The following is a 236010-nucleotide window of genomic DNA, read 5'->3' on the forward strand; positions in this document are numbered from 1 at the left end:
ATCCTCACAGGAACCCTCTTCAGCAACAGCAAAACCAGGCAAACATTTGGGCTCAAGCCGATCTCTTGATCTCTACTCTTCTCCCCCACCCTCACCCCGCCTCACAGAAGCATGATTCGAATTCAGGATAATGACTCTAGATTTCTCTCGAGTTTTCCAGAGGTGTTAGGAGCCAGAATAGGAGAGAGCCACCCAAAACAGTGCCTGGTGGTCTATGCTGAGGCTTAAGGAGTGGCCAAGAATGCATGCTAAGTCGCTTCACTTGTGTCCGACTCTTTGCGACCCCATGGACAGTAGCCCACCAGGCTCCTCTGTCCATGGGATTCTCCAGGCAAGAATACTGGAGTGGATTGCCATGCCCTTCTCCAGGGGATCTTCCTGACCCAGGGATTGAACCCATGTCTCTTATGTCTCCTGCATTGGCAGCAGGTTCTTTACCACTGAGCCACCTGGGAATCCCAAAAGAGTGGCCATATTCAGCTGTTACTTGAATCCGGAGGTGGGGATGGAGGAGATGATCAAGTACCAGCCAAGCCAGAGAGGCTTCATGGAAGAAGCAGCTTTTAAAACCAGGCTTTATAAATGGTGACTATTTATTGGATAGTAAATTCATATATGTGTTACCCTCAGAACCCTGTGCAGTGCTCTGTGGAGGGTTTGTGTTCAATATGTTTTTGTTGTTGTCAATATTATTATGCCTGGAGATAATTAATTCAACTGAAACATACCCAGGAGGAATTATTCAGTCTTCTGGATCTACCCAGTTCTTTTCTTTCTTTGGGAGGAGGAGCCTGGATGCCAAATTCTGGTTCCTTCTGGATGTGCCTACCCTGGGAAACTGCTGAAGAGGCTGACTTCAGAAAGAAAATGTGAGAAATAAAGCACTGATTTCAATTTCAGTTCTGTAGAAATATTTGGGCAGCCTGCTTGATGGTGTTTTTATGATTAAAAATGACCCCATGTGTGCACTTAACAGGAACGTGGGCCACAGCAGGCCTGGCATATGCTTTTTCCCATCTCCATATGTTTCATTTATATCTTAATCCTCAGCCTGCTGGGAAAGAACTGGGTAACATGGCACTTTGAGGACCGCTTTCAGTTGGTCTCATGCGATTTTCATAGCCTATGGTATTCACACATCCTCCACTGTGAGATGGAATCTGGCCCCAGGCCTGTGGCATCGCCATAGGGCTGACTGCAGGGGAAAGAAAATTCTAAATGTGATAGGACTTTGTTCACATGTGAGTCAGGGATGTGTTTGCTCTGTTTAAAGAAGGGGGAATGATATTTGAAGCAAATTCGTTCAGGGAGAAATGCTGCCATTATATATAAACATTCGAAATTTAGTGACTGACTGGCTGGCTACCTTGTGAAGTCCCCAAACTTGCCTTTTGCCCACTGTCACCTGGTCGTTCATCAGTAGAGAATCTGCCTACAATGCAGGATTCCCAGGGAGATGCGAGTTCGATCCCTAGGTTGGGAAGATCCCTTGAAAAGGGCATGGTAACCCACTCCAGTATTCTTGCCTGGAGATTCCAATGGACAGAGGAGACTGGAGGGCTACAGTCCATGGGGTTGCAAAGAGTTGGACACAACTGAAGCAACTTAACATGCATGCACGTCTGGTAAAAAGAGCATGGACTTTGGAGCTCAAAATGTCTGGGCTTGCTTCCCAGTCCTGCCATGTAAAGACTCTTTGATCCTGCGCTTAGGTTTCCTCATCTGTAAAATGAGGATGATAACAATTGCTTAAAACTGTTTTATAAATCTTGAAATCACTTGATGTAAAGCATCAGATGTTCAGTATATAGTATGAAGTAGATATAAAGTAGTTAGTAATAATGATAGCTAATATTAGTAATAATAACAATAGCTATAATAGTAATAACAATAGCTAATATTTCAGAGGCATGCATTATGTGCCAAGCTTTGAGTTACGCACTTTTTTCCCACGTTGGCCCACTTAGTTTGACAATAATTCTATGAGGTCAGAAGAATTATCCCCTAAAATGCCTAATGCTATTAATCATGACGATATACAATACAGCTCAGATTGGAATAATCTCACGCTTTCTAATCCTGCTTTTTCTCCCTCATCTGCCCTCACACCTCCCCATCCTCCTCCGCACTGAGTTTTCATTTGAGTCCAGCAAGCTGGAGTTGTCTCACCAGGTAAGAGACAGGGGAATTAACACAGGAGGCCAAGAGCACAAGTATTTTGCAATCCAAATGCTGGAAGAAGGCTTTGCAGTCAGAGATAAGAGATCAAATTTTCATGCAAAGAATACTAATTGTGTGGAACTATCTAACAAAGGGGCTTGTTTGCGGGGGAGGGGGGCGGGGAACAAACATGAGAGTCATTCAGAAATCTCCTTTTAAATCAGAATACTGGAGCTTCACAGAAGGCCGGGACTCTTTGTGTTCTTGCTACCACCCTCCTTCCGCCTCTGCTTCCCTCAGCTGTTGGGGGAGGGGCGGGGAAGCGGGGTCAAGGTAGGGCCTTTTCCCTTCAGGTGTCAAGAATCCAGCCGTCCCCTCCCCCAAGCCCCTCTTCCGGTGGGGAAGGCACGAACACATAGATGGCTGTCACTAGGATGCTTGCAGTCCCCTCTTAACAAATGGAAACGGCCTGGTTGGAAGTTAGCACTTGCAAGAAGAGAGGATCTCCCCTGAGGGTAGTCTAAAGCTAAAGCAGCCTCAGATGAGAATCCGCCTCGGAAGCTCATACTCAGCCTCAGCGGTTTATCGCAAAGAGGGAAGCACATTGGCCCTGAAGGTCTACAAGGGGTTAACCCAGTCACGTGGCTAAACATACCGCCCGGTCCACCTCCGCTGGCCCGGCAGACACCAGCGGGAAGTGCTGCCTCCGGCGTGAGAGCCTTATTTAAATGCTAACTGAAGACAAAGCAGAATCTATTTTCCCTTTGGCCTCCAGGAAGCCACAGCAGAGAATTTCAACATTTTTCACTAACACTGTCTGAGCCTGGTCCCAAATTCTTTCTGACTACGTCTCCCCCTCCCTGCCACTTCTGCCAAATTTCTGGGTGTATGTGGTCGAAAAGAAGCACAGTCAGCCGGGTCCCCAGAATTCATGGAAATATGACAGAGAGTAATGTAACATTTTGTATTATGTCTAGTTTTAAAATAAAAAAGTCCTGTTTTTCTCCAGTGACATTTTACATCACACTCCAAGACAATCTGTTGTGAAGGGACAATTTGGGGAAAGGCCAAAGATGGAAAACTCAAACTGGGACTCTTTGGATACCTCGAAGACACTCGGTTTCTGGAACTTAGAGATTTAAAATTTAGTTAGCTGTCCCCTCCCATCTTAAAAGGAAGCCACTTGGAGAGACTGACTTGTCCAAGGTCACACAGCTAGTAAACGGCAGAGCTCTATATGGTAAAGTTTTCAAGATGCTGTTATACACAATCCAAATTATCACCACAGCAGGGGGCATTTTTGTGTGTTGAAATTGACCAGCTGATGAGCTGTCAGGAGGATTAAAATAACATCTGCAAATTGGCATGCACAGTTGCTAAGGCAAATGAAATTAAAAGGTTCTATGCATTACACATTTTCTTTCCTTGATATTTATGTCCACATACATTTTGAGTTTACAGAGTTGTAATGTTTGTGTCTATATCACATCTTGATCTCTTTTTTTCACTTAACACAGACCCCATACTTACCATTTTAATGCTTAAAGAACATTCCATCTGGTCCATACTCCACTTTTTTTTTTTTTAACATGCTACCATTATTGAACGTTTGGGTGGTTTCTAGCATTTCCCCATTATATATAGTGAGTCTTGGAACAACCTTGTACAGCTTGCCACCCTCCCACCCACCGTGGTCCTTTTTAGCTGGTTTCTTTGGAAAATGTTTTCAAAAACGGAATGAGGCATATAAAGAGCTTTCAAAGCAGATTGCTCTCTAGAGAAATAGCACCAGTTTACTGTGTTTGTGTGTCATCAATGATGGCACACTATGGCAGTCAGAAAAAAAAAAGTGGTTTAACTCTTCTGTCTGGGCATAGAAAAGGAACTTGGGAGTTCTTGGCTGAAACTTCCTAGCCTGGCCTTGCATACTCCACCCTTCAGCCCTTGGCAGTGTTATTGCTTTTCTGGCCTTTTCCTAACTTCCTGCTTCTGCACAGAGTCTTGGAGCAGAAGTGAGCATGCTAATACAGAAGAGGATGAACAGTTCTGTATCAATAAGTGGCAAAAATCTAAGAAACGCAACATACAGAAGTTGACTGCCTCAAGTGCTTCACCAAATGAAATGTTGGTGATTCACTTGTAAATTTCCATCTTGGACAAAAAGGTGATTTTGGTTTCAAGGATTAGTTGGTAAGAAAAGCCTGCCATTTCAGAGAAAAATCCCACTGTGGATCTATGTATGCATGTGTTTGATTTGACCATTTGGCCCAGTGGACTTGAGATATCTGTTCTGACTTGTGTCACAAATTATCAATGATTTAACAATAACAGTTTACGTATTTTGAGTGCTGAAGACCTTGGCTTCCATGCATCATCTCATTTAGTCATCATAACTACCACAATCATCCTCCTTTTCCGGATGAGGAAACTGAGGCTTAGAAAGATTACCTTTCCCACAGTCACACACCTAGGAAGCGCAAGAGCTGTGATAAGAACTCAGGTCTGATTCTAAGGTCTTTTTGTGCTTGATCTCGTCCTGCCTCTTATACTCTCATTTATGAGATGGGGACATACCTGCCATACTTACTCCAGTGTTGTTTCAAGGATCAAATGAGAGAAAAACCCCAAAGTGCTTTGCAAAGAGTAAACAAAACATTGTATAGATGTAGAGGCATTTTATGAATGTGAGGTGTGGTCATCACTTGGATTTAATTCAGCTACTGTGGACTAGATCTGATAGATAGATAGAGTGCCTGATGAACTATGGAATGAGGTTCCTGACATTGTAAAGGAGACAGGGATCAAGACCATCCCCATGGAAAAGAAATGCAAAAAAGCAAAATGGCTGTCTGGGGAGGCCTTACAAATAGCTGTGAAAAGAAGAGAAGCTAAAAGCAAAGGAGAAAAGGAAAGATAAGCATCTGAATGCGGAGTTCCAAAGAACAGCAAGAAGAGATAAGAAAGCCTTCCTCAGCAATGAATGCAAAGAAATAGAGGAAAACAACAGAATGGGAAAGACTAGAGATCTCTTCAAGAAAACTGGAGATACCAAGGGAACATTTCATGCAAAGATGGGCTCGATAGAGGACAGAAATGGTATGGACCTAACAGAAGCAGAAGATATTAAGAAGAGGTGGCAAGAATACACAGAAGAAGTATACAAAAAAGATCTTCATGACCAAGATAATCACAATGGTATGATCACTCACCTAGAGCCAGACATCCTGGAATGTGAAGTCAAGTGGGCCTTAGAAAGCATCACTACAAACAAAGCTAGTGGAGGTGATGGAATTCCAGTTGAGCTGTTTCAAATCCTCAAAGATGATGCTGTGAAAGTGCTGCACTCAATATGCCAGCACATTTGGAAAACTCAGCAGTGGCCACAGGATTGGAAAAGGTCCGTTTTCATTCCAATCCCAAAGAAAGGCAATTCCAAAGAATGCTCAAACTACCGCACAATTGCACTCATCTCACATGCTAGTAAAGTAATGCTCAAAATTCTCCAAGCCAGGCTTCAGCAATACGTGAACCGTGAACTTCCAGATGTTCAAGCTGGTTTTAGAAAAGGCAGAGGAACCAGAGATCAAATTGCCAACATTCGCTGGATCATGGAAAAAGCAAGAGAGTTCCAGAAAAACATCTATTTCTGCTTTATTGACTATGCCAAAGCCTTTGACTGTGTGGCTCACAATAAACTGTGGAAAATTCTTCAAGAGATGGGAATACCAGACCACCTGACCTGCCTGTTGAGAAACCTATATGCAGGTCAGGAAGCAACAGTTAGAACTGGACCATGGAACAACAGACTGGTTCCGAAGAGGAAAAGGAGAACATCAAGTCTGTATATTGTCACCCTGCTTATTTAACTTCTATGCAGAGTACATCATGAGAAACTGCTAGGCTGGAAGAAGCACAAGCAGGAATCAAGATTGCTGGGAGAAATATCTATAGCCTCAGATATGCAGATGACAGCACCCTTATGGCAGAAAGTGAGAGGAACTAAAAAGCCTCTTGATGAAAGTGAAAGAGGAGAGTGAAAAAGTTGGCTTAAAGCTCAACATTCAGAAAGCGAAGATTATGGCATCTGGTCCCATCACTTCACTTAATGGGAAATAGATGTGGAAATAGTGGAAACGGTGTCAGACTTTATTTTTCTGGGCTCCAAAATCACTGCAGATGGTGATTGCAGCCATGAAATTAAAAGACGTTTACTCCTTGGAAGGAAAGTTATGACCAACCTAGATAGCATATTCAAAAGGAGAGACGTTACTTTGCCAACAAAGGCCCGTCTAGTCAAGGCTATGGTTTTTCCAGTGGTCATGTATGGATGTGAGAGTTGGACTGTGAAGAAAGCTGAGTGCCAAAGAATTGATGCTTTTGAACTGTGGTGTTGGAGAAGACTCTTGAGAGTCCCTTGGACTGCAGGGAAATCCAACTAGTCCATTCTAAAGGAGATCAGCCCTGGGATTTCTTTGGAAGGAATGATGCTAAAGCTGAAACTCCAATACCGTGGCCACCTGATGCGAAGAGTTGACTCATTGGAAAAAACTCTGATACTGGGAGTGATTGGGGGCAGGAGGGAAAGGGGATGACGGAGGATGAGATGGCTGGATGGCATCACCAACTCAATGGACGTGGGTTTGAGTGAACTCCGGGAGATGGTGATGGACAGGGAGGCCTGGCATGCTGTGATTTATGGGGTCGCAAAGAGTCAGACATGACTGAGCGATGAACTGAACTGAACTGAACTGTGATGCTCTAGGCTTCCCTGGTGGCTCAGACAGTAAACCGTCTGCTTGCAATACGGGATACCCTGGTTCGATCCCTGGGTTGGGAAGATCCTCTGGAGAAGGAAATGGTAACCCACTCCAGTACTCTTGCCTGTAAAATCCCATGGACGGAGGAGCCTGGTAGGTTACAGTCCATGGGGTCGCAGAGTCAGACACGACTGAGCGACTTCACTTGGTCATGGTGATGCTCTAGGATTCTAACCTGGCGCAGCTCTAGGCTTTTGGGAGAAACTCCGTCGTTTCTATTTTAAGAACAATTTCTGGGAAATGGGTCCTTGATTTCAGTTACACTGTGATATTTGCAAATGCAGTGCTCCCCATTGATAGAACTATCAGGAGAAAGACTTACCGCTGCCAGTGCCATTGCTCCCGATTATGGAGTGATCCATGTTTCAAAAGTAGTTTGGTGAACTAGATGAGGTTGTGGTCCTCACGTGGTTCAGGTTTTATTGGCGTGGATGAATCATGAAGATGGTGAGTAAGTGAAGGAGTGGTTGTGTCCCTGAGGGAGAAACCAGGAGTTAGGCACAGTTCACCTTAATACCTGAGCCAGAGACCAACCATTGAGAGGATGTTAGCCCTCAAAGAGGCCTTAGATAGCTTCTCACCCGACACTGATCCCTTCCATTTCTTATTTCCTGAATTGAGTTTTATTGTTTTTATTTAAAAGGTATGCACTGTCCCTATGGGAAAAGATAAGGAACATTGTGTAAGTCATATATTGTATTAGACTCTGATGGGAAATTGTGGAACAAGATGCCTTTGGGCATACCTGCTTGTGACACACCTGTGTGACACACTTGCCTGTCTGTGACATGCCTTCCTGAGTGTGCTGTGCCCCCTGGTTTCTTACATACAGTGTTTCTAATTGTAATAAAACTCTATGAAGTAGATACTATTATTATGCCCATATTACAGATGAAGAACTCAATCTGCCCCAGCATACATAGCTTCTAAATGAAACTAACAGCATATTGACCTCCCAAAAGAAGGAAAGAAGACCTGGGGACTGAGACTCAGGAGACTTGAGTTCTAGTTCTTAAGATGCCACTACCTACCTGGGTGACCTCACCCAAGTCACTCCAGTCCTGTTCCATCCTCTACAAATTAAAGGATCCTACTCCCTGTGGCTTTGGTTCTTTTCTACCTTTACATTTTGTGTTTTTAGAATCTGTGCCATTATTGATTATTACTTATAATTGAAATGAAACCTGTTTAGTTGCTCAGAAAAGTAGAACTATAAATACTAAGTATCAAGGTCCCAGATCCAACATATAGATAAGAGTGAGCATGGTAGAAATGACATCAGAAAAGACACTATGTGGCAAGGCTGAGTGTTGATGCCATCTAGTGGGGAAAAGGAGCATGGCTTCCAGGCAAGGCCCTCTCCTGTACTAACATAGGGGAAAGCCTGCAGAAATCATCCAATTGACCAGTAACATGGGATTTCACAAATATGTTAAATCTTACAAGGTTTCTAAAAGTCAATTACTTTTCTTTTGACCAAATTGATATTGGGAGAGTTGCTTTTCTGGGCATTATTATTAATTAGATGTGATATTGGGTGTATGCTGGGTCCTTTCCCATGGTGCTCTCTCTCTCTCTCTCAGTTGGAATCCCAGAACCCTAGAAGGTCTGAGAAGGAATCCTCAGAGAATTTTTAGGGTAACCCATTTTATTGGACAGAAAAAATATTTTGATCAAGGCACACAGGTAGTTGACATAAGCAGGGTGACATCAGACTGGTCCTAGAACTCTAAAAATTGATCTGATAAAACCCAGTCTCAGGAAATTAAAAGACGCTTGTTCCTTGGAAGGAAAGTTATGACCAACCTAGACAGCATATTAAAAAGCAGAGACATTACTTTGCCAATAGCACTGAAGATGGTGATTGCAACCATGAAATTAAAAGATGCTACTCCTTGGAAGAAAAGTTATGACCAACCTAGATAGCATATTCAAAAGCAGAGACATTACTTTGCTGACTAAGGTCCATCTAGTCAAGGCTATGGTTTTTCCAGTAGTCATGTACTGATGTGAGAGTTGGACTATAAAGAAAGCTGAGCGCCAAAGAACTGATGCTTTTGAACTGTGGTTTTGGAGAAGACTCTTGAGAGTCCCTTGGACTGCAAGGAGATCCAACCAGTCAATCCTAAAGGAAATCAGTCCTGAATATTCATTGGAAGGACTGATGCTGAAGCTGAAGTTCCAATACTTTGGCCACCTGATGCAAAGAGCTAGCTGGCTCATTTGAAAACACCCTGATGCTGGAAAAGATTGGAAGTGGGAGGAGAAGGGGACGACAGAGGATGAGATGGTTGGATGGCGTCACCGACTCAATGGACAGGAGTTTGAATAAACTCCGGGAGTTAGTTGGCAATGGACAGGGAGGCCTGGCTTGCTGCGATTCATGGGGTCACAAAGAGTCGGACATGACTGAGCGACTGAACTGAAAATCCACCCTAAATAGGCAAGATTAGATATTTGTAAAATCACTTTCAGAGGTGAGAAGAGGTGGCAAGAATACACAGGAGAACGGTACAAAAAAGAGCTTCACGACCAAGATAATCACGATGGTGTGATCACTCACCTAGAGCCAGACATCCTGGAATGTGAAGTCAAGTGGGCCTTAGAAAGCATCACTATGAACAAAGCTAGTGGAGGTGATGGAATTCCAGTTGAGCTGTTTCAAATCCTCAAAGATGATGCTGTGAAAGTGCTGCACTCAATATGCCAGCACATTTGGAAAACTCAGCAGTGGCTACAGGACTAGAAAAGGTCAGTTTTCATTCCAATCCCAAAGAAAGGCAATTCCAAAGAATGCTCAAACTACCGCACAATTGCACTCATCTCACATGCTAGTAAAGTAATGCTCAAAATTCTCCAAGCCAGGCTTCAGCAATACATGAACCGTGAACTTCCAGATGTTCAAGCTGGTTTTAGAAAAGGCAGAGGAACCAGAGATCAAATTGCCAACATTCGCTGGATCATGGAAAAAGCAAGAGAGTTCCAGAAAAACATCTATTTCTGCTTTATTGACTATGCCAAAGCCTTTCACTGTGTAGATCACAATAAACTGTGGAAAATTCTTCAAGAGATGGGAATACCAGACCACCTGACCTGCCTGTTGAGAAACCTATATGCAGGTCAGGAAGCAACAGTTAGAACTGGACATGGAACAACAGACTGGTTCCAAACAGGAAAAGGAGTACGTCAAGGCTGTATATTGTCACCCTGCTTATTTAACTTCTATGCAGAGTACATCACGAGAAACGCTGGGCTGGAAGAAGCACAAGCAGGAATCAAGATTGCTGGGAGAAATATCTATAACCTCAGATATGCAGATGACAGCACCCTTATGGCAGAAAGTGAGAGGAACTAAAAAGCCTCTTGATGAAAGTGAAAGAGGAGAGTGAAAAAGTTGGCTTAAAGCTCAACGTTCAGAAAACTAAGATCATGACATCCAGTCCCATCACTTCATGGGAAATAGATGTGGAAACAGTGTCAGACTTTATTTTGGGGGGCTCCAAAATCACTGCAGATTGCAGCCATGAAATTTAAAGATGCTTACTCCTTGGAAGGAAAGTTATGACCAACCTAGATAGCATATTCAAAAGCAGAGACATTACTTTGCCAACAAAGGTCCTCTAGTCAAGGCTATGGTTTTTCCAGTGGTCATGTATGGATGTGAGAGTTGGACTGTGAAGAAAGCTGAGCGCTGAAGAATTGATGCTTTTGAACTGTGGTGTTGGAGAAGACTCTTGAGAGTCCCTTGGACTGCAAGGAGGTCCCACCAGTCCATTCTAAAGGAGATCAGCCCTGTGTGTTCTTTGGAAGGAATGATGCTAAAGCTGAAGCTCCAGTACTTTGGCCATCTCATGCGAAGTGAGTGTTGACTCATTCAAAAGACTGTGATGCTGGGAGGGATTTGGGGCAGGAGGAGAAGGGGACAACAGAGGATGAGATGGCTGGATGGCATCACAGACTCAATGCACATGAGTTTGGGTGAACTCCGGGTGTTGGTGATGGACAGGGAGGCCTGGCGTGCTGTAATTCATGGGGTCGCAAAGATTCGGACACGACTGAGCGACTGAACTGAACTGAACTGAATCAACGATATTTGCATATTAAAGAATGCCTGCCGGTTCTGGTGGGAAGGAATGGGTGTCTCACAAAAACCAGAAGGCAGAGACCCTGAGGGGAGCTTTAGGCACTAGAAAGCGCTCTTACTGCAGGGAGAGAGGGAAGGCTGTCTCCCTAGGGCTCCTAGGAGCCCCCTGTCAAGGATCTCATCTTCGGGAGAGGCAGTCCCATCCTTGGGGGAGCGACCATAGCTCCCAGTGGACTAGGTGTAATCTTACCTTTTCCGCTCCTTGCAGGAAAGAATATCAGAAGTGAGCATGAAAGCAAAAGTGATTGCTGGATAACTTGCTTCTGCTAGAATGTATTTTTTAAAAGTCGATTTGCAACAAACTTACAGCCCCTAATTCTAGTGGCCCGCATACTGTTGTAATTATCCTCTGCACAGTCAACCACCTTTAATCAAGATGATGACAACGATGATGGCTGACATCATCAAGTGTATCCAAATAAAGGCCTTTGCCTTTATTGTATCATTTAGATCTGGCAAAAGCCCCATGAGGTACTAATTAGGATCCTCATTTCACAACAGACTAAGCTGACGCTCAGAGAGCAGTTTCCCCAGAGTCCCAAGGCTCCCCTGACTACTTCAGCCCTTAATCACAACCCTATACACCTCTTCCCTGAGAACTTGGATAGGAGTCCCTTCTCGACACGTAGACCCCATTGTAAACGTGTGCAGAGTAATCCAGCAATTCTCTTCCGGGAATTGGTCCAGCTGCTTGGTAGGCTATTTGCCTGTAGGGGGAGAGATTACCTTGGGAAAACATTTTCCCTAATTTCCAACAAATTGCTTGCTGATTGGAAGTGGAGGGGGAGATCTATTCAGGAATATAGGTAATTAAGGGGAAGAACTTTTGATTGTCTGTTGTTCAGTTCATCAGAACAATTGCTTAACACAGACTGTTATGAACTGACTGTATAGTTAAGTGATTCAAACCTTCCTTCCTCTCTCACACAAAGGTCCCTTCAGTAATCAACAAGCATGCACAGAGTTATTCACGAAAAGGGATGGACTTCCTTCCAGTGTTTGTTGTCAAATATGAGCCCGTCTTCCTCCCATTAAATTATCAATTAGGTAAAGACTTTCTATGAAGAAGAATCTATCATCTATCGTCCCACTTCTTCCCACTTTTGATCTTTTTGTTTGTTTGTTTCTTATGCTAAGAATACATGCAAGAGCTTATATAACATTTTATGCTGCCTCTCTACAGTTTTTTGCTTTTAAGGCAGATAATAATAAACAAGCACATTTAGAATAGGTCAACAGGAAACGGTTGAACAGAAGCTGAGAAGGCTGTTAAAAAAGAGGAAGTGAGCTGAGGACTATAGACAACTTTGTGTCAGGAGGGTCATCCAAAAAGAAAAGGCTTAAAAAAAAAAGAGGCCACATCTCTTGCCTGGTCTCCACACAGCAAGTCTAGACTATCAGCAGAATTTTTAGCTGTTTCCTGAAATAAGCCCAAGCTGCCAGTAGACTGACCACAAGTTGCCTCCAGGGCTAAAGACTGTGTCTTTTATAATCAGTAAATTCCCTCAGATTGCCTATGCTAGTTTTGGTGTATTTTAGATATTCAGTAAATACTTAATGAGTCAAATTGGACTGTAATCAGATTACAGGCTTCAAGAATCAGGGTGCTTTTATTGGTGAAATAGCTAAAGAAATGAAAAACTACAGACTTCCTTTCAGAGTATGAAGGGGAGACTGTATGGTAGTAAATGCACTCATCTCATTGTATATGAATCATAATTTTGTAAAAATGCAGCCAGCAGGGCACATGGAAAGTTTTTCAGGACTTGTCACAGCTGCCTTCAAATTTAGCTGTCTACTTTCACTGTACAATTCACTGAAATAATTATTTGATTAAAAAAAAACATGGTGTGTGTGTTGTTTAATCTGAAGAAGCTAGTATTGAAAATAATTTTTAGGATTTGGGCAATTTTTACCACCAGAAGTCTGAGGTCACTTACATGGTGTGATGTATGAGAAAATCTCAAAGACATCCCTTTCTCTTCCTAGGTCTCCCAAGCTTTTCTCCTCATGCTTGAGACTGCTACCTAAAATCCTGAGCGGGGGAGGTAGACTTGTCTCTGGATGACATCTGTTAAAATCATGTATTTGGGAAGAAGGGAGGAGAAACCATCTTGAAAGGGAGCAATTATTGTGTGCCAAGCATAATACTGGCACATATGCACATGAAAAGGTACTCAAGCCTCATTAGTCATTAGGGACATTCAGATTAAAGCCATAGTGAGATACTACTATGTACGAATCAGGATGGCTAAAACAAAAAGCAAAACTAAAAACTGATTCACTCAGGGAATTCACTGGCAGTCCACTGGTTGAGACTCCACATGCCACGTGGCCAAAAAGAGTCAGGATCCCTTGCCTTCTGTAACTATCCAAAAAGAAATAAATGCTTAAAATGAAGCAAAACTGATAGTATCAAATGCTGACAAGGATTCAGAGTATCTGTACTGCTTGTATATTGCTGATGAGATGAGATATCTTTGAGGAAACAGGATGAAAATGTGGAATAATTTGGTCTCTTGTCTAGAATGGAGATTTCTGTGTTGTTGTTGGGGGCTACCATGAAGTATTGTTATAAGCAGAGGGAGCAGCTCTGTACAGCAGTGACCAAGTGTTATGTGGTGACAAAAATCATTCTTAAGGAAAATGAAGAACCCTAGATGAAGACTAAGCTCATGACCTTAGCCTGAAGCCTGGTCCAAAGAGGGGGCATTTATTTGATATTTTTTTTCTATTAAAATTCCACGGTCTCCAGGGGTTAGCCTAATCAGTGCTCCCTCCAATGAGTGCATCACACTGCCTTTTAATCCTCAGGTTTATGTACAGATTTGCTGTGTCCTGAATTATTCCCAGCACCCTGAGCTTCCCAGGACTGGTGAAGGTTGGAGAACATCTCTTGACAAGGGGATGCATGTGATAACAGGATTTACAGTACCTTTCACTATCAGGACTAATTACTTCCCCTCATTGATGGCTTTGGCTTTCATTTGAGCAAGAGTAGGGTACTTCCACATCCAAGGTTAAGAGAAACTCAAGTAAGACGGTAGGTGTTGCAAGAGGGCATCAGAGGGCAGACACACTGAAACCATAATCACAGAAAACTAGTCAATCTAATCACATGGACCACAGCCTTGTCTAACTCAATGAAACTAAGCCATGCCATGTGGGGCCACCCAAGACGGGCGGGTCATGGTGGAGAGGTCTGACAGAATGTGGTCCACTGGAGAAGGGAATGGCAAACCACTTCAGTATTCTTGCCTTGAGAACCCTATGAACAGTATGAACAGGCAAAATGATAGGATACTGAAAGAGCAACTCCCCAGGTCAGTAGGTGCCCGATATGCTACTGGAGATCAGTGGAGAAATAACTCCAGAAAGAATGAAGGGATGGAGCCAAAGCAAAAACAATACCCAGTTGTGGATGTGACTGGTGATAGAAGCAAGGTCCGATGCTGTAAAGAGCAATATTGCATAGGAACCTGGCATGTCAGGTCCATGAATCAAGGCAAATTGGAAGTGGTCAAACAGGAGATGGCAAGAGTGAAGGTCGACATTCTAAGAATCAGCAAACTAAAATGGACTGGAATGGGTGAATTTAACTCAGATGACCATTATATCTACTACTGTGGGCAGGAATCCCTCAGAAGAAATGGAGTAGCCATCATGGTCAACAAAAGAATCCGAAATGCAGTACTTGGATGTAATCTCAAAAACAACAGAATGGTCTCTGTTCATTTCCAAGGCAAACCATTCAATATCAAGGTAATCCAAGTCTATGCCCCAACCAGTAGTGCTGAAGAAGCTGAAGTTGAACGGTTCTATGAAGACCTACAAGACCTTTTAGAACTAACACCCAAAAAAGATGTCCTTTTCATTATAGGGGACTGGAATGCAAAAGTAGGAAGTCAAGAAACACCTGGAGTAACAGGCAAATTTGGCCTTGGAATACGGAATGAAGCAGGGCAAAGGCTAATAGAGCTGTGCCAAGAAAATGCACTGGTCATAGCAAACACCCTCTTCCAACAACACAAGAGAAGACTCTACACATGGACATCACCAGATGGTCAACACCAAAATCAGACTGAGTATATTCTTTGCAGCCAAAGATGAAGAAGCTCTATACAGTCAGCAAAAATAAGACTGGGAGCTACTATGGCTCAGATCATGAACTCCTTTTTGCCAAATTCAGACTTAAATTGAAGAAAGTAGGGAAGACCACTAGACCATTCAGGTATGACCTAAATCAAATCCCTTATGACTATACAGTGGAAGTGGCAAATAGGTTCAAGGGACTAGATCTGATAGACAGAGTGCCTGATGAACTATGGACTGAGGTCCGTGACATTGTACAGGAGACAGGGATCAAGTCCATCCCCATGGAAAAGAAATGCAAAAAACAAAATGGCTGTCTGGGGAGGCCTTACAAATAGCTGTGAAAAGAAGAGAAGCGAAAAGCAAAGGAGAAAAGGAAAGATATAAGCATCTGAATGCAGAGTTCCAAAGAACAGCAAGGAGAGATAAGAAGGCAAGTTTATGTACTCAATGGTTTTATTCCTCAATGGTCAATGCAAAGAAATAGAGGAAAACAACAGAATGGGAAAGACTAGAGATCTCTTCAAGAAAATTATAGATACCAAGGGAACATTTCATGCAAAGATGGGCTCAATAAAGGACAGAAATGGTATGGACCTAACAGAAGCAGAAGATATTAAGAGGTGGCAAGAAATACACAGGAGAACTATACAAAAAAGATCTTCATGACCAAGATAATCACGATGATGTGATCACTAATCTAGAGCCAGACATCCTGGAATGCAAAGTCAAGTGGGCCTTAGCAAGCATCACTACGAACAAAACTAGTGGAGGTGATGGAATTCCAGTTGAGCTATTTCAAATCCTGAAAGATGATGCTGTGAAAGTGCTGCACTCAATATGCTAGCAAATTTGGAAAACTCAGCAGTGGCCACAGGACTGGAAAAAGTCAGTTTTCATTCCAATCCCAAAGAAAGGCAATGCCAAAGAATGCTCAAACTACCACTCAATTGCACTCATCTCACATGCTAGTAAAGTAATGCTCAAAATTCTCCAAGCCAGGCTTCAGCAATACATGAACCGTGAACTTCCAGATGTTCAAGCTGACTTTAGAAAAGGCAGAGGAACCAGAGATCAAATTGCCAACATCCGCTGGATCATGGAAAAAGCAAGAGAGTTCCAGAAAAACATCTATTTCTGCTTTATTGAGTATGCCAATGCCTTTGACTGTGTGGCTCACAATAAACTGTGGAAAATTCTTCAAGAGATGGGAATACCAGACCACCTGACCTGCCTCTTGAGAAACCTGTGTGCAGGTCAGGAAGAAACAGTTAGAACTGGACATGGAACAACAGACTGGTTCCAAACAGGAAAAGGAGTACGTCAAGTCTGTATACTGTCACCCTGCTTATTTAACTTCTATGCAGAGTACATCATGAGAAACCCTGGGCTGGAAGAAGCACAAGCAGGAATCAAGATTGCTGGGAGAAATATCAATAACCTCAGATATGTAGATGACACCACCCTTATGGCAGAAAGTGAAGAGGAACTAAAAAGCCTCTTGATGAAAGTGAAAGAGGAGAGTGAAAAAGTTGGCTTAAAGCTCAACATTCAGAAAACGAAGATCATGGCATCTGGTCCCATCACTTCATGGGAAATAGATGGGGAAACAGTGGAAACAGTGTCAGACTTTATTTTGGGGGGGCTCCAAAATCACTGCAGATGGTGATTGCAGCCATGAAATTAAAAGATGCTTACTCCTTGGAAGGAAAGTTATGACCAACCTAGACAGCATATTCAAAAGGAGAGTTGTTACTTTGCCAACAAAGGCCCGTCTAGTCAAGGCTATGGTTTTTCTAGTGGTCATATATGGATGTGAGAGTTGAACTGTGAAGAAAGCTGATCGCTGAAGAATTGATGCTTTTGAACTGTGGTGTTGGAGAAGACTCTTGAGAGTCTCTTGGACTGCAAGGAGATCTAACCTGTCCATTCTAAAGAAGATCAGCCCTGGGTGTTCTTTGGGAGGAATGATGCTAAAGCTGAAACTCCAGTACTTTGGACACCTCATATGAAGAGTTGACTCACTGGAAAAGACCCTGTTGCTGGGAGGGATTGGGGGCAGGAGGAGAAGGGGATGACAGAGGATGAATTGGCTGGATGGCATTAACAACTCGATGGACATGAGTTTGGGTGAACTTCACGAGTTGGTGATGGACAGGGAGTCCTGCCATGCTGCAATTCACGGGGTCGCAAAGAGTCGGACATGACTGAGCGACTGAACTGAACTGAGGGTACTTCCCTGGTTCTGTCATTTCCCTGACAACTAAGAAGGTTGTTGAGGCTACCCGCTTATCTCCACCTGACTCAAATCACCCTCCTGGCATGGGAGCTCTGGGTAGCTCTGGGTACTAGACAGATGTTGTCACGGTTGTGTTTGCCTGACTACCTGCCAATATGGTTAAAGCAAGCAAATAAATATGCTCTCTGCCTTTTACCTCTGGAAGGAACCTGTCTGGAGCTAACTGAAGTAGAGAGCATCAAGTAATCTAAATAAATATGCATTGTGTTATACAGAGCAACTAAATCAAGCTGAAGAGTACTCTGAAGTGGTGACTACTATACATAAGCAAGAGTCTGTGTTATGACATGCCTGGATTGTTCACGTGGAGATCATTTCCTTGGAATGGAAAATGGCAGATGATTGTACAATCAATGGGTTTGCCATCTGGTTGATTTTATTCCAGTTACTTTGGCTGAATACCATTGATCAGAAAACAATTCATATGACTGTGGTCATTTCTAATTGTTCTGACAGAACTGAGGACTTTTTCAGCCATGGAAACAGACTGTTTTTGTACGGTTTTGATATTTAGGAATTTGGAACCCCTTCCCTTTATAAAGGATTCAAAAGTTCCATCCTTTTTCTAAAAATAAAACATGTATCTGCCTAAAGGCTGAAAGTTTGTTACCTATTTGTATAATGAAATCAGTAAACTCTCTGAAAATGATCTTGTTTTTCACTTCAAGTCTTGTATCATCTTGTGAAGTGAAGTGAAGTGAAAATCGCTCAGTTGTGTCCGACTTTTTGTGACCCCATGGACTAAACAGTCCATGGAATTCTCTAGGCCAGAATACTGGAGTGGGGAGCCTTTCCCTTCTCCAGGGGATATTCCCAACCCAGGGATCGAACCCAGGTCTCCCACATTGCAGGTGGATTCTTTACCAGCTGAGCCACAAGGGTAATATTTTGGGGGTGATTTTAATATCTATATCCTGTCTCCATCTAGAACATTCTATAACTCCCAGTATCTTATAGGGGCTTGTTCAAATGAGGGGCCCTGACATTTACTGGAAGCTTTATTAGCTTCTTTTAGCTTTATAGTAAAAATCACTCTACAGAGCATCTATCTTAGCCTCGAGTTATTTAAATCATTAAGGTGTGAATTAATATCTATCTCTCCTAGTAGACTGAGTTCTGAGAGAACAGAGACTTTGTCTAACTTTGCTGACCATCAAATCTTTAGTATTTAGTGTGGTGTCTGGAGTAGGAACAGGTTCTCACTAAATATCTATTTGTCCAGCACAGTGTCTCATGGGACCTGAGGCAGGGCTGAATGAAAGAGCAGAAAGAAGCCCTAGCCTTCTCAAACTTGCTGTAGGCAGAACGCCAACCCCCAAATAGCTGAGATTTAATCAACGGGATCTGGGCAGATTTCTGAGTGGGGGAATGAGGAAGGAAGGAAGTCACATGCTTAGGTTGGACTAGACTGGCCTAGACTAGGAAGCCAGGGGTATTATGTGAGTGGGGCGGTACCTGTCACCCACTAGTGCCTCCCTCTAAGTCTCATCAGGGATGAGCAGGAGGCTGTTCCTCAGAGCAAATAAAAGGGAAAAGGCACAAGGAATCAGAAAGCAGTCAGAGTGCATCACTAGAATGGCCTAAGTAATAGTCATAAGAACTGCCATTTACCAAGCTTCAGGCAAATGCTCAATATTTTCCCAGATAGTATATCCTGTCTTCCTCATCACTGGTCTCTAAGAGGGATCTCATCTACATTTCATGCTGTGGAAACTAGGGCTCAAGTTGGTCTGCAGTGCAGCAGCATTCCCAAGCAAGTCCAAGTCCCTCTATGCCTGGTCTTTCTGAGTTCAGAGCCAGAACTCTGTTTGAACCACTATTCACTGGAAGAAGAATCTAGAAACACGCAGAGCCTCCTGTGAGTGAAAGTGAAAGTAGCTGCCAGAGTACACTTGGGTCAGCTGCTGGAGAACCAGACAGACAGGTTTCTTGCCATGTGGGAGCAGGGTTTGGTTTGAGTCATAACTAGGGCTGGAAGCAGGGTGGTATTGAGGAAGGACTGCTGCTGCTAAGTCGCTTCAGTCGTGTCCAACTCTGTGCGACCCCATAAGTGGCAGCCCACCGGGCTCCCCTGTCCCTGGGATACTCCAGGCAAGAACACTGTAGTGGGTTGCCATTTCCTTCTCCAATGCATAAAAGTGAAAGGTGAAAGTGAAGTCGCTCAGTCGTGTCTGACTCTTCGAGACCCCAAGGACTGCAGCCTACCAGGCTCCTCCATCCATGGGATTTTCCAGGCAAGAGTATTGGAGTGGGGTGCCATTGCCTTCTCCGCAGGAAGGACTAGGCCAAAACAATTAAAGGAAAATATCCAGCACCTAGGAGAGCTCCCTGTTTGCTTCTCAGCGGGGTAAAGCTGGCTGTCTCACTTGCTCAAAGTTTCCCTAGGTCAAGCAATCTATTCAGTGTGGTCACTGGGTGGCCTGAGCTGCCACTGTGCGCAACTCATAAGTGGGAGCTCTGTGTTAAGATGAGACATGAGCCCAACTTCTAAGTTGTAGCCCTCTGAACCCGGTCCTTGCCCTGAATTCTTGAGCAATGGAAACAGCAGTGACAGCTGTGGAAACAAGCAACCTTGCTCATCTTGGCGTTGAGTTATAGAGTACATCATCATTACAGAGGGAATCAGTAACATCTGTCTTTCTTGGCCCTTATTTAACTTATTCTAGTTGTGAAACCTCTCCATGTTCCCACTCTCTAACTACTGTAAATGATGCAAAAGGGGAGTGAGAGACTGAAAGAGGGAAGGAGAATTAATTTACCACTGGGTGAAATGAAAATGTACTGAAGTGTAATGGAATTTCATTAACTTTGGAAACTATGATGAATGCTGTCCAAATAATTCTTACTAATGCATAATTCACAGCTGAAAATAGAGCCAAACTCTCCTAAAAAGCACATCCACTTATGCCCCCAAATTAATTTGGTGTGTTATTCAGAATGGTTGACAGGATAAAAGATCTACTATGAAATGTAATCATCTATTAAGATTGGGAATCTATGAACCTTTCTAGTTTAGGAGAAGATGGTAGCTGATAACAAGTGGCATCTTGAGAGGCAGACACCCACAGTCCTCATTCTCATAATTTGACTCTCCCCAAAGACATCATTTTAGACATAACGAGAGAGAAGATAGGATGAGCTTTGAGATCTCCATAGCAACCATGGCCCAATTCATATATATCCCCAAAGCAAATTAAAATCAATTTCAAAAGATTCAAATGGGGTCAGGAAAAGGCCTATACCTTTTCTGACTGGAAATGTTTTTATATTATATGTTTATAGAGTATATAACTTATATAGACCATATAGTATATGCATTTACATATAACGACACAGAAAGATTTAAAAATTCCTTTCCCATTTTGTGTAATAGTATCTATCCTGTTCCATAAACTCTCAACTGACATTTATCTCTTAACATCTTAAGACATAATAATCCCTCATTAAAACTCGCTTATGCTTTTTGTATACTCAGGAGAGTGGTAATGGGAGAGAGACCTTTTCACCTTTAGATCTAACACAAACCCCCACATGGTTGGCAAAGAGTAACTCTTATTAAGTAGGAGGGCAGCTATTGGTCCAGCTCCCATCAATGGGAATACGTAGATTCAGAGGCCAGTTGACACCTGACAATGGAGGCGTCATGGCTTCCCCCCCTCACCATGTGTCCCTTCAGCCAATTAGAGAGAACCTTGGTCAGACACGTGCTTAGTAATGTCAGCAATGGCTTCTGGAACCCTCTGAACTCCTTTCCCAAAGTAGACTGCACTAGAGGTGGAAGTATAATGAAGGAGCACTACTTCCAAGATCAACTCTATTTGTCTTAAAGGCCAGATCTTACGATTTGGGGTGCTGGAGTGGTAAATAAGCAGAAGGACTGCTGATACAGAGTATGTGACTAAGTAAGAGGCAGCTTTGGGGCCAGCTTCCACCAATGGGAGATCTTTGTTTGAGAGGTCAACAACACCTCACATTGGAGGCTACATGGCTCCTCCCCCTCCCATAGCTCCTTTCAACCACTCAGAGAGTACCCTAGACTTGATGTTTGAATAGTGATGTTGGGGATAACTTCTCCTACCCTCTCAACTCCTTCCCGTAGGGCAGGGTGCAGAGTATGGAAATGGAAATGTCATGAGGGTAGCACTATCTTCTAGGGCCAACCCTAGTTCTTCTCAAAGATCAGAAACTATGATCTGAAATTCTGGGGTAAGATGCCAGCACATGGCTGCTGATAAAAAGACTGTGAAGACAAGGAGGGTAGCCATTGGGCAAGCTTCCACCAATAGGTGACCTTAGTTTGAGAGGTCTTAGAAGATTGGCCTTGGAAGATGGTTGCCCCCCAAGACACACCCACTTTCATTCTCCGGACCTAGTGCTAGGAAAAGGACTTGAAAGGGTACAAGAAAATATTCCTGATATCACTATACACATGTGAACACAAGGTGCTCTCTGATTGGCTGAGGGACTCAAGGGGTGTGGGGAGGAGCCTTGACACTTGACACCTCCATTGTGAGGCATTGATGACCTCTCAAACTAAGGTCTGTCAATGGTGGAGGCTGACCAATGGATGACTCTTACTTAATCGCAAGCTCTGTATCAACAGCCAAGCTGCTTGATTTGATGGCAGCACCCCATGTGACAGGCCATTAGTAGTAATAGAGTTGGCCTTGGAAAGTAGTAGTCCCCCTGGACACCCACTTTCATTCTGCAGACCTAGTCCTAGGAAAAGGACTTGACAGGGTAGCAGAAGCCATCCTTGACATCACTATTCATATGTCAGCACAAGGTGCTCTCTGATTGGCTGAGGGACTCAAGGGGTGTGGGGAGGAGCCTTGACACTTGACACCTCCATTGTGAGGCATTGATGACCTCTCAAACTAAGGTCTGTCAATGGTGGAGGCTGACCAATGGATGACTCTTACTTAATCGCAAGCTCTGTATCAACAGCCAAGCTGCTTGATTTGATGGCAGCACCCCATGTGACAGGCCATTAGTAGTAATAGAGTTGGCCTTGGAAAGTAGTAGTCCCCCTGGACACCCACTTTCATTCTGCAGACCTAGTCCTAGGAAAAGGACTTGACAGGGTAGCAGAAGCCATCCTTGACATCACTATTCATATGTCAGCACAAGGTGCCCTCTGATTGGCTAAGGAACCCACAGAGAGGGAGGGAGAAGGAAAGAGGAGCCATGATGGAGGCTTTAACTGTCTCACAAACCAAAATTTCCCATTAGTGGAAGCTGGCCAATGGCTATCTCCTACTTAATCACGTGTTCAAATTAGAAATCAGTGTTCTTGCTTTCCACCTCAGTGCCCATACCACAAAAACTAGCTGTACCTAGAAGTTAGTACTCCCCCATAACACTTGCATCTTCACACAATGCTCCCTACCCCAGGCGAAGGAATAGAGGGTTGTATTAGTCATCCCTGTCATCACTATTCACGTGTCAGCAGAAGGTGCTCCCTGATTGACTAAAAGGCCCCATGTGAGGAAGATGAATCATGCCTCCATTGTGTGGCATCATGGCTCCTCCCCGCTCCCTCTCCACTCCACCTCACCATGGGCCCTTCAGCCACTCAGGCACATGAATAGTGATGTCAGGGAATGTATCTCTTTTCTGAACAACCTCCCTTGGGGCAAAAGTGCAAAAAGTAGTTATTTACTAGGGAGTCTCTGAAATCTCTCATGGTCCCATTTTCTCACCTTGCATCCTTTCATATCCCTCTCCCCGCTGCTATTTTGTGATGTCACAGTGTCCCTAAGTTACAGTAACCAGGCAACCCTTGGTAAAGACAACTCTGCCCATTCCCATACCTAGGTGCACTCACACTGAGACACTACATTTACCTCATTATCCAATGTATTTTCTAAGGCACATCTAAGTTTCCCCATACTTCAGAACCTTGAAAACTTTTGAGTGATGGAAAAGCAGACATTCATTAAAGACTCTGTGATTTGTCGCTTGTTCTCCCTGTAGCCTCATCCATCTCCCAAGGCTCCTCCCCATCGTCTTTGCTCTAGGTGCTTTACCCAGACCTAGTGTAGGTGTTAGAGCTTAACCTCAGCCTGAAATGGCTGTTAACTTCATCTCCACCCACACAAAGGCCACTTATCTTTCAAAGTCCAAGTCCATTATTTCCTTTGAAGCCTACTACTCTAGTTCAAATTCTGCCTTTGCTGCTGGTTTGAATTGAGACCCAGCGTCATAACTGCATCTTTACCTTGCTCCTGGACTAGATTACCTACTTTGTCTCTTTAGTCTTTTGTGCTCTATCTTACTTGATTTAAAATTTGTTTAGATGACTCTATTGGATGAATCCTTATAAGCTGTCTCCAACTCTTTTTGCAGCAAATAGGACAAATTAATAGTAAATAGAGTCATGGAGAGTTTCACCTCGAAACCTTAGCTCTGTTGCTCGCTCCATGTACCCCATTCACTTTCTCTCCTACCTTGTTCTTTTCCGGGCACGTCTGCTTCTGATGGGACTTGATAGATGTCAACTGCAACCCCAGGTGAGTGGATAGATGTCAGTGATTCTCTGGATGTGAGCCTAGCCGCGAAGGTGGGCTTCTGATGCCTTCATCTAGGCTCTTCTCCAGAGTCTGAGCTCTCACTAGGAGTGACCCTGTATTTATACTCTGGCCCTGCCCAGACTGCACCATTGTGTGCTAATCAACTATTATGACCTGGCCTTAATTGTGATGTACTCAGACCAGGACCAGGTTATATGTGAATATATTTTAATGACTGAGTACTTTTCAAGGTAGAAGAAACATATTATTAGATAAGCACAAAGACTGATACAATAACTGTTAACCACAAAATGTTTTCCAGAATTCTATAGCTTCCAAACCTACCTCCTCTATGGTTCATAAAGAGTGTGAACAGGCACTAGGAGTACTGCCTTAGCTCTTAGGTACTAATCAGAGCCCTGGGGTTTATTTCAGCCTTTGATTAGACCCCGGAACCAAGACATATCCCACTTCCTTAAGAACTGGAACAGCAGTAGCAGAACATGTGAAAACCTTACTGAGTTTAGTTCTAAGTAAACTTCATTGTTCTCCATGCTGTAAAACCTCTTGTATTTAAAAAAAAAAATAGTGCTCACCATTTTTAAGCTTGTTACCTACTTCCTATAAAGTGCTGTTGCTTTCTTCTTCAAATATCACTGTCCATTGCTGCAATGCTATAAGCCCAGCCTCTTTCCTTTGCTTAAAAAAAGAACCCCATACCCTCTGTCGAAACAAAAAATCCAACAGCAAAAAGTATCCATTGGGACCCAGAGCAGGCTACCTCAAAATATGCTTTAATGACATATTAAATATTTTTAATAAAAGTTACTTAAACATGGTCAGTGTAAGAGGGACACCCTGACCTCTTTTCTGTCTCCCTTAAAGAAGGAAATAAATCTCCTGTGAAAGGTACACATCTACATCTGGAGGTAGGATGCTCTTAACACCAGAGGTGGGGAATTTAGGCCATCTCTGGTTTGTATAAACAAACTTTGTAGCTTCTTTCATTGATTACCCCAAGCTTATACTCTGTTTAGATTCTTCTTTAACTGAGCACCCAAAATCTATGTTTCTTTGTCCTGTCAATTCCTTACAAATGTATTGCTTCTTTGTCTAAAAAGTATAAAAGCTGCCTGCTTTGGCTACTTCTTAGATCCTATTTCTATGAGATTTTTGTACACACAAATTAAAATTTATTTCTTTTCCTCCTTTTAATCTGTCTTGTATCAATTTTATTATTAGTCCAGCCGCAAGAATGTAAAAGGGAGAGAGGAGGAAATTTTCCCCTCCCCAACACCATATACTGTACAGAACTTCTAGAACTCTCTTTGAGTAATGTTAATATAATTGTGTTTGTTAATTGTTCATATATAAAAAGAAAAACCAAAGTTGACAAACAGAATATACAATCACAGACTTACATTTACTCTTAGAACATAAACCTCTCATATAAATTAAATCTATTTAGGTAGCTTAATTGGTTGCCTTCACTTAGACTTACCAATTGACAAAGGATAAAAGAAAATATTTATATTGGTTGTAAGTATATAGCTTTAGGTTAATCTGACTTCAAAATGCTTTGAAACACAGAGGTTTTCTGACCTCAACAGGAACACTTGTAAAAATGGACAAATTAAAGAACTTTTAGATGCTATTAACTTAAAGAAATAGCTACAATAAAAGTGGAGCATCAAAGTGTAAGGACCCAGCATCTCATGATTGTAAGAAACGCCGCGGGAAGAAGGAACCACCCCTATGGACCGTTGAACAGGGCCTTTTATTGGGCGGTCGCTCTCGGGCAGAACTCCTGGGGGCGGGTAAGCAAGGGAGCGAGGGGGGTCTGCGAAGCAAAGGGAGTCAGCGGGGTAAAGGGAGTCTGCGGGGGAAAAGGAGTCTGCAGAGTCTGCGAGGTGTGAGGGGTGGGGAAGGGGTTTTATAGCCCGGGCCGGGGCTCCCATATAAGGAAGAAAACGCGGGCTCAGCGGTGATTGGTGTCCAAGGGCTCCGTGTCAGCTCCTGATTGGACAGCGAGGGCTTCGTGTCGGCTCCTGATTGGTCGGCTTGGTTGCCGGCCCGTCTCCGGGGTGTGTCTGCAGCGCCCTCTGCCGGGGCATGTCCCGTCATGCTCGGGCATGCCTCAACATGCCTGACCTTTCCCTGACCTTTCATCCTGACCTCACCCTGACCTTTCATCCCGGCCTTTTTGATATAGGACAAGGGGCGCCGACTCTCTCTGGCTACTTCCTGCTGAACGGGGGCGACGAGGGGTAGGGTACGGCCGGGATGGGGTAGGGTACAGTCGGGATGACAGGGGGCATCTGCCGTTAATCTTGCCACGAAGTACTTGTTGGAAGCCCTTGGTACTGTTGTCGCATCACCATCAGCTGGACCATGTTGAGCCGTTGTTTGATGAAGGCCCGAAAGTCAGGAGCAGTAGGAGAATGATGATTGGTCCCACTAGGGAAGATAGCAAAGTTGTCAGCCAAGGGGAGCTCTGGAAGCTCTGGAACCAGGATTCGAACCAGCTCTGCTGGGCCTCTCTCTCTCTCGCCTTTTGCCTTCCTTCCTGGCAGTTTCTGCCTTCGTCTCTCTCTCTTTTCCTTCGATTCTGTCTCTCTTTTCTGCTTCTCTGCCTTGCTTTCTCCTTTCTCTTCTGTCACACTCTCTAATTCCTTTCTGTCTCTCTTTCCTCTCACTCTTTCAGTTTCAGTCTTTCTCTTCCTTCCTTCCCTCACTCTTCGCCACTCTGTCTCTCTTTCCTACTTTCTTTTGCCTTCTCTCCTTTTCGCTCTTCAACTCTTCTCTTTCCTTTCTCTGACTTTCTTTTGCTTTCTCTGACTTTCTCCTCTTTCCTTCTCTGGTTCCATTTCCCTTGGTTCTTTCCTTCCCTCGTCTTCCTTCCTTTCTCTGCATCTCCTCCTCTCTGTCTTATTCCTTCTGTCCTCTCCCTCTGTTGCTCTCCCTAAGGTGTTCCTCCCTCTCCTCTTAATAAAAGATTTGGACGGTGGTTTCTCAGTCACTCAGGAATCGGCGACAGAGGGGTTCGGGTAATGGTCAGTTTGGTCAGCCCCGTGAGGGTGGAGCGGTAGGAGTGATCAGGAGGAGGGGTCGGGGCCAGGGCCACCCCTGTCTCTGGGAGACCTGGGGGAGCTTGTTTGAGTCGGGTCAGGTGGTACCAGGGCTCGTGTCCCAGGAGTTTGGCTGCTGTAGGAGTGGTGAGGATTACAGTATGGGGTCCCGTCCAGCGAGGCTGTAATGGGCGGGGACTCAGGGTTTTCAGCAGTACCTGATCTCCTGGTGCTAGAGGCCGGGTGGGCCCCTCGTCGTCTGTCGGTTGTGGCAGGACCCGATCTGCGTGTTCCCTCAGCAAGGATCGTAGGAGGGAGAAGAGGGGGAGGTATCCCGCAAGTGGGGGAGCCTATCCCTCGGGGAGGTGAGTCAGGAGATAGGGCCTGCCGTAGAGCAGTTCAAAAGGGGTCAAACCTGTTTTGGAGTGTGGTGTGCGAGTGAGCGCCAGAGGAAGGAGGTCGACCCAAGATAGCCACAGTTCTGAGGCTAGCTTGGTCAGATGCGTCTTGATGATGCTGTTCACCCGCTCTACCTTGCCTGACGATTGGGGCCGATAGGGGATGTGAAGATGCCAGCCGATACCTAGGGCCGCAGATACCTGCTGAGGGATCTTCGAGATGAATGCCGGCCCATTGTCAGACTGGAGAGAGTTGGCAACCCAAACCTGGGAATGAGATGGGCTGTCAAGACCTCCGCCACTGCCGCTGCCGTCTCCCGGGCTGTGGGGAAGGCCTCGACCCATCCTGAAAAGGTGTCCACCAAGACCAGCAGATAGCGGTAGGCTCGATGTCTGGGCATGTGGGTGAAGTCTATCTGCCAATCCTGCCCGGGCATATGTCCCCTCAACTGGTGAGTCTCCTGTGGGGGTCAGAGCCCTCCCTGAGGAGAGGTGGAGGCGCATGATAGGCAGGATCGGTGGACAGCATATATGGTCTGTCTGAGATGTGGGGGAGAAAAGACAGGGCTGAGAAAGGAAAAGAGAGCTCTTGGTCCGATGTGGAGGGTATTGTGAATTTGGGATATTATGGTCTTAGCCTGGCGCTCAGGAAGCACCGGTTTATTATGGAACAGTATCCATCCCGACGGGTGCCTCTGAGCCCCTTCTTGCACCAGCAAGGCTCTGGCTTCCTTGCTCGAATAATCTGGGTTGAGGGTGGATCTCAAAGTCAGCAGGGGCTCGGGGGCTTGTTGTAAGGTAATTTGTCGAGCCACTTGATCTGCCATGTTGTTACCCAGAGCGACAATGTCATGAGTATTTTGGTGTCCCTTGCAATGTATGATAGCGACCTCTTTGGGCAGGGATAAGGCATCCAACAGTCGAGTAATGTGGGGGGCATTACAGATGGGGGATCCTTTAGTGGTCAGGAAGCCCCGTTGTTTCCAGATTGCCGCGTGAGAATGGGCAATCAAGAAGGCATATTTGGAGTCTGTGTAAATATTGGCCCTTTTTCCTTCTGCTAGGTGTAAGGCTCTAGTCAGGGCTGTTAGTTCAGCCTTCTGAGAAGTCGTCCCGGGTGGCAAGGGCTGAGCCTCCAGGACTTCCCGGGTGGTTACCACAGCATAGGCCGCCCTTCGGTTTCCATTGGGGTCTCGCTTTGAGCTCCCATCGACGAACAAAGTTAGCTCTGGATTTGGTAGAGGTTTGGAGAACAGGTTGTGGGGTGGTTGCATAAGGGACTCAAGGACCTCCGAGCATGAGTGGGTTGGGGGTTCTGAGGAGAGAGGGAGTGAGGGTAGCGAGGAAAGCGGGTTTAATTGTGGGGAGCGGCCCACGGAAACCTGAGGATTGTCCAGGAATACCAGGTGAAATTGTTGGAGCCTGGACTCGCTGAGTTCAGAAAGAAATCTAGAGGCTAAAAGGTCACCAAGACGGTGAGGTGAGAAGGTGGTCAGGGGTTGGTCATGAATCAGCTTTTTTGCATCGGCGTACAATGTTGTCACTGCCGCTAGTGCCCAAAGGCAGGGGAACCATCCCCTGGCTGTGGGGTCAAGTTGTTTGGATATGTAAGCAATAGGCAGCAATTCGGGGCCAATCGGTTGCACCAAGGCTCCAAAGGCTATCCCTCCCTTTTCATCAGAGTATAGATGGTGCAGATAGTTGGGATTTGGGAGAAAGAGAGGGGGTGCAGCCAATAGGGTTGAGCGTAAAGCGTGGAAGGCCCGAATCACTTCGGTGGGGGAAGACAGCGGCCCTGTGGGAGTCTCTTTGGCTGCCGCATATAGAGGTTTGGCCAGGGTAGCATAATTTGGGACCCAGTGTCGGAAGAATCCCGTCAGTCCTAAGAAGGACAATATCTGGTTTCCGTCGGCCGGAGGGCAAATGGACCGGAGGAGGCTACACCGGTCGGCTGTCAGGGCTTTAGTGGTCGGAGTGATTTGGAGACCCAGATGGACGACAGAAGTCTGAGTCAGTTGGGCTTTGGATTGTGAGGCTCTGTAACCCTGGGAACCAAGGAAATTGAGGAGGGTTGCAGTATGTTGTCGGGAGGTCTCTTCTGAGGGGCTGCAAAGGAGCAAGTCGTCTACGTATTGGAGGAGGGTGCTAGGGCGGAGCGAGCACCTAGCCAGGTCCCGGGACAGAGCTTGCCCGAAGTAGTGGGGACTGTCTCTGAACCCCTGAGGGAGTACGGTCCATGTGAGTTGTGTGGTCAGCTGGGTGTCGGGGTCAGTCCAGGTGAACGCAAAGAGAAACTGGCAGTCGGGGTGGAGTGGGATGGTAAAAAAGGCGTCCTTGAGGTCAATGATGGTGAAATGAGAAGTCTGAGGAGGTATGGAAGAAAGGAGGGTGTAGGGGTTAGGGACAAGTGGATGGGCAGGGATCACCGCCGCGTTGATCAGGCGGAGATCCTGCACTAGCCGGTAGTCTCCTGAAGCCTTCCCAACAGGGAGGATGGGCGTGTTACAGGGGGAGGTCATGGGGATCAGGAGACCCTGTCCCATGAGACGGTCGATGATGGGCTTTAGCCCTCTGAGGTTGCGAGTAGACAAAGGAAACTGGGACCGGGCTGGGAAACAGGTGGGGTCCCTTAGCCGGATGAGGACTGGAGGGTGGTGTCGAGCCACCACCAGGACTCGGGTGTCCCAGACCTCAGGATTAACAGCAGGGGTTGGAGGGTCAACAAGTAGCATTAGGAAGGCCCCTGACATGGGAGCCGATCCTGGAGCTAACTGAAGAGTGGCCTTCAGCTTAGCAAGTATGTCTCTTCCCAAGAGAGGAGTAGGGCAGGAGGGAATGACCAGAAAGGAGTGGGTAAATAGACAGGAATCTAACTGACAGGATAGTGGTTGGGTTTGGAGCGGACACGAGGGTTGGCCGTCAATGCCCATAACCGAAACCTGGGAAGGATGTAAAGTGCCTCCGAAAGAGGGAAGGACCGAATAGGTAGCCCCCGTATCAACCAAAAAATTGATGGACTTACCCGCTACCTTGAGCGTTACCCTGGGCTCAGCTTGGGTTATTGGGGTCCCCGAGTCTGGGCGGCGTCAGTCACCGCCGGAGTTCAGCAGCTCCAAAGCCGAAGGAGGGCAGGAGGTCTCCCTGGGGCGCTCTGGTCCCCGGCCCGAGAGGCCTGGGGACAGTCACTAGCCCAGTGTCCTCATCGTTTGCACAACGGGCACAGCGTGAAAGGAGGCCGCGGATTGGGGCACATCTTGGCCCAGTGCCCTTCTTGGCCGCACTTGAAGCAGGCCCCCAGAGGGGGGTTTTGGGGCCCCAAGCCCGCCGCCGGCCGCAGGGCCGCTACCAAGGCCTGGGTTTGCTGGTTTAGGAGGCTTGCCTGAAATTCGGCCTTTTGCTTAGCCTTGCCTTTTGGCTGGCCTCGGCAGTTTCCTCGCGGGCATGGTAGACCTTAAAAGCCATTTTTACCAGGTCTCGGATAGGGGTCTGAGGGCCGTCCTCAGCCTTGGCCAACTTTTTCCGGATATTGGGGGCAGATTGGGAGATAAAACGATTGGCCAAGGTGGCCGCCCCGATGGGGGACTCAGGGGACAGCCTGGTGTATTGGACGAGGGCCTCGGTCAGCCGATTAAGGAACATGGCTGGGTTTTCATCGGGCCCCTGGGTCACCTCATCTAGTTTGAGGAGGTTTACAACCTTATGAGAGGACGTTTCCATCCCGTCGAGGATACACTCTATCATATAGCGTACTCGCAGCTGGCCGCCACCCCTCTCTTGGTAGTTCCAATCAGGGTCAGTGTCAGGAACCGCCTGAGCCCCTGGGGGGCGCTCAGGGGAGGGGTTGGCATAGTGCCGCTGGTCGGCCTGAGCCTTGGCTGCCGTCCAGATAGCCTGCCTCTCCTCGGGAGTGGTGGTAGACCCCAGGATGACATATATGTCCTGCCATGTCAAGGCGTAGGAGCGGGTCAGACCAGTAAACTGCTTAATGTACTGAGTGGGGTTGGAGGAGAAGGAACCCAGTTTGGCCTCAATCTGTGCTAAATCTTGGAGGGAGAAGGGGACATGGACTTGGGCTAGACCCTCAACTCCGGCTACTTGTTGGAGAGGGAATAGCGGGGCTGGGGGAGGGGGAAGGGAGGCTCCCAGAGGGTTGCTGTGGGAGCGAGTGTGGGAGCTAACCAGAGAAGGGGAGGGAGTGACGGGGGGAAGAGGAGGATACAAGATGGGGTTAAGGGCCGGAGGATCCGGGGCCAGTGGTCGCGTCTCGGGGGCTGGAGCGGAGGTAGAAGGGGCCGGAGTGGAGGGAGAGGTAGGAGGAACGGGAGTGGAAGGGGTGGGGGTCGTGGGAGAGGTATAGGGAGGAGGGGCCACCAGATCTTCCAGAGGAACAGAGAAAGCAGAGGACTCAGAGACGGGAGGAGCTGGTTTGGCCTGGGAGGGTGGAATAGGGGGAGCCATGGTAAGCAGGATTTGGCGGGGAGTGCACGTGGTGCACAGGGTGGGGCAAGAGTGCAACGCCCAAAAGGCCTGAGCATAGGGGGCCTCAGACCGTTTTCCCGTTCTCCGGCAGTAGTTATCTAAATCACGGAGGACGTCAAAGTCAAATGTCCCTGTGGCTGGCCATTGTGAGCCATTATCTAGGGGATACTGAGGCCAGGCTTGTGAACACAGAAAAGTGAGCTGCTTGGAGTGGATATATCCCTTTAGTTTTAGGGTCCGCAGGTTAGCCAGCAGGCACTCTAAGGGGGTGGAATATTGGGGATTGGGTTTGGAGGCTGTCGATCCCATGGCGATCACCAAACGGAGACTAACCCTCGCTGCCCGAACGTCTTTGGGTGCCAAGGGAAGCCGGGGGTCTGCACAGCAGTTCGGAACGTCTTCCTCCCGTACTGGGGGACCGAGGAAGGCCGAAGCCGGAGGATCCGAACAGCCGTTCGGGACGTCTCCCTCCTGAGCTGGGGACCAAGGAAGGCCAAAGCCGGAGGTCTACACAGCCGTTCGGGATGTCTCCCTCACGAGCTGGTGACCGGGAGGACCCAGTAAGTGGCCACTGGTTACCAGGTCCTAGGAAGTGGTCGCCAGGGAGGGCGGGCTCCAAAGCCAAAGGGACTTACCCCATATCCTGCCGTCCGGGGGGTTGGTCAGCCGCCTGGGTCCAGGGGGCTACCGCGGCGGTGGAGCTCGAGGGGGCCTCTACGGCGAGTGCCGGAAGCCCTCACCTCGAGCCCCACATTCGGCGCCAGATGTAAGAAACGCCGCGGGAAGAAGGAACCACCCCTATGGACCGTTGAACAGGGCCTTTTATTGGGCAGTCGCTCTCAGGCAGAACTCCTGGGGGCGGGTAAGCAAGGGAGCGAGGGGGGTCTGCGAAGCAAAGGGAGTCAGCGGGGTAAAGGGAGTCTGTGGGGGAAAAGGAGTCTGCGGAGTCTGCGAGGTGTGAGGGGTGGGGAAGGGGTTTTATAGCCCGGGCCGGGGCTCCCATATAAGGAAGAAAACGCGGGCTCAGCGGTGATTGGTGTCCAAGGGCTTCGTGTCGGCTCCTGATTGGTCGGCTTGGTTGCCGGCCCGTCTCCGGGGTGTGTCTGCAGCGCCCTCTGCCGGGGCATGTCCCGACATGCTCGGGCATGCCTCAACACGCCTGACCTTTCCCTGACCTTTCATCCTGACCTCGCCCTGACCTTTCAATGATGAAACCTTAGTTAATCATTTTCACCATTAAATAAGCAGCTTTTATTAAGATAATTGCTCCTGTAATGTCTCAGAAAGGAGAGGCCTTAATATCAATAGACTCCTCTAAGTTTGTTGTTTGCTGTTGTTTATTGTCAGACAGAAGCTTCTAATTTGGAAAAAAAAATATCTGGAAAAGTTTGAAGGCTCATTTCATAAAGACAATATTTGGTATTCTTGGTATGGCTAACTGGTTATGTCAATCCTTTAAAATGGATGTTAGCCAGAATTCTTCATGATATTAACCATAATAACAGAGATAAATTTGCCATGATGTTATACTTAATATTGTTGGGTTGGGGTAATTTTAGAGGCATGTTCCCAAAACATGCTCTACCTTCTAACAACATAAACCTGGTTAAACTGTAAAGTTGGGTTGTGGACAGGAATAGAAGCTTGAAGGGCCATTTGAATACCTCCAAGTTAATTTCTACAAATATCTCCTCACGAGGCTATAAGTAGACTTCCCAGGTGGCTCATTGGGAAAGAATCTGCCTGCAATGCAGAAGACACGGGAGACACAGGTTCGATCCCTGGGTTGGGAAGATCCCCTGGAGGAGGAAATGGCAACCCATTCTAGTATTCTTGCCTGGGAGATCACATGGACAGAGGAGCCTGGTGGGGCTATAGTCCATGGGGTCACAAAAGAGTTTGACACAACTGAGTGACTAAACAATAACAAGCCTGTAAGTATCTGGTTATTGTTTATTTTCAGGGTGGTTAAAGCGTTTCCTGTCAAAGGGTTACAACCCTGGATTAGTTTGCTTGGGCTGCAGTAATAAAGTACCACCAACTAGGTGGCGCCAACAACAGGGATTGACGGTCTCACAGTTCTGGAGGCTAGAAGTCCAAGATCAAGGTGTGGGCAGGGTTGGCTTCTTCTGAGGCTGTGAGGCCTTTCTTCTTGGCTCGTGGATGGCTATCAGTTTCCCTGTTTCTGTGCCTGTTTCTGTGTCCAAATTTCTCTTTTTATAAGAATACTAGTCATACCGGATTAGGGCTAACACTGATGACCTTTTAACTTAACTAACTACATCTGCAAAGATTCCACTTCCAAAAAATCACTTTCTGAAGTTCTGAGGGTTAGAACTTCAACCTATGAATTTGGGTGGTACACAATTAAACATGTAGTAGGTTCTAACTGAAAAAAATAAAATCTTAATCTCATTTTTTTCCATTCCAACTTATGCCTGTAGTCATAGTGGAACTCATTTTACCAGCGCCATTATTAAGAAGCTCGGTAAACTTTTCCTCTTTTACCCAGAAACTTCCATTGTCCTTATCAACCAGCATCCTCACAAAAAATAGAGAGAACTAACGGAACACTTTAGTAAAAACTAGTAATGCTGTTAGAAACCCTAAATCTTCTATGACCTAAAGTAGTGCCATTAACTTTAATGTCTGTAAGGTCAATTGCCTCTGGGACCCACAAACTAGCTTATGAATTACTAAAGGTTAATGAAATAATAAGCTCTATGTGTTTGGGAATCTCACCCTCAGCCTTCAATTCTGCTCTGTTAATGCAAGGGATTCAGACAATACCTCTGGCTTTATCACCTATGTGTACAGTCACATTGCCAAAATAGCTAACCTGAACAGCCTTGATGTGCCCTGGCAACCTGGAGATTTCATCTTCTGGAAAAGACAGTGGAGAAAAACTGCTCTTGAGCCTCAAAAGAGAAGACCTTATCAGGTACTGTTAACACATGTCACAGCGTATGGCTCCAGTATATTGATCCTTGGGTTCATGGTTCTCAACTCAAAAGATACATGTCAGTTCATCCTGATTACAAGACATCCACTCTACTTGAAGACCTGAAACTTTGGATTTTTAGGAATCCTCCAAAGTCTGTTGACTTCAGAGGTGGACAGCTTCTATCCAAGATGACAGGACAACTTGCTGACCTCTAAGGTGAACAGCATTTGCCCCAGATGATAGAACAAGATGAATTTTCTGATTCTGCTACATTCTTTTCTATTCTTTTCCTCTTTCACTAAACCTCTCTATTATTCTACTTGATGCCTTTTAGAACACTAATGGGACATCCCTTATCTCCATCCCATGATTTTTGTCACCCTATGTCTCCTTCTATCACTTAAGAAAAAGCAAGACTTTCTTGTATGTTTTCCCTGTAACCAGTGCTCTGAATTTAACTGACTGTGGACTCTGTTACCCCCTACCTAACCCTGCTGGCAACAATTTAATAGCTGTTCCTTGAAACACTTCAGGAAAGGTAGATTCCCTTTTACAAGTCCCTTCTGGTACCTGTTTTCCTCACAACATTAACCTCAAACTTTAGTCTTATGAAAACTGGACCTTGATCTCACCTCAACAAAATGCTTCCACTAAAGTTGTTATAATCCTATCAGCAAAGCCTGGTCAATCAGGAGTAGATGCTAATATTGAGCATATTTTGATTGCAGTGGTCTGTTTGTTCTCTTCAACCTGCTTTGTGGGAACTATTAAACTCTACTAAAGAGATATGTCCACCTTGAGAGACACAAATTGGGCTCACTTCTGTTGTAGTAAGTAATAGTTGTAGTATTAACATTGCATAATATAATCTGTGCTCCACTAGGGTACCACTTCTTTTTTTTTTTAATTTTTACTTTATTTTACTTTACAATACTGTATTGGTTTTGCCATACATTGACATAAATCCACCATGGGTGTACACGCGTTCCCAAACATGAACCCCCCTCCCACCTCCCTCCCCATAACATCTCTCTGGGTCATCCCCGTGCACCAGCCCCAAGCATGCTGTATCCTGCATCAGACATAGACTGGCGATTCGATTCTTACATGATAGTATACATGTTACAATGCCATTCTTAGGGTACCACTTCTTCTGTGGACATCAGCCTTCTACCTTGAGAAGGATGCCCAGAAGCCTCTAAAGTGAGGCAAATACAAGTTATTCAGGAGTACTTCCAAGAAGGAGAATTGATTTCCTTTCTACATCTGCACTATGACCTGCAATTCCCATAATGGGGATAATTCAACTAGAATGGGGGTCTGAAATCTGTCTCTGCCACTAATGGAAGTTATAAAAGGTATGCTTCTGCTCTGGAAGCTCAACAAACTCATCTAAACTTATTAGCCAGAGTTGTCCTGGGCAATCACATTGCCCTTGATTTCCTTTTAGCCAGCCAAGGGGAAGTTTGTGCTAGAGCAATGTTACTTGTTATACTTATGTAAGCACTACAGGGCAAGCAGAAGAGTTTGTGACTAGGCTAAAAGAAAAAGCCACCTGCTTGTCTAAAACAAACCTGACTGAATTCTGAAACATGTTTTCATTATCTGGGTTTTATATTCTAGACTTCTGACTTCAAGACCTATTACTGGTCATTGATTTTGATGACTGCTTGTGTTACAGTTGGCTGATGCAAAATACCCAAAGTCCTTTTATACTGACTTCTTATTGCGCAGTCATTTTCATATCAGAGCATGCAGCAACTTACTCTGCAGCAAACAAGAGAGAAAAATCCCAGTCCCAGTACAGACTGTGTTTTCAAAACAACCTTCCAATCTGCAGTGGGGAAATCTGGTTACCCAAGAGTAATGACCTGCAGCCTGACTTCACCTGCCTTGGGCCGAAGGAGAAAGAAAAGAAGCAGTCCCCGACAACCAGGAAATGGTCTGATGCTCGCATCTGAGCCTCGGTGTTGGTATAGGTTGGACTGGTACTCACAGCTAGACCATGTTCTTCTCCTGTGAAACATAATTTTACAGAACACCAGTGTCAGATAAGGCTTTCCAGGTGGCATGAGTGGTAAAGAACCCACCTGCCAATGCAGGAGATGTAAGAGACAAGGGTTTGATCCCTGGATTGGGAAGATCCCCTGGAGGAGGGCATGGCAACCCACTCCAGTATTCTTGCCTGGAGAATCCCATGGACAGAGAAGCCTGGCTGGCTACGGTCCATAGGGTCTCAGAGTCGGACATGACTGAAGTGACTTGGCACGCAGTGTCAGATAAGATTACTCCAAGACTACAGTCAAGTCAGACAAAACAAGGTCACTTCGTAATTTTGTCTAAGCACAAACAAAAACAAGGTCACTGTGCAACCGACACACTGCCAAACATCGCCTTCTCCTGGCTAATCTCAGTGACTACTGTTTATCTACCAATGCTAGCTTCAGCCTTTCCCAATTCTAGCTTTAGCCTCATTCTAGTCAGATTTACTGAGATACCCAATGATACACTTGTCCCTGCTTTCTGACAGCACCTTATGTAAAGCAAACCCTTTCTTTCATGATTTTATTTATCTATTTTTGGCTGTGCTGGGTCTTCCGTGCTGAGCGGGCTTTTTTCCAGTTGCAGCAAGCAGGGGCTACTTTCTAGTTGTGGTGTGAGGACTTCTCACTGCAGTGACATCTGTTGCAGAGCACGGGCTCTAGGGCGTGGGCTCAGTAGCTATGGCGCACGGGGTTAGTTGCTCCACTGCATGTGGGATCCTCCCAGATTAGGGATGGAACCCATTTTTCCTGCAGTGACAGGTGGATTCTTTACCACTGAGCCACCAGGGAAGCCCTCCTTGCTTTCTTAAACTCTCCCCAAATTACCCAACCAAAACCCAAACCCTGTAATTAGTCCTTTCTAACTCCCTCTGACTGAGACACTTCATGGTTTCTCATGGTGTGTATTCTCCTTCGTGGCAACAAGTAATGAAAACTCAACTGTGACTGTGTTCCTGGTGGCCTGTGGCTGGAGGCCGTTGACATTAGAGCACTTTGATAGGGACCCAAGACCTGCTCATGAGACTCATCTCTAAGACCCCGAAGGAAGTATTTCAGAAAGCTAGATCTTTGCAGGAGGACTAACTTGAAGCATTTTACAGTTTTCCAGCCAGTTTAAAGGCTGTGATCTGATCTACTTGGATGACCTTAACTCATTGTCAGATAACAAGAGGAATAATGAAAAAAAAAAAAAAAGAAGAAAGAAAAAAAAAAACAAAAAAAAAAAGAGGAATAATGTTATTTCTGGGCTTCAATAGATTTGGAGGGCAGATGGGGAAACAGTGGAAACAGTGTCAGACTTTTTTTTTGGGCTCCAAAATCACTGCAGATGGTGACTGCAGTCGTGAAATTAAAAGACGCTTACTCCTTGGAAGAAAAGTTATGACCAGCTTAGATAGCATATTGAAAAGCAGAGACATTACTTTGCCGACTAAGGTCCGTCTAGTCAAGGCTATGGTTTTTCCTGTGGTCATGTATGGATGTGAGAGTTGGACTATGAAGAAGGCTGAGCACCGAAGAATTGATGCTTTTGAAGTGTGGTGTTGGAGAAGACTCTTGAGAGTCCCTTGGACTTCAAGGAGATCCAACCAGTCCATTCTGAAGGAGATCAGCCCTGGGATTTCTTTGGAAGGAATGATGCTAAAGCTGAAACTCCAGTACTTTGGCCACCTCATGTGAAGAGTTGACTCATTGGAAAAGACTCTGATGCTGGGAGGGATTGGGGGCAGGAGGAGAAGGGGACGACAGAGGATGAGATGGCTGGAAGGCATCACTGACTCGATGGACGTGAGTCTGAGTGAACTCCAGGAGTTGGTGATGGACAGGGAGGCCTGGTGTCCTGCAATTCATGGGGTCGCAAAGAGGCGGGTGACTGAACTGAACTGAACTGAAGAGAAGAAGGGCTTCCATCTGAAGGGACTTCCCTGGTGGTCCAGAGGTTAAGAATCCACCTGCCAATGCAGGGGACATGGGTTCAATCCCTGGTCCAAGAGGATTCCACATGCCACGGAGCAACTAAGCCATACTACAACTACTGAGCCTGAGTTCTAGAGCCTGGGAGCCTCAATTACTGAAGCCTGGGAGCCTAGAGCCCATGCTCTGCAACAAGAGAAGCCACCGCAAGGAGAAGCCTGTGCAGCACAGCCAGAGCAGCCCCTGCTCACTGCAACTAGAGAAAGGCCTGCGCAGCAACAAAGACCCAGTACAGCCAAAAATAAGTAAAACAATAAATTAATTAAAGAAAATGAAAACAGAGTATGAACAGAGGGAATAAACAGGGGAAAACTCAACTGAATTATTTCTCCTAATTAGTCAATTACTTCCCTCTTCCCTGTGCCCCAGGCTCCTTTGAATTCTGGCCTACCCATCTTCCTAGGGTTGTCTGTGCAGGCCTGCACTCTCCTGAAAGTCCTATTACCTCTGTTCAATCTCAAGGATTCCAGCCTTGGGGCTTCACTTGTACTATGGGGCCAGGGTCTAGTGAACCTGAACTTCCAAAGGCTTCACAGCCGAGGACCAATCATTATAGTTGATAAATTAGGACCAAAGAAACCTGAAGAGGTGACTTTCTCTCTCCCAGAGTCTAGAAATTTGACTGAAGCAAAGGCACTATCTCATGATAGCATGAATGATCATTTATACCTAGGATGGGATGCAAGTAGAGGGAATTGCTCGGGAAGGCTACACAGAGGAAAACGATAGCTGTACTGGGGCCTCCTTGGTGGTCCAGTGGTTAAGAATCTGCCTGCCAATGCAGGGAACTTGGATTTGATTCTCTGTCTGGGAAGATCCCAAGTGCCTCGGAGCAAATAAGGCCCACAGCTAGACAGTAGCCCCCCGCTCTCAGAAACTAGAGAAAAGTCCTCAGCAATCAAGACCCAGCATGACCAAAAATAAATATATTTTTTTAAATTGGTGTGTTGAGTCTTGAAGGATGAGTGGGAAAATCATTAGATAATTAAATGATAATGATGTTATCTGTTGAAAAATTTTGGCAGAAGAGTCATATACTCAGACCGGCACTGCAGAGAAAGTCTACTCTGTCAGCACCAATGCATCTTCCTGCTTTCTCCCTCATCCCCTTAGAGTCAATTTTTAGCACAGCATGCTGAGTGATCCTTTTAAAACATGTCAGATCGTGTTATTCTTCAACTCAAAACTCTTGTCATGACCCAGATCTTGGCTTCTAGACACTATTATCCATTAAATGGAACCAGGGGTCCTAAAAGAATGGCAGACTGTAAGTCTGAGGCAGGGGAAATACAAGATAAACCTGGAGTATCTTGTGCAAGAAGGTAAGAAGTGCTCAGAGAATCACAGGCATGTGTTGGAACTTCCCTGGTGCTCCAGTGGCTAAGACTCCATGCTTCCAAAGCAGGGGGCCCAGGTTCCATATCTGGTCAGGGAACTAGATCCCACATGCCACAACTAAAACCCAGAATAGCCAAATAAATAAAGATTAAAAAAAAAAAGAATCACAGGGATGTGTCAAAAGGACATAGAGCCCAGCTTGAAAGAGTTCCTGTTGGCAATTTGTCCCATTTAGGACTATGTGAACATCACTGACTCGATGGACGTGAGTCTGAGTGAACTCCGGGAGTTGGTGATGGACAGGGAGGCCTGGAGTGCGGCGATTCATGGGGTCGCAAAGAGTCGGACACGACTGAGCGACTGAACTGAACTGAACTGAACATCAAAATAATAATAGATTGTAAACCACTCAATAAAGTAAGAATCCATGAGTTCATAATGTTAAAAATGAATGAATGAATGAATATGGGAGAAGGGAAAGCTCTTTCTGTAGAAAACTTATTAATAAGTGAAGGACAAATGATGGAAATAGAAAACTGGCATTTGGCAAACATTGGGCAAAAATTAGCAATGACTGCTAAAACTATTGATTGAAGGTTTAAGGAGTGCTATACACTGAATGTTTGTGTCTCAAATTCATATGTTGAAGCCTAGTCTACAATGTGATAGTATTAGGAGGTGAGGCTTTGAGAGGTGATTGGGTCAGGAGGATGGATTCTTAATGAATTGGATTAGTGCCCTTTTAAGAGGCCCCAGAGAGCTCTCTCATTCCTTCTGCCTTGTGAGGACACAGCAAGAATACAGCTGCCTATGGACCTGGAGGTGGGCCATCACCAGACACCAGATCTTCTGGTGCCTTGATCTTGGACTTCCCAGTCTCCAGAACTGTGAGAAATAAATGTCTCTTGTCTATAAGTCACCCAGTCTCTGGTAATTTTTTATAGCATCTTGAGTGAACTAAGACAGTGAAGAATAGGTTATTTACACAGACTAAGTATAAGGAGAAGTTATGACCAACCTAGATAGCATATTCAAAAGCAGAGACATTACTTTGCCAACAAAGGTTCGTCTAGTCAAGGCTATGGTTTTCCAGTGGTCATGTATGGATGTGAGAGTTGGACTATAAAGAAAGCTGAGCACCAAAGAATTGATGCTTTTGAACTGTGGTGTTGGAGAAGACTCTTGAGAGTCCCTTGGACTGAAAGGAGATCCAACCAGTCCATCCTAAAGGAGATCAGCCCTGGGCGTTCATTGGAAGGACTGATGCTAAAGCTGAAACTCCAATACTTTGGCCACCTCATGCAAAGAGTTGACTCACTGGAAAAGACCCTGATGCTGGGAGGGATTGGGGGCAGGAGGAGAAGGGAACGACAGAGGATGAGATGGCTGGATGGCATCACCGACTTGATGGACGTGAGTTTGAGTAGACTCTGGGAGATGGTGATGGACAGGAAGGCCTGGAGTGCTGCGATTCATGGGGTCGCAAAGAGTCGGACACGACTGAGCGACTGAACTGAACTGAACTGAAGTATTTTCTTACAGATCACTTACAAATTACAAACCGAATAACTTTAACATGGAGAAATCTGTCAGACATCATCTTAACCAAGTGATCACAGTTAACATCCTCAATAATGGGACAAAATAACATCATGTGTGTCCTGTGTGATGCACTGAGAAGGACACATCACTTCTGTGCTATTCCTGCCAAAAATGTATAACCTGAACTATGAGGAAAGATTATGCAAAACCAAATTGAGGGACATTCTGCACAATAGTTGCCTCTACAGTTCAAAAATGTCAATGTGATTAAAGTCCAATACAGGTTGAGGGAATATTTCCAGATTAAAGGATACTGAAAACTAATAACAGCTAAAAGCAGTGTGTCATCCTATACTGGACCCTGGATAAGAGGGCAAAAACTTCAATAAAGGACATTAGTGAAACAGTTAGTTAAATATGAATATGAACTGTATAGGAGATAATAATACATCAAGGTAAGTTTCCCTATTTTGATAAGTGTACTGTGGTTATGTAAGAACACTTTACCCCAAATAGCTAAGATGGCCTTTTGCTAGAAATAGTATTACATGTTGTCGAGGGATGCCTACATATAAAGCAAAAGTATGAAGGTATGCACAGAAACCACTACCAGCAGGGAGTTGGTGGGATGGTGGGTAGTGTTTGAGGTGTGTCTGTGTTAGTCACTCAGTCGTGTCTGACTCTTTGCGACCCCATGGACTGTAGCCTGCCAGACTCCTCTGTCCATGGAATTCTCCAGGCAAGAGTACTGGAGTGGGTTTCCATGCCCTTCTCCAGGGGATCCTCCAGGCCCAGAGATTGAACCTGGGTCTTCTGCATTGCAGGCAGATTCTTTACCATTTGAGGTACCCAGGAAGTCCCCAGTGTTTGAGGTAGCAATCAAATATAATCAAGATTGTCCTTGGAAATCCCTTAGGAAGTCATCCATTCAGATGGTCTCTTCTCCAGCACTGGACTCTTCCACTGTTTCTATGGTCCAGCCCTGAATTCAGTAGTGTGCTTGTGTTTGGGGGGCCATGTTGTATGGAAACCATCAGACTCCTAACTGGCCTGGTGGGATGCTCATTGCAGGAAAGGGAAGAGGGAATGATGACAGCCTGGACCTTCACCAGATTAAGGGTCTATTGTATTGTCCAAAACAGGGACAGAGTGTCACCAAGCTCAGCACTTTGTGTGGGAGGACACTTCAATCAGCAGAGCCATATGGCTATCTAGACCTTCGAGTTTCCAGGGATGGATGGCTCATAACATCCTGTGATAGCTTTTTCTGGTGTTTATCAACTCCTATTGTCGATAATAACTTATTTATATTTAACTCATATCTCCCACTGCAATTTCAATCCGTTTCCTATTACTATATAGATATGGAGAACAGATGGTCAACATTCTCCTAATAACCTTCCTGAGAATGGAAGGTAGCCATGAAAGCCCTTCCTCCTCAGGTGGCATTTTCTTTTTCTTGACCAAAAGCTTCCAACTTCTTTATTTTTTTTTTCACATTTCATTTTCCAGTCAATTATTTCATTTGCACTACAACCAAAGAAACTAAACCTCAGTGTTTTGCTTTGAAAAAGCAATACATGCAGATGATTAAAATTCTAATAGTACAAAAACATATGCAGAGAAAAGTGAGTTTTCTTCAAGACCTCTCAGTCTCCTTTTCTAGAATCCACTATTCTCACCAAAGTCTTCTTCCAGAGAATTTTTTTTAACATATTCAAGTATGTATGAATATATTCTCTTCTAAATTTTTAAAAAATTCAACAAATATTCATTAAGTACCTGCAATGAGGGCAGGGCATGACGAGAAAGATGTGTTTTCCTGTCCTTAGGAGGGGAGAAAAGCATAGTCATTTATTCATCAAATCTTTTCTTTGGCCATGCCTTGGGGCATGTGGGATCTTAGTTCCCCTGAACAGGAAAAGAACCCGTGCCTCCTGCATTGGAAGTGCAGAGTCTTAACCACTGGACCACCAGGGAAGTCCCCATTCATCTAGTATTGACCGAGTGCTTATGTGCCAGGAAGTGTGTGAACCACTGAATAACATGGAACCTCCACCCTTCCAGAGCTCATGGCGGGAGGAGAGAGACAGACCAATGAGCAGGCATGGTGTGAATGCCCTTATCCATGTTTTACAAAAGAGGACACAGGGGTTCCAAAGATGTTAAGGAACATCTGGCCCTAAATTCACACAATGGCAATTCAAACTCAAGTGTAGCTTCTGCAAAGCCTGGGCTCTCATCCAACATACTGATTACATTTTCTGGGCTTGGGGATGAGTAATGGGTGATTCTATACACATCTTCTTCCCCCTTCCCCCATGGAAAACCTACAGATGATAGGTTGACTCAGCCTCTTTTTAGACTGCCTTTTCCCATTTATGGTGTGAGGTGGAAAGGAAAACACACTGGTCTGGGAGTCAGGAGCCTCAGTTCTCATTCCTGCTCTGCCTCTCATAAGCTCCATGACCTTAAGCAATTCATTCTACCCTGTGGACCTCAGGGTTCCGATCTTGGAAATGCAGAGGGTGGCAGGAATCATCTCTGGATGGTTGATGGGATTTAGTATTTCCATCATCCCCAAAGGTCTTTACTGACACCTTCTGGGGCAAAAGCTACCTCTTCCATCTTGAGAATGACACCAACAAACCAGTTCTGTAAGTTTACTTCTTTTCAAGGCAATTTGAAGGCTGGATCTGCAGTGAGAGTAAACAGCTGGCTTCCCTTTACTGACAGTGTGAAATGTGAACAAATTAATACTTCCTTGGCCTCTGCTTTCTGCTTCTAGTTCTGAACATCACTGCCTCCTCCTCCCCATTGTCTTAATAAAGTGAAACGAGCTTAAGTGAACAAATGTCTATTTAATAGATCCAGTTTACCAAAGCCATAATCAACTGGCAACTGAAGATAATCGTTACTGAAAACTGGGAAAGAGTCCTCAAATTAATGGGTTATTGCAGGTGTGTGATATACCTGAGAACTTTACTCCTGCTGATTTCATGCTTGGGAGAGCAGCCCCATGACGTGCTACCAGCCACAAAAAGGAGATGTACCCAATCAACTAGCCCCATAAAGTTAAGAGCAGAGAGGCTGATCTGATCCACAGAAGAAGGTGACTGAGGCATGGCCAGCAGTAATGAGCCTCCTGCTTTTTTATTTTATTTTATTTTTGCTTGTCTCATTTCACATCAAATGTAGGGATTCAGAAACCAGATCTAGTCATTGGAAAAGCAAACTCATCTTCTGGACTTCACAGTGACACAGGGGTGGGAGGCTAAGGGAGTCTAGTCCTCAGGTAAGTGTCTTCCTTCCTTCTTTCTCTTTCACCTTCCTTTAAATTTCTTTAAACTACAAAAGTAACAGATACTCATCATAAAAACCAAATTGCATGTAATTGTATGTGACATAAAAGTCTTTAATTTCTACCCTCTCTTCTCTCTTGCCCTTTTCTTCCTTTCCTTCTTTCCTTCATTTTTTTTAAAATTATGAAAGTAATGCAGGATCACTGTAAACAGTACAGAATGGTATGAGGCATACAGGAAACCCCTTTCATTCCCATTCTTCCTTCCTATCTCTGTTGTGCCCTTCCTTCCTGTTTCCCCTCCCTTCCTTTCTCCCTCCCTCCTTTTCTTTACGTTTCCAAATTATGTAGGTAATGTATGCTAATTATGAAAGAATCAAGCAGTACAGAATTGTATGGTATACAAAGGAAAAATCCTCAGTCGTCAGCCCCCCTCCTCCAACCCACCTTTCATGCCTAATAAACATAGAGACTTACCTTATTCCTTTTAGTGACTGCATAGTATTCTGTAGTATGAATGTTCCATGGTTTATTTATGGGGTGCAAGGTAAGTTTCTGAAATATACCTTGAAATTGTTATAAAAGTTTAGAGGAAATGCAAGAAAGGTATAAATTGGATTGTTTGCTGCTGAAAATTCCATTTTATAGATAGCAATCATATCCATTTCTATAGCACTTTATACTTTGAAAATTGCCTTTGAAATATCACCTCATTTGATCCTCTTTTGTAGCAGCTCTGGGAAATAGGCAGATTATTATCTCCATTTTTACAGATAAGGAAACTGAGGCCCAGGAGAATGAAGGAACGGCAATAAGCAATACAGCCTCAAAGCTAGTTACGGATTCTCAGTTGGATCCTCTTCCAGCAGTGGAAATTTAAACTGCATTTCATCTCGCAAGTCATAAAAGATTTAGACAGCCCCTTACTTCTAAGCTTGTAGTTTAGAAAATCCATCCAAGTCATACAAATTTCCTTATTATTCTAATGAGAATAGCAGTAGCACACTTGGTAAATATGAAGAGCTTTATCAATGGCTGGTGCTCATAGCATGCCCAAGACTCATTTGGTTTCCTAATTGGCTTCTGTTACTTTAAATATAAAGTGAGTCTATTCACTCCAAACCCTGCTTAGAAGTGGAAAGAAATACAATATGTTGCCTTATTCTATAGAAAAAATGTTAAAATCAGTGGTAAATCACTCAAAAGTGTATTTTTTTCTTTTTTTTAAATTTTCTTTTTTCTAATTTTCTTTTTTATTTTAAATCAGAAAATACCCACCAGTGCCTTACTGCCAAGCTTCTGTAATAGTTTCCATAGGATTTGTAGTTTTAATACTGCTTTTGATTGGAGCAAGGGGGACTTCCAATATGTTTCCCAAATAAGCAGTTTCAGTTACGATTATTTAAGGAGACAAGGTGGGTCAATGTAAGAAGATAGTCAGGTTTCTCTAAACAGATGTGCTTTTAGAAATAGCAATGATTTGATGAGTTACTTTTGTCTATCAGATCTTGCATAATGCTTCCTCCAAAAAGTTTAGGATGATTAAAACAGCAAGTTGGGTTGAAGTTGTGTGAATTAAGGTTGAATATATCAGCTTTGGGGGAGGGTGGGGGCGGCTCAAGAGGGAGGGGATATATGTATACATATAGTTGATTCACTTTATTATACAGCAGAAAGTAATATTGTAGAGCAATTATACTCCAATTTAAAAAAAAAACAGTTTCTGAGATTTAAAGAAAAAAAGTTGAATATATCACTTTTTGTAATTATACATTTAATGACTGAGTTCCCCTCTGGGCTAACTGCCCCATGAAAGCACATATCCCTGTCTTGTCTTTCCAGCACTGTATTCCCAGTGTGTAACACAGTGTTTGACACATAGTAGGCAGTCAATAAAATGTGTTAAGTAGATATGCAAATAAATCAATCGATGAGGCGGCAGCCAAGCTGCGTAACTCAGACAAGCTTCTATATTGTGGCTGACTATGTCAGCTTTGAGGCTTCCCTAGTGGCTCAGTGGTAAAGAACTCTCCTGCCAATGCAGGAGATGCAGATTTGATTCCTGGGGTGGGATCCTTGAGAAGGAAATGGCAACCTACTCCAGTATTCTTGCCTAGGAAATCCCATAGACAGAGGAGCCTGGAGGGCTACAGTCCATGGTGTCATAAGAGTTAGACACGACCGAGTGACTAAACAACAACAACAAATGTTGGCTTTGAGCAATAGGAAAAGTCTTGTGTGGGATGCAAAGGACAAGCATAATCACATGCACTTGGAAATCGTTTGTTCTGACTGAGCTCAGCTTCTTTCTGGTTTTTTGATTGCAGATTTAAACAATGAAAGAACACATTATATATCAGAAGCTTTATGGAACCATTCTCATGTCGAGTTTTATCTTTCTCTCAGGTAAGAAAATGTATTCTTATTAACCCTTTTAATATCTCATGGACAGTAAGTTATCAAAATAAAGTATTTGACAAATTGTTGGGTTGCCTCTTAATGGCTTTCTGTTGGTTCTTATGGCTATAGGACAAGTTGGAGCTTCAGCAAGTGAATCCACTCACTCAGGATTACCTGTGATGGATGGAGAACTGGCCTCAAGTAGACAATAGCTGCTGCCTTTGACATTTCTTAATGAAACTCTGAAATGCCATTTGGGGGCCAATCCGCACCTAACTGAAGCTTTGGTTTTACTTTTAGACTATTCTCTTTTATGCATAAAGCTTTATTTAAAGCTCCTTGGAGCATTATGATATCATCTTCCTATCTCTATTATATATATAGCAACAATCATAGAATACACATGGGAAAGCTGAGGTGTGCCAAAAGCTGGTCACTGATTCACGGTGAGGAACGTGTATCTGATCTGGGAGGCCCAACCCTTGACTAGACTGTGATCAAAACTGAGATAGATTCTGTCTTTGTTTCTATTCTGCAGCAAATAGATGATTGAGACAGTTGAAGTGCAGTACCTGGTAATTTGGAGACTTAAGAATGAGATCGTTTTGGAAGACTGCAATATCATCCATGTTGAGTGAATTCAGTAAGATAACATTGCTCATTTAGCACATCAGTCTTTAGCTAAAAGGCCACACATGCCAATGAGTGACAATTCCTTAATGAAATATACTTCAGGTTTAATTGGAATGGCCCTCAGATCTGAGAGCTGATCTGGAAAAATAGCAAATCATCATCACCATCAGCAACAAACACTGGCTGTATGCAGGGCCTAATGGGAAACTCTGTTTCTTATAATGAAGCTTGAAATTGAATCTAGGGGTCACAGTGGCAACTCTGTCGCCTGGCCTTGACTGCTTGCTAAGATGATGATTTATCTTTTCCCAGTTTCCTCAAAGGCAGGATGTTTGTCCTGTTTCTTCATGCAAAGCATCCAGCATAGGTCTTGACGGGCAGCTGAGGCAGTCAGTACATATTTGTTGATTTAATAAATTAATGCAGTTTGAAATTATAAAACTTTGAACACCTGTATGGTGGTGGCGTGTGTGTGACACAAACTCTAAGTGGATTTTGTGTGTGTGGGAGGTAAAGAGGGATCTAGGAATAGAGGGACCTAGAGGTCTTTAGTGAAGTCATAGAAGAAAAAGTTGAAGATTAAAATGGGTTTGTGAGGAATGTCATTGATCAATGAAAATTACAATAGATGTATTGATTTTAAACCTTAAAATTCATGAATCAAGACAATGTTTCTTTTAGGTTCAGTTCAGTTCAGTCGCTCAGTCATGTCTGACTCTGCAACCCCATGAACTGCAGCATGCCAGGCCTCCCTGTCCATCACCAACTTGCAGAGTTCACCCAAACCCATGTCCATTGTGTCAGTGACGCCATCCAACCATCTCATCCTCTGTTGTCTCCTTCTCCTGCCCTCAATCTTTCCCAGCATCAGGGTCTTTTCAAATGAGTCAGCTCTTCGCATCATGTGGCCAAAGTATTGGAGTTTCAGCCTCAACGTCAGTCCTTCCAATGAACACCCAGGACCAATCTCCTTTAGAATGGACTGGCTGGATCTCCTTGCAGTCCAAGGGACTCTGAAGAGTCTTCCCCAACACCACAGTTCAAAAAAATCAATTCTTTGGCACTCAGCTATCTTCACAGTTCAACTCTCACATCCATACATGACATAAGTAATGCTCAAAATTCTCCAAGCCAGGCTTCAGCAATACGTGAACCGTGAACTCCCTGATGTTCAAGCTGGTTTTAGAAAAGGCAGAGGAACCAGAGATCAAATTGCCTACATCCGATGGATCATTGAAAAAGCAAGAGAGTTCCAGAAAAACATCTATTTCTGCTTTATTGAGTATGCCAAAGCCTTTGACTGTGTGGATCACAATAAACTGTGGAAAATTCTTCAAGAGATGGGAATACCAGACCACCTGACCTGCCTCTTGAGAAATCTGTATGCAAGTCAGGAAGCAACAGTTAGAACTGGACATGGAACAACAGACTGGTTCCAAAGAGGAAAAGGAGTATGTCAAGGCTGTATATTGTCACCCTGCTTATTTAACTTCTATGCAGAGTACATCATGAGAAACGCTGGGCTGGAGGAAGCACAAGCTGGAATCAAGATTGCTGGGAGAAATATCAATAACCTCAGATATGCAGATGACACCAGCGTTATGGCAGAAAGTGAAGAGGAACTAAAAAGCCTGTTGATGAAAGTGAAAGAGGAGAGTGAAAAAGTTGGCTTAAAGCTCAACATTCAAAAAATGAAGATCATGGCATCCGGTCCCATCACTTCATGGGAAATAGATGGGGAAACAGTAGAAACAGTGTCAGACTTTATTTTTCTGGGCTCCAAAATCACTGCAGATGGTGATTGCAGCCATGAAATTAAAAGACGCTTACTCCTTGGAAGAAAAGTTATGACCAACCTAGATAGCATATTCAAAAGCAGAGACATTACTTTGCCAACAAAGGTCTGTCTAGTCAAGGCTATGGTTTTTCCAGTGGTCATGTATGGATGTGAGAGTTGAACTGTGAAGAAGGCTGAGTGCCAAAGAATTGATGCGTTTGAACTGTGTTGTTGGAGAAGACTCTTGAGAGTCCCTTGGACTGCAAGGAGATCCAACCAGTCCATTCTGAAGGAGATCAACCCTGGGATTTCTTCGGAAGGAATGATGCTAAAGCTGAAACTCCAGTACTTTGGCCACCTCATGCGAAGAGTTAACTCATTGGAAAAGACTCTGATGCTGGGAGGGATTGGGGGCAGGAGGAGAAGGGGACAACAGAGGATGAGATGGCTGGATGGCATTACTGACTCGATGGACATGAGTCTGAGTGAACTCCGGTAGTTGGTGATGGACAGGGAGGCCTGGCGTGTTGCGATTCATGGGGTCACAAAGAGTCGGACACGACTGAGAGACTGAACTGAACTGAACTGAACTTAGATGAGTGCAATTATGTGGTAGTTTGAGCATTCTTTGGCATTACCTTTCTTTGGAATTGGAATGAAAACTGACCTTTTCCAGTCCTGTGGCCACTGATCAGTTTTCCAAATCTGCTGGCATATTGAGTGCAGCACTTTCATAGCATCATCTTTTAGAATTTGAAATAGCTCAATTGGAATTCCATCGCCTCCACTAGCTTTGTTTGTAGTGATGTTTCCTAAGGCCCACCTGACTTCACATTCAAGGATGTCCAGCTCTAGGTGAGTGTGAGTGATCACACCTTCGTGATTATCAGGGTTATGAAGATCGTTTTTGTATAGTTCTTCTGTGTATTCTTGCCACCTCTTCTTAATATCTTCTGCTTCTGTTAGGTCCAGACCATTTCTGTCTTCTATCAAGCCCATCTTTTCATGAAATGTTCCCTTGGTATCTCTAATTTTCTTCAAGAGATCTCTAGTGTTTCCCATTCTGTTGTTTTCCTCTATTCCTTTGCATTGATCAGTGAGGAAGGCTTTCTTATCTCTTCTTGCTATTCTTTGGAACTGTGAATTCAGATGCTTATATCTTTCCTTTTCTCCTTTGCTTTTCACCTCTCTCCTTTTCACAGCTATTTATAAGGCCTCTTCAGACAGCCATTTTGCTTTTTTGCATTTCTTTTCCACGAGGATGGTTTTGATCCCTGTCTCCTGTACAATGTCACGAACCTCTGTCCATATTTCATCAGGCACTCTGTCTATCAGATCTAGTCCCTTAAATCTATTTCTCACTTCCACTGTATAGTCATAAGGGATTTGATTTAGGTCATACCTGAATGGTCTAGTGGTTTTCCCTACTTTCTTCAATTTAAGTCTGAATTTGGTAATAAGGAGCCACAGTCCGCTCCAGGTCTTGTTTTTGCTGACTGCATAGAGCTTCTCCATCTTTGGCTGCAAAGAATATAATCAATCTGATTTCAGTGTTGACCATCTGGTGATGTCCATGTGTAGAGTCTTCTCTTGTGTTGTTGGAAGAGGGTGTTTGCTATGACCAGTGCGTTCTCTTGGCAGAACTCTATTAGCCTTTGCCTTGCTTTATCTGTACTCCAAGGCCAAATTTGCCTGTTACTCCAGGTGTTTCTTTTAGGTTATCCAACAGTTAGTTTTCATTGTCCTTCAATTGGTGAGAAATTCATCATTTTTCCTGGGGAAAAAAAATCGGTTCTTGAAACAGTCCCCACCAGACTTCAGATGAGTTTCCAGTTTCCCAATTGTGAGGATCTTCGTGGGAGACAGGGTGAGGTCAAGCCTAGATTGGGCAGGAGGTGATTCAGATGCCACCACTGGATGAGGCCAGAGTATGGAGGAAAACCACGTCCATGGAGAGACTATCAAGGATCAAGAAGAAGAAACCAAATCTGTCATAAGGCCTAAAGGGTGAGAGCAGCGCCAGCAAGGAGGGGGTGAAGACTGAGGTCAGGAACCGAATGGCTGCAGAATGGAGGGGAAAGGGGAAAGAGAAGGGAAAGAATAAAGCAGAAATAGCTGCTGGGCTCCCTGCTTTTTAAAAACAATTTTTTATTTTTTTAAAATTGGAGTATAATTGCTTTACAATGTTGTATTTGTTTGTGCTGTACAACGAAGTGTATCAGCCATAAGTATACATATAGCCCCTCCCTCCTGAACCTCCCTCCCAGCATCCCCCATTCCGCCCTTCTAGGTCAACACAGCTGAGCTCCCTGTCCTAGAAAGCTGTTTCCCAGCTGCTGTCTATTTGCAGGGCAGGAATAGAGACACAGACACAGGGAATGGACTTGTGGGTCCCAGCTTTTACTTTTGCTCTTTGATAGCCCATTCTCAACAGAGCAATCAGAGAAATCCTTTAAAGTACTAAGTCAGTCACTCTTTTACTGAAAACTTGTCAGTACATCTCCATCACAATTAGGACACTCTGTAATTAGCCCTAAAAAGCGCTGCATGGTCTAGTTTCCCAGTGCCTCTTGGGCCTCATTCCCTACCACACTTCCTCTCTCTCACTCCAGACACACCTTCCTAGTCCTCGAGTGTGGCAAGCGCAGTCCCATCTCAGGGCCTTTGCACTTACTATTACCCATGTCTGGGTCACTCTTACTTCACATCTTTGTAACCCTAGCTCTTTTTCATCCCCTAGGACTAAAGTGACTTTTCTTCAGAGAGGTTGTCCTTAACTATCTGATTGAATGTAGACATTCCTGATTCCGCCCCCCCCCCCCGCCACCCCCCCCCCCCGCCATTGTCTAGCTCATCAGCCTTTTAATTTCCTTCAGAGCACAGTTCAGAGTTCGTAATTCTTCTTTTGTTGAGTGATTGCCTCTCTCTCTCTGGAATGTTAAGGCCAGGGACCTGGTGTGGACATGTGTTCACTCTATCACTGTATTCCAACACTGCCACATGATCAGGGCTCAATGACCATCATTGTTGAGTAAATGAATGTTCCAGGATGCTTCTGGCTTTATGAATAAGAACATCTATTTTGTTGAGTGAGACATGGCCTTGGATGCAAGATTTGAAGGGACAATCTCATTACCTTTGTGAAGGTGATTCCTCTGCCTCCTATTCCAAGAACTCTTGGCAAGCCACATACATGATCTGGAGGAGAGGCCATGTTGGATAACTCTGTGACTGGACTGGTGAGAGAAATGAGGCTCAAAGCTGGATGCTTCTATATACGGAAGATCTGTTTTTTTCATTTTTGTTTTTACATTTGTAGGGGGCAAATTTATTCATTGATGGTAGGAATTTTTTTTCTATGTGTAAAGTTCCAGATTAGTATACCATCTGTTTTAACCAGTTAAAATTTATTGAAGTATAATTGATTTACAATATTGTATTAGTTTCAGCTGTACAGCATAGTGACAATATTTTTACAGATTATAATTCATTAAGAGTTATTACAAGATAATGACTAGAATTGCCTGTGCTATATAATATATCCTTGTAGTTTATTTTGTACATAATAATGTATAATTCTTAATCCCCTACTCCTATATTATCCCTTCCTCCACTGCTTGTTTATTTCCTATATCTGTGAGTCTGTTTTGCATATGCAGTCATTTGTGTTACTTTTTAGAGTCCATGTATAAATGATATCATACTGTATCTCTCTCTGTCTGACTTATTTCACTAAACATAATATTCTCTAGATCCATCTGAGTTGCTGCAAGTGGCTGAATTTCATTCTTTTTATGGATGTATAATATTCCATTGTGTGTATATGTGTGTGTGTATATATATCTTTTTAAAAATGTTAAACTTATATAAAATATTATTGTCAATAATATCAAAATATTAGTAATACCAACATTGTCAGATACCTTTGCCTTATTAAGCTGTATCAGTATTAAGGTTCAGTTTGGAAATAGTACCATAAGTACCACATCTTCTTTATCTGTTCATCTGTCAGTGGACACTTAGGTTCCTTCCATATTTTGGCTTTGTGAATAGTGCTACTTTGATCACCGGTGCATGTATCTTTTCTAATCAGTGTTTTTTTCATTTTTTCCAAATATATACCAGATGGTAGAATTGCTAGGTCATATGGTAACTCTATTTTTAGTTTTTTGAGGAGCTCCACACTGTTTTCCATAGTGAATGCACCAATTTGCAATCTCACAAACAGTGTACAAGGGTTTATGTAAAGAATAGTTGGTTACTCACAAGACCAGCGGGAAGTATAGGCAGTGGATGACAGTAGCCATCATCATGTGGATGGTTGTCTATATGACAGCCACAGTGACGTAGGTAATGGAGCTCCCCAGTATCAAACATGTATCTACTAGATCTACTTAGACAGCCAAGGCTGGTCTACTAAATTTTCCAATGCTCTTAGATATTCTTCTGCAAAGATTTGTGTACTAAGAGCCAGAAGAGCCCTATTATGAGTAATGACTTTTCCTTCATTGAGGCAGGCATGGTATATCCTTGGCAGAATGTTCACCTTCAGAATTGGCAGATTCTTTACAGAATTGGTACAGCCAACGACTCTAGGGAGCCCCTTCCCTCAAATCAGCTCTGGTTCCTCTCCTTCCTTGGACAGGAGGTATTGCCAGGTGGTTAGCTGGGCTTTGAGCCTTATGCAGTATTATGAGTTGAATTGTATCCCTCCTACAATTCATATGTTGAAGGCTTAACCCTCAGCACCTGAGAATGTGACCATGTTTGGAAATAGGGTCATTACAAATGTAATTAGTACATTATTAAAAGATGAAGTTACACTGTAGTAGTATGGACCCCTAATCCAATATGACTGGTGGTCCTTATACAATGGGGACATTTGGACACAGACAAGCACACAAGAAGAAGGCCATGTGAGGATAAAGGCAGAAATTAGGGTGATGTAGCAGAAGCCACAGAACACCCCATATTGCCAGTAAACCACCAGAAACTAGGAGAGAGGCCAGGAACAGATTTTTCCCTCAGGGGCCTCAGAAGGAAATGACCCTGCCTATACTTTGACCTCAGACTTCTAGCCTCCGGAACTGTGAGACAATACATTTCTGTTGTTTGTGGTACTTTGCTTACAGCTCCCTGGCAACTTATTCCACTCAGATACTTGGTCAGGGTCTCTGGATCAGAACTCTTGCATAAAGTAGAGGAAAGCAGGTTACTTTATGGGGGAGAAACAGTGACCAGGTCATGCCCACAGTGCCTGGCCAGGGAGGAACCCCATTTGTTCACTCCTCCTAAGATGGTGCAGAGCAGCGCTCCTGAAATCTCAGTCCCCTAACCTTTGAAACACTTTAACATTTCAAGGAGAATCTTTACCAAGAGAGGACAGGAAAGCAAGTATAATCTGATGATTACTCATCCTATCTTCAGAAAACAAAGAGACTTTGCTAAAAAAAAATCATTCTGATTATCTACCTCTTAGGGTTCCAATTTTTTTGTGTGTGTGGCCACATGGCGTGTAGGATCTTGTTCCCCAAACCAGGATCTAACCCATGCCTCCTGCAGTGGAAGTGTGGATTCTCAACCACTGAACCACCAGGAAAGTCCCTAGAATTCTAAACTTTTTATTCACTGACTTTTACTTATTTTATTTTTTAAAATTTGTCTATCTATCTATCTATTATCTATTTATTTTTGGCTGTGCTACTTGCAAGATCTAGTTCCTCGACCAGGGAATAAACCTGGGTCATAGCAGTGACAGCGGCAAGTCCTAACCACTGGTCTGCCAAGGAATTCCCTCACTGACTTTTACGATGAATGTATTTGTTACTTTTGGGATCTGATAGGGAGAGTGAACTCTCTCCTGATATTTTGCCAAAGATTTTCTGAAACAGAGGGCAGGGCGCACAAGTTCAGTTTGTAGTTTAGAATTTGTCATCCTATGCTGGATGCTTCACTCACATCGCTGATAACTTTTGCACAATGGACAGCCCTCCATCTACCCACTTGTTAGTCTCCAACTCAGTGCCCTAATACAGGACACAACCATTATATTCAGTATATAGCAATAAAGGACCTACTATGTGCCAACTGTTATGCTGGGCACTGGAAACTGGCAGTAAGGGCCAAGGCTCCAGTTATACTACTGCCCTGAAAATCAGATAATAAAAAGCAGGAGCCTTCTGGGGGAAAGCGGCATTGTTTAATGCTCAGTGAATTCAATTCTGCTTAGAAATTGCTTAAACTTGGCATCATCAGGCAAACAGCTTTGGAATTTAGCAAAAAACAAAATTACATACTGAGTAACTATTGTGGCAAGAATATTATTTTCCCTCAGGCTCTGCCAGAGAAAGACCTGGGGCATGGTCTTGTTATATCAATCTGCTAGAGAGTTTAAAAATGGTAGCTGACAGATAAAGACATCCTGAGAAAAGAAAAATACAGATCAATATCCCATATGAATTTTGATGCAAAAATTCTTTTTTAAAAATTAATTAATTTATTTTAATTGGAGGCTAATTACTTTACAATATTGTAGTGGTTTCTGCCATACATTGACATGAATCAGCCATGGGTGTACATGTGCTCCCCATCCTGAATCCCCCTCCCACCTCCCTCCCCATCCCATCCTTCAGGGTCATCCCAGTGCTGCAGCTCTGAGCACCCTGTCTCAGATGCAAAAATTCTTAACAAAATACTAACAGACAAAATCCAATAGCAGAGTAAGAGGATTAGCTACCCTGACCAAGTAGAATTTATGTCAGGAATGCAAAGGTGGTTCAATACATAAAAATTAATGTGTCAATACAATACACTGCATGAATAGATTGAAGGGAAAAGACACATGATCATATTAATTGATGTAGAAAAATTATTTGACAAAATCCAACACCCTTTCATGATAAAAGCATTCAACACACTAGAAATAGGACATAACTTCCTCAACTTGTAAAGGGCATCTATGAAAACCCCATAGTGAACATCATATTTAATGGTGAAAAACTGAAAGCTTTTCCTCTAGATGAGGAACAAGACTAGAATATCCATTTTCACGACTTCTATTCAATATTATACTGGAAGTTCTAGTCAAAGCAATTGGGCAAGAAAAAGAAATAAGACATCCAAACTGGAAAGAAAAAGTAAAACTATATTCACAGATAATATAATCTTACATAAAGAACATCCTCAGTTATTAAAAAAAAAAAGGATATTTAAGTTAGCAAACAAATTCAGCAAAGTTGCAGGATACAATATCAACATACACAAATTAGTGGTATTTCTATGCACCAGCAATGAGCATCTGAAATAAAATTAGGAAAACAACTTTGTTTACAATACTATCTAAAAGAATAAAATGCCTAGGAATAAATTTAACTAAGTAGGTGAAAGATTTCTACACTTAAACCACAAACATTGCTAAAATAAAGAAGACCTAAATAAATAGAAAAGCTCCCATGTTTATAGATTTAATATTAAGATAACAATATACCCCAAAGAGATCTCTAGATTCAATGCAAACCCTATCAAAATTCCAATGCTCTTTTTTACAAATATGGAATAACTGATCCCACAATTCATATGGAATTGCAAGGAACACTGAATAGGCAACAAACCCTTGAAAAAGAACAAAATTAGAAGACTCATACCTCCTGATTTAAAAACTTACTACAAAGCTACAATGATCAAAACAATACATTATTGGCATAAGGATAGACATGGATTAATGGAACAGAATTACAGTCCAGAAAGAAACCCATATATGTCTGGTCAATTAATTACTTTTTCCTCATTGAATGGTTTCAAGGGTACCAAGACCATTCAATGAGGAAAAGTAATCTTCAACAAAAAGTGATGGGAAAACTGGATATATAAACATATATCCATTGTATACATAAAAATACATGTAAACACAGGTAAAAGAATGAAGTTCACACCATATACAAAAATTAACATGGATGAAAGAGCTAAATATAAGAACTACAACTATAAAATTTTTATTAGAAAGCATAGAGGTAAATCATCATGATCTTGAAGTAGATTTGACAGTAGATTTTTAGAAATGACACCAAAGGAACAAGAACAAAAGAAAAATAGGTAAATTATACTTCATCAAAATTAAAATCTTTAGTGCATCAAAAGACATTATCACGAAAGTTAAAAGATAGCTTACAGGGACTTCCCTGGCAGTTCAGTGGTTGCTGTGCTGTGTTCAGTTGCCCAGTTGTGTTTGGCAATCCCATGGACTGTAGCCCTTCAGGCTCCTCTATCCATGGACTTTTCCAGGCAAGAATGCTGGAGTGGGTTGCCATGTCGTCCTTCAGGGGATCTTCCTAACCCAGGAATCAAAGCTGCATCTCTTGCATCTCCTGCATTGGCAGGCTGATTCTTTACCTCTAGCACCACCTGGGAAGCCCCTGGTAGTTCTGTGGTTAGGACTCTGCAATTTTGTTGCAGGGGACATGAGTTCTATCCCTGGTTGGGGAACTAAGATCCTGCATGCCACATGGCATGGCCAAAAAAGAAAAGAAAAAGAAAAAAACAGCCTACAGAAGGGGAAATATATGCAGGTCATATATTTCAACATATTTCATAAGGTTCTAGTACACAGAATACATTAAGAGTGCTTATAACAACAAAAAGACAATCTAGTTTAAAAAATGGGCAAAGGACTTTAATAGACTTTTCGCCAAAGAAGATATGTAAATAGCCAACAGACACATGAAAAGATGGTCAATATCATTAGTCATTAGGGAAATGCAAATCAAACTCACAACGAGATGCCACTCACACCCTGTAGGATGGCTATAATATTTCTTAAACCCCAGGAAACAATAGTTGGCAAGGAGGTAAAGAAGTTGGAACCCTCATAGATTGCTGGTGGAAAACTGTTTGGCTATTACTCAGTAAGTTAAACACAAAATTACTCCAAGACCCACTCCTTATACACACAAAAGCAATGAAAACATGTTCAAGCACAACAAGTAGCCTGACTGTTCATAGCAGCACTATTCATAATAGCCAAAAGGTAGAAACAATCCAAATATCCATTAATAGATTAATTAATTTTTGAAACGTGGTATATCTGTGCAATGGAATATTATTCAGCCATGTAAAAGAGTGAAGTACTGACACATGCTATGACACGGAGGAACCGTTAAGACATTATGCCGAGTGGAATAAGCCAGACACAAAGAGGCACATTGTATGATTTCATTTGTAGGAAATTTCGAGAATAAGCAAATCCACAGCGACAAAAAGCAGATTAGAGGTTGGCACCCCTCTCCAGTACTCTTGCCTGGAAAATCCCATGGACGGAGGAGCCTGGTAGGCTGCAGTCCATGGGGTTGGGAAGAGTCGGACACGACTGAGTGACTTCACTTTCACTTTTCACTTTCATGCATTGGAGAAGGAAATGGCAACCCACTCCAGTATTCTTGCCTAGAGAATCCCAGGGATGGGGGAGCCTGGTGGGCTGCCGTCTATGGGGTCACACAGAGTCGGACACGACTGAAGCAACTTAGCAGCAGCAGCAGCAGGGGCCAAGCTGAGGAGAGTGACCGCTTAATTGGTACAGGGTTCCCTTTGGGAGTGACGAAAATGTTCTGGAAATAGATATTGGAGATGTTTGTACACCATTGTGAATGTATTAAATGTCACTGAATTGTACACTTTAAAATGAGTAAAATGGTGAATTTTATGATATACGTGTTTTATCAATACAAATACAACAGTGCCTGGCACTCCTGGTGGCTGTAACTTTGTCATTGAAATGAGGTTTACGATAGGGTTTTCCTAACACGGAGCACACATATGTCATAATGTTAAGTGAGGAAAGCAGGGCACCACATTTTTCACACAATATGTTCTCAGTAACATAGAAACAAGCAAAACCCATGTATGGAACAAAGCAAATATTGTAAAATGTTTACAATGGTTGTCTCTGGGTGGTGGGGCTCTGGCTGACTTTGTTCTTTTTACTTTCTAATACTTTCCATTTTTTTCTTTTAAAAAACATGTACAGTATCACTTTTATAATGGAAAAAAACACTTCTTATTCTAAAAGGGGAGAAACAATAAATGTAATTTAAAATAAAAGGAAACAGAGGGTAGAGGCAAAGAGACACAGAGGAGCCAAATCAAGAGAGAATACACTTCAGGGGAGCAATCATGCAATTTGAACTTGAAAATTGCCAGGGAACAGATGGCAGCATCCAAGCAGACATCTGCAGTGGATAGTTTAATCATATGCAAAAACACAAGTGGCTTTGAAGCAGGCCCTGGAGAGGCCCAGCAGAGAGCGCTGGTTGGCTGGCCAAACAGAAGGACAAAGCTCCTGTCCCACCTCATCGCAGCCCAGCCTCCTTGGAGCCCTGCTTGGGGCCTGGAGGCTGCAGAAAGGGCTCAGTGTGGATGTGCTTGCATGTGTGAGGGCGCGAAAGAGCTGGTGGGAGAAGAGACCTCTGATAATGACAGTGGCAAACAGGGCAGCTGACATTTATATGGGGCTTTACAGTTTATCAACTTTCTCACATATGTGACCGAAGCATTAGTTATTGCCTGAATTTGTTACTTATTGAATCTACTTTCATAACATCCCTGCGAGGTAGGTCATTATTCCTCCTGTTTTACCATGGAGGAATGAGGCATAGAGAAGTGATGTTAGTTTATTTAACATTCATATAGTGCTACTATGTGCCAGATACTGTCTTAAAAACTTTCACATGGGAGAGGGATAAATTAGGAATTTAGGATTAACATGTACACACTACTATACACACTTTATTATATACAGCATAGATAGCCATACATCACAGGGAATTATATTCAATATCTTATAATAACCTATAATGGAAAAAAATCTGGAAAAGAATGTGTGTGTGTATACATGGGCTTCCCTGGTAGCTCAGATGGTAAAGGATCTGCCTGCAATGTGGGAGACCTGGGTTCGATCCCTGGGTCAGGAAGACCCCCTGGAGAAGGAAATGACAACCCACTCCAGTACTCTTGCTTGGAAAATTCCATGGATGGAGGAGCCTGGTAGGCTACAGTCCATGGGATCACAAAGAGGTGGACATGACTGAGCAACTTCATTGGTTCACTGGTATATATATATCTGAATCCCTTTGCTGAGCACCTGAGCCTAAACAACATTGTAAATCAACTATACTTAAATAAAAAATTTTAAAATATTTAAATGCTTTTACCTGCATTCATTTCCCATGCTCATGCAGCTAGGGAAGGGTTAAAACTGGGGCCTGAATCTGGCCTTTATGGATTTCACTACACCACACTTCTGCTCAAAGTAGCCCAGATGGTAAAGATTCTGCTTGCAATGCAGGAGACCCAGCTTCGATCCCTGGGTTGGGAAGATCCCCTGGAAAAGGAAATGGCAACCCACTCCAGTATTGTTGGCTGGAGAATTCCATGGACAGAGGAGCCTGGCAGGATACAGTCCATGGGGATGCAAAGAGTTGGACATGACTGAGCGACTAACACACACACAAGCAGAGGTTACCTCTATCTGCAGAACCCCAAGTACGGCCACAAGTGGTTTCTATCTATCTATCATTTATCCACACATCTACCTTTTTTCTGATTAGAAATATAATGCCTTATTTATAAAGACTGTAAACATTACTGAAATAAATAACATAGAAAGTAAAAATCCCCCTAAACCCTCAAACCTAAAGATACGCATTCTTACCTGTTTGGTATATATTCTTTCAGATTTTTTCTAATATTTGCCAGTACACACATTTTTCTCTTATTTTTGAAATAGGATCTGGCACATAGATAATACTTTCTGCCATTTATGTAACTCCCATTTCACATAATAGTAAACTTTGGAAATCTCTCCACAACTCTATACATCTACTATGTTTTATGATTCCATTGTATACAGATAACAATTAACTAGTCACTTCTTGATAGACATAGAGATTTTCCTATTTTTTCTCAATTACAAACAATGCTGCAATAAATATCCTTGTTCAGTTCAGTCTCTCAGTCACGTCCAACTCTTTGCGACCCCATGGACTGCAGCATGACAGGTTTCCCTGTCCATCACCAACTCCTGGAGTTTACTCAAACTCATGTCCTTTGAGTCGGTGATGCCATCCAACAGTCTCATCCTCTGTCATCCCCTTCTCCTCCTGCCTTCAATCTTTCCCAGCATCAGGGTCTTTTCAAATGAGTCAGTTCTTTCCATTACATGGCCAAGGTATTGGAGTTTCAGCATTAGCATCAGTCTTTCCAATGAATATTCAGGACTGATTTCCTTTAGGATGGACTGGTTGGATCTCCTTACAGTCCAAGGGATTCTTAAGAGTCTTCTCCAACACTACAGTTCAAAAGCATCAGTTCTTTGGCATTCAGGTTTCTTTATGGTCCAACTCTCACATCCATACATGACTACTGGAAAAACCATAGCTTTGACTAGACAGACCTTTGTCGGCAAAGTAATGTTTCTGCTTTTTAATATGCTGTCTAGACTGGTCATAGCTTTTCTTCCAAGGAGCAAATGTCTTTTAATTTCATGGCTGTGGTAACCATCTGCAATGATTTTGGAGCCACCCAAAATAAAATCTGTCACTGTTTCCATTGTTTCCCCATCTCTTTGCCATGAAGTGATAGGACTGGATGCCATGATCTTAGTTTTCTCAGATCATGTTGAGTTTTAAACCAACTCTTTCACTCTCCTCTTTCACTTTCATCAAGAGGCTCTTTAGTTCTTCTTCACTTTCTGCTATAAGGGTGGTGTCATCTGCATATCTGAGGTTATTGATATTTCTCCTAGCAATCTTGATTCCAGCTTGTGCTTCATCTAGCCCAGCATTTCTCATGATGTACTCTGCATAGACGTTAAATAGGCAGAGTGACAATATACAGCCTTGACGTACTCCTTTCCCGAACCAGTCTGTTGTTCCATGTTCAGTTCTAACGTTCCTTCTTGACATGTATACAGATTTCTCAAGAGGCAGGTCAGGTGGTCTGGTATTCCCATCTCTTGAAGAACTTTTCACAGTTTGTTGTGATCCATGTAGTCAAAGGCTTTGGCATAGTCAATAAAGCAAAAGTTTTTGTGGAACTCTCTTGCTTTTTTGATGATCCAGCGGATGTTAGCAAGTTGATCTCTGGTTCCTCTGCCTGTTCAAAAACCAGCTTGAACATCTGGAAGTTCACAGTTTAAGTACTGTTGAAGCCTGTCTTGGAAAATTTTGAGCATTATTTTGCTAGCATGTGAGGTGAGTGCAAGCATGCATTCTTTGGCATTGCTTTTCTTTGGGATTGAAATGAAAACTGACCTTTTCCAGCCCTGTGGCCACTGCTGAGTTTTCCAGATTTGCTGGCATATTGAGTGCAGCACTTTCACGGCATCATCTTTTAGGATTTGAAATAGCTCAACTGGAATTCCACCACCTCCACTAGCTTTGTTCATAGTGATGCTTCTTAAGGCCCACTTGACTTCATATTCCAGGATGTCTGGCTCTAGGTGAGTGATCACACCATTGTAATTATCTGGGTCATGAAGACTTTTTTGTATAGTTCTGAGTATTCTTGCCACCTTTTCTTAATAGCTTCTGCTTGTGTTAGGTGCATACCATTTCTGTCCTTTATTCTGTCCTTCATAGATTCTGCCAAATTGCCTGCCAAAAGACTGGACCAATGCACATGTCCTTCAGTAATGTTTAAGAACACACATCATCTCACATAATCCTCAATCAATCTTTTAAGGCTGATAGGTAGGAGACTTATTTGGTGCTGACCCTGGGTTGTGCATTCACGCAACTTTGTGGCCCTAAATTCTCATTTTACTGAAGCAAACATTGACGCATTGGGAGGTTAGGTTACTTGCTCAAAGTGACCTACCTGAAGAGTGTCAGAGCTGGGATTCCAACCCAGGTCGTCTGACTCCAGAGTCAGTGGTAACCAGGTCCATGGCCATCTTGAGCCTCTTAAAGCTGCTGCAGCCCTCTTAGTGAGGAAATGGTAGGAGGGAATCAGGTTGCACTCCGGGCAGTGCCACTGCACCCCTCCTTAATGCAAACAGAAGCCCTGCAGCTCCAGTGTTGTCCTTCCTTCAGGCCCCTGTCAGTGCCTCAGTGAGAAGCCATCTCCAGAGGCAGAATAAATCAGGTAATTTGGATCAGCAAAAGGCATTGGAGAAATAAATTGCTGTTGCAATGTGAATATAATAAGGCAGTTAAGTAGATGGAAATGGTCATCTTTTGATTGTATGAGTATGATGTGCAGCAAATTTTAATTCCAAGCTGCCTTTTCCTGGCCTCTCCCCACCACTAGCCACACACTTCTAAATGCCCCCTCCCCCAGATTGTTCAGTTGGTGTGTGCTGTGGCCTCTGGGAACACTAATCTAACTTTTCATACTATCCCAGGCTAAATATAATTAGGAAGAAGCTCTTCTGCCAAAATAAAGTCACATGTCAAATAGAGGTGATCTTTTTTTTTTTTAATATCTACTCTTTTGGCTTATGCTCACCAGTATTGACTCATAATAGTCTTGTACAATCTGGATTTGTACAAGATGTTAAAATGTTAAAATAGATTGTTAAATGTTAAATGTTAAAATTGATTTTTTTTTGTTACTGAAATTTCATTTGTTTTCTCTTTTCCCTTCCCCCAAATGTGGGCAGATGCACTCTCACTAAAAGGAAAAAGGCTGGATTTTTATGGCAAAGCTGACACATATGGCAAAGCCTGACCAACAATACTCCTGGACTAAGTCAATTCACAGTAGGCCTTGATCTGTGATTTGTGAGTGTCAAATCAAGTGATTGGATGGCTTTCTCCTACATTACTAATAACACTTTCCTGGGCAGAGAAGACATAGAACTTGAACTCTCGGGAGATTATCAGCAACTAATTGTGTACAACTTTGGCAAGACCTTTCACATCCGTTACCACCTGATTCCATTTCAGTGGCACACAGTATGGTTGGTATGGAATGGTGTGAAAGGGCAGATTAGAGCTATTCCTGAATAAAGGATACTGGTAATTATGGATCAACCACAGAACCTAGTGCCTAATGGGACTCTGGTTCTAGGACATTTTCTCAAGAAAGGCAATGACCAGGTTCAAGGCCTGGTTCCTAGGTTCACCAGCAGCTTGTACTACTTTCAACTCTGGGACCACATCCTGGGAAATGAAGAGTTTATAAAGTGTCTGAGAGGAAATGTGTTTAATTGGGAAAAAGATGTTTGGCTCGTCAACAAGATCATTCCAACTGTTGATGTGAAATTGCGCTGCTGTGAGTAACTGATGAATTGTCTTTCTTAGCAACTCTAAACAACCCACTCCTAGGCTCAAGTTCTGTCTTCCTCAGAGGGGCCTAAGGTTGCCACAGTTTTGTCATTTTTCTTTTAACTTAGAGCAAATATTATTTTCTGTCTTGTATTTTGATATGAATTCAAACTTACAGAAAAATCTCAAGAATAGGACAAAAAATATCTATATATTATCTACCCAGCTTCACTGACTGTTCCAATTTCCTCATATGTTTTATCTTTCTCCCTCTCGCTCTCCTTATTTTCCCCCACTCCATACACACACTCTCACACCCACACCCACACAGACATACACACAAATTATTTCTTAATAATTTGAGATTAAGTTACAGATATGAGACTTCATTTCAATCCCTTAATATCTCAGTGTGTAATTCCCTGAGAATAAGGAAATTTTCTTACATAACCACAATACAGTGGTCGAAATCAGGAAGTTTTACATTGATATAATACTAATATCTAATTCATAGTCCATATTCAAATTTATTCAATTGTCCTAATAACTTCTCTTGTTTTACTTGGTCCAGGATCCAACTCAGATCATGCATTTGATTTAGTTATGAGTCTTTATAGATTCTATCTGGAACAGATCCTTTGTCTTTCCCTGCCTTTCATGATGCCAGTTGGTCTCATTACTGCTGATGGTAACTTTGATCAATTGATTCTGATAATGACTGTTAGATTTCTCCACTGCAAAGTTACTATTTTTTTCCTTTGTAATTAAGTAATTTCCTGGGAGATATTTGGAAACTATGTCAATATCGTGTTCTTATTAAACTTTCACCCAGTAGTTTTATATCTATTGATGATTCATGCCTCAATCACTTATTATTATAATGACTACAAAATGATGATTTTTAGAACTCCATCATTTTCCCATATTTATTAGTTAGTATTCTATTTGAGGAAGAGTGTCTTCTTCTTCCACATTTACTTATTTATTCCTCTGATTGTTTATATGTTTAAATCAGCATGGACTCATGGACTCTTAGTTAATTCAATAGATTACAATCTGTTGCTATCATTTATTTTCATGGTCAGATTGGCCCAGATTTGGCCAGTGGGAGTCCTTCAATCTGGCTCTTGTGTCCTTTTGACATATTCCCATTATTTTTTAAGTACTTCCTTAGTTTCTAGCACAATACTAGTGTTACAGGCTCATCTTGTACTTTTCCCACTCAGCCCAAGACTCAGCCATTTTACCAAAGAACCCCAGTCCCTTTTAGTGGGAAATAGTATTGGTATACCAATTAATTTTTCTTATGAAAGCAATAGTGATGTGGGAGAACCATTTAAAATGAAACTCTTGTAAGAAAATTGGGTTTTTGGAATTACACATGTATTTCTTTCCATTTTTAAGGAGGAAATTCAAGATTGTTTTTCTCTGGATGACCCCACTTCTCAGATCCAATCTTCTCCATCATTGTCAGCAGCAGCCAAAGCGTGGGTGAAGTCATTGATAACAGCATCCAGACAGAATTTTTTCTCATTTCCTGAAATGTTTATTTATTCTTAAAGGAATATTATTTACTGTTCTTATGGATTTGGGAGGGGGTAGAGAGGGATTAGGGGCTATATCCATGCCTAATAGGGCTCTTACTGACTCTGGAGATAGATTTTCACCAATGGTCTGGATGCTGTTTGAGTTAATGGCAGAGGCACATTCTGGAAGCTTTCTGTATTTCTTTGAGCTCAGACTAATGCAAAGGAACAGGAGAGCTATTTCTTTGAGCTACTACCTGAAGGCATTTGGTTTTTCTCTGTTGTGAGGGCTTGAAAATGAAAGCGAAAAGTCCAAGCTGGCTCCATACAAAAACTGAGCTAGGGACTAGCAGGTTAAGCCTGAACAGCTCACTCAAAGCAGTTTCAAGTAACTTTATCTTTGATGGAAGGAACCAGAAATATGGCTTTATTAAATCCATATACTTAGTGGTGGTCTTTGAAAGCCTAATCTGGCCAGTGAATGACAATGGTCTTTCCTACACTTTGCTGGTAAATGACTAAATCTAACTGAAGTGTTAAAGTGTTAGACGGCCCTCATTTGTTTTTTCTCTTTTGTACACTTTTTAATGTACAATCTATCCTCTTGTTCTCATTAAGTCCTAGTGGACATAATATACAAATAATCCAATACAATGAACAAGCAAAAGAAAACACAACCTAAAATAACAGTTAGTAGAAGGAGTAGAAAATGTTATTTTTATTATTCTCGTGTCTTCAAATGTTCTTTTCAAACCTTAGACCAGGGGTTTCTAACCTGAGGTGCAGAATGGCTTGACGGGTGAGCAAAGCCCTTGAGATGGTATGCACCATGCTAAAAATGTAAGGTGAATTTTTTCCCCCCGAGGACAGTCTGTAGTTTTCATCATATTCTAAAATAACATAATTGCTGCCTTTTACTGAGTCCTTGCTGTGTGCCAGGCACTTTATGGATGAGGAAAGAGAGGCTCTGAGAGTTTAAATAAATTGCTGAAGGTCGCCCATCAAATAAGTAGCGGACTAGGGATTTGAACAAAGATCTGTCCTGTTGCAAAGCCATTCTTTTCACCCTCCATGGCTTGCAGGACTACCTCAAAGGAGTCTGTGGCCCCCCAAAATGTTCTGAGACACTGTCTTAGAGGCTTCCTTTGAAGCGAATTGCTGCTGCTGCTAATCCACCTGGTTATCAGCTATGATCACTGCCTGCTCCCCACTGAAGGAACTATAACACCACAGAATTTCTTCTACCTCCATGCTGCCGTCTGACATCTGGGAAAAAGAGGGCAATTATCTGAATAAATAGGAGTGGTTACTACATGTCTAGCTTCAGCTTTTGCCTAATAAATTGTTATTTATGTTCCATAGAAAGATTATGACCTTTCAAAAATAAATTGTAATGAGCACATTACTAGGTTATAATTCTCAATAAATCTATTTACTCATAAATTATATATGTATATATTTATATATTCATGAGAACAAGGCTTTGGGGGAATGTTTGCTGAAAACCATGAACACTACCTGAGTTTAATAAACAAGTATTCATTGTAGTTGTAGATATCTCAGAAATAAACAAGGGGTTTATTTTAATAAAGGTGTTTATTATTTAATAAGAATCAAGGCAAAGGTGCTAATCATTAGTAATTTCATTTTAGAGTAGTTTTAAAGCGTCTCTTTATTTAAAAATATTATAAATGCAATCCATATTGTTGTGAATAAAATAAACTCAAATAATACAGACGTACATGAAGTATGCAGTAAAACCTACCTTACATCCTCTCCACAGAGGTGTCATTTTTCTTTTAGAATATTTTTCCTGTGGATTTATAATGTGTGTATGTATGCACAGGTGTAATGTATGTGTATAGTTTAAAAAACAAAAGTAATATACACATATGTACACATAGTTTTACAATTTGATTTGTTTTAGCTTAATATGATGGACACATTAGATGTTTAGTAATATACCCACCTCATTCATTTTGGGGTTTCATATTCCATTGTATAGGTGTACTATAATTTATTTGACTAACTCACCATCAATGGGCATTTAAATTGGTTCCAACTCTGAAGTTACAAATAATGCTACAGTGAATTTTCTTGTACACACATCTTGGTATACATGGGCTTGTAATTTCATAGGACACATGATTAAAAGTACAATTTCAAGACAAAAGAATATAAGCTTTTATAGTTTAAATTGATTTACCATTTTTGCTAGTTATTTTATTAATTTAACTATTCATTAAAATTGATTCAGTTTTTAAATTAAAAGTAATGACATGCATGGCTAAAATTTAAACAATGCATAAAGATATAAAGTGAAAGTCTCCTTCCACTTCAATCCCTTAGCCCAAGTGCTTCCCCACTAAAGTAATGATTAATTTTTTTATATATCCTTGCAGAAACAATTTAAAACTGTGGTTCAGTGTAAATATTCTTCATTTTTCTCTTTCACATTTGAGATCATGACCATAAGCATAGTCCTCTGTATTTTTTTACATTTTATAGTATATTTTGGAGATATTTCAATATCAGAAAATATAGGGCTTTCTGATTATATAGAATAGAGCTATGGTATAATTTATTCAATGAGCTCCCTTTGAAGGACTTTTAAGTTGTTTCCAGGCTTTAGATGTGACAAAAGTCTAATGTATTTTTAAAAGGAATGGAGGATGACCAAAATTTCTTGAAGTGACAGTTAGGTACTGATCACAAACTAAAATTCCTCTCTAGGTATGTTGAGCATAATTGCCTATTCTCAGCTCAGACACATGATCCAACAAAGATTTGTTCTGACTTGGGAATGTATGAAAGTGAAGAGTCTTCCTAAAGGTATGTAGATTAAATCACTCAGTTAATGCATTTGAGAAATCGTTTCTTGAAAAAGAATAAAGTAACATGAATTGAGTCAGTTCTGCAAAATCTACCCTGTATCAAAGCATAAGGTCGTTGTGTGCATGAAGCTGTTGATTTGCTAAGATTTATTAAATTAATCCATGGAGTTCTCCAGCAAGAATACTGGAGTATGTAGCCATTTCCTTCTCCAGAGGATCTTCCTGACTGGGGGATCGAACCCGAAACTCCTGCATTGCAGGCAGATTCTTTCCTGTTTGAGCCACCAGGGAAGCCCATTAATTAACCTAATGCTCTAGCTGTTTTGAATTACTTTATGAACTAACCATTCTTAAAATATGCAGTGATTGATTTTATAGTTTACGTACTATCTAAGACATTTGTCTGGCCCACTATTAAGCCTTCTGTTCAATTATCAGTTCTGATAGGATGCTCTGATGGGCTCTTCTAGCTAAAAGGTGATTTGGTTTTGCCCCTGTACATCAATTCTCTGTGTGATACTCATTTTTCATCATGAATGATAAGCAAGGGCTGTTTGAAGTTCGTTCAAACCTCCTTATTTGTATTCTCCTGCACAGGGTGACATTCGTCTATGGATTCAGAGATGGAAACTTCTAGCCTATCTCTCTCTCTATTGCAGGATTCATTTTTTTGTGTCCTTGCCTGGAAACTGAATACAGACACCATTTTGAAAACAATTTTTTTTTTCCCTCATCATCTTAAAGATGCTCATTTTGTATTTCTTCTACCCCATAGGCAGATGTGTCTGGGATGGTTTCTGGTCACCAATATCTCTCACAAATCTAATTAACACACTCTGAATTATATTTCCAGAGGTCGTGATTGAAAGAAAAATCAGATGTGAAATGTGGTCTAGAAAAATGCAAAGATTTAATATGAGGTGATATACCCAAATCACAAGCAGAATTTGGTACCTTAGCAAATGTTCTACTTAATATTCTGTTGGCAGGTACATCCGCAACAAAATGCCTCATGAATATTCAGCTACTCCATACCTCTGTCCTCTAGCTCCCAATGGTTACAATAATACAATTTGGTCTAAAGTGAAGGAGCAAATGGCAATTAAGTCCACAGTCCCCTGTGAATTAGTATGGATTATCACCACTTTAAAATACACAGACAGCAAAACTCATGCAGGTCATTTGCGCAAGTGATCCCTTGTTCACAAAAGGTGAATGAGATGAAACACGTTCAAAGCCCTTCAAAGACGGAGGCCACTCTCCATGGCTTCTGCGGTCTCTCCAGTACAAACGGACATTCAGTTATTGTTCAACTGCCTGCAGGGTGTGGACTTTTGGATTTGCTTCTTTTAATGAATTTTCATTGAGATAACTATACGTTCACATGCAGCTGGAGATCCCTTGTACACTTTACCCAGTTTCCCCCAATTGTAACGTTTTGTAAAGCTATGGCATAACAACCAGAATATTGACCTGGACACCATCCACTGATATTATTCAGATTTCTTTAGTTATACTTGTACTCATTCATGCGTGTGTGTGTGTATTAAGTTCTATACAGTTCTATTACCTGTGTTGGCTTGCGTGTCCAGCGACACAGTCAAGATACAGAATGGCTAATGGTTTCAACACTGTAATGATCCATCATGTTGCCCTTTTATAAACACGCCCACCTTGCTCCCTTTCCCCACATCTCTGCTTTTCGCATCCCTAAACTTTGACAACTACAAATAATCCGTCCTCTGTTTCTAAAATTTTGTTATTTCAAAAACAAACCAATACAGTATTGTAAAGTAAAATAAAGTAAAAAAAAAAAAAGAATTCAACAAAAACATTAACAAATGGAATCATACAATATGTAACCTTTAAGGATTTGCTTTTTAAAAGTTCATCTGTTTATTTATTTGTCTTTTTGGCTGTACTGGGTCTCCATTGCTGTGCAGATTTTTCTTAGTTGTGGCAAGTGGGAGCTACTCTCTAGCTGCAGTGCACGGGCTTCTCATTGTGGTGGCTTCTCTTGTTGCAGAGCACGGGCTCTAGAGTGCATGGGCTTCAGTAGTTGCAGTACACAGGCTCAGTAGTTGCAGTTTGTGGGCTCTAAAGAATAGACTCAATAGTTCTGGGACATGGGCTTAATTGCTCCATGGCATGTTGGATCTTCCCGGATCAGGGATTGAACCTGCGTCTCCTGCACTGGCAGGCAGATTCTTTACCACTGAACCACCTGGGAAGCCCAGGATTGGCTTTTATTTACTTAGCATCATTCTCTGGAGAGTCATCCAGGTTGTTGTGTTTACCCATAGTTCATTTCTTTCCACTGCAAAGCAAGATTCCATGGTGTGGATATATCACTTTTTAGCTATTCACCTGTTAAAAGGCATCTGTGATGATTCTAATTTTTTGCTATTACCAAAAAAACCTCTGCTATGAGTATTTGTGTGCAGGTTTCTGTGTGAGAATAGATTTTTGTTTCTCTGGGATGAACGCCCCAAAGTGTAATAGTTGAACATTTCGGTTTTTTTTTTTTTTCATTTTTTAAAAAAGTCTTTATTGAATCTGTTACAGTTTTGGTTTTGTTTTATGTTTTGTTTGCTTCAGCCCTGAGGCATGTGGGATCTCAGCTCCCTGTTATTGCTGCTCAGTTGCTAAGTTGTGTCCCACTCTTTGTGACCCCATGGACTGAAGCACATCAGGTCAGATTGTTTGCCAAAGTGGTTGCACCATATTCTATTCCGCCAGCAGTGTATGAGTGGTCCAGTTTCTCAGCATTCTTGTCAACATTGAGTATTGTCACTGTTTTTCAGTTTTAGCCATTCTGGTAAGTATGTGGTGATGTCACATTGTGGTTTTAATTTGTATTTCCCTGATGCCTAAGAATGTTGAACGTCTTTTACTGTGATTATTTGCTATCTATATAACCTCTTCAATGAACTCTTCATGTCTTTTGCCTATTTTCTCTTTTTTTAAAAATTGAAGTATAGTGAATTTACAATGTTGTGTTCCTTCCAAGTGTACAGCAAAGTGATTCAGTTATACATATATATATTCTTCTACAGATTCTTTTTCATATAGGTTACTACAAGATATTGAGTACAGTTTCCTGTGCTATACAAGTCCTTATTGTTTAGCTATTTTATATGTAGTAGTGTGTATATGTTAATCCTGGACTACTAATTTATTTGCCATTTTTAAATTGGATGTATTTACTGTTGAATTTTGAGAATTCTTTATATATTTTAGTCCTTTGTTGGACATATGTTTTGCAAATCTTTTCTACTAATCTGTAGATTACTCTTTTATCCTTTTCACATGGGCTTCCAACAGAGCAAAAGCTTTTAGTTTTGATGAAGTATAATTTATCATTATTCTTTTCGTGGATCATGCTTTTGGTATCAAGTCTAAGAATGCTTTACTTTGTGTTAATTTTGTATCCTCCAACCTTACTGAACTCACTTATAAGTTTCAGGAGGGTTTTTTTCTTTTTTTTTTTTTTGCTTCCTTGTGATTTTCTGCATGGACAATCACTTAATTTGCAATGCCTACTATTTCTTTTCCTTTTTTATTGGAGTGCCTCTAAGTTTCCATACTATTTATGTTGAATAAGAGTGGTGAGAATTGATATCCTTGCCTATTTCCCAGTGTTAGTGGGAAGACATTCAGCCTTTCACCATTACGGTTGATGTTGTAGGTTTCTTGGTGATCTTTATCAAGTTAATAGAAACACCCTCCATTCTGAACTTGCCAAGATATTTTTTTCATGAATGGATGTGAGATTTTGTCAAATGATTTTTCTGCATCAATTGAACAGGTTTGCTAGGCCATTCTAATTAATTGCTAGACTTAGGGTTTGAAAAGATCTTTAATTCCCATGAATCTTGGTTAAAAAGCTACTGACGAGATTAGATTGACTCTATTTGGGATACGAGTGATTATTCAAGGAATACTGTTTCAGTTCAGTTCATTTCAGTTCCGTCGCTCAGTTGTGTTTGACTCTTTGCGACCCCATGGACTGCAGCATGCCAGACTTCCTGTCCATCACCAACTCCCAGAGCCTACTCAGGTCCATCAAGTCGGTGACGCCATTCAACCATCTCATCCTCTGTCATCCCCTTCTCCTGCCTTCAATCTTTCCCAGCATCAGAGTCTTTTCAGATAAGTCAGTTCTTCTCATCAGGTGGCTAAAGTATTGGAGTTTCAGGTTCAGCATCAGTCCTTCCAATGAACATTCAGGACTGATTTCCTTTAGGATGGGCTAGTTGGATCTCTTTGCAGTCCAAGGGACTCTCAAGACTCTTCTCCAACACCACAATTCAAAAGCATCAATTCTTCAGTGCTCAGCTTTCTTTATGGTCCAACTCTCACATCCATACATGACTACTGGAAAAACCATAGCTTTGATTACACGGACCTTTGCTGGCAAAGTAATGTCTCTGCTTTTTAATCTGCTGTCTAGGTTGGTCATAACTTTTCTTCCAAAGAGCAAGCATCTTTTAATTTCATGGCTGCAGTCACCATCTACAGTGATTTTGGAGCCCAGAAAAATAAAGTCTGACACTGTTTCCATTGTTTTCTCATCTATTTGCTATGAAGTGATGTGACAAGAGGCCATTATCTTCATTTTTTAAATGTTGAGTTTTAAGCCAGCTTTTTCACTCTCTTTCACCTTCATCGAGAGGCTCTTCAGTTCCTCTTTGCTTTCTGCCATAAGGGTGGTGTCATCTGCATATCTGAGGTTATTGATATTTCTCCCAGCAATCTTGATTCCAGCTTGTGCTTCATTCAGCCTGGCATTTTGCATGATGTACTCTGCATATAAGTTAAACAAACAGGATGACAATACACAGCCTTGATGTACTCCTTTCCCAATTTGGAACCAGTCTGTTGTTCCATGTCCAGTTCTAACTGTTGCTTCTTGATCTGCATGCAGATTTCTCAGGAGACAGGTAAGGTGGTCTGGTATTTCCACCTCTTTAAGAATGTTCCACAGTTTGTTGTGATCCACACAGTCAGAGGCTTTGGCATAGTCAATAAAGCAGAAGTAGATGTTTTTCAAGATGTTTGTTTAAACATAAACAACAGCATTGTTTCAGACCATGGCTATAATTTGGGATTCCCAATGGGTTTCAATGCCAAGGTTTGCAAGGTGTCTTCATGTTTTGGTTTAGCACTGTGATGATCTCTTCTAAGTTTGTATTTGTCTGTTCTGGGTGATTGCTTTCTGTTGAGCAGTTCAGCATCTGCACAACCTGGCTTTTATTATTTACATTTTCCAATCCTTGATTCTTTTAGAGAGAGTCCCTTCTTTTTCCAGGGTTTGTGGTTTTCTGTGTAAATTGAGGGCATGCACTTATAGGTACCAGATAACTGAAGCACCAGCACACACCGTCTTATTTCTTCTCTACATATTTCACCTGTGCAAATCTCATCTTCTCAACACTGCACCTCTTTGGGCCTAATCTCTAAGTGAGGGGATTGAATACAATCTCCAAGGCAGTTCTAAAATTCTGTGATTTAATTACGGAAGACTTGAGTCTTTATTAAAAACATTTCATCTGAAAGATATTTGCTGAAATATACAAATCCAGGTTTTAAGTTAAAATGTGTGCATGTGTGTGTACTAAGTTGCTCAGACTCTTTGCTAACCCACTGACTGCAGCCCACCAGGCTCCTCTGTCCATGGGATTTCCCAGGCAAGAATACTGGAGTGAATTGTCATTCCCTTCTCCAGGGGATCTTCCTGACCAAGGGACTGAACCCCTATCTCCTATGTCTCCTGCATTGGCAAGTGGATTCTTTACCACTGTGCCACCTGGGAAGCCCCTAAGTTAAAATGAAAGTTGCATTATTTCCTAAGCGATATCTGGTACTTAAAACGCCACCTGCTTGGCAATTTTGTTCAACTCATTTGTCTTTTTCTCAATCTTTTGCTTCTTTTTGAGATGCTTACAAGAAGTGTTAATAACAATTAACATCTATAGCTCAGCCCTCTCTAGATAAAAATACCATGCCTAACTCCCATCCTCTATGTTCTAAAAGGGTTTCCCATTACTTGTTAAGGGTTTCTGTAACAGTGCTGTTTGAATGCTGCATCAAAGAACATAACTTAGGCTTTTGTGGTATTTAGTGTATTATTGTTTTCCTAAAAGTGAATGCAACTCAATCATAAATCATTTGTTAAGGAATGGGAATTGTGAACCCTTCTCTCGATAATTAGTGCATTCATGGGGAGTGATTAAGGCCCTGGGATGCCACACTCCTCCAATGTGATATAAGTGACACTTTAACAGGTTTGCTAAGCCAATTGGCTGTGATAAAGCCATCTGTAAAAATGGGAGCCAAGATCCTGACAATTCTTTTACTCGCAGTTATGGTCAAATCGGAAGGCAGAAAGCTTGAAATAAATATTGTGCATTGGAGAAGGAAATGGCAACCCACTCCAGTGTTCTTGCCTGGAGAATCCCAGGGATGGAGGAGCCTGGTGGGCTGCAGTCTATGGGGTTGCACAGAGTCGGACACGACTGAGGTGACTTAGCAGCAGCATAGCTTGATAGGATGTGAATCTCTGATAATTGAAACAATGTTGTAAAATTAAGTTAAAAAGTACTTCTTAAACCATTTTGTTTTCTTTTTATAAATGTGTGAATTTTTCAACTAGTCTATACAGTTAGTTGCAGGTTTCTGATTGTCACTCATTCTATTTGCTGATGACCGCAGAATCTCAAAGAACATCCCACGCACATCTCAGAATTTCTGTACATGCAAATTAAAAGCAATTTTAATGCCTGAGACAGTGAAATAAGTTAGTAGATTGTCTACCACCATAGTTATTCCTACATCATAGATGTTGTGCTTCCCAGATAGATTTAAAATGATAATTTCCCAATGGTGAACATGCATGATTTCATTTTGGGTGTTTTGAACTGCAGAAAAATTATGACTTAGTCTTGAATTTTACTATGTACCGTTTTCACTTAGATTTTCCACCATCATTCCAAATTCCCCTTATCCAAGCCTGAAGTGGGTGTTTTCTTTCTGAATGAAGCTGCTCTCCCAATTTTCCTAGTTCTATGAATAGCACCACTGTTCTCCAATTAGTTCAAAAGTAGAAGTTAAGTTCTCCAAGACTGCTCTATCTTCATTTCTTAAACCTCTTTGCTAACATATCCTGTCAATTCTTCCTTTCCAATAGCTGTAGGATTGTGATTTCCCACACTACTCTCATCTTATTACAAACTTTCATCATTTCCACTTGTCCAGTTAGTTAGCAAATATATATTGGACATCTACCATGTGCTGGGCACTGTATTAGGCACTGAGAATGCAATGGTGAGTGAGCAAAGAAAGATGAGGTCCCTACCCATACAGTGTAGTGAGAAAGACATATATTAATAAGCACACATGCACACATGTAAAAATGCATCTGTGACAAGCACTATGAAGAAGAGGTATGAGGGATGTCATAAGAAGCTTGTCATAAGAGCCTAGAATAGATTGGTTTGACCCAGTCATGGAGGCAAAAGAAGGCTTCCTTGAAGAAGTGATGCATGAGCGAGATCTGGAGGATGAATAGATGTTAATCAGATGAAGAAGGGTGGGAAGATCATTCTAAGTAGAAGTAGCAGCATATGCAATGCTTTTGTGGTGGGAAAATAATGCCAAGTATTAGAGGATTAAAATGAGGCTGATGGGCTGAAGCCCAGAATACAAGGGAGAAATTTAGTACAAACTGAGAAGGAAGAGGTAGGTAGGGACCAAACCATGTATAGTTTATTTAAGTTCTGTTAAAATTTTTTTAAAAATACTTTATTTATGTATTTATTTGGCTGCTTCAGGTTTTAGTTGTGGCACGTGTGATCTTCACTGCAGCATCTGGGATTTTTCATTGTGGTGTGTGGACTCGGTAATTGCAGTTCACGGGCTTAGCTGCTTTGCTGCATGTGGGATTTTAGTTCCCCGACCAGGGATCAAACCCCATCCCCTGCATTGCAAGGCAGATTCTTAACCTCTGGACCACCAGGGAAGTCCTGAAAATTTTTCTTTTTTAATCCTATAAGTAACACAAGGTCACTAAAGGGAGCTAAGTATGTGAAGGGGTGTGTGTGTGTGTGTGTGTGTGTGTGTGTGTGAAAAATGATCAAATTTGAATGTCAAAAAGATCATTCTGATTGTATTATGGGACAGATTGGAGGAGCACCAAGAATGAAGGCAGAATCTAGTTGGGAGGCTACTGTCATAGTCTAGGTGAGAGATTGATGGTGGCTTTGGCACAGTGGTAAGTGATAATGATGGAGAAAAAGATGGAATCTAGAGATGTTTAGCAGGTAAGATCCATAGGACAAGATTGTGAGTTGGCTATAGCAGATGAAAGAAAATGAAGGAGACAGAGGGAGAGAGTTTTGACTTGCACAGTGTAATGTATGACGATGTCATTCACTTAGGGAATACTGAAAGAGGACCCAGTTTGGAGAGAGTTCAGATTGGGGCATATTGAGTTGAGGTGTTAATGAGATATATATGCAAGAGATGATGTCAAGTGAGCAACTGGTTATATAAGTGTGGAGGTTGCAATAGAGATCTGGTCTAGAAATATAACTTCGAGATTCATCTGTGTATTGGTGTAAGTTGGAATCCAAGGTGTGAAGAAACCATAGAGTGAGAAGAAAAGAGGTGCTGGGACTGATCCTTGGGGAACCCTGATATTTAACGGCCAAGTAAAATAAAGTATGTCTGCAAAGGTGATAGCCAGTAGGAGTGGCCACAGAAGTAGGAGAAAAGCCAAGAGTGCATTATGTCTTGGAAGTCAATTAAAAGAGTATTTTAAGAGGGAGGGAGTGGGCAACGTTATCAAAAGCTGTTAAAAGGTCAAGTAGGATGAGGACTGACAAAGTATTCATAGTATTTGTCTACATGGAGGCCACTGGAGGCCTTAGTGAGTGCTGTTCAGTTGAATGATGATGGCAGAAGCCAGCTTACTGTGGGTGAAAGAATGGGTCAGGGGAACATGGAGATAGCCAGTATCAATAAACTTTTTAAAGATGTTTATTATTAGTTCTATTTTATTTTATGGTTGCACTGCATGGCATGCAGGATCTTAGTTCCTCAGTGCTAGTGAAGTTGCTTAGTCGTGTCTGACTCTTTGTGATCCCATGGACTATAGCCTACCAGGCTCCTCCATCCATGGAATTTTCCAGGCAAGACTACTGGAGTGGGTTGCCATTTCCTTCTCCAGGGGATCTTCCCGACCTGGGGGTCGAACCCAGGCCTCCCGCATTGCAGGCAGATGCTTTACCATCTGAACTCAACCAGGGATCAAACTTGAGCCCTCTATAGTGAAAGCATAAAGTCTTTACCGTTGGACTGCCAGGGATGTCTGATAAACTTTTTAAAAAAGTTTGGGTGTGATGGGGAGAAGAATGAGAGGACAGTACCTGTAGAAGGATATACGGGTTTTGTTTTCTTTTGCAAGAGAGTGGAACGTGTTTAAAATCAGGAGGGGAAGTCAGCACAGCTAAGTTTCTGTCCGATGACTTCTATTGTTTTTTTTATGAAGTAAGAGGCAAGGTTACTTGATAAACATGTGAGGGTAAAGTCTGAGAATGGGGAAGACTAACAATAGTTATTGCAGAGTAGGAGCATAAACTGACCAGAGAAATGTACTAGGCTGGATGCACAGTGTGAAAGGCTTATTTGAGGTTGGTGATCATGAATTTATAGAAATATTAATTCCTCTTCCTATATGGCTATGTCCAGCAGTGTTTGTCTGCTCAAGTGCAGGTGGAGTGGATGACTGGGTTGGTGGGAGTGAGGTGGGGAGGAGGACTCTATCAGTGTTCTTAAAAGTCTCCCTGCCCTCAGTTTCTTCCCATTCCTACCCATCCTGTACACTGCCATAGAATTCATTTTCCTTAAAGAGTAAGTTCTAAGTGTTAGTCATTCAGGCGTGTCCAACTCTGCGACCCCATGGACTGTAGCCCACCAGGCTCCTCTGTCCATGGAATTCTCCAGGCAAGAATACTGGAGTGAGTTGCCATTCCCTTACCAGGGGATCTTCCCAACCCAGGGATTGAATCCAGGTCTCTTGCATTTCAGGCAGCTTCTTTACCATCTGACTCACCCTTTAAAATTTACTTTTTATCAACTCAATCTCCTTGTTCAAGAATTTACATCTTTGCAAATGGGATAGTGATTAAGACCATAGATGACAGACCTCCAAGTGTGAACTTGAGCAATTAATTCATGTAAAGATTCTAACACTCAGTTTCTTCAACTCTAAAAGGTGGTTAATTGTGATATCTACCTTATAAGGTTGTTAGGTGCATTAAATGTGAGAGCAAGTAGCACAGTGCTTGGCTTATAGTAAAGTAGAGCTGCTATCTTCTCTTATCTGTCTGCCCACCCATTCTAGTCTGACATTCTTTTGTACCCCTAGCCAAATAACTCCCTTCCAGTTAGACTGGTCCTTTCAATGCCTCTGTATTCATTGCTGTGTGAGTTTGCTTTCACTATCCAAACCCTATCATTTCTCAAAAGGCCCACATGTTCTAAAAAAAACTTCCTCATTAGCTTGGAGCTAGTGCACTGATGGAGAAGCTCTATACAGTCAACAAAAACAAGACCGGGAGCTGACTGTGGCTCAGATCATGAACTCCTTATTGCCAAACTCAGACTGAAATTGAAGAGAGTAGGGAAAACCGCTAGACCATTCAGGTATGACCTAAATCAAATCCCTTATGATTATACAGTGGAAGTGAGAAATAGATTTAAGGGTCTAGATCTGATAGATAGAGGCGTGCCCAACTCTGATGAACTATGGAATGAGGTTCGTGACATTGTACAGGAGACAGGGATCAAGACCATCCCCATGGAAAAGAAATGCAAAAAAGCAAAATGGCTGTCTGGGGAGGCCTTACAAATAGCTGTGAAAAGAAGAGAGGTGAAAAGCAAAGGAGAAAAGGAAAGATAGAAGCATCTGAATGCAGAGTTCTAAAGAACAGCAAGAAGAGATAAGAAAGCCTTCTTCAGAGATCAATGCAAAGAAATAGAGGAAAACAACAGAATGGGAAAGACTAGAGATCTGTTCAAGAAAATTAGAGATACCAAGGGAACATTTCATGCAAACATGGGCTCAATAAAGGACAGAAATCGTCTGGACCTAACAGAAGCAGAAGATATTAAGAAGAGGTGGCAAGAATACCTGGAAGAACTGTACAAAAAAGATCTTCACGACCCAGAGAACCGTGATGATGTGATCACTAATCTAGAGCCAGACATCTTGGAATGTGAAGTCAAGTGGGCCTTAGAAAGCATCACTATGAACAAAGCTAGGGAGGTGATGGAATTCCAGTTGAGCTATTTCAAATCCTGAAAGATGATGCTGTGAAAGTGCTGCACTCAATATGCCAGCACATTTGGAAAACTCAGCAGTGGCCACAGGACTGGAAATGGTCAGTTTTCATTCCAATCCCAAAGAAAGGCAATGCCAAAGAATGCTCAAACTACCGCACAATTACACTCATCTCACATGCTAGTAAAGTAATGCTCAAAATTCTCCAAGCCAGGCTCCAACAATACGTGAACTGTGAACTCCCTGATATTCAAGCTGGTTTTAGAAAAGGCAGAGGAACCAGAGATCAAATTGCCAACATCCGCTGGATCATGGAAAAAGCAAGAGAGTTCCAGAAAAACATCTATTTCTGCTTTATTGACTATGCCAAAGCCTTTGACTGTGTGGATCACAATAAACTGTGGAAAATTCTGAAAGAGATGGGAATACCAGACCACCTGACCTACCTCTTGAGAAACCTGTATGCAGGTCAGGAAGCAACAGTTAGAACTGGACATGGAACAACATACTGGTTCCAAAGAGGAAAAAGAGTACGTCAAGGCTGTATATTGTCACCCTGCTTATTAACTTCTATGCAGAGTACATCATGAGAAACACTGGGCTGGAAGAAACACAAGCTGGAATCAAGATTGCCGGGAGAAATATTAATAACCACAGATATGCAGATGACACCACCCTTATGGCAGAAAGCAAAGAGAAACTAAAAAGCCACTTGATGAAAGTGAAAGAGGAGAGTGAAAAAGTTGGCTTAAAGCTCAACATTCAGAAAATGAAGATCATGGCATCTGGTCCCATCACTTCATGGGAAATAGATGGGGAAACAGTGGAATCAGTGTCAGACTTTATTTTTTGGGGCTCCAAAATCACTGCCGATGGTGATTGCAGCCATGAAATTAAAAGACGCTTACTCCTTGGAAGGAAAGTTATGACCAACCTAGATAGTATATTCAAAAGCAAAGACATTACTTTGCCGACTAAGGTCTGTCTAGTCAAGGCTATGGTTTTTCCAGTAGTCATGTATGGATGTGAGAGTTGGACTGTGAAGAAAGCTGAGTGCTGAAGAATTGATGCTTTTGAAGTGTGGTGTTGGAGAAGACTCTTGAGAGTCCCTTGGACTGTAAGGAGATCCAACCAGTCCATTCTAAAGGAGATCAGCCCTGGGATTTCTTTGGAAGGGATGATGCTAAAGCTGAAGCTCCAGTACTTTGGCCACCTCATGTGAAGAGTTGACTCATTGGAAAAGACTCTGATGCTGGGAGGGATTGGGGGCAGGAGGAGAAGGGGATGACAGAGAATGAGATGGCTGGATGGCGTCACTGACTCGATGGACGTGAGTCTGAGTGAACTCCGGGAGTTGGTGATGGACAGGGAGGCCTGGCGTGCTGCGATTCATGAGGTTGCAAAGAGTCAGAACTGAACTGAACTGAGTGCCCTGATCGCCCTTTGTATTGGGTTGGCCAAAAAGTTCACCTGGGCTTTCCTGTAACATCTTATGGAAAAATCCAAACGAACTTTTTGGCCAACTCATTACTTTAGAGATGTGAAACCTGAGTATATTCCATTGCTCACTGTATTATCAACTGTATTATTTCATCGTGCTTTTACTGTTTTGTTTTTAAAATATTATGTTACATTTTGTCTAAAAATATTTCAGTAATAAAAGATTTTCCAATAAAAGTGTGAGCTCTCTGAGGGAAAAAATCATGCCATAAACTCTATACATTTCTCACAGAATCTACAATAGTATTTACAATACTTGTTCAATTTAATTGACTTGAATTGGGACATAAGATAGGCTCCAGTGGTCTTCAAAGTGAGGTGCACAATTCTAGGGAGCATACAGATAATACATTAGAGTGCAGGAAGAAAATATTGTGAAGTTTCTATTTATTTTCATCATTCTATTGACATATTTTGACTATGTTTATAATATACACATTGTACATTTATTATATATATATACACATTATTTGTAAATATACATACATAAATGGCATATGTTCAAGAAATTTTAATCTTGGTGTCCCAGATCAAAACATTTTCAATCTACAGTATTGAGATGAATATAAGCATTTGACAACAGTTAATCATTTTTGAGCCCTTACTGTGCCCCAGGTGCTATGCTAAAAGTTTTCACATGCAATAACTCAATTCTCAAAACAATTTAAAAAAATCTTTATTTATTTGGCTGTATCAGGTCTTAGTTGTAGCATGCTCAGTCATTGTTGCAGCATGTCGGATCTTGTTCCCTGACCAGGGATTGAACCCAGGCCCCCTGCGTTGGGAGCTCTGAGTCTTATCCACTGGACCACCAGGAAAATCCCCTCAAAACAATTTTTTTAAGGTCAGTGTTATTATCTCTTATTAGAAAGGAGGAAAGTGAAGCACAGAAAGGTAAACTAACTAGTCCAAGATTACATAATGAATAAGTGAGGGAACCATGATTTAAAAATACATCTATTTGCATCCAAAGCCGATCCTCTTTTTTGGAAGACTTAAAGACATAATCCAACTTCTGTAATAGATACAGGACTATTCAAAGTTATCTATTTCTTCTTAAGTGAGTTTTGATGACTTGTGTCTTTCAAGAGATTGATTCATTTCCAAAGGTAATCCTCTTAATCAGTGTGCTACCACGCATACCTCTGTTAGGAATGCCTGATTTTTTTTTTTAAATGAAGATATAATGGAATTGATGTCCTTCTACTTGTTACTTAACCAGGGCATTATGAGAACCACATATAGATTTTTGGAAAGTAGAAAATCATCTTAAGAAAAACCAGGTATATTTGACCCTTGAACAAGGGAAAGTGAGGAACGTCAACCTCCAGAGCAGTGAAAATTCCATTACAACTTACAATTGGCCTTCTGTATCTGTTGTTTCTCCATATCTGCTGTTCCACACCTGAGGATTCAACCAACCATGGATTGTGAATTACTGTAATTTATACTATTGGAAAAAAATCCATGTGTACGTAGACCCACACAGCTCAACCCCTGTTATTCAATGGTCAATTGTAACCACGTGATTTGATTCATATCTGATACTTATTTCCTCTTAAGAATATGAAAAGCCATTATAGAGCTCTTTCTTAAAGAATCTTTTCTGACTTCTAAAGTTGAATGCGAACTAACATATGCTTTGTAACTTTTCAGTTCTTTCTGAAAATATAATAATTCAAGAAACAAGTACCACTCTTTCACATCAAATAGACTTGACAACTCCATCCCAAGTTACTGGACTAAAACCACAAAAGACTGCATATTCTTCTACAGTGGTGTCTAAAAGCATGCCTGTATATGCAACTGATTATACAACTCGACTGTATTTCAATACAACATCTCGACCACTGAAAACAATGACTGCACCAATTTTTTTTAAAGACTTCCAGACTGAGACAGCTACATTTGCAGCAGACCTTTTGTCTACGTCAGCAGCCATTGCTCTGTCTACCAAGAGTACCTTCGTAGGCCCTTCTACCAATTCCGTGAAAATAACTAAATCCCCATCTTCAGAGAGCACAAGGACAACCAAAATGGTTGAATCCATTGCTACTGAGACTTCTCATTCAGCGGTAGCTACTAATTTCCTGTACACATCTAGATTAACCAACAATTCAGTTGTATCCAAACCTTCAGTAACTGGATCTCAGTCGGCTGTTATGAGGACAGCATCTTTATTCTCACCTATCGAGTCAACATCCATGTCTACAACGTCTTGGCCCAAACACAATTCCACAGGTATTGGGGCACTCCCTATCGCCATAGCTAGCCAGGAGTTTCCTGCATCTACAGCTGCTAGAAATGTACGTCAGTCCACAGTGGATCCAACTTCAACTACAGCTACTCCCGTTGGGACTGCGTCAGCACTGCCACCTGAGTCTGTGCTTATCTCCACAGCTGTTTCAATGGATTCTGTATTTCCTAGAAATCAGACAGCCCAGGGACGGGGGAGCCTGGTGGGCTGCCGTCTATGGGGTCGCACAGAGTTGGACACGACTGAAGCGACTTAGCAGCAGCAGCAGTAGATAGCATCCACCTTGGCCACAACTGATATGGAAATACCATTTACAGTTTATTCAACTAGGTCTATTGAGATGACACCTGTACTAAGAACAGCTGAAATAGAATCACCCATCTACAAATTTCCAGGCTGACCCTTCACCCATAATGGAAGATGCAATATCTACCTTCATACCAAAAGAGGCCTCTTCTATGGCACTTTCTTTCAGGGCATCCTCTCCATTCACCAGAGCTCAGAGTGTACAGATCGTTATTCATGTTGAGATGACACATATAGCCTTGACTCCTGGGAAAACACTTGCACCTACAGTGGCTGAAACTATATTTTCCTCCACAATCACTGGGCCAGTATATGCATAGAATATACCCAGAGGTGGTGGAAATAAGCTTCCTGTGATTTTCACTAGATCAGCTTCCACATCCAAGGAATCTGAGTCTGGTCCCACATCAACAAGTGATGAAGGTGTCCATCTATCCTTCACAAATGAGATCACTTGGACTTCCAGGCCAGATTAGACCTTGTTGACATCAGTGTTCTATGGGAGTACTTCTAATACAGAGCATTCATCCACAACTACTAATATTATCATCCAACCAGAAGCATCCAAAGAGTGCAAGGCCACCACTATTGCTAATACTACTACAGACAGATATACAACAGTTCTATCCAAATTGACATCCCCATGGCTCACTAATTTCTCCATTGTTTCTGGAGTCACATCTGTAACCAAACTGCTGCTGCTGCTGCTAAGTCGCTTCAGTCGTGTCCGACTCTGTGCGACCCCACAGACAGCAGCCCACCAGGCTCCCCCGTCCCTGGGATTCTCCAGGCAAGAACACTGGAGTGGTTTGCCATTTCCTTCTCCAATGCATTAAAGTGAAAAGTGAAGTCGCTCAGTCGTGTCCGACTCTTAGCGACCCCATGGACTGCAGCCTACCAGGCTCCTCCATCCATGGGATTTTCCAGGCAAGAGTACTGGAGTGGGGTGCCATTGCCTTCTCCCGGGTCTAAATTTAGCACCTTACTACTAAAAACCACCCCTGCATCCACAGTACTTGGAAATGAACTTCTTTCAACACTGAGGGAGACAGTTGTTCCACTTGTAGATAGAATATCTACCCTTGCTGATGTGGAACCAAATTTTTCTACTGAGGAGAGTGCTTCTGAGAACACACAAACAGAGATAAATGGTACAATTGCATTTGGAGAGACAACAGCCCCCGTTCCAGACTCTGCAATGATACAAAGATTCATTGCTACTGTGACAAGGAAAGAAACAACTTTCCATTATGGAAAATTGGCTCTAGCAGTGAAGATTAAGCTTTCTCTATTTGCAACAATGCTGGAAGCAACAGATGAGTCTATTTCCCCCTTTCCTGATGCAGAGAAGATGACTCCCCGATTGGAATACAATTGCTGAGGTGAGAGAAAGTTGCTTTTCTACAAAATCAATGAAAACGACCCCTAAGAGTTCATACAACGAAACTACAGATATCTTCAATTCCACCCACATCTACATAGGACCTTGGACTTCAGAAACTCCACCTGAGGGGAATCCAGCTCCATCTCCCACTTCTGGGAGCACACAGACTCCATCTACCTCAACCACAAGTAACACAGAGGAGGTCCATGTTTCAGAAATGTCTACTGGTCTTGGGAAAACAGCTCTCCCTTCACAAGCTCTGACAATTACCATACTTTTGTCTCCTGAAAAAGGGAGCATGAGTGCCCTCCCAGTATATACTCCCAGGACCGAGGAAAAAGATAGTAAGCACCACCTCTGTGACTCACCCTTTCTCACACCGCCAGGACAGTTCCTTTGTAGATACTGTAACTTCTGGGACAACCAAGATATCAAATCCTATAAACAATAAGACAACTTTTTTATACTTGCTTTCACCTAGGACTCAGCCTGAGGTGTCTTCAGTTGCCTCTCTCATTTCTGAAAGCACACAGACTTCCCCTGAGTCCCCATCTCTTTCCACAGCTCGACTATCTAGTGCCAATTTTATAGCTGTGTCTACTGACAGGATCACTACAGCCCTTTCTGCTTCAAATGTATCTATAGCACTTCTTGGGAAAACTTCTATAATAACGTCCATTCGTATCTACTAGATGTCCTCACAGCCAGTTAGTGGCACTCCCTTCACTTCTAAAAGTGTTTTGGGCACTCCCACTGTACTAATGACTGGAATTTCTAAAACGGACATTCAGATTGTTTGAAAAGTACCTCTGTAGCCACTTCTGGGCTGGGTCTGAAATGTCTTCAATGTCAGTTAATGTCTCTGCTTTTCCACTTCCTACTGTTTCTTCTGATGCTTCCACAACAGGTGGATCATTCTATACTTCATTGTCTTCACTTACCCCCAGGCCTTCTATGACCATGCAAACATTGTCATTAGATGTCACACCTTTGACATATGCTGGGTCTGCTTCAAAAAGTGCAGTGGCTTCCGTTGCTTTCACTACTTCAGAAATAACTAAAAGTATCATCCAGCATCACACCTACATCCTTTTCCTCCCCAGCAGAGCCAACTTTTCCCTCTCGGAAAACCATTCCAACCAATACCATGGCTGGGACAGTGACTCCATTCATAGGCATCCCTGTCTCTCGCCTACTCAGTTCTAAGAACACTGAAGCTATTTCTTCCATTCCAAAGACCACATTTTCATCATTTATATTAACAGCCCAACAATCATCACAAAGATATCAGGGCACCACTCTGGGCATATTCCCTGAGAATACTAACAGCTCTCTTTCAACTGTAAGCAGTGGTAAAGTAACAGCTTTCACAAATACTTATTCCAGACCTGGTGCCCCTGAAAGTGTGCTTTCATCTACTCTGGAAAATCTCCACACTTCCTTGAATATTCAAATTTCCCCATCTTTGACTGGCTTTAAAAGCACTGCTGGATCCACAAAAAGTGTAAAAATTACCATTTATCATTCTTCAAATACAGAAAAGAAGACTTCCTCATCAGAAAATACTTCAACAGCTGAACTGACAAAAGGTGCCATGTCTGTGAATACACCTGCTTCATACCCTCCCTGGATTCCATCCGGTACAACTTCACCCTCTTTGACATCAGTTCTGTTTTCACCTCAAAGTACTGAAGCCAAGTTCTCTACTCCAAAGACTTCTCTTCCTCCTATGTCCCAAAGAGTTGAATTTCCAGTTCTACAAACAAGAACCACATCTAGTAATGCCCAGTCTCTGCTTTTGACTTCCTGGAACACACCCACAGCTGAAGATTCTCAATTTTCAGCTTCTACCACTGCTCATGTACCTACATCCAACAAGAAGCAAACAGAGAGTCCTTACGTTAGTCTAGAGTCTTTGTCAACACTCCCAGTCTCTCAGACTGGTCTTGTACCTGGAGATGTAATGGCAATGTCATCAATTTCTGCAACAGGAACTCTTCCTACCTTGGAGATGTCTGAGAGTCCTTCATTATCAATATCTTCAAAATCTATCCCTGTTACTTTGGCTGACTTTAAGCACACATTTGAGAAGACAACTACAACTGTAACTCCTGGGACCACACTCAAATCAAATATTTCTGTTACTGCTTCAGAATGTATCATTTCAAAGGCTGCTACTTCACCCATGCTGACTTGGATCTTATCTAGTCTTCCTTCAGGTTCACCTCTGGCAACTAGATCCAATACTCTTCACATTATATCTTCCTCTCCAGAAGAGATATTCAGTTCAGTTCAGTTCAGTCGCTCAGTTGTGTCCGACTCTTTGCGACCCCATGAATGGCAGCACGCCAGGCCTCCCTGTCCATCGCCAACTCCCGGAGTTCACTCAGATTCACGTCCATTGAGTCAGTAATGCCATCCAGCCATCTCATCCTCTGCCGTCCCCTTCTCCTCCTGCCCCCAATCCCTCCCAGCATCAGAGACTTTTCCAATGAGTCAACTCTTCGCATGAGGTGGCCAAAGTATTGGAGTTTCAGCTTTAGCATCATTCCTTCCAAAGAACACCCAGGGCTGATCTCCTTCAGAATGGACTGGTTGGATCTCCTTGTAGTCCAAGGGACTCTCAAGAGTCTTCTCCAACACCACAGTTCAAAAGCATCAATTCTTCGGCGCTCAGTTTTCTTCACAGTTCAACTCTCACATCCATACATGACCACTGGAAAAACCATAGCCTTGACTAGACGGACATTTGTTGGCAAAGTAATGTCTCTGCTTTTCAATAGGCTATCTAGGTTGGTCATAACTTTTCTTCCAAGGAGTAAGCGTCTTTTAATTTCATGGCTGCAATCACCATCTGCAGTGATTTTGGAGCCCAAAAAAATAAAGTCTGACACTGTTTCCACTGTTTCCCCATCTATTTCCCATGAAGTGATGGGACCAGATGCCATGATGTTCGTTTTCTTAATGTTGAGCTTTAAGCCAACTTTTTCACTCTCCTCTTTCACTTTCATCAAGAGGCTTTTTAGCTCCTCTTTGCTTTCTGCCATAAGGGTGGTGTCATCTGCATATCTGAGGTTATTGATATTTCTCCTGGCAATCTTGATTCCAGCTTGTGTTTCTTCCAGCCCAGCGTTTCTCATGATGTACTCTGCATAGGAGTTAAATGAGCAGGGTGACAATATACAGCCTTGACGTATTCTTTTTCCTCTTTGGAACCAGTCTGTTGTTCCATGTCCAGTTCTAACTGTTGCTTCCTGACCTGCATATAGATTTCTCAAGAGGCAGGTCAGGTGGTCTGGTATTCCCATCTCTTTCAGAATTTTCCACAGTGTATTGTGATCCACACAGTGAAAGGCTTTGGCATAGTCAATAAAGCAGAAATAGATGTTTTTCTGGAACTCTCTTCCTTTTTTGATGATCCAGAGGATGTTGGCAATTTGATCTCTGGTTCCTCTCCCTTTTCTGAAACCAGCTTGAACATCTGGAAGTTCACGGTTCACGTATTGTTGAAGCCTGGCTTGGAGAATTTTGAGCATTACTTTACTAGCATATGAGGTGAATGCAATTGTGAGGTAGTTTGAGCATTCTTTGGCATTGCCTTTCTTTGGGATTGGAATGAAAACTGACATTTCCCAATCCTGTGGCCACTGCTGAGTTTTCCAAACTTGCTGGCATATTGAGTGCAGCACTTTCACAGCATCATCTTTCAGGATTTGAAAGAACTCAACTGGAATTCCATCACCTCCACTAGCTTTTTTCGTAGTGATGCTTTCTGAGGCCCACTTGACTTCACATTCCAGGATGTCTGGCTCTAGGTGAGTGATCACACCATCACGATTATCTGGGTCGTGAAGATCTTTTTTGTACAGTTCTCCTGTGTATTCTTGCCACCTCTTCTTAATATCTTCTGCTTCTGTTAGGTCCAGACGATTTCTGTCCTCTATCGAGCTCATCTTTGCATGAAATGTTCCCTTGGCATCTCTAATTTTCTTGAACAGATCTCTAGTCTTTCCCATTCTGTTGTTTTCCTCTATTTCTTTGCATTGATTGCTGAGGAAGGCTTTCTTATCTCTTCTTGCTATTCTTTAGAACTCTGCATTCAGATGCTTATATCTTTCCTTTTCTCCTTTGCTTTTCGCCTCTCTTCTTTTCACAGCTATTTGTAAGGCCTCCCCAGACAGCCATTTTGCTTTTTTGCATTTCTTTTCCATGGGGATGGTCTTGATCCCTGTCTGATAGAGTTCATCAGGCACTCTATGTATCAGATCTAGTCCCTTAAATCTTTTTCTCACTTCCACTGTATAATCATAAGGGATTTGATTTAGGTCATACCTGAATGGTCTAGTGGTTTTCCCTAATTTCTTCATTCTAAGTCTGAATTTGGCAATAAGGAGCTCATGATCTGAGCCACAGTCAGCTCCCGGTCTTGTTTTTGCTGACTGTATAGAGCTTCTCCATCTTTGGCTGCAAAGAATATAATCAATCTGATTTCGGTGTTGACCATCTGGTGATGTCCATGTGTAGAGTCTTCTCTTGTGTTGTTGGGAGAGGGTGTTTGCTATGACCAGTGTGTTCACTTGGCACAGGTCTATTAGCCTTTGCCCTGCTTCATTCCGTATTCCAAGACCAAATTTGCCTGTTACTCCAGGTGTTTCCTGACTTCCTACTTTTGCATTCCAGTCCCCTATAATGAAAAGGACATCTTTTTTGGGTGTTAGTTCTAAAAGTTCTTGTAGGTCTTCATAGAACCGTTCAACTTCAGCTTCTTCAGTGTTACTGGTTGGGGCATAGGCTTGGATTACCGTGATATTGAATGGTTTGCCTTGGAAATGAACAGAGATCATTCTGTCGTTTTTGAGATTGCATCCAAGTACTGCATTTTGTTGACCATGATGGCTACTCCATTTCTTCTTTTTTTTTAACTTTTATTTTATTTTTTAAAAAGTACATAGCTATTTATTTAGCTGTGTGGGTCTTTTTTTTTTTTTTTACTTTACAGTACTGTATTGGTTTTGCCATACATCAACATGAATCCACCACGGGTGTACATAAGTTCCCACTCCTGAACCCCCTCCCACCTCCCTCCCCATACCATCCCTCTAGGTTATCCCAGTGCACCAGCCCCAAGCATCCTGTATCATGCATCAAACCTAGACTGGCGATTCATTTCTTATATGATATTATACATGTTTCAATGCCATTCTCCCAAATCATCCCACCCTCTCCCTCTCCCACAGAATCAAAAAGTCTGTTTTGTACATCTGCATCTCTTTTGCTGTCTTGCATACAGGGTTATCGTTACCATCTTTCTAAATTCCATATATATGCATTAGTATACTGTATTGGTGTTTTTCTTTCTGGCTTACTTCACGCTGTATAATTGGCTCCAGTTTCATCCACCTCATTAGAACTGATTCAAATGTATTCTTTTTAATGGCTGAGTAATACTCCATTGTGTATATGTACCACAGCTTTCTTATCCATTCATCTGCTGATAGACATCTAGGTTGCTTCCATGTCCTGGCTATTATAAACAGTGCTGCGATGAACACTGGGGTACACGTGTCTCTTTCAATTCTTGTTTCCTCAGTGTGTATGCCCAGCAGTGGGATTGCTGGGTCATATGGCAGTTCTATTTCCAGTTTTTTAAGGAATCTCCACACTGTTCTCCATAGTGGCTGTACTAGTTTGCATTCCCACCAACACTGTAAGAGGGTTCCCTTTTCTCCACATCCTCTCCAGCATTTATTGCTTGTAGACTTTTGGATCACAGCCATTCTGACTGGCATGAAGTGGTACCTCATTGTGGTCTTGATTTGCATTTCTCTGATAATGAGTGATGTTGAGCATCTTTTCATGTGTTTGTTAGCCATCCGTATGTCTTCTTTGGAGAAATGTCTATTTAGTTCTTTGGCCCATTTTTTGATTGGGTCGTTTATTTTTCTGGAATTGAGCTTCATGAGTTGCTTGTATATTTTTGAGATTAGTTGTTTGTCAGTTTCTTCATACTCCATTTCTTCTGAGGGATTCCTGCCCACAATAGTAGATATAATGATCATCTGAGTTAAATTCACCCATTCCAGTCCATTTTAGTTTGCTGATTCCTAGAATGTTGATGTTCACTCTTGCCATCTCCTGTTTGACCACTTCCAGTTTGGCTTGATTCATGGACCTAACATTCCAGGTTCCTATGCAATACTGCTCTTTACAGCATCGGACCTTGCTTCTATCACCAGTCACATCCACAACTGGGTATTGTTTTTGCTTTGCCTCCATCCCTTCATTCTTTCTGGAGTTATTTCTCCACTGATCTCCAGTAGTATATTGGGCACCTACTGACCTGGGGAGTTCCTCTTTCCGTATCCTATCATTTTGCCTTTTGATACTGTTCATGGGGTTCTCAAGGCAAGAATACTGAAGTGGCTTGCCATTCTCTTCTCCAGTGGACCACATTCTGTCAGACCTCTCCACCATGACCTGCCCGTCTTGGGTGGCCCCACAGGGCATGGCTTAGAAGAGATATTAAAATCCACATGTCTTTTGTTAATTTCCCCTTTCATACTTATTAGCATTTGGTTAAAAAACTGGAAATAGAACTGCCTTATGATGCAGCAATCCCACTACTGGGCATACACACCGAGGAAACCAGAATTGAAAGAGACACGTGTACCCCAATGTTCATCGCAGCACTGTTTATAATAGCCAGGACATGGAAGCAACCTAGATGTCCATCAGCAGATGAAAGGATAAGAAAGCTGTGGTACATATACACAATGGAGTATTACTCAGCCATTAAAAAGAATACATTTGAATCAGTTCTAATGAGGTGGATGAAACTGGAGCCAATTATACAGAGTGAAGTAAGCCAGAAAGAAAAACACCAATACAGTGTACTAATGCATATATATGGAATTTAGAAAGATGGTAACAATAACCCCGTATGCCAGACAACAAAAGAGACACAGATGTATAGAACAGTCTTTTGGCCTCTGTGGGAGAGGGAGAAGGTGGGATGATTTGGGAGAATGACATTGAAACATGTATGATATCATATAAGGTATGAATCGCCAGTCTAGGTTCGATGCAGGGTGCAGGATGCTTGGGGCTGGTGCACTGGGATGACCAGGAGGGATGATGTTGGGGAGGGAGTGGGTGGGGGATTTGGAATTGGGAACAGGTGTACACCCATGGCAGATTCATTTTGATGTGTGGCAAAACCAATACAATATTGTAAAGTAAAATAATAATAAAAAGAATAAATTAAAAATAATTCTAAAAGCAAAAATGTTAGGTTCTGTTGGTCAAAAAAATAAAATTCACATTTCTGACTTCTGACATAACACCAACACACCCACTCACTAACTTTACAATAGGACCCTTTGCTGGTGTAAGTGCTGTACTCACCAAAACGACCCCTACACCTACAATGCACGGTATCACTACGGGCTTCCCAAGTCCTTTCCCTGTGTCTATAAAAATCACAAATGACAGTACCTACACTTCCATATCTTCTGAAGCATTTTCCAGAATCACTGTGACTGCCAACTCCAGGACTGTGCCTCCAGCTCCATCCTTTAGCAGAATGAGTAAATCACCTCCAGTTGACCATACCCCATCTGTTGGTGCCATGTTTCTACCTAGCCCTACAACAACATCTGCATGGAGCAGAATCCTAGCTGCATCAGCACCCACTACGTTAGTTCTTCCTAAGCCCACACAGGACTCCCTTCTAAATATAGCCACCACTACATCTGCTGCTATTGGAGCCTCATTTCCGCTCATCTCCACTGGAGTAACACATCCTTTTACAGCAAATGTGTCCTCATTACCTTCTTCCTCTTCTGAGACAACGTGGCAGGACTCCACACCTTCCTTTTTATCTACCAAAACTTTGAATTCACCTATAGCCATGAAATTAAAAGATGCTTGCTCCTTGGAAGAAAAGTTATGACCAACCTAGATAGCATATTCAAAAGCAGAGACATTACTTTGCTGACTAGGGTCTGTCTAGTCAAGGCTATGGTTTTTCCAGTAGTCATGTATGGATGTCAGAGTTGGACTGTGAAGAAGGCTGAGGGCTGAAGAATTGATGCTTTTGAACTGTGGTGTTGGAGAAGACTCTTGAGAGTCCCTTGGACTACAAGGAGATCCAACCAGTCCATTCTGAAGGAGATCAGCCCTGGGATTTCTTTGGAAGGAATGATGCTAAAGCTGAAACTCCAGTACTTTGGCTACCTCATGTGAAGAGTTGACTCATTGGAAAAGACTTTGATGCTGGGAGGGATTGGGGGCAGGAGGAGAAGGGGATGACAGAGGATGAGATGGCTGGATGGCATCACGGACTCGATGGACGTGAGTCTGAGTGAACTCCGGGAGTTGGTGATGGACACGGAGGCCTGGCGTGCTGCGATCCATGGGGTCGCAAAGAGTCGGACACGACTGAGCGACTGAACTGAACTGAACTGATTGCCGTTAAGTCCAAAGATATGTTCCGCAATGTATGTGGCATAATAGAATGTATGCACAATGGGATATGTGTTCTCAAAGAGAGCCAATTCTCTGAAGGCAGAAAGGGCAAAAGAAGGGTACAGGTGTTTCTTATCTCCTTCAGACAGTATCTACAGTGGGTACCTTATTTCAAACACAATTCTCTAGCCATCTTTCTTATCTTTCCTTTATTGACATATAATGCAAATATATGACACTTTTAAGCCTCCTTTCTATCCATTTTCTTCCTAATGCTCTGACTCTGCCAGTGCATGAGTCAGGGAACTTACCCCCTTCCCTATAAGAGGATTATATGGCCTTAGGTCCAACATGTTGACCACATACCAGAAAACACCAGAAGATACTCTAGCTTGCTCTTTTTGAATTCTGTTAATGCAGGTTTCAATCTTCTCCAGTTCCCAAGTCCAGCTGGCTTCTAATGCTTATCTGTGGCCAGGGAGTATTTGGCTTCCAAATCATTCAAATATTGGATGTTCCTTCAACTTTTATATATAGATATAGACATATACATAGATATTTTTTTGGCCACATCAATGGCATACAAAATTTCCCCAACCAGTAATCAAACCCATGCCCCCTGTAATGGAACCACTGGACCACCAGGGAAATCCATTTTCTCAACTTTAATATTCTAAAATAGAAAAATTTTTAAATTGAAATTTGATAGTACAGACAAGAGAAACAAGGGAATAAAGAGAAAAGCTTGAAGCATAAAGAAGGGCATAGGAAGAAATAAACATTTTCTCAGTACAAATGAACCTGTGAGATAATGTTCAGCTTGGCCACTAAAAGGACTAGAAATCTGTTGGCCAATGAAAACTAGGATTCGAAGGGAATTGTAGAATATCTGTCAATTATGCAGACATCAACGAACAGCCCAAAAAATTAAAGCAAAACTGCCAGGGTACATCCTGGTTTGCTTTGGTATATGGATCCAAAAGTACTGCTTCTTGACCTTGGAGTTAAATTAAGCAGAGTTTAAGAATGAGGCTTCATTGTTTGGTTTCTTTAAAGTGAAGAGCAGTTTTGACCAGACTTGCAGAAGTTAAATTTCTTGAACTAAAGGAATGAGATTGATCTCCTTATTTTTACAGTTTCCTTCTACAATATTGAAATGAGCCTCTGTCTCTTTGATGAAGAGCCAAGGATCCCTATTACCAGTGTCGTAAAAGAATTTGCAAAAAAAAAAAAAAAGGGTAAATAATCTATGGACTATTTATGCTACATCTAAAAAAAGTGAATAAATATATGTATATAAATATGTAACACCTTACGGAAAAACTTGAACTTTTTAGCCAACCCGATATATATAAAACTAGGCTTCACTTTTTTCTATGCATAATACGTTACAGCACATTGGTTTTGATTTTTCTTTTTGCTGGAAATTTATCCACTCTGTAAGCAACACCATTAAGATGTATGTGGTCTCTCTTTTATAGTGTCAATGCTGGAAAGCTTTTTATGAGGTGTTATTAATTGGTTTAGAACTGTACATGTCTCTCCACTGATATGAATTCTGCACCTTTGCCATGTTTCCTTACTTGGGGAACCTAGGAGAGCTGTGATAACATAGTGTATCCTGTTGTACTTAAATATTTTTGTTTTCTGTACTTTCATTTCTTCTCTCTTTTACGCAAGAAATGTCTTATTTATCCTTACATTTTTCTGATAATAAGCAGTAATACCTACTCTCTGTAAAGAATTCAGACACTAAAATCTGAAACCCAGAAAATAAATGTCCTCCCTAATATCACTTTTTGTATTAACACCTCTTAACAGTTTGAAGCATTTTCTTTCAGATTTTTTCTATATATACTAACAGTGATTCATACATGTTTTTTTGCAAAAGTAGCTGGAATCATGCTAATTATGCTATTCTGCAACTTGCTTTCTTTTCACTTAGCCATGTGTCTTTAGGCGCACTCACGCTAGTAAACATAGACCTACATCATACACTTAAAAAAAAAGAAAAAAGATTTCCCTAGGAGGTTGTAATGTCGTAGCTTTAATCCAGGCATCCTTTGGAGGACATTTAGTTTGTTTCTATTTTTTTTTCTCTATTTGGAAACAATGTTGACAATAATGCTCTTGCAATAACTTTGAAGGGGGTGTACTTGAGTATTTCTGTAGGATAAATTCCTAGAACTGGAATTGCTAGGTCAAAGAACATGAATATTTTACATTTTGATAGCTATCATTAAGTGGCCTCCCAGATAGGTGGTACCAACTTGCACCCTCACCAACAGTAACTGATAATGTCTGTTTCCCTTCTCTCCCCATCAGCATTTATTTTCAAGTATATACGACATGATTATAAGTGCTTGAAAATGGGTTGGTGCATTCATCCACCAGGCCTGCTATAACAAAACATGATGCACTCGGTGGTTTAAATGACAGACGTTTTTTTCCTTTTCTTTTTAATTGAGGTATAGTTGATTTATGATACTGTGCCAATTTCACACATACAGAAAAATGATAAAATTGTGTATATATTATTTTACAGACATTTATTTTCTTACAGTTCTGGAGGTTGGAAGTCTAAGATCAAGGTGCTGGCAAGGTCGGTTTCTGGTGAGGCCTCTCTCCTTGGCTTCTCACTGTGTCCTCACACATGGCCTTTTCTGTGTGTGTGTACGCAGAGAGATCTCTAGTGTCTCTTCCTCTTCTCAATAAGGACACTAATCCTATCAGATTAGGGCTCCACCCTATGACTTCATTTAGCCTTAAGTACCTTCTTAAAGGCTTCCCTGGTGGCTCAGATGGTAAAGAATCCTCCTGCTATGCAGGAGACCCAGGTTCAATCCTTGGGTCAGGAAGATCCCCTGCAGAAAGAAATGGCAACCCACTCCAGTGTTGTTGCCTGGAAAATTCCATGGACAGAGGAGCCTGGTGGGCTACAGTCCATGGGGTCACAAAGAGTCAGACATGACTGAGTGACTAACACTCTGCACTTTCTCTACCTTCTCAAAGCTCTTATCTCCAAATACAGTCACATTAGTGGGTTAGAGCTTCAACATGAATCTTGCAGGGATGAGTTCATCCCATACCAATAGGTAAAATGTAAATCAAAAAGCTGAGTGGAGCAGATGGAAATGTTAAACCAACTGAAATAATAAATGCAGCTTAATAATCACATCATCTCAGGTAACTTTGCTGAGTTAAGAAAGAGGAGCAGGAGTACTAAAACAAATGTTCTATCTTTTACAGTTGAATTCTATATTTCAAGACAGTGAATTTGTTCTTGCTAATCTGGCTGTTCAAATTAAAGGCAGATATGTGAATGTCATCTGCTGTGGGTCTGTTCCTATCTGAAAGGTATACCCTTGGTTTTTGTTTGAGACTGCTGCATTTTGAGTTGCATCTTCCCTTCTGACTATAGGTTCTCTTCGGATTGATATAGAGGTTTGTATTATTACTGTAAGGTATAAAGTCAATGAGAGAACAAAACAGAAAAAAGTAAATAGGGGAAGTAGTGAAATTGGACTCAGTTACCCCTAAAACCCCTCTTAGCTTTAAAATGCTATGATTCTGTGACTTAGGGGAAAAAATCATGTCTTAAAGGGATGAAACGTTAGGGATGGCCATTGTATGAGGATTAATAAGGCCTTTTATTTTTGGACAATGCACTTTCAAGAATTAGAAATGCTAAGGGAACTTGAAATGTTTCAAGTGAGGAATGCTAGCTAGTTCCAGAATTGCCTGGGTCACAGATTTGGAGAGGTGATTGCAGTGAAATTGGCAGGTGCTGAGTACTATCCAGAAGACCATAACAAAGTTAACTGGTCATCTGAGGAATATTTTCTTTGGTCTTGTCCTGCACATATACTAGTCCTCTGTTAAAGGAAAATCCCTAAGAATCCCTTTGAAAAATAAGCATGGTTCTGGTGCACCATGGTTAGCTGATTTTTTAAAAAAACACTGAGTGTGACTGCCTGTCTTCCATACACTGGGATTTTTGTTTCTTTTGCATGTTCAAACATAAATGGGTTTAAGAAAGTTCACAGACAGTAACAGAAGTAAATCCATGATAGGTTATTAAAGGAAAATTGGAAATGTCTAAAGTAAAGTATATGGTGTAAAGTATACACCATTCTTTCAAAAAACTATGTCTATGATTTTTCTTTATTACGGAGGTAATATGTGGTCAATGTAAAAACTTAGAGCTTTACAGAAATATATGACATGGACAGCAAAAATCTCCAGAAAGCTGCCTTTCCCCACCTACTTTAAGAACACTGGTTAATGGCTTATTTTATATATTTATATATTTCTCTAGATTTGTTGTCATGAGTTTGCTAAGAGAATGGGACCATATTCTGTTTTACAACTTTCTTTTCTTGCCTTAGAATACATCATGTATATCCTTTCCAGCTAATACTTACAGATGTAGCTTATTTGTTTTAATGACTGCATAGAATTCTTTTGTATGGATGTGCTGTGGTTTATTTATCCAATTACCTAGTGATGGACATTTGATTTTCTTCACCTTTGTATATATATTTTTATACACCCCTGCTGATACTATTATGGAATAGATTCCTAGAAGTGGGATTGCTGAGTCAAAGGCTTACCACCATTTTGATATGCAAATAATGACCCAGCTCTTTTTTTTTTTTTCCAAGAGGGTTGAACAGGCATTTTAGACCCAGCTCTTTTAAAGTGTCTCCTTAGAGCCCTAGTATTATCCGAATTTCAAGCAGGGGGATTCTACCATCTACCTCACAGTTGTCTTTCTCCTGAACTTGTTCTCTCGTGTATTTGGTACTGTGGTTTATTTTCCTATAATTTTCTGGTGATTTTGGTACAGAGACATTACTGGGAAAGAAATAACCATGGACCAATTTGTAAGTATTTTTTCAAAACAAATCTACTTGTAACCCACCCTATACCTGATTATATATAGGTAAATAGCTCTTCAATTCAACTGTAGATTATCAGGCAAGGTTCAGCTGTAATAATTGAGGGGCAAACTACATTACTTTCTTTGGGATCTGCACAAGAATCCACTAAGAAAACCAATCTCTGCATTTCTGAACTGTATATGTGGTAATTTTTTGAAGCACATTTTGGGGTCTATGGGAGTATGGAATGATTTGAGGATTGCAAATGATAAATGAAATTTCTTGGTTATAGGCATCTGGCAAAGAAACCTGTTTTTTTCCAAGAGTGACACAATTATTTGCAAAATGGGCATCCACTCTTGTGTAGAATTCAAGTCAATGTGACAAAACTATCTCCCATTATTTGTTCCAGTGCCTTAAAGCTTTACAATGTTAGATTCTGAAATAATTAGTATGCACCAAGGTTTTAAGTCATTTAAATCTGAGATAAATATTTTGACTACACAAAATATAGTCAAGCCTACAGTGCATTCCAAATTATCTGCCATCACTTAAAATGATGTAAATACCTGAGTCAGAATGTAAAAATTGAAAACAGTATACAGAATGTGACATAACTAAAATTCCTCTCAAATAATAGGCGTAAAAGCCTTTTGGTGGTAATGTGGCCCCCAGAGTCAGGCTGCCTGAGTCAGAATCCCTGCTTTTCCACTTCCTGATTATGAGAACTTGGGCAACTTAATTAAACTCCCTGTGCCTCAGTTTCCTCATCTGTCAAATGGAGATAATAATATGACCATTCCTTACAAGGATGTTGGAAAGAAGGAATGGAATAACCCACATAGAGTGCTTAGTACAGGACGTAGAGCATGAAATCCTGGTAGTGATTTCTTTGTCATCACCATGTTTGAAGAGCCTGAAGGCTTTGACTCTGCTGCCAGTTCTGTGGGATACTGGGCACATCATTTCAGTTCTCTGAGACTAGAACATGGAGGGACACATCTGTGCATTATCCACCCTGCAGTGTTGGTGTCAGGACTAAATGCATTGATGTTTTGCAGGTGATTTGTAGATGGCAATGGGTTATATAGATATAAAGTATAATTATGATTGTAGTTGTTAGCAATAGGCCTGTGGTCAATTGTGACATTTGTTTAAAGGTTTCAGTGACTATGTGCTTTTCTCTTGCGTTATTTGAAACAGAGAAGGGCAAGGACTGGCTACAATTTCCCACGTACCATACAGGTAGGAACTGAGTTTATTCAGAGCTGGTACATTTACTTTTAATTTTCTTTCCATTTAATTCTGTATGTGTAGCCTGTTGGTCAGAGCTGTCAGAGGGAGATCAAAGTACCTGCTGGTTATTTTGCAGATGCTGTAATTGGGCTCTTGCCTTTAAGAAATAAGCTGCTTCAGTTGGTCACGGTACAGCCTAGCAGCCTGCCTGCTGCCTCTTTGTAGTGAAGAGAAAATGGGGTCCAAAGTGGTCATAATTTGGGGATAGGGCAATATAGTGTTGTCATAAAAAAACTCCACAAAATATTGAGTAGGGAAATTGCAAAACAACCTGGAAAGCAGCCTCAGTCCTGTTCAGGCTTGTGGTCCAGGTCCTCCTGGAACACTGGCTATTATTGTTCTGCTTGATGCAACCCAAGAAGGACATATAGACCTAGAGGGGTGGGATGGGGGTGGGTGGGAAGGAGATTCAAGAGGGAAGGAGTGTATGTATACATAGAGCTGATTCACCTTGTTGTACAGCAGAAACTAACACAACATTGTAAAGCAGTTATACTCCAATAAAAAAAAGAAAGAAAGGAAAAAAAGGACATATAACTGCAGAAGTTTCATGGGAAGTTCTTTAAAATATTTAGGGTGCGAAGGGTAGAGGGTCTGCTCTACTCTTGCATCAAGAGGAGAGGTTTAAAAAGAAAATCCCTCTTCAAACTGAGAAGATGGAAGCTGAGAAGAGATTGGCTACCAGTGGAATGGGTAGTATGAACAAGGACTTCACTAAATATGGATCAGCGGTGGGGATGGGGCAGGCGTGGCTTCGATTGGACATAGAGAGAATTCTGAGTAAACACAGGCACATCTGACTTTTGAGAGCTGATAGGAAATATAAGAAAGTATTTCTTCAAAAGATAGATCTACAAATGGAAATGGAGAAAAAGCATAGGTAAACTTGTAAGTCTGAAATGTGCTTTGTAATGGAAGATAGAGATACTAGGAATGTCTGAGGACCTCGCTATAGAGCTTGAAGTTAAGAACAGCCCTGTTTTTTCACATCATATCTTTAATGGAGAGAACATTCCAAAATAAGATATTAGGTCTTTGTGACCTTGGTTAAGGCTCAGTTTCTTCATCTGCAGAATAGGGGGAATAATAGCACTACTTCATAGGGTTCTTGTGATAACATGAATTAAAACATACAGAACAAGAGCTCTACAAATGTTGGCTACTATTATTATCATCATTATTATTTTATTATAGAAATAGGCCTTCTGCAGAACACAGTTTTCTAGACTAATTAAGCATTTGCCTATTTGCCTTATTATTGAGGTAATGATGGATAAATTAGAGACCAGAAGAGTAAAAGGTTTTCACTGAATGCTCCATCTTCTCTATTAATTATCACAAGCCCCTAGAAATTGCATAGCTAGTCAATTTCAACATATTGCAAATGTTGCTGACTGCTCTTTTAAAAATGGGTTTTGAGTTGTTTGTTTTGGATACGAGAAAATTTATCAGATGACTTCAATGTGCTGTACTCCATCATTTCTGAAGATTTGCCACTTAATAACTGTAAAATGCTTGATATTTATGGACTACTAATTAAGTCATCTGCACAGAGTTTCAGCACCGCAGGCCAAGTTGCACTCTGTGACCATAACTGCAACATCTTTCTCTTTTGCTCTGCTTTTTAGCTGTCGTTGTCAGGTCATCATAAAGGCCACCTCTTCTTTAGCGCCCACCAAATTGATTAGCAGGAGCAAAAGTAAAATACATGGCAACTTCATGCATGGAAACTTCACACAAAATCAATTCATATTATTAGTAAAGTCTGGACATGCTGCAGTGAGAAAACTAGGTAATTTGGGTGAATGTTTTCATATGAATTAATTCCCTTTTTTATAAAGTTCCGCATACATAGCAAGAAACCCTGCCTTCAGAGGGGGAGAGAAACTGTCTTTAAGTTCCTTTCCACATCCTTGGTATTCATCGTGCCCTGACAGCCTTTTTACCTGGAAGAGCTTGTTAAAAAAACCAGAGTACCAGGGGAGTTACCAGAGACCATCAACCTGCTCTGGACATTAGCAGCAGCCAGTTCATCAGTGGAGTGGGAGCACTTTTTCTCTTGCTTAAATGCTTAGAGAAGGAAAGGAAGGTGTCTTATGCCCTTAGAGAAGAGACTGGGATGGCTGGGCAAGGCTTGCTGACCTACTTCTCAGGCCACCCTGATTTATGGAATCAAACAAACCAAGTGGGTGGTCAGTAAAAATTGGGACTTTCTCACAAAAACTTAGCTCAGGACACATCTCCCTTTATGTGACAACACTTGGCAGCAAAACTTTGCTTTTAGCATCAATATCAGAACAGAGCATCAATATCAGAACAGAGCATCCTGATCTATACTACTTATGATGAATACATGGACTTTATTAAAACCAAGTCCAGCCCAAAGTCCATTAAGAAAGAGAAGTCAGCCTTTAGTGTCTGGTCACTGCACCCCAAACTATTAACAACTGCACTCAAAAGGAAGGCAGTCGGCAGGTGGGGACTTTCGACTTTTACTCTGCATCTCTTTGTGTGGCTTGACTTTTTTCAATGCGTATGTACCATTTTAATGAAACCGAAGCAGAACTGTCCTGTCAAGTGGTAGTTTTAAAGCAAAGGACCAAATGTGAGATCTGACTGGGAGCCTTATTTTTAAAAAAGATTCAATTTAATGTTATTTTCAACCTGCTTTAAATTGCCTGGTAGAAAAGTTTCCCCTTTTATTTGCTGATGTTTATGTGCAGGGTAATAATGATGGGTGGTAATGGATGTTCAGGAAACTTTTAAGTGCCTTTTGCCCTTTCAAATGTGCATTCATTTTCTCTGTAGAGCCCAGAAAGTGCAAAGCCGAAGAAACAGCCTCTAAATACAAAGGGACATATAAGTGGCTCTTAACCAACGCTACTGAGACAGCCCAAAGTAGATGCATAAAAAATGAAGATGGAAGTGCTACTGGACTCTGGTATGCACCGGCGAAGTTCTAATTGCTAGTTGGGTACACAAAGATCTGCTTAATTGGGAGCATGTTTCCAAGTCCTTTGTCTGAGCACACCTCCTCCTTCCCCCTCTAGTGCCCATCTTCCTTTCTTTCACCTTTTGGGTCTACTTAAGCATACACATGCCACACAATAACAACCCAGAAAAAATTTCCAGAAGACAAAAGAGAAAAAAACCTCCCATGATCCTACCACCTGAACACAGCTGCTTTTAGGTGGTCGTATTTTTTTTCCCATGTAGCCTTTTATGCGTTTTAAATTTTATGTAGTGGTATTCACCCTTCTTACAGCAGTAATGTGATTTAACCTTTCACTCAGTGGTTTATCAAACATTTTCCATGCTTTACATTTATTGTCTTAATGACCTTTTCAAAAACCTGCCTCAAAAGCTACCTCGTTGATGGGCCATAATAATTTACTAAATCACTCTACTATTCTTGACTTTAACATTTTCCTCTTTTCATCAGCCCCTCTTTTCTTGCTCTTTGCTACTGGTTTATGCCATTAACTTAAGTGCACAGACAGGAGGGACAGCAGGTTTTGACAAAAATGTAAAAGGTGTCTTTTGGAAGGTGACATCTTAGACTGAGTCCTACCTCTTCTTCCCTACGTCTAGTCACTTAGTGAGTCGTGCAGCTTTTATGGTCAGAAACAGCTCACATCTGCCCTTTCCTTTCTGACCCCACTGCCACTCCCTGGGTGCCTACAATTAGAGCAGTCTCCTGGCCTTCTAACTGCCCACTACCTCCCCACCCCCAGCTCTACTTCACACTGTTGCCAGCATAATTGTCCTGAAGTATGGCTGTCAACATGTCGATTTCCCACTCCAGTTCTATATTGCTTTAAGGATTAAATCCCAAACCCTAAATAAAGTACTTAAGACCCTCAGGCCCCTTTCCTTCCCCGCTAGATGGACCGTTGCCCTTCTGGACTTGCATCTCTTTCTCTGCTTGTGCTATTTGCTCTCTTTGGTTGCGGAGAGGGGGCACTTTCTCCATCTCTGTTCTTTTAGTGCCCAGCTCAGCTCAAAAGTTACAAATAACTATAAAACTCCTAGAGGAGGACATAGGCAAAACACTCTCCGACATACATCACAGCAGGATCCTCTATGACCCACCTCCCAGAATACTGGAAATAAAAGCAAAAATAAACAAATGGAACCTAATTAAACTTAAAGGCTTCTGGATAACAAAGGAAACTATAAGCAAGGTGAAAAGACAGCCTTCAGAATGGGAGAAAATAATAGCAAATGAAGCAACTGACAAACAACTAATCTCAAAAATATACAAGCAACTCATGAAGCTCAATTCCAGAAAAATAAACGACCCAATCAAAAAATGGGCCAAAGAACTAAATAGACATTTCTCCAAAGAAGACATACAGATGGCTAACAAACACATGAAAAGATGCTCAACATCACTCATTATCAGAGAAATGCAAATCAAGACCACAGTGAGGTACCATTTCACGCCAGTCAGAATGGCTGCGATCCAAAAGTCTACAAGCAATAAGTGCTGGAGAGGCTGTGGAGAAAAGGGAACCCTTTTACACTCTTGGTGGGAATGTAAACTACTACAGCCACTATGGAGAACAGTGTGGAGATTCCTTAAAAAACTGGAAATAGAACTGCCATATGACCCAGCAATCCCACTGCTGGGCATACACACCGAGGAAACCAGAATTGAAAGAGACACGTGTACCCCAGTGTTCATCGCAGTTTATAATAACACTGTTTATAATAGCCAGGACATGGAAGCAACCTAGATGTCCATCAGCAGATGAAAGGATAAGAAAGCTGTGGTACATATACACAATGGAGTATTACTCAGCCATTAAAAGGAATACGTTTGAATCAGTTCTAATGAGGTGGATGAAACTGGAGCCAATTATACAGAGTGAAGCAAGAGAGAAAGAAAAACACCAATATAGTGTACTAACACATATATATGGAATTTAGAAAGATGGTAATGATTACCCTGTATGCCAGACAACAAAAGAGACACAGATGTATAGAACAGTCTTTTGGACTCTGTGGGAGAGGGAGAGGGTGGGATGATTTGGGAGAATGGCATTGAAACATGTATAATATCATATGTGAAACGAATTGCCAGTCCAGGTTCAATGCATGATACTGGATGCTTGGGGCTGGTGCACTGAGACGACCCAGAGGGATGGTACGGGGAGGGAGGAGGGATGGGGAACACGTGTATACCTGTGGCGGATTCATGTTGATGTGTGGCAAAACCAATACAATATTATAAAGTAATTAGCCTCCAATTAAAATAAATAAATTTATTTTTAAAAAGTTACAAGTAAGTTCTCCTTGCTTGGTGTTTCAATAGATTCAGTTTCATTTCTACAGTTTTTCCATTTCATATTTTGCCTAATAAATGTAGTTACATTTACAATCTCAAAGCACCAAGTTGCAAGCTCCTCAAGGAGCTGTCTTGTTTGTCTGTAGTACCTACTACCAGTCCTAGAACACAGAAGACTCCCAATAAATGGGTTAGCTGATTTGCAATGAACTGGCTTGAATTGGATTGGGCATAGTGGAGGGTGGATGATGCGGGCCAATGAACCACAGTGGGGGCTATACTGTCTTGAGTGATTGAATATGCTGAAACAGAGACCACAATTGAAACAGGAATTTTCTCTTAAAATGAGGGTAAGAGGCAAAAGTGAGGGTAGGAGTCATGTACAGAGTGGCAAAAATCTCTGCCTTGACTCTTGGTCTAGTGGACATGGCCCTGCCCCATCTGGGGCTCTCTTGCCTGTCTATGCTTCCTTCATGGGAACCCTACATTCACTTGGCCCCCAAGAGCAAAGTTTTATTCACTGTACAAACACTGGGTTCCTACCTTTGCCATCTCAGCTAGGAAGCTAGCAGTAGGCTAAGGGGAGGCATGCCAAAGACATACCATGTTCCTTCATCATTCGCTTTCAAACTATTCTGACCTCATCCTCCAACGGTGAAGATTCTGTTAGTCTCTCCTCTCTTTTTCAGCTCAATCAGTATCGACACTGGCAAATCTCACTGGGAAAAACCAAAGTTTAAACAATGCAAATTGCTTCAAGCGCTTCCTAATAAGATTGTGGATCTTGCTAATATTACAGTAAGTGACGGTAAGACTATTCTGCACACATTAGAGAAATAATGAATCCTCAGTTAGTTTGTCTGCTTGACCTGAGATCAGAGAGAGTACAGGCAAACCTCCCATAGGAAAATCTACCTTACCTGACAACAATCAAATTTCAGAAATGAGGTAGTTACTGGTGGTGAAAGTGGGAGTGGAGCGTGAGAAGTCAGAACTGTCAGTGATTTTTGTTTCACAATATTTTCTATTTTATAATGTTTGGTTAGCTATTATTTTTCTTTTATTTTAATTTTTAAGAGTTTTAGTAGATATTACTTCATATAGTTCAATATTGAAAAAATAAAAAAGGGTATGCTGTGAAACCTCTCCTTCCCACAGCTGACCCCAGCCATTTAGTTAGTATCCATGGAGATATCTATGCATCTATAAGGAAACGTGCATGTGTATGTATATTCTTCCTCCCTTTTTGTACACATAGTGGAGAGTGATACACATGCTGTTCTGTACCTTGCTTCTTTCTCTTAATATTATATTGCAGAAATTATCATATTAATGTATGAAGAGCTGCCTTATTTTTTTTCACTGCATTGTATTAACACAGATATGCCCCAATTGATTTCTTTAACCTGTTGCCTATGGATGTCCATATGGATGGACATTTAACTTGATAATTACACCTTGTTTTCTACAAACTGCTGTAAGGGATATTGTGCATGTGTCATTTTGTGTAAGTATGGTATGCTCAAAGTATAAATTCCCAAAAGTAGAATTGCTGGGTCGATCATACCTTTTTTAAGATAAATTATTTTTATTTGCTATGCCAAAATTTTTTGAATTGATAATGCTGTACTTTACATTAGCATTTCTTTTTCCTTACTTGCTTTATTCCTTCTGGCATTTTTGAATATTGGAGTGGGTAGCCTATCCCTTCTTCAGCAGATCTTCCTGACCCAGGGACTGAACCGGGGTCTCTTGCATTACAGGTGGATTCTTTACCGACTGAGCTATCAGGGAAGCTTTAAAGTTAAAATATAGTTAATTTGGGCTTACCCGGTGGCTCAGTGGTTAAGAAGCTGCCTGCTATGCAGCAGCTGTGGGAGACGTGAGTTCGATCCCTAGGTTGGGAAGATCCCTTGTAGGAGGACATGGCAATCCACTCCAGTATTCTTGCCTGGATAATTCCATGGACAGAGGAGCCTGGCAGGCTACAGTCCATGGGCTCACAGAGTCGGACATGTCTGAAGTGACTTAGCATCCATGCATGTATAGTTAATTTACAATGTATTAGTTTCAAATGTACAGCAAAGTGATTCAGTTATATGTGTGCATATATATAAATTTTCAGACTCTTTTCCATTGTACATTATTACAAAATACTGAGTATAGTTCCTTGTGCTATACAGTGGGAACTTGTTTCTCTATTTTGTATATGCTGCTGCTAAGTCACTTCAGTCGTGTCCGATTCTGTGCGACCCCATAGACGGCAGCCCACCAGGCTCTGCCATCCCTGGGATTCTCCAGGCAAGAACACTGGAGTGGGTTGCCATTTCCTTCTCCAATGCATGAAAGTGAAAAGTGAAAGTGAAGTCGCTCAGTCGTGTCCGACTCTTAGCGACTCCATGGACTGCAGCCCACCAGGCTCCTCTGTCTATGGGATTTTCCAGGCAGGAGTACTGGAGTGTGGTGCCATTGCCTTCCTCATATAGTAGTGTGTTAATCCCAAACTCCTAACTTATCCCTCCCTGCTTCCCCTTTGGTAACCATAAATTTGTTTTGTCTCCAAGTCTGTTTCTGCTTTGTAAATAAGTTCACTTCTCTCATATTTTAGATTCCACATGCGAGTGATATCATATGATATCTGTCTTTGAACTACTTAGCTTAGTATGATAACTTGTAGGTCCACCCATGCTGCTGCTAATGGCATTATTTCGTTCTGTTTTATGGCTAAGTAATACTCCACATATATATACCACATCTTCTTTATCCATTCATCTGTCAATGAATATTTACATTGCTTCCATGTATAGGTTATTACAAATAGTGCTATGAACATTGGGCTGCATGTATCTTTTCTTTTCTTTTTTTGCATGTATCTTTTCAAATCAATCATACTTTTCATGATATCAAAATGCTCTCTGTAAAAGTTGCACCAACTTATACTCCCACTTGCAAGGTGTGAAAGTGCCTGTTTCTGAACATTTTCAGATCAACACAGCATGTTATCAGGTTTTCGGATATTTGTGATTTGATAAGTTAATCTCAATGTAATTTAAAAAATTATGGAGATATTGACATAAAATTCAGCCATGTAATGTGTACAGTTCCTAATTTTTAGTGTATTCACTAGATTGTGCAACCATCACCACTAATTCCAGAACATTCTAATCACTCCTAAACGAAACGCCATACATGTTAGCAATCACTCTCCATTCCCTCTTTCCCCTAGTCCAATCTACTTTCTTTCTTCTAATTTAATTTTATTGTTGTAAGAACACTTTACTTGAGACCTACTTTCTTGACAATTTTAAAATGTACAATGCATTACTATTGACAGCTGACACAATGTTTTATAGCAGATATCTAGAACTTAGTCATCTTGCTTAACTGAATGTTTATGCCTGTTGATTAGTAACTCCCCACTTCCCTCTTCTCTAACCCCTGCTACTGCTAAGTCACTTCAGTCGTGTCCCGACTCTCTGTGACCCTAGTCCCATAGACGGCAGCCCACCAGGCTCCCCCGTCCCTGGGATTCTCCAGGCAAGAACACTGGAGTGGGTTGCCATTTCCTTCTCCAATGCATGAAAGTGAAAAGTGAAAGTGAAGTCGTTCAGTCATGTCTGACCCTCGGCGAAACTATGGACTGCAGCCTTTCATGCTCCTCCATCCATGGGATTTTCCAGGCAAGAGTACTGGAGCGGGGTGCCATTGCCTTCTCCGAGAACCCCTGGTAATCACCATTTTATTCTGTGCTTCTGTAAGTTTGACTATTTTAGATTCCACATATAAGTGAGATCATGCATATTGATCTTTCTGAGTCTGGCTTATTTCACTTAGCATTATACCCTTCTGTTTCATCCGTGTTGCTGCAGATGACAGGATTTCCTTCTTTTTTTTTTTTTTTTTTTTTTTGTTGAGAATTATGCTTTATTCCATGGGTAAAACTGAGGAATTAAATCCAGGACACAGCATCTCAGAGACTGTTTCCAAAGAGGTAAGGGAGGAGCCAGGATATATAGGCGTTTTTAACATCAAAGACCAGGTAGTCGGAACATCAAAAGATCACTATTAATTAAAGAAAACCAGATATCTCAGGTGGAATCACCTGCCAATGCAGGAGATATAAGAGACGTGGATTTGATCTGTCAGTTGGATAATATTCCATTTTGTATGTATGTGTACATATATATGTATAATAAAATTTTATTTATTCAATTACCTCTCTACAGACTCTTAGGTTATTCTCAAATATTTGCTATTGTGAATGATGCTGCAATGAACAAGGAAGTGCAGATATCTCTTTGAGATAATAATTTTATATCCTTTGGATATATACTCACAAGTGGTATTGCTGGATCATTCTATGTTTAACTTTTTATTATTTTCCACAGTGGCTGCAGCAGTTTACATTTACATAAACAGTGTATAAAAGGTACCCTTTTCTCCACACCCTTGCCAACACTTGTTATCTATTTATTTTTAATAGTTACCATCTCATTGTGGTTTTGATTTGCATTTCCTTGATGATTAGTGCTGTTGAGCACCTTTTCACATACCATTGGCCTTTTGTATATCTTCTTTTGAGAAGTGTCTGCTCAAGTTCTTACCCTATTTTTAAATTGGGTTCTGTGGGATTTCTTCTATTGAGTGGTCGGAGTTATTTGTATATTTTGAAAATTAACCCCTTATCAAATATATGGTTTGCAAATATTCTCTCCCTTCTGTAGGTTGTCTTTTCACTCTGTTGATTATTTCCTTTGCTGTGAGAAGCTTTTAGTTTGATGTAGTCCAACTTGCTTACTTTTGGTTTTCTCATCCATGCATTTGGTGTCACATCCATGAAATCATTGCCAAGATCAATATCATGAAGTTTTATCTTATGTTTTCTTCTAGGAGTTTTAAAGTTTTAAGTCTTAAATCCACTTAGAGTTGATTTTTGTGTGTGGTATAAGATAAAGGTCCAATTTCATTCTTTTGTATGTGGATATCCAGTTTTCCATTTGTTGGAGAGACTCTGTTCACCCATTGAATATTCTTGGCATCCTTGTTGAATGTCACTGTATATTCTTGGCATCCTTGCTGAATGTCAGTTGATATATGGATTTATTTCTGGGCTTTCTATTCTATTCCATTGATTTATATGCCTGTTTTCGTATGAACTTCATACTGTTTTGATTACTGTAACTTTTTAATATATTTTTACATCAAGGAGTGCAATGCCTTTGATCTACTTTCTCTAGGTCAATTTGGCTGTTCAGGGTTTTTTTGTGCTTCTGTATGAATTTTAGAATTGTTTACTCTATCTCCGTAAAAAATGTCATTGATTAGACCAGTTTGGTGAAGTCTGTTTCCCCTGCAGTGTACATCCTTTGATGCTGCTCCTTAAGATGAAGCCTTGGAGATGTACACATTTTCCTTGAGCACTAGCAACAACTGTGGCTCTAGCTGAGTTCTCTCTATTTCTCTGATTTCCCCACTAAGCTTCTGGCTGGCCTTCCTCTGTTGATATCACAGCCAGTTGTTAACATCCTAGTTGATAGTTGATTGCTCTGCCATTTTTTACAAAACCCTAGGGTATAAATTGCTCCACAGTTTGACCCAATTAAAGTCTGTGCCCTTGTTAAGAGAAGAGTACTACCAATCTTTGAGGCTTTCTTCTATCCTCCTCTGGGCAAAATATCTGTCGTATGGGGCAAGAGCTTGGGGATGGTGGTGGTGGTGAACATGCCCTTCACCAGGTACTTCACTAGGGTCTTCCCTATGCAACAGGAGCTGTGTGTGTGCACTTGGGGACAAAAGGGACTTATTGCTGACACTCAGCTGCTGCCACTGTCTAGTATGGATCTTCAACAGCTCAGAGTTGGAAAGGTGGGAACTGCAAACGTTCACTTGCCATCAAATCCACTCAGAACAGTTCTTCCATCTCAGGGACCTGGGGGAGATGGTAAGTGCCACTCAGCTGCCTAGCCCAGCGAAACAATTCTTTCGCAAGGCAGATCTGTAGAGGATGGGTGCAGTTCCTAGCTCAGACGCCATGGCCCGCCACTGCACTTGACAAATTTCTGTAGATTTTCTTCAATAAATGCTTGTCAGTCTGCTGTAAGATCTCCCATCAATCTCCAGGGACTTTGAATGATTATCTTAGCTAACGTTGACCTGCATCAGAGATCTCTCTTGGTGAATGTTTCCCTTTGCCTCTCCTTACTACACTATCCTGAAAGTCCTGCCTCTGCTTGTCAGTGTTTTTTAAATTATGCATAAACTTTCTACACAGAATTTCGGTTTATGCACATCCTGTCAGGCATTGCTCTACTGCATACAGTGGTTTCCTCCCATGATGAAGAGTTAGAAATTTCTACTGCATACAGTGGTTTCCTCCCATGATGAAGAGTTAGAAATTGAGATGTAGGCATTCCAGTACCCTGCAAAAGGGCCAGGGAAGAGCCCTGAGGCAGTGAACTTCCGAGTTTTGTCTTTTTGCAGAAGATTTAAATTCAAGATCCTTGCCAAGGAATACCTAGAGGAATTAGAAAAGCAAGCACATCTCTGATGGTTTCTGGATCTGAAATCATGAGTCCGGGCAAGAGAGAGTGTTGCAGCTTGAAGTGAGTGGGTGGCAAGATAGACAGGTCTGTGTTTCGTGGTGGCCTCCCTCCTTCTCAGTAACACATTTTTCTTAGACATGCTAATAGAATTTTCTCTGTGGAAGAAAAAGTTAACAAACAACCATAACAACAACAAGAGCATGGCGTTGGATTGGGATTTTTAGAAAATTAACTGTCAGAAGTCACTTTATTTAAAAAAATCTGCAGAGAAACAGAAGAGTGAGAGGGTAACTATAATGTATATGACTGAAAAATAAACTATCAAATTTATTAGCTTTGGAGGAATGCTTCACCTTGTAAGGTAGAAGCTTAATGACAAATGAGTACAGTAAAGGAAAGAAAAATGCATTCACGTTGAAACAATTTTTCTTTAGCTTTCAATCTTGCTGACAAGTGTGAGATATCTTGATTGGAGAAAACTCATCATTTCCCCACTTAAATTCTCAATTCACAAAACTCCTTATTATCACAGGTAGAAAAGCCACCCTTATTTCAAAGTTCTGTAGATTCTTCGTTGTGTTGAATTTTTGTTACCTCTATGATGTTGAGGCTGCATCACTCTCTGAAGTTTGCTAGAACTTTTCACAAATCTGTCTCCTGTCTGTGTTCATTCCACCATCAGGGTAGAAGAGTATGTGATTGACAGAGGATGATGTAATTCTCAGGATGTCAGGGAGAAGGCCTGCAAAGTACAGCTGCTCCAACCCCAACACCATGGAGAAAAGGGACAAAGGCACAAATGCTGTAGTAGGAAATGATATTGAAGAACACTAGCTTTGGAATCAAGCAGGCCTGGTTTAAAATCTGGGTTAGAATCTCTGTGTCTTAATTTCTTAATCTATATAAAAGACATAATATTAGTACCCACCACATAGGTTTAAGGTGATGATGAGATGAAAAGAAATGTATGTATACGGCCCTGCTATGGTATCTTGTCTCCAAAGTAGCCACCATCAATTCATTCCCTCCTTGTCAACTGAGGGTAGAATCAGAGCTAGCTTGTGACTGCTTAACCCAATAGAATTGGGCAGTAGTTACTACTGCGCCATTTATGGAACTAACTTTTAAGAAGACTGGAATCTTCTTCTTCCTTTCTATTGGTACATTCTCATCCTCTCAGAACCCAGACTCCAAAAACCCAAACAGTGGTGTGCTGGAAAATGTTTAATGGCAGGTCCTATGGGGAAAAAGTAATAAATTTGTAGCATTTGCTGATTTCTTTGCTGTAATACTCCTCCCAAGGCTGAACACAAACTACAACATATAGCACTGAACATAAAGTTGGTAAGAGATGCATAAACACAGCAGATGTGAACAATCACATAGATTATTAAAATGCAGTAAAATATGCTGGGCATACACACTGAGGAAACCAGAATTGAAAGAGACACGTGTACCACCAATGGTCATCGCAGCACTGTTTATAATAGCCAGGACATGGAAGCAACCTAGATGTCCATCAGCAGATGAATGGATAAGAAAGCTGTGGTACATATACACAATGGAGTATTACTCAGCCATTAAAAAGAATACATTTGAATCAGTTCTAATGAGGTGGATGAAACTGGAGCCGATTATACAGAGTGAAGTAAGCCAGAAAGAAAAACACCAATGTAGTATACTAACGCATATATATGGAATTTAGAAAGATGGTAACGATTACCCTGTATGCAAGACAGCAAAGAGACACAGATGTATAGAACAGTCTTTTGGACTCTGTGGGAGAGGGCGAGGGTGGGATGATTTGGGAGAATGGCATTGAAACATGTATAATATCATATATGAAACGAGTCACCAGTCCAGGTTCGATGCATGATATTGGATGCTTGGGGCTGGTGCACTGAGACGACCCAGAGGGATGGTACGGGGAGGGAGGAGGGAGGGGGGTTCAGGCTGGGGAACACATGTATACCTGTGGCGGATACATGTTGATGTATGGTAAAACCAATAAAATATTGTAAAGTGATTAACCTCCAATTAAAATAAATAAATTTATATTTAAAAATAATAAATAAAATGCAATAAAATAATTAGGAAGTAATGAGTTCTGATTATCACTATTATTTGTAATATGCTTTATTTAATTGTAAGTTTATGTAATTTAACTTTTAAAAATGGCTCACAAAATTCCTGAAAATGTAACAATTGGTTCTCAGTAGTTGACACAAGCTGGCTCCAGTACACCATAAACCAGATCCAGTGTAGCACTGAGCCTAAGCCAGCAGCAGAGGTCATGTATAGGGAGGAGTCTCAACTGACTCAAGAGGCAACAACCTCAACTGACCAGTCCATGGTAGCCTCAACTGCCAGGCATGTGAGGGAGCCATCTTGGACGTCCAGTCCAGTCTAATCTTCAGATGACCCCAGTCCCACCTGTCATCTGACTGCACCTACATGAGAGACTCCAAATCAGAAGTGCTCACCTGAGGTTTATCAACACAGAGAACAATGAGAGATAACAATAAACTGTTGTTTTAAGTCATTGAGTTTTGGGGTTGTTTGTTCTGCAGCAGTAGATAACTAGAACACTGGCTTACAGAAGTTACTCAATGAATAACTGATGTTACTCTTTTCATTATTGTAATTACTGGCAGATTAATTTTAACTACTTCAAGCATTGGAGGTTATTTATTCTACAGCTAATAGGATTCCTTTTATTGCTTTTGCTTGGGAACTTAGAATTTTTATACAATGCATGTAATTTGTCTTGAATTTTGCTTAAAAACCATACAACCCCCAGTGAAAAGTCTGTAGTTACTTTCCACAATATATAATAGTCTCCCATTGGCCTATTGTTTACTTTCATTTGGCCACAGCAGGGAGTGCATGAAGTGAAGTCCCATCACTGAAACACAAAGAATAATGACCCAGGGAGGCAGCTCCCATTTACAACAAAGCCTGGACAATTTAATAAGAGCAGTAGAAACATCTGTGACTGAGCATGCTCTATTTTTCTGCCATTGCTGGACAGACTGGAGTAATGGTTAAAGAGAGACAATTGAGAGGATCTCAGTTAAGATTCGGAGAAGGCAATGGCACCCCACTCCAGTACTCTTGCCTGGAAAATCCCATGGATGGAGGAGCCTGGAAGGCTGCAGTCCCTGGGGTTGCTAGGAGTCGGACACGACTGAGCGACTTCACTTTCACTTTCCACTTTCATGCATTGGAGAAGGAAATGGCAACCCACTCCAGTGTTCTTGCCTGGAGAATCCCAGGGACGGGGGAGCCTGGTGGGCTGCCGTCTATGGGGTCGCACAGAGTCGGACACGACTGAAGCAACTTAGCAGCAACAGCAGCAGCAGTTAAGACTATTTAATTTATGTTGATAAGAACAGGCTAAAGAGAGAGAGACAGACAGACAGAGATTAAAGCAAGAAATGAGGAAAATGGGGGAAAGGAAAAAATGGCCTTTGTAAGCTATGTTGGGGATAAAGTTGTGGGGTGCTTGGGGTAGGAGAGTGAGGTTTGGAGAGATGCTGCCAACTGTGGAGGATGCAAAGAGAGAAACAGTGAGAGAAAGAGTTGGTCATTTGTAATGTAACTCGGGTTAAGTGTGTTAAGAATGTAATCTCTCTCTGGAATTTTTCTCAACAGACTGCATTTTTGTTTTTAAAAGAAATTTCTCAAAAATAGTTTATTGTTGACTTTCACATTATTTTTCAATTATTTTCCATTATATTTTGGTTACTGGATTTGAATGTGAGTGTTCTAAGCTGGGAGGGCGCCACAAGGGAGCCCAGCTTCATCTCTCTCTCTCTTTAGTTGCTAAGTCGTGTCCGATTCTTACGAGCCCTTGGGCTATAGCCTGTCAAGTTCCTCTGTCCTAGACAAGAATACTGCTTCATATAGGTTATATCAAACTAAAGCCTAGTTTTGTATTTGTCTAATAAAGCTGCTTAACAGTGAGTGATGATCCCAACAAAAAATTACTTTTAAAAAGCACTTACGAGACATGAGGACTTTTGAACACTGACTGGATATTTGATAATATTATTATAAACTTTTTAAAGATATGCTGGTATTGTGGTTCTGGCAACATTTTTTATTTTATTATTTTTTATTTTTAATTGGAGGATAACTGTAGTCCTTTGTTTTAGAGATGCATTCTGAAGTGTTCATGGATGAAATGATATGATGTCTGGGGGTTGCTTTAAAATAATCTGGGATTGGGAGAAGGTAGGCGGAATTGTAGATAAAATAAGATGAGCTCTTCATTGACACTTGTTGAAGCTAGGTGATTCATGAGGTACACTGAGATTCATTATACTATTCTTTCTACTTTTGTGCATATTTAAAAATTTCCATAATAAAAAATGAAGAAAAAAGTAGGTGAATTAATATCTATTGTTCTTACTCTCTAGAAAAACCTGAAGTGCTCTTTATTGTTATGTGGTCCATTATCTGCTTTTGTTCTGCATGTTGCTAGTTCTTGACAGAACAACATAATCACCATCCTTGATTATGAAAGCATAGAGTGAGTGTGATATTTGAGTACAGATGGGATCTACTTAACTCAATCCAATACTCAAAAGTCTTAACTTAATTAGAATCTAATTGCAAGATAATCTTTAGTGACAAGAAAGGTTTCCCTGGGGGAGTATTTTAAAAAGGATTCAGTGAATAAAAATTTGACTTATGTGCTACTTTCTGGGACTCCATCAGTTGTAGAAATTGAAGTCCAGTGTTCCCTTCACAAATTTTGTTAACTTGGTAATTGTTTCCATTTTACTGCCTTTACTTTTTAAAGGGAAAGAAGCAGTCAAGCATGGCCCAACACTAGGTAATGCAGCAGCTTTTATATTTCACTTTTCTTTCCCCAGAAAATGTGAATGATGTTGCAGAGCATATTTTAAATTTAATCAATGAATCCCCTCTTCTGGATGAAGAAGAGACAAAGATTATTGTTTCGAAAGTATCTGATATTTCACAATGTGATGAGATAAGTATGAACCTAACCCAGACTATATTACAAATAATCAGTGCTGCTATCAGTGCTGCTTTGGGAAAGCAAAATCATTTAGCATCTGATCCGCATGAAGTAAACAATGAATAAGTACTAGTACTTTAGTAAAATAAGTTATTTCAAAATATTTACAATATATACGGTTAATTCCTTTGCATACAGGCATTGCCTGTACTAAAGGTCAAGTAGCTATGCATTGAATGCTTTGTGAGCACAACAAGCCGGGGGTCATCCTCTTGGAATCCCAATTGCAAAAGAATGCATTCAAATTCTAACTGAACCTTAATGACAGCAACTTTCCAAATAAATAGTTACCCCAAGTCAAACGTTAAATCTATTTCCTGGTGTTCCCCCAATGTTCCCCATTTCTACATAATGCATCCACCCAAGGTTCAAGCAAAAAACTTGAGGACACTAATTATTCCCTGTGTCGTGTCCCACTCTTTGTGACCCCATAGGCTATAGCACACCAGGCTTCCCTGTCCTGCACTATCCCCCAGAGTTTGCTCAAACTCATGTCCATCGAGTCGGTAATGCCATCCAACCATCTCATTCTCTGTCACCCCCTTCTCCTTCCTGCCCTCAATCTTTCCAAGCATCAGGGTTTTTTCCATTGAGTTGGCTGTTCACATCAGGTAGCCAAAGTACTGGAGCTTCAGCTTTAGCATCATTCCTTCCAAAGAAATCCCAGTGTTGATCTCCTTCAGTCCAAGGGACTCTCAAGAGTCTTCTCCAACACCACAGTTCAAAAGCATCAATTCTTCAGCTCTCAGCCTTCTTCACAGTCCAACTCCACATCCATACATGACCACTGGAAAAACCATAGCCTTGACTAGACGGCAAAGTAATGTCTCTGCTTTGTTGACAAAGTAATGTCTCTGCTTTTCAACATGCTATCTAGGTTGGTCATAACTTTCCTTCCAAGGAGTAAGCGTCTTTTAATTTCATGGCTGCAGTCACCATCTGCAGTGATTTTGGAGCCCCCCCCCCAAAAAAATCTGACACTGTTTCCACTGTTTCCCCATCTATTTCCCATGAAGTGATGGGACCAGATGCCATGATGTTCATTTTCTGAATGTTGAGCTTTAAGCCACCTTTTTCACTCTCCACTTTCACTTTCATCAATAGGTTTTTTAGTTCCTCTTCATGGAGCCTTAGGAAAATACAAATATCCCTGGGAAGATTCATGTATAACCCTTAGTAGGCCAATAGCTTGGTTGAAACAGTGTCCATGAGGTATGCAATAATACCTCTTTTGGCCCTGTGACCCCAAATCATCTCAAATGTCAGTTTATCAATAACTACCATTTATGGTGGCTCAGTGGATACAGAATCCGCCTGTGATGGAGGAGACCTGGGATCAATCCCTGGATCCAGAAGATCCCCTGAAGAAGGAAATGGCAACCCACTCCAGTATTCTTGCCTGAGAAAGCCAGTAGATGGAGGAGCCTGGCGGGTGTAGTCCATGGGGTCACAAAGAGTCGGACATAACTGAGCAACTATCACAAACCATTTATGGAGCACTTACTGTATGTTGGGCATTGTGCTACTATTTCATCTGCACACATAAGGAAACAGAGAAATTAATTTGCCCAAAGACACACAGCCTAATGGCTGAGCTAGAAGTCAAATTTATGTCTGGCTGGCTTTAAAGTCTGAACCCTTTTCTCTACTCCACACTACCTCATTTGTCCACCAACCCTGGCTCAGAAAAGTTTGGGAGAGCAGTCTTTTTAAATTTATAGTTTAAAAAATTATGAAGTTTGCATATGGGGAAAGCATAAATTTGAAGTATACTTTCTCTGATTTTCAACAAATGTGTGTATCTATGTAACTCAAACCCCTGTCAAGATATAAAACACTGCTATCACTCTTGAGTCTTCCTGTGGCCATTCCCATCAATCCCTGTGACTGCTACCTCTGCTGCCTATCACTGTTCTGATTTTTTTTTTAACCATAGTTTTGCCTGTTCTAGAACTTTCTATAAATGAATTATATGATATGTACTGTCTTATATAAGCCTTCTTCTATGTACTACAGTAGGATTTTTTTTTGAGATTCATTCTTCTGTTTTTGTAGTTTATTCATTTTATTGCTGAGTAATATTCCATTGTATGGATATATCACAGATTGTTTGGATTGTTTCTAGTTTGGGGCTATTATGTTTAGTGATGCATTGAAGATTTAGGTAAAAGTCCTTGTGTGGATATATATTTTCATTTATCTTGAATAAGGAGATTGGTCCTAGGTGTTCATTGGAAAGACTGATGTTGAAGCTGAAACTCCAATACTTTGGCCACCTGATGTGAAGAGCTGACTCATTTGAAAAGACCTTGATGCTGGGAAAGATTGAAAGCAGGAGGAGAAGGGGATGACAGAGGATGAGATGGCATCACCGACTCAATGGACATGTGTTTGGGTAAACTCTGGGAGTTGGTGATGGACAGGGAGGCCTGGAGTGCTGTGGTTCATGGGGTCACAAAGAGTTGGACATGACTCAGCAACTGAACTGAACTGAACTGAGTAGATACCTATGAATGGAATTGCTGGTTCATAAGTCATAAGTTTAAATTTGTAAGAACCAACCATACTCCTTTTTAAAGTGGTTAAGGATATGGAGCGATTTTTCATTTTTGTATTGGCCTTTTCTATATCTTTGGTAAAATATCTGTTAAAATTTTTGCCCATTTTTCAATTGAATTGTTTGTCTTCTTCTTATTGAGTTGAAAGTACTTTTTTTTTTTTTTACAACCTCTGGATATAAGTCAGATACATGTTTTGAAAATATTTTCTATGTGGTTTATCTATTAGATAAGTGGTGTCTTTTGATGAGATGAAGTTGTAATTTTGGTGAGGTATAATTCATCAGTTTTTATTTTCTTTTATGAATAACAATATATAACTTGTTTAAGAAATCTTTGCCTATCAACAGATCATGAAGATACTCTTTCCTTTAAAAGATCTATGGTTTCAGTTTTTACATTTAGGATGATAATCCTAATTAATTGAACTTAATTTTTGCATGGTATGAGGCGTGGTATGGTGTGTGGTTTGGAGTTAATTTTGTTCCATTTAGAAATCCAGTTATTCCAGCATCATTTATTGAAGATTTTCCTTTCTCCATAGATTGCTTTGGCACCTTTGACAAAATATCAAATACTCATGTAAGTGTAGGTCTATTTTTTTAAAAAATTCTTTTTTGACCCCACTGCATGGCTTGTGGAATCTTAGTTCCCCAACATGGGCCCTTGGTAGTGAGAGCACAGAGTCCTAACCACTGGACTTCCATGGAATTCCTTGTGTAGGTTTATTTTTGAGCTTTCTGTTCAGCTCTATTGATTTTTTGTGAAAAAAATATATATCACATATCTTTATTTCTATAGTCTTGAATCAGGTAGTGGGAGTCCTTCAACTTTTTTTTTTTTTTTCAAAATTGCTGTGGTTATTCCAAGCCTTTTGTATGTCCATGTGAATTTTCAAATGTGCTTGTCAATTTGTAGAAAAAAACCTTGCCAAGATTATAATTTGGATTGCACAATTTTGGGAGAATTGATTGCTTAGTAATATTGAATCTTGTAATATTTATCCAGGAACATTTATTCAGGTCTATTTTTATTTCTCTCAGCAATGCTTTTTTTTCCTTTTATTTATTTATTTTTCTTTTTTAACTGAATTTTTTATTTTAATTGGAGGCTAACTACTTTACAATATTGTGGTGGTTTTGGCCATACATCGACATGAGTTGGCCACGAGTGCTAAATGGAGAGGTATTGCCTATCTTTTGTTAAATTCATCTTAAGTATTTTTTTTGATACAGGTGCAAATGGAATTAAAAATTTTTTAATTGATGTATAGTTGAATTCAGTTCATTTCAGTCACTCAGTGGTGTCCAACTCTTTGCAACTCTATGAACCGCAGCACACCAGGCCTCCCTGTCCATCACCAACTCCTGGAGTTTACCCAAACTCATGTCCATTGAGTCGGTGATGCCATCCAACCATCTCATCCTCTGTCGTCCCCTTCTCCTCCTGCCTTCAATTTTTCCCAGCATCAGAGTCTTTTCAAATGAGTCAGCTCTTTATATCAGGTGTCCAAAGTATCGGAGTTTCAACTTCAACATCAGTCCTTCCAATGAACACTCAGGATTGATCTCCTTTATGATAGACTGGTTGGATCTCCTTGCAGTCCAAGAGACTCTCAAGAGTCTTCTCCAGCACCACAGTTCAAAAGCATCTATTCTTCGGTGCTCAGCTTTCTTTATAGTCCAACTCTCACATCCACTTACAATGTGTTAATTACTGCTATACAGCAAAACAATTCAGTTATATCTCTCTATATATATGTACATTATTTTTCATGTTCTTTTCCATTATGGTTATCACAGGATATTTAATACAATTGTCTGTGCTACACAGTGGGACCTTGTTGTTTATCCATTCTGTATATACCTATTTACATCAAATCAAACCCTCACCCAACTGCATCCCCCTTGACAACAACCAGTCTACTCTCTATGTCCATGATGCTTTGTTTGATAAATGGGTTCATTTGTGTCCTATTTTGGATTCTACATATAAGCAATATTGTATGGTATTTGTCTTTCTTTTTCTGACTTAGTACAAGTGAAATTATTTTTAAATTTAAAATTAAATTTTGCAATTATCTGCTACAAGTATTTTAAAATAAAATTGATAAGCTATATCTATCACCATTCTCTCATTATCTATCCATCCATCTATCATACATCTAAATTTTGTATCCTATGAACTTGCTAAACTCACTTATTAGCTGTAGTAGTTGTTTTAGAGATTATTTGGGCCTTTCTATGTAATGCCATCTGAAAATAGTGTCGTTAGCCATCTTTCTCATTAATTTTTATTCCTTTTTTTCCTTCTTTTGAACTTATTTTGATATTAGTACTTGCAATAAAATGTTGACTAAGTGGTGAAAGTGAACATATTGTCTTGATATCAGGAGAGAAGTATTCACTATTTTACTATTACTATGATATTAGCCATGTTTTTGTTTTGTGTTTTAGATACCCTTTATTTGATTAAGGAAGTTTTCTTCTGTTCCTTGTTTGCTGAAAATTTTTACTGTGGGTGGTTGTTGAATTTTGTTAAATGCTTTTTCTGTGTCTCTTGAAATCATCATTTGGCTTTTGTCCATTATCTAATATGGTAAACTACATTGATTTTAGGATGTTAAACCAATCTTTGCATTTTTGGAAGAAACCCTAGTGGTTATGATGTATTATCATTTTTATACAGTGATAATATTTTGTTAAGTATTTTAGCACTTATGTTCATGAAGGATGTAGGTTTGAAATAATTTCTTTGTTTATGGCTGGACTGGGTCTTAGGGTCTACACTGACTTTTCTCTAGTTGCGATGTGCAGGCTTCTCATTGTGGTGACTTCTCATTGCAGAGCACGGGCTCTGCAGCACAGGCTCAGTATTGTGGCCCACTGGTTTAGTTGCTCCAAGGCATGTGCAATCTTCCCAGATCAGGGATCAAACCCGCATCTTTTGCATTGGCAGGCAGATTCTTTATCACTGAGCCACTGGGGAAGTCCACTCCTGAAAGTTTTTTTTCCCCCTAGTTTCTTTATCAGACTTTGGGTTGGTGTTTTGCCAACTTTATAAAACTCTTAAAGAGTTTGTGTGACATTGGTGTTATTTTTTCATTAAATGCTTGATAGGGCTCACTAGGAAACTTTCTGGGTCTGAAATTTCTTTATGGGAAGTATTGTGATACCAAATCCAATTTGTTAAATGGATGTTCTGATTCATCTCGTGTCTGTTTTGGTTAGTTATATTCTTCTAAGAATTTATTTCAGTTAGCTTTTCAAGTTTATTGGCAGAAGTTGTGCATAACATTCCTATTATTTCTTAACATCTATAACATTTATGAGTGGTCAGCCAAACTTTTCTGTAAAAGGAAGATAGTAAATACTTTAGGATTTTTAAGCTGTAAATGGTCTCCCTCTGCTGCACATTTTTTTCTTTGCTTGCTTCCTTTCTTCCCTTCTTCCTTCCTTCTTTCTTTTTCACACCGTTTAAAATATGAAATATAAAAGCCATATTTAGACCTACCAAATAGGCCCTTGATGTGATTTGCCCTGCTGACCAGTTTGTCAGTCTCTGATCTATAGTGATAATACCTCTTTCATTTTTGATATTGATAATTTTCTTTTCTAGCTCTTTTTTTCTTGATCAGTATAACTAGGGATATTTTCAAGTTTGTTGATCCTTTCCAAGAACCAATTTTTGGCTTTGTTAATTTTTTGTGATAAAGAATCTGCCTGCAATGCAAGAGCCACAGGAGATGCAGGTTTGATCCCTGGGTTGGGAAGATCCCCTGGAGGAGGGCAAGGCAACCCACTCCGTTATTCCCTCTTGGAAAATCCCATGGACCGAGGAGCCTGGTGGGTTGTAGTCCATGTGGTTGCAAAGAGTCAAACATAACTGAAATAACTTTGCTTGCTCTTGCTATCTTTATTAGTAATATTTCCTTCCTTGTATTTATTGTGCGTTTACCTTGTTCTTCCTTATTTAGCTTCTTAAGGTAGATCCATAGACCACTGACTTCAGACCTTTCTTCTTTTCTATTAATAATGTAGTCATAAAAAGCTATAAATATCTTTCTGTGTACTGCTTTAAGTTGTAGTCCGCAAATTTTGATATGTTGTATTTTTGTCATCAGCAGTTCAAAATATTTCCTACTTTCTTCTTTGATCCATGAATTATTCAGGAGTGTATTCTTTTGTTTATTTTTTAAAGATTTTTTGGATGTGGACCATTTTTTAAAAGCCTTCAATGAATTTGTTACAATATTGCTTCCGCTTTATGTTTTGGTTTTTTGGCCATGAGGCATGTGGGATCTTAGCTCCTGGACCAGAGATCAAACCTGCACCCCCTGCATTGGAAGGCAAAGTCTTAACCACTAGACCACCAGGGAAGTCCCAAGAGTGTATTCTTTAAGTCCCAAATATTTGGGATATATCTAAGAATATTATTGCTATTGATTTCATGTTTATTTCATTTTGGTTACAGAATATATTCAGTATAACTTCAATCCATTTAAATTTATGGACATTTGATTTATATCCCAGTGTATGATCTATTTTGGTGTTTCATACACTTGAAAACCTTGGTGCTTCATGTGCACTGGAAAAAATGTGCATTCTACAGTTGTTGAATATGCTGTACTGTAAATATCAATTAGATCTCAAGGTGGTTGATAGTGTTCAGATCATTTACATCTTTACTGATTTTTTCTTAGTTGTTTCCTAGTTTAAAGGGGTGCTAAGATCTCTAACTTGGATTGTGAAATTGTGTATTTATCCCTTTAGTTGCATCAAATTTTACTTTGTTTATGAAGTGAATATACATTTATGTTGTCATGTCTTCCTGATTATACCTCTAATCCTAACCTGTTTATCATTATGAAATAGCCTTTCTTTTTCAGATAATACTCTTTGTCTTGTAATCTATTTAAGTGGTTTTAGTATAGTCATTCTAGCTTTCTTATACTTACTGTATGTATACATATATAATATGTATTTTCAACCACTTACTTTGTATTTGTGCACTTATACATAGCATAATGGTACCCCACTCCAGTACTCTTGCCTGGAGAATCCCAGGGAGGGGGGAGCCTGGTGGGCTGCCGTCTATGGGGTCGCACAGAGTCGGACATGACTGAGGCGACTTAGCAGCAGCAGCAGATAGCACACTGTTTGTGTTTCATTTTTTATCCATCTGAAAATATCTGCCTTTTAATAGAGTGTGTACTTCTTTAACATTTAACATAATTTTTGATATGGTTGTATTTAAGACTACCATTTGATTTTATTTTCCATCTGTCCTTCTGGTTTTTGTTCCTTTTGATTTAATAGTTTTTATCATTGAATTTTAATTTTTTCTGCCTCTTTAGTTATGTCTGTTTGCATTATTTTCTTAATGTTTGCTCTAGAGATTACAGTATACATCCTTATATTTTTTGCAGTCTACTTAGAGGTACTATTGTACCACTTCATGGAAAATGTAGAAACTTTAACCATACATATCTATATATACCCTCTATCTTTTTAAAAATGCTTTTAGATTCATATGTTGTATTTTCATTTTTATTCAGTTCAAGAAACTTTCTCTCTCACTCTCTCCGTTTTTTTTTTTTTTTCTTTTTGGCTGTGTGGCATGCTGGCTCTTAGTTGCCTGACCAGGGATCAAACCTGCACCCTCTGCAGCAGACAAAGAGTTTTAACCATTGGACTGCCAAGGAAGTCCCTATACCCTCTGTCTTTTATGTTACAGTTGTCATATGTATTATTACTAACAAGATCAGAAACTCCACTAGGCAGTAGCCTTTTATGTTTGCAAGCTCAGTCACTTCAGTCATGTCTGACTCTCTGTTACCCTATGGACTGTAGCCCACCAAGCTCCTCTGTCCATGGGATTCTGCAGGCGAGAATACTGGAGTGGGTTGCCATTCCTTTCTCCTAGAGATCTTCCTGACTCAAGGATTGAACCTGCATTACAGGCAGATTCTTTACTGTCTGAGTCACCAGGGAAAGTGTAAAAGTTTTAGTTGCTCAGTTGTGTCTGACTCTTTGCGACCCCATGGAACCACCGGTTTCCTCTGTCCATGGGATTCTGCAGGCAAGAATACTGGAGTGGGTTGCCATTCCCTTCTCCAGCAGATCTTCCTGACTCAGTGCTCGAACTTGGGTCTCCTGCACTGCAGGCAAACTCATCTGAGTCACCAGGGAAGCTCTATGTTTATCGAGATGTTTATCATTTTCAATATTCTTCCTTTCTTCCTGAAGGTCTCGTGACATTTCCCTTCAATTTGAAGAAATTCACTTAGCACTTCTTGTAGTATATGGTCTAATGATGACGAATTTTCCTGGCTCGCATTTATCTGAAAATGTTTTGTTTTTTTGGCCTTTATTCTTGAAGGGTATTTTTGTTTACTATGGAATTCTGGATTGACAGCATTTTAGATGTTGTTCCATTCTATTCTGGCTTCTGTGTTCTCTGATCAGAAATCAGTAATCATTTGAATTTTGTTTCTCTATTTATGATGTGTAATATGTCATTTTTCTCTCTTTGCTTTCAATATTTTCTCTTTCTCTCTCTCTCTCTCTTTTTTTTTTTTTTTTTTTGCAATTTGACTATTATGTGCCTAGGCATGTTTTTCTTTATATTTTTCCCATCTGAAGTTTGCTGAGTTTCTTGAATCTGTAAATTTATGTCTTTCACCAAATTTGGGGAGATTTCCTCCATTATTTTTCTAAATATTGGTTCCTCACCATTCTCTCTCTCCTCTCCTTTAGAGATTCTGATTACATGAATGCAAGATTTTTTGATGCTGCCCCACAGGTCCCTGAGACTGTATTCATGTTTGCAATCATTTTACTATTTAGTCTTCTGGTAGTATAATTTCTGTTGATTTCTCTTCAAGTTCACTAACCTCTGTCATCTTCATGCTACTACTGAGTTCACTGAGTGCAATTTTTTAAAATTTCAATATTGTATTTTTAGTTCTAAAATTTCCATTTTGTTCTTTTTTGCTTCTGTTTCTGTTATTTACTCTTTTAGCATAATTTCAAAAATTATGCTTAAACACTTAAGCATAGTTATACTAACTACTTTAAAATCTTTGATTGCTAATTCTAGCATCTGAGTAAACTCAAGATTGATTTCCATTGATTGTCTTCACTTGAAAATGGGTCATTTTCATTTTTTCTTAACATATAGGGTAACTTTGGATTATGTCCTGGCTTTTGTGAATGGTATATTATAGAGACTCTGGATTTTTCTGTATTTCTCTGAAAATTATTTGTTTTTTGTTATACCAGACAATTAACATGGTTGGAGTCAAACTAGATTCCATCTCTTGGATGGCAGCTCAAATGTCAGTTAAATTCCTTTATCCTTAGTTGAAGTCTGTCCTATATGTATGTGGTTCCGAGGTCAGGCTAAGTTTACACTCAGAATTTTGGCTCCCCATCACTAGCTCTCTCCCTTACAAGATCTCCCCTTGACCTCCCAGGGGCTGTAGTTACTTTGACCTTTGTTTTCTGGTTCTTCATGCCACAAAGACTGAAGGTTTTCCATCAGAATTTTGAGTGTCCTTCACAGTGTTTGCTTCAGGCTGCCATCTGGCTAACAGCTGTAAAAACAGCTAATTCATCTTGTGATGCCACTTTTTTCCAAGTGTCTACTCTTCTCCAGAACCTGCCTGGTTTTGTTCATTTTCCAGTGTCTTCAAGTCATTGTATTCTGTAGACTTGTTATGTGTAGGAAGGCTGAGTCCATCTGGAGCTACTCAACCGTACTGGAAGTAAATGTCTTCCCGCTGCATTTTGTTTACATATAGGGTTTCCTATTAAAGACCCTGGTCAAGAAAAAAGCCAAGCAACCCCAGTGAACTTCTTGGTACCAAAATCGCTCACATGTTGAAGCTAAATCATCACCTCTTCATAGTACTTGATTGCTGTAGCAAAGTTCATTTGTGCCAGGAGAAGAGCCGTATGGCTTTTGGGCTTACAATTCATTTTCAGAAATATTACAAACTTTCATCTCCCCATGATATACCTGGCAAGATAATAGTTCCTTGAAAAGCAAAATGGATAATGGGGAGAATGTGGGTGCAGATTACATTTATGTTCGTTCAGCTACATCCCAGCTGTGTGACCCTAGACAAGTCACTTAACCTTTCTGAGCCTTCATTTCCTGGTATAATATTACATATCTTTCAGAGTCAATAGAGGGGGTTCAATGACAGGACGCATGTAAGGGTCTCATATACCCTTGTTTTTCCTGGGAAAGTGCAGGTTTGCAACTGTAGTTCCAGTGTAATTATTGATAAAGCCCTCTTTCACTCTCAAAAATATACCTGTACTTATCAAATACTATTACCAGGTGGCGCTAGTAATTAGGAACCTGTCTGCCTATGCAGGAGACATTAGAGACCTTGGGTTCGATCCTTGGGTTGGGAAGAGCCCCTGGAGAAGGGAATGGCAACCCACTCCAGTCCTCTTGCCTGGAGAATCCCATGGAAAGAGGAGCCTAGCGGGCTATAGTCCTTCGGGTTGCGAAGAGTCGGCCATGACTCAAGCGACTTACTATGCTCACATGCACCAATCAAATCAGCAAACTCTTCTAATAGTGAGCCTCTAATTCCTAAGGCCTAATGCCTCACTTCCTTGCCCCACTTTTTAAGGAAAGTGTTGCTCAATAAACTGTAAGACAATGCCTAACGTCACTGTGTTGGTTTTTTTTTTTTCTGTTTTTTTTTTTTCTTCCTCTCTCAGAACTGTAAGGGAGAAGGTAGCCTGCTTTTGAAGACGGGCCTTTATTCCTGAGAATTATGGCAAATCATCTTATTTATCATCCCTCTTCCACCTCTGTGAATACTCAGGTGGAAGCAGATCGAAGGGACAGAAATAAGAACAGGTTAAGAAAGGAAAAGTCGTGTGTACGTGTGTGTATGTGTATGTGTGTCTGGGTATCTGTGTTCCCCCCCGGGTCACATCTTGGCCTGTAATCTGAGTGTGTGCATGTATTGAGTTGGCCAAAATGTTCATTCAGCCACAACAAAAGCTTTTCAATAACATTGTTCAAAAACCTGAAGGAGCTTTTTGGTCCACTCAATAAAAGATTTGCATAGCTGGTGGAGCTAGTTCTCACCCTTCAGCCCTCTGTTAGATCCTCCAGGGCTAAGGCTGGGGTTAGGGCAGAAAGTGGGGAGGACCTCAAGCTGATGGATGATGACTCTGTTTTTTATTTCCTGGTTTTTCTTGACAGATTTCCCTAGACAAGGTCCCTCTGGGGAGAGTTTGGGGAGGGAGAGAATCGCTGAGGGAGAGAATTCCTCTTAGCAGCTTACACACCATCTTGTTTAATTTTTTGGCCAAACTTCACTCTTTAAGGTAAGTTCTTGCCTCTGGTAACTGTCATGAACTGACATATGGTGACTCACTGTAATTATGAACTCTTGCTATTTTCATGATGTGCTGTTTATTCTCAAATATGCTCTCTGATTTATTCTGCAAATCTCTCAGCACAACCCCTGGCTCTCAGCATGAATCAACGTCTACTTTAATGATGTTCCTCAGTTTTTCATTTTCACAGCTTCTCAGCTTTGGAAGGGACCTTAAGGATTATCTGGTGACCAAACAGGGGCCTCAAGATGTTTCAAAACCAGAAAAGAACAGCGAGTTCTCCTGATGAAATGCCATTTCGGTTTATCTGTGCTCCCCTCCCAAATCTCCCCTGTATCCTCAAAGTCAACACGCACATTTCTCAGGCCAATTTATTTGAAGCTGAGTGGTGTCCAGCAGGACACTTGCCTGCAGACATCGTTGCTCTTCTCCACTGCCTCCACAGAACCTTCTCTAAGGGCTTCTGTCCTCACCTGTTATTAAACAGAGAGGCAGTATGACGTGGTGGTTAACAGCAGGGACCCTGGGGCCAGATGCAGAATTTAAAGCTGGCTGTGCCATTGTCCACCCACGGGAACTCGTGGGCAAGTTCTTCAGCTCCCAGTGCCTTTGTTTCCTCCTATGTAAACAGGAGGATAGTAGTACCTCATTGGGCTGTTGAAGGATTAAAGGACTTAATACATATAAAATGCTTAGAATAGTGCCTTGTACACAATTAACACCATGTAAGTGTTTGCATTGATTTTACTATTTGATTATCTTGGGGCTCTGCCTAATGAAAAGCCCATTTCTTCAGTCTGCTCTGTTCCATCTAGCTGCTGGAAAGAGAGCAATCAGAGATGGCATGATGTTGCTGATGATCACTCTTAATTGTTAGTATTTATACTGCAAGACTCAAAGAGTGCTCTGATATGAACATTTGTATCCTCTCAAAATTCTTGTGTTGAAATCTTAACCCCCAAGGTGATGTATCACCCGGTGAGTCCTTTGGGTGGTGATTATGTCATGAGGATGGGGCCCTCATGAATGGGATTGGTGCTCTTATGGAAGAAGCCTCAGAGAGTTCTCTCACCCCTTCCACCGTGTGAGGTACAGCAAGAAGGTGTCAACCAGAAAGCAAGCCTTCACTAGAACCCAACCATGTAGGCACCTCGGTCTTGGACTTGCAGCCTCTAGAACTGAGAAAAATAAATTTCTGTTGTTTATAAGCCATGTAATCTGGACTTTGTTATGGCAGCCCTAACAGACTAAGACACAGAGGTTAAGTAATTTTGCCCAAAGTCACACAGCTAGGAAGTGGCATAGCTAGGAATCAAATCCAGGGTGTCTGACTCCAAACTTCAAGTATCTATGAGGTTCATGCATTAGTGCCTGGGTGTGCACATTTTTTAAAGAGACTATCCAAACAAATGAATTTCTAATGGTTAAATTCCTACAGTTATTTGGAGGCGGTTGTATTGAGCCAGCTTAAACATACTACATATCAATTCATTATAACGTTATCTCCAGCTATATCTCCAGGATGCTATTCTCCTGGAATTCTGTAATTGCTCCCCTCCCTGTATAAATTCTAGTTGTTCCTATGGGCTTAGCTCAAATTCCACCCAGGAAGTTTGCCTAAAGTTCATGAACCTCTGCTCTCTTCCTTACCCTCTGCTTGTATTCTTGTGTTACACTCCTGCCTAGTTTCTAGATTGGTATTCCCAAGGAGGTTGTGGCATGTGTCATGGCTCAGACACGTTTTATTTTCACAGCACCTAGCATAGGGCTACGTACTCAACATGCTTTCACTAGCTATATATTTATTGGGCATTTTTAATGGAGAAAAATAGCTGGACCCAGGACAAGCCAGTTAATGAACAAATAATTATAATGAAAATTAAGAATGTGATTCATAGCACTCAGATCCTTTTGGCAAGCTTGTAATTTCTGTCACCTTAGATGCCATTATTTTGGTCTTAGCTTCTCTCTTCTTCAGAGAGGTGTGCTTGTTTTGTAAAATAAAAGATAAACCTGTTTAGCATAAATTTCACACCTAATAAGTCATTTTTATTCACTAACACCTTCTACTGAAAAAGATTAAAGATCTTTGCCAAAATTAGCCTTCAGACGTCATAGTGGCAGATGAAGAAGGATTGGAAGTAACCTACCATCAATTTCAGAACCGGAAGGGTCCTTATAATTCATTTTGTCCCATCTCCTCATTTTACCAATGAGGATATTGAGACCCAGAGAGGGGAAGGGACCTGCTGGAGGTGACACAATTTATTCATTTATTCACCCAGTTATTTATTCAACTAACCAATATTTATTAAATTCCTACTATGTGTATTGTGTGGTGCTGCTGGGGGAGGGTTATCACATGCAAAAGGGTGACCTGAGGCTGGGACCTGAGCCACTCATTTTGGTGGAGTAATCACATACAAAAAATGCCACAATTTAACTACAAACCCTCCTCCGCCCAAGTTCCAAGTCTCACAGCTCTGCTTTCACACTACTTCTTCTAACATCTTTTGGTCAAAACCTTAACTGTCATTACAACATATTACCTTAAGTGAAAGTGTTAGTCACTCAGTCATGTCCAACTTTTTGAGACCCCATGGACTGTAGCCCACCATTCTCCTCTGTCCATGGAATTCTCCAGGCAAGAATACTGGCGTGGGTTGCCATTTCCTTCTCCAGGGGATCTTCCCAACCCAGGGATCAAACCTGGGTCTCCTGCATTGCAGGCAGAATATTTACTGTCTGAGCCATCAGGGAAGCCCCATATTGTTAATAAGACAGCACTCTTGGAAAACATGTGTCTCCTCTTCCACCCCTCCACTAGTGGTGGCTCTTGGGGAGAGGGCCAGAGCCCAAGGCAAGTAAAATATGGCCCAGGGGCTCTGGAAGCACAGAGCCCCAGCACCCCAGCTGTCTGGGGACTCAGGAAAGGCCTCTGTAGGAGAGGTGTCAGCTGAGATGGAGGTCAAGTACCAGCTAGAAGATTTAAAAAGGGTGAGGAGAAGGAGGGAGGGGTGTTTCAGGCAGAGGAAACCACTTCTGTAAAGCTTCAGAAGTGGTAATCGGTCCAACCAGAGCCTAGAACTAAAGGGCAGAAGAGTGAGCAAGGGTTTAGTTCCTTTCCCTGAATGGCTGCCACTTTGTAGGTCAAGGAAATAAAGCCAGAAAGTAGGTTAATTCAGTCCCAAGTCACTATGTGTTTCTCCCCCTTTGGCCTTCTCACTACAGAAAACCACATCTCTTAGACTAAGTTGGGAAGGATGTTAGGTATTTGGTTCACCTTCCCTCATGTTACCAGTGTCCCAGAAAGGGGAAGGGACTTTCAAGAAACAAGAGGGCCTGGGCTAGGACTTTTGTTTTTTTTTTTTTTTTTTTTTTTGACCATCTGCCAGGACACTTTCCTCTGGATCTTGCTGCAAACCCTCCTCTACATAAGAACTGCCCAGGGGGATTCCTCTGGGAAGGGAAGCACTGACCCACCAGGCTGGCTTTGGTTGAACAGAGCTGATCACGAACAGAAAGTGAGTAGCTTCCTCAGGGGGCCCCAGGCTGTGTTCATAATTCCTCATTTATCAGTGGCTGAAGGGCTCAGAAATTATTTGTTGCTCAGTTTCTCAGTCGTGTCCAACTCTGCAATCCCATGGATTGCAGCACACCAGGCTTCCCTGTCCTTCACCATCCCCCGAAGCTTGCTCAAACTCATGTCCATTAAGTCGGTGATGCCATCCAACTATCTCATCCTCTGTCATCCCCTTCTCCTGCCCTCAATCTTTCCCAGCATCAGGGTCTTTTCTAATGAATCAGGTTTTCACATCAGGTGGCCAAAGTATTGAAGCTTCAGTTTCAGCCTCAGTCCTTCCAATGACTATTCAGGGTTGATTTCCTTTAGGATTGACTGGTTGGATCTCCTTGCAGTCCAAGGGACTCTCAAGAGTCTTCTCCAGTACCACAGTTCAAAAGCATCAATTCTTCAGTGCTCAGCCTTCTTTATGGTCCAACTCTCACATCCATACATGACTACTGGAAAAACCATAGCTTTGACTACATGGACCTTTATACACTGTTGAGGTTTGTCATAGCTTTTTCTTCCAAGGAGCAAGCGTCTTTTAATTTCATGGCTGCAGTCACCGTCTGCAGTGATTTCGGAAAATTTGAGGAAATTTGAGGGCTTGGCATCTTCTAAAAGTGGCCCAGCAGGTTCTTCATGAGACATCATCAGGGTGCCCCGCTTCTTGGCTTTCTTGGCAAGTCCTCAGAAGTTTTGCTTCCTCCCTATCCTGTCCTGTACCCGTCTCACCTCTCATCTCTGCAGGTGAGCCCCAGAAGCAGCTCCTTCCCAGCTGCCTGGCCGCCTAAAGCCTTGGCCTGTGGCACATGGGCCAAGGCCCAGCTCAATGGCTCTGCATTAGCAAGCTCTGCATCTCAATGGCTACATTTCCTTTAGACCAATGTTTATGATGCATCCCTGCTCTATCATTCACCAACTGTGTGACTTTGTCCAAGCTTTTGAGCCTTCCCAAGCCCCAGTATACCTGAAAAATGCCTACATTGTTCCAGTGAGAACTGAAGATTATGCACGTGAAACACCCTTAACAAAGTAACTGGCTCACCGTAGGTACAAGATAAAACCCCTGTTGTGTCCTAGACCATGCGGGGGACATCAGGACACACAGTGCCTCTGTTCAAGAGGTCATGGTGTCCTGGGAGGACACTGTTCCAAGCTGGATGATAATCAACCAGCTTCCATTGCCAATAAGGATGCAACAGGAAGAGGTTGTAACTAACCCACGATGAGTTGATGTTCCTTATAAGGAGTTCAGTTCAGTTCAGTCGCTGAGTCGTGTCCGACTCTTTGCGGCCCCATGAATTGCAGCATGCCAGGCCTCCCTGTCCATCACCAACTCCCGGAGTTCACTCAAACTCATGTCCATCGAGTCAGTGATGCCATCCAGCCATCTTATCCTCTGTCGTCCCCTTCTCCTCCTGCCCCCAATCCCTCCCAGCATCAGAGTCTTTTCCAATGAGTCAACTCTTCGCATGAGGTGGCCAAAGTACTGGAGTTTCAGCTTTAGCATCAGTCCTTCCAATGAACACCCAGGACTGGTCTCCTTTAGAATGGACTGGTTGGATCTCCTTGCAGTCCAGGGGACTCTTAAGAGTCTTCTCCAACATCACAGTTCAAAAGCACCAATAAGGAGAGGCTCTCTCAAAGAAAGTGAGGATGGGTGAGGGTTAGAATTGGGATAAACTGCGTCATGTCAACCTACTCCAGTGTTCTTGCCTGGAGAATCCCAGGGACGGGGGAGCGTGGTGGGCTGCCATCTATGGGGTCGCACAGAGTTAGACACGACTGAAGCGACTTAGCAGCAGCAGCAGCAGCAGCAGCGTCATATCAGAGACTGGAATTCACTAGCAAGCAATAGCTGAACTTTGTTGCAGGTGCAAAACCAGTGCTCATAGGATAGATATTTGGGTATATGGCTGGAAATTGGTCCAGCTGTGTATAATTTAGACCTGATGTGAAGACAGGAGATGAGCTAAATTATCTCTGAAAGTTCCCTCTTAGCTTGTGATTTTATTTTCCACATGTCTGTACCTAATGCGTGCAGTACTTCAGAATTCTAGACTGATGATTAACATGCCAGAAATTAGAAAGGTAGGACCTGACCTCCTCTTCCTTGTATGTTTCATCTGCAGACCAAAAACATCACAAAAGCATTAACCACATATGTCGTGAGTGCCAGCATTTCTGATATATCCATTCAAAACTTGGCAGACCCAGTGGTTATTACTCTGCAGCATATTCAAGGAAACCAGGTACCATATCCATTTTCATCTCAAAATATAAGGCCTCAGATCCCCTTCCTGATTCTCCTGTTAAAAATAATTGGCTACTTAACAGATGTGATTCCAAGATATAAAGAAGATTGTTCCCTTCCAGGTAGCAGAGGTGTATTGTAATTGGGGACTTTAGAAATAACGCCTTAGTCCAAAGGGATAAGTAGCAGCAGGTTTCCAGTGCTGTGACAGATTGGCAGGGGAGTGACTGGGGGCAAGTGGATCTTTTGGTTTTCCCATCACTCTAAATGATATTTAATTCCATTTATTTTTGAGAAAGGCAAGTTAATCCAACATAGTGAAACATTTTTATCCTTTGAATTTCCATGAAGAGCATTAAAATATGTATTAATTATCACCAAAGAATTAAAACCATAGTCATATGGCATAACATAAGGTATATATTACTAAATGCTCAAATTTAGCCATGATATTAGAATGAACTACTACTCCATTCTTTGATGTTAATCTATGTCCAGTGTGGAGTCTTAATAGCTTCCTTCATTGCCAATCTAAAAGACCATATGGTACAGCATATTTTTCACAGGTCTTAATTCTAGAAGGAAAAAAGGAAGAGTGGGAGAAGGAGTTCTTTTTAAAAGATACCAAATGAAATATATTTAACGGGTAAGATCTCTTAATTCTGGCTGCGGCCACAGCTCTCCAGGCATCCCCAATAACCAATTTCTAATTGCCATCCAGCTCCTTGGAGGTTGCAGGAGCTGGTGAGGCTTCAGGAATGCTCACTAGACCTGATGAGGAGGTGGATTAATCTTTTTTTATTTTAAAATGTGTTTGTTTTACTTTTGGCTCTGCTGGGTCTCTGTTGCGGTGCGGGCTTTTCTGTAGTTGTGATGGGCGGGGCCGCTATCTGGTGGCGGTGCTGCTATCTGGTGGCGGTGCTCGGGCTTCTCACTGCAGTGGCTTCTGTCGCGGCGCACAGGGTCTATGTGGGCTTAGTAGTTTTGGCTCTTGGACTCTAGCGCGTAGGCTCAGTAGTTGTGGCTCATTGGCTTAGTTGCTCCACAGCATGTGGAATCTTCCTGGATCAGGGATCAAACCCGTGTCACACTGGCAGGCATATTCTTTACCCCTGAGTCACCAAGGAAGCCTGAGGCATCTGAATATTGTATCCATAAGGCTTGATCTCAGCTATGAGCCCCAAATTCCAGAATTTCACAAGAAGCACCTACTGCACATTAGAGCCACTCCAATCCTCCTCCTGGGCCTTGTACCAGGAAGACATGGCAAATTCTCACTTTACCAATGATATTCAAGGATACATACCAATCACTGTGTAGCACTAACATATTGTTTTGTTACTCACTTGTAAACCCCAAGATGAAGTGAAGTGAAGTGAAGTTGCTCAGTCATGTCTGACTCTTTGCGACCCCATGGACTGTAGCCTACTACGCTCCTCCGTCCATGGGATTTTCCAGGCAAGCGTACTGGAGTGGGTTGCCATTTCCTTCTCCAGACGATCTTCCTGATCCAGGGATCGAACCCAGGTCTTGCACACTGTAGGCAGATGCTTTACTGTCTGAGCCACCAGGGAAGTCCAAGATACTTGGAGTTTATTTTAAAACTGGCTTACAAATGGTGTGTGTGTGTGTACTCTTTGAGAAAACATTAAGAAGAAAAGACTTGTGTGTAGTTGTCATTATTTGGTGACAGTCACAAGGAAAGCTATTTGCCTCTGATTTTTCTTTTTTCTAGAATTATAATCAAGTTCGCTGTGCATTTTGGGACTTTGGGAATAACAGTAAGTAATTTTTATAGCAAGGTTTGGCTTTCACTCTCAATGAGACTTTGTTCCTGACCACGTTGCTATTTGGGAGTTACGTGGGAGCAAGCTGTACTGAAGCTACTGTCTTAACAGACCCTACAGGGAACTCCGAATGACCAAGATATGAATATGCTTCATATCTAATTAAGGCATGGGAGTTTCATTTTTAAAACTTTCTTTTTGAAAAAAGACTTATTTGGGAGATTAGAAAGAAAGCACATAACTCAGCAAACTGGAAGAAAGAAAGTTGGAAGACAGCAGTACAGAGCAGCCTTGAGCCGTTTGAAGAAAGCTGAGGAATGAAGAACTGACTCTTTATCTGAGCTTACCCATGAGATCCGCCATGTCTACTATCTCCTCTGTTTTCCCTCTTCTCTTCTGTATTGACTGTGACCTTGAGTGGTCCACTTACTCTCTGCTGCTGCTGCTGCTGCTGCTAAGTCGCTTCAGTCGTGTCCGATTCTGTGTGACCCCATAGATGGCAGCCCACCAGGCTCCTCCATCCCTGGGATTCTCCAGGCAAGAACATTGGAGTGGGTTGCCATTTCCTTCTTCAATGCATGACAGTGAAAATTGAAAGTGAAGTCGCTCAGTCATGCCCGACTGTTAGCAACCCCATGGACTGCAGCCTACCAGGCTCCTCCATTCATGGGACTTTCCAGGCAAGAGTACTGGAGTGGGGTGCCATTGCCTTCTCCGGTTTACTCTCTAGGTGCTTCAAACTTTTTATCTTTTCATGGAGGGGATAAGACATTCTGGTTGGTCTCTACCTTCCTACCTGATTGAGTATGAGTCTTTGAAGACCGTAAGAGAGGGAGTCATGGAAATAATGCCATTTGCAGCAACATAGATGGACGTAGAGAAGCGCTAAATGTGTGAAGTAAGTCAGACAGAGAAAGAAATATCACATGATATCACTCACATGTGAAATCTAAAAAAAAAAAAAAGGGCTATAAATGAACTTACCTACAAAACAGAAATAGAGTCCCAGATGTAGAAAACAAACTTATGGTTACCAGGGGGTAAGCTGGATACACTGGGAGTTTGGGATTGGCATATACACACTACTATATATAAAATAGTTAATAAGGACCTACTGTAGAGTTGCAGGGAACTCTACTCAATACTCTGTAATGGCCTATATGGGGAAAGAATCTAAAAAGAGTGGATATATGTATATGTATGTCTGATTCACTTTGCTGCACATCTGAAACTAACACATTGTGAATCAACTATACTCTGATAAAAATTTTAAAAAGAGAGAGAAGGGATGATGGAAAGGAATTGCTGAATGGGTTCCTCTTAAGCTTGCCATTGCCATTGGAATCTGTAGGGAGATAGCCCAATCTCAGAAAATTCCCGCACAGAAGCAATTGCTCCTGGAATGCCAGGAGTGTCTCTGGGAGCAGTCCTTCCACCTGTAGAAGCTCTGTCTGGGATGTTTCCTTTTTTAGTATCCTTGAAATTCTGTGGTGGAGGAATGGAATACTACTTTCTTACAACAGAGATATCACTGTCCTTTCCTGGTCCCCTTCAAGTTGTTCAGGGTAAGATTTCTGTAAAATGATAAGCTTTGTCCCCTACAGCCTCAATAAGCTGATCTGTGTGTTCATTAATATCCATTCATGGGCTCCTTCCAGGTCATCTTTTGCCCCCACCCTCTGTCCATGGATATAGAACTTCTAGAATCTCCTAGTGTTATCCTGGATGGACAAAATTTAACCACACTTAGCTGCCTGTGCTAGGAGAAACCCTGTAGTCTAGAACTACTCTAGAGGTTTAACTCTAAATGTCATCTAGTACCCAAGATCAGGAGAAGGCAACGGCACCCCACTCCAGTACTCTTGCCTGGAAAATCCCAGGGATGGAGGAGCCTGGTGGTCTACAGTCCATGGGGTCGCACAGAGTCAGACACGACTGAGCGACTTCAGTTTCACTTTTCACTGTCATGCATTGGAGAAGGAAATGGCAACCCACTCCAGTGTTCTTGCCTGGAGAATCCCAGGGATGGGGGAGCCTGGTGGGCTGCCATCTATGGGGTCGCACAGAGTCGGACACGACTGAAGCGACTTAGCAACCCAAGAGCTACAGGTTCTCAAGGTATGTGGGTTAGTTCTAGAAGCCTGAATGTGCTCAGGAGTGAGAAACTAGGCAGGTGTCAAGTAGACCAGAGGCTTTAATTGGTCCTAAGGAGTTCTAGACCATAATTTGACTTGAATGCAAAACACTTGAGACCATTTGAATTCTAGGTTGAGGTGGTTGTTTCAAATGTTTATTCCAGTCCCATTGAGGAACCCGACGCGTCAGCCTGTATTCCATAGCTCAAACGCTTCAAAAAGTTCTAAATCTGTTTCCTCTTTGTGCTACTTGAAAAAAACAGTCCTTACTCTGTCACTCCAACATAGTGGCAGGACTGTTGTTAATCATTAAAGTCTGTCTTAATCTGTAGAAGAGCAGGAAAAGTGAGAATCAAAGTTTTGCCATTTATGAAGTCCTCCACAAGTCAATTTTGCCTATTAGGATTAATTTAATTTCAGTGTTCAATTATACTGCTATCCTGCTGTCTTAACGAACAATACTAATTATAGCACACATTGGAAAGGTACATATAATGAAAAGTTAAACATTTCTGAGAAAAGCAAAATTGCTTTGAAATTCCCTTCTGTCACTTGCAGATGGACAAGGTGAATGGAACTCATCAGGCTATAACGTGAAGGAAACAAACGTAAGTTACGCAATCTGTCAATGTGATCACCTTACCCATTTCAGAGTCTTAATGGTGAGTTGTCTCAGTGTGTGAAGTGTTAGTCGCTCAGTCATGTTGGATTCTTTGAAACCCTATGGACTGTAGCCCACCAAGCTCCTCTGTCCATGGAATTCTCCAGGCAACAATACCAGAGTGGGTAGCCATTCTCTTCTCCAGGGGATCTTCCCAAACCAGGGATCAAACCCAGGTCTCCTGCATTGCAGGCAGATTCCTTACCATCAGAGCCACCAGGGAAGCCTGGTTGCCTCTTAATCACTCCTTAATAGAGTTTTGACAACTTTTATTAGATTACAGACTAGGAATATATGTATGAACTAAGTTATGTTCTTTCAGATTCTTTCCCTATATGTGTATATTAATATATCTTTTGGTTTTTAAAAAATGGGATCAAATTATGCATACTTTTTTACTACTTGATTTTCACTTAACAATATATATTGGACACCTTTCAGGCAAGCGTATGTCTATCTACTTAAATTTTTAAAAATATTTTTATGGTATTCCACTGTGTGGATTTAACACAGTGAAATTTAACCAATCTGCTACAGTAAGCATTTGAGTTGTTACTGTTTTTCTCCATTATGAATAATGCTATAGTACACATTTTAATTTATTAGATGGCACCACCCTTATGGCAGAAAGTGAAGAGGAACTAAAAAGCCTCTTGATGAAAGTGAAAGGGGAGAGTGAAAAAGTTGGCTTAAAGCCCAACATTCAGAAAACGAAGATCATGGCATCTGGTCCCATCACTTCATGGCAAATAGATGGGGAAACAGTGTCAGACTTTATTTTGGGGGCCTCCAAAATCACTGCAGATGGTGACTGCAGCCATGAAATTAAAAGATGCTTACTCCTTGGAAGGAAAGTTATGACCAACCTAGATAGCATATTGAAAAGCAGAGACATTACTTTGCCGACTAAGGTCCATCTAGTCAAGGCTCTGGTTTTTCTAGTGGTCATGTATGGATGTGAGAGTTGGACTGTGAAGAAAGCTGAGCACTGAAGAATCGATGCTTTTGAAGTTGGAGAAGACTCTTGAGAGTCCCTTGGACTGCAAGGAGATCCAACCAGTCCATTCTGAAGGAGATCAGTTCTGGGTGTTCTTTGGAAGGACTGATGTTAAAGCTGAAACTCCAATACTTTGGCCACCTGATGTGAAGAGTTGACTCATTGGAAAAGACTCTGATGCTGGGAGGGATTGAGGGCAGGAGGAGAAGGGGACCACAGAGGATGAGATGGCTGGATGGCATCACCGACTAGATGGACATGAGTTTGGGTGAACTCTGGGATTTGGTGATGGACAGGGAGGCCTGGCGTGCTGCAGTTCATGGGGTTGGCCACAACTGAGTGACTGAACTGAACTGAATACTGGTGTATTTCTATAGAATAAATTGATGGAAGTAGAATTGCTTCCAATTAGAATATTAAATTTTAATAGTTATTGCTAAATTGCAGTGTAAGAAAGAAATATTTATTTTTAACACTTGCGATAGTTAACCAAGCAAGAGTTTTCTGATCAACTTGCATATCCAGGCTTAGAGCCTTGGAGTAATTGTTAATCCTTCTCTCCTTCATTTCCTGTGGTCCTCCCTAACATCAGGACTTGATGAGTTTTCCTTCAAAATGGCTCTCAAATGCATTTCCTTCTTCTTTACCCACCCTTGAATGCTTTCTTAGTTCTCCTAAGTTACTGTACTGTATATATTATATACCGGTATATGAATATGTTGTGTATGAGTTGTTTCTTCTACTAATGGTAAACTCCCTGAGGGCTGAGAGTCTGTTTCATAGTTTTCTTTTTCTTTCTTTATTTTTTTTTTTGCCATGTGTACTCAACGAATAAGAGGTAAACCCATTGATACGTATTGAACTGTAAGAATTTTGTTTACCCTCCTGCAAATTGGTTAGAACATTACAGCATGAGTCAAAAGACCGTGGTTCACAGTCCAGCTCTGTTACTAGCTATCTATGTGATCTTGGTCAGGTTATTTCACTTGTTTGGATCTTAAATTTGTCTTCTGGAATGTGAAAGATTGGAGTAGATGAGGATGTCTTAACCTTAGTGCTATTGCTATTTTGGGCCAAATATTTCTGTGTTGTGGGTGCTGTTTTGTGCATTCAAGGTTGTTTAGCAGCATTCCTGGTCTCTACTTACCAGATGCTAGTAGCACCTTCTTCAGGTGTGACAACCAAAACTATCTCCAGACGTTGCCACATGACCCAGGGGAGGGGTAAAACTGTGTCCAGTTGAGAACTACCAGAGTAGACCAGCATTTGGTAACCTTTTAGGAGTCACGAAGCTCCATTGCCATCTGATGACAAGTATGGACCGTCTTCCCAGAATGATGCACAAATATATTCAAGTAATTTGCACACTATTTCAAGTCTTTCATAGTTCTCAGGTTAAGAAATTACCGGTTTATGTGATCTCTAAGGTCCATTTGTCTTTTAATTTTATGAAAATTATTGAAGGTCTAAGGGAAAGGAACATTTATTTTTGATGTTCTGTGCAATGTTTTGGAACGCTCAGTTCAGATAATAATTCACAGTGTATCTCAAATTCACATCTATTAGTTTGGTTATATTTGAAGTGTGGAACATGTTAATGACAATAAAACCAAGGACTAAATGTTCTTCCAGTGCTGTTGATGGCTCTCCATACCCCATACACAGTAAGTTGCACTAGGCATAATCAATGAACAATATACAGTCTTACTGTATATCCATCTACATACTCTGGTTTTATGCGAGCTTTAACAGAGATGCTGTACATCCTGGGAACCTACTGTTAGTGAGCACTGGAAACTTTTTACCATAAACTTGCCTAGCCAAATGTATAAAATACAACACATTGCATTCCCTAGGATTTATCCAGGTCTGCAGTGGATGTAGTGAATGAATGGATATTAGTGATTATAACATACATCGGATGTGGAATCTCCTCCATTTTCCTGGGAGCTGCAATAGTGACATACCTAGCTTTTCAGTAAGTTGGTAGAGTTTTACTCTAAGTTTAATTTGGTTTGATGGATGCTCTTGGCATTGTAACCTTGTTAATTTCATGTTAATTTAACAAAAATGTTCTTATTCATCACTATAAGCAGAGGTCAGATCCTTTAGATTATGAAGTTGCCAGGTTAAAAAAAAATCAAGGCTCCTCTGAAAAAAAGATTGTAATTGAATTTTTAAAACAACAATAGGTTTGAGATAGGAAAAGATTTCTCCAACAGGGTACAAAAATATTAAATATTAAAGAAAACGTTAATCAATTGGACTTCATTAAAATTAAGAGCTTTTTTTCATCAAAAGATACCATGAAAATAATGAAAATGCAAGCCACAGATTAAGAGAAGATATTCACTATATATCTGACAGAGGACTTGTGTGCAGAATATATTAAAAACTACAAAGCAAAAAGCAAAAGAAAGACAATACATTAAAAACAGGCAAAAGACTTGAAAATTCTTTTCAAATGGAAAATTCTTGAAAAATTCCATGAAGTCAAGTGTCTGGATCTTTGAAATACCCAAGTAACTATGTGAAATGGTTCCTGTAGCCATCCTCCCACTTGATCATGTGTAGATTTAGTCTTGAGTCAGTTGAAGGAGTGATGGTGGAATTGTAGTATCCAAGAAAGTCTTTCCTTCCTTTTCTTCAAAACAGGAGACTGCTTAGCTAAGAGAAGCTATTATTATTCCTATTACTAAAGGTCACCTTGCTTGGAATATTTTGATTCTACCTGGAAAGATGGTGGGAGACTAAAAAATTTGTACATGTACTTACATAGTACATGTAAGGCAATATGAATAATTAAATTTTAATAGGCAGTTCTTTTATTCTTTTAATTATTATACATACAAAGCATGACCATGCTTGATCAAAAGCAGAGACCCTGCCTCACATTGCACCTTTTTATTTAACAAACTTCAGAAAGATCATCCTTCCAAAATCCTGATCAACTTGTACACAGCACTACTAATGCTAAACCCGGTATTTCTAGTCAATTTCTGGTCATCATCATTTCAGAAAGTGGGCCTTTGTATCACAGCTGCTGTGGCACTTCATTACTTTCTGCTTGTGTCTTTGACTTGGATGTGCCTGGAGGCAGTCCACATGTATTTTGCTCTAGTCAAAGTCTTCAACATATACATTCCCAATTATATCTTTAAATTTTGTCTGGTTGGTTGGGGTAAGTATATCTGCCATTGTCCTTGATGTCTCTGTTTCAAGCCTGTGTCTGTCTAATTCTATTATACAAGTATTACGGACCAAACTTCTGCTATTATCATAGGTAAGGAATTAAGCATTGCCTCACTGGTTTTGGGGTGGGCATTTCTTTTTCTGTCTGTATTGCTCTGTAAATCAAGATTCGGACCTCTATGGTGAGACACTGGTTCACACATATTTACTGAGCAGCTGCTGCTGTGCTGTGCTAAATGCTAGATCTATAGTAGTGAACCTGTCAGCTTTTATCCTTCTCTTTCTCAAGTTACAATCCCAACAAATACACATGGATACAATAGCCAACACTGAGGTAGTGTTCCATGTGCCCAACATGGTTCAAAGCATCTCACTGAATCTCAGCTTGAATCTTCAGGGATTCCTTGGTGGCTCAGTGGCAAAGAATCCACCTGCCAATGCAGGAGATGTTTGACCCCTGCTTGGGGAAGATCTCCCGGAGAAGGACATGGTAACATTCTCAAGTATCCTTGCCTGGAAAATCCCATGGACAGTGGAGCCTGGCAGTCTACAGCACATGTGGTTGCAAAGATTCAGACATGACTGAGCAACTAAACAACAGCAACAACCTTTAATCTTCACCATATCTCTATGGGAAAGGTTTCATCATTATTCCCACTTAACAGATGAGGATGCTGAGGCACAAAGAGATTATGGAATTTGCCAGAATTTGCACAGCTAGTAAGTGTCAGAACTGGGGTTTGAATCAGGGAGTCTATCTGCATAGTTTGGACGTTGACCTCTAGGATGTAGTCAGATCGTCTAAGGGTCAGGGAAAACACCTGAAAGATGTGAGAGGGTGCTGGATCAGACATATTCCGTTTCACACCACGTCTTATAACTGTCACCATTCTGCCGCCCTAGAGAAGAAGCCAGGAAGGAACTTAGCGTGAATAGTTCTCATTGGTGGCTTTCCTGTAATTCTAAGTGACATGAACAGCTCAGCTATTCCCCACCCCTTGCCTATTCAAACAAGATTTAGCATTCAGAAAATGTGTTGGATCCATAGGAGATGGAAAAATGCAAAAAGGCAAAATGACTGTCTGAGGAGGCCCTCAAATAGCTGAGAAGAGAAGAGAAGAGAAAGGCAAAAGAGAAAAGGAAAATATACCCCTCTGAATGTAGAGCTCCAGAGAATAGCAAGGAGAGATAAGAAAGCCTTCCTAAGTGAACAATGCCAAGAAGTAGAGGAAAAAAACAGAATGGGAAAGACTAGATCTCTCTTCAAGAAAATTAGAGATAGCAAGGGAACATTTCATGCAAAGATGCGCTCAATAAAGGACAGCAACGGTATAGACCTAACAGAAGCAGAAGATATTAAGAAGAAGTGGCAAGAATACACAGAAGAGCTATACAGAAAAGATCTTAATGACTCAGATTACCACGATGGTGTGATCACTCACCTAGAGCCAGACATCCTGGAATGCAAAGTCAAGTGGGCCTTAGGAAGCATCACTATGAACAAAGCTAGAGGAGGTGATGGAATTCCAGTTGAGCTATTTCAAATCCTAAGTGATGATGCTGTGAAAGTGTTGCACTAAATATGCCAGCTAATTTGGAAACCTCAGCAGTGGCCACAGGACTGGAAAAGGTCAGTTTTCATTTCATTCCCAAAGAAAGGCAATGCCAAAGAATGCTCAAACCACCTCACAATTGTACTCACCTCACATGCTAGCAAAATAAAGCTCAAAATTTTCCAAGCCAGGCTTCAATAATATGTGAACCAAGAACTTCCAGGTGTTCAAGCAAGATTTAGAGAAGGCAGAGGAACCAGATATCAAATTGCCAACATCTGCTGGATCATAGAAAAAGCAAGAGAATTCCAGAAAAAACATCTACTTCTGCTTCATTGACTATGCCAAAGCCTTTGACTGTGTGGATCACAACAAACTGTGGAAAATTCTTCAAGACATGGGAATATCAGACCACCTTACCCACCTTCTGAGAAATCTGTGTACAGGTCAAGAAGCAACAGTTAGAACTGGACATGGAACAACATACTGGTTCCAAATCAGGAAAGGAACACGTCAAGGCTGTGTATTGTCACCCTGCTTATTTGACTTATATGCAGAGTACATCATGCAAAATGCTGGACTGGGTGAACCACAAAATGGAATCAAGAAAGCTGGTGGAAATTATACTTCCTTAGAAATGCAGAGCTTATACTGTCATCCAGAGATCTATGGCGTTTTATTATCTTTTTCTAAAATTTATTTTTTAATTGAAGGATAATTGCTTTAGAGATTAATATCTTTGTACTTCAGTTCAGTTCAGTTTAGTTGCTCAGTCATGTCCAACTCTTTGTAACCCCATGAACCGCAGCACGCCAGGCCTCCTTGTCCATCAGCAACTCCTGGAGTCCACCCAAACCCATGTCCATTGAGTTGCTGATGCAATCCAACTATCTCATCCTCTGTCATTCCCTTCTCCTCCTGCCCTCAATCTTTCCCAGTATCAGGGTCTTTTCAAATGATTCAGATCTTTGCATCAGGTGGCCAAAGTACTGGAGTTTCAGCTTCAACATCAGTCCTTCCAATGAACACCCGGGACTGATCTCCTTTAGGATGGACTGGTTGTATCTCCTTGCAGTCCAAGAGACTCTCAAGAGTCTTCTCCAACTTCACAGTTCAAAAGCATCAATCCTTCAGCACTCAGCTTTCTTTATAGTCCTACTCAAACATCCATACATGACCACTGAAAAAACCATAGCCTTGACTAGATGGACCTTTGTTGGCAAAGTAATGTCTCTGCTTTTTAATATGCTGTCTAGGTTGGTCATAACTTTCCTTCCAAGGAGTAAGCGCCTTTTAATTTCATGGCTGCAGTCACCATCTGCAGTGATTTGGGAGCCCAGTAAAATAAAATCAGCTACTGTTTCCACTGTTTCCCCATTTATTTGCCATGAGGTGATGGGACCGGATGCCATGATCTTCGTTTTCTGAATGTTGAGCTTTAAGTCAGCTTTTTCGCTCTCCTCTTTCACTTTCATCAAGATGCTCTTCAGTTCTTCTTCACTTTCTGCCATAAGGGTGGTGTCATCTGCATATCTGAAGTTATTGATATTTCTCCTGGCAATCTTGATTCCAGCTTGTGCTTCCTCCAGCCCAGCGTTTCTCATGATGTACTCTGCATAGAAGTTAAATAAGCAGGGGGACAATATACAGCCTTTATGTATTGCTTTTCCTATTTGGAACCAGTCTGTTGTTCCATGTCCAGTTCTAACTGTTGCTTCCTGACCTGCATATAGATTTCTCAAGAGGCAGGTCAGGTGGTCTGGTATTCCCATCTCTTTCAGAATTTTCCACAGTTTATTGTGATCCACACAGTCAGAGGCTTTGCCATAGTCAATAAAGCAGAAATAGATGATTTTCTGGAACTCTCTTGCTTTTTCCATGATCCAGCGAATGTTGGCAATTTGATCTCTGGTTCCTCTGCCTTTTCTAAAACCAGCTTGAACATCTGGAAGTTCATGGTTCACATATTGCTGAAGCCTGGCTTGGAGAATTTTGAGCATTACTTTACTAGCGTGTGAGATGAGTGCAATTGTGCGGTAGTTTGAGCATTCTTTGGCATTGCCTTTCTTTTAGATTGGAATGAAAACTGACCATTTCCAGTCCTGTGGCCACTGCTGAGTTTTAAAATTTTGCTGGCATATTGAGTGCAGCACTTTCACAGCATCATCTTTCAGGATTTGTAATAGCTCAACTGGAATTCCATCACCTCCACTAGCTTCTTTCGTAGTGATGCTTCCTAAGGCCCACTTGAGTTCACATTCCAGGATGTCTGGCTCTAGGTGGGTGATCACACCATCGTGATTATCTGGGTTGTGAAGATAGTTTTTGTACTAAGATTTTTGTAAACAGACATAATTAGTTCCAAAGGTACCAATTGTAGCATTGAATTGTTTAGTAAGTAGATTTAATACATTAGAGTTTTTCAACATTGTATTGGAAAAGGAGGAAAACACGGATGTATATATTTTGATTTCTAGATTCTTTTTTCTATAAGAGAGAACTGTTTATTTTTGGTATCTCTGTCTTATGTATGTGAATTTCATAAATTTTTTAATTAATTCTAGTAGTTGATGGGAATATCTTGGATTACCTAGGCTTAAAATCATGTAAGTATAAAAATGTTGTCTAATAGTTTTCTTTTCTTATTGCTCAAAACTCCAATGTCAAATTATAGTTTTGATAGTTATCACTATAAGCTTCCTGATATTAATTGAAGTGATTTTTAAGTTTTTTTATTTAAAGTGATACTTTCTTTGAATACAGTAAATAATATTTGTCATATTATAATAGGATTATTTTTGCTTATTTCTTTTTTTACAAAGTTTATGGGAGGACTGCATCTATTAACATGCTACTGCTGCTAAGTCACTTCAGTCGTGTCTGACTCTGTGCAACCCCACAGATGGCAGCCCACCAGGCTCCCCCGTCCCTGGGATTCTCCAGGAAAGAACACTAGAGTGGATCGCCATTTCCTTCTCCAATGCATCAAAGTGAAAATTGAAAGTGAAGTCGCTCAGTTGTGTCCGACTGACTCTTTGCGACCCCATGGACTGTAGCCTACCAGGCTCCTCTGTTCATGGGGTTTTCCAGGCGAGAGTACTGGAGTGGGGTGCCATTGCCTTCTCTGCTATTAACATGAATATTATTATTTTCCTGGGTGGTTAATTTTTTTTTTACCTTTTCCTCCGGTTTTATCTGTCCTGCTGGGAATTTATGAGGTTCTTTGCTTTTTTGATAACATTTGTACTTCAGTAATTCAGCAAGAATATATCTAATGTTATGATTTTCTCATTATTTATCTTTTCATTGCTGATCACTTTAATCTAGAGACTCCATTCTTTTTAAGCAAGTGAGATTTTCTTTGTTTACTTATTGCCTCTTATATGCTTCCATAGATTTGCAAATTGTATGCTTCTATAGCAGAAGCATGACTTGAATATAGTGGAATAGACTGTTAAAAAGCAGTACAGTAAATAAACTACAGGGGCTTGATGATTTAAAAATAAAAGATTGCTAGGGAAAATAGCCATAACCTTAGATATGCAGATGACACCACCCTTATGGCAGAAAGCAAACAAGATTAAAGAACCTCTTGATGAAGGCGAAAGAAGAAAGTGAAAAGCTGGCTTAAAACTCAACATTCAGAAAATTAAGATCATGGTATCTGGTCCCATCACTTCATGGCAAATAGGTGGGGAAACAATGGAAACAGTGACAGACTTTATTTTCCTGTGCTCCAAAATCACTGTAGATGGTGACTGCAGCCAGAAAATTAAAAGTTGCTTGCTCCTTGGAAGAAAAGTTATGACCAACCTCAACAGCATATTGAAAAGCAGAATCATTACTTTGCCGACAAAGGTCTGTAGAGTCAAAGCTATGGTTTTTCCAGTAGTCATGTATGGATGTGAGAGTTGGGTCATAAAGAAAGCTGAACACTGAAGAATTGATGCTTTTGAACTGTGGTGTTGGAGAAGACTCTTGAGAGTCCTGTGGACTGCAAGGGGATCCAACCAATCCATCCTAAAGGAAATCAGTCCTGAATATTCATTGGAAGAACTGATGCTGAAGCTGAAACTTCAGTACTTTGGCCACCTGATGTGAATAACTGACTCCCTGAAAAAGACCCTGATGCTGGGAAAGATTGAAGGCAGGAGGAGAAGGGGATGACAGAGGATGCGGTGGTTGAATGACATCACTGGCTCAATGGACATGAGTTTGAGCAAGCTCTGGGAGATGGTGAAGGACAGGGAAGCCTGGTGTGCTGCAGTCCATGGGGTCGCAAAGAGTCAGACATGACTGAGCAACAACAAAATAGGAGCTGTGTGTGAAGTGGGATGCATAGGATACCTGGAAAGATAGATTTTACCTTCCACTGCCTTGTGAAGACAATAGCTTCCCAATTAGCTACTCATCCTTTTAGTGAGTTCATTAATGTAGTATGTGCTTTCTTTGAATACACAGTTAGTGCTATTACCCATGTTAATGTGGAGAATGGAGACAGGCTAATTTTAAACAAAGCACAATCTAAAACATGTTTCTAGTATACGTTGGAACCGTCAGATGTACAAAGACAAAAATAGTCAATATTCCCCTTTATGCCTGGCAACCCTCACCTCGAGTCAACTGAAAGACTGAAAAATGTTGTGGAAGAGGTTTCATGAATAATCCAAAAGGTGGATAACACACATGTAGCTAAGTGTGCAGGGGCTGGAAATAGCCCTCAGTCCCTGGGCATCACTCGCTCTCGGCTTCCTCTCCTGACCCTTCTTCCTTCGCCTGTTCCTTCCATGTTGGTATTCCCTAGGGCTGGCTTCTCATCTGTTTGATCTGCACATCCCACACACACTTGCTGGGATGCAGGGGGAGACAGGCGAGGCTAAGGCTTGGTACTTTTATTGTGCAACTCTGTTCTGAGGGGGCAGGGTGCAAAGCCCCGCACCAGGGGAGGTGATGAGAAACTGCATCATGACAGCCTTCCAGAGGGTGTGAGGTGGCAAGTAGTAGATGGCCTCAGAGTGCCTCCTCACAGGACTGCCTTGTCTTCTTGAATTCGTCGGGGGTCACATGGCATTCCACCAGAATTCATATCAGCCATGGTTCAGGCCTTTGTCTGTTTGGCCTCTGGATCCCTGCCGCATTGGCCCGGGAATCACTGCAGAGCCGGCCCACTACAGGGAGTCTCAGAGCATTTAAATATTAGACAAACGCAGTCAACTGTAAGGCAAACAAATATTAGCCTCTGTTTATGTTTGAAGTTCTATCTTCCTAATGCCAAAACAGCCTGTTTCAAAGGTTTTATTCCTCTATTTAAATCCCTGTCCAAGGCAGTAGATTTAGTTGTCCACATTTCTTAATAACCAGTGAAGTGAAGTGAAAGTCGCTCAGTCGTGTCCGACTCTTTGCGACCTCATGGACTATGCAGTCCATGGAATTCTCCAGGCCAGAATACTGGAGTGGGTAGCCTTTCCCTTCTCCAGGAGATCTTCCCAACCCATGGATCGAACCCGGGTCTCCCGCATTGCAGGCGGATTCTTTACCGACTGGGCCACAGGGGAAGCCCTATAATAACCAGTAGACACCTTTTTTTTGGTCTCAATAAGCAAAGTATAATCACAGATTGGAGACTGTCCCACAAATTTCTTCTTAAATGAGAGGCCTCCCTCCATCCCTCCCTTCAGGGTGGGATTTTTTTCAGGGTGATATTTTTTCCATCGACATAACGCTGGCCACTGTGCTAGGTGAGCCACATATAGACCAGAAGGGAGTGTCCTGTTCATCACAGGACAGGACAGTGGAAGTGGAGGATTTCTCAAGATGCTTGACACTCTGGGCTTTGAAACAGCTTTGGAAAGTATCTTACAAGACCCCTAAAATGTGTGCCAGTATAATGCTCCTCGTTTAGGAGAAATACATTGTGAGAAAGACAGAAATCATGAAAGTTTTGCAAATGTAAATGTAATTGGATTTTTTAAACCCCATGTCTATACTCACATCACGTTTGACCACTTTGACTGAACTGATTGCTTTATTATACTCAGGCTAAATTGACCAGTTGTTAACTGGTCGATCTAGTCAAAATGTCAAACTAGTAACGAGTGTGCAAGCAGCTCCCCTGTCAGAAAAGCACTGAAGGCTGCAGCTGATTGCCTATGCCCTTCCTTCAAGGTGACCTAGACGAAAAGAGACCAGAACTAATGGGCAGTATTGTAAGGGAGACAAATTGGCAGCTGATCATCTGAGCAGAAATGCTTGATGCGAACTTTTATTCCCATGAACGAGATACTTTCATTGCCAAGTTGATTTTTGGCACTTGTGCTATTTTTAATAACCAGTGGGTGTTGTATTGAAGCCATTGGCATGCTGTTTAGTTTAGCAGATTGGAGAACTCCTAGAAATGTTTAACTTGGAAGAATTCACAAACATTTTGCAAACAATGGTATTTTGATGCCCGCACATCTGTGGCTCATTTAAACAGTGCCTTAGTGTACCAGCACTCACAATCATTGATCAGGAACTCTCCCCTGTTTCCTAATGGGATGCCTTTGGCTTGCTTCCCCACTCTAGGAATCCCAGCCATCATGGTGGCAATCATACTCACTGTGAAAAAGGATCTGTATGGGACTCTGAGCTCAACAACTCCATTGTAAGTACCAGCATCTCTGCTTCTCCAATGGTGGTGGTCTCGACCATCAGGGTATGGTGAGGTGTTCCTGGCCTGGGCCTTGGTCTTGAAACACTGGCTTCAGGGAGGAAATTAGCCTCAGCCTTTTTACTCTAACAAAGTAATGGGTGCACTGATAAAATGGTTAGGTGGGTATCTGAGGCATCTGGACTCCATACGACCTTGGTCAACTTACTTTACCTCTTTTTTCCATTTCCTCCTCTGGAAAATGGGCATAATAATGTTTATGCTCAGTGCTGGGTGCAGATTAAAATGATGCCATGTATATAAAGTGCTCAGCATGTGGCCTGTTCCATGGTAAGTAATATGCATCTGGCTGTGATTATTAATTAGTTTATCTATTTAAAAAATTTTTTGGCTGGTAAAGAGCTCTCAAATTTATGAAATGGGAGTATGATAATGATGTAGATACAATGCAAAGAAACAGTAAAAGAAATCGACATAATAGACATCGGCAGCTGTCATGGTTAGAAAGCTCTCAGAACTTAGGAGTTGGAGGAGCCACTATAAAGAAATACTAAAGTGGGTTGGAAACCTTTTCCGTATTTCAGCCACAAAGGTCTCCTAAAGAAGACTCCACCACTTTCCTTTGTAAATTGGCTTGGCCTTATTGTCCTGTTGTTGTATTTTCTCTTTTTTCTTTTTGATATACAAGCCCAGCTGTTTGGTTCTCTCACCCACAAGTACCAGAGAATAGCCATTCAAATCACTCTGCCTTTCCAGAACCTTCTTTCACAGGCCTGTAGATAGTTACCATGCAGTCCTTCAGGCTGTACAATGTCACTTTATACTTCGAATCACTTTTTACTTATCCATTCTTCATTATCTTCATTCTCTTTATTGTAGCCTCTCAAGTTCTTTTTCACTATAGATTTCCTCTCCCGCTGGACTGCAATCAAATGCATGAGGTCTTGCCCCCCAGACCTCTCTGTCTTTCATATTGAGATGACAGTTTCCAGAGGGTCAATATTGTACTACCACTGCCAGCAGATGCCTTCTAATTATAATTCCTTGTTATCCTTTCTTTCTCTCCCCTTTCTCTTCCCTTTCTTCTCATCTCCTCCTCCATCTTCCCTCCTTGCTTGTTTTGTGACTTAAAGGGTCCCCGATGTCTAATGGTGATTCTTCGTCAAAGATCAAAAGCAAAAGCAAAAGCAAAACCGGAACAAAATCCACTCCACTCTCCCTGAAAAGAACCCTTTCATATGTGAATTGGTGAGGAAAAGGCAGAGTACTCTAAGAGCTTTTTTAAAAATAATTGTATTTTGAAGAAATAGTACATGTGCAACGGTATAAAATTCAAATGTACAAAAGGGTAGAGGATGAAAAGTAAAGTCCACTCTCAAAGCCCAGCTCCCCAGTTTCATCCCTCTATACAACTCTTATTACCAACAATCAAATTTGTGTAGATATTCTCCTGCACACTTTATCACCCAGATAGTAGATATACACTGCTTTGTACTTAACATGTCATGGAAATGATTCTCTATGCGAACATATAGTACTACCTTTTTAAAAGAGTTTTCTATAGCCTTCCCTGGTGGCTCAGATGGTAAAGCATCTGCCTACAGTGTGGGAGACCTGGGTTCAATCCCTGGGTCAGGAAGATCTGGAGAAGGAAATGGCAACCCACTCCAGTATTCTTGCCTGGAAAATCCCATGCACGGAGGAACCTGGTAGGCTACAGTCCACGGGGTCGCAAAGAGCCGGACATGACTGAGCGACTTCACTTCACTTTATAGCCTTTTTCAAGGTTGAAGATGATATTTGGGGAACCTTAAGTTCTGGGTTGTTGTTTTTTTTACCACAAGGTCGAACATCTTTATTATTATAAGCTACAGACATTTTGCAATAAATGCCCAATTCATTGCACTTCAGATTGGCAAATAAGCACATACAGGAATGCAGTAACAATATTTATTAAATCTAAATCTATTTAAAAGATCTATTTTATCCAGTCTAGTTGATTTATAGTGTTGTGTTAGTTTCTGGTATACAGCAAAGTGATTCAGTTACACATATATGTAACAGTTTGCATTTGCTAATCCCAAATTCCCAATCCAACCCTTTCCCATCCCCATCCCCACTGGTAACCACAAGCCTGGGGAACCCTAAGTATTAGCTTCTACTGGGAGAATTAAATGCATCCCTCACCCTGAATCCCATCTCACCCACACAAACACACAAAAGGCACTTGTATATGAAAGTAACCATACCAACATGAACAATATGACCACAGGGGATTTTCCTGGTTCTGGAAAAGAAGTCTCAGCTAAGTTGACACACAGTTATACTAGTAAAGCTTGTCTATGTTTAAAAATCAGAGATATCAGGATTGGGAACTCATGTACACCTGTGGCGGATTCATGTTGATGTATGGCAAAACCAATACAGTATTGTAAAGTAAAATTTTAAAAAAATCAGAGATGATGTCTGTAGTAACTGGCATATTATGAGATGAAGTATCTGTTCATATAAATTACTACATATTTCTTCTTTAATAGAAACTGTAGAGCCATTAATCAATCCAGTGGCCAGAGTTGCCTTTTGAAGTTTAAATCTCTAGCTGTGGTGGGAGGTCAAAAATAAACATCATATTTGAAAGCAATACAGTTAGAGCTGTCCTGTTTTTGTTGCATTTTCATTACCTCTGATGATCTCTTTACTGTTTGATATAACATTCTGAAAAGCCAGTCATTACCTATGTCCTTTCGCTGTGATATTTAACATACAAAGCAGAATCTATCCTGCAAATAATAACTCAGGTGTAAGCCACATTGGGGAAAATATATAATTTCATTTTCTGCTGTTGAGGAAGAAAATAGCCTCCTAGGGAACTGGACTGAGAAGTTTCTGCATGCCTAAGGCAGAACTGTCCTCTACGATTTCTAAATTGAGGCTGGGCAAAACCCTGGACTGAGGCTCAGGAGACTGGAGTTCTGGTCTCAGCTCTGCCCCCAGTGAGCATGAGTGAACTCTTTCGGGTTGGTTTACAGGTATCCTCACATGAAATGAAACTGACTCAGTGATCTTCAGAGGCTCATAAAAAAATAGCAGTTTGAAAACAAACAGAGTCACAGATGTAGAAAACAAACTTATGGTTACCAGGAGGGAAAGAGGGGGAGGGATAAATTGTGTGTATTGACAATACACACACTACTATGTATAAAATCAATAACTAATAAGAACCTACTGTATAGCACAGGGAACTCTACTCAGTACACTGTAATGGCCTATATGGGAAAAGAATCTAAAAAAGAGTGAATATATGTGTATATATAACTGATTCACTTTGATGTACAGCAGAAACTAATGCAACATTGAAAATCAGCTATACTCCAATAAAATAAGTAGCAGTTTATGTTTCTCTACCTCACAATGGGCTGCTCTCCTTGGTCTCTTCCAGCTGTTGGATTAAAGATGATCCTATCTTCTACATCTCAGTGGTGGCTTATTTTTGCCTCATATTTTTCATGAGTCTCTTCATGTTCTGCACTGTTCTTGCTCAACTGAACTCCATGAAGTCCCAAAGCCAGAAGATTTGATGGAAGATGATTCTACAAGACCTCAAAGGCACAACTGGCCTGACCTTACGTGGTCTCACCTGGGGGGTTGGCCTTTTTAGCCTGGGGACCTGTGAGGATCCTTTTCTTATATCTTTCCGCCATTTTTAACATTTTGCAAAGTAACTTGTTTCTGTGTACCTTGTGCGGCTCAAGCTAGACCTCCATCAAAGCTCTTACTGCTTTAGAAAATCTTACCTTTAGTCTTCAGTATTTTTTCAAAGGAGGAAAAAATAATCCAAGAGGCCTCTGCTGTCAGTGACTGACAGGAAGCCATTAGAAACATTGGCTAGATGTTAGGGCTTCATTAAATGAGCCCTCTCTCTCTTACTCAGGGATGTAGACAGAAACCCAGATAGCTAACTCAGCTCCAGCTAGTTGGCCATTCTCTATGGAACACTAATTGGCAATACTTCCTACAGTATTCATTGCATCAATACATCATGCTCCTAAGTGTACAGATTCAAATCCTGTTGAACACAGAAATCACTGAGCAGTGGAAACATTGAACTGTTGACCCTATAGACTCTGGCTGCATCAGATATCCTCATATTGTGGGAAGGAACCTGGTTAGGAAGTTCTAGAGCCATAGGGGATTGAAGGTGGAGAGCAAAGAGCAGTGGGTCCTGGCAAGAAGCCAAGGTTCTGATCTTGGTTTTGCTACAAACCAGTCTTGAAAAAGTTACCACAGCTGGTTGAATTAACTGATCCTAAGTTAATGACTTTATAGCCCTTCACTCTCCACTTTCTAGTGAAAGGAGCAAATGATTGCTGAAGTTATTAAATGGAAGACCAAGGATGCCATGAAAAGTAAAAGCTAGGGCTCTGGTTAACACACCTCTGAGTAATTGCTGCTGTTTGTTTTAATCTGATGTTGCCTAGTTAAAATTTTTGGCAAGAAGAGGCACACAGAATAATCCTGGGTGTCTCAAACTCTACCCCACAGTATTATCCTCAAGATTGGCTCAGTTCATTTGGGCTACTAGGGCAGGCTGTGAATTGACCTGGGAAGTCCACTGAGTTAGGGTCTCCTTTATTGCTCTTAGGGGCTTCCCTGGTGGCTCAGACAGTAAAGCTTCTGCCTGCAATGTGGGAGACCCGGGTTCGATTCCTGGGTCGGGAAGATCCCCTGGGGAAGGAAATGGCAATCCACTCCAGCACTCTTACCTGGAAAATCCCATGGACGGAGGAGACTGATAGGCTACAGTCCATGGGGTCGCAAAGAGTCGGACACGAGTGAGCGACTTCACTTTCACTTTATTGCTCCTAACCCTTTTACTAGAGTAAAGGCAGCTGGTGATCCCATAGGGTGCTCAGCAAGAAAGAGTACTATGGTCAAAGAACGTTGGGGAATGCAGAAAAGTACCTCCCTCACTCTTGAAATGGCACAATGTACCTTGGCATCTGCAAGCTCTGAGAATCGAGGCTGGGGAAAAAACGTTAAAACTTTGTTTCAAATTTGGCCTTTTAAAAACCTCAGAACCCTTTATCCTTGTGGTTGTTAACCCCTGAGGAAACACGGGAAATGTGAATTGCTCTGCAGTTACTTTAGGCCAGTCATTTACAAGGTGCTTCAGTGGGTGGGGGAACAATTCAGAATAAGGTATACTCTTTTACTGCAAGTCCTGTGATTCAAGAAACCATCTCATTTTAGAGCAATGAGGTGTATCAACTTAAACTTTTTGGGACTTCCCTGGCAGTCCAGTGGTTAAGACTTCACCTTTAATGCAGGGTGTGCTGCTTCCATCCTTCGTCAGGGAGCTAAGATCCCGGAGCTAAGATCCCACATACCTCATGGCCAAAAAACCCCAAAAAGCAACACTGAAGCAATGTTGAAGCAATAGTGCAACAAATTCAATAAAGACTTTAAAAATGGTCTACATCAAAAAAAAAATCTTTAAGAAAAAAAGAAAGAAACTTTCTGTTCCACTGGATTCCACCAACCAGCCAATTCCTTTTAAAAAAGTTTTTACTTTCTGGCCACACCGAGTGGCATGCAGGACCTTAGTTACCTGACCAGGAATCGAACCCATGCACCCTGCATTGAAGTGTGGAGTCTTAACCACTGGACTACCAGGGATGTCCCTTATATAGCCAATTCTGATTGGAATATAAAGAGACACAAAATGTGTTGTTTTTGTCCGCATGCCGTCTTTATTCCTTCTGGCAGTGGGGACAGAGTTTTTAAAAGTGCTGCATACCACTGTCACATGGCTTCCTTTGAGGCCGCCAGCACTTGGTCATATCCGAGGGAGGCCCTGGCGATGGTTCTTCATTTTACTTCCTGACTTTACCTGGCCTCCACTGAGATACCCCGGTCTCAGCAGCATGATGCTTTGAGAACGAAAGTGCCTTGCTCTAGACTGTGTACGGAGGTGGATTCAGAACCAAACGCCTGTGTGGATTGCTTCCTAAGCAGTTAACTCCAGGCTTCTCTCAGGCACACGAGCTCTGAGGAGAAACACACTCAACCTTATGGAAACAGGGATTAAAGAGAAAGCTGACGAAAGAATCAGAAAGCAAAGAAGTTTAGAGCTAAAAGCAGGGGAGGGGTGTTTGCAAAACATCACGTGCTCCATTCTCACACCGGAAAGAGAGAGTCGTCTCTAAATGGGAAGCCTGGATGGGTACATGCAGAATCCAGGGAGATATCTCCTGAGGACGAACACCAAAGCCCCACAGATCCAGCATCGACAGAGCCAGGCTGTCTCTGTCTGTCGGATAGGCTTTATGTCAATCACCAAGCCTTCCTAGTTCCTAGTCCCACCTGCAAGATAGAATGTGCCATCTTGCAGAGAGGGGGTTTTCGGATCTCAGAGTTTCAAACTCAAGTTCCATAGACATACACACGCACATACACGTCCCAAACATTCAAAACAAGAATGCAATGAAACACATGAACAAATTAGCCATTTAAAAGACAGATGGCAAGTTTGCAAGTTTGGCTGAAGGGGGTTGCCCTGTGGTCAGGTGTGAAAAAATGATGTTCTTGATGAGCTATTTCTGAAGGAGGGATGCACAAATAAAAATACAGGTGGCAAAAACCTGCTATCTTCCCTCATGGCTATGTGCTAGTGAGTAAGCAGATCAATCTGTTATTGGAAAGAAAAAGGGAGGCTGTCAGGCAGAGAGGGAGAGCTGGCACGCAGCTCATTGCAATTCACAGAATAACCTTTAATTCTGAGAACTAGCTAAACTCCGTGTAAGAAATCAGAGCAGTAAGAGGGGCTGCTTTATCACTGTGGCCTCCTTATTCCTGCTGAAGCTGAAGGAGTTTTAATTGCCCTGAGACCAAGACTGGGGTGTGCTCTCATCAAGTTGCTGGACTACCTTCCAGGTGGTCGCTGCTTAGCCAAAGAGCGAGTGCTGCTGGCTTCCTCATCACAGTGGTTCGGTTACAAATGGAGATAAACCCCTCAGGGGAGGTAGTGAGATTTCTCATTCTGTTTAGCCTCCAGATTGCTGCCTCCCACATGAAATCAGAGAGTCTCAGGGCTGGGGCTTGGGAAGCCAGATCTTCCCATCAAGTAACAGTAAGCCTCCACCTGAAGCTTCCTAGAGACAGAAAGCTCCCCACTCCATGAAGCAGAGCATTTAATGTCCCTTTTTTCTTTCTTTCTTTTTTATTTTTATTTATTTATGGCTGCACTGGGTCTTCATTGCTGTGCAAGCTTTCTGTAGTTGTGGTGACCGGGATCTCTCTGGTTGCGGTGTACAGGCTTCTCATTGAGGTGACTTCTCTTGTTGCTTCCCTGGTGGCTCAGCGGTAAAGAATCTGCATGCAGTACAGGAGATCAGGGATTGATCAGGTTTGATCCCTGGGTCAGAAAGATGCCCTGGAGAAGAGAATGGCACCCCCCTCCAGTATTCTTGCCTGGAGAATCCCATGGACAGAGGAGCCTGGCGGGATACAGTCCATGGGGTCGTGAATGAGTAGGACATGACTTAGCAACTAAACAACAACTCTTGTTGCAGAGCATGGTCTTTAGGTGCATGGGCTTCATTTAGTTGTGGCACATGACAAGCTTAGTTGCTCCTTGGCACGTGGAATGTTTCCAGATCAGGGGCTGAACCAGTGTCCCTGGCATTGCAAGGTGGATTCTTAACCACTGGACCACCAAGGAAGCCTTTATGGTTTTTATTTTTATTTATTTAAAAATTTTTAAGTTGCATATATTTATTTATTTACTTAATTTTGGGCCATGTGGCATGTGGGGACTTAATTCCCCAACCAGGGGTTGAACCCATGGCCCTTGCATTGGAGGCACAGAGTCTTAACCACTGGACCACGAGGGAAGTCCCTTCTCTCTTTTTTTTAAATTGAAGTAATGTTGCTGTACAATGTTATTTAAGTTACGGGTGTACAATATAGTGATTCACAAGTTTTAAAGCTTATACTCCATTTTACCCATTATATATTGTAATATGATTACCACTGTAGCTTCTAATCAGCTCTGAGGGTGGGGACAGGGTGGGTAGGGAGAGAAAGACAAGGAGCCAGAGAGAGAGAGATTGTACAATGTCTTTTATAATCTAATCTTGCAAATGATGTGCCATCACTTCTGCCATATTTTATTCTGTTGGTACAATATGGGAGGAGACTATATAAGGATATGAATGCCAGGGTCTGGGCTACATTGAAAGCCATCTCAGAGGCTGCTTCTCATTGCACATCTGACCTCTCAAGCTCTAAAACTATGGTTGATGTGAAATCTTGATACACTTTCTTATTATCACTGCCATTGGGAGGGAGCTAGAAAGGTGACCTCAGAAAACTAGTAGTAGCCTTGGGTTTCCTTAGGAGTATTGATGGTGGCAAGAGTAGGCTTGAGTCTAGGCACCAGTGACCGGGAGTGAAAGAAGCTGAAAGAGACTGACCTTCTTCTCCTGACTTCGGGTTCCTCATTTTTGTGTTCCACTGTGCAATGAAGGAGCATGTGCGGAAGCAGTGGCAGCTGCTTTTCTGTTATGGGTGGTGGCGACTGGATAACGCTTCTGGTAAGATGCCGTTTGGGGTAAAGTTTTGACTTGTGCAGCTTTTCCAAACTGATGAGGTTAACTGGCCTCCTGACTTGAGTTCATACAGTGTTAGCATCAAACGGAGGCTGTTTCCTTGCCAGGAAAATGATTTGTACTTTTGTGTGGAGATGAATGAAGTCAGGTGAAGGATGTGATTTGGGCCATATTTTAACTTAGTGAGGCTTCACTTTTGGCCTAAATTCCTTGGACGGCTTGTCCTTGCTGTCACTTGAGTCTCAATTCAATTAAAAGAACATTGATTGAGTGCCTGCTGTGTTCCAGGCACTGGGTCCCAGGGGCTATCTGGCCCGTAGCCAGATGTGGGAAACAAGGAGTGACGGTAGAGGAGGAGAGAACTTGTCAGCTTCCCTAAGATGGCTGGTGGGCTGCCCAGATGCCCCAAAGGTCCTTCCTGCACAGTGAGAGATGTAGTGGACTCTGGTGTTGCCACTGAAAAGAGCTCCAGTCCAGGCGAACCAGTTTTTTACACATCCAAAGGCTCTTCCATCCCATTTAGGTAGCTTCTCTCAGTCTCCATGCAAAGCTCAGGTTATTGCCTTTAGGGAAGGTGGAGCTTGAACTAGAAGATTCTATAAGCAGCACAGAGATCCTGTTCCTTTTTGCTGGGCATGTCAGTAACCTGCTGGTCCCTGTACTGGGCTCTAGGGAGAGAGGCATCCTTGGTAGGTGAATTGGCTCTGCCTGTACCACACATTATGGTTCAGGCTTACTTTTCACTCTTTGAGGCATCCAGAGTGAACAGTCTGTACATTGAGCTTTATATTTTTAAGAGGATTCTTGAGGTATAATCTACCCATTTGAAGACTACAATTTGATGAGTTTTCCATTTTTAACTGTTTGGGGTGTCGTTTCAGATGGCAGCACCTGGTGTGGGCTCAGTGTCAGGCAGAAACAGGAGAGACTGAGGGAAACCTTTGTGCACAACTTGTTGACATCATCAGTCAAGTCAACTACAGCTAGTTCCATTGTGAAATCTTTAGGCTCTGCCCAAGGCACTTCTAGAGAAACAAGCTCCCCAAATGGTGAGAGAAAAGGCTGTGCTATCTACACTCACATTCCAGAGACACTGAATTAGTGTGAGGCCACAGATGCGGTCTTGGGAAATGATTCTTCCTCAAGACGACACGCGCAGGTCCATGTGTACACCCAGGCTCACTCTGGGCCGAGAAACTGCATAGAAGCACATACTGAACGTAGTGTGTACAATGCAGTGGGTGGTTAGATTAACGGAGGAGAGAAGACTGGAGGTAAACAAATTATTCATGGGCAGTTGCAAATGATCATCACACACTGTTAAAATCCAAGGGCACCTTATATGCTGCTCAGTGCAAGCCCCTATTTTACAGATGAGGGACCTTAAGCAGGAAAAGGAGTATGCTTTATGGACAGCCACTCAGCCCACCAGCAGCAGAACTGGGGCCAGAACTCAGGTCTTCTGGCTCCCAGGCTAGTTGCTCATCGCACACCCTTGAGAATACAGGGTGTGCTGCACGTCACTCTTAGATCCTCACCTTCTTCCATAGGAAGCCAAGTTTCTAGGTACAGTGACTGGTGTTGAGTTGGAGTTGGGTGTTAGGAGGGAAAGTGTAGCGAAAGGATTGATCTGAAAGCCTAAGGTAAAGAGAAAGGCAAACTAGAGCAAGAACTTAAGAACTTCAAGGTGGTGGTGTAATGACTTCATGTTCTGTGCTTCCGGCTGTATCGTACTGCAGGCTGTTTTCCTTTCTTAAAGACCAAAGTAGAGTCCAGCCAACACACAGAACACCTCTGGTGGCCTGGCTGTAGTCATTCTCCCACCATCTCAGTGCTGGTGGTGGGACAGCCTCACCCATTGTAGTTTTCATTCTATTGGCTCCTTCAGTAGTCCTGTTTCCAAGAGCTGCAGCCAATCTGGAAGCAGTATGATGGGTTAAAAAAATAAAAAATAAAAGCACCAAATTTGGAGTCAGAAGGCTTTGGCTTAAGCCACTAACTCTGTGACCTTGGGCACATCACTTCCCTACTCAGAGTGACATTTCCTTACCTTCAACATGGTGGAGGGTGGAGTGGGGGCCAAGATGGACCATCTCCAAAGTGCCTATCAGCTTCAGGACCGTGTGAAGCAACATCATTTTCCCGTTTAGGCTCATTGACTAGTGTGGGGGTCTCTGTCTCCATTTCTGCCTGGTGGTGCGTATGAAGAAAATCTTTCCTTGGCCACAAGCATCCATCAAACTCTGGCCAGCTAACCTGAAGCTATGTTGGTGCTCATATGGAGGCACTGATGAAGCATGGCATTTGGGGGGCCAAATTGTGGGAGTTCCTTGGATGGTAATAGCTGTGACTGATTGGGGAATGTTTTTCTAAGAGGGTGAGTTACTCCTGGCTCCCCTGCTGCCTCTGAGGGATATTGTTTCATTAGCAAATATGCAATACAAATGGAAATGTTTTTCTTTGAAAGAGCAGTAGTAAATACCACATCCTGGATTGAAATGTTTAACAACAAGCTATAGACCTGGAGAGCCCAGGTGCCTGCAGCCAGCACCGAGATGCTCATTATTTGTGACAGTAACTCAGCCAGTGGGGCAGGATGTCCAGCCTCTTGGGCCACAGGTTCTAAAACTGCAATCTGGATGCTGCCATCAGACGTATGGCAGCCAGAATTTGATTCCATTAGCACTGAGTGGAAAACTTGCACCTTCTGTACCACTAGGCACTCTCAGACTTGAGAAACAGCTGAACCTTCAGAGCAAGAATATCAGTTTCATAGGGGATGCAGATAGGTGTGCTATTATTTTACGTTGTCTCTTCCTGAAGGCCTCCAGTCTTTGCCCATGACTAGCCTCCCCTTGGTTAGGGTTACTGTGAATAACACAGCTTGTAAGTCATAATGCAGGTTGAACGGATGCACTTGTAATTGCCTAACAATGCTGTCAGAATGAATTAATTCACCCTAGATTGAGATTAAACTATCTGAGGAAAGCACCACAACTTTTATTTCCTTTCTAATTCTTCTATTCATTCCTTCAATTGATAAACATCTCTTTTGATGCTACTATATGTGCAAAGCCTGTAATGCCACAGCTGAAAATGCTCTTTTTTTTCCAATGCAGACTACTTTGATGAAGATCCCAACTGTTTCTCTTCCTTGAGTTGTGAAGCTGTGTCTAATAGTGTGAGAAGAATATGACCTGAGAAAATCAAAATGAATTCCATTCACAAACAAAGATTTTATAAATAAATCCCAGCACAAATCCCACTTTCCCCCACCCCCAGATTGTGGAAAATGTTGAATTTGTAAAACCATCTGTTCCAACTTCGTATTCTAAATATTATTTTGGAAGGGGCAGAATGAGATAGCATTTAGTGAATATTAAAGCTAGAATAATTCTCCTATTCATTATAATAGTTGTTTCCTCTCCTTTGGTAGAGAAGACATGAGCTTATATTAGGGGAGAACTGTCTACAGAGTTGGAGATTTTGTTTCAAAAACTCTCATGTCCACATCCTGAAAGGAAAAAAAGATCATGGTCAGAGTCCTCACTGCACTGGGGGTCAAGCAATTTCAGGAGGCCCAAGTTTCCAGGTGCCCAGTTGGTCTGACACGCATGCAGGAAGGAGAGAAGAAAAGTCACAAGGTCCTACCTTTTGAGGAAAAAAAATGCTATCCTGTTGCCTTGTCATGACAAAGCATCTGAAATCCCCATTATTCAAGTTACTCTTTTGATTGAAGCCCTTTGTTAAAATGTCAACATGTTTTGTGAAAACGGTGGCTCATCAATCCAGACACCCATCAGTTCCTTAGGGGGGATGAACTCAACCAAGACAGCCCCTGAGGCACAGCAGCCAGGGTTCTGAGCAAGGGAACAGGACAGGAGCTGTCTGAAGCCAGTGGTTCTCCCTTGGGAGGAAAGGATAGGTCAGGCTAAGCAGGACAATAGAGGGATGGAGGTGAGAAGACTCACTGAAATGGAGTGACCCTGAGGATGAATTTTGCCTACCTTGCTCTCTGTGGCTAAGCACAATGGGTGGCCTTCTTGATCTCATCTCAAATGCTGTCACCAAGGCGTCCCAGCCAAGGCAGGTTGCTCACATTTGCCCTTAGGTATAAACAAGTGAAGAGATGAACATTCTGGAAGGATACACAAGCAGCAAGTATGAGTGACAGTCTTCAGGAAGGGGAACTGGGTATCTGGGAACCAAGGAGGAAGGGAGATTTTCTTTTCACCCTATATCTCTTTGTGTCTTTTGAATCTTGTGCTGAGTGTACTATTTCTTCAAGAAATAAATAAATGAAAATAAATAAAGGTAACTGGACTATTCCAATGAGGAACAAAGAGATAAATTCTTGGGTTTCAATATCATAAACCGAGTTCCCCATTACTCTCATGAATGTCTATGGTGCAGTGGGCCATGGAGAGAGCAGAGCTGAGTCCATATCGCAGCTCTTGGCAGAGATGTGACAGATTCCTAGATGTGAGGCTTGGGGTAGTAATATTACATTCATCTTAGAGTTGAAGTGAGGCTTAAATGAGATGAGGGCTATACATTTTCTAGCACAGAGAAACATGATACAACTTAACCACTTTCTCTTCATATTGGTAACTCTTACCTACTCAGCTCTCACTCCCTCATGGTCCGACCCACCAGGTCTACTCCCATTAAAGCTACTGTATTAACCCCTCTAAGCAAGATTTAACACTGACTACTAAACAGACTGGAATATTGGTGCTAGTCACTGGTATAAAGCTCTTAGACCCCTGTGTGCTCCCTCTACTGTCTCACATAACAAAAAATTGTAGGTAGGCACTTAGGCCCCTGGATATCTGACTGAGTCAACCCTGTTGTCTATGAAATGTCGTCCTCATGAAATCTCACCTCCATTGTTCCCCATAGGGCTTTATGTGGAAAAAGCCCCATAGGGCTTTTTTTTTGGTAAGGGAAGGTGAGTGAGTGAGAGAGAAAGGACTGACATAAATGATGAACAATGTATCTTGAATGTTAGAAAATGTCTTTGATTTGGCAACATTAAGTCACTTTCATTCAAAAATAGATTTAGGGACAAGACTTGGGTGTAATTAGCAAACCTATGCATATTTATGGGCTTCTCCAGTGGCTCAGCAGTAAAGAATCCACCTGCAATGCAGGAAACATGAGTTCAATTCCTGGGTTGGGAAGATCCCCCAGAGAAAGAAATGGCAACCCACTCCAGCATTCTTGCCTGGGAAATCCCATGGACAGAGGAGCTTGGCAGGCTACAGTCCATGGGTTGCAAAAGAGCTGGACATGACTTAGTGACTAAACAGAAACAACAAAATGGATTCTGGAAGTGCTTTGATTTGGGGGGACCATTTGGGACCTTGGAAAATGCCCCTGATTGTATTTATTCTCAGGGAGTAATAGGATTCTGATTGTTCTGAATGTGCAGCTTGTCTCTAATGATCTGACATGCTGTCAAGAATAGAAACACCAGTTTATAGAAAAGTTCATGATTCGTTTCATGGCTACTCCTGCTAATTAGTAAAACATGAGTTTATGGCAAATTAGACAACACTGAAAGACTGTAGGGAAAACACTGATTAAATATCCTTCAGGTATCCTTTGGTTTACTCTTCTTAGACCCACAAAATGGCAGACACTTGCTTGAAAAAGGACTTGAGTAATTATGGGACAGAGACTCTAGAACCTTTAGGCTGTTTTCAATCAACAGTCAACCTCCAAGCATTCGTTGAGCTCTGCTGAGAAGAGAAAGATTCAGACATGTAGTACTTAGGCCACTACCTCCTGCAGCTTCCTGTTTACCTGGGGAGACAAGATACACACATTGGAAGAGTGAATGATTAAAGCAAGGATGTGGTGAAAGAGAAGTGCATCCCCTGCAGGAAATGATGTGCTGTTTAGTCAGGCTGAGAGTGGGGTATTCTAGGTTTGGGGGTGCAGTTTGGGTAAGGCAAAACTCTGTTTCTCAATACCACAGGTAAGTGCTCTTCATTAAATATTGGTTTAAATTGAACATCAAAAAAGGAAAGAAATAATAAATGTTGTGGCTGCTGCTGCTGCTGCTAAGTCTCCTCAGTCGTGTCCAACTCTGTGTGACCCCACAGACGGCAGCCCACCAGGCTCCCCTGTCCCTGGGATTCTCCAGGCAAGAACACTGGAGTGGGTTGCCATTTCCTTCTCCAATGCATGAAAGTGAAAAGTGAAAGTCAAGTTGCTCAGTCGTGTCCGACTCTTAGCGACCCCATGGACTGCAGCCTACCAGGCTCCTCCGTCCATGGGATTTTCCAGGCAAGAGTACTGGAGTGGGGTGCCATTGCCTTCTCCAAAATGTTGTGGAGAATGTAGCAAAAAAGGAATCCTGTACACTGTTGCTGGGAATGTAAATTGGTGCAGCCACTGACGGAAAACAGAATGGAGGTTTCTCATAAAACTAAATATAGAGCTACCATATAATCCAGCAATCCCCCTTCTGGACATATACCCAGAGAAAACCATAATCTGAAAAATACATGCACCTCAATGTTCACAGCAGCACTGTTTACAACAGCCAAGACATGGAAGCAATCTAAATGTCCATCAACAGAAGAATGGATAAAGAAGGTGTGGTACATCTATACAAGGGAATATTACTCAGCCATAAAAAGGAACAAAATAACACCACTTTTAGCAACATGGATGAACCTAGAGATTCTGATACTGAGTGAAATAAGTCAAAGACAAATATATGATATCACTCATACATGGAACTAATTTTTAAAATATGATGTAAATGAACTTATTTATAAAACAGAAACAGAATCACAGACATAGATTTATAGAAACAGGGAAGGCATATGACATTCAGGGCCCTGTGTTGCAGGAATCTGGTGTGAATATTGAAAAAAGATGCAAAAGAAATCAATAATAAGTGGTAACTTCAAATATTGAAAAAATTCATGTCATCTAAATGCATAAGAAAACTACAGATGTTTCCTTAACATATGCAGTCCTATGCAAATGATTATGCAAATTAAATTAAAAATTAGGACTGGCAAATTCCCAAGTTTTCAACATTTACTTCTGTGAACCTAGTATTCATCATAGAAACATGGTTGATGGCTTTTGCTCACACCTCCTATCACTTAGGTGGGGGGGAGGCGAGCCTGAAGGATGTGCTACATTAACAGGGGGAAGGCACTCAGATCAGGGGACGTGCTAGATAGATGGTTAGATAGATAGATAGATAGTTTTCACCTTCAAAATGTTAACCAGCTCATCCATCATGCTTAGTTGGTTTCGGACAGCAATGGGACTAGAAATGGAAATTAATCTGAGTTGCAGTGAATTTTGATGAAGGCCTAGTTCATGCGAGAAAGATTGAAAAAACAACCCTCAGCCCACCAATTCCCAGAAGAATGGAAAACTTTAGAGCAATTATAGAGGAAGAATAAGAACCTGGTGTAGAGGCTCCATCAAATCCTCACACACTGGCCCTTTCAGGAGTAGAGACAGAGGGGTATACTTAATAGTGGATCAGACGTCCCCAGTTGGTAGACCTAAGAAATCAGGTTGTGAAGGCTGTCAATGAGCTGGATTGGCTTCTAGCTGCCTTCCACCCGGGAAATATTCCTCTAGGTCTTCTCCCCCTCTTGTCTTAACCCTCACAATGGTCAGGTAACATACCTACTCCTCCTACACCTTGACTTTTTTCTGATATTGCTGTTGTTTTACATTTAGTAATATATCAGTATATAAAGAGCTATTTCTTTTAAGACTGCATGGCATTCCATTGTATGGCTACACCATAACTTTTTAAGCAGGTTTCTTAATGACAGCTTCCAAACCTTTTCTATTTCAAAAAAATGTTGCAATAAATAGTCTTGCACAGGTAAAAAAAAAAATTGGAGGGTGCACTTGAGGATGGGGGACTGTTTTCCCTAGTATTAGAGCTAGGGGCCACACAGCTAGTGACAACTAGAAAAGAATCCCTCTCTGCTCTGCCTCCTTTTGAGTGAGTCCAGAAATGTGAGAAAATAAAGGTTTCACGGAGGTCTGACATTCTTTTAAGCTGTTTATCTGACCAAGCACTGCATGTTGGTCATTATAGGTGCTTCCTCTGGACCCAGTCCCATGCTAAAACACCAATGAAAGTGAAAGTGAATTCGCTCAGTCGTGTCTGACTCTTTGCGACACCGTGGACTGTAGCCCACCAGGCTTCTCCGTCCATGGGATTCTTGGAGGCAGCAATGTATGTCAAAGTGCTACCCATAACAAACTCGGACTGTCCTGGGGGTAATAAAACATCCACACCAGAAGCAAATTGTCCTCAGTAACATGTGTTCACTCTTTCAGCTGTGTGGTACAGATCCTCAAGCATAATATATAGAGGTCATTTAATTACAAATCTAATTCCTCAAATATTTACTTTTAAATTAATTCATTTACTTTAATTGGAGGCTAATTACTTTACTTGGAATCCCTTACAAGAAATGGAACAGCCAACATAGTCAACAAAAGAGTCCGAAATGCAGTACTTGGATGCAATCTCAAAAACGACAGAATGATCTCTGTTCGTATCCAAGGCAAACCATTCAATATCATGGCAATCCAAGCCTATGCCCCAAGAAGTAACACTGAAGAAGCTGAAGTTGAACGGTTCTATGAAGACCTACAAGACCTTTTAGATTTAACACACACAAAAACATGTCCTTTTCATTATAGGGGACTGGAATGCAAAAGTAGGAAGTCAAGAAACACCTGGGGTAACAGGCAAATTTGGCCTTGGAGTACAGAATGAAGCAGGGCAAAGGCTAATAGAGTTTTGCCAAGAGAACACGCTGGTCATAGCAAACACCCTCTTCCAACAACACAAGAGAAGACTCTACATATGGACATCACCAGATGGTCAACATTGAAATCAGATTGATTATATTCTCTGCAGCCAAAGATGGAGAAGCTCTATACACTCAGCAAAAACAAGACTGGGAGCTGACTGTGGCTCGGATCATGAACTCCTTATTGGCAAATTCAGACTTAAATTGAAGAAAGTAGGGAAAACCACTAGACCATTCAGGTATGACCTAAATCAAATCCCTTATGACTATACAAGTGGCAAATAGATTCAGGGGCTAGATATGATAGACAGAGTGCCTGATGAACTATGGATGGAGGTTTGTGACATTGTACAGGAGGTAGGGATGAAGACCATCCCCAAGAAAAAGAAATGCAAAAAGGCAAAATGGTTGTCTGAGGAGGCCTTACAAACAGCTGTGAAAAGAAGAGAAGCGAAAAGCAAAGGAGAAAAGGAAAGATATAAGCATCTGAATGCAGAGTTCCAAAGAATAGCAAGGAGAGATAAGAAAACCTTCCTCAGTGATCAATGCAAAGAAATAAAGGAAAACAACAGAATAGGAAAGACTAGAGATCTCTTCAAGAAATTTAGAGATATCAAGGGAACATTTCATCAAAGATGGGCTCGATAGAGGACAGAAATTGTATGGACCTAGCAGAAGCAGGAGATATTAAGAAGAGGTGGCAAGAATACAAAGAAGAACTGTACAAAAAAGATCTTCATGACCAAAATAATCACGATGGTGTGAACACTCACCTAGAGCCAGACATCTTGGAATGTGAAGTCAAGCGGGCCTTAGGAAGCATCACTACAAACAAAGCTAGTGGAGGTGATGGAATTCCAGCTGAGCTATTTCAAATCCTGAAAGATGATGCTGTGAAACTGCTGCACTCAATATGCCAGCAAATTTGGAAAACTCAGCAGTGACCACAGGACTGGAAAACGTCAGTTTTCATTCCAATCCCAAAGAAAGGCAATGCCAAAGAATGCTCAAACTACTGCACAATTGCACTCATCTCACATGCTAGTAAAGTAATGCTCAAAATTCTCCAAGCCAGGCTTCAGCAGTATGTGAACCATGAACTTCCAGATGTTCAAGCTGGTTTTAGAAAAGGCAGAGGAACCAGAGATCAAATTGCCAACATCCGCTGGATCATTGAAAAAGCAAGAGAGTTCCAGAAAAACATCTATTTCTGCTTCATTGACTATGCCAAAGCCTTTGACTGTGTGGGTCACAATAAACTATGGAAAATTCTGAAAGAGATGGGAATACCAGACCACCTGACCTGCCTCCTGAGAAATCTGTATGCAGGCCAGGAAGCAACCATTAGAACTGGACATGGAACAACAGACTGGTTCCAAAGAGGAAAAGGAGTACATCAAGGCTGTATATTGTCACCCTGCTAATTTAACTTCTTTGCAGAGTACATCGTGAGAAACGCTGGGCTGGAAGAAGCACAAGCTGGAATCAAGATTGCCGGGAGAAATATCAATAACCTCAGATATGCAGATGACACCACCCTTATGGCAGAGAGTGAGGAAGAACTAAAGAACCTCTTGATGACAGCGAAAGAGGAGAGTGAAAAAACTAGCCTAAAGCTCAACATTCAGAAAACGAAGATCATGGCATCTGGTCCCATCACTTCATGGCAAATAGATGGGGAAACAGTGGAAATAGTGTCAGACTTTATTTCGGGGGGGGCTCCAAAATCACTGCAGATGGTGACCGCAGCCATGAAATTAAAAGACACTTACCCCTTGGAAGAAAAGTTATGACCAATCTAGATAGCATATTCAAAAGCAGAGACATTACCTTGCTAACAAAGGTCTGTCTAGTCAAGGCTATGGTTTTTCTTGTGGTCATGTATGGATGTGAGAGTTGGACTGTGAAGAAAGCTGAGTGCCGAAGAATTGATGCTTTTGAACTGTGGTGTTGAACACTCTTGAGAGTCCCTTGGACTGCAAGGAGATCCAACCAGTCCATTCTGAAGATCAGTCCTGAGTGTTCTTTGGAAGGACTGATGCTAAAGCTGAAACTCCAGTTCTTTGGCCACCTGATGTGAAGAGTTGACTCATTGGAAAAGACTCTGATGCTGGGAGGGATTGAGGGCAGGAGGAGAAGGAGACGACAGAGGATAAGATGGCTGGATGGCATCACCAACTCGATGGACGTGAGTCTGAGTGAACTCCGGGAGTTGGTGACGGACAGGGAGGCCTGGCGTGCTGCTATTCATGGGGTCGCAAAGAGTTGGACACGACTGAGTGACTGAACTGAACTGAATTACTTTACAATATTTATTTAGAGTCCATTAATTCTGAGGTGCTGAATGAGAGAAACACTATTCTTACAACTGACTGGGGAGAAAGAAAACCAAATACTCAGTAACAATACTGTGTATGATACTCTCATACTCTTCGTGGAGGTCTCAATTTATATGACTGGTGGGAGGACAAACAGATACAGCCTTTTTAGAAAACTGTTTTGTAATTTCTAATAAAAAATTAAACAACCCTATGACCCTGCAATTCTACTGCTAGGTATGTGCTTTAGAAAAATACAAACAAATGACCACAAAAAGACTAGAAGACAAATGCTCATATCCACTTGGTATTCATAACAGCAAAAACATGGAAAGCACCCAGATGCTTATCAGCACCCAGAGTAAACAAATTGTGGGAAACCCAAACATAGTCATACTACATGATGGTGAAAAAAGAATGACCTATGGGTACACAGAACAACGTGGGTAAATGTCAACACTATACTGAGTCAAATAAGCCAGACATAAAACATTATATACAGTATGATTTCATGTATATGAACAAGCAAAAATAATTGATGAGTATGGAAGTCAGATAAAGGTTATCTCTGAAGGAGAGGATATACTGGGTAGCTGCAAGAGGAGAACTTCTAGGGTGCTGAAACTGGTATATATCTTGATAGAGATGTTGGTTACACAGGAATTTACATATATAAAAATTTATGCAGCTGCACACTTAAAATAGAGCATTTTATCTACTTTACTGTATGCATGCTGTCTCTCAGTTGAAAAGTAGAAGGGAAAAATCTTTTTGGAGGATATCTTAGCAGTGTCCATCCAAATATAAATGTACATGTAATTATCCCAAGAAACCCCATTTCCAGCATTTTATCCTAGCACAGAAATACAAAGATTTAAGGGCAAGGGTCTTTACTGAAACCCTGGAACAGTGAAAACTGGATATAAACTAAAGCCCAACAATATTATAGTGGTTAAATAAATGTGGGCTATATATAATGTGAGATAATATGCAGCTAATAGAAAGAATGTTGCATCAATATGATTAATAATGTAAAGATATCTGTAATATATCTTATGCTAAAAAGCAAATTGCAAAACAGTACATATAGTTTGATAAAATATGTGTAAAAATAAAACTTTGTGTGTATTCATTTCCATATATATATGTAGCTCAAAATGTCTGTAAGGATATACTTGTTTAGTCAGTAAGTCGTGTCCAACTCTTTTATGACCCCATAGACTGTAGCCCACCAGGCTCCTCTGTCCATGGAATTCTCCAGGCAAGAATACTGGAGTGGGTTGCCATGCCCTCCTCCAGGGGATCTTCCCAACCCAAGGATCAAACCCCCATCTCCTGCATAGGCAGGTGGATTCCTTACCACTGGGCCATCTGGATATACCCTCCTGTCAATAGTGGTTAACCTGTGGGAAGAGTGATTGGTGGGGACTTTCACTTTTTATTGTATATAATTGTGGATTTTTAAAAGTATTTATTTATTTCCTTATTTGGCTGCATTGGGTTTTAGTCACAGCAAACTGGGTCATCATTGTGACATGCAGGGCCTTTTGTTGTGTTGTGAGGGCTCCAGAGTGCATGGACTTAGTTGCTCTGAGGCATCTGGGAATCTTAGCTCCCTGACCAGGGATGGAACCCACATCCCCTGCATTGCAAGGTGGATTCCTAACCACTAAGGAATCCACCAAGGAAGTCCCACTTATGGATTGTCTTAATTTTTATGTAATTAAAGCATCTATAGTTTTTGTAACTTAAAATTTTAGTAATGATCAGAATATTTATAGTGCTTTTGAGTTTCCCTGGCTTAGCTGATGCCATTCGCTCACTGAGATAGTAACAGTGGAGGTGATCAAATGGAGATTGTTGAGAAAGATGATAAATTCAGTCTTGGACATCTGATTTTGAGATGCCTGTGGATTTAGGTGGAGATGTCTAAAAAGAAATTAGATATGTGGTCTGGAGCAGAGGGGAGCAGTTAAGTATGGAAATAGAGATTTGGGGCATATGGATGGTAATCAAAGTCACTGTAGGAATCAGTGGCATTACTGAAGGATAGAATATAAAAGATAGAATAATGGAAGCAAGGAAGCCCAGACGTGAGAAATACCAAGGGTCAGACAGAAATGGATCAGCCTGCAAAAGACATCCTGAAGGAATGACTAGAGAGGTAGGAAGGAAACCAGAACTATGAGGTGTCATGCAAGGCAAGAAGGGAGAGGTTCACAGCAAAACAACCTAGTGACAATTTGCTGGGGAGAATGGAAATATGACAAGGGAGAAATGTCTCTTCTGGATTTAGGGACAAGGAAACTCTGGTGAGATCTTGGAGGATGAGTGTGTAGGGGCACAAATGTAGCTCTTTCACACCTAAGGAAACTTATTCAATATAGAATTTTTTCGTGGGAGTCAAACTATTAAAATGATTGCCAATACTCCCCTCCTGACTAGTTATTATTTTTCTTGTAAACATTTCACTAGTTCTTAGAGAATTATTTCATGCGAAGGGGCTCTGATGTACTTTTTCAGTTGCATGAGTCCACAATTAGTGGTAAATTACTGGCAGCCATTTTGGTGAAAGATCAAGCCATAGTTAAAAAGGATGAGGCCAGTGGATGGGTTCTAAACTTACATTGATTGCTCAAAAATGTAGCTCTTCCATATGACCCAACAATTCCTTTACTAGGCATATAGCACGAGAAAACTATAATTCAAAAAGATACATGCCTAAGGTGAGCTTAGGGAAGACAGAAACCTCCTGTGGAGCAGAAGCGCAAAAGCTTGCTTGATCTTGATTTTCAGTACGAATACAGACCATGAAAGTGGGGCCTCACAAAAAAAAAAGCTACATGCACCTCAATGTTCATAACAGCACTATTTACAATAGCCAGTACATGAAAGTAACCTAAATGTTTATCAACAGAGGAATGGATAAAAAATATATGGTACATATATACAATGAAATATTATTCAGCTATAAAAAAGGAATGAAATAGGGTCAGTTGTAGAAATGTGGATGGACCTAGAGAGTGTCATACAGAGTGAAGTAAATCAGAAAGAGAAAAACAGCTATCACATAATATATGTGAAACATAGAAAAATGGCATAGATAATCTTATTTGCAAAGCAGAAATAGAGACACAGACCCAGGGAACAAAGGTATGGATACCAAGAGGGAAAAGAGAGTGAAAGGAATTGGAAGACTGGAATTGAAACCTATACACTACTGCTACTATGTAGGCTCCAGTCCATGGGGTCACAAGAGTCAGACATGACTTAGCGACTAAACCACCACTATCAAATACATAACTAATGAGGACATACTGTATAGCACGGGGAACTCTGCTTAATCCTCTGTGGTGACCTGAATGAGAAGGAAATCCAAAAGAGAGAGGATATATGTATATACATATGGATGATTCATTTTGCTATACAGCTGAAACTAATACAACATGGTGAAGCAACTATACTCCAATAAAAATTAATTTTTAAAAAACTATTGCTTCCAATAAATTATTTGCTATGTTTCAGGAGTTGGTGCTGGAGATAGGTGGAGGTCACTGGAAGGGATTGAGGCTGAAATTTTTTTTAAAATTAACTTATTTTTTATTGAAGGATAGTTGCTTTACAAAATTTTATTGTTTTCTGCCAAAACTCAACATGAATAGGCCATAGGTATACATATATCCCCTCCCTTTTGAACTTCCCTCTCATCTCCCTCCCCATCCCACTCCTCTGGGTAAATATAGAGCCCCTGTTTGAGTTTCATTAGCCATAAAGCAAATTCCTGTTGGCTATTTTACAGATGGTAATGTAAGTTTCCATGTCACTCTTTCCATTCATCTCACCCTCTCTTCCGCTCTCCCCATGTCCACAAGTTTATTCTCTATGTCTGTTTCTCCACTGCTGCCCTACAAGTAAATTCTTCAGTACCATTTTTTTAGATTCTGTACATATGAGTTAGATTATGATATTTATCTTTCTCTTTCTGACTCACTTCACTCTGTATAATAGGTTCTAGGCTCATCCACCTCATTAGAACTGACTCAATGGTGTTCGTTTTTATGGCTGAGTATGAAAGAGGAGAGTGAGAAAGTTGGCCTAAAGCTCAACATTCAGAAAATTAAGATCATGGTATCTGGTCCCATCACTTCATGGGAAATAGATGGGGAAACAGTGGAAACAGTGTCAGACTTTATTTTTTGGGGGGCTCCAAAATCACTGCAGATGGTGACTGCAGCCATGAAATTAAAAGACGCTTACTCCTTGGAAGGAAAGTTATGACCAATCTAGATAGCATATTCAAAAGCAGAGACATTACTTTGCCAACAAAGATCCATTTAGTCAAGGCTATGGTTTTTCCTGTGGCCATGTATGGGTGTGAGAGTTGGACTGTGAAGAAAGCTGAGCGCTGAAGAATTGATGCTTTTGAACTGTGGTGTTGGAGAAGATTCTTGAGAGTCCCTTGGACTGCAAGGAGATCCAACCAGTCCATTCTGAAGGAGATCAGTCCTGTGTGTTCTTTGGAAGGACTGATGCTAAAGCTGAAACTCCAACACTTTGGCCACCTGATGTGAAGAGCTGACTCATTGGAAAAGACTCTGATGCTGGGAGGGATTGGGGGCAGGAGGAGGGGACGACAGAGGATGAGATGGCTGGATAGCATCACCGACTTGATGGACGTGAGTTTGAGTGAACTCTGGGAGTTGGTGATGGACAGGGAGGCCTGGCGTGCTGCAATTCATGGGGTTGCAAAGAGTCGGACACGATTGAGTGACTGAACTGAACTGAACTGAACTGAATAGTCCATTGTGTATATGTACCACAACTTCTTCATCCATTCATCTGTTGATGGACATCTAAGTTGGTTCCATGTTCTAGCTATCGTAAATAGCGCTGCAATGAACAATGGGATACATGTGTCTCTTTTACTTTGGTTTCCTCAGGGTATATGCCTAGGAGTGGGATTGCTGGGTCATATGGTGGTTTTATTCCTAGTTTTTGAAGGAATCTCCATACCATCTTCCATAGTATCAGTTGTATCAGTTTATATATCAGGCTGTATCAGTTTATATCCACCAACAGTGCAAGAGTATTCACTTTTCTCCACACCCTCTCCAGCATTTATAGTTTGTAGGCTTTTGATGATGGCCATTCTGACTGGTGTGAGGTGATATCTCATTGTAGTTTGTTTGGTTTTTTTTACTCTTCCAATCATTATTCTGTGATTTATTTGAATTTCATACAGATTATTAAAGATAGGCTTTGTTATAAGATCATGTTTTTAAAATTAATTAATTAATTTAATTGGAGACTAATTACTTTACAATATTGTGGTGGTTTTTGCCATATATTGACATGGCTGATTCATTGTAGTTTTTATTTTCATTTCTCTAATAATGAGTGATGGTGAGGATCTTTTCATATGTTTGTTAGCTATCTGTAAGCCTTCTTTGGGGAAATGTCTGTTTAGGTCTTTCCCCCACTTTCTGATTGGGTTGTTTGTTTTTCTGGCATTGAGTTGCATGAGCTGCTTATATATTTTGGAAATTAATCCTTTGTCAGTTGTTTCATTTGTTATTCTTTTCTCCCATTCTGAGGGGTGTCTTTTCACCTTGCTTCAAGTTTTCTTTGCTGTGAAAAAATTTTTAAGTTTAATCAGGTCCCACTTGTTTACTTCTGTTTTTATTTACATTACTCTAGGAGGTGGGAAACAGAGGATGTAGCTTTGATTTATGTCATCGAGTGTTCTGCCTATGTTTTCCTCTAAGAGTTTTATGGTTCCTAGTCTTATATTTCTTGCCCATCAGAACATGACCCAGTTTCCCCCTCAGTCAGTCTCTCGCATCAGGAAGCTTCCATAAGCCTCTTATCCTTCTCCACCAGAGGGCAAACAGACTGAAAACAACAATCACAGAAAACTAACCAATCTGATCATGTGGACCTCAGCTTTGTCTAACTCAATGAAACTACAAGCCATGTCGTGTAGGGCCACCCAAGATGGACAGATCATGGTGGAGAGTTCTGACAAAACTTGGTCAACTGGAGAAGGGAATGGCAAACCACTTGCCTTGAGAACCTCATGAACAGTATGAAAAGGCAAAAAGATAGGACACTCAAAGCAGAACTCCCCAGGTCGGTAGATGCCCAACACGCTACTGGAGATCATTGGAGAAATAACTCCAGAAAGAATGAAGAGATGGAGCCAAAGCAAAAACAACACTCAGTTGTGGATGTGACTGGTGATGGAAGCCAGGTCCAAAGCTGTAAAGAGCAATATTGCATAGGAACCTGGAATGTCAGGTTCATGAATCAAGGCAAATTGGAAGTGGTCAAACAGGAGATGGCAAGAGTAAACATTGACATTTTAGGAATCAGCGAGCTAAAATGGACTGGAATGGGTGAATTTAACTCAGATGACCATTACATCTACTACTGTGGGCAAGAATCCCTAAGAAGAATGGAGTAGCCCTCATAGCCAACAAAAGGGTCTGAAGTGTAGTACTTGGATGCAGTCTCAAAAATGACAGAATGATCTCTGTTAATTTCCAAGGCAAACCATTCAATATCACGGTAATCCAAGTCTATGCCCCGACCAGTAATGCTGAAGAAGCTGAAGTTGAATGGTTCTATGAAGACCTACAAGACCTTCTAGAATTAACACCCCAAAAAAGATGTCCTTTTCATTATAGGGGACAGGAATGCCAAAGTAAGAAGTCAAGAAATATCTGGAGTAACAGGCAAATTTGGCCTTGGAGTACAGAATGAGGCAGGGCAAAGGCTAATAGAGTTTTGCCAAGAGAACACACTGGTCATAGCAAACACCCTTTTCCTACAACTCAAGAGAAGATCCTACATATGGACATCACCAGATGGGCAATACTGAAATCAGATTGATTATATTCTCTGCAGCCAAAGATGGAGAAGCTCTATACAGTCAGTCAGCAAAAACAAGACCAGGAGCTGACTGTGGCTCCTTATTGGCAAATTCAGACTTAAATTGAAGAAAGTAGGGAAAACCACTAGACCATTCAGGCATGACCTAAATCAAATCCCTTATGACTATACAGTGGAAGTGGCAAATAGATTCAAGGGACTAGATATGATAGACAGAGTGCCTCATGAACTATGGACGGAGGTTCGTGGCATTGTACTGGACATTGTACTGGAGGTAGGGATGAAGACCATCCCCAAGAAAAAGAAAAGAATGGTTGTCTGAGGAGACCTTAGAAACAGCTGTGAAAAGAAGAGAAGTAGAAAGCAAAGGAGAAAAGGAAAGATATAAGCATCTGAATGCAGAGTTCCAAAGAATAGCAAGAAGAGATAAGAAAGCCTTCTTCAGCATTCAATGCAAAGAAATAGAGGAAAACAACAGAATGGGAAAGACTAGATCTCTCTTCAAGAAAATTAGAGATACCAAGGGAACATTTCATGCAAAGATGGGCTCAATAAAGGACAGAAATGTTATGGACTTAACAGAAGCAGAAGATATTAAGAAGAGGTGGCAAGAATACACAGAACTATATGAAAATAATCTTCATGACCCAGATAATCATAATGGTGTGATCATTCACCTAGAGCCAGACATCCTGGAATGCAAAGTCAAGTAGGCCTTAGGAAGCATCACTATGAACAAAGCTAGTGGAGGTGATGGAATTCCAGTTGAGCTATTTCAAATCCTGAAAGATGATGCTGCGAAAGTGTTGCACTCAATATGCCAGCAAATTTGGAAAACTCAGCAGTGGCCACAGGACTGGAAAAGGTCAGTTTTCATTCCAGTTCCAAAGAAAGGCAATGCCAAAGAATGCTTAAACAACCGCACAATGCACTCATCTCACAAGCTAGCAAAATAATGCTCAAAATTCTCCAAGCCAGGCTTCAATAGTAGGTGAACCATGAACTTCCAGATGTTCAAGCTGGGTTTAGAAAAGGCAGAGGAACCAGAGATCAAATTGCCAACATCCGCTGGATCATTGAAAAAGCAAGAGAGTTCCAGAAAAACATCTACTTCTGCTTTATTGACTATGCTAAAGCCTTTGACTATGTGGATCAAAACAAACTCTGGAAAATACTTCAAGAGATGGGAATACCAGACCACCTGACTGACCTCTTGAGAAATCTGTATGCGGGTCAAGAAGCAACAGTTAGAACTGGACATGGAACAACAGACTGGTTCCAAATTGTGAAAAGATTACGTCAAGGCTGTATATTGTCATCCCGCTTATTTAACTCTTATGCAGAGTATATCATGAGAAACGCTGGGCTGGAAGAAGCACAAGCTGGAATCAAGATTGCCAGGAGAAATATCAATAACCTCAGATATGCAGATGACACCACCCTTATGGCAGAAAGCAAAGAACTAAAGAGCCTCTTTTTTTAAAATATAAATTTATTTATTTTAATTGGAGGTTAATTACTTTACAATATTGTATTGGTTTTGCCATACATCAACATGAATCCACCATGGATATACATGTGTTCCCTATCCTGAACCCCCCTCCCTCCTCCCTCCCCATACCATCCCTCTGGGTCGTCTCAGTGCACCAGCCCCAAGCATCCAGTATCATGCATCGAACCTGGACTGGCAATTTGATGAAAGTGAAAGAGGAAAGTGAAAAAGTTAGCTTAAAACTCAAGATGATCTGAGAAAACTAAGATCATGGCATCTGGTCCCATCGCTTCATGGCATATAGATGGGGAAACAGTGGAAACACTGGCAGACTTTATTTTGGGGGCCTCCAAAATCACTGCAGATGTTGACTGCAGCCATGAAATTAAAAGATGGTTGCTCCTTGAAAGAAAAGTTATGACCAACCTAGACAGCATATTAAAAAGCAGAGACATTACTTTGCTAACAAAGGTCTGTGAGTCAAAGCTATGGTTTTTCCAGTAGTCATGTATGGATGTGAGATTTGGACTATAAAGAAAGCTGAGTGCTGAAGAATAGATGCTTTTGAACTGTGGTGTTGGAGAAGACTCTTGAGAATCCCTTGAACTGCAAGGAGTCCAATCAGTCCATCCTCGAGGAAATCAGTCTTGAATGTTCATTAGAAGAACTGATGTTGAAGCTGAAACCCCAATACTTTGGCCACCTGATGCGAAGAGCTGACTCATTTGAAAAAACCCTGATGCTGGGAATGATTGAGGGCAGGAGGAGAAGGGGATGACAGAGGACGAGATGGTTGGATGGCATCACCGACTCAATGGACATGAGTTTGCATAAGCTCCAGGTGTTGGTGATGGACAAAGAGGCCTGGTGTGCTGCAGTCCATGAGGTCACAAATAGTTGGACACGACTGAGCGATTGAACTGACCAACTGACTGAGTCTTATGTTTCGGTCTTTAATCCATTTTGAGTTTATCTTTGTGTATGGGGTTAGGAAGTGTTCTAATTTCATTCTTTTACATGTAGCTGTCCAGTTTTCCCAGTGCCATTTATTAAAGAGGTTCTCTTTGCCCCATTGTTTATCCTGCCTCCTTTGTCAAAAATAAGGCACCCAGAGGTGCATGGGTTAATTTCTGGGCTTTTTATCTTGTCCTGTTGGTCTATATTTCTGTTTTTTGTGCCAGTACCATACTGTCTTGATGACTTTAGCTTTGTAGTATAATCTGAAATCAGGCAGGTTGATCCCTCCAGCTCCATTCTTCTTCCAGCATAGTAAAGGCCATATATGATAAGCCTATAGCAAACATTATTCTCAGTGGTGAAAAGTGGAAAGCATTCCCCTAAGATCAGGAGCAAGACAAGGATGTCCACTTTCCCCCTATTATTCAACACAGTTCTGGAAGTCCTAGCTATAGCAATCAGAGAAGAAAAAGTAATAAAAGGAATCCAAATCATAAGAGTTTTTTTAAAATATAGTATTAAAATCAGAAAGACTTGAACACATTTGCGTGGTGATGAGAAGTGGCTAGTAGAAGTATAGAGATTGAAATAGTGAGAGGGAGAGATTGAAATATTGAGAGAATACAATTTAACCCAAAGAGCATGGAAAGAGAGGATGGGATCCACAGCCCAGATGGAAGGATTCCTCCTAGACAGAGAGGGAGCATTCTATTATAATAAGAAGAAAGGATGGGAGTAGATGCAGGCAAATTATAGATTTGGTAATAGGAATCGAAGGGAATTCTCATCCAGTGGCTTCTATTTTATTTCTGAAGTACAAGGTGATGTAACCTGCTGAGAGTACGGGGAGAAGTGATAAAATCGAGAAGGTTTGTAATAGCTGCTCTAGAGAACGGGAGGAAGCGCTGAGTAAGGAAACAGAAGAATTTGTTCACCTCCTTCAAGAGCCACTTGAAGTCAAAGACCATGGTCTTGCATCACTGGGGGATGGGGAATGGTGTGGGCTCATCTCTTGGGAGTGAGGGTAGAGGTAAAGGTAGAGGTAGAGGTCTCTTCAATGTCAAAATCTCTGACTAACTGGGTTAATAGATTCAAACAGCTGTTCAGTGAAAGAAACCTGCTAACATAATGACTTGGTGCCACAAGAACTCAGATCCTGATTACTGCCCTGGAGGAAGTATTTGCATTGAATTCCATCACCTGAGGCTTTATAGCCTGTTGAAGAAAAGACCTAACTAGCATTCTAGTCACAGTTCAGAAGCAGCTGCCTTTCTTATTCTCACCTTCATCTACAATTCTTCTCTAAATTGGAATGCCTCTTATTGCAGCATTATTTATGGTGACAGGGAGTTGGAAACAATCTGGCATTCATCACCCGGAGAGTGGAGCAGCAAAATGTGGTGGACACAACGTTTGGGAGTCATTTTCAGTGATTAGAAGCAAGGGATTAGATTTAAATAGAGCAGCATGTATAGAATTTGAAAATACTGATGGGTTAAAAAAAAAGCAAGAAAGAATAATATGTACTGTAATACCATTTACAGAAATGAAAAAGACATTCACTGAAAATGATAATACACATTTTATAAGAATACATACCAACAAAAATATAGTAAATTAATCAGAAGAGAATGGTGGCCAATGAGGGAGGAAGGAGTGTGTGAATGAGATGTGGGGATGTGCTGTGCTTAGTTGCTCAGTCATGTCCGACTGTTTGTGACCCCATGGACTGTAAGCCTGCCAGTCCATGGGGGGCTACATGTAGTCCTGTGTCCATGGGGATTCTCCAGGCAAGAATACTGGAATGGGTTGTCATGCTCCCCTCCAGGGGATCTTCCCAACCCAGGGATCGAACCCAGGTCTCCCACATTGCAGGCAGATTCTTTACCAGCTGAGCCACACGGGAAGATCCAAAATGTGGGGATAAGCCAGACAAATAAAGTCAGCAAGACAAGAGTGATGATAAATGTGTCATGAGATGTGTTTGATTAGCTCAATCTTCTGCACCTAAGGCACTAACGACTGAGCGACTTCCCTTTCACTTTTCACTTTCATGCATTGGAGAAGGAAATGGCAACCCACTCCAACGTTCTTGCCTGGAGAATCCCAGGGACGGGGGAGCCTGGTGGGCTGCCGTCTCTGGGGTCGCACAGAGTTGGACACGACTGAAGCGACTTAGCAGCAGCAGCAGCAGCAGCAGCAGCAGCAAGGCACTAACTAAATACAGAGACAAAGAAATACATCTAAATACTTTCTAATCTCTTGAAGACTCTGTTTCAAGCAACACCTTTATCTCCAACACAGAATAATGGACACACACAGGATCAAAGCTGGGGGAGAGTCTGCAGGTCATCTAGGATTGCCCCTCATCATCATCATCACTTATTTACGGAGGAAGAAACTGAGGCTCTGAGAAGAGAAATGAGTTGGCCAAAGCTGCACTCCCAGTTGTAAAGCTTAGACTAGACTCAGGTCTCCCAAGCCCTGTACTCCTTTCCCTGAACCCTGCATATCAGAGAATTCTCACTTGTTTTGTTCTTGTTGTCTGCATCTTAAATGAATTCATCTCCATCATATGGTTTCAGCTTTTTTTTCTGAACCACACAGCATGCGGGATCTGCCCAGGAATTGAATTCAGTTCCCTGACCAGGAATTGAACCCCTGTCCCCTGCAATGGAAGCATGGAGTCTTAACCACTGGAAAGTGGAAGTGTTAGCCACTCAGTCATGTCCAGCTCTTTGTGACCCCCATGGACTGTAGCCCACCAGGCTCCTCTGTCCATGGAATTCTTCAGGCAAGAATACTGGAGTGGGTTGCCATTTTCTTCTCCAGGGGATCTTCCTGACCCAGGGATTGAACCTGGGTCTCCTGCGTTGTGGATAGACTCTTTACCAACTGAGCCAGCAGGGAAGACCTTAACCACTGAGCCACCAGGGAAATCACTCTGCTTATTTGTATTTTTTTTTTAATTTTTTAATTAAAAAAATTTCTTTTAAAGATTTTTTGATGTGAACCATATTTAAAATCTTCATTGAATTTGTTGCAATACTGTTTCTTTATTTCATATTTTGGTTTTTTGGTCTTTAGGCATGTGAGATCTTAGCTCCCTGACTAGGGACTGAACCCACACCCCTGTATTGGAAGGCAAAGTCTTAACCATTGGATGACCACCAGGGATGTCCCCCCTCTGATTATATTTAAAATTTCAAAATAAAAGCAAGAAAAAGGTATACTGCCCTGCTTTGCTTACACAGAGGGAGAGTGGTTAAAGCCAGTGAAACTTAACCTGATTGCAAGGGTTCTCAACAATCTTTTTAAAAATCTATGGCATGCTTTTTATTTATTTATTTTTTAATTTAAATTTTATTTTTTTACTTTACAATACTGTATTGGTTTTGCCATACATTGACATGAATCCACCACAGGTGTACATGAGTTCCCAACCCTGAACCCCCCTCCCACCAGCCTCCCCATATCATCTCGGCATGCTTTTTAAAAAACACTTTTATTGAGATATGACACACTTTTGAATACTAGAATTTTTGGCAGCAAGCTTGAAGGGCTTTTGAAAGTTTACTAAACAAGTCAATAATAATAAAGTGATCCTGGGTCTTCCCTGGTGGTCCAGTGGCTAAGACTCTGTGCTCCTAATGCAGGGGGCTCAGGTTCAATCCCTGGTCAGGGAACTAGACCCCACATGCCACAACTATGAATTCACATGCCCCAACTAAAGATCCCACCTACAATGAAGATGGAAGATTCTGCATGTTGCAAACATGACCTGGCACAGCCAAATAAATATTTAAAATAATAATAAGATGGTCTCTACTGCACTAAAACAATGCCTTACAGGGCCTAGAATAGCGTGGCTACATTTATTCTCATGTTTATCAACACACACCAATCCTGTGTCACGGTTTTAGTAGAAAAATTCACTATTCTGACCACCCTCACCTCTATGCCCATGAGGCACATGAATTTGCTGTCTTTCTGGACATTGGTGATGTTGTTCTGTGACATTCATTTGATGCTGTTTGATGTTGCCCTTTGCCTCTTCCTCCCTTGCAGGTTGAACTCCAATCTATTCTATATTCCATGGTCTACTCAGCACAATATTCTTTATGATAGCCATCATCATATCATTTTGCATGTTTGGACATAGTAAAAGTACTTCTCTTTCTTGACTCACCCGAGGGGTACAGGGCACACCTGCTGAGACCCACTGCCACAGGCTATAATGGAAAGCAGTAGAATAGAGTCATTATAGTATCAGAGAGGCTGAGGTTTAAATGCTAGACCTGTCACTATGTCACCAACCCTTGGCAAGATACTTAAGCTGTTTGATGCAACCCAACAAAAAACCATGGGGCCTGCTATAGGCAAGGTTCTGTACTCAGTGCTTGAGTGTACAGTAGCAAATAAAACAGATGAAAATCCATGCTTTCCTGAACTGACATTCTAATAGTGGGGGATAGACAACAAACAATTAACATAATAAACAACTAAGTTATGTGATGTGTTAGAAGGTAGATAGTGTCATGGACTAAATAAAAAGCTGGGAAGGGTACTTGGGCATTGGGTTGCTGGGGGGAGGGTGCAGGTTGTAGTATTAAATAGAGTGGTCAGGGTGAGTCTTATTGAGAAGGTGACATTTGGACAAAGAGGTAAGGAAATTAACCATAGGGCTTCCTGTTGTAGACAGAGGTATTCCTGGCAAGATCAAGGAAAAGAGAGATGACAGTGGAGGGGGTGAGGAATGGTTGAATTCTCAGTATATTCTGAAGGTGGATCCATCATGATTTCATGACAGATAGGGTATGGTGATTGAGAAAAATAAGATGTCAAAATGACTCCAAGGTTTTTGGCCTGAACAACCAGAAGGATGGAAATCTTGTCTCCATCTGCTGAAAGGTATAGTTATGGCCTCCATCTGTGAAAGGTAGAGTTTGGAGCAGGTTTCATTCTTTCTTACTTGTTTATTGTGGGGAAAGATCAGAAACAGTGTTTTGGACACATGGAGATGTCTATTAGAAATCCTGGTGGAGGTGATATTGAGTAGGAACACAAATCTGAAGCTTGAGGGAGAAGTCTGGGAGTCATGGCCATGAGACTCGATGAGACTACCCGAAAAGGGAGTGGAGATAGGGAAGAGCTTTAAGGACTGAGTCCAGAGGCCCCACTGCATCAGAGATAGGACATAGCCAGCAGAAGCTAAGGATTAGTGAAACTGGAGGAAAAGCAAGACAGTGAGGTGCCCTGAAAGCTAAGGAGGGAAGCGTATCCACCGTCTTCAGTGCTGCTGACGGGTCAAGGACGATTGTGACTGAGAATTGACCTGTGGATTGGGAATGGGAAGCTTATTGGTGACTTCACTGGAGCAGGTGTTATAAATGATGGAGACAAGAGCCTGGCTGGAGTAGCTCTCAGGAGACAGGGAGCAGAGGCAACTCAATGGTGTTTGCTGTGACTGGGAAGAAAGAAATGGGTAGTAGATGGCAGATGATCCCTTAGCCCCTCCTCTGTAAAAAGGGATTGATAATATTGTCTATCTCCTAGCAGGGCTTCCCAGTGGCTCAGTGGTAAAGAATCTGCCTGCAATGCAGGAGCCACAGGAGACGCTGGTTTAATCCCTGGGTCTATAAGTTCCCCTGGAGGAGGACACAGCTATGCACTCCAGTATTCTTGCCTGGAGAATCCCGTGGACAGAGGAGCCTGGAGAGCTGCAGTCCATGGGGGTCACAAAGAGTCGGACATGACTGAAGTGATTTAGCACACACACATTTCTTAACATTAAGGACAAAATTAAAGAAGATTCAATACAAATTTTTGAGTACTGCGATAGTACATGTAACATGTCTATCACAGAATCAGCACTCAATAAAAGGTAGTTATTATATTGTTTATCCATCAAACCTTATAACATTAAAATAGAGTTAAAAGCATATTCCAATACCTTTTAAAATAATACAGACTTTAGTGTCCTAAACCAACAAATGAGTCTTTGTGTGGGGAAACAAACAAACAAAAATCTTAGAATAAGTTTTGTTGTAATGCACATCAAACCACATCTCACAAGATGACCTCCAAAGAACACATTGGCTGAGTTTTCATCACATTTGTGTTCCCTAGGATGTGGTAATTATATGTAACTATCAGAGGCCTGGGAAGAAAGCTTCTTTCAAAAACACAATCTTCTCTCAAAATGGAACAAGCATCTCCATTAGCAAGCATATTTCTTGAGTGTGACAAGGCCATAAAGTTGGCCTCCATTTTCCCTGTATATACATTATATTTTTCCTCTCTCAGCCCCTAATTGCCAAGTTAAATGTCACAGAAGTAAACCGACATCTGAGAATTTTCTCCTGTCCAAGCTAATACTCCTTCTAAAACCTTTTTAAGATAGTGAACAAACAATATTACATAAGCTACAAGTTGTGAAGCCTGAGCAGACCCGAAGAAAATTTAGCTGTGAAATAAAATAAAACTTAAAATGAAGTTGAAGGACTTCCTTGGTGGTCCAGTGGTTAAGACTCTGCACTTCCACTGCAGGGGGCACGAATTTGATCCCTGGTCGAGGAATTAAGATCCCACATGCGTGCGCATGGCGCGACCAAAAAAAAAGTTAAGCTGACAAGTATGTATTAGTATACACAATAGTTAGCATGCCACATGCTAATTAGGCCTAAGTGGTGAGCTATTAGCATGAGTGATTCAAATTAGTTATTCTTCTACACAGCCAAGCCTGATTACATCTTTCCTCTTTGCTAATTTTCCAGGCACTAATATTTCTATTAATGGTGAAGATGTTCTCCAAAACATTACATTCTATTCTATTGTGCTTGTTTACTTGTTAATTCCTTTCTGTTTCCATGAAAAGGTGTTCCTTTCTAAGAAACACATTTCCATCACCTCCTGAGAGATCTATCTCCAGCACCAAGGACCTGCTAATTAACTGATCTAATTACTTCCTCTCAGCCTGTAGCCTGTTCAACCTTTTGTAGTGTTCCAAAGTATTGACGACCCCTCCATGCTGAAATTTTGTCTTGCCTCAGCTTCCTTGGTACCATTCTGTCCTGGCTCTTTTCCCACAGGCATTCTCTGCTCAGTCTTCTCTTCTTGTGTTGTGAATTCTCTCTAAGAGACAGAATCCGCTCTATGGCTTTTGTTAGCAACAATATGCTTATAGATTTCATGTCTGTATCTCTAGCCTAAACCTCTCTATTGAACTCCAGCCCTATATTTCCAATTTTCATTGAAACAAACATCTCCACCTAAATGACTCCTAGACACCAAGTCAACATGTTCATGCCCCAACTCATCTTCACCCCATCTCCCCAAATGAGAAATCTAAGAGTCATTCTTGTGTTTTGCCAGTGTCTGGCCACCCACATTCAATTTGTTCCCTAGTTCTGAAATGCCTCTGGAGTCCTTGCATCCCTCTTTTTCTCCAGGTGAACCATGAACTTGATTCGGTGTCTCTGCATCTTTTACATGAAGTCTCTCCCCCCACTCCCAGCCCCACCAACTCTACTGGCTTCAACCACATGCCATCCGTTCAACATAGCCATCCCTGAAAGTCCAATCATGTCTTACATTAAAGAGGAGAGCCTAAATTACTTCTATTTCTCAAGTGTATTTCTCATATTGTAGAAAATGCCATCTGTGTTCAAGCTACAGTAGTATATGCAGGCTCCAAGCCAATTATGCCACATTACTGAATATTTAGTGCAAGGAAGCTCTGGGGCTGCTGGGCTGCGACGTGCTTTGTTGTATTAACAGGGCCCAGATGGGCCCCTTTGGGTCCCTGGCTTGCTGGCCTGAGACCCCCTCCCTCTGCACTACTCTGGCAGTATTATGCAGATTATGAAAGATAGACTAATGACCAGATTTCATTCAGGGGACCACTGCCTTATTCTGTGCGGTGAAGATCTGTAAAAGGAAAATGCCCATTTTCTCACCCAAAGCAAAATGGAACCCCACGGTGAGCTGGAAAATGTCAGACTAATTCCTGGTAGCGGCCTTTCCCCGTGCCCTCCACTCAATCCATTTGGAGAGAATGGGTTTGATTGCAGTTTGCTTAGCTCATTGTCAAGGGGCATTCAGATTTGACAAAAGTGTATTTTAAGAATATCTCTGTCGCATTGTCACATTTCTCTTTCAAACAAGAAATACTAGCATGGTACAGTGTTTCTTAGATCTTTCCCTCGTTTCTCTAGCCATAGCCCCTGTGCAGATCTTAACCATATTATTCCTGGGCAATTATCAGGTCTCTCCACCTCCCATGTTAGTCTACATGATTCCTCTTTCCAAAGCCATTCATTTATTTACCCAGTCTGCCTGTTGGTTCATCAGTCATTGAACAAGCATTCATTAACAGTTACGCCCTGGCCACTGTGCGAGGCCCTGAAATAAGGGAAGGGGAGCAAGATATAAACTAAACCAGACCCCGACAGAAGGTCCATGATTCAGTGCAGGAGAGAGACATCTCTGCCTGCAGAGACAACTCTCTCCTCTCTGTGTGAGTAATCAATTTTTTGTGATTCAACTCAACACTCAAATATCACAAGGAGAGGGGTTTGCTGCTCCTCTGCACTTCCCCCAGCACTTTGTTTACATCTTCACTGGCAGTTCCTGTTGCAGTGGATTGGATATTTTCTTTTATCTCTGTAACCTCCTTGAGAACAGGGATTATGAGCTTTAGATGAGTAGGGCTTAATGCATCAGAGATGGTTCAAATAACGCCAAAGGAAGTAGTACAAAGAAGAGTTCAAGTTTTTTCCACACTGAGTTCCAAGCAGAGTGTCATCTTCTTTAGTCTGAGTGCCCTCTTCTGCAGCTAGACAAACCTGCTTTCCAGTTCAATGAAAAAGCATTGATTGTCCTGTCTCCAGCTCCAAGAAATCCTGTTCCTAGCCCGGCTCTTGTTTGTAGCCTGGTGTTTCTCAAACTCAAATGTCCACCCAAATCAGTTAGATATCTTATGATAATGCTGACTCTCAGTCAGAAGTCTGGAAGAGGGGCCTGCCATTTTGCATGTCTAACAAGCTCCCAGGAGAAACCCATGCTGCTGGTCCAAGGACAAGATTTTGAGTAGCAAAGACTCTAGCCAGCTTTCCCTATTCTTAGACTTGCTAGTTACTTAAATTGGGACCACTCCACATGGCTGTGTAGAAATGCCCAGCATAAGGCACCCAGCGAAGAAGGAGAATGAGGGTTGAAAGCTAAACCGTGCTCATCAGACCCTGCATCCTGGCACTGGTCACATTTGTTGGCAGGAAGCGGTACCCTCCACCACTTTCTCCCTTTTTCTACTTCCCACATAGGCTCTGTAAGCTCCGTGTACTTCCAGGACTGCTTCCATCAGAAAGGAACATCTTTTTTTCTAATTCACACAAAGCTGCCCTATGGTCTAGCAGCCTCGGGCATGAGTGACACCGCAGCCCACCTCATCTCAACCCCAGTATCTTTTGCTCCTTTCTGACTGATCACTCAGGTTTCTGACTCTGTATACAATTTTATTTTGCTCTACTCCTTTCATGGGTGCCCTGCATTTGTTGATAAGTGAGAAGTGACAAGATGTTAAAGAGCACTGTACTCTTCCTCACAGGAGTTCGTCTCTAGCCGCGGATCCTTTTTTACTCACCTCAGACAAGGCACATAAATCTTCTGAGCCTGGGTTTCATCATCTATCAAGTGAGGATTGGTAAGATCTAGTGTACTGGCTTCTATCAGTTATTGTGAGGATAAAAAGTGATAACCTAGAGGAAAGCCCTTTGTAAATTGAAAGGTTCTGTGCAAATGTTAAGGATTATTATGAAGGGGTTAGGCGGCATATCTTTAAATCCCTTTGTAATTCTCCTCAGCTCAGAAGCACAGTGCCTTGCACTGTGTTGGAGTCAGAGCCTACTGCTGGTCGACCGGCTGACTCCAGAAGATTGCACTCTGCAGATTCTCTCTAAAAAGTCCAGCAACCTTGGCACATGCGCTGTGGGCCAACTTTGGAAGGCGCTGTAACTGAAGTCCATCACACATATATATGGAATTTAGAAAGATGGCAATGATGACCCTGTATGCAAGACAGCAAAAAAGACACAGATGTGTATAGCGGACTTTTGGACTCAGAGGGAGAGGGAGAGGGTGGGATGATTTGGGAGAATGGCATTGAAACATGTATACTATCATGTAAGAATCGAATCGCCAGTCTATGTCCGATGCAGGATACAGCATGCTTGGGGCTGGTGCACGGGGATGACCCAGAGAGATGTTATGAGGAGGGAGGTGGGAGGGGGGTTCACGTTTGGGAACGCATGTACACCTGTGGTGGATTCATGTCGATGTATGGCAAAACCAATACAGTATTGTAAAGTAAAATAAAGTAAAAATAAAAATTAAAAAAAAAACTTGCAGAGTCAGCAGGAAGATAACATCTTTCATGCAATCACAATGGTTTCACAAGAATTAGTCAATACAGAAACACCAAAATAAAGACACCAAATTCCCAAAAGTTGCTTTTAAAGGTAATCATTCAGCGATCATTTTTTTTTTCAGATATGGAAGGTTGACTCACTTGTTTATATGCTAAAAAGAACCCCTTATTTTGATTTCTGAATACTTTCTCTCCTAGTAGTCAACTTATTATGGAATAAAACATTTTGATAATTGCTTTTTAATATGATGAAAGGTTGGAACCTTTTCCAATGACAAGGAAATGAGAGAATATAATGGAATGATGTCTTGTAATTTTTATAACTTCCAAATAGCAATGAGAGAGTCGTTCATTTTTTCACTGAAGTTTCCTTCCAGAATCATAGAATTACTCCTACACAGCAATTAGAAGGGGGAGATGAATGTTTAAACGTTAGCTGTAACTTGTCTTTCTACGGAGGAGGGGACTAGGTTTAAGCTGTTGGCAATGGGAAAAGTTAATTAACAAATAGAAAATGTTAGTTATTACTGCCCTATGTTCTGAGAAGGTTTTCCAAATTGAGAAGTTAAATAAACCATCACTGTAATTTTCAATGGTTTTCTTTTTAAAAAGGAGCTCAAGGTAAATAACCTAAATGATCATATTTTCAGTGTTAATATTTGTTTTAAATACATGATTCTTTGGAGGAAGGTTTCTTATCTATCACTTGTCAAAGTCCATGACTGGGTGGCTCAGTGGGAGGAGCACAGAGCCAACAATTCCACATGTTCAGAACCTTGTAGTTCTGAACCCCTCAACTCCCCTTCCCTCCTTCTCAAGGTCACAGCCAAACCTGCCACTGTGGGTCACCAGTCACAAAGGGCAATGGCTAAGAGAGTGGGAGGGTTTCAAACAGCCATTCTCACTCCTGGAGAAACAGAATTGATGACTTACTCTTGGGGCCATGTTTTCTTTAGACAGAGAGAGATTTGTAGCCCCTTGTGTATTATTTCCTTGACTGCCAAGAAGGCCAGTTACTGTACCTTACTGTACAGTAACTAAAGGTAACTTTCTGCCTTTAGGTCCCAGTCCATTCCTGTTCCTCCTTTCCTGATGGAGTTGCTGATTTTTCTTCCTATCTTTCCTTAATTTATTTATTTTTAGCCACACCATGTGTCATGTGGGATCTTACTTCCCTGACCAGGGATCAAACTTGTGTGCATTGGCAGCATGGAGTGTTAACCATTGGACCACCAGAGACGTCCCCTTATCTTTCCTTTAGCTTACCTGGGAATATGTTCTCTCTCTGTCTCTGTCTCTCTGTGTCTTTCTCTCTCTCTTTAAATCTTTAAATTAAGCCTCTTTAAATCTTCTTTAGAAGTTGGTGGCTGTTAGATTTAAGGACAGCTGACTCACTTAACAGCATATCCCAGTGGGCAAAGGTTACTTCATCTTTTACCTTGAATCTTTATTTCTTTTTGACACTTCTCTTCTTTGTCTCTCCTTGACATTTGTTTTCTCACCTATGTACTTTACTGGTTAGTGCTGAGAAAAGAATAACAAAAAATTAATGAGAAAGGGCGTGTGTGTTAGTATCCTGTGTCTTTGAGTTCTTTTAAGAGGGTTACTGTTTTGCTGAAAGTTGTGTGCTTCTGTCAAGAGTGAAAAAGCAGAAAATGGGATTTTTGAAGATGGATTTTTATTTCTTACTGCTTTAAACCAAGAGACTAATTACTACCACAAAAGTTGCTCACTTTCTGTTCTCTTCAGCAATGTTCTAACTTTATATTTGTCCTAATGTAAATATATATGACTTTCAAGCCATGTCAAGTCTTTTTGGGAAAAAGATGGAGCATAGATAAAATAGGGTGTCTTTTTTTTTTTTTTGCCTTGCCAGCTGTTTTAATATTTTATATACTGTGGTTTGTCTTTGGTATTCCTTCACTCCTCATTCATCAGTCATTCATTCATTCGATAAGCACTTTGTGCCAGCCCCTTTGCCAGGCCCTGAGAACACAAAGATAAACAGGACAAAGATTAAAAATTCCCTGTCTTCAAGAAACTAGGTATAAGAAAGAAACAAAACTGCTCTCATAGAGCTTACACAGTAGTGAGCAATGCAGACATGTTCACAAAAAACTACAATATAACACAGAATTTATGTGCTATGAAGGGTACAAGTAAACTTGATAGCATAGAGGATGCAGTGACTAATTTTAACTTGAGGAGGATGAAGAAGGCTTCATGGAGGAGGTGACTTTTAAGTAGATCCTTGAAAGGTGAATTGATTTCTGTGGGCCAAGGTGTACAAGAAAGGTATTTCAGGATGAGGGAACAACCTATGAGATATCTCAGAGGTATGGAAGAACTTTCTGGGATTCATATTGTTAGGTGGGGGGAGGATGGTGACAGAGGAGCCTGGAAAGGAAGCAGGAGCACTCAGAATGACCACTCAGCACTCCTGGGCCTTCTCAACCTGCTCCCAACCTTCTTTTCATTCTGCTCTCAACCTTGTGTCCCATTTTCCACCCCACTTCTGCTGATGGGAGTATAGTGAGTATAGTGACTACGCTAGTTTCCCTAGCTTAAGTCTCAGTTCTCATGAGTTGCACTGGTGCTTCTGCCTCTTCCTACTCTTGGAAGCTTTGGGTAATTCCCTGTCTTAGCCTCCAGCCCTTGGGATCCAAATCCAACCACCTTTGTCCTGGTTAATTCCCCTCTCCCAGGCCAAACTTCCCTATACTCAAAAGGAGGGCCAGGGAGCAATGTGATCAGATAGGAATTCATCTAACAGCATGGGGCTGTGAGCTGATGACTAGTTTCCTACGCAGCCTAGCTAGATGCTGGGACGGGGGAGAAGGGGATGGCGAGTTCTTGCACCAAAGATCACCCTGAGAGGCAGAATAAGATTGCAATTCATTTGATATTTTAGGAAACTGAGTTTTGAAACCTCAAGATTCTAAATTTACATAAGGACATATATCACACCAGCGTGGCACCAGTGAGTGGTGCATGGAAAAGAAAAAAGGAAATTAAGGGTGATTGAGAGGAAGTAAAGATGGCCTTATTTTCACCTGAAATATAGTTATTTTCCTGGGTTTTTCAATTATGTTTGGGGTGGGAGAAAGTTTGGAGAAACATTATTGGTATCTTCAGGCATTTCCATGTAACAGTTTGTATTTATCCATTGTTGTTTTTCTTCACTTTCTTTTCTTTTTTTCCAGGTTAGCAGAGTGAACAGGCTGTAGTGTGGGTTTAGGTAAGGAAATCTGCATTTGAATTCAGGCTCTGCCACATATTAGATGTGTGACCTCAATCAAGCCATTTAATCTCTTAGAGCCTTAACTTCTTATTCTATAATTTGGAAGTAACAAGTAGTACTTATTTTATAGGGATGTTGTAAATAAGGTAATAAATTAAATAAGGTAATGTATATAAGGCATTCAGCACCAGTGCCTGACAGATAGTAAGTATTCAGTAAGTATTTATTTTTATTGTTGCTATTGTCATCATTATCCTTGGGTAAGAAGAGTTGGGCTATAGCTTGCAAGAACTGGGTTTGGTCTTCGTTGGAAGAAGGAAATAGTCTTCATTGTGTCAGGAAAGATGAGAGGGCATGTACAGATGAAGGCAGAATTATGGGTTTGGTGATGAGACAATTCATTCATTCACTGAACACACACCAGGCACTGTTCTGGGCTCTATCTCAGGATAATGTGAAATAGACAAAGTCCCTCCTTTCCTGTCATGGAGTTTTTGTTCTAAGGGAGAAGACATATAACAAAGAATTAAAAGCACAGAATATGTAACAGAATTTCAGAAAAAAATAACTGTTAGGAGGAAGCAAAAAATAGGTTAAGAGGTCGCTGTGTGGTTGTGTGTATGGGGGAATTGAAGAAGCTATTTTTCCAAGTTAACCCCAAAAAATGTCCTTTGTGAGGAGAAGAGACCTAAAAGAATGTGAGAAAGTTTCAGAGAAATGGAACAATGAGCAAAAAAAAACCCTGGGGGAGAAATATGCTAGTAGCACTGATGAAAAAGATAGGAGTCAGAGCTGGAAAGGTGGGCATGGGAAGTTTACGATCACCTTTACAGGCTTTGGATTACATTCTAATAGCAATGAGCAGCCTTTTCTTTGATAAAGGATCAGTCTGGCTGTTCTGTAGGTAATAGATTGCAGAAGAGCAAGAGAAGAAGCAGGGAAACTAGGTAAGAGGTAGGGGAGATATGATTGTACCTTGGACTGGGATGGTGCTGTGGAAAGTGAGAAGGAGGTTGATTGGCTATGACTTGGATAGGAGAGTTGAGTGGCCTTGTTGATGGATTGGGGTGAAAGCAAGAGAGTAACCCAGGATGATTCTTCAGCTTTTGGGCTGAACAAATGGATAAATGGTGATACTATTAACTAAGATGAGAAGACTAGGAGAAGAATAGATTTTAGTAGAAAAATCTAGAGTTGGTTTTTTTTAACATTAAATTCAAGCTCTATATTAGACAACCAAGTGGAAATGAAGAGACAGCAGTCAGAGAGATGAGTCTGGAGCCCAAGGGAGAAGTCATAACTGGAGACAGCAATTTGGGAGTCATCAACTGATGGCTGGCACTTGAAGCTATGGGCATTGATACAACAACATTAGACAGAGAAGAAAAAGAGTCTGAAGAATGAGCTCTGGAGTACTCCAAAACTTAGAAGTTGAAAGGATGTGGAAGAACTAGCAAGAGAGGCTGAAATGAAGTGGTTACCAAGATAGGAAGAAAACCAGAAGTGTATGGTTTCCAGAAAGTCAAGTATATCAAGAGGGAGGGAGCCATTGTGCCAAAAGCATCTGTGATGCTAAGATGAGGGCTGAGAAGTGAGCTATTAAGTCACATGAAGGTCATTGGTGAGATTATTAAGAGAAATTTTGGTGGACCAGTGGAGATGAAATCCTGATTTAAGTGAATTCAAGAGAGAATGGGAGGAAAGTAATGGAAGACAGTGAAATTCTATAACTTTTGAGTTTTGGTGTAAAGAGGAGAAGAGGAAAAGACTGACAGCTTGAAGGATATTTGACTTTTCTGTGATGAATGATACAACACATTTTTGTATCTGATGGTAATAATCCAGTACAAGAAGAATATTGATGATGCAGAGGGTGGGGGCATATATGTGGAGCTGTATTCTCCAGTAGACAAGGGAGGATGGGATCCAGTGTACAGGTAGAGAGCTTGGCCTCTTGTTTATGTGTAACTTAATCACAAGGGTAGAGGTAGGTAAGTTGGTAGATTTGGTGGTAGAAACATATAAAACTTTTTATCATATCCATTTTCTCATGAAATAAAAAGAAAAGTTATCTTTCAAGAGGTAAAGAAGTGAAAAGAGTTTTGGAGGTTGAAGAGGAGAAGCTGTGAAATAGTCATCTGGGATAGTAGAAGAGTGGCTTGACTAGAGACATGTATACAGTAAGACAGACAGCCAGAACTAAGGGCCCACTGGAGGTCTTGGCAAAATATTAAATAGGACCAGTTAATATGGTTGCATGCTTTTCTCCAGACAGCTTTAGCTGCTCAGGAGCCAGCTCAGAATAGGTGGAAAATTGGGTTTAACCACCACTGAGGTTTTGACAGGCAAGAATGATGGTGGGAGAAAGGCATCAGTCCTTTGAGGATATATGCAAGGGGGTAATCATAGTATTGGATTGCAGAGTCTAAGCTGGAAAGTGAAGCCATGAGAGTTTCAATTGGTTGGTGAAAAAGTGGTAGGGTTAATGGATTGGAGGTCTAGATAAGAGTCAAAGAGTGGTTGGCATAGAGGCTCTAGAAAAAGGGAGCTGGAAGTGTTGGAGGTAGCAATCAGAGAGATGCTTCTAAGTCAAAGTTTTGCAGGTGGTGAATATTTGGATAATGACAAAAGTCAAATGACAAAAGGCTGAAGTGGAATGGAGGGAAAGATCACAAAAAGAGAAAGGAAGTCATGGATCTGACCAGCAGCTAGAGGGTTGGAGGGATCCTACATTTAGATGCTGAAATCACCAAGAATATCAAGAATTTGGGCCGAGGAGATGGTAATTCAGGTAGCGAAGTCTTCAGTGAAAGACTAGGTATTGCAAGGGGTGGGTAATGACTGATAACTGCAAGGAGGGGATTCTTGTATGGGGGTTTCTATTATCTCAGTGAAATATAAAGTGAGGTTATCTGTTGAGAATGAGGAGTATAGCAGGTTTGACGAGAGAGGAGAGATGTGAAATCAATATTTTGAAGAGTGATAAAATGAATTTATCAGGAAAATGTACCAGGACTGCCTACTGGTATTAATTGACTTTTGATACTGGGCTTCCCTGGTAGCTCAGTTGGTAGAGAATCCACCTGCAATGCAGGAGACTCCAGTTCAATTCCTGGGTCAGGAAGATCTGTTAGAGAAGGGATAGGCTACCCACTCCAGTATTGGGCTTCCCTTGTGGCTCAGCTGGTAAAGAATCCACCTGCAATGCAGGAGACCTGGGTTTGATCCCTAGGTTAGGAAGATTCCCTGGAGAAGGGAAAGGCCAGCCACTCCAGTAATCTGGCCTGAGGAACTCCGTGGACTGTATAGTCTGTGGGGTCCCAGCGAGTTGGATATGACTGAGCGACTTGCACTGCTTTCACTGATGATCGTGAACTGAAAGTCAAGGCAGGTCTCCCACTTCTGTGATTATCTCCAGAAACATTTAGTGGCTCCGGTGCTGAGTTCAATCAGAGTTGGATTTTTGACAGGTAAATACTTTCAGGGAGGAGACGGGGAGAAAAGTTTAGAGAGATAGAGAAACCAGAGAGTTGAAAAGAAGTGATTATAATAGTGGTTCATGGAACCTAAGCTGCACAAGGAGCTGGGAGGAGTAAAGAACTGAGAGAAAGTGATGGCGTGATAGAGTGGAGAGCTCAGTGAAGTTACAGAATTTAGGCATGTCTGAATCCTAGCTTTGATTCAAACCTGAATGACTCTACCCCACAACACAGACACACTGTTAACTGAGCCAAATCCTTGGACCTATCCAGACAATTGGATCCATTATGTTGAAATTGATTTTAAGACATTTGTACAATGGTTGATATAGTGGAGTAGTTTTAATTCATTGAATAGTTATATAGCTGTTGACTTTAGCTATATAATCACAAGTACTAAAGACCCAAAGACCTTCTGGAATCTACTGAGGAATGGTTGAATCTGTTCAGGTTTTGCAAATATTGTTCCCTAAGTTCCCACCAAACTTTAGGACACGCACAAAATTTGGCTTAGAATCCTTGCACAGGTTTGCTACCAAAATTGTGCGAGTTAACTCCCTGCTTGGCAGTATACTTAGTGGAGTTAGAAGTTCTTCTAGGATCTGGGCTAAAGAGCTTTTGATTGAGATCACCCTGGGTCCAAATACATTCTTGGATGACTTCAAAGTTGAGACCAAAGACACAAGAATATTCTCTCTCTCTCTCCCTTCTACCCTTCTTTCCCTTCTTTTTCCTATCTTCTTCCTTAGAGTGTGAGTCCTCCATCATCGTGGGGACCTCTTGACTCTCCAGCCAGAGGTTAGGGCACCCTTTGCCTTCTACTTTGTCCAAGAATTTTAATCCTTGTAAAGGAAATGCAAGGAAATCCTTGTAAAGGAAATCTCTAAATGCCTTTTGTGATTCCTCTCAAGAGGCCCAGTGGTCTCCGTAGAGATAGGAATCCTTATGTTCTAGCTTATCAGCTCAGAGTTTCTGATGTGCCTTTGCAGGTTAAGTTCCTACCATTACTCTTGCTTCACTTTTTAAAAATGACCAAAATAGGGATTTCCCTGGTGGTCCAGTGGCTCAGGTTCCATGCTCCCAATGCAGGGGGCCAGGGGTTCGATCCTTGGTCAGGGAAGTAGATCCCACATGCTGCAACTAAGACCCAACACAGTCAAATAAATAAATAAAAACAAATATTATTTTAAAAAAATGACCAAAATACCAAGAGATTCTTTTTAAGCCAGTTCACTATACTGTATGTTAGAAACCCCATCGGTTAGAAAGTCCTCATAAGGAAAGTAGTGCGACATGAGTTAACACATGAACTTTGCAAGTAGAATGAACCAGGCTCTGCCACTTACTAGGTGTGACCTTTGGTAAGCACCTCACCTCTCCAAGTTTCAGTTTTCTCATCTGTACCATAGCGCTCATGACCAGTGCAAAGATTAAAAGAAACAACGACCTACAAAATTACAGAGCATAATGTCAGGCACACTGGAATTGCTCTACAAACTGTTTTCATCATTATTATGGCACTCTATACAATGCAAGTACTATAAGAGCAGGTTTGTTTTTGTTTTTTTTTTCTGTTTTGTTCACCGCTGTATCTCTAGTGCCTGGAATACAGTTTGGTATATAGTAGACACACATTAATTATGTATTGAGTGAATGAGTAATACATGCATTATATTGTCTTTGGTAATTGCCACAGTATTAGGTACATGTAAATGTCTATTAATAGCAAGAATCTTAAAATAGTATAGCCATTAAAAACCTGAGAGATCAAAACCAACATTTTTATCTTACAGATGAGGAGACTGAGGTTCAGAGAGATTGAGTGAGTTATCCAAAGTCATGGAATCATTTAAAGGCGGTGTGGGTGGTTAACAGCTCAGACTTCAAAGTCAAACCACATAAGTTCAAATACCTACTCCCAGTTACAAGCTGTCTGATTTGGGCAAGTTACTTTACCTCTCTGTACCTCAGTTTTCTCATGTGTAAAGAGAGGATAATGAGTAAAATCCCCAACACATAGAGTTTTTATCAGCATTAGACAAGTTAATATTTATGCTTGTGTGTGGGTGTGCTTAGTCACTCAGATGTGTCCTACTCTTTGTGACCTCATTGAATGTAGCCCCCCGGCTCCTCTGTCCATGGGATTCTGCAGGCAAGAAGCCTGGAATAGGTAACCATCCCCTTCTCCGACGGATCTTCTCGACCCAAGGATCAAACCCAGGTCTCCTGCATTGCAGGCGGATTCTTTACTGTCTGAGCCACCAGGGAAGCCCATAGATATGCCTCAGTTCAGTTCAGTTCAGTCACTCAGTCGTGTCCGGCTATTTGCGACCCCATGAATTGCAGCATGCCAGACCTCCCTGTCCATCACCAACTCCCAGAGTTCACTCAAAACCACATTTATCGAGTCGGTGATGCCATCCAGCCATCTCATCCTCTGTCGTCCCCTTCTCCTCCTGCCCCCAATCCCTCCCAGCATCAGAGTCTTTTCCAATGAGTCAGCTCTTCACATCAGGTGGCCAAAGTATGGGAGTTTCAGCTTTAGCATCAGTCCTTCCAAAGAACACACAGGACTGATTTCCTTTAGAATGGACTGGTTGGATCTCCTTGCAGTCCAAGGGACTCTCAAGAGTCTTCTCCAACACCACACTTCAAAAGCATCAATTCTTCGGCGCTCAGATTTCTTCACAGGCTAACTCTCACACCCATACATGACCACTGGAAAAACCATAGCCTTGACGAGATGGACCTTTGTTGGCAAAGTAATGTCTCTGCTTTTCAATATGCTATCTAGGTTGGTCATAACTTCCCTTCCAAGGAGTAAGCGTCTTTTAATTTCATGGCTGCAATAACCATCTACAGTGATTTTGGAGCCCCCCCAAATAAAGTCTGACACTGTTTCCACTCCCATCTATTTCCCATGAAGTGATGGGACCAGATGCCATGATCTTCGTTTTCTGACTGTTGAGCTTTAAGCCAACTTTTTCACTCTCCTCTTTCACTTTCATCAAGAGGCTTTTTAGCTCCTCTTCACTTTCTGCCATAAGGGTGCTGTCCTCTGCATATCTGAGGTTACTGATATTTCTCCCGGCAATCTTGATTCCAGCTTGTGCTTCCTCCAGCCCAGCGTTTCTCATGATGTACTCTGCATAGAAGTTAAATAAGCAGGGTGACAATATACAGCCTTGATGTTCTCCTTTTCCTCTTCGGAACCAGTCTGTTGTTCCATGTCCAGTTCTAACTGTTGCTTCCTGACCTGCATATAGGTTTCTCAACAGGCAGGTCAGGTGGTCTGGTATTCCCATCTCTTGAAGAATTTTCCACAGTGTATTGTGATCCACACAGTCAAAGGCTTTGGCATACTCAATAAAGCAGAAATAGACGTTTTTCTGAAACTCTCTTGCCTTTTCAATGATCCAGCAGATGTTGGCAATTTGATCTCTGGTTCCTCTGCCTTTTCTAAAACAAGCTTGAGCATCAGGAAGTTCATGGTTCACGTACTGCTGAAGCCTGGCTTGGAGAATTTTGAGCATTACTTTACTAGCATGTGAGATGAGTGCAATGGTGCAGTGGTTTGAGCATTCTTTGGCATTGCCTTTCTTTGGGATTGGAATGAAAACTGATCTTTTCCAGTCCTGTGGCCACTGCTGAGGTTTCCAAATTTGCTGGCAAATTGAGTGCAGCACTTTCACAGCATCATCTTTCAGGATTTGAAGTAGCTCAACTGGAATTCCATCACCTCCACTAGCTTTGTTCATAGTGATGCTTTCTAAGGCCCACTTGACTTCACATTCCAGGATGTCTGGCTCTAGGTGAGTGATCACACCATCATGATTATCTTGGTCGTGAAGATCTTTTTTGTAGAGTTCTTCTGAGTATTCTTGCCACCTCTTCTTAATATCTTCTGCTTCTGTTAGGTCCATACTATTTCTGTCCTTTATCGAGCCCATCTTTGCATGAAATGTTCCCTTGGTATCTCTAATTTTCTGAAGAGATCTCTAGTCTTTCCCATTCTGTTGTTTTCCTCTGTTTCTTTGCACTGATCTCTGAAGAAGACTTTCTTATCTCTTCTTGCTGTTCTTTGGAACTCTGCATTCAGATGCTTATATCTTTCCTTTTCTCCTTTGCTTTTCACTTCTCTTCTTTTCACAGCTATTTGTAAGGCCTCCCCTAACTCTCCAGTAGAGCTTGAAGTCTTCCTCCTTTCAGTCCACGGAGTTTCTTAACACATTGGTTGATTGAGTTAGGTATTTCTCTGCTGGAATGAATTTCTTCAGGTTTCTAGAAAGTATATAATTGCTTCTGTGAAAGGCAAAGCAGATTAGCCTGCCTCAGAGCTTCCTCCTTTCTGGGGGCTTTTCACTGTAACATTTAGATTGCAAATGCAACTTTGTTTACCTTGTCATCTGGAATGGGAGTATGTCCTTTCCTTGGTGCTGAAAGTGTGTCTTGTACAAACATTATTCAGGGTCTTCATCATCTTTTAATTCCTAGTGTCTGGCACATATTCAAGTTTGGTTAAATATTAGGTATATGTTGAAGCAATGTACCCTCCTTTAGATCTTTTGTCATATGATCATACAGAAATAGCAGGAGTCAGAGAAGTTTTCTGTAAAGGACCAAATAGTAAATATTTTGGGCTTGAGTGCCACACAGTGTCTGCCATAACTACTCAACTTTGCTGTGAAAGCAGCCAGAGACAAACAAACAGGTGTCTCTGTGTTCTCACAAAACATTATTTGCAAAAACAAGTGACTGATCTTGGGCCGTGGTTTGCCAGCTCCTGGTTTCTAGAGTAGCAAGAGATTTAGAGACAGAAATGGAAAAAAGTGATGAATCTGTTACAAGCATGTACTCAAATAAAATTTAAGCATTTAATTTTCATTAAACAAACGAACAGAGGTTTAAACCATAAGCAAATTCATTTGAATTCTAAGCTTTTCTATTGGATGTTGTCTGGACCTGTTTTATCCATCTTGGTAACTGAACCAACTAGCAAAGACCAAAATAAAATTAACAAGGTACAAATTAGTATGGGGGCCACGAGTGAAACTGAGCAAACTCTGGGAGATAGTGGAGGACAGGGAAGCCTAGTGTGCTGCAGTCCTTGGGGTCACAAAGAGTCAGACACAATTTAGTAACTAAACAACAACATGAGTACAGTAATTCAAAGTTGAGGTTTCTATTCTTGGGATGCTTATGCTTGATTCTTTTTGAGAGCCAGTAGTTGTCGACCATATGACTTAGAGCATGGTTGGTCAGGGGCTCAGAGGGATAGTAAAGCATGACTGGGGAGTCCTGTTCATCGTCTGCCTCTTACTTCGACTCCAAAACTTGCACAACAAAGTCTCTACTCTAGCTTTTTTAAATGTGGCCAATAACAATAGGGAGAGGGGACTTATTCATTCATTTGACAACCTGCTGCTGCTGCTGCTGCTGCTGCTGCTGCTAAGTCGCTTCAGTCGTGTCCGACTCTGTGCGACCCCATAGATGGCAGCCCACCGGGTTCCCCCGTCCCTGGGATTCTCCAGGCAAGAACACTGGAGTGGGTTGCCATTTCCTTCTCCAGTGCATGAAGGTGAAAAGAGAAAGTGAAGTCACTCAATCATGTCTGACTCTTAGCGACCCCATGGACTGCAGCCCACCAGGCTCCTCCGTCCATGGGATTTTCCAGGCAAGAGTACTGGAGTGGGGTGCTATTGCCTTCTCCGATTTGACAACCTACTGAACGTGTATTCTATGACAATGATTATGAGAATCTACAGAAGGAAGCTAAAAAGATGAAAAGATACACGATTCCAGCCCTTACAGTGCTCCCAAGCCAGTGGGGGAGACAGAACAGCCAGTAAGCAATAACACTTGAACTAGAGTGTGGTATTGTTAGTGTCATTGGAAAGCACTGACTTGACTACTCAAGTTTTAAAATCATATAGTATGTTATTTGGATACTAAAGATTTACATGGGACTTTGGGGACGTTCAGACCCAGTAGTTAGTATAAGCAAAATTGATTGCTATTATAACACTTAATTTTATATGCATATGGATGAACTTTCAATCAAATCTCATCCCTAGAAACAATACACTCGGAGAAGAAAGAATTTTTCTCATTTGGTTAATTTATGAAGCAACCATTTAAAAAATTCCTATTTGTTTGACATTTGTCTGAAAGGATAACAAACCAAAACAGACCTGAAGAGAGACAGAGTCCTTCATTGTCTCATGATCAATACTAGACTGCACAGAACAGGGCACAGAAAATAAGGAAGAAATAGCCCTCATTATAAATATGTCATGACTAAATCCTATCTGACATATTTGGCATTGGAGAATAATTGGAAATTCTATTTATGGTCCTATTTACACTTCTATTGTCAAAATTAATGATTCACTATAAGTGAGAAGTTTTGCCTATATTCATCACCATTAGTGCCTTTGACTAAATTAAAATGTGTTTATATTTTCACAAACCTTGATTTTCACTGCAAAGTCCCAGACTCAAATTTTACCATTCATGATCAATGGCCTAAAAAGTCTTCCCTAAATTGACAAATCCTTACCCTTCAAAATAAACATTCATTTTTGATAAGTTTTATTAACTACTGAACAGATAGAAATGTCTAGCATACGTCTAAGGAATGACAATGAAACAAACCCTGAATAGCCACCATCAAGAAACAAGAAATGGATACATTTTAAAAAATTAAATTTTCCTTTGTATAAGTAATGCATTACATGCTATAAATTCAAAATTTATAAGAGGGTATACATACATTGAAAATTCTATCATTTTCATTTATGTAAAGTCCTTCTTTATTCTTTTTATGACTGCAGAGTATTCTGTTTATAGATGTAATATCATTTATTTACCCAGTCACCTGTTGATTTGTATTTTGCTTGCTTCTAATATGTTGCTTTTATTTTAAAAAATGCTGTGATGACTAACCTTGTGTGTAAATCATTTAACACATATATAAGTATATCTGCAGAATAAATTCCTAGAAGTGAAACGGTTTGGTCAAAAGGTATATATATTTTATTTTATGTTTTTTAAGGCATGAGTATTTTCATACAGAGAAAATGTGTGCTTCTATCAGCAATGCATGAGAGTGCTTATTTCCCCACACTTTCAAGAATGAACTGTGTCATTAAGCTTTGTCATTGTTACAGGTGGCAAAAATTATATCATGTTGTTTATATTTGCATTTCTCTTATTATTACTGAAGCTGAGCATCTTATTTTTTTCTATATGATTCCATTTATATGAAGTTCTCCAAGAGGTGAAACTAATCCATGATGATAGAAATCAAAATAAAGGTCTGGGGCAGAGATAGACTGGAAAAAAGTATAAGAAGTATAAGATATTTTCCAGGGCAATGAAAATATTCTCTATTTTGATAGGTGGTGGGTATGAATGCTACTTCAATTTAGGGGAAAAAAAAGATAAGCACTTAAGTACTGTGCACAGTGTCTGGTTTGTAGCAGTTGTGTGTTAAGGACTGCTGAATGAAATGCCAATGCCCTGAGCGATGACGATGAGCGAGGATGGATTTGTGCTGGACTTCTCACAGGTTCCACTGCCTCCCAAGGGCAAGAACTAGCCACGACCCAGGGTTGCACTTAGGACCCCTCTGAGCATCTTTTCATATGTCAATAGCTGTTTTCATTTGCTCTTCTGTGAACTGTGTGTTCATCTTCACCTATTTTTCTAAGGCTTGTTGGTCTTTTTTCCTATTGATTTGTGAAAGCTATTCGTTTGGGGAACTTTGCTCTTTATCTGATATTAATTCTTCTCTCCAGTTCATTTATCTCTTAACTTCGTTTAGGTGGTTTTGCCATACATAAATTCTTTATTATTGTGTAGTCTAATGTATCCATCTTTTTTATGGTTTTGGGGTTTTCTGAGAACGTCTATATTGAGAAAGTCTTCCCCAAGAGTAAAAAACAACAGACACTGATACAGAACTATAATTCTTGACTCTTCCTGCTATCGATTGTAGTATTATTTTACCTGTAGCATCTCTACAAGTGACCTCAGGCACTGAAATGGAATGGCTTGGGTATAAAGAATTCTGCCTGATGACACTTCAGAAACCCAAATGCTATGGAAATTTGATCCAGTTCTGTTGTTTAAAAAAACACTCATCAATTGTCTATTATGACTAAAACACTGTGCCAGGCAACTTGTAGGATACAAAGAGAGAAAAATAAATGGATCTTTCACTATAAAAAGCTTGTGATACAGTGTGGGAGATAGATTTGGTTAGAAATATGAATCATCAATGTTCTTCTTTTTTAAATTTATTTTACTGAAGTATAGTTGTTTCACAATGCTGTGTTAATTTCTGCTGTGTAGCAAAGTGATTTAGTTATACATTCTTTTTCATATTCCTCTCCATTATGGTTTGTCATAGGATATTGAATATAGTTCCCTGTGCTATACAGTAGGACCTTGTTGTTTATCCATCCTGCATATAATAGTTTGCATCTGCTAATCCCAAACTCCTGATCTATCCCTCCTCCATCACCACTCGCCCCTTGGCAACCACAAGTCTGTTGTCTATGTCTGTGAGTCTGTTTCTGTTTCTGTTTGGAAGATAAGTTTATCTGGGATGAATGATATTCTTATCACATAGAGCAGGGGTCAGCAAGCTTCATTTGTAAAGGGCCAGCTAGGAAATATTTTCAGTTTATAACTATTCAATTCTGTCTGAACCATGAGAGTATCTATGTTCCAATGAAAGTCTATTTATGGATACTGAAGTGTGAATTTCATGTAATTTTTATGTTGTGAAATATTCTTCTGTTATTTTTTACTTTTTATTCAAGCTATAAAAAAAGTAAAGTGAGTGAGTGAAGTCGCTCAGTCGTGTCCGACTCCTTGCGACACCATGGGCTATAGCCTACCATGCTCCTCCATCTATGGGATTCTCCAGGCAAGAGTACTGGAGTGGGTTGCCATTTCCTTCTCCAGAGGACCTTCCCAACCCAGGGATTGAACCCAGGTCTCCCGCATTGTAGGCTGATGCTTTACAGTCTGAGCCACCAGGGAAGTCCTAAAAAAAGTAAAGACAAAAACACTTAGCCCAAGGACGATATGGAAACAAATGGGAGGCCATACTCGACTCACTGGTCATAGTGAACCAACCCCTGATGTAGAGGGACAACTGTGAAATTCTGTACTAGGAGGAAAGATGATTTGGGGGCTTCCCTGGTGGTGCAGAGGTTAAAGTGTCTGCCTGCAATGTGGGAGACCTGGGTTCAACTGAAGTGACTTAGCATGCATGCATGCATTTGTTTAAGGTATAATATAAGCTACAAGGATAGACTGAACAACACAAGGAATATAGCCAATATTTTATAGTAACTATAAATGGAGTATAACAGTTAAAAATTGTGAGTCACTATAGTGTACACCTCTAACCTATATAATGTTGTACAGCAATTATAATTCTATAAAATAATGATAATTTTTAAAACTCTAAGTTCATCCCTTTAAGCTTTGCAAAAGGAATCTGGAAGCAATGAATGGAGAAACAGTGGATATGTGACCTGCTGCTCAGCTCAACTCTGCTTCAAGCTGGAGAGGATGGAGTTCTCTGAATCGAATTCACCGATTCCTTCCGTTAAACTGCCTTTCACCTAATATTTCTGTCACAGAGTCTAGAAACTATGGTGATTGATGCCATAGAAACACACAGCGAGAGAGCAGGGTGATGAGCTTGTGGATTGTGGCATGGCTGAGAGGCAAAAAGCTTTTTAGCTGCCAATCTCTAGGTAAAGTAATTGAATAAAATACAATGCAACTAGTATCAGAGGAGCTCTGCTGTTTACAAAGGACCCTTCATGTATATTATCACCTTTAATTTTACACAAAATTCACAATAACCCTGTGAGGTCGTTATTTTGATGATTTTTACAGGTGAGAATCTGACTTCTTTCTTATGGCCCTTATTCGCATTGCCCTAAGCGTAAGGACCAGATGTTTCTCAATACTAAAGGTAAGACCACAATTAGTAAATACGTATTCTCCTCCATTTACAATGGGGTTGCATCCCAATAAGCCCATTATCAGTTCAAAAAAATCAGTAAGTCCAAAATGTATTTAATGCACCTAACCTACAGAGCGCCACAGCCTAGCCTACCTTAAACATGCTCAGAACATTTATGTTAGCCTGCAGATGGGCAAAATCATCTAACACAAAGCCTCTTTTATAATAAAATGTGTAGTAGCTCCTGTAATTCGTTGAATTCTGGGAATTCCCTGGTTATCCAGTGGTTAGAACTCTGCACTTTCACAGCTGAGGGTGCAGGTTCAATTTCTGGTTGGGGAACTAAGATCCCATAAGCTACTCAATGTGGTGCCCCCTAAAATATAATTAAATGATTTTTTCAAATGTATTGAATACTATCCTGAAAGCGAAAAACAGAATGGTTGTCTGGGTACAGAGTGGCTGTAAGTATATTGGTTGTTTACCCTCTTGATCATGTGGCTGAAGAGGAGTTGTGGTGGCTGCCGTTGGTCAGCGTCACAGAGAGTCTCCTGCCACATATCCCTAATCCGGGAAAAGATTGAACTCCAAATCTGAAGTAAGATTTCTACTGAATGCATATCGCTTTTACACCTTCCTAAAGTTGAACCATTGTAAGTTGGGGGTCATCTGTGATGGTGAAGATGATGATAGTCAAAGCCTGCAGGTCACGGGATATCGGTTGTGTTCCAGACACTAAGGCAACTGACATATGCCTCATTTTGGAGTCATTATGCCATTGTGTTTTTCATTACACACTTTTGGAGTCAGGTGGATCCATATTCAAGCCTTTGTTCTGCCACTTAAAGCCCTGTGACCAGGGGCAGGTTACAGAACTCCAATTTTCAGTTTCCTGATCTATTAAAGGTAGGTGACATCATGCTACCTATTTCTTCTGGCTAGAGCATGAATCAAATCAGATAAATGCTTAGCACAGTAGCTCACACATACTAAGTGCTTGATAAATTGTTATTATTACTACACAGAGCTTATAATAACTCTGATGATCCTGCAAAGATGATGAAGATAATTTAATGGAATCCACATACCTGGCATTCAGACGATTAACAAAGCTTTGAAATCATTATAGACACACAGGAAGTTGCAAAAATAGTCGAAAGATCTGCACACGCTGCCCTCAGCTTCCCCCAACAACAACATCTTATATTACTGCAATACAATATCAAAATCAGAAAATTGACATTGGTATAATATTGTTAACTAAAGACTTTATTCATTTTCCACAATTTTAAAAACTGCATTCGCTTACGTGTATATGAGTGAAGTGAGTGAAGTTGCTCAGTCGTGTCCGATTCTTTGCGACCCCATGGACTGTAGCCTACCAGGCTCCTCTGTCCATGGGATTTTCCAGGCAACAGTACTGGAGTGGATTGCCATTTCCTTCTCCAGGGGATCTTCCCAACCCAGGGATTGAACCCGGGGCTCTCCCGCATTGTAGACAGACACTTTACCATCTGAGCCACCAGGGAAGTCCTTTTATGTGTATATAGCTCTATGGTAATTCTATCCCAAGTATAGGTTTGTATATAACCACTACCACAATCAAGACACAGAACTGTTTCCATTACCACAAAGTAACTCCCTGGTGCTCTGTCTTTGGGTTTGCACCTAACCCCCATCCCTCTCCGATGGCACCCACTAATCTGTTCTGCATCTCTGAAGTTTTGTCATTTTTAAGTATTGTATAAATGGAGTCATACGGTGTATAACCTTTTGAGAATAATTTTTTTCACTAAGTGTGATGCCATTGAGATCCATCCAAATTGTTGCATGTGTCAATAGCTCATTTCTTTCTTTCTTTCTTTTTTTTTTACTGTATTCCACCATATACCAGAGTTTGTGCAACCATCACTCACTGAAGAATATTTGAATTATTTCCAGTGTTTGGCTATTGCAAGTAAAACTGCTATGAACACTAGTGAACACTTTTTTGTGTGGACATAAGTTTCCATTTCTTTATGCCCAAGAGTGTGATTGCTGGGTCATATGGTAAGTATACATTTAAAATGATAAGAAATTGCCCGACTTTTTTCCAGAGTGTCTGTACCATTTTACATTCCCACCAGTGGTACATGAGTGATACAGTTTTTCCACATCCTCACCAAGTATTATCACTAATTTTTAACTGTTCTAATAGCTCAGTTGGTAAAGAATCTGCCTGCAGTGCAGGAGACCCAGGTTCAATCCCTGGGTTGGGAAGACCCCCTGGAGAAGGAAATGGCAACCCACTCCAGTATCCTTGCCTGGAAAATCTCATGGACAGAGGAGCCTGGTGGGCTGCAGTCCATGGGGTCACAAAGAGTCAGGCACGACTGAGCGACTAACATTAATAGGTGTGTAGTAACAACTCTTGGTGGTTCTAATTTGCATTTCCCCAGTAGCTAATGATATTTAACATTGTTCCTATGCTTATTTGCCACACATCTTCTCTTTGGTGCTATATCTGCTGATGCTTTTTACCTATTTTATGATTGGATGGATTTGTGTTTTTACTGTTGAGTTTTGAGAGTTCTTTTTATATTATGAATATAGAGCTTTTGTTGAAGATATGATTCAAGTTGTGGGTTTAATTGTGTTCCCCCGAAACTCCAGGACCTATGACAGTGAGCTTATTTGGAAATAGGACCTTTGCAGATATAATCAAGGTAAAATGAAGTCATACTGGAGGACAGACCCTAATCCAATGACTGATATCCTCATAAAAAGAGGAAAATTTGGGCACAGACACTTAAGGAGAACACCATGTGGCAAAGAATGCTGGAATTAGAGCAATGCATTTGCAGCCAAGGAATGACAAGGATTTGCCAGCAGCCATGAGAAATTAGGAAGAGGCAAGGAAGAATTCTTTGTTTACAGCCTTCAGAGAAAGGCTGACACCTTGATATTTGAGTTCTGGCCTGCAGAACTGTGAGGGAATATATTTCTGCTGTTTTAAACCACCAAATTTATGATGATTTGTTATGGCAGCCCCAGGAAGTGAATCCGTCTTATAAATAATTTCTCCCAGTCTCTACCTGATCTTTTCACTCTCTTAATGGATCTTGCCAGGGAAAAGTTTTCTTTTTTTATAATGTCTAATTTATTAATTTCAAAAATTTATGGTCATGGTTTTAGCATCATGTCCTAAGAACTCTTTCTCTAGCCCTAGATATCAAAGATTTTGTCCTATGATTTCTTCTGAATTTTTAAAATTAATTTTGTTTTTATTTAAATTTGTTATCATTTGAAGTTAATTTTTGTTAATGATGTGAGGTTTAGGTTGAGGGTCATTTTAGTTTTATATATGGATGTCTAATTATTCTAGCATCCTTTATTGGAAATGCTTTTCTTTCTCTATTGGATCACTTTCGGGTCTTCATAAAAAATCAATTGAACCTATTTGCATTCATCTAGTCTAGGATCCTTATTCTATTCCATTGATCTATGAGTCTATTTTTCACACACAGTGACCCAACTATTTTTTTGATAGTCAAGATGCAAGGTTGCATAGATTTAGTGGCACATATTCAAGGAGGAACTATCAGAACTATTGATATACTGCCTTAATTACTGTAGGTATATAGTTAAGTCTTAACATTAGGTAGAGTAATCTCTTCCACTTTATCCTTTTTCAGAACTGATTTAGTGATTCTAGTTTCTTTGCCTTTCCATATATATTTTGGAATAATCTTGTCTATAAGTATAAAACATCTTGCTGGGATTTTGACAGGAATTGCATTTAAATCTATAGATCAATTTGGGAAGAATTGACATCTTTACTATGTTGAGTCTTCCAATCCATGAACAAGGTGTGTCTCTCCATTTATTTAAATCCTTGATTTCTTGCATCTTCATTTAAAAATTTTCAGCACAGATAACCTATACATACTTTGTTAGATTTATACCTAAGTGTTACATTTCCTTCAGAGTGATTAAAAAATGGTTGTATTGTTAATTTCCTTCCAGATGTTTGTTGCTATTTTGGAGAAGGAAATGGCAACCCATTCTAGTATTCTTGCCTGGGAAATTCCATGGACAGAGGAGCCTGGCAGGCTACAGTCCGTGGGGTCACAAAGAGTCAGACATGACTGAGTGACTAAACATCAACAATTGTTAATTTCCTTCCACATGTTTGTTGCTGTTATACAGGAATGCAATGGAATCTTGTGTGTTGCTCTTGTATCCTGCAACCTTTAGCTCATTAATTTTACTAGCTTTTTTGCCTATTCCTTGGTATTTTTTATATACTGTGACCCAACTATTTTTTTAATAATCAAGATGCAAACGTTCACTGATCTAGTGGCACATATCCAAGGAGGAAGTATCAGAACTACTGATACACCAGCTCAGAGTTATAACTCTGCCTCCTCTTCACTCACTGAAGTCTTCTGAGGGTGCAGCACGTATCGAAATTCTTAGTTACAATAATTTATGAAGTTAACATTAACTTACTAATATAGACAAAAGACTTGTCTCACATGTATGCATTCCTAAGCTAGAATGTGTCTTAGCAGCTAAGCTCAGTTTTATTGATCAGTCTGGGGAGCCATGTTCATTTCCTTAATTCATTCATTCATTCAACAAATAATTACTGAGAGCTTACTTCCCTGGTGGCTCAGTGGTAAAGAATCCACCTGCAATGCAAGAGACCTGGGTTTGATCCTTGGGTCAGGAAGATCCCCTGGAGAAGGGCATGGCAACCCCACCCAAGTATTCTTTTTTATATATATAATATTTGATCATTTATTTTAAAAAAGGACTAAAATAGCTTTAATTATAGTTACAAATAGAGATAAATTTAAGATTATGAAATGGATATATATGTACATAGGCACTATTGCATATGTATAATATACATTATATATCTTTTTTTACTGTAATTCTTTTTAAAAAATTTTTAGTTATTTTTTTTTATTTTTACTTTATTTTACTTTACTATACTGTATTGGTTTTGCCATACATTGACATGAATCCGCCATGGGTGTACATGAGTTCCCAATCCTGAACCCCCCTCCCACCTCCCACCCCATATCATCTCTCTGGATCATCCCCGTGCACCACTCAAGTATTCTTGCCTGGAGAATCCCATGGACAGAGGAGCTTGGCGGGTTACAGTCCATGGGGTCACAAAGAGCTGGACACGACTGAGCGACTAACACTTTCGCTACTTTGCATAAAGTCACTGGAATAGATGCTATGAACCCAGAAATAAACAAGAAACATATATTCTCAAATGTATTTGCCAAGCAACATCTTGAGCTCAAAGTTGAAATTTTATAAAAGGATGTTTATGCTGCTTTTGTTTATTCTGCTTCCCTGGTACCTCAGCTAGTAAAGAATCCGCCTGCAGTGCAGGAGAGCCTGGTTCGATTCCTGGGCCAGGAAGATCAGCTGGAGAAGGGATAGGTTACCCACTCCAGTATTCTTGGGCTCCCCTAATGCCTCAACTGGTAAAGAATCTGCCTGCAATGCAGGAGACCTGGGTTCAGTCCTTGGGTTGGGAAGATCCCCTGGAGAAAGGAAAGGCTACCCACTCCAGTATTCTGGCCTGGAGAATCTCATGGACTCGCCAAGAGTCGGATACGACTGAGTGACTTTCACTTTCACATGCTGCTTCTAGTTTCCTGAAGATTGAATTATTCACCCAATTAACCAGTGAGTCCCAAAGTGTTTTATGATGTGGCATTTCCTTTAGGAAAAGCATGAGTAAGAACACTGTAGCTATACTTCTATTGTCATAATGCTATATCTTTAAAAGCAAAAAGAAAAGAGAACAGCCACCCACCTTGTAGTTTGATCAAAGTGGTCATTTACCATTCCCCTCAACCCTACTTTTAAAAGCCCTAACTCATTCCAAGGGTCTTCAGGCCTCCCTTCTTGCCAGGTGATGATAATTTGACCTTAAGTTCCAGACTTAGTAACATCTCTAGGCCCTAATATTGGTCTCAGCCCTTGCCACACATTAGGAATCAGCTTGCGAGATTTTTATAATACAGGTTTTAGGGATTTCTCTGGCAGTCTAGTAGTTAAGAGTCTGTGCTGCCAATGCAGGGAGCACAGGTTCAATCCCTAGTCAGGGAACTAAGATGCAGTGTGGTGCAGCCAAAATACAAAAAAAAAGTACAGATTTTAGGGATCCAGACCAGACCAACTGATTCAGAGCCTCTGGGCCTGAGGCCTAGGCACAGGTATCTCTTAACACCTTTTGAGATGATGCTGTGGTGGAGTGAGAACTAAGAATCAGTGTAAATCTAAACCGAACTGCTGATTATGATTGTGTAAGTCCAGTCTTTGTAGATCAAATTGTATACTTATATTTTATTAAAATTCCACTTACTATGTTCCAGGTACTGTATTAAGCACTTTACACACATTATTTTGCTTTATCCTCATGAGGTATTTGAGGTGGCTTGAAGGATATCTAGAGAAGGAAAGTTTTAGCAACTCCAAATAATTATATGAACATAAAAGGGTTAGTTGCTTAGTTATGTCTGACTCTTTGCAACCCCATGGACGGTAGCCCGCCCTGCTCCTCTGTCCATGGAATTCTCCAGGCAAAAATACTGGAGTGAGTTGCCATTCCCTTTCTCCAGGGGATCTTCCTGACCCAGGGATCAAACCCAGGTCTCCCGCAATGCATGCGGATTCTTTACCATCTGAGCCATCAGGGAAGCCCAAGAAAAGGCCCAGAGAGGTCGCACAGGTGGGACCAGGGCACTAGTATTTCCCTTTCTGTTTCCACCTTCCCACAAAATACTTCCACAAGTCCCTAAACATGGCCAGCCTCTGGCCAACCAGCCTGAGCTGTCTGTCAGCCCAGCACATGAGGCAAGGATCACTACCCATGCAAAATTTTCTGCCACAAATCACCACCACACTGCTCCCTTCCACATAGCTTAAGCTGAAACATGATAGAAATGCTATGAGTAATTCCAGGCACCTGCCTCTGTACAGGCAGGAACACAGCTGCTGTGGCCCAGAAAAGGGATCTCCCACACTCGCTGGTTCAAGGCCACAGTGTGTTCTCACCGATTCTGCCACACTCTAGAGGAGCAATATCAGAGTTCCCAGGCTGCATTCTTCACACTGAGCCTCCCTCTCATAGGGGTAACTCTTAGGAAGGGGCACTAACGTGGACAGGGCAGCAAATTTGTCCCTGCTGTTGCCACCAATTTTTTTTTTTTTTTTTTGCCTAGCACCAAATCTCCTTGTCTAGGCCACCCAGCCATGTCTCCCTCTGGGCTTCCTCCCAACCATCTAGTAAGGGGAGGATGTCTCTTGATCCATGGCCCTTCATCAGTGCACAATTGCTTCTGTTGGAAATAGATCAGACTCTGGAAAAACTGCAAAGCTGAAGCTATTTCCAGTTCCATTCAATCTCAGAGGACAGGGGTCTGCAGAGACCACAGGCACGTGGCAGCAGAGGCTTGTGAGTGAAGCTCCAAGACCTTACAGGGTACCAACATTTCCTCCACTGTTAACTTGCTTTCTCTGGACCAGAGCTCCCTTTAATTCTCCCTTAGGGCTGTCTTCCACCCAACAATCAAGAGGAAGCTGACTTTTGACCTATCCCCTTAATGATCAGCGCCCACATGCTTCTATTGGAAAGAGATCCGACTCTGGGAAAATGGAAAAGCTGAAGGTGTTTCCTGGCTCCAGGCTCTGTAAAGGCACAAATCCAGCTGCCCCATGTCAGTCTAACTGACAGAGAGGAGAGAGCGGCAGAGCCCACAGTCTACATTCAACAGGGCAGAAAGGAAAATGGAGGAGAGGGTGTGGAGAGGGTACTAATCCTTGGGCAAAGATCAATCAGTTTTGGAAAAGTTTGAATCCTTGTTTTCTGGCTTCTGCTTTTAACCTCCTGAAAGCTGTGATCACAAATCCTTCATCTTTATACTCTGTTGAGTCACTGTCAAAGATTCAAGGATTAGTCTTGGTTTATTAGTTTTAGAAATAAGATAGTGTCCTCTCGTCCATAGTAAATTCAGCCAAAAGAGAAAAGCATTAGCTAAATCCTTCACTCCAGGCCTGTAAAGGCTCTAACACACTTGTTTTATTTACAAGGGAGCTAAGGAATGAGAGCCCTCAGCTCATTTCTTGCTGCAGTGGTAAAGAATCCATCTACCAATGCAGGAGACACAAGAGACTTGAGTTTGATCCCTGGGTGCGGAAGATCCCCTGAAGGAGGAAATGGCAACCCACTCCAATATTCTCACCTGGGAAATCCCATGGACAGAGGAGCCCGGCGGGCTATAGTCCGTGGGGTCACAGAGTCAGACATGACTGGGTGACTGCACACACACACAAGCAATGAGGTCAGGCAGACAGCTCCATACGCCAGCCTGTGAGAAGTGGAGTCTGGACTGTAAAGGACCTTAGAGGGGCTGTGTTGGCAAATCTTGTTTCAGGCTCTTCAACTTCTCCCCCTTCCATACTTGGGACTATTGTTATCAGAAAATCTTTTGAAAGTCTTCCAAGAGATCATCTTTGAGAGTATGTAAATAATTTTGCTTATTGATGTGCACTCAAACATGTGGTGTGTGTGTGAGAGAGAAAAGTATAAAACTGTTCATTTCATTACCCTGGTGTAAATATTACTAAGACGGGCTTGTTATATACTCTTAAAGACAGGAGACATGGAGGTGTTGTGCGGAGTCTTGCTTTGGCAGCATTTTTGTCGTCTTGCTTCACTTAACCAACCTCACGTTAATCTGGGGATGTTTACTCCCCAACCTCATATCCACCATGAACTCCTACTTAGCTAAGGGCTATGAGACTCAGAAATTTGGTGTCTAAGTCCAAACCCTCACCCGAATAGGCAGCCTGGAACACAGAACCTTCTCTCCCCCTCACACCACTTGGAGAAGTGGGCCTGCCCAGTGCCTCTGAGAGTCTGTCAGGTGTGTCTGAATTCCAAACAGGGAGGAAGAATGAGAACTTTGGTCTGTTTATGGGAAATTCAGCTCCTGGGTGAGGTGGGCTCTGGAGAGGAAAGGCCAGATGTGCCAGGAGCTCGCAGAGTCCTCGCTGCCCCTGCTGGTGCCGAGGTCACATGCTCTCCCTTCCCCCAGGATGGCAGGGTCTGGTCCTCTTGCTCTTACTCTTGCCAAGTGAGGCAGGGAGCTATTTTGCGCAGCGCTCTGCTGGAAAGAAAGTGGATAGTGTGGAACAGAGGAAGAGCATCTCAGAAGGAACGAAAGAAAGAAAATGTGAATTGAAGCACTGTCCTGTATTTACAAAGCCATAGTGGTCTGTCTTGCTTGTCAGGAGTTCAGGGTCTACCTTTTATTATTATTTATGTGCATCTACAGAGCTTCAAATTATCATTACTCACAACTATTAGTTCCTTTTTATGTTTATGTTCCTAGGATTGATATTTGCTTTGTCTTACGACATGGGACATTCTGTTATGCTAGTTTTCTGCACTTTACTGCTCAGTAGTAAAAAATGACATGGACCTGGTCCCAAGAGATGGATGTTCTTGGTGTAAGCCCTGCCCAGGAAAGTCACTATACTCTTGTACTGGACCTTAAAGCACTCCCTTTGGCCTGTGAGAGGGGCAGTGCAGATACTGTCACATTCTCAGACCGTGACATCCTCCTATCTCCATTCCTGGGACCGTAGGATGCTCACCTATGTATTCAGTTCCAACTCTCAGTTCATACCCCTTATGTATGGAGCTCGAGCCAGGTGTTGGGGGCTCAGCTTCAAGCTACCTTTTTCACTTTCAAGGACTCTAGAACCAGCTACCTGGATTCAGCAACCTCCTTATATGTAAATGAGGGAGAATTTAATCAGTCAACCGAGAGCGGCAAGTGGGACCACCTTGGTGTGAATAGTCATGAAGTCCATTTCAAGAGTCAAGATTAGGTTGCCAAAAATTTAGGGGACCAGATCAAACAAATAAAGAGAGGACTGATTCACATATATAGGGAGACAACCCTAGAGATTCTTGGGTAGACTTAAGAAACCATTAGAATCCCTTCTAGAAAACATGAGTGCGCATGGAGGGGAGGGGGTGTCAGTGCCATTGTAATCTGGATATTGGAAGATAAGAGACATTTTTAACTGAGGTATCATTGATCTACAACATTATGTTAGCTTCAGGTATATAACATAATGGTTTGATATTTGGATATATTGTAAAATGATCACCACAATAACTTGAGTTAATGTCCATCACTATGCATACATATTTTTCTTGTAATGAGAAGTTTTAAGATTTAAGAAGACCTTATTTTTAACATGCATGCTTATCCTACTCTGTGATTCTGGAAGCACCTCACAGATCAGTTGTGCTCCTTGGAGACGGACTGCTGTTCTCGGTAGAGCAGAGGGTAAGACACCCAGTGGAGCAGCCACAGGACTGATGGCAATATATTAATCATACTTGTTCGTGAGCACAGGGAAGACACTAGAAAAGACCTTGAAGTGTTAAAAAATTGCCACCAACTCTAGGACAATCTAAGTCCCAGACCATAGCTAAGACCCCCATCCTTAGGGGCTGCAGGAAATACTTGAGGTGCAGGACTTTGCAAGAAGCTAAACATCCTGTGTGACAAGTGTCTATACATGCCCGAGAAATTCAGGTGTCCTGGTGGTGCCCTTACCTCCTCTCTCTCATCATGTTCTTTGAGGACAAGTGGTTTGTTCCACTCATTTCTGTGTCTCCTCAAACAGGAGCCCTAGTCCTGGCAGAAGGCTGCAGAGCAGAGTCTGGTACTGGGTGTAGCAGCAGCAGTACTAACCAGAGAAGTCTCGAATCCTCTGCATCACCACCCCCCGGGCAGGAAGTGGCATACTCATCTCTATCCCCCAACAGCGCCCAGCCTGGGACTTCCTTTTTTTATTTTCTCATTTTTCAGCTTTCTTGAGGTACAATTTACATACCATGAACTCACTTATTTCAAGTGTACAATTTGAGTTTTAATAAAGGTATGTGTGCGCCTGCTAATTTGCTTCAGTTGTGTCTGACTGTGTGCAAACCTGTGGACTGCTGCCCGCCAGGCTCCTCTGTCCATGGGATTCTCCAGGCAAGAATACTGGAGTGGGCTGCCATTCCTTTCTCCAGGGGATCTTCCCTAACCAGGGATCAAACCCACGTCTCTTAAGTCTAACTTGCATTGGCAAGCAGGTTCTTTACCACTTAGCGCCACCTGAGAAACCCTAATAAAGGTATGCCATTACACAAACATCACCACACCACATAATTACAAACACTTCCATTAGCCTCAGCTTAGCAGTCATCCTTGCCCCAGCCTCCAGACCCAGGCAAACACTGATGTGCCTTTTCTCATCATAGCTTTGCTTTCTCTAAAAATTTCATATTAAAGAATCATACAGAATATCTGTTCTTCCCCAGTGGCACTAGTGGTAAAGAATCTGCCTGATTATGTAGGAGACCTAAGAGACACGGGTTCAATCCCTGGGTCAGGAAGATCCCTTGGAGAAAGGAATGACAACCCACTCCAGTATTCTTGCCTAGAGAATCCCACGGACAGAGGAGCCTGGTGGGCTACAGTCCATGGGGTCGCAAAGAGTAGGACATAACTGAAGTGACTTAACACACACACACACACACATACACACAGAATATCTAGTGTCTTTTATTGAGTATGTTTGAGATTCATCTCTGTTGTCACATATGTTAATAGTTTATTCTTATTTGGGATCAGTAGCCACTCTGAACTCATGAAAGTTAGGTGCTAATTTGTAAGAAAACTAACTCTCCCAAGTTATTCCAATCCTACAGTAAAGGTCAAGGAGGGAATGGTCAAATGCATTTAATATACAGTTTCCAATTTGTAAGAGTCACTATTTTTATGTGGAACGATTCCCACTACAGATAATAGGTCATGAAAGGGTTTCGTGTTGCTAACTAAATAGCTACAAAATGGTAATTTCTGTCTCATAAAAAAGTAAAATTGATAATCAGTAAATTGGATTTTAAAATAATATTGTTCTTTTAAATTTTCTGATTAGTATTCCACGATATGGATAAGCCACATTATGTTTACCTGATTGCTAACTGATGGACATTTAGTTGATTCCAACTGATGTTTCCAGTTTGATTTTATGAAAAATGCTTCCGTGTACATTTGCATTCAAGTCTTTCTGTGGACATATGTTTTCATTTACTTGGGTAGATATACCTAGGAGTGGAATTGTGGGGCCATATGGTAAGTGTCTGGCCTTTATTGACTTGACACGTGATTAAGGGTATGTGAGAGAATTCTAGGAAAAAGGAGAAGGTTATTGAGAGGCAGAAATGCACTAAGAAATAAATTCATTACTTCATAATTTGTACCTCAATATTTTGTAAGCCTGGGACTTCCCTGGCAGTCTAGTGGTTAAGATTGTGCTTCCAATGCAAGGAGCACAGGTTCGATCCCTGGCCAGGGAACTAAGATTCCACATGCTGTGCAGTGTGAATGAAATTATATGTGTGTGTATATATATATATGAAGTGAAGAAGTGAAGTCGCTCAGTCGTGTCCGACTCTTTGTGACCCCATGGACACCAGGCTTCTCCGTTCATGGGATTTTCTAGGCAAGAGTACTGGAGTGGGTTGCCATTTCCTTCTCCAGGGAACTTCCCAACCCAGGGATCAAAATGTATATGTATATACATATACATATATATATGTGCATATATATGTATATATAAATATGTGTACATATATATATATATATAGGGCTTCAAAGGTGGTGCCAGTGGTAAAGAACCCACCTGTCAAGTTAGGAGATGTAAGAAATGGGAGTTCAATCCCTGGGTCAGGAAGATCCCCTGGAGGAGGTCATGGCAATCCACTCCAGTATTCTTGCCTGGAGAATCCCATGGACAGAGGAGCCTGGCAGGCTACAGTCCATGGGGTCACAAAGAGTCAGACATGACTGAAATGACTTAGCACACACATAATTTATATATATATATATATATATATATATATGAAGCCTAAACATTTTGTATGATGCAAAACTGCCTCCATCTATTACAATTGGAGAACTTCAATTGACCACAGCAAAGAATATGAGGCATGTGTGGGAGGACAAGTGTCATATTCTTTTGCCTTTTCAGACTGTTCATGGGGTTCTCAAGGCAAGAATACTGAAGTGGTCTGTCATGCCCTTCTCCAGTGGACCACTTTTTGTCAGAACTCTCCACCATACTCATCCGTCTTGGGTGGCCCTACATGGCATGGCTCATAGTTTCATTGAGTTAGACAAGGCTGTGGCCCATGTGATCGGTTTGATTAGCTTTCTGTGAATATGGTTTTCATTCTGTCTGCCCTCTGATGGATAAGAGGCTTGTGGAAGTTTCCTAATAGGAGAGATTGTGGAGAAATCTGGGTCTTGTTCTGATAGGTGGGGCCATGATCTGTAAATCTTTAATCCAATTTTCTGTTGATGGGTGGGGCTGTGTTCCCTCCTTGTTGTTTGGCCTGAGACCAAACTATAGTAGGGGTTCAGGTTGGTTCAGTTCAGTCGCTCAGTCGTGTCCGACTCTTTGCAACCCCATGGACTGCAGCACACCAGGCCTCCCTGACCATCACCAACTCCCAGAGTTTACTCAAACTCATAACCATTGAGTCAGTGATGCAATCCAACCATCTCATCTTCTGCCATCCCTGTCTCCTCCTGCCTTCAATTGTTCCCAGCATCAGGGTCTTTTCAAATGAGTCAGCTCTTCACATCAGGTGGCCGAAGTATTGGAGCTTCAGCTTCAGCATCAGTCCTTCCAATGAATATTCAGGACTGATTTCCTTTAGGATGGACTGGTTGGATCTCCTTGCAGTCTGAGGGACTCTCAAGAGTCTTCTCCAACACCATAGTTCAAAAGCATCAGTTCTTCGGTGCTCAGTTTTCTTTATAGTCCAACTCACACCCATACATGACCACTGGAAAAACTATAGCCTTGACAAGACAGACCTTTGTTGGCAAAGTAATGTTTCTGCTTTTGAATATGCTGTCTAGGTTGGTCATAACTTTTCTCCCAAAGAGTAAACATCTTTTAATTTCATGGCTGCAATCACCATCTGCAGTGATTTTGGGCTCCAAATGGTAGGGGTGATGGCAGTAATGGCAACCTCCTTCAAAAGGACTTAGGCTCACACTGTTGTATTCAGTGCCCCTGACCCCACAGCAGGCCACTGTGGATTCACGTCTCCACCGGAGACTCCTGGACACTCGCAGGCAAGTCTGGAATCAAGATTGCCAGGAGAAACAACAATAACCTCAGATATGCAAATGACACCACCCTTTCGGCAGAAATCACAGAGGAACTAAAGAGCCTCTTGATGAAAGTGAAAAAGCAGAGTGGAAAAAGCTGGCATAAAACTCAACATTCAGAAAACGAAGATCATGGCATCTGGTCCCATCACTTCATGGCAAATAGATGGGGAAACAATGGAAACTGTGACAGACTTTATTTTCTTGGGCTCTAAAATCACTGCAGATGGTGACTGCAGCCATGAAATTAAAAGACTCTTGCTCCTTGGAAGAAAAGCTATGACCAACCTAGGCAGCATATTAAAAAGCAGAAACATTACTCTGCCAACAAAGGTCTATAGAGCCAAGGCTATGGTTTTTCCCATAGTCAGGTATGGATGTGAGAGTTGGACTATAAAGAAAGCTGAGCACCGAAGAACTGATGCTTTTGAACTGTGGTGTTGAAGACTCTTGAGAGTCCCTTGGACTGCAAGGAGATCAAACAAGTGCATCCTAAAGGAAATCAGCCCTGAATATTCATTGGAAGGACTGATGCTGAGGCTGAAGTTCCAGTACTTTGGCTACCTGATGTGAAGAATTCATTTTAAAAGACCCTTATGCTGGGAAAGATTGAAAGCAAGAGGAGAAGGGGACGACAGAGGATGAGATGTTTAGATGGCATCACCAACCTGCTGTACATGAGTGTGAGCAAGCTCCAGGAGTTGATGATGGACAGCGAAGCCTGGCTTGCTGCAGTCCGTGGGGTCACAAAGAATCAGACATGACTGAGCGACTGAACTGACTGGGTGGACAAGTATTGTGATCAGCACAAAGAAAGGCAGCAAAATCTGAATAGCCTACATGGTTGTTCACTTTTCAGGAGCCATTATGTTTAACCATGACAAGAATTTGCTTTAACAAAAAATTCCACTTGAAGATTCAGGTGGAATTTCTGCTCTTCGTAGAGCCTACTGTTGCATAATTTGTATTTTTTTTTAACCTGGTCCCTGAAAAGGCCACTCTGAATAGTAGTCTCCCCTTGAAATATGAAATTAGAGTGATTATGCTTTGGAGCAAGAAATTATGAAGGAGATCAGAGAACTCTTTGATGACAGGAATCCCTATTACATAGATCCAAATACACCCACAAGTCAAATTTGTCCTCTTTAAGTTGATCTAACCCAGTTAATTAATAACAAAGAAATCCATCCTGTTTCCAGCCCAAGAGCTTTAAAAAAGTGGAGAGGAGAACCTCTTGTTGGGGTGTACAGACTGAGAATTCTAGTTATTCATTTTTCATTTCTCAAATATGCAGACAGAATTTGAGCTTGAGTCATAGGCCAAAAGCTAAATCATTTCATCTTTCTCCCATTGGAAGATCAGCCCTAGAATCCTGAGAAATTTGAGCACAGGCACCCGATGGTTCACTAGATGTGGTTTACCTGGAGCTGAGACACATCTATTTCTGCTTTATTAACTATGCCAAAGCCTTTGACTGTGGGGATCACAATAAACTGTGGAAAATTCTTCAAGAGATGGGAATACCAGACCATCTGACCTGCCTCTTGAGAAACCTATATGCAGGTCAGGAAGCAACAGTTAGAACTGGACATGGAACAACAGACTGGTTCCAAATAGGAAAAGGAGTACGTTGAGGCTGTATATTGTCACCCTGCTTATTTAACTTCTATGCAGAGTACATCATGAGAAATGCTAGGCTAGAAGAAGCACAAGCTGGAATCAAGATTGCTGGGAGAAATATTAATAACCTCAGAGACGCAGATGACACCACCCTTATGGCAGAAAGTGAAGAAGAAACAAAGAGCCTCTTGATGAAAGTGAAAGAGGAGAGGGAAAAAGTTGGCTTAAAGCTCAACATTCAGAAAATGAAGATCATGGCATCTGGTCCCATCACTTCACGGGAAATAGATGGTTAAACAGTGGAAACAGTGTCAGACTTTATTTTTGGGGCTCCAAAATCACTGCAGATGGTGATTGCAGCCATGAAATTAAAAGACACTTACTCCTTGGAAGGGAAGTTATGACCAACCTAGATAGCATATTGAAAAGCAGAGACATTACTTTGCCAACAAAGGTCCGTCTATTCAAGGCTATGGTTTTTCCAGTGGTCATGTATGGATGTAAGAGTTGGACTGTGAAGAAAGCTGAGCGCCAAAGAATTGATGCTTTTGAAGTGTGGTGTTGGAGAAGACTCTTGAGAGTCCCTTGGACTGCAAGGAGATCCAACCAGTCCATTCTAAAGGAGATCAGCCCTGGGTATTCTTTGGAAGGAATGATGCTAAAACTGAAAGTCCAATACTTTGGCCACCTCATGCAAAGAGTTGACTCATTGGAAAAGACTCTGATGCTTGGAGGGATTGGGGGCAGGAGGAGAAGGGGACGACAGAGGAAGAGATGGCTGGATGGCATCACCGACTCAATGGACGTGAGTCTGAGTGAACTCCGGGAGTTGGTGATGGACAGGGAGGCCTGGCGTGCTGCAATTCATGGGGTCACAGAGAGTCGGACACAACTGAGCAACTGAACTGAACTTAGGATTTTTTTTAACTTTAACCCACTCCAGTATTCTTGCCTGGAAAATCCCACAGACGGAGAAGCCTGGCAGGCTACAGTCCATGGGGTCGCAAAGAGTCAGACATGACTGAGCAACTTCACTTTGACTTTTTTAAAATTAATTTATTTTTTAATTGAAGGATAATTGCTTTCCAGAATTTTGTTGTTTTCCGTCAAACATTAACAAGAATCAGCCATAGGTATACATAGTTCCCTCCCATAGGGAGGATTTTTGAAGTATCCGTCACATCACAGAATTCCTTTTTAGTTTTATAAAATTTTTTTACCTTTTTATTTTATATTGGAGTATAGTTGATTAACAATGTTGTGTTAGTTTTCAGGTGTACAGCACAGTGATTCAGTTATACATATACACATATCCTTTTTTCAAATTCTTTTCTGATTTAGGTTGTTATATAATATTGAGCAGAGTTCCTTGCACTGTACAGTAGGTCCTTGTTTGTTATCCATTAAAAAAAAATTATTTGGCTATGTCAGGTCTTAGTTGTGTCACGTGGGATCTTCTGTGTGTGAAGCAGGATCTTTTCATTGTGGCACATGGATTTTTCTTTATTTTATTTTTGGCTGTGCTAGGTCTTAGTTGCTTTGTGCAGGCTTTCTCTAGTTGTGTCGAGTGGGGCTTCGCTTGTTGCAGGGCACAGGTTCTAGGCGCATGGGCTTCAGGAGTTGCAGCGAGTGGGCCCAGTAGTTGTGGCACACGAGTTTAGTTGCTTCAGGGCATGTGGGATCTTCTGGGACCAGTGACTTGAACCCATGTCCCCTGTGTTGTCAGGCAGATTCTTATACACTGAACCACCAGGGAAGTCCCGAATTCCTCTTTCTTTAATGAAGACCCACAGAAATCTCTCTTCGATCTCAGCTGGTCAACTGGATTATTTTAATTTTTATCATATTAAAGTAATTCTCAGAGTGTGGTCTCCTACCAGAAGAATCAGTTATCACCAAGGAACCTGTTAGAAACACAGATGCTCAGGCTCCACTCCAGATCAATCAAATGAGAAACACTGGACATGAGACCCAGCAATTTGTGTTTTGACATGCCTTAATGGCGATTCTGAGGCAAACCAAAATGTGAGATCCCCTTTCCTGTTCAACTGATGGCTGAGGACATTAGAGCCAAGTTTGCAGACTCTTGAGCAACTGTCTTCTAATCCCTCTTGCCGCCACTTTAGAGGGAGATTAGATCTCTTCAGCACCCTTAGATGCCCAGTTCCATGGAGATTTTTTTTAAGATTTTGCTAACATTAACTGAATTGGCATGAAACCATGAAAGCTAACTTTAGAAGATTGGTAATTTATTTGTTCAATGTGTAAATGGCAACCCACTCCAGTATTCTTGCCTGGAGAATCAATGGACGGAGGAGCCTGGCGGGTTACAGTCCACGGGATAGCACAGAGTCAGACACAACTGAGCGACTATGCAACAAATCTACGAACAAGAAGTTGATTTTGAAAACCTTGGATGATAAGATTGACCTATTGTATACTAAAAACAAACAAAAAGGGACTTAATCATCTAGTACAGGCTAAGTGCCTTGCAACTTGATCTCAAACAATTAACTAGACATGGTTATGCTATGTGGGTGAATTACAGGGTAAAGTTCAGTTCAGTCGTTCAGTTGTGTTCAACTCTTTGCGACCCCATGGACTGCAGCACACCAGGCCTCCTAGTCCATCACCAACTCCTGGAATTTACTCAAACTCATGTCCATTGAATCAGTGATGCCATCCAACCACCTCATCCTCTGTCGTCCCCTTCTCCTCCTGTCTTCAATCTTTCCCAGCAGGAGGGTCTTTTCAAATGACTCAGTTCTTCACATCAGGTGGCCAAAGTACTGGAGTTTCAGCTTCAACATCAGTCCTTCCAATGAAGATTCGGGACTGATTTCCTTTAGGATTGACTGGTTGGATCTCCTTGCAGTCAAAGGGACTCTCAAGCGTCTTCTCCAACACCACACTTCAAAAGCATCAGTTCTTCGGCACTCAACTTTCTTTATAGTACAACTCTCACATCCATACACGACTATGGGAAAAACCATAGCTTTGACTAGATGGAGCTTTGCTGGCAAAGTAATGTCTCTGCTGTTTAATATGCTGTCTAGGTTGATCATAACTTTTCTTCCAAGGAGTAAGGATCTTTTAATTTCATGTCTGCAATCACCATCTGCAGTGGCTTTGGAGCCCCCCAAAATAAAGTCAGCCATTGTTTCCACTGTTTCCCCATCTATTTCCCATGAAATGATGGGACCAGATGCCATGATCTTCGTTTTCTGAATGTTGAGCTTTAAGCCAACTTTTTCACTCTCCTCTTTCACTTTCATCAAGAGGCTCTTTGATTCTTCTTTACTTTCTGGCATAAGGGTGGTGTCATCTGCATATCTGAGCTTATTGCAATTTCTCCCGGCAATCTTGATTTCAGCTTGTGCTTCATCTAGTCCAGTGTTTCTCATGAAGTACTCTGCATATAAGTTAAATAAGCAGGATGACAATATACAGCCTTGACCTACTCCTTTCCCGATTTGCAACCAGTCTGTTGTTCCATGACCAGTTCTAACTGTTGCTTCTTGACCTGTATATAGATTTCTCAAGAGCAGATCAGGTGGTCTGGTATTCCCATCTCTTTAAGAATTTTCCACAGTTTGTTGTGATCCACACAGACGGGTCATGGTAGAGAATTCTGACAATATGTGGTCCACTGGAGAAGGGAATAGCAAACCACTTCAGTATTCTTGTCTTGAGAACCCCATGAACAGTATGAAAAATGAAAAGATAGGACACTGAAAGATGAACTCCCCAAGTCAGTAGATGCCCAATACGCTACTGGAGATCAGTGGAGAAATAACTCCAGAAAGAATGAAGAGACAGAGCTAAAGCAAAAATAATACCCAGTTGTGGATGTGACTGGTGATAGAAGCAAGGTCCGATGCTGTTAAGAGCAATATTGCATAGGAACCTGGAATGTCAGGTCCATGAATAAAGGCAAACTGAAGTGGTCAAACAAGAGATGGCAAGAGTGAATGTCGACATTTTAGGAATCAATGAACGAAAATGGACAGGAATGGGTGAATTTAACTCAGATGACCATTATATCTACTACTGTGGGTAAGAATCCCTTAGAAGAAATGAATTAGCCCTCATAGCCAACAAAAGAGTCTGAAATGCAGTACTTGGATGCAGTCTCAAGAATGACAGAATGATCTTTGTTCGTTTCCAATGCAAACCATTCAATACCATGGTAATCCAAGTCTATGCCTTGACCAGTAATGCTGAAGAAGCTGAAGTTGAATGATTCTATGAAGACCTACAAGATCTTCTAGAACTAACACCCAAAAAAGATGTCCGTTTCATTATAGGGGACTGGAATGTAAAATTAGAAAGTCAAGAAATACCTGGGGTAACAGGCAAATTTGGCCTTGGAGTACAGAATGAAGCAGGGCAAAGGCTAATAGAGTTTTGCCAAGAGAAGGCACGGGTCATAGCAAACACCCTCTTCCAACAACACAAGAGAAGACTCTACACATGGACATCACCAGATGGTCAACACCGAAATCAGATTGAGTATATCCTTTGCAGCCAAAGATGGAGAAGCTCTATACAGTCAGCAAAAACAAGACCGGGAGCTGACTGTGGCTCAAATCATGAACTCCTTATTGCCAAATTCAGACTTAAATTGAAGAAAGTAGGGAAAACCACTAGACCATTCAGGTATGACCTAAATCAAATGCCTAACGATTATACTGGAAGTAAGAAATAGATTTAAGGGACTAGAGCTGATAGACAGAGTGCCTGATGAACTATGGACAGAGGTTCGTGACATTGTACAGGAGACAAGGATCAAGACCATCCCAAAGAAAAAGAAATGAAATAAAGCAAAATGGCTGTCTGAGGAGGCCTTATGAACAGCTGTGAAAAGAAGAGAAGCAAAAAGCAAAGGAGAAAAGGAAAGATAAAAGCATCTGAATGCAGAGTTCCAAAGAACAGCAAGGATATATAAGAAAACCTTCCTCAGCAATCAATGCAAAGAAATAGAGGAAAACAATAAAATAGGAAAGACTGGAGATCTCTTCAAGAAAATTAGAGATACCAAGGGAACATTTCATGCAAAGATGGGCTCAATAACGGACAGAAATGGTATGGACCTAACAGAAGCAGAAGATATTAAGAAGAGGTGGCAAGAATACACAGAAGAACTATATAAAAATAATCTTCATGACCCAGATAATCACAACGCTGTGATCACTCACCTAGAACCAGACATCCTGGAGTGCAAAGTCAAGTGGTCCTTAGGAAGCATCACTATGAACAAAGCTAGTGGAGATGATGGAATTCCAGTTGAGCTATTTCAAATCCTAAAAAATGATGCTGTGAAAGTGCTGCATTCAATATGCCAGCAAATTTGGAAAACTCAACAGTGGCCACAGGGCTGGAAAAAGTCAGTTTTCATTCCAGTCCCAAAGAAAGGCAATGCCAAAGAATGCTCAAGCTACTGCACAAGTGTAATCATATCACATGCTAGTAAGGTATTGCTCCAAATTCTCCAAGCCAAGCTTCAATAATATGTGAACTGTGAACTTCCAGATATTCAAACTGGATTTAGAAAAGGCAGAGGAACCAGAGATCAAATTGCCAACATCTGTTGTATCATTGAAAAAGCAAGAGTTCCAGAAAAACATTTATCTCTGCTTTATTGACAATGCAAAACCTTTGACTGTGTGGATCACAATAAACTGTGGAAAATTCTGAAATAGATGGGAATACCAGACCACCTGATCCGCCTCTTGAGAAATATGTATGCAAGTCAGGAAGCAATAGTTAGAACTGGACATGGAACAACAGACTGGTTCCAAATAGGAAAAGGAGTACGTTGAGGCTGTATATTTAACTTCTATGCAGAGTACATCATGAGAAATGCTGGACTGGAAGAAGCACAAGCTGGAATCGAGATTGCCAGGAGACATATCAGTAACCTCAGATAGGCAGATGACACCACCTTTATGGCAGAAAGTGAAGAAGAACTAAAGAGCCTCTTGATGAAAGTGAAAGAGGAGAGTGAAAAAGTTGGCTTAAAGCTCAACATTCAGAAAACGAAGATCATGGCATCTGGTCCCATCACTTCATGGGAAATAGATGGGGAAACAGTGGCTGACTTTATTTTTGGGGGCTCCAAAATCACTGTAGATGGTGATTGCAGCCATGAAATTAAAAGATCCTTACTCCTTGGAAGAAAAGTTATGGCCAACTTAGACAGCATATTAAAAAGTAGAGACATTACTTTGCCAACAAAGGTCCGTCTTGTCAAGGCTATGGTTTTTCCAGTGGTCATGTATGGATGTGAGAGTTGGACCATAAAGAAAGCTGAGTGCTGAAGAATTGATGCTTTTGAACTGTGGTGTTGGAGAAGACTCTTGAGAGTCCCTTGGACTGCAAGGAGATCCAACCAGTCAATCCTAAAGGAAATCAGTCCCGAATCTTCATTGGAAGGACTGATATTGAAGCTGAAACTCCAATACTTTGGCCTCCTGATGGAAAGAACTGACTCACTTAAAAAGGCCTTAATGCTGGGAAAGATTGAAGGCAGTTGGAGAAGGGGATGACAGAGGATGAGATGGTTGGATGCCATCACTGATTCAATGGAAATGAGTCTGAGTAAATTCCGGGAGTTGATGATGGACAGGGAAGCCTGGCATGCTGCAGTCCATGGGATGGCAAAGAGTCGGACATCACTGAGTGACCGAACTGAGCTGAACTGAACACCGTCGAAGGCTTTGGCATAGTCAATGAAGCATAAGTAGATGCATTTAGGGTATCTATCATGATTTGTTAGCCTGGAGATCTCTTACTCTTTAGTTAACAAACACATGGAAAACTTATGTCCACGATGTAAATGAGCGAATATGGCTCATGGTCAGGAGTTGAGGGGTTTTCAGCACTTGACACTGATTTTTAATCTTTCAGAACCCAGAGGGAACTTTTCATGTTAGCTCTGCTATAGAATGCTTGTGTGACCTTGCATGAGATACTGTCCCCCTCTGAACCTCATTTTTGCCTCTGAAAAAAATTGAGGATTTGTGTCATCATCTCTAAGATCGCTGGAATTCTGGAATTCTAAAGAGCCCAAAACACCAGCAGCACCTGGGACATCCCTGCTCTCTCCTGACCTCTTCAGACCAGAGGGCAGAGGAAGGAGGGAAGACACACTGGTGGCTGCAGCCCAAGGCAAGTGTGCCTGATATCTTTGGAATTCAGATAATTTTAAAACCCACACACAAGGGTTTGTTTCTTACTAAACAGTGCTGTGCGGCCATCAGCTGAGGTGTGAACTGGGGGATACTGTTCACTCCCTGCTAAATGCTACCTAGGAATCCCAAAGAGATTTTATCGTTAGCTTTGTGAGAACAAAATGTGGACAGTATAGAGAGCTGTTTTGTTTTTAATTTATTTTTTAATTGTTGGAAAATTGCTTTACAATTTTGTGTTGGTTTTGTGCCATATAATAAGTAATATATATGTATATATAATTATGACTAATTCACGTTGTTGCATGGCAGAAACCAACACAAATATATATATATATATATATACACACACACACACACACACACACACGAAAGGGTGAAGGTGAAAGGGTTAGTCACTCAGTCGTGTCCAACTCTTTGTGACCACATGTAGCTCACCAGGCTCCTCTGTCCATGGTAGTCTCCAGGCAAGAATACTGGAGTGGATTACCATTCCCTTCTCCAGGGGATCTTCCCGATCCAGGGATTGAGCCTGGGTCTCCTGCATTGCAGGCAGATTCTTTACCATCTGAGCCACCAGATATATCCCTTCCCTCCAGAGCCTCCCTCCCTTCTCCCCATCCCACCCATCTAGGTCATCACAGAGCACCAGGCTGGGCTCCCTGCATTATTTATCAATTTCCCACTATTTTACACATGATAGTGTGCATATGCTGATGCTACTTTCTCAATTCCTCCCACTCTTACCTTCCCCAGCTGTGTCCACAAGTCCATTCTGTGCTAGATTCATCAGTACCACTTTTCTAGATTCCATATATATGTGTTAATATATAATACTTTTTTTCTCTTTTCACTCTGTATAAGAGGCTCCAGTTTCAGCCACCTCACTACAGCTGACTTAAATTCATTCTTTTTTAATAGCTGAGTAATATTCCCTTCAGAATGGGAGAAAATAATTGTAAACACAACTGGCAAAGGGTTAATCTCCAAAATGTATAAGCAGCACATACAGCTCAATGTCAGAAAAACAACCCAATCAAAAAATAGGCAGAAGACTTAGACAGATATTTCTCCAAAGAAGACATACAGATGGCAAATAAACACAGGAAAAGATGCTCAATATCACTCATTATTAGAGAACTGGAAATCAAAATTACAATGAGATATCACCTCACACCAGTCAGAATGGCCATCAACAAAAAATCTACAAACAATAAATGCGGGAGAAAATATGGAGAAAAGGGAACCCTCTAGCACTGTTGGTGGGAATGTAGACTGATACAGCCACTATGGAGAACGTTTTGGAGATTCCTTAAAAAAACTAGGAATAAACCTGCCATGCTACATGCTAAATCACTTCAATCGTGTCTGACTTTGCAACCCCATGGACAATAGCCCACCAGGCTCCTCTGTCCATGGGATTCTCCAGGCAAGAATACTGGAGTGGGTTGTTTCCATGCCCTCCTCCAAGGGATCTTCCCAACCCAGGGATCAAATCCGAGTCTTCTTATGTCTCCTGCATTGGCAGGTGGGTTCTTTACCAATAGTGCCACCTGAGAAGTCGAAATCTACTGTATGACCCAGCAATCCCACTACTGGGCATATACCTGAGAAAATCACAATTCTAAAAGACACATCTGCCCCAGTGTTCACTGCAGAAATATTTACAATAGCCAGGACAAGGAAGCAACCTAGATGTCCATCAACAGATGAATGATACAATGGAGAGCCATTTTCTGTAGAGCAGATCTTTAAGAAGTAGCCCAGTGCATGAAATTACTTAAGGGTATATACATCTATGCCAAAGCCTTTGACTGTGTGGATCACAATAAACTGTGGAAAATTCGGAAAGAGATGGGAATACCAGACCACCTGACCTGCCTGTTGAGAAACCTATATGCAGGTCAGGAAGCAACAGTTAGAACTGGACATGGAACAACAGACTGGTTCCAAAGAGGAAAAGGAGTACGTCAAGGCTATATATTGTCACCCTGCTTATTTAACTTATATGCATCATGAGAGATGCTGGGCTGGAAGAAGCACAAGCTGGAATCAAGATTGCCAGGAGACATATCAATAACCCCAGATATGCAGATGACACCACCCTTATGGCAGAAAGTGAAGAGGAACTAAAAAGCCTGTTGATGAAAGTGAAAGAGGAGAGTGAAAAAGTTGGCTTAAAGCTCAACATTCAGAAAACGAAGATCATGGCATCTGGTCCCATCACTTCATGGGAAATATATGGAGAAACAGTGGAAACAGTGTCAGACTTTATTTTGGGGGGCTCCAAAATCACTGTAGACGGTGATTGCAGCCATGAAATTAAAAGATGCTTACTCCTTGGAAGGGAAGTTATGGCCAACCTAGATAGCATATTGAAAAGGAGAGATGTTACTTTGCCAACAAAGGTCCGTCTATTCAAGGCTATGGTTTTCCCAGTGGTCATGTATGGATGTAAGAGTTGGATTGTGAAGAAAGCTGAGCACCAAAGAATTGATGCTTTTGAACTGTGGTGTTGGAGAAGACTCTTGAGAGTCCCTTGGACTGCAAGGAGATCCAACCAGTCCATTCTGAAGGAGATCAGCCCTGGGTGTTCTTTGGAAGGAATGATGCTAAAGCTGAAACTCTAGTACTTTGGCCACCTCGTGCTAAGAGTTGACTCATTGGAAAAGACTCTGATGCTGGGAGGGATTGGGGGCAGGAGGAGAAGGGGACGACAGAGGATGAGATGGCTGGATGGCATCACCGACTCGATGGATGTGAATTTGAGTGAACTCTGGGAGCTGGTGATGGACAGGGAGGCCTGGCGTGCTGCAATTCATGGAGTCACAGAGTCGGACACGACTGAGCGGCTGAAATGAACTGAACTGAACTGATACACATCAAAGTTCAGGGGTTTGGGGTAATCCAAACATCCCCCCTCCTCATTCCCATCAAAAACAGTTATTTCACTGGGTAATTCAAGCTTTGAGGATAATTTCATAAGGGGGTGGAGAATAGGTGTGGTTTAGGTTGTTCAAATTAACCAGATAATTGATTCGATTCACCCAATTCACTTTCCCTGTAGAATTTATCATGCTTATTATTCTGTCAGTATAAAAGTAATCTTTGTTTGCTGCTCCTGTTCATTGGCTAACCAAATATATTACTGTCTGTCATATCACTTTCCAGACTGATTCTGATCTGGATATATTTATAAGCACCTTACTACAAAAAGTTTCTTCTAGCTGAGAGATTATCCTCTGAGTTTGATCATTTCAGAGAATATTTCTGAGCAGGTCATATTATCCAATGCCTTTAAACTGCTCGCCTCCCACTCCTAAACAACCCCCCATCCCACATATACACACAGAAATCACATGCATTTTCTGTAACAAGGGGCATTTCTTGCTGGTACTATGAGGATTGTTTTTATTTTCTGCTTCCTTGGGTTAATGTAAACATTATCTACATGCCCATCACCTCTAGAATAACCTGAGGCATTCCCTCACTTGAAAAGAATGATTTTCATTCTTAGACGTCCTTTTGCGTCAGAACCTTGAGTTGTGTTCTCCATTGTTTTGTTTTGCAACCAGGCAGGTTCCTTTTTAACCATTTCTAAAGGGAGAAACCCCAAACAACATTTACAAAAATACATGGCATTAAAACAGCAAGTCACACAGTAAATGGTGTTTTATTAGGACATTTAGAGACAAAGCAATTGGTGGTTTGCCTGGATTTGTCATCTCTTAAAGGTTGCTTTGATATTGTTTGTGTAGCAGGGCCCTGGTAATACGCAGGATTGGGAATTACCATGCGTCAGAATCAGGTGATAAGCCCAGGTCACCTGAATTATCCCTCCTTGGTTGTGAAATAATTTGTTGCTTCAGCACCTCTCTGATATTAAACCTGGAGGAGTGGATTCAAGTTTGTGCTTCAGGGGACATACATGTTTATTTCCTGTCAAAGAGAGCACACTAGGCTACCTGCTGAATGCAGAGAAAAGGATGAAAATTGACAAAATCCATACAGATCTTCGTGGCTAGATATGGAAGCAGAGTGATTCTAGTATACAATAAGTATTATTTAATAACACCTGGGTAGTCCTAAGACTCCCCAACAGGAAAGAATAAGCAACTGCAGAGCATTTCCAA

The 236010-nt window shown here is 41.5% G+C and overlaps 1 protein-coding gene and 1 non-coding gene across 2 annotated transcripts; both read left to right on the plus strand.

Moving 5' to 3' along the window:
* The first annotated feature begins 47446 nt into the window (after nucleotides 1-47446).
* On the plus strand, nucleotides 47447-166114 carry ADGRG4 (adhesion G protein-coupled receptor G4). Its single transcript, XM_052662624.1, is given in 33 exon segments — nucleotides 47447-47516; nucleotides 64571-64626; nucleotides 64629-65184; nucleotides 84038-84819; nucleotides 84910-85014; nucleotides 85016-85635; nucleotides 85902-86312; nucleotides 86314-86665; nucleotides 86667-87108; nucleotides 87111-87152; nucleotides 87155-87384; nucleotides 87386-88618; nucleotides 93620-94243; nucleotides 95924-96021; nucleotides 98040-98128; nucleotides 100838-100922; nucleotides 102602-102765; nucleotides 103782-103914; nucleotides 106953-107071; nucleotides 117686-117924; nucleotides 129645-129738; nucleotides 129741-129769; nucleotides 135482-135601; nucleotides 137339-137384; nucleotides 140084-140187; nucleotides 143040-143160; nucleotides 144095-144364; nucleotides 152493-152571; nucleotides 156017-156218; nucleotides 156220-156295; nucleotides 161046-161171; nucleotides 162068-162235; nucleotides 166089-166114. Coding segments are annotated over 33 exon segments (7911 nt in total).
* Nucleotides 166115-185276: 19162 nt separating this feature from the next.
* TRNAR-CCU (transfer RNA arginine (anticodon CCU)) lies at nucleotides 185277-185349 on the plus strand. The gene has a single exon. It is a non-coding gene; the product is annotated as a tRNA-Arg (tRNA).
* The last annotated feature ends 50661 nt before the right edge of the window (nucleotides 185350-236010 follow it).

This window comes from Budorcas taxicolor, chromosome X (genome assembly GCF_023091745.1).
Source record: "Budorcas taxicolor isolate Tak-1 chromosome X, Takin1.1, whole genome shotgun sequence".
Taxonomy (NCBI): Eukaryota; Metazoa; Chordata; class Mammalia; order Artiodactyla; family Bovidae; genus Budorcas; species Budorcas taxicolor.